The sequence below is a fragment of the Ornithorhynchus anatinus genome, chromosome 20, assembly GCF_004115215.2.
Source record: "Ornithorhynchus anatinus isolate Pmale09 chromosome 20, mOrnAna1.pri.v4, whole genome shotgun sequence".
Classification (NCBI taxonomy): Eukaryota; Metazoa; Chordata; class Mammalia; order Monotremata; family Ornithorhynchidae; genus Ornithorhynchus; species Ornithorhynchus anatinus.
Window position 1 is genome coordinate 12,156,830 of NC_041747.1, and position 265,091 is coordinate 12,421,920.

At 45.8% G+C, this 265,091-nt stretch overlaps 8 protein-coding genes across 21 annotated transcripts; 4 read left to right on the forward strand and 4 right to left on the reverse strand.

The window, feature by feature from the left end:
* Nucleotides 1-33,053: 33,053 nt before the first annotated feature.
* Nucleotides 33,054-42,891, reverse strand: GRK1 (G protein-coupled receptor kinase 1). Its single transcript, XM_001514772.2, has 7 exons — nt 42,193-42,891; nt 40,501-40,628; nt 38,805-38,962; nt 37,630-37,713; nt 36,571-36,695; nt 33,904-34,105; nt 33,054-33,355 (listed from the first exon to the last, which is right to left on the reverse strand). The coding sequence occupies exons 1-7, from the start codon at nt 42,889-42,891 to the stop codon at nt 33,054-33,056; spliced, it is 1,698 nt and encodes a 565-aa protein (XP_001514822.1).
* A 912-nt stretch (nt 42,892-43,803) lies between these two features.
* On the forward strand, nt 43,804-48,961 carry ATP4B (ATPase H+/K+ transporting subunit beta). The gene is given in 7 exon segments (XM_039915013.1): nt 43,804-43,825; nt 44,630-44,743; nt 45,591-45,790; nt 46,709-46,765; nt 48,444-48,509; nt 48,511-48,603; nt 48,902-48,961. Coding segments are annotated over 7 exon segments (612 nt in total).
* Nucleotides 48,962-54,145: 5,184 nt separating this feature from the next.
* On the reverse strand, nt 54,146-99,915 carry TFDP1 (transcription factor Dp-1). 5 transcript variants are annotated; one of them, XM_029048297.2, is made up of 13 exons: nt 99,809-99,915; nt 96,634-96,711; nt 93,935-93,979; nt 78,552-78,618; nt 75,226-75,332; nt 70,818-70,939; nt 69,886-70,051; nt 68,667-68,813; nt 65,078-65,146; nt 60,793-60,944; nt 59,285-59,451; nt 57,578-57,656; nt 54,146-55,572 (listed from the first exon to the last, which is right to left on the reverse strand). In XM_029048297.2, exons 2-13 carry the CDS (start codon nt 96,643-96,645, stop codon nt 55,425-55,427), a joined length of 1,281 nt encoding a protein of 426 aa, XP_028904130.1. In that variant the 5' UTR covers nt 96,646-96,711; nt 99,809-99,915; the 3' UTR covers nt 54,146-55,424. The 5 variants fall into 5 exon arrangements, with proteins under 5 accessions (XP_028904130.1, XP_028904133.1, XP_028904132.1 ...); XM_029048300.2 differs by having other exon boundaries at nt 68,667-68,810; nt 99,809-99,913; XM_029048299.2 differs by lacking the exon at nt 99,809-99,915 and adding an exon at nt 99,284-99,302.
* Nucleotides 99,916-113,584: 13,669 nt separating this feature from the next.
* TMCO3 (transmembrane and coiled-coil domains 3) lies at nt 113,585-191,926 on the reverse strand. Of its 6 annotated transcripts, none has more exons than XM_007668681.4 (13): nt 191,569-191,926; nt 135,121-135,637; nt 134,070-134,249; nt 132,566-132,757; nt 131,295-131,423; nt 129,030-129,122; nt 126,842-127,028; nt 124,325-124,442; nt 122,392-122,587; nt 120,226-120,376; nt 118,770-118,849; nt 115,776-115,925; nt 113,585-114,481 (listed from the first exon to the last, which is right to left on the reverse strand). In XM_007668681.4, exons 2-13 carry the CDS (start codon nt 135,562-135,564, stop codon nt 114,368-114,370), a joined length of 2,034 nt encoding a protein of 677 aa, XP_007666871.1. In that variant the 5' UTR covers nt 135,565-135,637; nt 191,569-191,926; the 3' UTR covers nt 113,585-114,367. The 6 variants fall into 6 exon arrangements, with proteins under 6 accessions (XP_007666871.1, XP_007666872.1, XP_001515113.1 ...); XM_007668682.3 differs by lacking the exon at nt 191,569-191,926 and adding an exon at nt 147,236-147,259; XM_001515063.5 differs by lacking the exon at nt 191,569-191,926 and adding an exon at nt 141,685-141,773.
* DCUN1D2 (defective in cullin neddylation 1 domain containing 2) lies at nt 143,458-160,764 on the forward strand. 2 transcript variants are annotated; one of them, XM_029048488.1, is made up of 7 exons: nt 143,458-143,535; nt 146,831-147,047; nt 150,146-150,314; nt 153,271-153,401; nt 155,419-155,501; nt 156,808-156,904; nt 159,879-160,764. In XM_029048488.1, the coding sequence occupies exons 1-7, from the start codon at nt 143,533-143,535 to the stop codon at nt 159,956-159,958; spliced, it is 780 nt and encodes a 259-aa protein (XP_028904321.1). In that variant the 5' UTR covers nt 143,458-143,532; the 3' UTR covers nt 159,959-160,764. The 2 variants fall into 2 exon arrangements, with proteins under 2 accessions (XP_028904321.1, XP_028904322.1); XM_029048489.1 differs by having other exon boundaries at nt 143,476-143,527.
* ADPRHL1 (ADP-ribosylhydrolase like 1) lies at nt 167,757-201,186 on the forward strand. 2 transcript variants are annotated; one of them, XM_039914963.1, is made up of 8 exons: nt 167,757-168,422; nt 173,178-173,342; nt 174,312-174,437; nt 177,122-177,262; nt 179,409-179,536; nt 179,964-180,096; nt 181,622-181,775; nt 196,398-201,186. In XM_039914963.1, exons 1-8 carry the CDS (start codon nt 168,209-168,211, stop codon nt 200,374-200,376), a joined length of 5,040 nt encoding a protein of 1,679 aa, XP_039770897.1. In that variant the 5' UTR covers nt 167,757-168,208; the 3' UTR covers nt 200,377-201,186. The 2 variants fall into 2 exon arrangements, with proteins under 2 accessions (XP_039770897.1, XP_039770898.1); XM_039914964.1 differs by lacking the exon at nt 196,398-201,186 and having other exon boundaries at nt 167,775-168,422; nt 181,622-182,182.
* An 18,047-nt stretch (nt 201,187-219,233) lies between these two features.
* Nucleotides 219,234-237,763, forward strand: GRTP1 (growth hormone regulated TBC protein 1). 3 transcript variants are annotated; one of them, XM_029048559.2, is made up of 9 exons: nt 219,234-219,486; nt 223,251-223,324; nt 228,218-228,376; nt 230,280-230,312; nt 231,764-231,888; nt 234,124-234,220; nt 235,238-235,410; nt 236,271-236,456; nt 237,375-237,763. In XM_029048559.2, the coding sequence occupies exons 1-9, from the start codon at nt 219,452-219,454 to the stop codon at nt 237,462-237,464; spliced, it is 972 nt and encodes a 323-aa protein (XP_028904392.1). In that variant the 5' UTR covers nt 219,234-219,451; the 3' UTR covers nt 237,465-237,763. The 3 variants fall into 3 exon arrangements, with proteins under 3 accessions (XP_028904392.1, XP_028904390.1, XP_028904391.1); XM_029048557.2 differs by having other exon boundaries at nt 219,235-219,486; nt 223,173-223,324; XM_029048558.2 differs by lacking the exon at nt 230,280-230,312 and having other exon boundaries at nt 219,236-219,486; nt 223,173-223,324.
* A 1,319-nt stretch (nt 237,764-239,082) lies between these two features.
* LAMP1 (lysosomal associated membrane protein 1) lies at nt 239,083-258,811 on the reverse strand. Its single transcript, XM_029048191.1, has 9 exons — nt 258,628-258,811; nt 252,259-252,377; nt 250,757-250,976; nt 250,488-250,646; nt 247,564-247,754; nt 246,508-246,633; nt 244,131-244,200; nt 243,870-244,040; nt 239,083-240,087 (listed from the first exon to the last, which is right to left on the reverse strand). The coding sequence occupies exons 1-9, from the start codon at nt 258,674-258,676 to the stop codon at nt 239,948-239,950; spliced, it is 1,245 nt and encodes a 414-aa protein (XP_028904024.1). The 5' UTR covers nt 258,677-258,811; the 3' UTR covers nt 239,083-239,947.
* Nucleotides 258,812-265,091: the final 6,280 nt, after the last annotated feature.

A 265,091-nucleotide genomic window follows, 5' to 3' on the forward strand; every position in this document is an offset into this window, starting at 1 on the left:
TTAACAGAGTTGGTAGACATGATCCCTGCCCACAGTGAATTTAAAGTAGCAAAATTTAGTGCTCTGTACTAGACACTCAATCCTCTTTCCAGTGGGGTGAGGTAGACATGAAAATTAGAAACATGTGAGCACCTGGAACATTATAATGATAACAGTAACTGCAGTATTAAGCATTTACTATGTGCCAGGCGCTGTACTAAGCAGTGAGGTAGATACAAGCTAAGAATAATAATAATAATAATGGCATTTATAAGTGCTTACTGTGTTCCAAGCATTGTTCCAAGCACTGGGTTAGATATAAGGTCATCAGTTTGTCCCACGTGGGGCTCACAGTCTTAATCCCCATTTTACAGATGAGGTAACTGAGGCACAAAGAAGTTAAGTGACTTACCCAGGGTCACACAGCAGACAAGTGGCAGAAGCAGAAATAGAACCCACAACCTCAGACTCCCAAGCCCACACTCTTTCCACTAAGCCACACTGCTTCTAATCAAGTCGGACACAGTCCCTGTCCCACATGGGGCTCAGAGCCTTCATCCCCATTTTACAGATGAGGTAACTGAGGCACAGAGAAATGAAGTGACTGGCCCAAAGTGACACAGCGGACAAGCGGCAGAGCTGGGTTTAGAACCCAGGTCCTTCTGACTCTCAAGCCTGTGCTCTATCCGCTAGACCACGCTGCTTCCCACTGATTGCGCTAGACAGGACACTCTTAAAAAACATACCGTTATTATAAAACATAAATATTTTATCGCATATGCTTACTGACTTGCAGAATGTCTCCATTATAATTATGGGACTGCCACAAAATGAAAAGAATATTTTTAACAAAGTGCTCGTGGGATGCAGCTGTATCCATTCTTAATCATTCATTAATGTCTCATCAAAAGAGTACTGTACTTCTTGTTTGTTTCGTTTACCAAAGGTCAGCATACTTGGAAGCAATTGTTATACACCATTACAGACCTTTTTACATATTTTTCTTGTATTGTTCTAAGCCGTCGTGTGCGCAAATGAGTCAATTGGTATGCAGATTGTCTATCATTAAAACCATTGGAAAATCAGCTTTGTCATTGGCTTAGAGTTGGAACTTCAGATTCTTGCCTGCACTTCTCGAATGTATGGGGCTGCTTAATGTGGATAGGTGCAGTGGTGGGTGAGGTGTCATTTGCTTTTATCACTGAATGAATAAAAGATTAAAAGATTTATATATAAATTTACATAGATAGTATACAAAACACAAGCCATCACCCTTGTCCCACTGAAATTCAGTGAGTCTGAGAAAGCCAACGTGACTTGGAATTTAAAATACCTCATTTGTCAGTCAGTCATATTTACTGAGCGCTTACTGTGTGCTGTACTAAGCTGTACTAAGCGCTTGGGCGAGTTCCATACGATGATATAACGGATGCATTTCCGGCCCACGACGAGCTCAGTGTCGTGAAGGAGAGACGGGCTTATATGAACAGGCTTTTTCTTCAGTGGTATTTGTTAAGCACTCACTATGTGCCAGGCACTGAACTAAGCGCTGGGGTAGAAACAAGCTAATCAGGTTGGACACAGTCCATGTCCCACATGGGGCTCACAGTTTTAATCCATATTTTACCCATAAGGTAACTGGGGCAGAGAGAAGTTAAGCGACTTATCCAAGGTCGCACAACCGACAAGTGGCAGAGACAGGATTAGAACCCAGGTCCTTCTGGCTCCTAGGCCCATGCTCTATCCGCTAGACCACGTTTCTTCTCAGAGGGCCATTTGGTGCCCCAAGTGCCTTGCTGTGTGTCATCTGCTAAAGACCTTATCTTGTATCTCATTGGTAACATTTCAAAGTCCCTCCTGTGCCCTGGAACTGTTCGGTGCATTTGTCATCGACAATTCGAGTCTTGATTGAGAAGCTCTTCACACTCGTCATGCAGAGGACATTCATGACTTACTTTCTTCACCCTTTGATTCAAGGAGGTTAGACCGTCAACCGTTCCATCTAACCATCCACGGCGGGGTTTAGAGAAGATCGCACATCATAAACGCTGGTGAGACTGGGAAGGTCCTTGTCTCATTTTTTCCCCATTCATTCTCTGGTCTGGAGTTCTTGGGGTCTCAGGCTTTGTAGTTCTTCATCTTCATTTTATTGGAATCCATATAGCTTTACCCAGCCTGAAGAGCCTTGTGAGCTAAGACAAAATGAGGTAAATAATATGACAGGGCTTTGGAAAAATGAAAGTCCGCTACAAGTTCAAGGTGTTGTTATTATGACAGTTGTGTCTGGGGTTAATGGACTCTTGAATCTTCCGATCCTTCTCATGGAAGACATCTTGGTACCTCACACAAAAGAACCCAAGAGCCTCTATCCCGGCCCTGGAAGAGTTAATGAAAGCTGGGGGGTTTTTTTGTTTTTTTCATTTTTAAAGGTTAAGTGCTTTCTCTATGGCAGGCGCTATACTAAGCTCAGGGATAAATACAAGACACAATCCATGATATTCAGAGTCTTAATCTCCATTTTCCAAAGGAGATAACATTTTCCAAATGAAGTAACTGAGGCCCAGAGAACTTAAGTGACTTGCCCGAAGTTACCCAGTAGACAAGTGGTGGGCCTGGGACCAGAACCCAGACTCCCAGGCTGGTGCTGTATCCACTAGATCACGCCACTTCTCTGCTTTGAAGAATATGAAGCAGTTGTTTCTGACTGAACAGCCCCCCCGCTCCCTGGCCCATAACAAAGTGCATTCTGGAGGTCCACTTTAATACCCCACAATCCCAAGGATCATTTTCCAAAGGCCCCGAGAGCTTGTCTCTAACGGCTAGCCTTGTCTTCAAGAAGTCTCATCTTGCCCCTTAGAACTCAAACCAGGGCTCTGTTCTGCCCCTTGCTCCTTTTCTTCATGCCATCCGTCTCCTCTGGAGCGAGCTGCTACTGGGGCTTCCCACTCGTGACTCCTTCCCCTCGGGGCCCGCCCGACACAGTTGGAGTTCAGAGGTCTCCGACCCACGATCGCTATCCCGGTCTCGGTCCGTGTCAGGCAATAGAAAACGCTCCGAGAGTGAAGGCGCGGCGAGAACTCCATTTACGGATAAATCACCTCGCTTTTCTGCTCCTCGGTGTTGTTATTATAAAGCACTCAGAGACGATCAGCCAGTCAGATGGCCAGGGGACCATTTCCCACCCTATAATTTTGCATTTAGAGAACATCTCATGCTGTGCTTCCCTAATGGTTCTCAGATTGCTCCATTGTGAGAGATGGAGTGGGTCTTGGTTGGGAGGGGATGCTTCCAGGAGAGAGAGAGAGAGGAGCTACTCTGGTTGTGGGGAATATTTTGTCATTTCCCTTCCTATTTCAGGGCTCTGGGATGTCTGGCTGGCCTGTAGGGTTCAGGCACAAGCCCAGAAACAAGGCAGCAAGTTCCCATAAGAAAGTCATTCAGTCAGTTGTATTTACTGAGCACTTACCGTGTGCCGTGCTAAGCACTTGGGAGAGTAAGACAGAGTTGATAGACACATTCTGATCCTGGCTCCGCCACTTGTCTGCTGTGTGACCCTGGGAAAGTCACTTAACTTTTCAATGCCTCAGTTCCCTCATCTGTAAAATGGAGATTAAGACTATGGGCCCCATGTGGGACAACATGATTACCCTGTATCTACCCCAGTGCTTAGAACAGTGTAGTAAGCACTTCATAAATACCATCATTATTATTATTATTCCCTGCCCCCAAGAAGCTCTCTTCCTAGAAGTCTTCCCATCCAGATCAAAATTTAGGAGGTATGGGGGGAGGAAGTGGCAGACGAAATATGAAAACAGTGATGTCACGTCAAAATGGGTTTCCTTATGTACCCAAGGAAATGGAGTTCTGTTTTGTTGACTTCTAGCATTGGCTAGGGGATTGACTTAGGGAGCTATTGCTCTTCTCTTTCTATTTTTAGACTCTTGATTTATGCCTTTCAGTTGGGTCTTATTCAACTAAAATGTATGATGTGTGTTCAGCTGAGAGAGAGCAAACATTTTTCTATGGCTCAGCGATTGGTTTTGCTAGACCTCAATTACAAAATTAACAGGGCAGATTTTGTTGTGGTTTGCTGAGCTGCTGAGATGACAATAAAAACCTCTAATGGAGTGAGACATGAGAACTGAAAACTAAAGACAATACTGAAAACGTGGTTGATTTATTTACTCAATTTGATTTAGTGACCCAGCTGCACGGCTTGGCTTTCTGAATTCAGCAAGCAAGAAAATCATTTCGAAATTACAGTCAGGGCCAAGGCTGGGTTGAGCAGCGGTTGAATGATCACCTGATCTCTGAACTGGGAAAAGCGTCTTTTTATTCAGGCTGATGGCCCCATTGCTATAGGCCAGAGGCAGCTTGCTGTAGTGGAAGAAAACTGGTCCAGAAGCCGGAAGACCAGGGTTCCAGTTTGCGCTCTGCCACCTACCTGCTGTGTGACCTTTAGCAAGCCACTTAACCTCTCTGTACCTTGAGTTCCCCATCTAAAAAATGGGGATAATACCTACCTTTCGAACCACCTCAGAGCACTGTTGTGAGGGCAAAAATAAGATTAGTAATGTGAGAGCATGTGGGGTATAAGACGCTTTAATAACAATAATAATAATTAATCATAAGGATGGTATTTGTTTAGCCTTTACTATGTACCAAGCACTATTCTAAGAGCTAGGGTAGATACAAGGTAACCAGGCTGGACAAAGCCTCTGTCCTACTTGGGGTTCACACTCTTAATTACCATTTTACAGATGAGGTAACTGAGGCACAGAGAAGTGAAGTGACTTGCCTAAGGTCAAACACCAACAGAAAAGCAGCGGAGTCAGGATTAAAACCCAGGTCCTTCTGACTCCCAGGCCCGTGCTTTATCCACTAGATAACACAACTTCTCAGCGTGGCCTATCTTGGCTTTTGTTTCTCTGCAAAAGCCAAGGTATTAATTAATGAACGGTGAGAAGACTATTTTGCCTATTTGTGTTGTGTTTTCATGTTTCACCAATCCTGATGTGTCTGTTTCCAATCTCTTCTCCCCACTTAAACTTTGAGATTGTGGGCCCCTTGAGGGACAGGGACCTTATTTAATTCCCAGCTGCGCATTTTCTCAATCGAGCATATTGATTGCAGAGCACTGTATTAAGCGCTTGGAAGTGAACACTGTAACAGAGTTGGCAGACATTTTCCCTGCCCACGGGTTTACAGACTAGCAGTGCTTAGTGCACTGCTTTGCACACAGTGACCGCTCGATTAATACTATTACTACTACTAGTAGCATATGTTCTTCACACCACAGGTGGGAAGTTCCTAACCAGTCAATCAGTCCATTGAATTTATTGAGCACTTAACATGATCAGAGCACTGTACTAAGTGCTCTACCATATAACAGACACATTCCCTGCCAACAACTTTCACTGACTCATCACAGTGACTACGGCATCTACTTCCTCACTGATCTCTCTGCTTTCTATCTCATCCATCTCCAGTTCACATTGCATTCACACTGCTAATTCATCATCCTAAATCCTCATTCTACTCACATCTCCTCACTCCTCCAAAGCCTCTAATAGCTATCCAACATGAACCAGAAACTCCTAACCCTTGGCTTTAAGACATTCGGCCAGTTCTTTTTTCCCTACTAATCCACTCTCTTCTCCCACTACACTCCAGCTCACACCCTCTGTTCCTCTCAAGCTAACCTACTCATTGTACCACGCTCTCTCCTCTCCTGCTGCTGATCTCTTTCTCCATCTGAAACTCCATCCTCCCTCAAATTTTTCAGACCCTAGATTTTTTTTCTTTTTTAGCTTTTAACAAATATTGTCAGAAGGAAAGATGGCTATATTCCATTCACTTGATTTTCCTCTCTCCACTTTATATTACACAAAGTGATTTCTGGGTGACCTTAGTGAAAAACAACCCACGCATATGTTGAAACAAACTCGCTCTACCCCTCTATGTAAAATGATAGGTTTTCCAAACCATTCAACAAGTAGATAATATATTGGAAAGATAAGTGCATTTTAATTTTTCTGAATTTTGACTTATGGAATATAGTAGACACTTAAGTAATTCAATACAGTGACATCTTTCTAAAATATAGTTCCCCTAATATCTGGACAGCAGTATGTAAATATTTATAAAAATGGGTTGGGAAGAGGGAAAGCTTCAATATCCAAATCTTTCTCACACCCATTAGAGTTTTGAACACAAAATACTTGATTCACTTCTACCCATAATTACACATCATTTTACCTGACAGTTCTGAGATTTGAGCTTGGCCTTGTTAAATGATATTTTTGAAATATGTCACTCCTTTCTATTTTTGTATATGAGTTTTAGAAGTCATTTGGAATAATAAATATAAAATGTAAATTTGGGAGCAAAGGAAACAAAAATGTATTCAGTTTGTAGATCGAGACAAGAATGCTCACAGAGACAAATCCTTCACAACATTGAAAATTAGTATAGTAAAATGCTGTATTTTTTTTAGGATGTGGTCTCGATTTGAGGAGCTTCTGGATATTAAAGGAAATAAGTTAATGATGCCACCACAGTGACTTAAATATCCACTCCCTACTCTCTCAGCTTTCTCCAGGAGAAAGTTTGATTTCACTTTAAATGACAAGTAGAAACTACAGGATGGAAGGTCTAAAAACACCACAGTCAGTCACTGGTGTTTGTTAGGGGCCTATTTCATAAGGAGCACTCAAGCATTCGGGAATCAATCAACCAATCAATCATATTGAGTGCTTACTGCGTGCAGAGCACTGTATTAAGTGCTTGAGAGAGTACAATATAACAATATAACAGAAGCATTCCTTGCCCACAACCAGTTACAGTCTAGAACAGGAGACAGACATTAAAACAAATAAATAAATTCCAGATATGGACAGAAGTGCTGTGGAGCTGGGGGTGGGGGGAATAAATAAAGGGAGCATGTCAGGGTGGCACAGAAGGGAATGGAAGAAAATGAAAAGAGGGCTTAATCAGGAAAGGCTTCTTGGAGATGTGCCTTCAATAAGACTTTGAAGTAATGTAGAGAAATTTACTGTCAGATACGAAGAGGGAGGGCATTCCAGGCCAGAGCAGGACGTGAATGAGAGGTTGGCGGCGAGACAGATGAGATCGAGGTACAGTATGTAGCTTGGCATTAGAGGAGTAAAGTGTGCAGGAGAGCGGTGAGCTGAGATAGGAAGGACAAGGTGATTAAGTGCTTTAAAATGGACAGTAAGGAGTTTCTGTTTGATGCGGAGGTGGATGAGCAACCACTGGAGGTTCTTGAGGATTGAGGAAACATGTACTCAGCGTTTTTGTAGAAAAATGACCTGGGCAGCAAAGTGGAAGTATGGACTTCAGTGGGGAAAGACAGGAGGCAAGGAGGTCAGCAAGAGGCTGATACAGTAATCGAGATGGGATAGGATAAGTGCTTGGATTGATGTAGAATATACAGTAGAGTAAGTAGCCACAGTTCACCCCAAAGCACAGTATTTATTAAAAATTTCTATTTTTAAAGAATTAATTTGAATAGTGAACAGCAGCTCATTTAACTTAGTTGTAGTGAAAATCTTTTCCCAATCTTAGGTGGAAAAAAATATATATTTCTACCAAAGTGCCATGTGGCAGAAAAAGAGTTCCTGAGCAGAAAAAATAAATTCAGATCTACATGCCGTTTGGTTTCAGGATGTAGATATTGGAAGTTATTTCTGAGAATCAAGAAATTTCTGACCGATCAAGGGTAATTGGTAAAAAATTGGTAAAAATGGTAAAAATTGGTAAAAATGGTTTTCCATGTGAGATTTGTGTCGCCCTCTAGTGTCAAGAGACATTCAAAGCCTTCACTCTCTTCACAACGTTCATTTCAAATCAATCAATGGTATTGATTGAGCGCTTACTATGTGCAGAGCACTGTACTAAGCGCTTGGGAAAGGACACTAGAAGAGAATTAGCAGGCACATCCCCTGCCCATAATGAGTTTGCAGTATAAAGCTAAGAAGCCCCAGGCTCTCAGAATCTCAGAATGGACTTGCTGGTGATCCCCAAAACTTGTTACATGATACGTCAGTCAGTCAGACATATTTATTGAGTGCTTACAGACCGCTGTACAAAGTGCTTGAGAGAGTAGAATTGAACGATATAACAAACACATTCCCTGCCCATATGTCGGGTGAAAAGTAAGGAAAAGCAAATTAGCAAAAAAAAGAACTCAACTTGTTTCAAAACTCCAGTACCTTTAAATTGCATTTGTAACAAAACTATCAAGGCCTGCTTTATTAATTAATCAATCAACAGTATTTATTGAGTACTTTTAAAAATAAAGTTGTTTATTAAGCACTTACTATGTGTCAGGCACAGTTTCAAGCTCTGGAGTAGATACAAGCTAATCAGGTTGGACACAGTTCATGTCTCACATGGGGCTCACAGTCTTAATCCCCATTTTTTACAGATGAGGAAACTGTGGCAGTTAGGTACTAGGTTTGTCAGCTGAATGTGACAAAGTTGGTTCAGGATAGAATTTCAATCCACCAATCAATCATATAACAATCTAAACTATGGCTTCCTGAAGAAGCCAGGTGGTAGTGGGAGACGGGTGGGAGAGGAGAAAGGCAAAAGGAGACTAGGATGGAAAGAAATAAAACAGGGGTCTCCTCCCTGAAGATACCCCTCCCCTGACCCTCTCCTGACCCTTATTCCATAATAATAATAATGATAATAGTGGTACTTGTTAAGTATGTGCTATTTGCCAAATGCTGTTCTAAGTGCTGGGACAGACACAAGTTAATCAGGTTGGACACAGCCCCTGTTCCACGTGGGGTTTATACACTTAATCCCCATTTCCTAGATGAGGTAACTGAGGCCCAGAGAAGTGAAGTGACTTGCCTAAGGTCACCCAGAAGACACATGACAGAGCCAGGATTAGAACCCAGGTCCTTCTGACTCCCAGGCCCAGGCTCTATCCACTAAGCCACTCTGCTTCCGTGGGGCTGGATACTGATAGGTCACAGCTGGGAGAGTCCAACATCCTTGAGGTGATGGTTCAACGCAGAAGAGTCCCTCAAACGGGCATAATAGTCAAGGAGTCAAGATGCCCACTGGCCCCAGGCCAGTGTCATCCCAGTCTCTTCTACCTCCATGTTGTCTTGGTTACCCTCAGCTGCTACCCTGCTGGAGCATAGCCCAGCTCCAACCCCACACAACTTCTCCCTGCTCCACCCTCTGAAGCAGTCCTTTGCTGCTTGTCTTCTGCCTCTGCTTCTCACTCCAAGCAGGCAACTGTTGCCAGCACATCTGCATCCCTGACTCCTAAAGATACTTACTTTTGGCAGGGGGGGGACGTGTCAGGAGGCAAGAAAAAAAACAAATGTTGTTGGGGAAATATTTTTTCATAAACAGTCTAGATCTTGGCTTCCTGTTGGGTGACGAATTGGAGAGAAGTTCATTAAAATTAAATCCGAATAACTTTCCTTTTGGAGGTATGGACTTCTGGTTGCCTACTCCTTTCTGAAGCAGGGAAGGACAGTTGTAGCCAACCGCAAGCACTGGCCCAATACAACGTCAGTCAGAATGAGAAGATTGTTCTGCAAACTGGTGAAAGAGAATTTGTTCAAATTAGGTTGGGCAACAGTTTTTCTTTTCTTCCTGAAGTGGGTTGTGACAAGGTACCTTCTCCTAAGTCCCCCTGATCCCCTAACTCCTTGAGGGTAGGAAATGTGTCTACCAACTCTGTTGCATTGTACTCTCCTTAAGGCTTAGTACAGTGCTCTGCACACAGTAAGTGTTCAATAAACACCACTGACATTCACTGATAGATGGATGTTCACTACTCAGTAAGGACTCAACAAATACCACTTATTAATTGATAGAAAGTGACTACCAGCTAAATTTTATTCCCCCAAGTGCTTAGTTCAGTGCTCTGCATACAGTAAGTGCTCATTAAAACTACTGATTGATTGACTGCTTACAACTACTAGTGTACTTTCCCAAGCGCCTAGTACAGTACTCTGCACAAAGTAAGTGCTCAGTAATTACTACTGATCGATTGCTTGATTTAATAATAATAATGTTGCTATTTGTTAAGTGCTTACTATGTGCAGAGCACTGTTCTAAGCACTGGGGTAGATACAGGGTCATCAGGTTGTCCCACGTGAGGCTCACAGTTAATCCCCATTTTACAGATGAGGTAACTGAGGCACCAAGAAGTTAAATGACTTGCCCACACTCACACAGCTGATAAGTGGCAGAGCTGGGATTCAAACCCATGATCTCTGACTCCAAAGCCCGGGCTCTTTCCACTAAGCCACGCTGCTTCTCAAATTTACTTTGAACTCCTCTCACCATCAGGCTTCTCTTCTCCATTCCTTTGTATAAATCCAAGCTCGTTCTTGAAAACTGATGCAATTCTTCCTCCTGAAATTTTCTCTGGTGTCAGAGAGCCCCTAACAACTCCTTAATCTATTTCGGCATCTTGCAGTGATGTATTGGAGTGTCAAAACCCAATTAGGTCCTCGTTGGGACAACTATTCCTCTGAGTGAGATGCAATTAACTCTTAGACATCTGCCTCATCCATTGCTAAATTAAGTTGCTTCCCAGTTCAACAACTTCCTTGGTTATCTTCTCGGGGGATTCTTCGATGGCGAAAAAATCTGACGTTCACTGAAAACGGAGCTTGCTCCAAGAGGCACTCACAGATGACTGTATAATCGCAATCCAGATGGGGAGGAGGCAAGGGAGGGGAGATTTGCCTGTACTTTGTTGTGTCGTGGTCAGATTTGGGTCACCTAAAAGATCCTGTCGAAGGTGGTCAGAACGCTGTAGGAAACAAAAGGAGAAAATTATATTTTTCAGGAAGGAGAAGAGCTTTTTCCTTTCTTATGGTATTTGTTAAGCACCTACTATGTCCCAGGCACTGTACTAAGCGCTGGGGTAGATACAAATGAACCTGTTTGAACACAGTACATGTCCTAAATGGGGTTCACAATCCTTCTGTCCAAGGTCACACAGCAGACAAGTGGAGGAGCAGGGATTAGAACCCAAATCTTCTGGCTCCCAGACCTGGGCTCTTTCCACTAGACCACATTGCTTTTCTACCAGAAAGAGCCTCAAGGTCAAATTATATCCAGCTCCCAGTGATTGGAAATAAATAATAATAATAATAATAATAATCGTGGTATTTGCCAAGCACTGTATTAAACGCTGGGGTAGATACAAGATAATCAGGTTGGACACAGTCCCTGACCCACAGGGCTCAGTCTTAATCCCCATTTTACAGATGAGGTAACTGAGGCCCAGAGAAAGGAAGTGACTTGCCCAAGGTCACACAGCAGACAAGTAGCAAAGTTAGGATTAGAACTCAGGTCCTTCTGACTCCAAGGCCCAAGCTCTAACCATTAGGCCACAGTGCTTCTCATCTAAATGACTTCACACTTCCGAGGAACCAAGCTGCCACACCTATAACTTTTGGCAGGTTGGGCATCTGTAGTTAGGTCACACTCTGCCTCTTGGAAGAGCACTTACATCCGTATCTGCAATTTATTTATTTCTATGAATGTCTGTCTTACCTTCTAGACTGCAAGCTTGCTTCGAGCAAGGACTGTGTCTATTGTTTAATTGTTTTCTCCCAAGCGCTTAGTCCAGTGCTCTGCATACAGTAAGCACTCAAAAAATACCATAATTATTATTATTATTACTGTGCCCTAGCTGCCTGTCTCTGAACATTTGAATTTTTTCTCCCCAAACATATTTCTGTCTCCTCCTCTCCTGACCTCATCTGAGTGTTTCAATTCCCCTTAGGCCAATCTTGGTGTGTTTAAATTTATCATCATTTCCCTGGCCCTACCCCTTTCTTTAATGGCACTTGTTTAGCACTTACTAAATGCAGGCACTGTACAAAGGACTGGGGTAGGTACATACATACCCAAGTGAAGTGACTTGCCCAAGGTCACACAGCACCTAAAAATACTGTCGTGAGTGCTTTCATGTGCTCAAAATTAAAAGTTGCCCCCCTTGACCACAGTCTATCGTGGCTCAGTGGAAAGAGCATGGGCTTGGGAGTCAGAGGTCATGAGTTTGAATCCCAGCTCTGCCACTTTTCAGCTGTGTGACTGTAGGCAAGTCACTTAACTTCTCTGGGCCTCAGTTACCTCATCTGTAAAATGGGGATTAAGACTGTGAGCCTCACCTGGGACAAACTGATTGCCCTGTATCTACCCCAGTGCTTAGAACAGTGCTCTGCACAAAGTAAGTGCTTAACAAATACCAACATCATTATTATAACAAAGAATGAGAGCCAAGATGTGAAAAATTAGAGAAGCAGCGTGGTTCAGTGGAAAGAGCCCGGGCTTTGGAGTCAGAGATCATGGGTTCGAATCCCAACTCGGCCACTGTCAGCTGTGTGACTTCGGGCAAGTCACTTAACTTCTCGGTGCCTCAGATACCTCATCTGTAAAATGGGATTAAGACTGTGAGCCCCACGTGGGACAACCTGATTACCCTGTGTCTACCCCAGCGCTTAGAACAGTGCTCGGCACATAGTAAGCGCTTAACAAATACCAACATTATTATTATTATTATAACTTAATCTTGCGCTTGCTGGACTTTGTTCCAAAGTTCATCCCAAGAATATTCCAGCACCTAGAACATCAATTTTAAGGTTGATTTACTGTCATTTGGCTCTATTTTGCTTTTTCTTGCATGTGTAGAAAAATACCTTTTTAGAACTGAAGTCTGAGTGGCACAACACAAGATTTTTACAAACTAAGTAATAATTGCAACATTTGTTAAGCGCTTATGCACTATGTGCCAGACACTGTCTAGAGCACTTGGGTAGATACAAGATCATTAGAGCCCACGTGGGGCTCACAGTCTAAGTAGGAGGGAGAACAGGGATTGTGACTTCATTTTGAATCCATACTCCCAGAGAAATAGGAATATGGATTTTCCTATGGGATTCTTCTGAATTCTCTAGACTGTGAGCTCACTGTGGGCAGGGAACATGTCCACCAACTCTGTAACATGGTTATACTGTAGTCTCCCAAGAGTTTAGTACATGACCTGCATGCAGTAAGTGCTCAATAAATACTACTGATTGATCGATTCTTACATCCCATAAAATACCCGCTTTGAAACCCAACTAGCTTTGTTCTGGGATTGCCTCTCTCCAACTCAAAATCATCTTCAAATTATGCATAAAAACATTCTTTTTCTATTTTGAACAATAAACTAGAGATTTTATTATTATACTTTGGAGATGAATAGGTATTATTCTTTACCATTTTGATTTCTATTTTAGACATTAGTGCATAATCTTCTTGCCTCACACTATTGTTCCATGCCAGAACAGAAACAGTGCAGAGTAGGAGCTTCAAACTTGGATAAAAATGTTTACCTTTCTAATAATGTTGCTCTTTACAAGTGAATTCTACGGAGCCTCTCTGGCCTAAACCCAAGTGAAGTGGGACTGTATTAACAAAAAAAAAAAAAGAGATTCCACCAGTAATAGGCTAACACTGGAGTCACTGTCCAACAGGCAGTGAGAGATGTTGGGGTCTAGGAAGACTTTGTTTGCGGCAATGATGTAAACTAAATCTTGGGCCCACTGGACTTTGTCCTAAAGTTCATCCCACGAATGTTCCAGCACCGAGAATGTCAAATTTAGTATTTACTTCCCATAGTTTGGCTCTATTTTGCTTTTTCTAGCATACATTTAAAAATATCTCTTAGAAATTTAAGCCATTTCCATTTCTGAGTGGCACAAGACCAGAGTTCCATAAACTAAATAATAATTGCGGTAGTTAAGTGTTTACTTTGTGCCAGGCAATGTACTAAGGGTTGTGGTACATACAAGATAATCAGCGCCAACATGGGTCTCACAGTCTAAGTAGCAGAGGAGAACAGCTGAGGAAACTGAGGCATAGAGAAGTGAAGTGACTTGCCCAAGGTCATACAGCAGGCAAGTTTCAGAGCTGGGATCAGAAGCCAGGTCCTCTGACTCCCGGGTTCTTTCCATTAGGCCATACTGCTTCCTTAAAATAAACTAAAATAAACTGGACAGTTAAAGCCTACCTCGAATGTAATGTAATACTGCATCTGATGAATGAAATGGACCTATTCAAATACTGGAACGTGGTACTGATGCAGAACTCTGGAAGAAAATAATTTCAGTGTTAAGCACCACCAAAAGATACATTTAAAACTCTAATATAGATATATAAAGTATTATACTATACAATTTTACAAATCTCACTGCTAGCCTTATTTGACCCAAGAATGAGAAGGATGTATCTTCAGGTTCTATTTCTGTTTGGGGGGGGATTTTTTTTGGGGGGGGGGGTGAAGGCAGGATTTATTAGTATTTGCTAAATGCTTACTATGTGCCAGGCACTGTACTAAGTACTGGAGTAGATACAAGATAATCAGGTTGGACACCGTCCATGTCCCACATGGGGATCCCAGTCTTAAGGGAACTGAGGCATAGAGAAGTGAAGTGACTTGCCCAAGGTCACACAGCAGACAAGTGGCAGAGCCAGGATTGGAACCTAGATCCTCTGACTCCCAAGCTTGCTCTCTTTCTACTAGGTGTGTTGCTTCTGTGTAGTAAAAATGCTCCCCCAAAAAACCAAACCAAAAACCCAACGTGAAATTACTGTCTTAGATGGGTAGATATTCTAATTCAAGAGATAGAATGAAACCAAGTATAGCACACGGAATTTTAGATAGACTAGCACACCTATATTTTTCAATATCTTGGGTAAACACTAGCTCTCCTTCATGGTTCCTTTACAATTAGTGTACCTACTGTGTATGAAACATTTACTATTCCCTAGGTATTCGGAGACAAAAATGACATTTCTTCAAGGAACTGCCAAGTGACCTCACCACCTGAGAGAAATACGAACCTTTGAAATAGGTTAAGCGTGAGTTCAGAGTCTGCTCTTTATTCTTCTTGAGATTATAAAACCATCAAAAGGTTTGAAGGTCACCAACAAACGGCAGTACCCTGCTCACCACTTTTAATTTCTGGCACAGAGACTACAATGGTACAATTTATTACACTAATGTATGCAATGGGTCAAATCAAAGATAACTTTACTAGATGAGCAATTACATGAAAACATTAAAATAGGTCAAATTTGACATCTTTATTCGCTTTCCCAGTTGCTTTTTTTATCTGCCTAAGTAAGAAAACACATTCCATTTTTGAAACACACAGACACTTTGGAAACCACTATCTTCACCATTTCTAACATAATATTTAAATAAAACATCAAGTGGGAAAGCAATAAAGCAGAAAAAAAATGGCTTTGCTTTTTTCCTTTCATAAACGAACCTATTCTATTTAATCAATCAGCGGTATTTATTGAGTGCTTACTGTGTGTAATGCACTGTACTAAATGCTTGAGAGTGTATGATATAATAGAGTGGATAGACATGATCCCTGACCTCGAAGAGCTTCCGATCTATTAGATGCTTAGATTTAGGTTTGCTAGCTTCCATGATCCTAATAGAAGCACATGCACAATTTACTCTTTTTTTAATGAGTATTTACTATGTGCTTACTATGTGCTAAGCCCTGGATACAAGGAACTTGGGTTGGACACTGTCCCTGTCCCACCTGGGGCTCACAGTCTCAGTCCCTCCATTTTCCAGATAGGGTAAATGAGGCACAGAGAAGTGAAGCCTCCATGTTGACCTCCCAGCCTCCTGTCTCTCCCCATTCCAGTCCATACTTCACTCTGCTGCCTGAATTATTTTTCTGCAAAAAGGTTCAGTCCAAGTTTCCCCACTCCTTAAGAACCTCCAGTGGTTGCTCATCCACCTCCCTATCAAACAGAAACTCCTCACAGTTGACTTTAAGGCACTGGATCACCTTGTCCCCTCCTACCTTCCCTCATTGTTCTCCTATTACAACTCAGCCCACATTCTTCACTCCTCTACTGCCAACCTACTCACTGTACCTCCATCTCATCTATCTCACCGCTGACCTCTCACCCTCATCCTGGAATGCCCTTCCTCTTCATATCCAACAGACAATTAGCCTCCCCTCCTTCAAAGTCTTATTGAAGGCTCATCTCCTCCAAGAGGCCTTCCCTGACTAAGCCCCTGGGTCTATGTCCAACCTGACTAGCTTGTACCTACCCCATCGCCTAGTACCTAAGACCTGGTACATATTAAGCACTAACAAATACCATTAAAAAAAAAGTTAATTGTGCACGTGCTTCTGTTAGGAATATGGAAACAAGCAAACTGAAATCTAAACATGTTAACACTGAATATGTTGGAAGCTCTTTGAGGTCAGGGATCACGTCTACCAAATTTATTTGTATCATACCTCAATTTTTTAAAGTTTCCCACGCAATCTTGGGCAAATCACTTAATTTCCCTTTGCCTCAGTTCCCTCATCTGTAAAATGAGGATTCAGACTGTGAGGCCCATACGGAATAGGGACTGACCAACCTGATTATCTTGTACCAACCCCAGTGCTTAGAACAGTGCTTGACGTATAATATGTGCTTAACAAATTCCATTAAAAAAGTTGAGAGCAAAGTTGCTCTGTTGAGAACAAAGGATGACACATTCCTTTAGTGTTACTTTTCTAATATAAAGCATTGCACCTCCATTGTGAAAAAGCTTACTCTGACACTTTTTGGAAATTCTGGGGAGGAAATAGGAGGAGATAATAATAATAATAGTCATAATGGCTTTTGCTAAACCCTTATTATGTGCCAAATACTTCCCTAAGCACTAAGTCTGATACAAGTTAATCAGGTTGAACCCAAGCCTTGTCCCACATGGGGCTCATAGTCATCTGTAAAATTCAGTCGTATTTATTGAGCGCTTGAGTGTGAGCCCCATGTTGGACAGGGACTGCGTCCAACCTGATTAACTTATATCTACCCCAGTACTTGGAACCGTCCTTGGCAAATAGTAAGCACTTAAATGCCGTAATAATAATAATGACAATATTGAGTTATTCACGCTGATTCACACGCACAATATTTATGTTTTGACAAAGGAAGAAATGAAGGAAAATGGATATCTTTTTGTAATCTAAGATTCACAGAAGTGAATCCCATCTTTTTTGGACTACCATGGGTTTACCTTCTACAAAGAAAATCAGAGAAACTCATTCTACGTCAATCAACAGAATGTCCAGTCATTTGCAATTCTCTACTGCCCTCTGGAGGTTATTTATAATAATTCCACTGCTTTAAATGCAAAACAACCCCAAAAGATAAGTGTGTGCAAAATATTTATGTTTTGAATTATACACTGGCCATGCCTAGTGCACAGTGCCTAGTGATTATACACTGGCCATGCCTAGTGCACAATGCCTAGTGAATAGAACTCGGGCCTGGGAATCAGTAGGACCTGGGTTCTAATCCCAGCTCTGCCACCTGTCTGCTGCTTGACCCTAGGCAAGTCACTTCTGTTTTCTGAGCCTCAGTTCCCTCATCTGTAAAATGGGGATTAAGACAGTGAGCCCCATGGACGTGGCCCCGAGAAATGAAATCACATGCCCAAGATCATAGAACAGACAAGTGGCAGAAGCAGGATTAGAACCCAAATCCAGACCCCCAGGCTAGGCCAACCTGCTTCTCTAATTTAGACCGTAAACCTCACGTTGGACAGGGACTGTGTCCAATTGGATCAACTTGTATCTATCTCAGTACTTAGAACAGTGCTTCATACAGAGTAAGTGCTTAAGAAATAGCATTTTTTAAAAAAGATACAGTTCCTATCCTACATGGGGCTCACAGACTTTTTGGCAGGGGGAAGGGAGTTTCTACAGAAACAGATTTGTTAAAAGCTGTTGGGAAGGGATGTTTGGAGTAGGGTCTCCAAACTGCACAGGGGAGGATGAAAGAAGGACATACCATTGATTGATCAATTGATTGAAATGGATGGAAAAGCTTTGAGATGGGATAGTACCTATGGAGAGGAAAATCATTTGCAGATCTAAAACCCATCAAAACAACGTGGATGCCACCGTCTATGGTTTGGAACACTGGAGGACCAGTACAATGAGCCCTCAGAATCCACTGTATTTTCAATCAACCGATCGACCGTATTTATTGAGTGCTTACTGTATGCTGAGCACTGTACTAAATGCTTGGGAGAGTACACTATAACAGAGTTGGTATCTTGCTTCTCATGGCAGCAGTTACTCGGTTTCCCAGCTCATTGTGGGAAGAGTCTACCACCTCTGTTTTATTGTACTTAGTACAGTGCTCTGCACACAGAAAGTGCTCAGTGAATATGAATGATTCCCAAAGAGCTCTCATTTCCTGAATGCTTTCTCTGGGTCAAAGTTACAACTTCACTGAACCCCTTTTGTATATAGTACTCTGGCAACCATAGAAATATATCATAATGGAAACACTAGTCCTTGTCAAAATTTCCTCAGTATACAAGGGATTTCATTTCACAGTCTTTAGGAGATCTGGTTTAACTCTCATCTTCTGCTTTTTCCTTTAACCTGAGGCTTGTTTAAGCTTGTTGTGGGCAGGAAATGTCACCATTTACAGTTGTGTTGTACTTTCTCAAGCACTGAGTGCAGTGCTCTGCAAACAGTAAATGCTCAATAAATACGATTGAATGAATGAACTTGTTTGAAGAACAAAGGATATCAACTAGGGCTTTGGTCAACTTAAGGCCAAATGTAAATTGGAATTATGGATCATGAATTTTAGACAGCATTCTTTAAAGTTGATTTTTCCCCCCCATTTGGCTTATTGATTCACCTCGTGCTCTCAGGTGACCAGATCCGGGATGCTATCGAGGTAGCATAAGAGCTTTCCCTGGTCTTGACCACATTTGCTGAATTGTACTTTCCAAGCACTTAGTACAGTGCTCTGCACTCAGTAAGCACTCAGTAAATACGGCCGATTGACTGATTGAAAATACAGTGGATTCTGAGGACTCATTGTACCATCATCCAATGTTCCAAACCAAAAAAAGGGTGGTATCCATGTTGTTTTGATGGGCTTCCATTTTTAGAAACAAAGTTAATTTTAAAAAGGGTAAAAAGAGTTAAGGTACTAGAATACAAGCAATATTTCCAAAATTCTGTAAAAAAAAGTGTCCAAATTTTAACTTAATTTTCTTTCTTTGAAAGTTCATGCTTTGATTTTTCTTAAATTTCAGATATTTCAGGACCATTACAAAGCAAGGGCTAATACCCAACTATGAGCCAGTACCGCGTGGCTCAGTGGAAAGAGCACGGGCTTTGGAGTCAGAGGTCATGAGTTCGAATCCCAGCTCTGCCACTTGTCTGCTGTGTGACCTTGGGCAAGTCACTTCACTTCTCTGGGCCTCAGTTACCTCATCTGTAAAATGGGGATGAAGACTGTGAGCCCCACGTGGGACAACCTGATTCCCCTGTGTCTACCCCAGCGCTTAGAACAGTACTCTGCACATAGTAAGCGCTTAACAAATACCAACATTATTATTATTATTATTACCTCCTTTGCCTAAAAACTCCACAAACAAAATCACTGGTTCAATAAATATGAAATGCTTTAGACCGAATAGAAGAAGTAATAACTCTGAAGTACTTTAGAAAATTTGCTTAAAATAATACCAGTGTGAATGCGTCCACTTATTAAATATTTAAAACAAAACCTTGTGTTGGTTACAATATAAATGCTTGTAACAACTTGCTCACTTTATTTCATTTTTAAGAGGACAGTAAATAAATTAAGACATGATGTTAGAAAACTGCTGCATTTAAGGACAATCATGAATTTATTCCACTTGAATAATGTGCACTGAGGTCCTCATTAAAAATTTAACAATAGTTAAAGGAACTATACTGAATTTTCTTCCAATGAAAATGTCAAATAGTCAAAATCTGATTTGAACTTGCACACCGATCAACAGCTCCAGAAAACGCAGCCTGTGAAAGGAAAAAAAAAAGGAATGTGGAGAAGATTATCCCTTTATTCATCATAAAAAGACAAAAAGATGACTATCCCTTTATTCATCATAACAGGCCAAGTCAGATGGGCAAACTTTTACTATCTAATACTTGTTGAAAAGAAACAGTTACAAGTCTTTACTTGCAGAATTGTAAAAGCATCTAGCACAATAGTAAAGCTATTTTCTCATCAATTCAAATGAATACTACATATCAAATTTTATTTAAATGATACAAATACTATTCCCCTCAGAAACAATCTATAGTTCCTTACAAATTATTCTGGTTAGTTGCTGCAGCCTAAGAATAATAGAACAAGATTAATAATCCATTTATGGAGTACTTACCAAAATCTTCAAGGGAACAAATGATTTATCTTAAAGATGATGGAACATTTTAGCGCTCATCAATAATTTACAGAGATTGAAATTTGGCCTGAATGATTCATTCGATGGGCAAAAATAATGACTTTAGTCTCAAATTCTGAGTGAAAATATATTTAATAATCAAAGTGGCTACAGATAATACAAAAAATGAATAAAATGAACTTATAGAGGCAAGCGTCACATCAACACGATAGTCACCTTGTTCCCAAAACAAAAGGCCTAACCTTTAACAAACTTTGACATTTTACACACTTGTGGGTTCATTCTACCAAATGTCCACTAAATTGTTGTGGAATCTCAACTATGCTTGAGAGCCAGAAAAGTTAGACTACTCACACTGAAATATAGGTATCCCTAAAGAAAGGGCGTCTTGTCAGAACTTAAGGGGAAGGAAAGTCTTCAGATCACTTAGTCACTAAGGATTCCTCACCTCTGGGGCTTCTCCGGAAATCTCTTTACCTGATAGTAGTGAATCCTCTGTAACTTCCGATGGGATGTGTCTAACCCCATATCCAGTTTCCTGAGATTAGGGAAGGCTTGTACATTGAGAAATTAGATGGATGGTAAACTCCCATTGTAAACTCCAGGACAGGCAAAATGGGTCTTTCTTGTCTGTTGTGTTCTCCCATGCTCTTTGTTTATATAAATATGTAGATGTGTGTGTGTGTGTATGTGTATCTATATATATATATGTATACGCACACACACATGCACATATACGTATATTATTTTTTGCTAGGTATCTCCAAATGACACTGAATGGGATGCCTTCAGCCTAGACTATAACTTCTATGAGATCTTTGCAACTGCACGATTACTTTATTCGTATGTGTGCTATATATAACCATTTTGATGACTAAATCTTTTGAACTGATCCTTGACTAAGCCCTCCTTTCTTCTCCCATTCCCTTCTGCATCTCCCTGAGTTGCTCCCTTTATTCAACCCCCCTCCCAGCCCCAAAGTACTTATGTACATCTCTGTCATTTTTATTTATATTAATGTCTGTCTCCCCCTCTAGACACTAAACTTGATGTGGGCAGGGAATGTGTCTGTTATAACGTTATACTGAACTCTCTCAAGCATTTAGTACAGTGCCCTGCACAAAGTAAGCTTTCAATAAATGCGATTGAACAAAAATGGGAAGGACGTCTAGTTTAACATTTCCTCTAAGATAGGTTTGAAATCCATATTTAATAACTGAATTCCTTCAATTCAGGCAGAAAATTTCAACTTCAACAGCTTAACACCTTTATCAAATTGTAAATGCCAACTGCCATTTTCAAGTCGATTAGTTAATACGACCTTCATGTTTTATCTCATTATATTCAAATTGTACCTCCCATACTTGAAATTTTCTTATTTTTATCTGCTTTAACCTCAAGCAGTAACCCCGCCAAAAAATCCATTTTATTTGTTAGTGGCTTTCAGAAAATTTCAAATATATTATTTACAAAGTGGACCACCCACCTCTTCAAATGCACTAAAATCTTCAAAGTACCATACCAGTGAAAGGCCTTCATCCTCTAAAAACTTTAATCACCACTCTCACATCAAACGGGATATCGATCTTGCACTCCATACCTAGTTATGTTTCTGCAGAGTGCTTCCTTTCCTTTCAAAAAGCAGAGAGACGAATACCGATCAATACCGTTGCTAGGCAAACAAAATCATTTTTGAGGCTTAAGAGTCAAAGGACTTGTTGATGAGCTCGCACTTAAAATGGAGTTGATTTATCATCTAAATGTTTCACTAGTGAACATATATTTCACCAGGATATCTGCCTAATAGCTGTTAGGCCTGACATCATTCTCATCTCATGTGTCTGTTATAATGTTAGATCGTATTCTCCCAAGAGCTTAGTACAGTGCTCTGCACACCATAAGAGCTCAATAAATAGGACTCATCGACTGACATCGTTTGGGTTGGTTTGGATGCCAATCCTCTAGACTCTAACCTCACTGCAAGGCAAGGAATGTTAAGAGTCTACCAACTCTGTTTTATCATGCTCTCCTAAATGTTTAGTACAGTGCTCTGCACACAGGAGGTGCTCAGTAAATACCATTGACTGATTCATTGATCCCTAGGGTATTTTGAGTGCTGTACAAGCTTAATCCCTTGAGCGATGAAGCTGTACTTCACCTGGGGTAGATATCTTGCATCTACCCCAGCGTTTAGAATAGTTCCTGGCATATAGTAAGCACTAAATAAACACCATCATCATCATTTGGCCTCTAGCCAGACCCCGTCCTCATTACCAAGGCAGAGAGTGGGGACTAAATCAATCAATCAGTGGTATTTATTGAGTGCTTATTATGTGCTGAGCAATGTACTAAGTGCTTGGGAGATTAGACTATAACAATAAACAGAAACATTCTCTGCCCTTAATGAACTTACAATTGAAAGGGGGAGACAGACATTAATATAAAGAAATTACATATACATTCCCCACAATTCCAGGCCCCTCTCTACTCAAATGTGGATTCCCAACAGCTCTGGACCCCTCGCTACTGGAACATGGATTCCACATAACTCCAGGGCCCCTCTCTCTCTCTGAATGTGGATTCCCCACAGATGTGGGCCCCTTTCTCCCTGATGTGGTTTCCCCACAACTCCAGGCCCCTCTCTACTTAAACATGGATTCCTCACAGCTATGGGTCCTCTGTTCCTTAATGTGGATTTGCCTTAGCAACCTCTGTTGCCCTATACCTGAGCAGGTATAAGATGGTTGGGAAGTCAGGGCTCCCTGACCTAACTGTGGACTGGCCGGGCTGGATGTCCTATCCACTGGTGCCAGCTGTCCAATCACCAGTCACACTGAAAGCAGCGTGGCCTAGCGGAAAGACCGTGGGCCTGGGAATCCGAAGACCTGGGTTCTAATCCCAACTCCGCAGTTTGCCTGCTGTGTGATCTTGGGCAAACCACTTTACTTCTCTGGGCCTCGGTTAGCTCGTCTGTAAAACGGCGATGAAATCCCCCTCCCTCCAACTTGGACTGTGAGCCCCATATGGGACACGGAATGTCTCCAACCTGATTATTGTGTACGTACCCCAGCACTTAGTACAGTGCCTGGCACATAGGAAGCACTTGACAAGTACCATTTAAAATAAAATAACAAATACATATGGAGACGGTGGCCTTGGGTAGAATTGTATCCATAGTGATGCTTGAGACAACTTGACTTACCAGGACAAATAGAACTGCAATGAGGCTATAATTGCTATACCACACGATTGCATTAACACCCATTAAAAAAAATCGTGAGGCCGTGCAGAGTAATCTAAAAGGTTACTCAACCGACAAACTATAAAGCATCATTGTACTGCGGCTTGCCACTCAGCGTATTAGATTAATTGCATTTATAGTATTTATCTGCTATTCATTTGAACAGAAGAGCTAGTTTTTACAGACAACACACTAATTTATCCTGGTAATTGGAGTGCAGCCGGATTTTTATCAATGCGAACAATGAGAAAATTTAATTTGAAAGAGAAAAAAAACCCCTCACACAAGTCTGTCATCTTTAGAAGTTATGAAAGCGTTGCTTCATTTAAGGCCAAAGTAACATGTAATTACTCTACCTACAAAACATCTAGTAGCAAATACAAAGAGGCAGAGGTACATTTTAGATTATAATTAATCCTGTGAAATATAACTGTATATTCAGTTATAGGGGGAAAAAATCAAGGTCAGAATATAATTGCAATATGCTTTTATTTTATTGATGCATTTTCCATTCAAGGTTCTTTAATTTTCACCATTATGTCAAACGCAGAAAGAACTGAGGAAAAAAATATATAATTGTACCATGATTTCTCATTAACTATTGGACAAATGCCAAGGTCTCCTTACTAAAAACAGAAATAAAAAAGGGCAATTTTCTTAGCAAGCAACTTTGTTTCTTAAAATCAACTCCATTTAATGCATTCCCTTAAAGGATCTCAACTTCACCTTGTCAATCACACAGGAAACTATTGAGGAGAGGTGGGCTCTGATTTCAGGGCGTGGGAGAATTGGTCATTCTTGAGAGCTTGGTAACTAACAAGAGAAACATTTTACGGAATAAAATTTTAAAACACAGAACCTTCTGGAAAAGAAATCCAAAGCATGGGTGGGGAAAAAAGTGTCATATGTTCGTTGGATTATTAAGAATTCTTCAATTCTAAAATTTTTTTAATTCTTAAGAATTTTAGAGTCATAGATCATTTATTATTGACCTTCACGCCCCCAAAATGTGGCTGATAGCAACGTTATTATCTTCATAATAATGTGTCAGACTTCCAAACTAAAGACAAGTCTATTGCTCCTCCCACTGTCTAGTCCAACCTGATTAACTTGTATCTGCCCAAATGCTTAGAACAACATTTGGCACATAGTTAACGCTTAACAAGTAACATGATTATTTATTACTATTATTATTAGTAATGATGATAAAGCTCATCCTGTGTCCAACCGGATTGACTTGTATCTACCCCACCACTTAATACAGTGCCTAGAAAGTGCTGAATAAATACCATAAAGAGAAAAAGATTTTCATGTAAGTTGGTTTCCACAAAGTGCTTTTTCTCAGATAGTCTTTGCACTACCCAGAAAAAAGAAAAACTTCACTAGGAGCCTATAACGAGCCCTCGGTACATACCGACCAGAAGAAGAGTCCAAAGAAGGGGTCTTGCTAATAATAATAATTATGGTAGTTGTTAAGTGCTTACTATGTGCCAAGCCCTGTTTTAAAGTCTGGGTTAGATACAAGCTAATCAGGCTGGATACAGTCCCTGTCCCACATGGGGATCACAGATTTAATGCTGTTGTACAGATGAAGGAATTGAGGCCCAGAGAAGTGAAGTGCCTTGTCCAATGTCACACAGCAGACAGGTGGCAGAGCCATGACTAGCACCCAGGTCTTCTGACTCCCAGTCCTGTACTCCATTCATTAGGTCATACTGCTCTACCAGGGGAGTAGCCCATTTGGCCAGCATCCAGCCTGTGAACCAGCATCCAGGTCTATCCAAGTCGGTTCATCTTGAATCTAGGCCGCTGCCCTTGACTGACCCCTTCTCTTTTCTCCAGTCACTGGACATCACCCCCTCGATCCTGATAACCCATAGGCTCTTTGACTAACGGTTCTCCATGAAAAAAACACCCGTTAGTGTCGTCCTAGAGGTAACCTGGCCCAGATCTTCCACAAAGAACCCAAGGGGAAGAGAAGTCAACAGAGCACAACATGGCTCTGAGAATCCACAGGTCTCTTTTGACCCTCTCTCTCTCCAACCTTTGGCTTCTACACATGGTGTGTGTGTGTGTAGAGGTGGATAGATCTTGGTTCTCAAAGGGTCTGTCTCTCCATACCAACAACTTTTCTACATTTCTTTATGTAACATGAATTCTCTGGCTAAATCAGCACCTAGCTTCCCCTTCCCCATTCCATGACTTTCGGCCTTTCCTAACCCCTTCCCTCTACCCCTCCAAAACTCACGCCCACATCTCCCATCGGTTTCCCACCTGCACAAGTCCAAAGTGGTGGGTTCCACCTTCTCTGCAGAAGCTGTAGGGAGGGAACGTGTCCTTTCGTCTTCAAAGAACAAGTGAGGCTCCTCCTGAGATCACCCTGCCTTCTCTTATCGAGCCCCACGCTCCAACAGTTCATGGAAAGCATTCTACATATCCTGCTCTAACCGCCTCAGCCCACGGGAGCGGAAAACCAGACTGCCAGTCGTCCAACTGGCCTGCCTCTGGACGAGCTTAGAAGTTCACTGGGGCCAAAGAACTTCTGGGTCTCATTTCTCAAGTGGGAGGCAGTTCCCTCCTGAGGACAATTCAGCGTAAGCGAAAGGTCAACAGCACTCGAGCCATCGACCTCGAGGATTTTCTTCCGGCTCGGCTGCAGATGCAGCTGACTCTCCCTCATCTTCTTCCATTCCACCAGTGTTTAGAGGCTCTCTTACGTCGGCTGGGTAGATAGTCACAAATAGGCAGGGGCCTGACGACATCTTCACTGAAGTGAAACACAGCTGCTGACTTATAGATTCGTTTGCCCATTGAGAGCTCTTCAATCAGATCATTCTAAATGACCCAAAAAAAAAATTAAGGACCCAGAGATGTCCTGGTAGGCCCCCTCTAGTTGCAATATTAAGATTTGGTTTGCTTTTATTTTTAATTTTGTGACTGAAGATAGCTGGGCGGGGGTGGCTAAGGTATATAAATCTGATTGATTGCGGTGGCCAAAATGGGAGGTAAATAACATTTACCCCCCTCTGGCCTTTGCCTATCAATCAATTACTGAGCGCTCACTCTGCGGAGAGCATTGTTCTAAACGCTCGGGAGAGCACAAGAGAATAAGCAGACCCGTTCCCCGCCCATAACGAGTTTAGAGGGGGAGACACATAAATATGAATGAATAGGGAATTTAAAAAAAAAAAATTTAAAGTTATGTACATGAGTACTGTGGGATTTGGGGTGGGGGTGGATAGCAAAAGTCCAAGGGTCACAGAGCCAAGAGCACACACTATCCTAAAGAAATACAGGCCTCCTTCCAAAGGATTAGCAGCTACAGCCTTCCTTCCTTTGAAAGGTTCATGCTTCCACCTGCTATCGTTTTCATCTTCTCTTCCTCCTCCAGTTCCAGCTGTTTTTCTTCACAATCCTGCATTCCCCGAGGTCGGAACGAGAGGAACCGGTTTCCGCCCACAGGGTGAGGGAGTTCGGTGACCCTCACGGAAACAGCTCCTTGTGGTGACGGTTGTTCACCATCGCACGGGGTAGTAGACCTCCGCCTCTGGAGGCCTGGGGAGGAAGGATAGGGTCTCTTCCTCTGGGTTGATTGCTTTTTTTTTTTTTTGCAGTATTTGTTAAGCATTCATTATGTGCCAAATATTGTTCTAAGAGCTGGATTGGACCTGATGTTGCTGAAGGAGGGGAAAGTGTAAATTGGTGAGAGAAGGGGAGGGAGGAGGGCTGGTGAGTAGTGTTGCTCTTCCCCCGTGAAGCTCTCTCTTCTGCTTGGAACGGGATCCACCTATAGACTTTTGTGTGGCTTTGAATGCCACTTCCGAAGGGGAAATCTTGTACAGTCCTGAAGACCTGTTTCCCTTCCCCAGCTGAGGGGGAGTCCTGTGCCTCGTGGAGATTCAACCCCAAATAGGCTCAGCTAAATCTCTCAGCAAACTGTTATGAGAAACTAGTGTCAGATGCCTCACTGCGTCAGCAAATCGATGATCCAAATATTTTTCTGAAGAGTCTGCTGCATCTCGCGGTTCAGGGAAGAATTCGGACCATTTCCTCTTCATAAGGCGGGTTAGTCTTCGGTGTTGACAGGTGCTTCTGTGGAGCACAAACCCCAAATATTTTCCCTGCTAAAATCATGAAACGGATTTTTCTATTCTATCCAGAGGCTCACATTAATGCTGTAACCAGATACGTTGGAGGGAAGGGACTCCCCGGGGGAGTCCGAGAAATTAAAACCTTTCCCAAGGCTCTCTAAAGTTCAATTGGAGCCAAAGAACCATTTGAAATGACCACCATCCTTGAGGGCTGGGATGGTGTCTGCCAACTCCACTGTATTGTACTCTTCCAAACACTTGTAGTTATACTCTCCCAAGAGCTTAGGACATGAGAAGCAATGTGGCTCAGTGGAAAGAGCACAGGCTTGGGAGTCAGAGATCATGGGTTCAAATCCCCATTCAGCCGCTTGTCAGCTGTGTGGCTTTGGGCAAGGCACTTAACTTCTCTGTGCCTCAGTGACCTCATCTGGGAAATGGGGAGGAAGACTGTGAGCCCCACGTGGGACAAGCTTGCATCCTCTCCAGCACTTAGAACAGTGCTTGGCACATAGTAAGCGCTTAACAAATGCCATCATTATTATTACAGATTGAATTATGAATCCCCTTCCTCCCCAAACCAAACAGCGTCCCCCCACCCCAAGGTTCCTCCTCTCCAGGCAGGACAGCCCCCTCTCCCTACTGATCCCTTCCTCCTTGGACCAGTCTTCTCCCCTCCTAGGCCCTTCTCACCTGGACCAGATCGAGCAGGCCCAGCCCCGTGAGACAATTAATTCCCTTCTCCTGACTGGGCCAGCTGATCTGTTGCCGAATTGTTCATCCCAAGCACTTAGTACAGTGCTCTGCACATAGTAAGCGCTCGATAAATACTATTGAATGAGTGAATCCGGAGGTCCCTATCCTCGCGGTCAGCCCTCTGCGGATAACCGGTCCCTTCCTTCGGCCCCTCCCTCCCCGCCCACGGGGGTTGCCTCTGCACAGTAGCAGCGCCGCATGGCTCGGCCCGCCAGGTTGACTCGCCCCAACCATTCCCGCCTCGTGCGCAGCCGCGTGGGTGCCGCCATTTTGATGGAACAAGACGGAAAGGCCCTTGAGGCCTAAATCATAATACTGAGGATAGTATTTGTTAAGGCCCTACTCTGTGCCAAGCACTGTTGTAGTAGCTGGGGTGGATACAAGGTCATCAGGTTGCCCCATGAGATAATCAGTTTGGCCACAGTCCCTGTCCCACATAGGGTTCACAGCCTTAATCCCCCTTTTCTAGATGAGGTCACTGAAGCCCAGAGAAGTGAAGTAACTGGCCCAAGGTCACACAGCAGAGAAGTGGCAGAGTCAGGCTCAGAACCCACCACCTCTGACTCCCAAGCTCATGCTCTTGCCACTATCTCCTCCCTGCACCAGGGCAGAAATGGCTCCGGAAAGCTGTCCCCACTGGCTGGGTTTATTGAGCGCTTACCATGTGGAGAAAGATCACTCTACTCATTCATTCAATAGCATTTAATAATAATAATAATGTTGGTATTTGTTAAGCGCTTACTATGTGCCGAGCACTGTTCTAAGCGCTGGGGTAGACACAGAGGAATCAGATTGTCCCACGTGGGGCTCACAGTCTTAATCCCCATTTTACAGATGAGGTAACTGAGGCACCGAGAAGTGAAGTGACTTGCCCAAAGTCACACAGCTGTTTACTGACTGCTTACTGAGTGCAGAGCACTGTACTAAGCACTTGGGATGTACAATTCGGCAACAGATAGAGACAATCCCTGCCCAATGATGGGCTCACACTCCGTGGTATTTCCTGCACTTTTACTAGGTGCAGAGCACTGTTCTAAGTGCTTGGGAGAGACCAGTACAACAAAATTCGCAGACACATGTCCTGCCCATAAGGAACTTACAGTTTAGAGGGGCCAGTTTAGAATAATAATTGTGGCATTTGTTAAGTACATAAGCGCTTCGATGAATACATTTATTCATTCATTTAATCGTATTTATTGAGCGCTTACGGTGTGCAGAGCACTGAACTAAGTGCTTGGAAAGTACAATTCGGCACAAGAGACAATCCCTATCCAACAACAGGCTCACATTCTAGAAGGGGAGACAGGCAACAAAATAAAACAATTAGACAAGCATCAATAGCAATACAATCCGACTGTGAACTTGTTGTGGGCAGGGATTGTCATTTTTTACTGCTGTCTTGTACTTTCCCAAGTGCTTAGTACAGTGCTCTGCACACAGTAAATGCTTAATAAATATGACTGAATGAATGAATCAGAAACAGGCGCTGTTCCTCGTGGAACTAGTGGAAGGGAAGGTAGAACAGGTATTGAATCCCCTTTTTACAGATGGAGAAAATGAGGCAGAGAGAAGTTAAGTGATGTGCCCTAGGTCACCCACAAGGCAAGTGACAGCCAGAATTAGAACCCAAGTCATTTGACTCCCAGGCCCGTGTTTTTTCTCCCATGCCGCCCTCAGGAGCCAACAGCCTAGAAGAGGACAAATAAAAGGACACTGAATATGGAGAAAGAAGAAATTGAAGAGATGTGTATGTGGATGGTAACTCCTAAAAGAGTAGTGCGTGCAAGTGGATATGCACAGAAGTGCTAGGCATGCATGTGGGTACAGAAGTGTGTAAGTGGAGCAAAAATGCTTAACTGGTAGTTAGGAAGAAATTGATAATAGTTGTGGTATTTGTGGTATTTGTTAAATCCTCCAAAGCCCTCCTTTCCTCTTCTCCCACTCCCTCGTGCATTGCCCCTATTTGTTCCCTTTAATCATCCCCCGCCTCCAGCCCCACAGCACTTATGTCCATTTCTGTAATTTATTCATTCAATAGTATTTATTGAGCACTTACTATGTGCAGAGCACTGTACTAAGCACTTGGGATGAACAAGTCGGCAACAGATAGAGACAGTCCCTGCCGTTTGACGGGCTTACAGCCTAATCGAATTTATGTATTTATATTAATGTCTATCTCCCCCTCCAGGCTGTAAGCTCATTATAGGCAGGGAATGTGTCTGTTATTGTTATTGTTGTATTGTATTCTCCCAAGCACTTAGTACAATGCTCTGCACACAGTAAACACTCAGTAAGTACGACTGACTGACAGTCAGAGGATCATTACATTCTGCTATTTCCACTTTCTGTAACATTTTAATATCCATCTCCCCCTCTAGTCTGGAAGCCTTTTTTCAGGCAGGGATCGAGTCTACCAGCTCTATTGTATTATTCTCTCCCAAGTGCTTAGTAGGGTGCTATACACAGCAGGTGTTCAATAAGTACCTTTGTTGGCTGAATAGAGGATCCCACAGCCACCCCTCATCTAATAATAATAATAATAATGTTGGTATTTGTTAAGCGCTTACTATGTGCAGAGCACTGTTCTAAGTGCTGGGTTAGATACAGGGTAATCAGGTTGTCCCACAGGAGGTTCACAGTCTTAATCCCCATTTTACAGTTGAGGGAACTGAGGCACAGAGAAGTTAAGTGACTTGCCCACAGTCACACAGTTGACAAGTGGCAGAGCTGGGATTCGAACCCATGACTTCTGACTCCCAAGCCCATGCTCTTCCCACTGAACCACTCTGCTTCTACTGGCTCTGGGTTCCAGACTCCTCGCTTGAGTTGCCTACCCCTTGCCTGGCACCACACATGCTGGAGCCCCTTGAAGGGCAGCCACCACAGGGGCTGCTGGACCCTGAGCAGACCAACAGGCTGCCCTGCACAGGTTGCACTTGGCTGGGTGGAGTTGGGGAGAAGCAGATGCCCCAGGGGCAGAGCCGGGTCTACCCCAGGGCACGCACCTCCTGGTTGCTGGCAGAGAGCCCAGAGATCAGGGTCTGCTGTGAAAACTTGGACAAGTCACTTCACTTCTCTGGGCCTCAGTTATCTCATCTGCAAAATAGGGATTAAGACTGAGCCCCCTGTGGGATGTAGATTGTGTCCAACCTTGTAACTACCCCGATGCTTAGTACAGTGCCTGGCATGTAGTAAGAGCTTAACGAATATCATTAAATCAAATTACGCAAAAAACACTTTGGGCACCTTTGAAGTGCAAAATTGCAAGTATCTACACCTGGATAAATGGAAACACTAAAAGCATCAGGTCCCCTGGGGAATGGCCTCAGTTGAAATGCGAGATTTTTTTTTATAAATTTGATCTCAGAGATGGGTGTTAAATCTTTACTGCCCGAGTTGTTGTTATTATTGTTGCGGTTCCTTGGGTTTTTTCCATCCAGAGCTTGGCCCCTTTATCCGTTTGGTAGACTAGCACAATCTTGGGAGCAGACGTCCAGAAAAATGAGGCCCCAAAGTTGAGGTGCCCTAAGAAAACATAAATCCTTTTTTGCAGTGGTACTCAAGACAGTTTTTGCCCTGGAACGGCTAAGAAACAAGATACCAGAAATCAAACACTGATATTTGGTGACCTAAGGTAAATCACTTTACTTCCCTGGGCCTCAGTTTTTTCATCTGTAAAATGGGGATTCGACACCCATTCTCCCTCCCCTTTAGGCTATAAGATCATTGCGGGCAGGGAATGTGTCTGTTATTTTGTTATACTGTACTCTTCCAAGCACTTAATACAGTGCTCTGCACACAGAAAACAATACGATTGATGGATTGACTTAGACTGTTTGCCCCATGTGGGACAGGGACTGCATCCAAACTGATAAGCTTGTATTGACCCCAGCACTTAGAAGAGTGCTGGACATGTAGTAAGCACTTAGCAGAGACCATAATTATTATTCTTATTATTTCTATTCGTTCCAGGATCTTCCAAACATGTCTCTAGTCATTAAGTCATCTTCACCTCAAGACCGTTTCTCTGGGGACAAAAAACAAACAAAAACACTAAGGGATGTGTCTTGAATATCCTTGGAGGGTCTTTTCTGCTTTGTCTTGAGGTTAAAGAAATAGACTCTTATAGGCTGTAAGCTCATCCACTGGATAAAGAAGCGGTATGGCCTTGTGGTTAGATGACCTGGGTTCTAACCTTGGACCCATCCCTTGCCTGCTATCTAACCTCAAGCCAGTCACTTAGCTTCTCTGGGCCTCGTTTTCCTCATTGTAAAATAAGGATTAAATGCTTACTCTCTCTCATACTTAGACTGTTAGTCCCGATGAGTCAGGGACTGGATCTAATCTGATGATAGTGTATCTACACCAACGCCTGGTGCATAGTAAGCGCTTAACAAATACCACTATAATCCCTAAAGAACATAGCCACTCTTCCACACTGGCGTGTTTTCTTTCCACTGTTCCTGTACGAAGCTGCTGAGTCATTAGCTGTGCTACTAAGGAGAGACTCTGACATTTGAGAAGCCGCCTAAGGTGAATGAAGCCTTCTTGGTTCACGGAGAGATGAGGATGTATAGGTCTTCCATCGAGAGATGGCCATTTGGAGCCAACTGTGGTTTCTGGAACCATTTTTCTCTCTGCTATAATCGGTGGGTCTCTTTTCTCCTCCGGTCCTGTCCCCTCAGCCCACGCCAGCTTTCCTCTAGGAGACGAGACACACCCCAGACTTGGACGAAGAGGCCGTCTCATCCTCCCCGGGACCGTCCCTCATGTCGTCCGGCTTCTGGCCGTCGGCACGCCAGACGTTCAGTTTTCCGAAAATGCCCGTCTCGATCATCTCTTCCTGCCAGGGTATGGGGCAGTTGCCGGTGGCAAATTCCTGAAAGAAATCCGTGTCTGCTTTTTCCAGGATGACCCCTTTGACCGTGGAGAAGGCCCCAACGTCCTGGATGTTCTTGGCATAGACCGTTCTGGAGTCGGGGATGAATGGCGGGATCAGTAGCCCTAAGATGAGAGAGAGAGAGACAGAGAGAGCACAGATGGGCAGACAGTCAGCAAGTCCAGGGCAGAGTGGGCCCTGGAGTTCTCATCCCAGCTCCACAATATGTCTGATGTGTGAACTTGGGTAAGGCACTTCACTTTTCTGGGCCTCAGTTCCCTCATATGCAAAATGGGGATTCAATACTAGTCCTCTCTCCTACTTAGACTGTAAGCCCCATGTGGGACCTGATGATCTTGGATCTACCCCAAGGCTTAGTGCAGTGCCTGACACATAGTCAGCACTTACCAATGCTATAATTATTATTAAGAGAACGGGGGAGGAGAAGGGTGTCAGTTGTGTGACCTTGGGAAAGTCACTTCCCTTCTCTGTGCCTCAGTTGCCTCATCTGGAAAATGGGGATTGAGACTGGGAGCCCCATTGTGGGAGAGGGACTTTGCTTGTATCCACCCTAGTGCTTAGTTCAGTGCCTGTCACACAGTAAGTGCTTAACAAATACCACAGTTATTATTATTGTTATTATTATTATTAAATCAGTGGGTGTGGACGCTACCGGCTTCAAGCTGCCTCCAGTTAATCTCCCTGAACAGGGCGTTGGCCCGGAGCTCGTCGCAATTCCCGTTTCGGAATCCCAGCCTCTTCTCCGGGTCCTTCTCGAGCAGAGCTTCGCAGAAGTCCTTACTGGCCCGACTGAACTTCTCTGGGTATTTCACCGGCTCGGAGAGGATTCTCTGTTTGAGCTCCTTGTTCTCCACCTGCGGGGATGGGGTGAGGTGAGACGGGGGAAACATCGCTTGCTGTTAGGGGGGCCACAGAGAAGCAGCCCGGGGCCCACTGGGCACAGCATCCCTGGGAGACGCCCCCCAAGAGGGTAGTTTCAGTGGCACTTGAAACCCCGGGGAGGACTTTTTTTATGGTATTTGCTAAGCGTTTACTATGTGTCAAGCACAGTTATAAGCACTGCAGTAGATAGATACCTCTAGGTTGGACTCAGTCCCTACCCAGCAGAGGGCTCACAGTCTAAATAAGAGGGCGAACAGGAGAACTGAAGCCCAGAGAAGTGAAGTGACTAGCCCAAGGTCACACCCAGCAAGCAAGCAGAGCCGGGATTAGAAGCCAGGTCCTCTGACTCCCAGGCCTGGGCTTTTTCCAGTTGTATTCTCCCTAGTGCTTAGTACAGTACAGTAAGTGCTCAATAAATATATGGAATGAATACTGCTTTCCTCCCCTTGCATCCCACTCTAGGCTGCCCGACCTGCCCCTCGAATTCCTGCTTTCCTTATGGCACTTCCACCCTCCCCGCCCGCTCCTTCCCCCACTTCAAGCCTCCCAGGGTCGTTACCCATCCATTACCCAGCCTTCCCACCTCCCTCAGGTTCACTGGCTCACTGATGCTGAAACTACCCGCTGTGTCAGGAGGGAAAGGCTACGGCCCCAGAGGCAGTTGAAGCCTTGAGCAGTCACGATTTCTTCCTTTATAGCCGGGACCGGGTCCACTAATTCTGCCATATGGTATTCTCCCAAGCACTTAGTACAGTGCTCTGCACACAGTAAGTGCTCAATAAATACTATCGATTGATTACAGCCGCCATCCCCTCTCGGGTTAGTTTGCTGCTACGATGTGTCTCTTTCTCTTTTGCAGGTCAAGTCAAGCACACATTCCCCCAGACTTGTTCCCATGCTGCCTGTCAAGCCCAACATATGTTTCCCAAGCGTGTTCCCGTGCTACTTGTCAATCTGAACACACATACCCCCAAGCTCCCTGTCAAGCTGAATCCACATGTCCTAAGCACGTTCCCATGCCTCCTGTCAAGCCAAACACACATCCCCCAAGCATGTTCTCATGCCACCTGTCAAGCTGAACACACAGATTTCCGCCCCCAATCATGTTCCCATGCCACCCCACTCTGCAGAAATTCACTTGTTCTTTAGCTAAACCTTTTTGGTCATGTTCAGATGAGAGGCGGTTTTTTTCGGGCAACAGGTTCAAAACTCTGGTTTCCCCCATGCCCTGTAGCAGAGGGCAGGGAGAGCCCAAGGCCGGGGGGAGGTCTGACCTCTGGTGCTGCTGACCTTGCTCTCTTCCCTGGGCTCAGTCACCTCAACAGCCAACCCAAGGCTGAACAGCAAGTCTGGAAGTGGAGCGGGGAAAGGAGCCCCAGGCTGTGGGGTGGAAAGGAGGGGAAGGCAAGGGAGGGAGGAGAAGCAGAGACAACTTTGCCCCAGGAAATCACAATGAGGGAAAAATATAGCAGGAACATAGAGACAGCCGCACAGGAGACGGAGACACAGAGAAAAAATATCCTGGAGAAGGGAGCTGCAGGGAAAAGCAGGGTGGAGGGAGAAAGAAGGACATGGGTTCTAATCCTGATATGTGACCTTGATTGAATCACTTCTCTGTGCCTCAGTTCCCTCATCTTTTAAATCAGGATTAAGACTGTGAGCCCCATGAGGAACATGGACACTGTGTCCAAACTGATTAGCTTTTAGTATAGTCCTTGGCACATAGGAAGCACTTAACAAATACCATAAAAAAGAAAGAAAGAAGAATGAGGGACACAGGGAAGGAGGGAAAGCTATGAAGAAGAGGCTGGAACACCAATGATTCTCTTTTCTAGTTCATCTGATAGCTGGGCTTCAAAACACAAGTGTTATCAGCAGGTGCTGCCACAGGGAAAGCCCAGGATTTCAGACTTCGGGGGGAGCAGGGTGGGAGGCCCACACATTTCAGGGGAGGGATGTGAGCACTGTTCACTAGCATCTGTGTCCTTTGGGCATTTGATATTCACCCCACCCTCAACCCCACATGACTTAGCAGCATGGGTTAGTGGATAGAGCCCAGGCCTGGTAGTCAGAAGGACCTAGGTTCTAATCACAGCTCTGCCACTTGTCTGCGGCGTGATCTTGGGTGAATCGCTTCACTTCTTTGGGCGTCATTTACCTCATCTGTAAAATGGGATTCAGATTGTAAGATGCACGTGGGACAGGGATTATATCCAACCTGATTAGCTTGGATCTACCCCAGCGCTTAGTCCAGTGCCCGGCACAGAGTAAGCGCTTAACAGGTACCATAAAAAAATAAAAAACAAGATGAACAGGATGGGCAAGGAGTAACCCCCGGCCCTGGAGTTCCCCACATCTCCTGCCCTTCTAGCAGGTGACATCATGCCCCCGGTTCAGCCCAAATGGTGGCGAGGACCAGGGCTCCGCTGTCTCCTACCTTTTCTCCTCGGGCCCGAAAGGGACCCCTGGCAGCGAGCATCTCATACAAGGTGACGCCCAGGGCAAAATAGTCCACGGAAAAGCCATACTCCTCCCCCCGCAGCAGCTCCGGAGCCATGAAGCCTGCATAGGATGGACATGGTCCCGGTCATCAGAGACCACCGGCCCCGGCCACCCGCACCCCCGGCTTTACTGTCTGTCAGTCAATCAGTCAGTCAGACAGAGTCAGTCAGTCAACCACATTTCCTGAGCACCTCACTTCTCCGGGCCTCAGTTTCCTCATCTGGAAAATGAGGATAAAGACTGTGAGCCCCATGTGGGACGGGGACTGTGTTCAATCTGATTAGATTGTAACCATCCCTGCACAGTGTCTGACACCTAGTAGTCGCTTAACAAATACCATTTAAAAAGGTGTTTCCAGGCCACAGTTTGGACCTCCAGCACAAGAGACAGCCCTCGGCTGGCATAAACACTTGTCTACACCACACCAGGACCGCTGCACCCACAACTAGAACCTCCTAAGCTAGCTTGGAGCTCAGTCAGTCAATCGTAGTTACTGAGTGCTTACTGTGTGCAGAGCACTGTATTAAGCACTGGGGAGAGTACAATACAACTATATGATAATGGACAGATTCCCTGCCCACAACGAGTTGACGGCCTACAGCTCCATCCGGTCCTGGTCTCATTAAATTGTCCAAGCCAGACCACCACCAACAGACTCCATGGGAGACAAGCCTGGTGCCGATGACATTGTAGAAACGCCTAGGCCCCAGGACCAGGGAGGACAAAACCTCTAGACTGGAAGCTTCTTGTGGGCAGGGAACGTGTCCACCGACTCTGTTGGATTACACTCTCCCAAGCGCTTAGTATAGGGTTCTGCACATGGTAAGCACTCAATACATATGATTGATTATGATCAGTCTAATTGCAGAGGGAAGGTCTCTGGGAAGGATGGAGAGGTGGGTGGATGGCCGGCTGCCCCTAGGCCCACACCTCCCCCAGGTAATAGGTGCCCGGCTGAATCATGGAACCCGTGGCTCAGCCACCCGGCCGATACCTGGAGTGCCCGCGTAGCCCTTGGTCTTGGTCTGCCCATCCTTCAGCTCCACGGCCAGTCCAAGGTCAGAGATGCGGATGTTGCCTGGAGCACAAGCGATGGGGGAGGTCAGGCGGGGGGTGGATGAGGCAGTGGCACCCTCCGGACAGCGCAGGGTGACCGGGCAGAGGCCACTGAGTCCCGGGGGCATCCGCAACTCCCCCCTCCCCCCACCGAACGAACCCAACTGGTCATCTGGGTTCTGTCGCCAATGAGGACAGAGTTCCCCCTTTCTACCACCCCCCTCAACTGCCCTCTGGCTTCTAACGGAGGAGCCTGCATTGTCACTCACTCCCATTTTCCAGTTTTGCCTCCAAAGTAAGGGAAAAAACCAAAATCTGCCTCTCCCTGGCAGGGGAAATCCAGTCAGTCAGTCAGTGGTATTTACTGAGCACTTTCTGTGTGCGGGGCACTATTCTAGGCACTTCGGAGAGGACAACAGAACAACGAGCCTACAGTCTGAGCGGGAAAGCCTCATATATGGTTCTGTTTCCGAGCTAATGTCCCCTCACCAAGAGAGTGTCAGGAGAGGATCAGATGGTTTTTCAAAGTGAGCCGGCAGCAGGACGAGAATTAGGTGGGGACATCACAAGGCTGGGGCTTTGAGGATCAATAGGAATAATAATCCTGATAATGATGGTATTGGTTAAGTACTTAGTATGTGCCAGACACTGTACTGAGCACTGAAGTAGATGCAAGATGATCAGGCCCCACATGGGACTCACAGTCTAAGTAGGAGAGAGAACAGGTAAAATGGTATTTGTTAAGCACTTATTATGTGCCAGGCCCTGTATTAAGTGCTGGAATGAATACAAACAAATGGGGTTGGACACAGTCCCTGTCCCACTTGGAGCTCATCCCCATTTTCCAGTTGAGGGAACTGAGGCCCAGAGAAATGAAGTGACTTGACCAAGTCATACAGCAGACAAGTGGTGGAGCCCGGATTAGAAGCCAGGTCCTTCTGACTCCCAGGTCCAGCTATATCCACTAGGCCATGCAGAAAGAGAAACTGAGGCCTAGAGAAGTGAAATGACTTGCTCAACCTCACCCAGCAGGGAGGCGAGATGAGAAGCCGGGTCCTCGGATTCCCAGGCCGGGGGTCTTTCCACCAGGCAGCGCTGCCCCATCCCCCTTACCGTCATTGTCCAGGAGGACGTTCTCCGGCTTCAGGTCTCGGTACACGATCCTATTCTGGTGCAGATGCTCCATCCCGCTGATGATCTGGGCGATGTAAAAGACCGCCCTCGGCTCCTCCAAACCGGGCTTCTCCTCGGATACGTTATAGATGTGATACCTAAGGCCACAGAGGACACGGGGGCAGGGAAGAGACCAGCCGACGGCTAATTTATCCACCCGCTGGCTAATTTACCCACCCGCCCACCCGGGAAATGAACAACCACCACTTGCCCCGTGGGCAAGGCTTTAGGAAAGCTCATCCTCCATTTAATCAGTCAGCTTTTTGTTTATTTCTAAAGGGTATTTATTAAGCACTGACTGTGTGCCAAGCATTGTACTAAGCACTGGGTTAGATACAATCTAATCAGGTCGGGCACAGTCCCTGTCTCAAGTGAGGCCAGTTTGCATCCCTATTTTACAGATGTTCTCCCTCTTCCTCAGACTGTAAACCCCATGTGGGTCAGGGACTGTGCTTAACCTGATTAACTTGTATTTATAATAATAATGATGGTATTTGTTAAGTGCTTACTGTGTCAGGCACTGTGTCTGGGGAAGATACAAGATAATTGGATTACAGTGTGCAAAGTACTGTACTAAGCGCTTGGGAGAGTGCAATAGAACCACAAAGATACATTCCTGCCCTCAACAAGCTCACAATCTATCTACCCCAGCACTTAGAACAGTGCCTTGCACATGGTAAACGCTTAACAAATATCATAAAAAAAACCTTAAATGATAATGGAGATTACAATTATTATAGTATGTGATAAGTGCTTATTATGTGTCTACCACTAAGTGCTGAGGTAGATACGAGCTAATCAGGGTAGGTACATTCCCTGTTCCATGTGCGGTTTATAGTTTAAGGGAGAGGGAGAACAGACATTGAATCCCCATTTTATAGATGAGGAAATGGAGGCATGGAGAAGTGAAGCGACTGGACCAATCACCTTAATGCTAAAATCATCTTAGGAGGCAGCTCTCAGGCTTTAACAGTGAGATAATTGATTTCTCTGAGCCTCAGTTTCCTCATTAGATGATCCCTCTGCTCAACCTGCTGATGGAATGTTCCTTCTTCCCTAACACTGGAAAATGGACCTGAAAGTCAGCTCACGGGAGATTCCCTATGGTTTAAGCCCTCTGGTGAAACAGCGTGGCCTAATGGATAAAATACGAGCCTGGGAGCCAGAGGACTGGGTTCAAATCCTGGCTCCGCCACTTGCTTGCTGTCTGACCTCCGGCAAGTCACTGCTGAGCCTCAGTTCCCTCATCTGCCAAATGGGGATTAAATCCTCTTCCCTCCAATTTAGACTGTGAACCCCAGGGCCAGTGTCTGACCTGATTAACTTGTATCTGCCCCAGCACTTAGAACAATGCTTGACATGTAGTAAGGGCTTAACAAATACCATTAAAAAAAAGTGAAATGACTTGCCCAAGGTCACGTGGCAGGCAAATGGCAGAGGTGGGATTAGAACCCAGGTCCTTTGCTCTTTCCACTAGCTTCTTGCTCATGTTGCTTCTTGATTTGCAGCCAAGTACTGGTTTGCTGGACTTGTAGCCCCAGGCCAAAGGACTGGTCCATCTCTGCCCCTGCCCCCCGGCCTCTCGCATGCGCGCACGTGCACACACACATACACACATGTGAAATTTTCATTTTACCTGATATCTCCTCCATTCATGATGGTCATCACCAAACAGAGGTCAGTTTTGGTTTCGAAGGCATAGGCCAAAGAGACGATAAACCTGCTGTGGACTTTTGCTAGAATCTTCTTCTCCACCATAGCCCCCTGCAAAGCAAGGTTTAGTGTGAGTGCCCAGTTTTGTTCCGAGAAACATCCTTCCTACCACAGCCAACTCAGCCAGGCAACTGAACAACCTCACTGATGACGTACCCAGGGAAGAGGCTCTCTTATACAACTTGTAGAAATAGGGGCAAAAATACTCATTTTTAAACAACAGTGGTATTCGTTTTCTAGTCTGTAAGTTCCTTGTGGGCAGGAAATGTGTTGTACGACTCTGTTGTATCGTGCCCTCCCAAGTATTGTTCTATTTACAATGTGCCAAGCACTGGGGTAGCTACAATACAATCAAACACTGTCCTTGTCCCACAGTACAGTGCTCGACACATAGTAAGCACTTGACACATGACAATTATTATTATGGGGCTCACAGCTTAAAGGGGAGGGAGATCTGGCATTTAATTCCCATTTCACAAATGAGAAAACAGAGGCAAAGCAAAGTGCTGTGGCCAAGAGCACAAGGCAGGACTAGAATCCAGGTCCCCTGACTCCCAGGCCTGCGTTCCCTCCACTAGGCTTCACTGCTTTTAGCTCTGAGCTAGTATTGGGAGATCTCAGAGAGTTTTAGAAACCCAAAGGTGCATTTGCTGCAAGAATCGCCCAAACCACCTCTCCTGCCCCTGTTAGAAAACTGCCAGTCATTAGGTAACAAGGGCAAAACTAGTCACTAGGCCCTGCTGCTTCCCTACCCTGAGCTACGCAGACTTTTTCAGCCAGCGCACGCGCAGAGGAAAATAAAGCTGGAGCTCATCGGACCTGCCGTCGATACCAGCAGAGCCCGGTTTCCAGCCACAGCAGCTCTGGGCGTTGCCCTCCCCTGGGAAGAAGTCTGAGGAGCTGGGGAAGCCATTTGGCTACTTCAACTGCTTCTCATGCCAACCTACTCGCTGTACCTCAGCATGGCGTAGTGGGCAGAGCACAGGCCTGGGAGTCAGAAGGACATCCCCTCTAATCCCCTCTGAGCAAGTCACTTCAATTCTCTAGGCCTCGATTACCTCATCTGTAGAATGGGGAATGTGACCGTGAGACCCAAATGGGACAGAGACTGTGTCCAACCTGATTTGTTTGTAGACACCCAGCGCTTAGCCCAGTGCCTGCCACACAGTAAGCACTTAAATACCGGTTATTATTATTATCTCAATCTCGTCTATCTCGTCTAGCAGTACGGTCTAGTGAATAGAGCCTGGGTTTGGAAGTCCAGAGGACCCGAGTTCTAATCCCAGCTCTGCCACAGGTCTGCTTTGTGACCTTGGGCGAATCACTTCGCTTCTTTGTGCCTCAATCACCTCTTCTGTAAAATGCGGATTAAGAGCGTGAGCCCCTTGTGGGACGGAGACTGTGTTCAACCTGATTAACTTGTACCTACCCCAGTGCTGAGAACAGTGCTTGACAAAGAATAAGCACTTAACAAGCACCACAGTTATGATTAAAAATGGTCCCTGGCCCCCCTTTTCCAAGTAAGATCTGTCCCCGGCCCACCCTGAGCGCATTCCACCCAGCCCAAAGCCCTGCAGCGGGACCCCCTCCGAGCAAACCTCCTGCAGGCCCTTACTTGGTAACCTTTCCTTTTCTTCAGCCTCTTCTTGTTCAGCTTTTTACAGGCGTACATCTTTCCCGTGGCCCTCATCTGGCAGGCGGACACCTCCCCAAAACCCCCTTTTCCCAAGATCCTGAAGTCCAAGAACCAGTCTTCGCCCACGGGCTGGGACTCTAGCCATTTCCACTGAAGGAACCGGAGGAAGTACAGACTGTCCAGGTACTGCCTGAACGGGGCCTCCCTCAAGTGCCTCATGGTCTCCCGCAGGATGGGCCGGAAAAGCCCGTCCGGCAGGCCCGCTTGCCTCTCCTCCACCGCCCGGACCGTCTCCTCCTCCAGAAAGCCGCAGAAGAGCTCGGCCCCGGGGGCCAGAAACCGGGCCAGGACGGCCTGGGCTTTCTGCAGGCGGAACTCGTCGGCGGCCGTGTCGTAGTCCTCGATGGCCTCCCAGAGCTGGGCCGCGGGGCCGTGCTGGGCCTCCCCCCTGAGGAACTGGCGGAACAGCCGCTTGCCTATGGGCTGCTGGGAGCAGATGCTGTCGAAGTCCAGGTCCAGGCTGTCCCGCAGGGCCTCGCACTTGGACAGGGGCGGGAGCCGGAGCCTCGCTTGGTATTTCCTGTCCCGGGCCACCTGTGCCGCGTTCCCGTCGAAGCTACCCCGAGCGGTGATGAAGGCAGAATTGGCCACCACCGTCTCCAGGGCCCCAAAATCCATCCCCGACGCCCAGCGACCCTTGCCTCAGGCGAGGCACATCATCGGCAGGAGCCGGACCATCTGAAGAGCCCCAGGGGTCGCCTCCCAGAGGATCCACCCGTCTCCCTGGAGCTGCTCACTGCTTCCCTACCTCCCGGCCTCCGGGGAGTTTTCCCGGATCCGTGAAAGGGCGACCAGAGAGCCTCCGGGAAAGTCACTCACAACCCACCCACCCTGGTCCGGGAGACAGTAATCCCAAGCTCCTTAGAGGTGATGCACAGGTGCTCTCCGAGGGAAAAGACAAGTGAAGGAGGAGCTAATACCCCTGAGTCATCACCTCTGTAATCCCTTTAGGGCATTAGGCAGATAATTAAACTGCGGCCTTCTCTCTCTTGGCCGAAAGGTCCTGTGTCCTGACTTGCGGATTTCTTCCCCAACAGAAACTTCTTGCACAAGAGAACGTGTCTACCAACTCTCTTGCATTGTTCTATTGATAATAATAATGATGGTATTTGTTAAGCACTTACTATAATAATAATAATGGTACTTGTTAAGCACTTACTATTGCCAAGCACACAGTAGATACTGGGGTAGATACAAGGTGATCAGTTGGACACAGTCCCTGTCCTACATAGGGCTCACACTCTTAATCCCCATATTCCAGATGAGGGAACTGAGGCCCAAAGAAGTGAAGTGACTTGTCCAAGACCACACAGTAGGTTTATGGTGGAGCTGGGCCTAGAACCAATGACCTTCTGACTCCCAGACCCATGCTCTGTCCACTAAGCCATGCTGCTTCTGCTTAGTACAATGCCCTGCACACATTAAGCGCTCAGTAAATACCGTGGACTGAAGGATTGAAGAAGACACCATTCAACAATGCCCCGGATTCCCCCCCCCCCCCACTGTTAAAGACAGCACCGGGGGCTAGGAATGTCTGCTCAGGACCAGCCTGGTAGGTTGCTTGGTCAACTTCATTATTCAATGCTAAAATTACTAAAGAGAAATGGGGAGATAGAGAAGCTGCATAGATAGAGTATGGGCCTGGGAGACTGAAGAACCTGGGTTCTAATCCTGCTCCATCACTTGTCTGCTGCATGTCATTTCACTTCTCTGGTCCTCAATTCCCTTCTCTGTAAAATGGGAATTAAGACCGTAAGCCCCATGTGGGACACGGACTGTGTCCAACTTGATTAGCTTGTATCTACTATTTATTGAGTGCTTTCTATGTGCAGAGCACTGAACTAAGCACTTGGGAGAGGACAATCCAACAAAATCAGGGGACACGTGCCCTGCCGATAGACCCTGCCCTGCCGATAGACCCTTGCCAGCCATCTGTCTGTCACACCTAGCATGTGGGCATCGGGCTTCCAACAAAAAACACAAGCATTCCCTGCCCAAAATGAGCATACAGTCTAGAGGGGGAGACAGACATAAATAAGTAAATGACAGATATGGACATAAGTGCAGTGGGGCTGGGAGGGGGATGAATAAAAGGTAGCGAGTCAGGGTGACGTAGAAGGGAGTGGGAGAAGAGGAAAGGAGGGCTTAGTCTGGGAAGGCTCTTGGAGGAGATGGGCCTTCAATAAGGCTTTGAAGGGGGAGAGAGTCACCGTCTGTCAGATACAAGGAGGGCGTTCCAGGCCAGAGGCAGGATGTGGGCGAGAGGTCAGTGGTGAGATAGAAGAGATAGAGGGACAGCGAGAAGGTTAGCAGTAGAGAAACGGTGGCCGGTTACGTCGCTTCATTCTCTCCACAGGGGTAACATTGAGGCCAGATGTTTTCAGAGACGAAGGCCTGCAACTTTGCTAAAACATCTCCGACCGTTCCACTTGGGAAGTTCTGACGAAAATACCGCACACGTTTCTGTCAGGTAAACCCTCCTGTCTCCTTCCCCGACAATCCTCAACTGTGCCATCGCCCTAGGGGTGTTCTCCACATGATATAATGCTTCCTTTAAGGGAAATCCTAAAGCAATGGGGCCTAGAGGATACAGCATAAGCCTGGGAGTCAGAGGACCTGGGTTCTAATCTCGCCTCCACCATTTGCCTGCTTTGTGACCTTGGGCAATTCTCTTCACTTCTCTGTGCCTCTGTTCCCTTATCCATAAAATGCGCATGAAGTACAAATTCTCCCTCCCCCTTAAACTATGAAATCCTTATGGGACAGGGACTGTGTCCAACCCGATTAACTCATATCTACCCCAGTGCTGAGTACAGTGCTTGGCAGAAAGTAAGCACTTAACAAGCACCATTATTATTATTAGTATTAACGATAAAAATGATAAATTCTGGCTGCCTCAGTAAGCAGCCTGGTCTGAGAGCCTTGAAGAGTGAAATGGGTCACCTACTACCAGACTGAACGCTGATGAAATTCACTGCCTGTAAAATGGATTTTTTAAAAATTGTTACAAAATTGGAGAAGCAGCAAGGTATAGTGGATAGAGCACAGGCCTTGGAGTCAGAAGGCTATGGGTTCTAATCTCAGCTCTGCCACTTGCCTGCTGTGTGGCCTTGGGAAAGTTACTTCCCTTCTCTGTGCCTCAGTTACCTCATCTGTAAAATGGGGATTGAGACTGTGAGCCCCACATGGGACAGGGACTGTGTCCATCCCAATTTGCTTATATCCACTCCCGGCACTTAGTACAGTGACTGGCACATAGTAAGTGCCTACCAAATACCACAGTTATTATTATTATTGTTATTGTTGCCCCGAAGCAGGATACTCTCCCATCGCCCAAAACGAAAACCAAAACTGCACCTCTGGGGAATACCACTTCCAAAAGAAATTTCTCGCTCCAAACCACATCAAGTTTTTCTGCTAGTTCACAGCAGATATGCTTCAAAACGGCTCCGGAGTCCAAGATCGCAATTTTGGATTCGAGTATGGAAAACCATGCGTCATTATAAAAATGAACAGGGTGAGTGTCAAGGAAGCAGGTGGCCTCGGACTCCTTAAATAACCCAGCTCACGGAAGAGTATGACTGTCCCATATGTAGGGAGGCTGGTGCCTCTGATCCACAACCTCTGCCTTTGCCAATCAATCATGAGTATTTATTGAGCATCCACTGTGTGCAGAGCACTCTACTCAGCACATGGGAAAGTACAAAGAATCAAAGACATCCTCTCCATGCTCAAGAAGCTTCTAATCTAATGGGGGAGACAGACAAACCCAGACCATAGAAAAGCAATAGGAGAAGAGCACTTATGTCCAAATCTGTAATTTATTTAATGTCTGTCTAGACTGCAAACTCATTGTGTGGATGAAATGTGTCTGTTACATTGCTATATTGTACTTTCCCAAGCACTTAGTACAGTGCTCTGCTCAAAGGAAGTGCTCAGTAAATACAAATGATTGACAAGGATGTAGCAGGCAGCTAGAGTAAGTAAAGATGATGAAGGTGAATAAATTCCTGACATTTCTATTCATGCCCTCTAGACAGCAAGCACCTTGTGGGCAAAGAACGGGTCTATCAACGGGTCTAAGTGCACTAAGTGCTAGTGCACTTAGCAGTGTTCTGCATTCAGGAAGCGCTCAATAAATACCACTGGAGTTTTAGTTTTACCGCAATTTGGGGACACGAATCACTCAGCGAAAGCATCACTTACTGTATCTTAGGATATCTTAGAAGTCAGAGAAGCTCAATAAGCCCGACAACGAAATAGCCTTCAAGCCCGGTTTACAGCTAATTTAGAACTTTCAGGATTCAACATGAGGAAGACGGCACTTAAGATATTATGCCTTTCATTACATCTGTGGGAACAGCTGCACTTGTTTCTGAAGTGGAAGCAGCTTTTTTGCCAAGATGCCTGACTAGAAATGTTTTTCTCTTCCCAGATGATCAACTTTCTTCCCAGCACTGCCTCTCCTCCAAGGGTGGAATGCACGACTCCAGTGAGTATATTCCCCTTGTGCTCAGCAGGGTCAGATAATCGACCTGCCGCTTGCGGACGCGGGAAGTCAATCTATCAATCGATGGCATTTATTGAGCACTTGCTATGTACAGAGCACTGTACTAAGAGTTTGGGAGAGTACAACATAGAGTTGGTCGACACGTTCCTTGCCCACTACAAGCTTACAACCCCAGAAGTCAGATTTGTTCACCATAATTCTGAAACTGTTGTTATAGTATTTGGTAAGCGCCACTATGTCCAGGTACTGTACTAAGATACGAGCTGATTAGGTTAGACACAGTCCATGTCCCACATGGGGCTCTTGGTCTTAAGCCCCATTTTACAGATGAGATCCACTAGGCCACACTGCTTCTATAGTAGGCCACGCTGCTGAAGTGGTTGGTAAAAGGGGATTAAGAATGTGAGCCTCATGTGGGACCGTGTCCAACCTGATTATCTTGTATCTACTCCAGTGCTTAGCACAGTGACTGGCACTGAGTAAATAATAGAATTTTTTAAAAAGCAGTGTGACCTAGTGGAAAGCACAGGCCTGGGAGTCAGAGAATCTGGGTTCTAATCCTGACTCCGCCACTTGTCTGTTGTGTGAGTTTGGGAAAGTCACTTCACTTCTCTGGGCCTCAAGCCCCTCATCTGCAAAATGAGGATTCAGTGCCTGATCTCCCTCCCACTGAAGACTGGGAGCCCTCTGTGGGACCTGATGATCTTGCATCTACCCCAGTGCTTAGCACAGAGACTGGCACACAGTAAGCACTTAATAGCATCAATGTTATTATTATTATTATTGGAGTCGGGGTTGAAATTCAAGTCATCTGCCTTTCAGCCCCATGTTCTTCCTGCCAGGCCACTGGGGCTGGAACTTCAATGGGAGAGTTCAACTGGACTCTCCCAAGCACTTAGTAAGTGGTCTGCACATAGTACGCGCACAATCGATACCACTTATTTTTCGTTTGGTTGATTGAAAGGGCTGGAGGATGCGGGGGTGGAGCTTTGTACAATGCATCTTTGTCTTGAGTGGGACAATCTGTGATCCCAACAATACGCACAGTGTCCAGTGAAAGGGGGAGAGTTTCAGGGGCTAGGTTTCCATTCAGTTCCTCTTGGGCCGCTCTGGATCTCAAGAACAGGAGAATGAGGTATCAGTCAATCAATCGTATTTATCGAGCGCTTATTCTGTGCAGAGCACTGTCCTAAGCACTTGGGAGAATATGAAACAACAGAGTTGGTACCCATAAGGAGCTTACAGTCTAAAGAGGGAGACAGACATTAATCTAAATAAATGCAGATATGGACACAAGTGCTGTTGGCTTGGAATAAAGGGAGCAAGTCAGGGTGACTCAGAAAAGAGTGGGAGAAGAAGAAAGGAGGGCTTAGTCAGGAAGGCCTCTTGGAGGAGATGGGCCTTCAATTAGGCTTTGAAGGTGGGGGAGAGTGATCGTCCGTCGGATATGAAGGGGGAGGGCGTTCCAGGCCAAAGGCAGGATGTGGGCTAGAGGTTGGCGGCGAGATAGACGTTAGAGATGATTTCACATTTCTGAATTGCAACGACCAGTCCCTCTGAAAGGCTCCCAGGTGACATTCCACAGCTTCGAACATTTGCAGGAGGGCATTTAACTGTGGGGAATCTGAAACATTGGGAATACCTTGGGCTTCCTTTCCAGCCTCACTACAGCAACCCTCTGGTAGCAGCAAAATTCCTCAACATTCCCAAGGATGTAAAAGTCGACTGTGGTGTGCAGAGTCGCTGCCGTCAAGATTACCTCGGACAATCCCCACGACCCCTGTGAAGGAAAAGTGGAATTTAAAAGTGAAAATTCAAACGTAAGATGACAAGAACATTTATGCTTCAAATAGACACTCTTCCAAGTTACTTTCCTTCTCTGTGGCTCAGTGAACTCATCTGTAAAACAGTGATGAAGACTGTGAGCCCCATGTGGGACTTGCACAGTGCTTAGTACAGTGCCTGGCATATGCAAAGTGCTTAACAAATTATCGTGAAAAGGGCTCATTATGGTCGGAAAAGTAATAACAATAATAATGGTATTTTTTTAAGCATCGTTAGGCACTGTACTAAGCGCTGGAGTGACTTGCAAAGTCGATTCTTGTTTGTCTATTTCAGCCTACAGGGCCACACCAAATTTCTTCAGGCTTTTCCAGTACACTCAACCTGGAAGCCTGAGAGAGGGAACTGGGTAACGTAGTTGATATTGTTTCCAGATGAGAAGAGCAAAAATATTTAACCGTTTAGCCGTTGCACTTCCCCAGGTCTTCCAAGGTGACTTTGTGGACCCAGTAATTAGTTATTAAAGTGACCCACTGAGCAAACATTCCACAAATATAAGCACATTCGTCGGCTTCTCTCTACACTTTCTTCGGGAGGAACCATGGAGTTAAATATTTGCCTCTCTCCTTATCGTTAGAAAGGCTGTTAGTGATTTGTTATAAATTCTAGCCTGGAAATTATGAAATCTCCTTTCTCTTGGTTTTAAGTGAAGTGAAATAGACAAAACAAAAATGTCCCCACGGTATTCTAAATGAATATGGGACATGTTTTCTCTGAATGGGTTACCCATGTTTTGTGCAAAGGAGGGGAATGAAACAAACCTTTTCAACTAGTTCCAATTTTCAATATGATAAACAGAAAATCCTAAAATTCCCCAACTGCAACGGATCAGTAAAAATGCAGCCTCTGTTCACTGGCATGCTAGATTAAAATCACAAATAAGCAAATTGAGCAAAATATATATATACTTTGACTAAGGTGAACCTGGAAATCCTAGCCTAGGAGAAAAATTTTCTGAAAAAATAAAGGTGTTCTTTCCTTTAGCTCCCCCCGTCTTGTGCTCATGGACCAGGCTTCCATTGAGCCGAAGTTCCTCTCCTCTTTCAAATCCCTCCTTCAAGTAATAGTGGTAGCAGTATTGATTAAGCACTTACTGTGTGAAGAACACTGTAGTAAGCACTGGGACCTAGACACGATCAACCCACTTATTCCCAGGTTTTCAGTGGGTCTCTGCCAGACAGTTTCCGGGCCGAGAACAGGAGGGAAGAAAGAAGCAGGAGAGCTCGTGTGGGCAGGGAAGGTTTTTAGCAACTCTGTGGCACTGTCCTCTTCACAGCAGTTAGTACAGTGCTCTGCACACGAGAGTCGCTCAATAAACACCAGAGATCGATGGATTGAACGAATAAATGGCAAAATGAACTGTCACCTGTCACTTACTGACATGGGGCCTGCCTGGGTAAACATAGCGAATGTCCTTTTTCCTACGGGGCCAAGTACCACGAGATGATCGATTAAACAGCAACACGGCCAAGAGGCAATGAGCGTAGGTGACTCCACTCGGGAACAGTTCATCCATTTCCTAAAACCAATCAGACTGCAATTAAGCCTTTCAAACCATTCTGACAAAGGGCCTGGGTTCTAATCTCAGCTCCGTCGCTTGTCTGCTACATTACCTTGGGCAAATCAGTTCACTTTTCTGTGTCTCAGTGCCCTCAGCTGTCAAATGGGGATTATTATTATGAGCCCCATGTGGGACAGGGATTGTGTTCCACCTGATTAGCTTGTATCTACCCCAGTGCTTAGTACAGTGCCTGGCACATAGTAAGTTTAACAAATACCATAAAAAGAACTGTGTAATAACCAATGATGCCTAAAGGAGATCTGTGCAGTTCAATAATGCAGGTGTTGCACAAGTCTGTGTTAAAGAAAATTCATATTGTATCCAGGATTCCCCATATCAATCATATTTCTTCTTTAATAATAATAATAGTACTTTTTGAGCACTTACTATATTCCAAACACTGTTCTATGTGCTGGGGTACATACAAATTAATGAGGTTGGACACAGTCCATATCCCACATGTGGTTCATATTCTTAATCCCCATTTGACAGATGGAGAAACTGAGGCCCAGAGAAGTGAGGTGACTTGCCCAAGGTCACAACAGCAGCCAAGAGGTGAAGCTGGGATTAGAACCCAGGTCCTTCTGACTCCCAGGCTCATGCTCTATTGACTAAGCCACGCTGCTTTTCTTGAGTGCTTATTATAGGCAGAGCATTGTATTACATTGATTACCCTGATTGCATTGCACTGATTACTTTGTCTCCCTCCCCAGCGCTGAGAACAGTGCTTGGCACATAGGAAGTACTTAACAAATACATTATTATTATTACACGCTTGGGAGAGTCCAATGCAACAGAGATGGTAGATCCCTGATCCCTGCCCATAAGGAGCTTTTTCTGGTCTAGAGGCCCTGGTGCCCGGGGGCAGATGTTCTGCATCCTGGATCCGGGCACCCTCGCTTTTTGGAAGAATGTTTCCTAATTCCCTAAGAGGGTTCTAGGCCCAAGGTGGAGGGAAAACAGGCGTCACGGCTTGACCTCGTGCACACTCGGCCCGCGGGGGCAGACAGGTCGATACCGACGGGGAGGGCAGCGAGATTAATCGTCACCATCAATGGAAGAGCACAATGGAGTCGGTAGCCACCACCCCATCTCTAAGGTGCTTCCAGTCTATCCGATGGTAATCTAGTCTATTATTCCCTTGATTTGTTCTTGAAACCTAGACCCTGACATTTACCACTGGAATTTCTCACTCCGAGCAGGACGAAACACAAACCCAATCAATCCATTAATGGCATTCATTGAGCCCTAATAATAATAATTAATAATTACAGTATTTGATAAGCACTTATTATGTGCTAAGCACTGTTCTAAGCACTGGGGTAGATACAGGATAATCTGGTTGTCCCATGTGGGGCTCACACTTTCCATTTTACAGATGAGGTAACTCAGGCACAGAGAAGTTGTGACTTGCCCAAGGTCACATAGCAAACAAGTGGCGGAGGCGGGATTAGAACCCACATCCTCTGACTCCCAAGTCCATGCTCTTTCCACTAAGCCATGCTGCTTCTCTGTGTGCTGTGTCACTCCGCATGCTTCTCTGTGTTACCATGTGCTGTACTGAGTGCTTGGTAAAGGATGATACCACTGACTTGGTAGTCACGTTCCCTGGAATTCACTACCCCATGAAGTCGAACCTGATTTTTGCAGCCTGAATGAGGTAATTTGGACAAATTCTCAGTTGAGTACTGTAGGCCCTTTGGAGGGATAGGTAGGGTTACGGGGGGGAAAAGAAGAAAGCAGGACAGTACCTACCTAAAGATTCAGAGAGATGTCAAGAAGGGCTCCATTACAGTTCTTCCAAATATCCCGTAACGCCAATCAGATTCGGGATACCCCGTGTCTTCTACTTCACTCGCACGCACCCAAGCACCAAGAATTTCCTTCGATCTTACCATAAAAACGCTACAGAAAATAGGGTTATTTTGCCTAGAGAAAGCTGCAGGACAATCTTCCAGTATTTCCTGTGACTTGCCCAAGGTCATACGGCAAGCAAGTGGCAGAGCAAGGATTTGATCCTGGTCCCAGGCCTGTGATTTTTCCACTAGGCTATGCTGCTTCTGTCCTCGATGTCCGACTTGGACTTTCCACTACTGGCATTACAGTGGTCAGCTTCTGGTCAACTATGACTTTGTGGTCTCTATCAGCTGGCCATGACCATACTATTAAAAATCTTTTATTTGGGAGGTGAACAGGTGAGTGTGTGTGTGTCCAGATGCATTAGTTTATAAAGGTATCTATCGAAGATCATCCCATCTTTTGAAATCAATCAATGGAATTTATTGAGTACTTACTATATACTTGGGAGGGTTTTTTTTTGGTGGACTATCAAAGCGACAAAAGACAAGGCAGGTTGTGAAGTCTCTTTCCTTACAAAATCTCTAAGAATGGACACCTGATCCCTCTGGACTGAACATAAAACAGGGCACTGCAACAGGTGACTATTGGAAGTTCCTTGTTGAGTTTTCTATGACCCCAGCCTAGATGAAAAGCTTAGTCTTATAATGTCAGTTTTATGCTGTGTAATCGATTCTTAAGTTTTGGTGAAAGTAGACAGTGAGAAATGAATAGAAACCTAAAAACTTTAGGCAAGATCTTTTTCAAAAGGTATTTGTTAAGCACTTTCTAAATGCCAGGCCCTGTACTAAGTGCTGGGTAGATGCAAGATAATCAGGGTGGACGCAGTCCATGTCCCATTTGGGATTCAGTCTTAATCCCCATTTTAAAAGAGGGGGAAGTGAGACTCAGAGAAGTGATTTGCCCAAGGTCACAAGCGGCAGAGCTGGGATGAGAAACCACGTCCTCAGACTAGCAGGCCCGTGCTCTTTCCACTAGGCTATGCTGCTTCTCTATCTTTTCAATCTCTTTCCCATCCAAACGTTTTACTGGTAGGAGAGTTTCACCTTCTGCCCATTCAGTGGTAAATACGCCATCGGATCTTGATTAGGCAAAAGAAAAAGACATACAAAAAGAAATGAGAGTAATTCACCTACAGTATTATCATTTGACTGAATTTTCTTCCTACAAAAACAAAATTCCAATGCTTTCACTCATTTATGGAAGTCAAGAGGTAGAAACTGTTAATCCTTCTACTTTCTCATTCTAAATTACTACTATTACATCTACTAAATCAACTACTGACATCAAATTTTTCCCTCCCAAAATGTAAAGTGTGGTACCTTCTTTGAATGGAGGTAGAGTTTCTCTCCCCTACCAAGCACATAAAAGCTCAAAGCCATTAGAAAAGCAGTGTGGCCTAGTGGTAAGACCACAGGCCTGGGAGTCAGAGGACCTGGGCTCTAATCCCGGATCGGCCACCTGTCTACAAGGCCTTGGGCAAGTCGCTTCATTTCTCTGGGCCTCAGTTCTCTCATCTGAAAAATGGGAATAAGACCATGAGCCCAAGGTGGGACATGGACTGTGTCCAACCTCATTAGCTTGTCTCCCACAGCACTTAGTACAGTGCCTGGCACGTAGTAGACGCTTAACCAATACCGTAAAAAAATGAAAAAAGCTCCTAATTGTTCCAACGCTGCAGGGAAATCCGTCTCAATCTTGAGAACAGAATCGACAAAGTCTCTCAGACTCCTGGAAACGGTCAGGTCCTCAGAGTCAAAACGTCCGCGTCCGGGCTCTAGCTTCCTGCGCTTCCTCCGATTGCAATCCCCTTTGGCTCGAGCGTCCCTGGGGGAGGAAGACACTCTCTGCCCCCCCGACCCTGCTGTAGGCAGTTCAGGACCACCAAGCAGAGGTGGGAGGCAGTGGAGGACAAAAACAAAAGCGTAACCCCAGCACCAAAAGGGGAGGACGCCGGCGGGGAAGGGAGAGAAGACCCCGGACGGCCACCTGCCAGGCCGGAGTACGACTACCTTCTCACGCCGTTCTTTAAAGCAATGTCAGGGAGACCAAAAGAAAAATTCTAGGCGGAATGACCCTGAATTAGAGAAACACAGAGCTTGTTTAAAATGCCCATGCGCGTTTTATTAATAAAAACTAACAGTGCCAAGTTAAACAAGTCAAACAATTAAAGTCTCTTTATAGTCCATAAAATATTACAGAAAAGTTTATTTGTGTTTCCATAAAAAGACTATTGTCTTCGAACAGGCAGCTGACAGCATTTGTGCAGTTAATTTGTTTGGTGAAGAAATTCAAAAAGAGACTACCACCTGCCCTGAAATTCCTTTTTTTTTTTTTTTATAAAAAATGAACTATTAAAAATGATTGACAAATTTGAGTTAAAAAATTGTTAAAACATTCTCTATATTTAATTTCAACTTTATAATAGATTACAGGAAGATGCTTACGAAACAAATACAAACATTTGTTTCAGTACATGTCTTTAAATGATAGACTTATAAGTATGTAAACAACTATATAATAAAAAGTTTCCAAAGTCTGCCTGTAAGAAATCAGGCAAATTTTTATCATAAGCAATAAATCATTCCGAACCTTCAAGATATTTCATAGAGCTGCACCAGCACGGCAGTAAACTTTTGCCAACAAAAATAAAAAGTACACCTTGTCTACGTCCCAACATTCAATGAAAAAAGTACACAAGCTTGGTGGAATCAGAACATTAGATATAATTTAAGGGAAAATAAAGTCACAATAAAATTTACTGAGTTTAATGTGGGGGAAAAGGGCTGGGGGGGGAGATTCCCTCACTTGGCTCTTTGGACATTGCATGGTAAAACAAAATAACATTTTGTAATCTTGCTATCCATCAGAAACTGGCACTATAAAAAAAAAAAAAGACACTTCAAATAAATGGCCATTCAGTGTACCAATTTTCCACAGAAGGATAGCATTTATTTTTAATCAACGTGGATCAAGTACAATTCCTTTAACACGAAGTGTTGAGGGGCAAAATTTACTTTCCTTCAAGTAAAAAACCAAAAAACAAAAAAAAACCAACACAAAACCCTAGGGAGTAAATAAGAGATCTGCATTAGCACACTGGTATCAAAACACACATCCACACCACATTAAAAAGCCTACAGAAAACGATCCTCAATTTGCTCATCAGAGGTGCAGTGTCTAAACTCATAACAGCTTACCAATATATCCTTGGGGATGGGCAAAAAAAGAACCAAAGGGGGGAAAAAAAACAACCAAACAAACAAAAAACCCACCCACACTTTAAAAAAGCTTCTTCCCCTACTACAATTTATTCCTGAAGTTGAATTTGGAGGGGAACAGATGAAAAGAAGAAAAAAAAAAGGTCTAGAAGCCATGAAATCAATCGTCGTCATCGTTCTCGTTGAAATCGTCGTCGTCATCGTCATCTTCGCCGACGTAGGACACGGGGGTCTCCACCCTGGAGCCGCTGTACTGGGACCCGTTGGAGCTGGTGGCCAATGTGCTGTCGGCGCTGTTGGTGAAATCGCTGTGGAGGAGAGAAAAGAAAGGGATTTGGGGAGGGGGGTGTGGAGAGAGGGAGAGAAACGGCAGTCAGGGCGGTGCTTCCCGGGGGGCCTGCATCTTTCCGAACCCTGGCGTCCTACACGGGGAAAGTCCAAGCCGTGTTGGGGTTTGTTTTTTTAATCAACGTTACCTGATGAGCTTTTATTTACCCCGGCGCTCAGAACGGTGCCTGTCACATAGTAAGCTCTTAACGAGTACCGTGAAAAGAAATGTGGGGGCGAGCGATTCCACACTGTGGATTGAGAACACGCTCTTGTCCATGGGAGCCTGGAGCCCCGTACGGATGAGTGTTGAAGTCGTCACAGCCACTCCGTGATGGGGGAACGGTATGAATTCAGCCTAATGGATGGAGGCTCGCAAAATGTACAGTGCTGGCTAGCAGCCCCTAGTCAAAGCCATTTAAAGGCAAGTGGCGAGGGAGCCCCCTGGCTAGTACCCCCGAGTCGAAGCCATTTAAGGCCTGAAACCCTGGGGACAATAAGTGGGGGGAAAGGAAACAGGGAAGAGCCAACCCACCTTCGACCGTCCCCGGGAGGGGAGTCAGAAGGAAGGGATATTCCTGGATCTGGCCTAGGGCTGAGGTGGGGGTGGGAGGTGGCTTCTCTCCTCTTTCTCCCCCCTGCTCTGTCCATACCCTCCCTGCCAGAATGCTGGGGCATCTTATGACCAGCCAGAAACATCGGAATGTCCCAGCCCATAACTACTATTCGTGCCACTCCTCAAAACTAGGGTCTCCCCACTTGCAGTCTGGTTCTTTTTCTAGTCAAAACACCGTGTCTTGCAAATGCCAGACGTTAAGGATACCTGCAGGACCATGACACTACTATTATTCTCTTACCCAGGAAATGAAAATTAAATAGCAGAAAGGAAAAAAAAAACACCCTTAAGGGTGTGTGTGTGTGTGTGTGTATATATATATATTTGTAGTTGGACTCCGTATGCAAAGACGATACTATTGATAGTGCATTGTGGGGAGGGAATGTGTCTACCAACTCTGATTTACTGTACTCTCCAAAGCACTTAGCACAGTGCTCTGCATTCAGTAAGAGCTCAGTAAATATGATGGATTGACTGAAGTGGAAGTGTGTTTCACTCCCCCTGAAAATGTGGGGCCATTTTTGGGGTGTCGTATTTTGCAAAACCAGCCAAGTTTTGGTTTATCGGGAAAGTAAATGTGAATGAGTCAATCAACCTACAGTTTTGAGTGCTTCCTCTGTGCAAGGCACTGTATGAAGAGCTTGAGAGTACCCAGAATTGGTAGGCCTGATCCTTAGGTCATGGAGAGGGTGAAGGGATGGGGACCGTGTCCAACCTGAATATCTCCTATCTATCCCAGGGCTTACTATAGTCCTTGGCACATAGTAAGCACGTACAAAACACCATAACTATCATTATTCTGTGGTATTTCATTTTTAAAGATCAGTGACAATCCTGCAAAATATCGATTCTTGGAAAACAGCTCTCTAGGGATGACTTCTGATCACCCCACCAGCTGGTGTCTTACAACCAAATGGAAAATAGATGGTGACCAGACAGACAGGCAATTTTTTTCTTTTTTAAAAGCACTCTATCTTTTCTCAGTGTTTCTGAAGCTTGGTCATATTTACTTCATAATACTTCATATCAGAAGTAGGCTAATGTTAAACTCCTTTAGAAAAGCCCAAGATTTTGACCTATGTTTGTCGTATCATGCTCTCACTAATCCCCCTCTCTCAGGATGTTTCCTAAACTTGAGGTGTTCCAACGGGTTTACAAAACAACTTCCTCCATAATGATTTTCATCTTGGCAAGTGAAAAGAATTAAGCTGGTAGAAAATATAGCAATTGAGAGGCAAATAACTGAGATGTTTACTAGACTGGCTTAACTGAAAGACACTTTCTACAGACCATCAATACTGAAATTATGAATTGCTCTTATGCATCACGTTATGTTGAAAACCATACACTTAGCTCTATATTTGTGTCACCTGGCAGAAAATCTTGTGCCATTTGAAGCTGAACCCGATGATGTGACATAGACACTGCTGATTGATCCCTGAGCCATTTCTGGAAAGATACAAAAATTACAGATTTTTGAAGCATATCCTAAAAATCAAAGCCATCAAAACAGGAAAATGCGGAAAGGGTCGAGAAACTTATAGAGGATAAGCCGGAGGAGAGAGTAAGTAACTGTCAAAATAGCATAAGAATTATACAGAAGATCACTCCATCTATTTGGATTAAAACAAAAATGTAGCTCAGAGCAAAACAAATTCGGGTTAAAATTTCAGGAGGGCAGACAGGACGAATGGTTTCTGAACAAAGTGACAGAATCTCCTTCTTTGAAGAATTTCAGAGATTCTTGGAACTGCTACTGTGAACCAACACCAACACAAGGCTAGGGCTATAAAATACCCTTGACACACCGTCATCTAATTTGTTGTAGATTCCCTTCTAGCCCAAAGACTCTCAAAGAGCCCATTCAATGTAATCTTTTAAAGCAGTATAGAATTTCTGACAAGGGACAAGCTGAAATCCATACACTTAAAATCGTTTATTATAACTCACAACACAGGGTAAAACTCCCAGCACAGCTCTGAGAGTGAAAAGAAGCACCTGAATACCTTCAAATCACATAATAAAGGAAAAGAAATCTACCTAATGTTTATGCTACAGTTCCAAATGGTGTAGTTTACTCTAGGAGAGGGACATTAGTCTATGACAGCATTGCTCAAGAAGCTAACAGAACTTGCAGACAGAAAATCATTCAAACGTAGCTGTTTTCTTTCTACCTGCTAGAGCTATTTGGCTACATCACCCAATATAGAGGACTTCAATTTTCCGACAGAAGAATCACCCAGAAGAGGAGCCCTTAAAGTTAGCGCACAGCTGTCTCTCGAGATCGTTGTGGGCAGGGAATGTGTCTGTTTATTGTTCTATTGTGCTCTCTCCAGGTCTTAGTACAGTGCTCTGCACACAGTAAGCCCTCAATAAATACGGATGAATGAATGAATCAATGAATGGGACAATTTGGATTGAGGAGCTTCCATGAGTGAGATGGGAGAAAAAGAAAAGATGGAAGTAAGTAAAAGCAGGAAGCAGTGTAGCCTAGGGTTAAAAAGAGTACCAGCCTGGAAGTCAGAGGACCTGATTCTAATTCCAGTTCTGCCACCGATCTGCTGGGTGCCCAAGGGCAAGTCATTTCACTTCTCCGGCCCCTCAGTTCCCTCATATGTAAAATGAGGATTAAATCCTATTCCCTTCTATTTAGACTGTTTATGTATTATTTCAATGCAAGAAAAAACCAGTAAATAAGGTGATGGGTTCCACCTCATTTTTAAAAGGAGGCAGCACGGTCTCGTGATAAGAGCATGGGCCCAGGAGTCAGAAAACCCAGGCTCTAACTCCAGCTCCACCTCTTCTCTGCTGTGTGACCTTAGGCAAGCCACTTCACTTCTCTGTGCCTCAGTTACTTTATCTGCAAAATGGAGTTTAAACATCTGTTCTCCCGCCTACTGAGTCCCATGTGGGACATGGACTGTGTCCAACCTGATTAGCTTGTATCTACCCCAATGCTTAGTACAGTCGCTGGCACGCAGTAAGTGCTTACCATCAGAAAAAGGAACAAAAAAAGAAGACTGGCTACCTTACAAGACAGTGTCAAGTGGTCATTATGTTACCTCATTTGGACTAACCTGTCACATAAGGTTCCAGAGCTTTAGGTACCAAACTCCTCGCGGTTTTTAGGTCCTCTGCAGAACAACTTCCAGATTCTAGCCCACAAGCCATTCCCATCCGCTTTAATACTTCTATATCATCGTGGATTTCAAATGTGTTGTCAAAGTTAAATAGATATTCAAATCTGCAAGGAGGAAAGCTCAATGTTAAGATTCTCCCCAGAACGCACACATTCTACGCCCCCAAACCCCATCCGCTTTAATACTTCTATATCGCCGGGGATTTCAAACGTGTTGTCAAAAAGTTAAATACTCAAATCTGCCGGGAGAAAAGTTCACGGTTAAGATTCTCCCCAAAATGTAAGCATTAGAGGCCCTGAAGTCCCAGCCTCTGGCCTGCCTTTGGGGGCCTGGCCCTCCTCCTAGACAGCTCGACTTCACCTCAGAATCTGGAGTTGGGTATCTCGAGGAGATTGTGAAAAATAGCAGGGCGGTAAAGAACCGGCGTGAACCAGGAAGACGGTCCCATGCGTTCTTAGAAAGCAGAGACATTGGGGCGGAGGCCCTGCTTCGGTCATGCTCTGCGGCAGTCCCTTCCCCTAGCCCAGCCCTATTCAAGAGATTTCTTATTGTCTTGGTCATTGAAAATGATCCGACTCTCACTTCCCAACGATAATCCTCGTTGTGGGCAGGGAATGTGTCTGTTCATTGTTATACTGTACTCTCTCCAGTGCTAAATATGACTGAATGAATAATCAAAGTACTTATTCCAAAGGATAGGAAAATCAGAACAGATATAAAATAATTTACAATCAATAATGCTATTGTAAATTACTGAATAAAAGCCAGGGATATTTTGCCTTAACCATGCCTTCTAGGGGATTTCTGCATTCATGGCCAACAATCTATCAGTGGTATTTATTGAGCACTTACTGGGTACCGGTGCACTTTGTTCTAAGCGCTTGGGAGAGTACAACACAACAGAGTTCGGTGACACATTCCCTGCCCACAACGAGTTTGCATCTAGACGGGGAGACGGACATTAACACCTGAAGCAGCATGGCCTATTGGAAAGAGCACCGACCTAGGAGTCAGAAGGACCTGGATTTTAATCTCTCCTCTGCCAAGACACCTGTCTGCTGTGTGACGCTCGACAAATGATTAAACTTCCCTGGGCCAAGGTTGCCTCAACTGTAAAATGGGGATTAAGACTGTGAGCCCCTTGAGCGGACATTTACTCATACTAATGTCTGTAATCTCACTGTGAGATTAGACTGCAATTTCACTGTGGGCAGGGAATGTGTCTGTTCATTTTTTTGGTACTCTCCCAAGAGCTTAGTACAGTGCTCTGCACACAGCAAGCACTCAATAAATAGCACTGAATGTATAAATGAATGAAGGACATGCATTGTCTCCAACCTGATTAGCTTGGATCTATCCCAGGACATAGTAAATGCTTGACAAATACCATAAAAAAACAAAAAAACTTGAACAAATGGAAAAATGTTTCCCCACAAACAACCTACTTGTCATTAGAAATACTGCAGTCGATGACCGTCTTCTTGCTGGTGTTCACAATTATAAAAGGGAGGTGGATAACAGAGTTGGAAGGCGGTGGCCGGCTTACTTGCTGCTCTGCCTGACGATTTCTCTCCACTAGGTTTTTGAAGGCAATTTGCTGAAACAGAAAAGAGCACTGTTACATTACCTCAGATAAACGCCTAACTCTTGGGAGTACCAATAAGGCCTTGTGTTTTCCCCGTGTCTTGGTTTTAGATAGCTCAAAGCACTTTCCATGTACCACTTCCCTGGAATAAACCATGATAGTCCTGGGAGGCAATTTGGAAAAAGGGACCCGATTTCAGCACCAGGAGGAGAGATTTTTGTGAAACACACCCAAATGCATAGAGCAAATTTGAAGGATTTCTAGTCCTGGTACACCAGGCTTCTGAGCCAGTTCTCTATGTCCACTGATATCCCACCAAATGCTTCAAATATACCCAAATACACCTTTTTTTAACGGTATTTGTTAAGTGCTTACTAAGTGCCAGGCCCTGTACTAAGCACTGGGGTAGATAAAAGCTTAATCAGGTTGGACAGTCCCTGTGCCACATGGGGCTCACAGTCTTAATCCCCATTTTACAGATGAGGGAACTGAGGCACAGGGAAGTTAAGTGATTTGCCCAAGATCACAAAGCAGACAAGTGGCAGGACTAGAACCCAGGTTTTTCTGACTCCCAGATCCAGGGCTCTATCCGCCAAGCTGTGCTGCTTCGTGCTTTAAACAAAACATAGACTCAACTCCTTAGAAGAGCTTCTGGGGCTCCAAGTTTATAAATACTTCATGGAAAGTCTCTTTGGTAGGCCTGGATAAATAAACACTAAGGGACTTTTAAAGGAGTTTTGTTTGGAGAAGTCAATTGCTCATTTAAAATGGCAGAGCTTGCCTGGCTGCTGTGGAAAAAGCAGGAAGAGAAGTGAAGGCCAAACTTTCCCATACAACCAAAATGCCAATCCTAACTCATTGTCCCTCACATCTCTGCAAGTGATAGGAGACATAGGTCTCTGGTTCAATAATGATAATGATAATGACAATGATAATAATAATATATTTGTTAAGTGTTTACTATGTGCTGGGGTGGCTATAAGCAAATCAGGCTGGATATAGTCCCTGTCCCACATGGGGCTCAATCTTAATCCCCATTTCCCAGATGAGGGAACTGAGGCCCAGAAAAGTTGAAGTGACCTGCCCAAGGGAATCCAGCAGATGGACAAGTGGCAGAGCTGGAATTAGAACCCAGGTCCTTCTGCCTCCCTGTCCCAGGCTCTATCCACTACACCATGTTGCTTCTCTGATGTCACAGCCAAGGGTGAGACTGCAAGGGTGAGAATCAGCAGAGTAATAGTATTCAAAATACTCTTTAACCGCTGGGAAAGAATACAGGTGAGAGTCCCTGTCCCTCAGAGGGCTCGCAACCTAAGAATATTAGCTGGGAAAAGGGGACTGGTGAGCAGCAAAGATAGAGCCCAAGCCTGGGAGTCAGAGGACATGGTTTCTCTAATCCCGGCTCCGCCACTTGCCTGCTGCTGTGTGACCTTGGGTGAGTCACTTCTCTTCACCGGGTCTCAGATCCCTCATCTGTAAAACGGGGTCAAAGACCGTGAACCCCACGTGGGACACAGACTGTGTCCAACCCGATTAGCTTGCGTCTACCCCAGCGCTTAGTACAGTGCAGGGCCCATAGAAAGCACTTAACAAACACCAAGTTAAGGACAATTACAAAAATAAAAGGAAAAAAGCAGTAGGGTTCAGTGGCTAGAGGAGCCCAAGCACTTAGGAAATCAAAGTGGTAGGAGGTCCACCACAAAAAATGTACCTGGACTGGAGAAATCTCCAAGCAAGGAGAACCCAAGAATCCACCACTTTAAACCTGGGTTCTGATGCCGGCTCTACCACTCACCTACCGTGTGACCTGGGGGAAATCACTTCATTTCTCTGAGCCTCAGTTTCCTGGTCTGTGAAATGGGAATTCAATACCCGGCACATAGTAAGTACTTAAAAATACCACGATGATGACTCAACACGGATCAGCACATGCTTTTCCTCACTATAGTCAACACCCAGGAGCCACTCCAGGATCTCAAAGATGCTAAGTCAACAACATCTTCAAGAAGAAAAGTAAAAAACCCAACTGCAACAATTACTGAGAACGTGACTACTGACCCTGCGGTATAGTACTGCTCCCAAGCGCTTAGTACACTGCCCTGGACAAAGTAAGTGATTGATAAACCTCACTGATGATGAGGATCAAGGCAACTCACTACTGCCAAGATCCTACCTTCCTGGACCGGCTACACAAGAACAAAATATTCCCACACACTCTAGGACCCATCAAATAATTGGTAGTATTTATTAAGCACTTACCGCGTGCAGAGCATTGTATTAGGTGGTTGGGAGTGTCCACAAGAACGACAGAACTGACATGTTCCTTGCCCACAACCAGTTTATGGTCTAGAGGGGGAGTCAGACATTAATGATACGATAAAGTGATTTATAATATATCACAATGTGACTTTGGATCAGTGTGGTACTGCAGATGTGATTTTTGCAGCATGTCAGACATCAGGTATGTGCCGGATCGATACCATGACCTGCATACAGATTAAGACTCCAGAAGCCCTTGATCTTTTTGTAGACCTGGCCCCAGAAACTGACCCGGAGGTTTGGCTGACCGCAGAACTTTCTTAAGATTATGAGATGGCTTCCTGGGGTGGGACGGGGCGGAGGGGAGGAGCACTGTATCCCTCGAGACTGGAAGCTCCTGTGGGCAGAGAACATGTCTGCCAACTCTGTTGGACTGGACTGTCCCAACCGCTTAGTACAGTGCTCTCTGCACTCAGTAAGCACTGAATAAACAAATGGAAACGCCTATCACTTTTAAAGTACTCGATCATCTTGCCCCCTTCCTCCCTCACCTCCCTGATTTCCTCCTACAGCCCAGCTCACACACTTGTGCTCCTCTAATGCCAACCTACTCCCTGTACTTCGATCTGGTATGTCTCGCCGCCGACCCCTTACCCATGTCCTGCTTCTGGCCTAGAACGCCCTCTCTGTTTCACACCCGACAGAGGATCACTCTCCCTTTCAAAGCCTTACTAAAAACACATCTCCTCCAACAGGCCTTCCCCGACTAAGCCCTCATTTCCCATTCCCTTCTGTGATGTCCTTGTGCTTGGATCTGCACCTTTCATTCACCCCTACAGCAGTTTACATATCTGCCTCCGTTTCCTTATCGATAAAATGGGGATTCAATAGCTGATCTCCCTCCTCCTTAGACTGTGGAATGACGTCCAGAGAAGTTGAGTGACTTGCCTGATTAAGGTCACCCGTGGGGCCACAACCAGACCCTGAGTTTAATTCGCGATCCCCTGCTCTTTCCACCAGACCACAGATCGTAAGGCCCATGAGGGACAGGGACCGTGGCCAATTCCCACCTAAATGGTCCAGTGGAGAGAGCCCGGGCCTGTCAATCAAAAGGACCTGGTTTCTAGTCCCAGCTCTGCCACTTGTCTGCTGTTTGACCTTGGGCAAGTCACTTCACTTCTCTGGGCTTCAGTTACCTCACCTATAAAATGGGAATTAAGACTGTTAGCCCCATGTGGGACAGAGACCGTGTCCAACCTCATTAAGCTTATATCTTTCCCAGTGCTTAGAACACACAGTAAGCGCTTAACAAATATCGTCACTACTATTCTCACTGCTGTTATTCTCTCTCAGTGCTTAGTACAGTTTTCTGCACAATGAGGACCTAATAAACACTACCACTGCACCCAGAGTGTTACGTATCGGACTCACTTCCCCCCGACCCACTCAACGCTACCTCGAGCAAAATCGTACTCGCGAAATAACCTTGAGAACCCAGGAGCCTTCGCACCTGAGCTTTCTATTTCGAAGAACTGAGCAAAGATTACACCGACGAGAGGCCGGCAGTCCCAACGTCGATGCCGAGCGTGGCTGCTGGAAGCGTTGCTTGACCACGACCACATCGCTCCTCTCCACAACCCCCTGCTGCTTCCTGTGCCTCTCCGCATCAAACAGAAACACTCCACCATCAGTTTCAAGGCTTCCCTCCACCTGACCGTGCCGGACCCATCTGCTCTCTTCAGCCGCTATTCCCCAGGACCTGAACCTATTATGATTTCAGGTTTTTCAAGACATCACTTGTAAACACAGGGATTTTGATGCACTAGCAAAGAGGAGAAGGAAAGACAAAAATTACCTTGCCCCCACAGAGAGAAGCACTTTATTACCTGGAGAATAAGTTCTTGAAGTTGAGACTGTTTTTGCTTTATTCTTTCAAGTCTTCGCTGTCTCTCTACCTTCAGAAATAAGCCACACACAGAGAAAAATACTCAGAGAAATCTGTTTAGGTAAAATAATAAATCTATGCCAATTCCAACTTGGAACATTCCAAAAAAAAATCGTAACATTTCCCCTTATTTTTAGATCTACACAATGTTCTTGAGCTACTGCTTCCAATTTCTTTTTTTTTGGCGGGGGGGCACGATACACATAAAATTGGAATCCATAACTTGACTTAATACTTTTAAAGTGACAGATAAACAGAAAGCCTGATCAAACTGAACCAAAGCAGTTCAAAGCCCACAAACATTACTTCCTTTCATTCTCAGCTCATATTAAGAAGTTTTCCTGTTAGGACTTCCCTTTTATTAAAAGGTCAGGTGAGGTAAATACAAACGCTACCAATAATAGCATTGAGGATTTCAAATAGCAACTTGAAAGTCATTTTTCAGTGCCCAAGATTTACTTCAATCCTGAAGATCTAAACTAAGAGTATTTCTGTTAAAAGTTACACCACAAAAGAGGATTCCAAATTCAAGTTTTTATTTAACGCACATGAACTTTATTACTACTGCACGTTCCCCCGAGCCCTGTGACTGGTTTGGCAGGAAGGACCCAGCACTGGAAATGAGAAATTGGGCCCTTGACTTGTATCGTACCCCACGAATTACACAGGGCCGGGTAAACTCGTTGTGGGTAGGGAATGTGTCTGTTTATTGTTAGACGGTACTCTCCCAAGCACTTAGTATAGTGTTCTACGCACAGTAAATGCTCAATAAATATGATGGAATGATTGGGCACAGGGCCGGGGTCAACTTGGCCATAAATGAGCTACGATGTTTGCAGCTGTGCTGTTCCTCCGCCCACCCACCCACTCTGAATTTTGGGCCCGGGCAGAAGGGCCAAAGCAGCAGCAAGGTCTAGTGTTAAGTCCCTGGGCCTCGGTGGTCAGAGGACCTGGGTTCTAACCCTGGCTCTGCCACCTGCCTGCTACGAGGCCTTGGGCATGTCATTTTGCTGGGGATCAGTTTCCCCGACTGTACAATGGGGATTAAATCCTACTTCCTCCTACTTAGACTGAGCACCCCGTGCGGGACAGGATAACCAATCTGTTATCTACCCCAGTGATTGGAACAAGGCCTGACAAATAGCACTGAACCAATCGGGGAAGCAGCATGGCTCAGTGGAAAAGAGACTGGGCTTCGGAGTCAGAGGTCATGAGTTCGACCCCCTGCTCTGCCACTTGTCAGCTGTGTGACTGTGGGCAAGTCACTTCACTTCTCTGTGCCTCAGTTCCCTCATCTGTAAAATGGGGATTAACTGTGAGCCTCACGTGGGACAACCTGATTACCCTGTATCTCCCCCAGCGCTTAGAACAGTGCTCGGCACATAGTAAGCGCTTAACAAATACCAACATTATTAAATATCATAAAAACAAAACTCATTGTGGGCAGGGAATGTGTCCATTTATTGTTATACTGTCATCTCCCAAGTGCTTAGTACAGTGCTCTGCACACAGTAAGCGCTCAATAAATACCACTGAATGTATGAATGAAAACCACAAAATCTTTGCAGGAATTATAGGATATTGGTGGCACTGTGCACACCAGTACTGTTGTGATCCACTCCTTCAAGCGGGTTCTGCAATCCCAAACCTAAGAGACTCAACCACCATTCCACCTATCTTTCCTGTCCAGACTGTAAGCTCGTCGTGGGCAGGGAACCCGTCTCCCAACTCTGTGGCACTGTATTCTCCCAAGAGTTTAGTATGGTGCTCCACACGCAACAAGCGCTCAATAAATCCCATTGATGATAAATAATGATGATGAAGGTGTTTGTTCAGAGTTTACTATGTGTCAAGCAGTGTTCTAAGCTCTGTGATAGATATAAGGTGATCAGGTGGGATACAGTCCCTGGGTCGACATGGGGCTCACGGTCTTAATCCCCATTCTACAGATGAGGTAGCTAAGGCCCAGAGAAGTGATTTGTCCAAGGTCACAGAGCAGACAAGTGGCACGACCGGGATTAGAACCCAGATCCTTCTGATTCCCAGGCCCGGGCTCTATCCACTAGGCCATGCTGCTTCTCATGATGATAAGTGATGATTCCCCAGGAGACTCCAGGTTCCCCAAGCATCCAATACTGGCCACTCCTTGTACAGGAAATGCTCAACAAAGACCACATACATATAAGTAGCTATGGGAGTGGGCACTATGAAGTGGCAAACGTTTCAATCACTCAACCAATGGTATTTATCAAGTGCTTATTGTGTGCAGAACACTGACTAGGGTTGGGAGAGTACAACAGAGTAGACACAATTTATCAGCTCTTCTTCAAGGTCACGGCAATGAACACGAGGCTGATCTCAACAGACATCACAGCCTGTAATAAAATGCTGTGAACTGCATTTGGTATCTTCTCTTCACTCTTAGTCTCCTACAACTTAATCCAATTTAAGCCCAGACAGCTTCTAGGCCCTATTTTAGAGCTGCTTGAAACAAAGACTATTTTTCTGTTTTATGGTATTTGTTCGGCGCTTACAATGCGTCAAGCACTGTTTCAAATGCTGGCGTAGATACAAGTCGATCCAGGCCGGACCCAATCCCTGACCCACACGGGATTCACTGTCTAAGTACGATGGAGGACAGGTACTCGATCCCCATTTCTAAACTGAGGCACAGGTAAGTTAGATGACTTGCCCACGGTCATGCAGTAGGCAAATGGTGGAGCTGGGGCTGGGACCCAGGTCCTCCAGCTCCCAGGTCAGAGCTTCATCCACTAGGCCATGCTGTTTCCCTGCTTCCCCACTTAACTAATTTATTTAAACTACACCTTTTGGTACCCTTCTCAGGGTCACATTTGAAGAGTCTCCAGTCCTCTACCAGTCTCGACTACAGGAGGCAGAGTCAAGCAGAGGTCTACCCATTCCATTCCTAGCTTGGCCAGTGGCTAGCGAGTGGAAGGCCATCTGCTACGGGTCAAAACTCGCCTGGGCTGGGCAGCAGTGGCATGGGAGAGAGTCGAGGGCAGAGATTCGTTTACTCCGCGGAAGGAGGCAATGGCGAATCACTTCCATATTTTGATCAAGAAAACACTATGGTACCAGAACAACTGCAGATGGAAGTGGGGTGTTTTGGGAGAGATGTGTCCATGGCGTCACTATGGGCTGGACATGTCTCGACAGCATAAAACAAAAACAATACATCTTCAGGTACTAATGTCACTGCACCTTAATGAGATTTGGGGTTTCTTTCTCTTTTTTTTTTTTAAGCACTTCCAGCTTCCAAGAAAAAGTTAGTTTTGACAAGCAAAACTGTTCCACGGAATATCACCAATTCAAAACCTTCAAACTAAATGATTTGCAATAATTCTGAAAAGTTGGGCTTTTGTCATTAATTGGAAATGTGGACTATTGTTCCTTTCACCCTTCAAATGAAGTGGGGGGGAGATTTTTTTGAACCCTAGCTGAACACCTCCTAAACTTAAAAGCAACTCTTCCAATTTGAACAGAAAACTCTCCACCAGAATGCAACATACCTCTAAATTCTGACATTCCTGAGCCGAGTTGGTGGGTAGACCAATCCATTTGATTTCCTTCTTCTCCTTAGAGATAATATTCATGGCCATTAGGACATTTAAGGCATCATAGACACGTCGTCTTATATTCTTCTGGTCATAGGCCTGCTGAAGACGGTGTGCATTAATAAAAACAATACAATGAAAACCTCACACACCTGTGATAATGTTTTGACCGCCCAATTCCAAACCTGACAGAACTCAAGTGGACAGTGAACTCTTTTCATTTTAGAGACCCAAGCCTTGTTCTGAAGCAATACACTCAAAGATTCAGATTAACCCCCAACCGACAAGGAGGCTCAAATCCCTGAAAGGCTGGAGCTGGAGAACAAACAGAGGGATAAAAGAAAGCTTGCGAACCAAGGTAGACTGGAATGGATGGGGCCAAACCCAAGAGGGGATCTGACCGAAGCTGACAAAAATTATGAGAGACGTAGGCGAGGCGTACGAGAAACTAGCCCATCACATCTCACGACACGAGGATTAGGGCTCGTATGACTAAGACCAAAAGGTAGTGGGTTCAAAATAAAAAAGGGGAAATCCTTCTTCACACATTACGGGTGACCGTGTAGAATTCACTAAGAAGGCAAGTTTGAGGGCTTACACAAATTCACGGCTGAGAGATCTTGGAGGATGTGTCTCTAACCAACGGAGGGTCAGGCTGAAAACCATCATAAATGTTCCACCAGTGACACCCTCTAAACAGCGGATACAGAACTAAATGGATCACTGAGAAGCAGGTTGGTTCAGGGGATAGAGTGTGGCCCCAGGCATCAGAAGGACCGGGTTCTAAACCTGGTTCCACGTCTGCTGTGTGAACTTGGGCAAGTCACTTCACATCTCTGGGCCTCAGTTCCCTCATCTGTAAAAATGGGGATTAAGAGTGTGAGCCCCATGAGGGACACAGATTGTGTCCAACTGACTTGTATTCTATTCCAGTGTTTACAACAGTGCTACAGTGCCTGGTACAAGGTAGGCTCTTTCGAGGTCACTCAATAAGCCGCAGGGAGCAACGAGCGATGGATCTATTGAGGGATCACTTTATAGGAGGGTTCAAAGGAGTAGGCAGACGTGATCGCATACGACGCTGGACCCCAGAACACTATGAACCACCGCCCTTCAAAAGCGAAAGAGTCTCTCGGGTCTCTCGACCGCATTTACGCTCCCACGGTCTTCTTACTGATTCATTTGGTAAAATGTGGTTATCCGCGGCACTGAACTCTGCGACCAACTCATCTGCCACTTCGTTGTATGACGTGGTTCCTTTCCTCTGCACCTTCTCGCAAACTTTCATAGAGAAATGCCTCAGGCCCTTGCCATTCTTCTCTCCTTTCCTATTGCGCTTCCTTGAAGACACAACGCACGGAAACAAATGGACGTTAATACCGTCTTGCGTCAACCTCGATCTACAATGTTCTTAGCCCCGAATTTAATTGCTGCACCTCACTGGCCCTTTACCACTGGAGTGGAAAGCACGGGGTACGGCCAGGAACTTAACTGAATTCCATGATTTTTGAGGAGCACAAATACCATCCCACCACCACTGTTCTACAATGTAGGATGGCATCCTTGCAGCCCCCTGCATTAAAGAAAACTCACGCTAGAGTCTTCTCCCAAGGCCTGACAAGTATGCACATGTACCAAACTGTTTCTCCAGACACCATATCGTATCCCGTACCTGGATAAACGAGCATTATAGGAAGAACGAACCCTAACCCTGCCATCTGTTTCTACCCAAACTGCATTCTGGCAGAACTAAATATACGTTACAGTAGACGTACATTTCTTTAAATGTGGAATTTCTTTCGTGAGAAGCGGTATGGCCAAGTGGAAAAGGCCCGGGGCTGGGAGTCAGAGGACCTGGGTTCTAATCCCGGGATCCACCACTTGTCTGCTGTGTGACCTTGGGCAAGTCTCTTCACTTCTCCGGGCCTCAGTTACCACCGCTGTCAAATGGGGAATAAGACGGAGCCCCATGTGGGACACGGACTGGATCCAAACTGATCATCCTGTATCCGCTCCAGCACTTAGTACAGTGCCTGGCACATAGAAAGTGCTTAACAAATACCACTAGCAGGGACAGGAAATGATCTGAGAGAAATATTTACTCACCCAGCAGACCAAGGTGAGGAATCTGATGCTTGGTTCTGTGATACAAAATGTGTGTTAGGTGTATGTGGACTTCCTACTAGGATAGTATTTGGTGCTGAAGGTCTCTGTGGTGTGCCAATTACCTACAGTTAAAAAAAAAAATTCAGAATACAATTTAAAAAAATAAAAAACAAAAACCAGATTCCCCCCACAGCAGTGGCTCTTTATTAGTTGCTAATTCTCTAGAGTCTTTCTTCTATTGATTCTCCGAAGAAAAGCACCCCCTTCCGAAATGGATCAGTGTCATCTGCCGAGGCGCAACTTCTAGAGCCTTCCTTTTCATACCAAGATCAACCTGCCGTGCCTTTCTGGTTTAAACGGTCAGCCTCCTTTCCCCAAAACCCCAAACAATCCAGAAACAGTCACATGATATTAGCTGCCGGTGAATAATAAGGTCGATTAAGATAGGAGAAAAGAGGCAGAGGTCATTCAGTGGGAGTTCTACGGATCACAAAATCTTCTGGAGAAGTTAGCTGACGCAACTGTGTGTGTTTACACACAATCTCAATTATTCACACTCCCTCTGATAGTAAGAGTGCCCAATCTGGACTATGGTTTAGCGGTTCGATATTTACAGTGCCTGACTAGCAACAGGCCTTGAAAATCCCATGCAGTGAAGGTTATAGCTGCCATAAACCTAAACATGCGACTTCCAGCTAGACCATTCCAAAAATATCTTGGTGAATATTTAGAGCCTTGCTTAATACCTCTCAACTGGACTTTGTGTAGGTCTAAAAAAAAAAACACAAATTATTCAAGTTCACCACAAGCCAGAAAAACCTAAAACAGCCATAACATCCCAAATGGAAGAAATCCTTTCAACAGATCCACTAAAGATAATATCCTGAGTTATTTTAAGCCCGTTATCCTTTTGTTCTCCTCCTTAAAGGGATAAATGCACTACTTACTTTGACCCTATTAGTTGCTGACAGCTTTTTTTTTATTATTATCTTCTTTAAGTCCAGGTGACCTTTTTCAATGTCAATAGTTGGCACAAAGTTATAATCCGTGAAAAGAAAACCTGTTTCCAGGGGAAAGTCTTTTGGATGTTAAAGGATTAATTCAGAGTAACCTACCTAATTCCAGGTGTGAGCGCTTTTCGAAATTGAATGGCATTATTTATTTCATCAAATTAATCACAGATTGAACTGCGGGCCCAGATGCAACTTGGCAAATTGCGCAGAGATAGACTACAAGCCACAAATGGAGCCCAAGACAGATTCGTGGAGGAAATTAATAAGTAGCTGGGTTTCGAGGATTAAGAAAAATGAATTGGCTTTAATTCCCAAGACCATGTTTTGAGTTTAGAGGGAATAATGTTTTTTTCTACAACCGTGTTTTCCTTTAACTCATATGGCTCGATCTGCTCTTCCCGATTCTATGTTAAAAAGCCAACTATGACAGGCAAGAGAAAAACCAACAAATGTGCCTGTTTTATGTGATATCCATACATTTCCGCAATGCCGGGAATAATCGCTATGGGGACACAGTGAAGGACAACGATTAAGTCAAGAACCCAACTTGACTGTGGAGCACCACAGGGCTTAACTTCTATCGGGAGAAGTGTTGGAGGTGCTGAAAACTGGCATCCTGGTACCTTTCCCAAGAACCTCTCAGAGGCTTGAGAGAAGACAGATGAGAAGCCGCAGGGGGCTCTACCTCATGTAGTCATACAGGCCAAAGCGGTGTGGCCTAGTGGAAAGAGACCAGACCTGGCAGTCAGAGGACCTGGGTTCTAATCCCAGGTCTGCCATTTGTCTGCTGGGTGACTCTGGGCAAGTCACTTCACTTCTCTGGGCCTCAGTTTCCTCATCTGTAAAATGGAGATTCCTATTTACACTGTGAGCCCCATCTGGGACAAGGATTGGGCCCAGCCTGATTAACCTGTCTCTACCTCAGCGCTTGGCAGTGTTTGGCGCAAAGAAAGCACTTTAGTGTCATTACCAAACAAAAACACAAAAAAGCTTATGGTCAAGAGGACTCCACCGGCATCCTAAAATTACCAGGAGCTAGAAGAAGAACCGACAAAAAAGGGGATGGGGAGAGATGAGGCAGGTGAGTGTTTTGGTCCTAGAATACCTATTATATCGCACAGATTTAAGGAGCCCCAGGGTAGGTCTGAAAAGAACAGATGCAGTGGGAGAGGATGTAAGGGGAGATGAGAGTCAAGCAGAGCACAAGTGGGTGGTGCTTTGTTTCAAAAGGGGGGAAATCATGAGAACCACACAGAGAACCCAGACCAAAAAAAACCTAAGACATCATCATAGCCGAAGTTGAACAGGGCTCAACAAATGCTGGCTACACTAACCTGCCAAAATACAACCAATCGGATACTCTCGGCCTTAGCCCGTGGGAGGGGCTTTTGGTTTAATTGTTGGTTTGATATCTTTACTCAAGATCTCTTGGCCTTCCGCTGCTGAGTTTGCGAGATATATTCAGAAATAGCTGCTGGCCGATCTTGATTTCTCATTCGCTGCTGAAGAGCAGGAGAGAGCATCTGTTCGGCCCTGGTGGCAATAGGATGGTACCTTCTAGGGGAAAATTAGGGCAGCAGCATGGTCTAATGGAAAGTGCACGAGCCTGGGTGCCAGAGGACATGGGTTCTGACCCCGGCCCTGCCATACGTCTGCTGTGTGACCTCGAGCACGTCACTTCACTTCTCTGGGCTTCAGCTACTTCATCTGTAAAATGGGGATTAAGACTGTGAGCCCCATATGGGTCATGGACTATGTCCAAACTGATTATCTTGTATCTATACCAACACTAGGAACAGTGCTTGGCACAAAGTAAGTGCTTAACGAACACCATCATTATTATTAATATTATTAAGCGGATGGATGACTTGGCATTTAGAGATGGCCGGGGGGGGAGAAACAAACAAGACTTGATGGGAACTGGAATATGTCAAAATTAAAGAAGGAGCAAAACAAGTGAAACACCACAAAAACCAACTCATTTATGGTTCTTCCCATTTCACCTACAATTAATCCTTATAGCTTTCTACACTGTATGTTGTAGGCAGGGCAAAGGTCTACCAACTCTGTTATACTGTCCACTCCCAAGCGCTTAATACAGTGTTCTGCACATAATAAGGGCTGAATAAATATCACTGATTGACTGATTCAGTCCTCCCCCCATCAAAATCCATCCCTCTAGGCTGTGAACTCATTATGGGCAGGGAAGGTGTCCGCTAATCCTGCAGTAAGGCGTAGTGGAAAGAGCATGGGTCTGGGAGTCAGAAGGTCATGGGTTCTAATCCTGGCTCCACCATGTGTCTATGTGACTCTGGCCAAGCCGCTTCACCTCTCTGTGCCTCGGTTACCTCATCTTTAAAATGGGGATTGAGACTGCAAGTCCCATGAGGGACAGGGACTGTGTCCAACTCAAGTTGCTTGTAACCACCCCAGTGATTAGTACAGTGCCTGACACCAATTCTCTGCTCTGTGAGCCACAGTTCACAGATTTCCCCTAGATTGGCAATACCCTGCTGCTTCCACTTAGACCGCATGCGTCCCTCTACTAAAAACCCAATTCCTGCAAGAAGCCTTCTCAGATACAGCTCTCTCAATACCCTGGTCACACTCCTGCCTGTTCAAAAATTTCAGCCTTTCTTTCCAAGCTCTTGTGTGCCGAATACACATCGTGGCTACGGCTGGAGTTTGCTGCATGCCTATGATCTGCACTCTTGGGGTCTGGGACCCGTGTATTTTAGCTATGTGAATGTTGCTACTTTATGTTTATGTCTCTCACACTAAAATGTAAACTTCTTCAAAGGTCTCCCACTCCTTTTTTACTTCATCTCAGCACAGTGTTCTGTGCAAAATACCTGTACTGTTGTTGATAAAGGTCACCCTGGATAGAAAAAGTATGAGTTATCCTCTTGATTTTCTAGATTGTAAGCACCTAAGAATCAAGGACCACACCTTTGAAATCTTTCCTACCTTACGAGGCACATTATAGATAATCAACATATTGATCAATCCACAACCGAGACATTATCAAAAAGGGAAAAAAAATGTGGAACTGGACAGTGTTAGCAATGAAAAGCGCTGAACAGCCTAGGGCTGACAGTTGAATACATGAAAATGCACGACATCTCTTGGGAGAGGGTATAGAGGGAAGTCAAAAGAACAACAGCAACAACTCCCTTCCTTAGGAAACAACATCGATGGAGCTCCAGCTTTGGGGAACGACCTGAATGACGATGCTATCACCAAGCTAAAAGGGGGTGTGAAATCCGGGGCGGATGGTTCCGGGCACCCCACAAGTTGACAAGGAGGGGCGCGGATGCATTCCGATCTCCATCAATTGATAAGCGTCCCATGTCGAACCCGATCCATTTTTCCCTTTCCACCCAAAACCTTCTTACCACTTGTTGTGCAATGTTGACGTTAGACTGTCCAAATGTTTTTGGCAAGAGTTGTTTCCCAAGGGTGTTTACTGAAGAAGGATGAACCGCTACTAATGACACAACCCCTACGACAGAAAGAGGGACAACTTTTCAGTGCGGAGTTAGCTTTCTTATGGCAGAGTCGACCGAACGAGTGAGCGGGGGGACAGCGTCTTGGCCAAAGTTGAGTGGTAAAACGACTGTTATATGCAAAATGCAGCTGAGGAACAAAATGTCTATTACAGTGACGGCACCGATCTCTAAGGGGATTCTGACCACCCAGAATGGCCTATAGCCCACTCAAGGCAAGGAGGGAAGAAGGATGGCCCAGAGACACACTGTGGGGGTACTGCCAGCTCCCCCAAGCTCCTTGAAAATATCTTGCCCCTGCAGCCTCCATAGCCACAAAGACACGGTTCCCGCGGTCGCTCCTGGCCGTGGTTCTGACACTCTGGAAATTCCCCAAACCACCCGGACCACGACCCACCCCCTCTGGCTACCTCTCCCCACCGTGGCTCCTGCCCCTGCCCACACCATTTCCTAGATCACTGTCTGCTGTGCTTCACTTCTCTGGGCCTAAGTTAGTAATAATAATAATAACGATGGTATTTGACTGTGAGACCAATGTGGAACAGGGACTGTATCCAACCCCATTTGCTTGGATCCACTCCAGCGCTTAGTACAGTGTCTGGCACATAGTAAGTGCTTAACAAATACCAGAATTATTATAATTATTTTTAGCAAGGTGAGGCAATCGATTCCAATCTTCTTAGCATCCTTCCTCCCCTACTCTCCTCCTCTAGACTGTAAGCTCATTGTGGGCAGGGGAATGTGTCTGTTTATTGTTATACCGCATTCTCTGAAGCGCGTAGTACAGTGCACTGTACACTTCAGCACTTTCAAGCCACCTGATCGTTTGGGTCCTCACAATGCTGCGTACCACTTATGTATATATCTACACGCTTTAAAATATCTTCGAGTATGACTCCCCTGCTAAAATGTAGGTTCTTGAAGGCAGAGATTGTGCCTGCTAATTCTACCGACCTCTTCCAAGGGCTCAGGACAGTTCTGTGCACACAGCAGTTGCTCAATAAATTCTACTGATTCAAGTCGGTTCCTTTTTTGACAGCCAGCAAAAATACAAACACCTTCAGGTTACCCTGGCTGTTGTAATGGCCTCCAAAATGCAGAACACACACATGCAGTTGACAGCCAGCCAACTAAGAGACAGGAGTGTTTCGAAAGATAAGACGTTTGAGAAAAGCTAAGTCAGCCATGGAACAAGTTTGAATTCAGTTCTTTACAGTCAACTGCTCTACAGGAGATATTTAGTTTACATTCCAGGTAAACCAAACAGTTTACCATAAAGCAGGGGGTGTCTGTTGACTTTAAAGCACTCAATCACCTGGTCCCCTCCTTCCTCAACTCACTGCTCTCCTACGACAACCCAGCCCGCACACTTCGCTCCTCTAATGCCAGTCTGTACTTCGATCTCATCTATCTTGCCACCAACCTCTCGCTCCCATCCTCCCTTTGGCCTGGATACTCACCCACTTCATATGTCATTTACAGTGACTCTCCCCCAATTCAAAGCCTTACTGAAGGCACATCTCCTCCAAGAGGCCTTCCCTGACTAAGCCCTCTCTTTTCTTCCACTCCCTTCTGTGTCACCCTGACTTGTTCCTTTATTCATCCCCCCTCCAAGCCCCACAGCACTTATGTCTATATCTGTGAATTTATTTATTTTTATTAATGTCTGTTTCCCCCTCTAGACTGTAAGCCTGTTGTGGGCAGGGAATGTGTGTGCTATACTGTACTCTCCCAAGTGCTTAGTATAGTGCTCTGCACACAATAAGCACTCAATAAATTCAACTGATTGATTGGCTTACACAAGGAAAATGAAAACTAATAGCTCAGTGTTTCAGTGAACTATAAACAAAATAGTAGGCTCTACAAGAGATTAGTTTTTTTCTTTCATTTCTCTCTGACCTTTCGGTGCATAAATGGACTTCTGATTAACAACAGCATATAGCTGTTGGAGGCGATTTATTAAAATCTCCAGGACAGTGACGATGAATATGAAAATTAGTCCCAGCCAGCTTAAAGGGCAGCCAGGGTAAGGTTGTTTTTCTTCCACCTCCAGGAAACTCTGTTGAGAGGTAAGTTCGTTGTGGGCTAGGAATGTGTCCGTCTCCCAAGTGCTTAGTACAGTGCTTATTATAAGTTTTTCAGTAAATACAATTGACTGACTAACCCTCCATGAAGGACCCCAGCATCCACCACAGATGGAAGTTAAAAAATAAATAAATAAAATAAAATAAATAAATAAAACTTTCCTCTGATTTGGGCTTCAGTTCAAATGACCTTTCTCCCCATCCCTCCAAATTTGCTGTGTCCTCTGGTTCTCAGTTGACTACAGAAGGTAAAACTTCCCAAAAGAGTCCCTTTTTTGCCAAAAGCAGGAATGGAAATATGAGACCCACCAGAAGAATGCATCAAGAATCAAAACTGATTGATTCAAACCAATCTATTTGGTGCCACAGGGAAACTCTTCCCACAGGATATACTTACATTTCAGAGAAACTTACATTGCTTCAGCTTCTCCATTCTGGAGGAAAGAGGTCCAACACTGAGTAAGGATCTGTGCCTATGATTTTTTGGATATAAGCTCCTCCTCTAGACTGTAAAGTCCAGGTGTCAGGGAATGTGTCTACCAACTCTGTTATACTGTCTTCTCCCCAGGGCTTAATACAGTGCTTTGCGCTCAGTGGGAACTCTGAATATCACTGATTGACTGGAAAATAATGACTGGGTGTTCAGTGACAATAGATAAGAAGTAGGTTTTGGAGGCTGTGGATTTGCAGAAAATATATTTCCTGTCCCTGAATCTTAATCAGGCAAGACAATAGTACATTTCCTAACTACCTTAAATAAGCCGGCATCACAGAAATGGAAAAGTATTCTCCAAATCGAAGGCTGTTGCAAAATGACAGCTCTTAATTTTTTCCAAGTAAATTAGAAATCAGGAACATGCTTATTTTGACAAAATATGATTATTAACTAAATGTTCATTAATCTGTTTTAAGATGAAGATAGATCATTTCTCTGAAATTTCCAACATTAATAATGAAAAAATTGCCAGTGAAATCAGATCCAACAGTTCACTCCATTTCTGAATGGTAAATTTCCATCTCTACAACAGTATGAAACTGCACACACTACATACAGAACTTCATAACAGATATAAAGTGCACCCCATCATGAATGCGGAGAAATAAAAATGGTTCCAAAGACCATTTCCTTACCTTTTCCAGGACTAAGGTTCTGGTCTATAAAAACCTTGAGTTCTCCATTGGCTTCAATTAAACCGGCCTACAAAACAAACAAAAACACACACAACAAGATAAACATGCATTTTCAGTATCTAAAATACACAATCGGTTTCTCAGAGTTTGAAGGCAGAAATTCTTTCAAAATGAATCCTCCCAAAGCAAGCTTCTCGGTCCATCAGGCTGCGGGGGGGGGGGAGGCCACCTACAACCAGATGTTGGCTCTCTCTCCCTTGGAGGTGATGGGCTAATTCTAATATCTGGAGCAGAGAACAAGGTCTAACCTATTGCCAAGAAAAGGAAGCCAGTTTCCAGCGGTCACAACAGCCAATTTAAAATAAATCACTCAATCACCTCCTCTGCCATGTAATAGTAATAATTGTGATCTATTTGTTTTGCGCTTACCAGGAGTCAAGCACCATACTAAGCACTAGGGTAGATCTGAGATAATCAGGTCCCACGTAGGGCTCCCAGTCTAAGTTGGAGGGAGACTTGGGGATTGAATCCCCATTTTGCAGATGAGGGAACCGAGGCCCAGAGAAGTCATAATATACTCAACAAAGCACTTACATTGTACTTTCCCAAGTGCTTAGTATAGTACACTGCACACAGTAAGCAGTCAATAAATAGGACTGATTAAGTGACTTGCCCAAGGCAACAGTGAAAACAAGTGGGCTGATCCAGGATGAGAACCCAGGTTTTCTGACTCCCAGGTCCGTGCCCTTTCCACGAGGCCACCCTGCTTCTCATATTGTGTGGTGTCTAGGATCCTTGGGAACAGCCCCCTCCTCCCTCTCTACCACCCCCTATTTTGTCTGCCCACCACTTCTATTGGCTCACCTCCAAATTAACTTTCTAAGGGGAAGGAAAAAGGAGAGAGAGACATGCCCCTTATGCCACAATCAGAACTAGAACTCAACTCAACTGGAAAACCGCCTACTCATTCGGTGCGGCTCTGTCATGGATCATGACGACACTGGGACAAACACCGCTCGGCCCGTTAAAGAATGTACGCTGAGGAATCACCGAGACAACACGCGGTCCATCCCAATTTGGGAGGAGAAAAGGACAGGTAGTAGGAAACGAAATCTGACCTACAGTTAAACCAAGAGAGTTTTTTTTTCCCCCCACAATTTGCTCTCTCAGTGAGTTAGCTTAGCTCTCTTACCTCATCCAAGGTTTTACAAGAACATGCTAGAAGAAGTGGTCTCTTTCATAACAAAATGCTCACAAAAAAACCACAAAGGAAATGCAAACACATTTCCACAAAGAGAATTTTTTAAAAGATCACCCAAATGTTCCGTGATGGGGGGTAGGGGGTGGTACCTCTACATTCCCAACTATGGCAAGAGAAGTCTTTTTCTCTTTGGGAGAAGCTAGGAAGAGCTAAAATGTGAATTTACATTGCAGATATAAAAGATATATTATAAAGGACTTCCTTATATTAATGTCTATCTCCCCCTCTGGACGGTCAGTTTTAGGGGGCAGGGAATGTATCTACTTACTCTCCCGAGAGCTTAATACAATATTCTGCACACAGATAAATACTGCTGCTGCTGATGATGGTGGTGAAGCTCTTAGCCACTTCCTGTCAGGGAAACTGCAAGTTAGAAGGCCTTTGGGAAAACCATATGCTAGGGTCGATTGGGGGAGGAAGGAGGGTGGCCGCCCCTCCCTCCGTCCTTCCCTCCCTCCCACTGCAGCTTTCAAGGGACGTGGCCATTTCTACACTGACAAGAGTCCAAGACCTCGCTGGCTGAAGATGAGCAAGCCCTATGCTCAACGACGGCAAAAAATCCAGATGAGGGCAGAGGCAGGGTGCCTAGTGGGTAAAGTCCGGGCCCCGGCGGGTCAGAAGGACCTGGGCTCTACTCCCAGCTTTGCCCCTTGCTTGCTGCATGGCCTGGGGTGAGTCACTTCACTTCTCTGGGGCTCAGTTCCCCCACCCTGAAAAGGGGGATTGAGGCCGTGAGCCCTATGTGGGACTGGACCATGTCCCACCTGATTAGCTTGGATCTACCTTAGAGCTTAGTAAAGTGGCTGGCACAGAGTAAGCGCTTAACCAAAATAAAAATCGGCTATGTAGGAGGTCCTTGGAGCAGATGTGTCCCCTGGTCTCGGATTGTACCACTGATCCTGGTCAGACGCTCCGCAAAACCTGTTGGACTCGGAAGGAGACCCAAGTGAGACCATGTGGGGGTCTCTATGCAATCGCTTGAAGGGAAAAGCTACACTGGAAGCTCCACGTGGGCACGGAATGTGTCTACCAATTCTGTCGTAACGTCCTCTCCCAAGCGCTTAGCATGGTGCTCTGCACACGACAGGTGCTCAAATACCATGGATTGTAAAAATACCACCGATCGATTACAAGGGCGGGCAAAAGATCGTGGTGGGCAGGGAACTGGTCAATTTTGGAAAAACCATACAGGCCCTATCTTCTCATTCCTCAAAAACCTCCAGCAGGTGCCCATTCACTTCTGTAACTGGTAGTGGGCAGATCATGTGTCTGTTTATTGTTGTATTGTACTCTCCCAAGTGCTTAGTACAGTGCTCTGCACATAGTAAGCGATCAAAAAATATGGCTGAATGAATAAAAGAACCTCCTTCCCAAAGGCTTTAAGGTGCTCAATCAACTATCTCCCTCTCCCTCACCTTGCTGACCTACTATACATCGGCTCCCCTAACACCATCCTACTCTCTGTACCCCATCCCGTCTATCCCGCCCTCAATTTCTGGCCCACGTTCTTCCTCTAACTTCCTTCTGCTTCAGATCTGAGAGTCCACCACTCTCCCCACCCATAAAACCCTCCTAAAATTCCAAATCCTCCCAGAGGCTTTCCCAGTCTCAGCCCTTTATTTCCCCTCTCCGCCCTCCCCTGCATATCCCTTAAGGACTTTGACACTCACCCTAGCCCGCCAGTACCTACCTGCGCTTTTTTTAATGATATTTATTAAGCGCTAACTACGTACCAGGCATTCTACTCAGCTCTGGGGTAGACACAGGCTTATCAGATTGGACTCAGTCACTGCCCCACATGGAGCTCCCCATCTTAATCCCCATTTTACAAAAGAGGTAACTGAGGGTACAGAGAAGTGGAGTAGCTTGCCCATGGTCACACAACAGATGAATGGCAGAGGCAGGATTCAGGACACTCTACTATCCCCCATCTAGCAAATCTATTTTAATGTCTGCCTTCCCCTCTAGTTTGTAAACTCGTCGTAGGCAGGGAACGTGCCTACCAACTCTGATGTACTGTACTCTCCCGGGCGCTTAGTAACAGTGCTCTGCGCACAGTAAGCATTCAATAAATGCCAATGACTGACTGACATATTAAAATAACTGGGGACCATTCTCTGGGACAGCAAACACTGAAGAAATACTAAGATAAGAGGGGACCCTTGGAACCTAAAAGATCAGATAAAGCCCCTTTATGACCAAAAGGTAACCTTTGAGAAGACTGTGTAAATCAGTCTATAGCATTTGAGTCTTTACCCTGAGCTGGGCTTGAAAGCGTACAATCAGCTCACCCTCTATCTTACCCCGCTGATTTTCTCTTGCGACCCAGCCCGCGTGTTTCACTGTTCCAATGCCAATCTACTCACCATACCTTGATCTCATCTATCTTGTCGCCGGCCCCTTGCCCAAATCCTTATTAAAAGCACATCTCCTCCGAGAGGTCTTCCCTGACTAAACCCTCATTTCCTCTTGTCCCATTCTCTTTGTGTCGCCCTTGTGCTTGGATTTTCCCCTTTGATTCAAGACTCTCCCTCAGCCCCTTGGCATTTTATTGTGCATATCCCGTCTCCCACTCTAGATTGTAAGCTCATTGTGGGCAGGGAAAGTGATTACCAACCCTGATATATTGTACTCTCCCAAGCGCCTAGTTCTAACCCCAGCTCCACCACTTGCCTGCTTTGTGTGACCCTGAACAAGTCATTTATCTTCCCTACCTCTTGGTTTCCTCATCAGTGAAATGGGAGATTCAATTCCTGTTCTCCCTCCTCCCTCCACATGAGGATCAGTGTGGACCAAGGACTGGGTCAGGTATGATCCGAACCATCCCCAGCACTTAGCACAGGGCTTGGTACAAAATAACATAACTACCACTATTATTAGAAGTTCTGGTCTTACTGCCCCCTGTCCCATACCTACCTATCTTGCTTTTTCCTCCACAATTTTCTACCATTCATTTATACTTCCCCTTAGAGATTCCTATTTTCTGAGGCAATTGTTGTTTTCAGGTTCTTTTGCAATCGAGTTTAAGCAGAAAGCCACTTAAACCAATTAAGTGCAAATTAATGAAGAGACAACAAATTTAGGAGGGCAAATCCCATTTTGATTATCTCAAATGGATGTGCACCAACTGTGTCTGATCATCCAAGCTAGCCATAGTTCTGGGAGACTCTCTTCTAGAAGTCTACAGATTTCTACAGAGTTGGGGGTCTGTAAAACCTTATGTTTCGGCAACAACGGGGTGCAGTTCATCTGCTGTCTCCAAGTGTGTGGGAGAAAACCATTTCTTCCTACACTCTTCACTCTCCACACATCATCATGTTCATCTTCAAAACCCTCTTAAAATCACATCTCCTCCAAGAAGCCTTCCTAGACTATGTCCTTTATCTCCCCTCTTCCCTCTGTGCCAACTACATACTTGGTTATGTACCCCGTAAGCCCTGACATTCCCCCCAACCCCAAAGCACCTCTACCCACATCCTCATACTCCACTACCTCCCCTATCCCCAATCTACCTTAATGTCTGTCTCACCTTATAGACATTAAACTCCTCGTGGGCAGGGAATGGGTCTACCATCTCTGTTTTATTGTCCTCTCCCAATAAGCGCTCAATAAATACCACCGGCTGACACTGCACTGCGCTATATCCGCACAGATAAGCTAGAACGTTCTCTAATTCCATAATGGCGCTCCATCCAAAACAAATAACGCAGCACTCACTGTAGATTGTCTGTCGAAATATACTTCAAAGGTGGGAATCCTACACTTGTGGTGGTAACTGTGACTAAAAAAAATATTTACTTTCCAAAAATTAAGACGAAAGATAGGGTGGTTAGCGCTGCAGAATTAAGAGTCGTACACAAAGCCAGAAAGGCTTTCAACCCTGCCACCACCAGACGGCTATACACATCACAACCGTCCTCGACAAAAGGCACCTGCCCCTAACTGGCCCAGGTATCCCAGTTCAATTTTATCAGGAAGTTCTTCCTGAAACCAAAATTAACATTTTCTTAGATTCATTTTCATTTCAGTTCAAATGCATTTCATTCTATTCTAGTCGAGTCTTTGTCGGTCGTAATTCAGTCGGAAGTTTTGCTTTAAAAAGTCTTTCTTTGGGAAGACCTCTAGGAACTAGACAGATAGTCTTTTCCGCTTATCTGCTGTGTAACCTTGGGCAAGTCACTTAGATTCTCTGTGCCTCAGTTACCTCACCTGGAAAAGGGGGATTAAGACTGGGAGCCCCGTGTGGAATATGGACTATTATGTCCAACCTAACTTGTATCTAGCTAGCACTTAGTACAGTGCCTGGCACATAAAAAGTGCTTCACAAATGCCATAAAAAAAATAATAAATAATCTATGAGCACCTAAAAAGTTGGTATCACAATGGGCTAATCCTGAGTTTAAGTCAACAGTTCACTCTCCAGAACTACCTCCACCAAACAAGACTATTGTTCCTCTTCATAAATACTCATTGAATTTTATCTTGGAGAAAAAAAAGGTATCACTTGCCCATTCTTTTTTAATACTTTTAGTTTAAATTTTTTGGTTCTCGTTAAACATTTCCTACGTGACAAGCACATTTTACACATGAGGTTACTGAGGCACAGAGAAGCCAAGTGACTTGCCCTAAGTCACAGAGCAGACAAGTGATGGAGCCACAGAATACAGACATTCTTGGGAGAAGAATATCTGTCAAGCTCCTACGGATCTTCCAAAGAGAGACTGTTGAAAGCAAAACTTCTGACAAAATTGCAAAGGACAAACTGGAGAAGAGAATCAAGACTCCTTACTTCTGACTGTTTCCCTCTCTCTCTTTTTTTTTTTCTGGAGCACTTTGGTGGAACCTTTATGAGGCTAAAAGCAAGCACTCTCCATAAGCCTACAATGCAAATGGCATTTAAAAGTACAACTTTCCCACTCGATGAAGAAGGACAGAGATGAAGTGGGTTCAGTATGAGAAGCCCTGCACTGAATGCTGGAATAACGCTCAGTGAGCACTTTACAGACCAAACATCTTGCCCGGCTCATTAGCAGCTCCCTGAACCTCAACAACAACCGTCTCTAATGTCCGCATGAGGCACCCCAAAGATGATGATTATTATGGGATTTGTTAGGCGCTCACTATTTGGCAAGCAGTGTTCTAGGCGCTGGGGGTAAATACAAATTAATCAGATTGTGGAGAAGCAGAGAGGGTCTAAGTAGACAGAGGAAGGGCTTGGGAATCAGAAGGACCTGAGTTCTAATCCCAGCTCTGCTGCTTGTCTGCTGTCCCCCGTAGACTGTAAACTCATCGTGGGCAGGAAATGTATCTGCTAATTCTGTCGTACTAAGCACTCAAATATAATTGGTTGATTGACTTTGGGCAAGTCACTTCACTTCTCTGGACCTCATTTACCTCATCTGTAAAATGGGGATGAAGACTGTGAGCCAATGTGGGACCTGATTCCTTTGCATCTACCCCAGCGCTTAGTTCAGTGCCTGGCATATAGTAAGCGCTTAACAAATACCATAAAAAAAAAAAAAGGTTGGACACAGTCCCTGTTCCACATGGGGCTCACAGTCTAAGTAGGGGGGAGATAGAGATAAAATGTTAGTGATTTTTTAAAAAAATAGGTCAATTTATATATTTCCACCAGCACTGAATGAACTTTTTAACACCCCCTAACAGCTTTGCAGCAGTGATGTGTCACACCACTAAACCTCTCTCAATGTTTACCGTTTTCATTTTCTTTTCCAAAAATCATGTGACCTATTTTATATGATGGAATTAGGACTAAAATAGTTTAGACTGCAGACTGAGAGGCCCATCTAGGACACAGACTCTTCCAACCCCACTGGCTTATACTTTCCCCAGCGCTTAGAACAGTGTTTGACACCCAGTAAGTGCTTAACGAGTGCCATAAAAAAAAAGAACAATTTTCACAACAATGATAATGACATTAACAAACAGCATAGTGTCGTGGATACAGCCTGGGAGCCAGAAGGTCATGGGTTCTAATCCTAGCTCCACCACTTGTCTGTGTGGCCTTGGGCAAGTCACTTCACTTCTCTGTGCTTCAGCTCAGCTGTAAAATGGGGATTAAGAGTGTGAGCCCCACGTGGGACAACCTGATTACCTTGTATCTACCCCAGCGCTTAGAATAGTGCTTGGCACACAGTAAGCGCTTAATGAGCTTAAAGCGTTTAATGAGTTATCATTATTATGTGAGACCCCCCAAACCTCTCCACCCTAAATCCCTACACTCCCTTTAAACATCCCTCCTCCTTTCCCTCACTCCCACTGTGACTTTTAAAAATGGTTTCCAAGTGGCTCTCATACAAGTCGACCACTTCTGTTATACTGTATTCTCCCAATGTGTAGTACAGTGCTCTGCTCCCAGTAAGCACTGAATAAATATGATGGACATATGGCCCTTGGGAACCCCACATCCTTCCCACCCTCATCCCTTCAGTCCTGGGAATTCTGAACTCTAATGGAAAGGTATCTTTCCTATCATCATCCTCACCATTATTCCTGACAATAATCATTAAGAATTGCATACTAAGCTGGGGACCTTTGTCAAAAGAATCTGACTCTCTTCACTGCCTACCGTGAATCTGAAAAGCTATAGATCTGAAGGAAAAAAAACTACAATTATGTTCATTAGACAAGAATAGTCCAAGTAAAGCACATGACAAATTTTGGAGTTTTAAAGTGCACTTACAGAAACTTCCTGCCCCGAGTTGTAAACAGTGAAGATGATCGGAAATACCGAGAAGGGAGAGAAGGAAGCTAACGGTTATCGGAGTCCCAGTTACACTGGTTTTGCAGAGCATCAAATTCTTGAATTTCTCAAAAGCAAAAAAGCATTTAGTACAGACTGTAAAAAAAACTTTGGTAGGTGCTATCTATAATCCAATCGATCAGTGTTATTTATTTAGTGTTTACTGTATGCATAGCATTGTACTAAGCGACAGGAAAGTACGATACAATAGACTGGTAGACACAATCCCGGACCACAAAGAGCTTGCAGTCACCAGGGAGAGGCAGACATTAAAATAAATTACAGAGAAGGGAAATAGTACTGCATAAGGATGTGTACCTAAGCGCTGTGGAGGTTGGGGTGAAATCAAAGTGCTTACGGGGCAGTCAATCATATTGAGCACTTACCATGTGCAGAGCACTGTATTAAGCACTTGGAAGAGTATAATATAACAATAAACAGACACAGGCCCTGCTCACAATGAGATAGTCAACTGCATAGGCAACCCAAAGTGAAGCACAGGGAAGGGAAATGAGGGTTTAATACGTACGGGAAGGTCTCTTAGAGGAAGTGTGATTTTACGTGGGTTTTGAAAGATACCGTGCATCGTCCTGGATTGGATTCCCTGCAAGAGGAACATCGTGGCCTAGTGGAAAGATCATGGGCCTGGCAGTGAGAGGACCTGGGTTCTCACCCTGGCTCCCCCACGTGTGACTTTGGGCTAGTCAACTTTTATGTGACTCAGTTACCTCATCTATAAAATGGGAATTCGATATCTGTTCTCCCCCTTACTTAGATCGTGAGCCAAGGTCACACCTCCTCCAAGAGGCCTTCCCCAGTGAAACCTTCTTTTTCTCAGCTCCCACTTCCTTCTGCAACTACTATCTCTGGAACACTACCTATCCCCCTACATATCTGACAGACCATCGTTCTCCCCACCTCAAATCCTGATTAAAATCCCATCTCCTCCAAGAGGCCTTCCCCGGCTAAGCCCTCATTTACCCTACTCCCTCTCCCTTCTGCATCACCCTTACACTTGCATTTGTCCCTTGTAAGCACCTGATATTCACCCCACCCTCAACACCACAGCACTTATGTCCAGATGCATAATCTATTTTAACGACTAGACTGCAAGCTCCTTGTTTTGTGGTATTTGTTAAGCACTTCCTATATACCAGGAATGTACTGAGTGTTGGGGTAAATACAAGCTAATCAGGATGGACACAGATCATATCTCACATGGGCCGCTCAGTCTTAACCCCATTTTACTGAGGTAACTGAGACCCATAGAGGTTGAGTGTCATTTCCAAGGTCGCAAGTGGCCTTCAGACATCCAGGCCCAAGCTCTATCCACTTGCTCCTTGTGGGCAGGAACTCTGTTCTATTGTTCTCTTCCAAGAGTAGTACAGTGTTCTGCATACAGTAAGCACTCAAACACCACTGACTGATTACTCTTGTACTAAACGATGTGTTTCAACGCAACATGTGTTAAATAGAAAGCCGGCTTCACTTGGCACCAAATGATCTGGGGGTGATCTTTAGTGGCATTTCCTTATAGAGCGTATTGAAATCGTTGATCTGCGAAGTTATTAAATCCCAGATCGCCATAATAGCAACAATAAACTGAAATGAGCATAAATTATAGAAGCTGAAATGTTTAATTCTCTAGCCAGGAACCTCCCCACAAGATACAATGGCAGGGAAAGACAATTGATCCTATGTGAGCGCTTACCGTGTGCAGAGTCCTGTACTAAGTGCTTGGGGGAGGACAGTGTAACAGAGTTAGAAGACAAGTTCCCTGCCCACAACGAGCTTACAGTCTAGAGGGGGAGACAGTAATGTTAAAATACATTGCTGATATGGACATCGGTCAGATGCTTGAATTAAAACCGCCTTAGTCATGGGGATAAATCGGCTCGTCCAACTGTCTATGTCAAACATCACTACCAACCTAGGGGTACGGGCAAACAGAAAACCTGGTGTATATCTGGGGATCAAGTTTCAAGACCAACATTATTGCTACTTATAAATTATTCATATTAATGTCTGTCTCCCCCTCTAGACTGGAAGCTCATTATGGGCGGGGAGAGTATTTGCTAACTCCATTGCACTGTGCTCCCCCAAGAACTTCGTACCGTGCTCTGCCCGCAGTAAGTGCTTAATAAATACCATTGATTGATCGGCTTGAACTAGCAAAAGGTCAAACACAGCCCGACACTGTCTGAAGCCACACACACAAAAAAATATATTAGAAAAGCTGATAGTGCAGTAAAGACTGAAATCTAAAAGCACCGTAAGAAGACAATGTTTTGTTGGGGTTTTTTACAGCAAGCGCTAACTATGAGCTTTTTAATGTCAGTCTGACCTCTCAAGTTTCTCAAATTTCAACCTACGGCATGGAGGTAAAGATAAGCGCAAGATTAATTCTGATGCATTCTACAGAAGACTTCTCTGAACAACAACGACAAAAAATCCCTAATTTCATGGAGCAACAGATTTGCCGTGTTCTCCATCGGGACTTTTGCGATAGCACCGGCATTTGTCCCAAAACTCATTTCATCAGAGACCGAAGGGAAAAGCGGGGGTTACTGCTACACTGGGTTTTATTTCTTCAGCCGTGAATTTCGTCATCTAGTTCTGTAAAATGATATTCGGGATACAGTAGGGATATTTTTAGAAAGGCTCATTGGTCTACAAAAATTCATCGGGGCCTCACCTTACAACTCAACAGTTTAGGGGGACCCTCTGGTTCTTTGGGCCGCTTCTTCGGCTGCGGGGAGTTGAGGATGGGAACAACCCCAAGGAATACAGGATGAAAACTGGCTTCACAGGAACAGCTTTCAAAACTCCTGGGTATTAACTCAGACAGCAGCTTGCAGAGGCTGTATCCCTGTTGCCTAATGACTGCTTTTCTGCACGAGATGTCGGCCAAAAGCTGCATGGAATAAAGCTTGGCCTACTGATTTTTTTTTTCCCTCACCACTGTCACCTTATCTACAACATCGAGGAAAGAAAAAAAAAATCTGCTATAGTTTCCCAAGTGCCCTTTGATCAAATCCCCCTCTTGACCGACACATCTATGCAACTGGAGTAGCCCAGGGCTACTTGACCATAGTAAGCACTTAACAAATACCATTATTATTATTATTATCCCTCCTCACCACTCTTCACAGCTCCCTTCTTTTTACCCCATCTATCTCCCCGTTCTCCTAGTGGAAAGAGCACGGTCCTGGGACTCAGAGGACCTGGGTTCTCATCCCAGCTCCGCCACGTACCTACCTGGGCAAGTCACTTCAGTTTTCTGAGCCTCAGTTCACTCATTTGTAAAATGGGATTCAATACCTTTCCCTTCTACTTATACTGTGAGCCTCAAGTGGGGCCGGGACTGTGTCCAACCTGATTAACTTATATCTGTCCCAGCTCACAGAACAGTGACACAAATATAAGCAATTCTTATCATAATAATAATTATTATTATTATTATTAACAATAACAATGAGGAAACCAAAACACAGAGAGGTTAAGTGACTTGCTCCACATCACAGAGCACGTGGATGGGCAGAGCTGCGTTAGAAACCAGGTCTACCAACTTCCAGTCCTTCCACCAGACCATACTCCCCTTTAGTCTACGCAATGACTCTTTAGCCTAATCACAGTGCATGAAATTCAAACCATCAGAAAACTGCAGTACAGGCGACATTATAGCCTGGTACAATTCAATACAGGGGGACTCTATATTTTTATGTTCATTTTCACTTGTCCAAGTCAAGGCTTCCTAATATCTCTGAATCTATAGGGAAGGGAATAAAGAAATGAAGGGTGGGAGTGAAAATGGTCATTATTACCATTCTAATTCCCAACTGTGATGCAAAACCATACTCAGTGTACCTATTTCCTAAAGCAGTTAGAATGGGATTTCTCTTCTCCTGTGGACATTCACTTTGCTTTAAAAGGCCTTGTCCCAGAGGTGACTCTGATGATATTCACCCTAGAGCACTTACGAGTATATCCATAAATTATATCCCCAAGAACACTTACATTAATGTCCGTTTCCCCCTCTCGACTGTAAGCTTGTTGTGGGCAGGGAAAACGTGATTGCTAACTCTGTTGTATTATACTCTCCCAAGTGCTCTGCACATAGTAGGCGCTCAATAAATACCATGGATTGATTGACTGAGGCAGAAAAATTGGGAGATGGAGACAACTGGCCTCCCACTTCAAGAGAGGAAAGCAAGAAAGGGGCTGGAAGTAAAAAACCTTAGGCACTTGTGTCCATGTCTATAAATGATATATTATAAATTGCTTTATTAATGTCTGTCTTCGCTAATAATAATAATAATGTTGGTATTTGTTAAGCGCTTACTATGTGCAGAGCACTGTTCTAAGCGCTGGGGGAGATACAGGGTAATCAGGTTGTCCCACATGAGGCTCACAGTTTTAATCCCCATTTTACAGATGAGGTAACTGAGGCACAGAGAAGTGCAGTGACTTGCCCACAGTCACACAGCTGACAAGTGGCAGAGCCAGGAATCGAACCCATGACCTCTGACTCCCAAGCCCGGGCTCTTTCCACTCGGCAACACTGCTTGTGGCAAGCCACACTGCTTCTAGACTGACAGCTGACTGTGGACAGGGAACAGGTCTACAATCTCTGTTATAGGGTATCCTCCCAAGCGCTTATTACAGTGCTCTGCCCACAGAAAGTGCTCAGTAAATATCACTGATGATAACTTGCTAGTAAAGAGCATCAACCTTCTCCCCTCCCACCAAAATAAAAGCACCATTTTCAGATTCTATCTGCTGAAGGTGCTAGTGAACTAAGAAATGATCAAAAGGCTAGCACCGCGAAAGAAAAAGAGTATTAGTTAATCCATTAATAACTGGATTATCAATCCCTGCATTATTGAGATTTAATTATTTCAGTGCAATCAGTTGAAAATGACTCCCTCCAGAGATGTTTCCACTAACAGCCCTCTCTAAAAAATGAGGATACCATTTGAGTTGGTTAAAAAAGAAAACATTCAGAAAAGTTGGTGGTTATCTTCAAGAAATGTTACTACACTCCTCCTGAAATATGGAGGTCAACTATTCAGTTACCTCTTCACTGAAATACCTTAGAATGAGATCTAGGAAATAAAGAAAACTACTCATTCTTTCACTAAAAAAAGCCCTAAATAAATTTTACTGATGCAACTTGAAAATATGTGTTTGACAGTGCATCTCTCACACCAATCAATCATATTTACTGAGTGCTTACTATGTGAAGAGCATTGGCCAAAGTGCTCAACACATGCAGTTCTTTAAATATCTCCTGAAAATTAAATTTGCTTTTTAAAGAGAGCCTGAAAAATACACGCAATAGTAATGGTATTCATTGAGCCATTGGGTGAAATACATACATTTTTAATTAACAGAAACTAGCTAGATTTCTTTCAATGCATCTTTCACAATGTTCCATAATATCAGGTGAAAACTAAATCAATCATGTACAATGATATGCACAATATAGATATTTAATTACATTGATGATGTAATAGTTAATAAATGTGCAGTATTATCAGTCAATAATATTTCTTGAGCACTTACTGTGTGCATGGAACTGTACTAACCACTTGGGAGAGTAAAATACAACAGAACAGACATATTCCCGGCCTGCAGTGAGCTTGCAGTCTAGTTGGTTACTCGCAAAGTATCTATCATCAACGCATCCCTATAAAATTGGTTTCTATATTAATAATAATATTGGGAGGGGTGACATTTAATAATAATAAGTGCTAAACAAATATGATTGTGTTCTAAGCATTAGGGGAGATACAAGGTAATCAGATTGGCCAGAGTCCCTGGTCTTCATGGGGCTCACAATCGTAATCCCCATTTACGGATGAGGTAACTGAGGCCCAGAGAATTGAAGTGACTTGCCCAAGATCACACAGGGGACAAGTGGCAGAGCCAGGATTAGAACCCATTACTTCCAGGCCCTTGCTCTACCCACTAAGTCCATGCTGCTTCTCCACATTTTGAGCCTTTCAGGAAATTGTCAAATAAGATGTGGAGACACTGATTTATGACTTATGTGGCTAAGGGGAGTCCCATTTTCCCAAATCCCCACCCTAGACTAGCCCCCAGCGAACCCTGGACTGCCAGCTTGAAACAGGGATTTTGCTATGTTTCTCCTAGTCTAAAAGAGTACTAACATTAACATTTACTGGGCCCTCACTCTGTGTAACCGTACTGAGCACTACAGAAAATACAAATCAAAGACAGGATACATTTCTTGCTTACAAGGAGCTTCCAGTCTAACAGAGGAGGTGGATATTACAACATCTGCAAAGAGACCATGGAAGATAAATGAATGTCAAGTTGAATACATACATATATATATACACACACACATATATATACATATATATATAAGCACACGAGGGTCCTAAGTAGTAGGACCAACATTTACTAAGCACTTACTGTGCTCAAAGCACTGTACTAAATGCCAAGAAGGTATAGAGGTGGGAATTAGACACAGATGGGCATAAATTCACAAATATTAGACTTGGCTGATGGTTTTATAGGATTTAGAAGGCTGGGGATTAGTCAATCGATCAATCAACCATATTTAGTGAGCGCTTAACATGTGCAGAGAACACTGTACTAAGTTCCTGGGCGAGTCCAAAATAACAGAGCTGGTAGACACGTTCTCTGCTCACAACGTCAGAGAAGGTTTTTGGGAGGTGATGGGATTAGAATTTGGGGGGACCTGAGAGGTTTATCTGATTTGATGGAGATCCAGGGTGCGGGGAACGGCATAAAGCCAGGGGGAGGAGGTGGGAGAAGAGAGAGATGGATGGTTAGAAGGAAGCAGGAGAACAAGTTGGGGAAAAGTGAGTGACAGAGGCTATCAACCAGTGGGATTTATTGGGTGGTTACTGTGCGCAGAGCCCTGTACTAAGCACTTGGGGGAGTCTGAGACAACAGAGTTGGTAGACAAGTCCCTGGCCCACGAAGGATTCCAGTCTGGACAAGCCAGACCACAGGTGGCCAGAGGGGCGTCTTGAAGAGAGAAGTCTTGGGCCGAGCAATAAGTCAAGTTGGCTAACTGCACAGCGGAGCGTAGAGTAGACGGCAGCAGGGAGAAGCTCTTGGTGGGAGATCGGTGAGGAGGGGGATACGCTGGCGAGCTGCAATATGACCCGACCTTACATCACCAGGGTGCTAGCTGTTTGGGTGGACCTAAGAGGTGGTGTCTAAGAAGAACCGGCGGGATTTCAGCGGTTAAGAACAGTGCTCGGCCACATAGGACGTGCTTAACAACTACCATAACTATTATTATTTGGCAGCAGATTAAGTGTGAGCGTCGAAAACCAAGCAAGGCCTTGAGGATAATACCTGGGCTGTGGGCTCCTGGGACGTGGAGGATGTTGATGTCGTCAACTGAGATGGGAAGAGGAATGGACTTTAGGGGGGAATGATCACGTAGCATTTATTCATGTACATATTCTGGTATTTGTTAAGCATTCACTATGTGTCAGACACTATACTAAATGCTGGGTGGGCGGGGGGGTGCGGATATAGACCAATCGGGTCGGACACAGTCCCAGTCCCACGTGGGGCTGGCAGTCTCAATCACTATTTTACAGATGAGGTAACTGAGGCATAGCGAAGTGAAGTGATTGGCCCAATGTCACACAGCAGACAAATGGTGGATCCGACATGAGAACCCATGACCTCGACTCCCAGGCCCAAGCTCTATCCATTATACCATGCTGCTCCTTGTAGCACCACTTGTGCTGATATTTTATGAAGTCTTGTTTAAAAAAAAAAACTCAAAAAAACACAACACAGAGTGGAAAGAGTAGACGGCTGGGACTCAAGAGACCTGGGTTCTAATCCAGCTCCACGATATGCCTGATTGGTCAAGTCACTTAACTTCTCTATAAATTAGGTGTTAAATATCTTTTCTTGCCTCCCATTAAGCCCGCGAGCTCCAGGTGGGACAGGGACTCTATCGGAGCTGACTGTACTGAATCTATCCCAGGACTCATCACAGTGCTCAGTCATATGGTAACCATTTTGCAATCGATCAATCATATTTACTGAGCGCTTACTATGGGCAGAGCACTGCTCTACGTGCTGGGGAGAGTACAGTATAACAGACATTCCCTGCCCACAACAAGCTTGCAGTCTAGAAGGGGAAACACTTGCTAATATAAATAAATGAAATAGAGATATTTCTGTAAGAGCTGAGGGTGAATGAAGGGATGAAAGTCAGGGCGATGTGATAGGGAGTGGGAGAAAGGGAAATGAGGACTTAAGTCGGGGAAGGCCTCTTAGATGTGCCTTCATTAAGGCTTAAGAAATAGGGATCGCTTCACCAACCTGCGTGTCATCCTTATTATTTTGACCTTCTAATGTTACAGACCACAGGTGTTAGACAAGTGCCAAGTGAAAGTGTCTCTGGACGGAAGAGTAAGGCTAGAATGACCGAGATTGTCAGTTCTGCCATATTGCTCCTCTCAGGTCTGCAAAATGGAGGACGGGATAATGGATCACGATCTAATGTGGCCCAGAGACCATCCGATCTAATAAGCTTGTAACCGTCCCAGCACTTTGACATAATTTCATTCTTTAGAAAGTGATTTCTTAGAACAGAGCTCATCTATACAGGTCACGGAATGAATTCAAAACTTCCTGCTGTAAGAAGTTTTGCAAATGTAAACAGAAGTTGGGATCTGGTGCAATGCGCGGCCACTTTCTTGAGCCGTTGGAGTCGCATTTATTGAGCACCCACTTGTTGCGCTGGACTGTACGAGGTAATTCGAAGGTATCGGATTCAACCATTGTCATTTCGACTATAACACAGTAGCGGTGTTATTGAAAACTGTGTTATAATACTCACAGGGTGAGCAAGGCCATGCATAAACACACGACGGGCCTTGTGGATTGAGCACATGCCTGGGAGTCAGAAGGACCTGGGTTTTAATACTGGCTTGGCCACTTGTCTGCTGTGTGACCCTGGGCAAATCACTTCCCTTTTCAGGGCTTCAATTCCCTCACTGTAAAATGGGGATTAAAACTGTGAGCCCCAAGTAAGACTATGTTCAAACTGATTAGCTTGTATTCATTCATTCAGTTGTATTTACTGAGCATTTACTGTGTGCCAAGCACTGTACTAAGAGCGTGAAAGACCATCTGAATTGGCCGGGAAATGAATCTCCCCCAGCATTTAGTACAGTGCCTGGCATGCAGTAAGCGCTTATCAAACACCACAAAAAAAATGTTTCTTTATAAGCCAAATCTACTACACCAACTTGTGAACTGCCTTATATTCAGGGAGGGAAAAGTATTTCCTAAATCCTCAGCAATATGCTATCCAAAGCACATAATAATCGATCAATAGTATTTAATGAGGGATTAACATGTGCAGAGCACTATACTAAGCGCTTGGGAGAGTACACATAGGAGTTTGTAAACGCACTCTCTGCCCACAAGAAGCTCACAGTCTAGAGAGAATACAAACACACATCTTGTTCTGGGTAGGGAACGTGTCTATCAACACCGTTGTACACTACTCTCCCATGTGCTTAGTACAGTGCTCTGCAAACAGTTAGGGCTCAATAAATACGATTGATGATGACAGAAATGACCACATGACTTTTTTTGTGTGAAAAGAAAAATGGATGACCAAAAAAGAGGTTTACAACACTTGATATAAACTTACAAAATCTTTAGTACTGCCAGGAAAATACTTGCTTATTAAGATGGTGCCCTTTTATCATATTGCAAACAGCAAAAACATTCAACTTTTAAATGTTATTAATAAGGCATGCACAAAATGTTGTGTTGAGCAAGAATAGCATTTTAAGAGAATACAGAGAAACAATCATGAATGTCCATCTTTCATGATGGCTATCACTTTTTCATAACATCATTTTAACTCTATTCGCCCCTTTTTTAAAAAAGTCCTAAAACACCCTCGTGATTTTGTACATTTTAACTTATTGCCAATTCAAAAGAGGTAGCCAAAACCCCAAAATTAACCTCCTTAGAAGTTACCATAGGATTACGAGCTAGGAAAATATACTTACATCTTTTGCCATGTTACCAGATCCTTGAAATAAATTCTACAAATGCACTCTCTCCACGGGAAGAAATGATGGTGATTTCTGGTAAGGACGAAACCAAACGTAAGTGCAATGGAAGATTAAAGGAAAAATGGCATGTGGTGCCAACTCAGCAAAACGATGACATTTGCCTCTAAAATGAACCGAGCTTGTGGGTGCCCCTTTTCCTCTCCTCCCCAAAATATGCGCGGATTTATTCAACAGAAAGAGTTCTATTCCAAAAGGCAACCCCCCCGTCCTCCATCGCTTGGACAGACGACGTGAAGCCCGGATTAATTAACTGCCGTTTCCCCAGTCCCTCTTCCAAACAAGGCTGCAGATAGTGTCCCCCTAACTGGGATTCCTGATCCACTAACCAAGTGATATTTACTGGGCGCTTACAGAGAACACTCTCCTAAGTGCCGGGGGGGGGTACGACGTAAAGTCGGTAGACCCTTTCCCTGCCCACAAGGAGCTTGCACTCTACACATGAGTAAAAATAAATTACCGATATGGACGTAAGGACTGTGGGGCTAAAAGAGGGGTGACTAAAGGGTGCACATCCAATCCTGCTAGCCCTCCTCCTCATTCATTTAATTGTTTTTTCTGAGCGCTTACTGTGCACAGAGCACTCTACTAAGCGCTTGGAAAGTACAATATGGAAATAAAGAGAGAATCCCTGCCCACGACGGGTTTACAGTCTAGAGGGGGGCAGTCCCCAGTCTCCCACCTAGAAGGACATTGATGGGACCGTATCCCCCAGACCCGCTGCCACAATTTCCATAGGGACAAGACAGCGTCGGTCCCCTTGCCCGCTTCCCAATCATAATCACCGTTCTGATATTTGCCAAGTGCTTACTCTGCACCAGACACTGTGCTAAGCGCCCAGGATGGACCCAAGCCAATGGGGCTGGACAAAATCCCTTATCCCACGCGGGGCTCACAAGGGTGGGTGCAGCCTCCCCCAGGTCGTACTTATTGAGCGCTTCCCGCCTGCCGCGCGATGTCCTAAGCACTGGGCAAAGCTCAACAATGCGAGCCCGCTGTTGGGCGGGGATCGTCTCTGTGGCCGAACTGTACAATGCAGGCGCTTAGTGCAGAGTAAGCGCTCAACAGACGCGCGACTGAATGGACGTTATCGGAACTAACGTCCGTTCACGGTGGATGCCCCACGGTGGCGGGGGCTTTTGCCGGGATCTGGGTCAAGGTGGGCAGGTGCCCTGGTATATTCCAAGCGCTTAGTACACTGCTCTGCACATAGTAAGCGCTTAATAAATACTACTGAATGTCCAACAATGGACAGGGGCTGGGGGAGGAAGAGAGACGGTTTGGGGGGGTGGCCTGGATGTGGGGGCGGGTTGGCCCTCCTTCCTTCCATCCATAGTATTTCCTGAGCGCTTACTATGTGCAGAGCACTGTCCTGAGCGCTGGGAGGGTACAATTCAGCAACAGAGACAGCCGAACGACAGGGGAGAGAGAAGAGCAGAACAAGCGAGCATCACCAGGAGAACCAGGGGGGGATGTACACCTCACTAACGAAATAAATCGGGTAATAAATAGAATATACAGCATGGCTCAGGGAAAGAGCCCGGGCTTGGGAGTCAGAGGTCACGGGTTCGAATCCCGGCTCGGCCACTTGTCAGCTGATGATGATGTTGGTATTTGTTAAGCGCTTACTATGTGCAGAGCACTGTTCTAAGCGCTGGGGTAGACACAGGGGAATCAGGTTGTCCCACGTGGGGCTCACAGTCTTAATCCCCATTTTACAGATGAGGGAACTGAGGCACGGAGAAGTTAAGTGACTTGCCCACAGTCACACAGCTGACAAGTGGCAGAGCTGGGATTCGAACTCATAAGCCCTGACTCCAAAGCCCATGCTCTTCCCACTGCGCCACGCTGCTTCTCGTCAGCTGTGGGCAAGTCACTTCACTTCTCTGGGCCTCAGTTGCCTCATCTGTAAAATGGGGGGGATTAAGACTGTGAGCCTCACTTAGGACCACCTGATGACCCTGTATCTCCCCCAGCGCTTAGAACAGCGCTCTGCACATAGCAAGCGCTTAACAAATACCAACATTATTATTATTATTCTCTGTGCCTCAGTTCCCTCATCTGGAAAATGGGGATGAAGACTGCGAGCCTCACGGAGGACCACCTGATGACCCTGTATCTCCCCCAGCGCTTGGCACAGTGCTCGGCACATAGTAAGCGCTCAACAAATACCCACATTATTATTAGTAAGCGCTCCATAAATACTATTCAGGTGACTGTGGGCAAGTCACTTCTCTGTGCCTCACTTCCCTCATCTGTAAAATGGGGAGTAACTGTGACCCTCACGTGGGACCACCTGCTGACCCCGTATCTCCCCGGGGCCCTTAGCACAGTGCTCTGCACAGAGTAAGCGCGTAACAAATACCAACATTATCCATAGAGAGATGGGGGGGGAGGGGAGCAGCGAGGGAGGGGGCTTGGAAACACCAGCAGGCAGGACCTGTCACCAGGCCTCAGGTGCCACCCTCGCCCACCTGGGGTGGTAAAGGGGAGGGGGGGGTTCCCCCAGGCCTTGCCCCCCAGCTCCAACGAGCTCTGCGGGTTGTGCATGTGGTGTGTGACCCGACTGCACATGTGCCACACACACCCAGGATGGGGGAGGGGGACCCCAGTCTGCCCTGGCGCCTCCTTATTTTTGGTGGCAGTTGTCGCTTTTTTTCCCATAGTCCTCTCTGCCCTGGCAGCAGCCCCCCCCCCCCCCTTGTCCCCTCACGCTGGCCGACGCTTCCATCCTCCTCAAACCGTTGCGCGCGCCCCCCCCCCACTCACCTCACACCCAGGGCGCGCGCGCCACCCCCCCCCCCCAAGCTCACCTCGCGCGCGCCCTCTCCCCCTCAGAGGCGCGCGCGCCTGGGCGCGCGGCGGGCTCCCCTGCCCGCGCGGCGGGTGATGGGACGGAGGGGGGGGGGGTCGCGCGCGCGCGCGCGCGCAGGCGTCTCGAGGCCCCCGGGCTCGCGCGAGACCGCGGTGGGGGGGGGCGACCCCCCCCCTCCCCCGGCCATTCGCCGGCGCCCCGCTCTCTCCCTCCCCCCCTCCCCCCGCGATATTGAGAGTTGGCAGGAGGTGGGGGGGGGGAGCCCCCGTTGGAGGAAAAAAAAAAATTGAAACTTACACTTTGTACTGGGAGCGTCAAGCCGGCGTGACGTGCCGGCGACGCGGTGACGTAGGGGGCCCCCGACCGGCCCCCATGGAGATGGGGCTCCCAATGTGTCAGTTTCACCCCCGGCGCGCTCCGCCTCGGAAACCCAGCGCGCCTGCGCGGCTTTTTCGCGCCTTTCCCTCCCTCGCCGGCCCCGCCCGCCCCGTGAAGGAAGTGCGGGGGGGGGGGGGGGGGGAGCGCGCGCGCTTGGGGGGAGCGAGCGCGCGAAAGGGGCCCGAGGGGGCGAGGGCGCCCCCTAGGGGTGCGGGTCGGGGCTGCCCCTTGGGCCCCTGTGATAATCATGTTGGTATTTGTTAAGCGCTCACTCTGTGCAGAGCACTGTGCTAAGCGCTGGGGGCAGGTACAGGGTCATCAGGTTGGGCCCACCTGAGGCGCCCAGGCTTCATCCTCATTTTCCAGATGAGGGAACTGAGGCCCAGAGAAGTGACTTGACCACAGACACACAGTGGCAGAGGCGGGATTCGAACCCATGACCTCTGACTCCCAAACCAGGCCCTTGCCACTGAGCCACAATGGCGAGGAAGGGCAGGAGGAGAGACCCCTGCCCCTCCCCTGCCACCTCCATCCCCCTCCGACCCCCCACAAGGGCCACCCTGGCTCCAACAACATGGAATCCCCTCATGCCACCGGAAGGGGAACACAATCCTTCCTTCATCCCATCCTAGTGAGGCCTTGTGGCCTGGGAATGGGTTCCTTGACCGTTCACTCATCCATTTCTTCCTATTCATTCAGTCAGTCGCATTCACTGAGGGCCTACTGTGTGCTAAGCGCCTGGAAAGTACAATTCAGCAACAGGGACCATCCCCGCCCACAGTGGGCTCATAGCCTAGAAGGGGGGATGGACATAATATAAATAATAATGTTGGTATTTGTTAAGCGCTTACTATGTGCAGAGCTCTGTTCTAAGCACAGGGGTATACAGGGTAATCAGGTTGCCCCACATGAGGCTCACAGTCTTAATCCCCATTTTACAGACGATGTAACTGAGGCACAGAGAAGTGAAGTGACTTGCCCACAGTCACACATCTGACAAGTGGAAGAGTCGGGATTTGAACCCATGACCTCTGACTCCCTGAGCCACGCTGCTTCATCAAAACAAGTCAACAGGCATCAATAATAACAATAATGACGGTACTGGTTAAGCGCTTACTATGTGCAGAGCACTGTTCAAAGCGCTGGGGAAGATACAGGGTGATCAGGTCGTCCCACGAAGGGCTCACAGTCTTCCTCCCCATTTTACAGATGAGGTGCCGAGAAGTGAAGTGACTTGCCCAAAGTCACACAGCTGACAAGTGGCGGAGCAGGATTAGAACCCAAGACCTCTGACTCCCAAACCACTGACTCCACTAAGCCATGCTGCTTCTCCGTTTATTCATACATTCATTCATGAGTGTTGTATTACACTTTCCCAAGTGCTTAGAAAAGTGCTCTACCACCATAGAGAAGCAGCGTGGCTCAGTGGAAAGAGCACGGGCCCTGGAATCAGGACTCATGAGTTCGAATCCCAGCTCTGCCACTTGTCGGCTGTGTGACTGTGGGCAAGTCACTTAACTTCTCTGGGCCTCAGTTCCCTCATCTGTAAAATGGGGATTAAGACTGTGAGCCCCACGTGGGACAACCTGCTTCCCCTATGTCTACCCAGCGCTTAGAACAGTGCTCGGCACATAGTAAGCGCTTAACAAATACCAACATTATTATTATAGGCACTCAATAAATAATTTTGATTATTTGTACTGATGTCTCATTCAGTCATTCATTCATTTGTATTTACTGAGCGCTTATGGCGTGCAGAGCACTGTACTAAACCCTGGGAAAGTACAGTTCAGCAATAAAGAGTGACAGTCCCTACCCACAACTGGCTCACAGTCTAGAAGGGGAGAGACAGACATCAAAACAAGTAAATGGGCATCAATAACATCACTATAAATAGAATTATAGATATATATCTATATACATCAAAACAAGTAAGCAGGTATTAATATAAATAGAACTACAGATATGTACATATATACACAAGTGCTGTGGGGTGGGAAGCAAAAGGAGAGAGTCAGGGCGATGCTGGGGGAGTTGAGGAAAAGGGGGGCTTAGTCTGGGAAGGCCTCTTGGAGGAGGTGAGCCTTCAATTGAGCTTTGAAGGGGCAAAATGTGATTGTTTGGCGGATTTGAGGAGGGAGGACATTCCAGGTCGGGGTAGGACGTGGGCCGGGGTCGATGGTGGGATGGGCCAGAGCGAAGCACAGTGAGAAGGTTCAGTGCTCTACCAAGGCAAGCGCTCAATAAATAATTTTATTTATATTGATGTCTCCCTCCCTCTAGACTGTGAGCTGGTTGTGAGCAGGGATTGTCACTCTATATTGTATTGTACTCTCCCAAGAATTTAGTACAATGCTCTGCAAACACTAAGCGCTCATTAAATACGACTGAATGAATGAATGAATGTGTGCAAAGCACTGTACTAACCTCCTGGGAGAGTATAATCTAACAATAAACAGACACATTCCCTGCCTGCAACGAGCTAGCAGTCAATCCATTGATCGTATTTATTGAGCTTTTACTGTGTGCAGAGCACTGTGTTAAGCGGTTCAGAGTCATGTTGACTGAGTGCTTGGAAGAGTACAATGGAACCATAAACAGGTGCATTCCCTGCCTAAAATGAGCTTAGGTTTATTTATTGAATTTATTGAGCCCTTACTGTGTGCAGAGCACTGTACTAAACGATTTGGAGTCAATCAAATTTACTGAGCGTTTGGGAGAGTGCAGTAGAACAATAAGCCCACCACAGGCTCACAGTCCAGAGGGGGAGACAGTCTTTAATATAATTAAATAAATTACAGATAGGTACAAATGTGTGGTGGGGCTGGGGAGGGGATGAATAAAGAGGAAAGGATACTACATTCATTCATTCTTTCATTCAACCGTATTTATCGAGCGCTTACTGTGTGCAAATCACTCATTCATTCATTCAATTGTACTTAATGAGCGCTTACTGTTTGCAAAGCACTGTACTAAGCACTTGGGAGAGTACACTACAAGAATCAACAGATACATTCCCTGCCCACAACGACCTCACAGTCTGGCGGGGGGGGACAGAAGAAGCTCAGCGTTTCCCCCGAGATTCTTTAAAAAAAAAATTGGTATTTGTTAAATGCTTACTATGTGCCGGGCACTGTACTAAACGCTTGGGTATTTACAAGATAATCAGGTTGGACACAGTCCACATACCACACCTCACCTCTCATTTTACAGATGAGAGAATTAAGGTACAGAAAGGTCAATCAATCACAGGTATTTATTGAGCGCTTACTGGGTGCAGAACACCGAACTAAGCGCTTGGGAGACTTATAATAGTAATAGTGGTATTTAATAATGTTGGTATTTGTTAAGCGCTTACTATGTGCAGAGCACTGTTCTAAGCGCTGGGGTAATCACAGGGGAATCAGGTTGTCCCACGTGGGGCTCACAGTCTTCATCCCCATTTTACAGATGAGGTAACTGAGGCACAGAGAAGTTAAGTGACTTGCCCACAGTCACACAGCTGACAAGTGGCAGCTGGCCCTTTGTGCCAGGCACTGTACTATGCGCTGAGGTGGATCCAAGCAAATGGGGCTGAACACAGTCCCTGTCCCACGTGGGGCTCACAGTCTCAATCCCCATTTTACAGATGAGGTAACTGAGGCACAGAGAAGTGAAGTGACTTACCCAAGGCCACCCCACAGACAAGTGGCAGAGTCGGGATTAGAACTCATGACCTTCTGACTCCCAGGGCCACGTTCTATCCATTATGCCACCCTGCATCCCTCATGCTCCCGATCCATAACAGGTTTACAGTCTAGACTGGGGGACTGGCCCAAGATCACACGGCAGACAATTGGCGGAGGTGGAATTAGAATCCAGATCTTCGGACTCCCAGGCCCGGGCTCCATCCACTAGACCACGTCGCTTCTCCATCCTAAGTGAGGCAACCACCCACCCCTCAGTCGAAGAGGTGATAACATCACCTAGGCCTCCTTGCAGTGGGGATGCGTAATTAACGTTTGGAAAAGCACTTTGAGGTTCCCAGACCAAAGGCGTGCTGTTAATGCAACCTGTGATTAGTACAGTGCACACCCATTTAGCCGCGTGATTTCACAATTTAACCACTTTTTTGCTGATCACACCCTCTGATTCTGTACCAGTAATTCACCGACCTCTCCCTCAAATCTCTATTCACTCGTTAACACAACACTGTACCCCTGATGGACAGGAGAGCTGATGGCAAGGTCATTCTCTGGTTAAACAAATTTCACTTATTTGATGCTCAATAAAGATAGATGGTCCCTGCGAGACCTGGAGAGAAAAAAAATCCTCCAAATTGCCCTTATTCGTTATTCAGAATATACTTCAAATTTATGCATTCTGCGACTCCCATCTGCCACTTCATACTTCTTCGGCATCAAATTTGTCCATTTCAACAACCATCGCAGCAATTCAGTTTTGGTCTGTTTCCCACTTCCTGAGCCGAGTGCTGACGCCTCACTTCTTAAAACTGATGAATTCTTTAAAATCGCTCGAAAGCTTCATCTGACACAGAAGGCCGCGATCCAATTACTTTGGGGGTGTTGGTAGAATCTTGATTCTCTCATACTATAATAATACATAATAATGGTATTTCTTAAGTGCTTACCATGTGCCAAGCACTGTTCTCAGCACTGGGGGCGATACAAGGTAATCAGGTGGTCCCACGTGGGGCTCCGAATCTTAATCCCCATTTTACAGATGAGGGAAGTTCAGATTTGCCTAAAATCACACAGAGTGGCGGAGGCAGGATTAGAACCCATGACCCCTGACTCCCAAGCCCCTGCTCTTTCCACTAAGCCACGCTGCTTCTCTAAGAGCACATACATCAAGTTGAGGGAGCACCAGATTGTGACTCAGGCTGTAAACTCGTTTTGGAGGGAATGTCTGTTTTATTGTTATAGTGTACGCTCCCAAGCTTGTGATACAGTGCTTTGCGCACAGTAAGTGATCATTAAATACCATTGATCTATTGATTGATTTCGTGGTTTTTCCAGCCACAAAGAAACATTATGAGACTTACCACTTCAGGTAGAATTCTCAGTCTTTCCCTGGGATGTTCTCATTACTAAATAAAATGAAAATGATCCCTGTTTTTAGCCTCTTCTCCCAAGGATCTCACAATATAACGAGAAGCCAACAGTATTCATGAACGTATTCATCTGTAATTTATTTTATTGTCAGTCTCCCTCTCCAGTCTGCAAACTCTTTGTGGGCAGGGATCGAGAGGCAGCAAGACCTAGTTCTGCAAATCAAAGGACCTGGGTTCTAATCCTGACTCTGCCTCTTGTCTGCTGTGTGACCTTCAGCAAGTCACTTAACTTCTCTGTGCTTCAGTTTCCCCATCTGTAAAATAAGGATTAAATCCTACACCCTCATTTATTGATTCAATCATATTTATTGGATGCTTACTGTGTGCAAAGCACTGTACTAAGTGCTTGGGAGAGTACAATAAAACAATAAACACTTTCTCTGCCCACAAGTTTACAGTCTAGAGGACGAGCTCCTACGCAGACTGTTAGCCCCATTGTGGGAAAGGAACTGTGTGTAAACTGATTATCTTGTATCTACCCCCAATGCTTAATACAGTGCTTGGCACATATTAAGTACTTAATAAGTACTGTAATTTTTATTTGGGGAATAAGGGGTGTCAAATATGGCAGATAGGTAAGATTAGGGGATCTCTAGAAGGTGGAGTTTTATATTTCAGCTCTTTTTGCTAAGCAGATAAGGTGAGAACAAGGACCTGAAACCGCCAGAGAAAAGTACTGCTTACTAAATCACCTTAGTAGAAATGTGAACCAAAAGTAGTCCAACTTGAAGGCAATCTCAAGGCAGGGAAGGGTGCTCACAGAATATGTGGAAGTCAAACCTATTTATTTACTGTATGAACCGGTGGTTTATTTCAGAGGAAAAAAAAACCCTTTCCAGAGGACTGTGAGACTCAGAACATTCCTTCTTCACAAAGGATCAATAATAATTGAGCTCATTCGTCAGGTTACCTCAGAGACGCTGGTTTCTAGAGCTTTCTCATAGGTAAGCTTGTTGTGGGCAGGGAACGGGTCTGCCAACTCTGTAAAATTTTAGTTTCGATGGCTTAGTCTTGTGCTCTGCACATAGTACGGACTCAATAAATACCATTGATTGATTGGTACACTAAAAAAATCTCAGTATAGTTCAATTTTTTGATTAGTTGCCATTTGCAAAGACTGGGCGTAAGTTCTGGAAGTATCTCTGTACTTTGTGGTTAGTCACCCAGTCATATGTAATGAGCGCTTACTATGTGCAGAGGACCGAATTAAGCACTTGGGAGAGTACTTAGGGAGCATCACGGCGTAGTGGATAGAGCCCGGGCCTGGGAGTAGGAAGGTCATGGGTTCTAATCCTGGCACTGCCACTTTGATGTGTGACCTTGGGCAAATCGCTGCACTTCTCTGGGCCCCAGTTCTCTCGTCTGTAAAATGGGGATTGAGACTGTGAGCCCCACATGGGAGAGGGTCTACGAGGAGCCACAGCAAAGCTAGAAGGGTGCAAGCACTTAGGACAGTACTCCACACACAGTAAGTGCTTAATAAATGCCATTATTTTGATTGATTGCTGGGTCAGAGCTGCCGATAGCAAGTTCCCTTAGAACTTCCTCCTTCTTCATAAAGGTCTCTGGTGGAGTTTTCTCACTTGGTCTCCCTTCTCTGCCCTTCTTTCCTCTCTGCTCCCTGTTACTGATCCCCTTCACCCCTTTCTCCCCCACCCCATCAGTCCATCAGATAGTACAGTGCTCTGCACACAGTAAGCGCTCAATAAATATAACTGAATGAATGAATAAAGGTATTTGTTAGGTGCTTACTAGGTGCCAGGCATTGTTCTAAGCATTGGGGTAGATACAAGCTAATCGGGTTGGATACAGTCCCTGTTCCACATGGAGCTGGCAGTCTTCATTCCCATTTTACAGGTGAGGTCACGGATTTGAAATAAGATGTCAAAGCATGCAGGGGAAAAATGAATCAGGATAATGTAGGGTAGGTATAAAATCATAAAATCCAATGATAGGCAGGATGATGTCCGGACTTGCTTATAATGGGAGAGATTGTAAAATCTTTGTATCTTAAGTCGCTTTTATGAGCCCAATCTCCAGACTGCATCTGTTTCAGTTCTCTTTTACAACCTTTCAGAGCATCGTCCCACCTCATTCCTCTCCTCCTCCAGCAAAATCGGAAAAGCAGTTTGAGATGGGTGGACGTCTGGGATGGGCTGGAGTCATGTGTGCTTTACGTGTTTGGTGTCGTTTGTGATGGTTATAGAATCGCCTCTGCCCTGTCCCTTCCCTTGGGAAAAATTAATAGCATTGGTGCCCATAAGGACCTTACAGCCTGGAGGGGGTGTACCCTTAAAATAGATTGAGGATATTTACGCGAGTGCTTTGGGCCTGGGGGAGGTGAAGTATCAAAGGGCTTAAGGGGAACAAATAATGTTGGTATTTGTTTAGCGCTTACTATGTGCACAGCACTGCTCTAAGTGCTGGCTTAGATCAATCCATGTTATTTAATGAGCGTTTCCTGCATGCAGAACACTGTACTGAACGCTTCGGAGAGAACAATACAAATGAGTTGGAAGACATGTTCCTTGTACACATGGAGCTTATAGTCCAGAAGGGGAGACAGACATTAAAATAGATTATGGATATTCACTCATTCATTCAATCTTATTTATTAAGTGCTTACTGTGTGCAAAGTACTGTACTAAGTGCTTGGGAGAGAACAATATAACAACAGACACGTTCACATGTACGAAACAAGTTCACATGTACGAAAGTGTGGTGGGGTTGGGGGAAGCATCAAAGTGCTTAAGGGGAACCAGTCAATCCATGGTATTTATTGAGTGTTTGCTGTGTGCAGAGCACTGTACTAAGTGTTTGGGAGAGAAGAATACAACAGAGTCGGCAATACAACAGTCAGAGTGGAGAAGGTGCGAGGTGGAACTTCTAAAGTGCAGTGCTCCTAGATACAGATGAGCTTTCAATCAATCGTATTTACTGAGCGTTTACTGCGTGCAGGTCACTGTACTATGCGCTTGGGAGAATACAAACAACAATATAACAGCCACATTCCCGGCCTACAGGGAGCTTACAGGCTAGAGGGGGAGACAGATATTAATATAAATAAATTACAGATATGGACATAAGTGCTGTGAGGCTGGGGGCTGGGGTGGTGAGTAAAGGGAGCAAGTCAGGGTGACGCTGAAGGGAGTGGGAAAAGAGGAAATGAAGGTTTAATCGGGGAAGGCGTCTTAGAGTTGTGTCTTTAATAAGGCTTTGGACAGTGGGGAGAGTTCTGCCTGTCGGAAATGAGGAGGAAAGGTGTTCCAGGCCAGAGGCAGCACGTGAGCGAGAGATCGGTGGCAAGATAATCAAAATCGAGGTAGGGTGAGTGGGCTGGCAACTTTGAGACTGAATAGGGATTATAAAATTTTAGAAAAATAAATGACACACAAAAACAAGGGGTGACATATTTGCTCTTAGGGATTTTCTAAAACCATCTCCAGACAATGGACTCACTTTAGAGCCAGAAGGGTTATGCAAATGAAATCTCCAAGCTAGAGCTACAACATAGCTTATCCCAGAGAATACACAAATAGGAATATAGGAAATTTGAAAATAACATGCTGGAAAGGTGGTGTCAGTTCTCTCCAAAGGCTGTTAGTCTAGAGAGTTGAGGTAGCCAAATAGGATAGAGCACAGGCCTGGGAGTCAGAAGGACCTGGGTTCTAATCCCCGCTCTGCCACTTATCGGCTGTGTAACTTTGGGCAAGTTGCTTTACTTCTCTGTATCTCAGTTACCTCATCTGGAAAATGGGGGGATTCGATATCTGTTCTCCCTCCTACTTTAAGTGTGAGCCCCATGTGGGACCTGATGATCTTGTTTCTACTACAGCAATTAAAACAGTGCTTGGCACATTGTAATCACTTAACAAATACCATTATTACTACTGTTACTGGTATCTAAAAGCTCATGACGCCATTCGCCTATTTTGCTATTGACTTTGGATTTTTATTCACTTTCACTGTGGTTTGTATTATATATAATTATATATAATATAATATATTTATATATTATAATATATAATAATTATATATAATATAATATATTTATATATAATGTATTAAAGCATTCAGTACAGTGCTCTGCACACTGTATCATTAATACTTACCTAGTCTCCCGCTTAGATTGTGAGCCCCTATCAGAACTTAATTTTATGTAGATTAGCCCAGTGAGTATAGTGTTTTGACCTATTAAAACATTTACTATATCTACTGTTGCTAATAATAAATAACTTTTGTCAGTATGTTTAAATAGAACTGTTTTAAAAATTGAAGGCATTCTGAGAAACGATACTTTTATGATCATATTACCTTCAGATATTTATTCACTTATGAGATCTGAATGACAATTCAGAATATCAATATTCTCTCCACCTTCAAAGCCTTAATGAAGGCACACCTCCTCCAAAAGGCTTTCCCTAAGCCTACATTTCTTCTTTTCCCATTTCCTTCATTTGAATCACTGGAGACCAAATATATATCTCAAAGTCTTGTTAGTAGGAAAACAAGATGTAGTGGAAGAAAGGAATTTATATTTTAGGCCTGTGAGCTAACAGTCTAGAAAGGGAGTCAGTCAACCTACTTACTGTCCTTTGATATTGTCCATATCATCGCTGACCTCTTGAAACTTGATAAGTCATTGACAGCTGCCATTCCAGGCTCTGGGCAGACTGCAATTGTAACTTTTCATCCATCAATCAATCAATCAATGGTGGGGGGAGGACAGGTTGTGGTTTTCTCCTACAATAACCCAGCCTGTACATTTCGCTCCTCTAATGCCGACCTTCTCACTGATCTTTGATCTTGTCTGTGTCACTGCTGACCTCTCGCCCATGTCCTCCCTCTTCATATCCCACAATGACTCTCCCCACCTTCAAAGCCTTACTGAAGGCACATCTCCTCCAAGAGGCCTTCCCTAAATCCTCCTTTCCTCTTCTCCCAATCCCTTCTGCGTCACCTTGACTTGCTTCCTTTATTCATCCCCCACAGCACTTATGTACATATATTTTATTTATTTATATTAATGCCTGTCTCCCTTTCTAGACTGTAAGACTGCTGTGGGAAGGGAATGTGTCTGTTGGATTGTTATATCCTACTCTCCGAAGCGCTCAGTACATTGTTCTGTACACAGTAAGCAGTCAATAAATACGATTGAATGAATGTGGATGAGAGGTCGGTGGTGAGGTATACGTGGTTTGTAGCCCATTTACAGTCTGTCTGTATTCATGGCTGCTAGTTGCTTGCTATAATCATAAGCCCGCTAGATAGTGTGCGATAGCAGCGGGAAGCAGCATGGCATAATGGATAGAACATGGGGAAGAGAGTCAGAAGGTCATGGGTTCTAATCCCAACTCTGCCACTTATCTGCTGCAGGATCGTGGGCAAGTCATTTCACTTCTCTGGGCCTCAGTTACCACCTCATCTGTAAAATGAGGATCGAGCCTCATGTGGGACACAGACTGTGTCCAACCCGATTTGCTTATATCCACCCCAGTGCTTAGTACAATGCCTGAACAAATACCATCATTATTATTATTATAAATAGTAGTAAGCAAGGGGGTGAATTGTAAAAACTAGGTGGACAGAGAGGACTTGGCATACACTCTGGGAAGGGAACTTTGTCCCACCTGGACTTTATTAGTGCTCAGAGAAGCAAGTCCCTGCAATAAACAGTAGAGTCCTGTAATAAAAAGAGTATCTGCTCTAATAAAGATGTAGATCTAAAACCATCTATAGATAAAAGATTCAGGTTTGTGATGGATAGAAGGGAACTATCCTTTAAATATGAAAAAAACTATAATGAATACAAAACAATTTTAATCACTCTGAGAAGCAACGTGGCCTTGTGGATAGAGCATGGGCCTGGAAGTCAGTTGGACTTAATCTCTAATCCCAGCCCTGCCACTTGTTTGCTGGGTGACCTTGGGCAAGTCACTTCACTTCTCCGGGCCTTATCTGTAAAATGGGGATTAAGACTCTGAGGCCCATGTGGGACAAGGACTATGTTTAAGTTGATTAGCTTGTACCTACCCCAGAGCTTAGTACAGCGGTTGGCACATAATAAACGCTTAACAAATACCATTAAAAAAATCAGTAATGGAGCAAAAGGCAACAGTCTTAAAATATATTTATGTGGTAAAGCATTTTTTGAAATGATCCTAAAAAGTCTCAAAAGAAGCAAAAAAAAATACTGAGTCTGAAAGTTTAGTATGATAAACTAATAGAAATTTAGGTTTACTCAACAATTACATTTAAAATATTGTACAAAAGTAAAAAAATATATTTTAGAAGCCATCTTTTCTTGATTTTTAATTTTCATGTGCTGTTCATTGCTACTTTACTCTAAAGTCTAGTAAAATACTTTCACAATTGTAACTAGAAAGTGGATTATCATTTGAATCAAAGGCCTTTGTGTAATATAAATGAGCATGACTTTTCTTCAAAAATTAATTGTAAACAAGCGCCATTATACTTACGATCACATGGAAGTAAATTACCAGGATTCATAGCAGCAATTTTACTGAGACTCTTCAATTCTTCCAACAGTGTTCTTGATACCTGAAAGTGAGGACCTTTGGGGTACAACACACTGTTTGGGATGTGCTAAAATAATAATAATAATAATAATAGTGGCATTTTTTAAGCCCTTACTCTGTGCCAAGCCCTGTACTAAGCGCTGGGGTGGATACAAACAAATCGGGTTGGAGACGGTCCTTTTCCCATATGGAGCTCACATTCTTAATCCCCATTTTACAGATGAGGTAACTGAGACCCAGAGAAATGAAGTGACTTGCTCAAGGCCACACAGCAGACAAGTGGCGGCCAGAGCCGCGCTCTATCCACTACACCATGCTGCTTTCCTCAAGCATTAGGATGTCTTCTTAGGTGTGGCTCCTAGAGAGAAGTATATTTATTCATTCATTTATTGATTGATTACAGGCTGATATATCACCTCAGTTTCAGTTTCCCTCAGACTTAACATAAACCTAAAATGCGCGGCTAACTCAGGGAAAGTGGTTTAAAATCATTAGGGTGTCTTCTTGGGTGTGGCGCTTGGCAAACATCAGCAATTCCAGAGTGGCTGTTCTAGAACTTTGGCTGCTGTTCAGAGTCTCTTGAATTTGTCATTTCCCAGGGATATTCATTCATTCAGTCATATTGATTGAGAGCTTTGTGTGTGCAGAGCACTGTACCAAACGCCTGGAAAGTACAATTCAGCAACAGAGACAATCCCTACCCAACAACAGGCTGAAGGCATATTCTACTAGGCAACCAGGTATTTGTACTCTCCCAAGCGCTTAGTACAGTGGTCTGCACTAGCAAGCACTCAATAAATGAGATTGAATGATTGATAACTTATCTATAACTGGCACCTCACAGTCTCTGAATGCTGGCTCACAAACTTTTAACTGTAAATTGATTTGGTGAATCTCGTTCAGAGAAAGCACAAAAAGCCCTTAGGATTTTCATCCTAGATCTTTTTTTTTTTCCAAGTATAATTGTATTTTGCTTTGATTAGCAATATGGAAGAAGGTACCAATTGATATAAACAAAAGGAGAAGCAGAGTGCCTTAGTGGAAAGAGCCCGGGCTTGGGAGTTGGAGGACGTGGATTCTAATCCCAGCTTTGCCACTTGTCTGCTGTGTGACCTTGGGTAACTCACTTAACTTCCCTGGGCTTCAGTTACCTCATCTGTAAAACGGGGATTAAGACTGTGAGCCTCATGTGGGACAACCTGATTACCCTGTATCTACCCCAGCGCTTAGAACAGTGCTCTGCACATAGTAAGCGCTTAACAAATACCAACATTATTAGTGTATCCACTCCCATGCTTGGTGCATAGTAAGCGCTTAACTACCATAATTATTATCAGTTAATTATTATTAAAAAGGTATGGATATCATAGGGTTCTTAAAAAAAATCTGGGTGTCCAATCAGGAATTGTGTCTTCAAGAATAGTGTTAGAATGATCTTCTGTTTTGGACAATAATTTGCATTCAGAGTTGCATTGTTTAGTTTGCCCGTTTCAGTCAATCCATCAGTGGTATTTGTTGAGTGCTTACTGTGTGCAGTGCACTGTGCGAGGCGCTTGGAAGAGTACACTACAATAGAATTAGCAGATATGTTCCCTGCCGCTAACAAGCTTATCTTTAAATGTTTTGAAACTGAAAGTGACAATCCTGAGCTCTGTTCTGGGTCCCCTAAGCTCTCTGTGGGTTGAGTTCATGTTCACCAATCAATCAATGGTATTTATTGAGTGTTTACCATGTGCACAGCACCGTACTAAGCGCTTGGGATAATACAACAGAATTTGCAGACATAATCCCTGCCCATAATGATCTTACAGTCTAAATGGGGGAACAGATATTAATGTCTACCATCTCTGTTATACACTCCCAAGCACTTGGTACTATGCAAGTGCTCAATAAACACTGTGAGCCTCATGTAGGATCTAGATTGTGTCTGACCTGATTGTCCTGTATCTACCCCAGCACTCAGTACAGTGCTTGGCACACAGTAAGCACTGAGCAACCACCGTAAATATATATATTGATCGACTGAATGAATGGAAAATTGCCTTGGTTCATTTAACTTTATTTATGAGCACAGAGGCGGCGATGGATTCACATCCTGAGTTTAGTGAAATCTTTCTGAGGAATGTAGTCAATGTGTGATGTAGCAAATTAGCACTGTTGGAATCAGAATAGCGTATCCTTAAAGAATTTGCATTACGCTGCTTTGATCCTAAATAAATACATGAAAAAGAAAAGACAAGTCCAATGAAATACTTTCTGCATTTCGTGACTCGAGAATTTACAACTATTTTAATAACTTAAATAGGTGAAAAGCTACTGGCTCAAATTTCTGTATTACCGAAATAAGCTTTTTGACATGTTTGATCAACGGATTACAATTCTCAAGTTATACCATTAAATTGGACATTTTAACAAGGTACCACAGGCACCATTAAATAATAATGTTTGTACAACAGGAATTTTGATGAGTAAAAGGATGAAACCAATTCGTTCAGAAGGCACATAAGGGCAAAATAGTCAAGCCGATTTGCATGACACAAAATCCGAAGAAACATTTCTACTGTGTATGACGAATGGAATTGAAACAAGAGTTACCTGGGAGATTCTAAAAGATGACAAAGTGTATTTGTAAAATCTGGGCCAACATAGAAACACTAACCTTTTCAACATCGTGTTTGCTGTTTTGTTAATACATCAAGCTCATAAGCACGCATGTTTAGAGGACTCACACAGACTTTTCTGCTTTCTACCTTCCTAGAAATACACCAAGCAACAAAGGCAGCCTGGACAAGGAAATGTTTTAATTCTAGGCGAAGAATTTTGTTGTCAGGTGCTGGATCGTCTCTCTGGCTTTGGCATGCATTTTGTAATTGCAGCTCTCCACAAAACTGGGGCAAGTAAAAGACTCAAGGTTGTCACACTCAATATGAGGAGGTACACCTGAAAATGGAAGAAAAGAATCGTTATTTCTTTTGCACTGACATCTTATTGCCTCTTTGACTGTGAACCCAGGACGGGCAGGGACTTCTTCTGATCTGTTTGTATTTTATCTACTCCAAACGATTAGTACATTGCTTTATTAAGCATTTGTATTTGTTAAGCGCTTACTATGTGCCAGGCTCTGGGGTAGAAAGGTAATTGGGCTAAAGAGAGTCCACGTCCCACATGGGCTCGTAGTCTCACTCCTCATTTTATAGATGAGGTAACTGAGGCACAGAGAAGTGGTGACTCGCCCAAGGTCACACAGCAAATGGAGGAGCCAGGACTAGAACCCAGGCCCTTCTGACTCCCAGGCCAATGCTCTATCCATTAGGGCACACTGCTTCTCTGAGTGCCTTAAGGCTGATAAGGAGTTTCTGTTTGTTGCGAAAGTGGATGGGCAACCACTGGAAGTGTCTGAGGTGAAGAGAAATATGCACTGAAGTTTTTTTCAGAAAAATGATCTGGGCAGCAGAGTGAATTATCAATCAGTGGTATTCACTGAGCGCTTACTGCATACAGGGAGAAGTATGGACTGGAGTGAGGAGAGACAGGAGGCTGGGAATTCAGCGAGGGAGCCTGATGCAGTAGTCAAGGCGGGAAAGGAGAAGTGCCTGGATCAGCGTAGTTGCAGTTTGGATGGAGAGGAAGGGCAGAATCTGGAGATGTGAAGGTAGATCAAACAGGATTTCATAACAGAGTGAATGTGTGGGTTGAATGAGAGAGATGAGTTGAGGAGAACGCCGAGGTTACGGGACTTGTGGGGGAGGAAAGTGGTGCTGTTAACAGTGACGGGTAAGCCAGGGGGTGGACAGGGTTGGGGTGGGAAGGTGAGGAGTTGTCGAATCATTATTTCATTCCTTTTCATGTTTAGGTGCTCACTGCTTTTGCTTGGGTTTGCCTGAAGAAGTTTGCGGCAAGAATAGAACTGCTATAGTTCACGACCAAGGTTTCAAGGGCCCGTAATCCAGAAGCGGCATGAACCAATGGAAAGAACATGGGCCTGGAAGTCAGGGGACCTGGGTTTTAATCCTGGCTTTGCCATGTATCTGCTGGGTGACCTCGGATAAGTCACTTCACTTCTCTCGGCCTCAGTTACCTCATTTGTAAACTGAGGATGAAGATTGTGAGCCCCATGTGGGACAGGGACTGTGTCCAACCTGACTAGCTTGTATCTACCCTAACGCTCTGTCTGGTGCCTGTCATATAGTAAGGATTGACCAATATCATTTAAAAAAAATCAAAGATAACTCACCTCTCGAGAAATGATCCCTGCTCTTCGGGCTCTGCTTCCCAGAACAAAGGAAAACTCGCTGACTTGTGCCAGCCCCGCTGAAACTATCCATTTGATGTACTGGCAGCTCTTTGGCAGAATGAGGGACAGGACGAGGACTGCCAAAATAAACTTGCAGAGACAAAGAGCAGATACGATTTACAGGCAGGAAAATGGGATATATACCATTGTAATTTAGAAGAACCTTGACAAATCATGCTTCTAAATAACATGCAGAGGACAAGAGAGAAGAAAGACAGAAGCAAGAGAGAAGCAGCGAGGCATAGTGGGTAGAGTGCAGGCCTGGGATCAGAGTGTAGTGGCTTCTAACCCCGGCTCGACCATTTGTTTCTGTGTGACCTTGGGCAAGTCACTTCACTTCTCTGTGCTTCAGTTCCCCCATCTGTAAAATGGGGATTGAGACTGTGAGCCCCACGAGGAACAGGGACTGTGTCCAACCCGACTGGCTTGTATCCACTTAGTGCCTGTCAGTGCCTGACACGAAGTAAGTGCTTGACAAATACAGTTATTGTTCTTATTAAATTATTACAATCCAGGAATTCATCTAGCTATTATTTCATCACTCTATCTCAATAAAGTGATGATCTTTTTAACACTGCAAATGTTAAATATTATCCTGAAGTCTTTGGAAAACACTTCCCCATGGGATTGACTTCAATCCCTTGCTATTTTGGAAGGTTTTTAATTTCTTTGTGTGAAGGTATCCTCTCACACACACAATCCTGTGGAACTAAGCTTATGTCTCCTTCACAGAGAACTGGGCCTGGGTTCTAATCCTGCCGCTGCCATGTTTCTGCTGTGTGACGTTGGCCAAGTCACTTCACTTTCTGGGCCTCAGTTCCCTCATTTTTAAAATGGGGATTAAGACTGTGATCCCCATGTGGGACATAGACGGTGTTCAATCTGATTATCTACCCCAGTGCTTAGTACAGTGCCAGGTACATAGTAAGTGCTTAACAAATACATTTAAAAAAATAAAAGTACTGCTTCTGGCAGAATAAAAGGAAATAATTCCTTGCTTTGAATGTTATTTTTACGTGTACTCCTGCCAGAATCCAATGTTGTGCGATGTAATTTGGCTAGAACTTGATAGAAGAATTGGGGAATACAGTTAACATATCATGGCCAACCACTTGCTATAACTTTGTATAACTCTGCCCAGATTGAAAACTGGCTTCAATCAAAGTCACGGGATCAAGTCTCAGAAGCAGCATGACCTAGTGGAAATAGCAAACTTGTGAGTCAAAGGACCTGGGTTCTAATCCTGACTCCGCCACCTGTCTCCTTGGGAAAGTTGCTCCACTTCTCTGGACCTCAGTTCCCTCATCTGTAAAATGGGGATTCAATCCCTGTTCTCCCTCTTACTTACACTGTAAGCTCTATGTAGCTTAGTACAGGGCTTGGCTCATAGTAAACGCTGAACAAATATCACAGTTACTATTAACTACTAATATTCTATTGGTATTAATTAGCATGTCACAGGGAACCAATCTGCAACTGTTTCAAAGTTCACTCTATTGTTTATTAGCTTAATATAGTATTGTCTAACACTATAAGTGCTCAATAAACACCACTGATAGATTGATTACTGGAAACAGTGAATTGTAAGCCGTTGCACATGATTACCTCAATTGATCAATAGTATAAATTGAGCACCAACTATATGCAAAAAACGGTATTGGGCCAGTACAAAAGGGGTAAAAGACAATCACTGCCCACAAGGAGTTAACAATCTAATAGATTTACCTTTTTTCAAATGATATTTGTTAAGCACTTTCTATGTGCCAGGCACTGTTCTAAGCACTGGGGTGGATACTAGCAAATGGGGCTCACCATCTTAATCCCCTTTTTAAAGGTGAAGAAACTGAGGCCCAGAGAAGTTAAAGTGACTTGCCAAAGGTCACACAGCAGACAAATGGCAGAGCCAGCATTAACTGTTTAATGCTAATAAACTCCAGATAAATAATAAGAGAAAGTGTCAGGCAAAGCTGGCTGCTTGAAATTAAAACTTCTTTTCTCCAACTTTCTTGAATTACACCTGGTGTGACGTGGTAGGAGTTGTTTTCAAACCATCTTCCCCATCAGCCTTATTTCCTACTGAAACTTCAGTTGACAGCAACTGCCATTTTGGTAACACAGGGGTTTGCTATCAATCAGTGGTATTTACTGAATGCTTACTTCACTTAACTTCTCTGTGCCTCAGTTACCTCATCTGTAAAATGGGGATTAAGACTGTGAGCCCCACGTGGGACAACCTGATTCCCCTGTGACTACCCCAGCGCTTAGAACAGTGCTCGGCACATAGTAAGCGCTTAACAAATACCAACATTATTACTTACGGTGTGCAGAGCAGTGACCAAGTGCCTGGGAGAGTGTAACACAAAAGACTTGATTGACACTTTCCTTGCATCTTCTACTGGAACCCAGCCCAAAACACTTCACTCTCACTGTACCTCAATCTCGTCTGTCTCGCTGCTGACCTCTCGCCCTTGTCCTGCCTCTGGCCTGGAATGCCCTCCCTCCTCAGAGCCGAAAGACAATGACTCTCCCCAACTTTCAAAGCCTTACTGAAGGCACGCCTCCTCCAAGAGGCCTTCCCTGACTAAGCCCTCCGTTCCTCTTCTCCCACTCCCTTCTGTGTCACCCTGACTTGCTCCCTTTATTCATCCCCCTTCCCAGCCCCTCACCATTTATATCTATATCTGTCATTTGTTTATATTAATGTCTGTCTCCCCCTGCTCTCGACTGTAAGCTCGTCGTGGGCGGGGAATGTGTCTGTTTCTTGTTATATTCTACTCTTCCAAGGACTTAGTACAGTGCTCTGCGAACAGTAAGTGCTCAATACATACGACTGAGTGCCTGCCCACTAGGAGCTCGTGGTCTAGAGAGGGAAGAGGCACACGACTGACATATCAAAGGAGAAACGTAGTGCCGAAGAAAGAGAAAAATCGATACCTTCATTATTACCACCGACAAGGTAAGGAACAACAAGACAGTGAGCTCGTATATTACAAAGGTCGGGAAAACATGGAGTCCTGAAAGAAAGAAGAAACAAAATGGCTTCATCATCCTTTCTGCTAAACCTGATTAAGTACATGTTTACAAGGAAATGTTAAAATAATTCAACTCTAGCAACAAATTTGATGATTCATGTTTACCGTTGCTCTACAAGAAAGCCAGTGGGTTATTTTTAAGAACACGAAGACGGCTATCTCTTCCTGCCACACCAATTAGGAGCCCTTTGTTTTGCTACTGTTAGTTCTACAACAAAGACATTGTGGAAACTTTTTTTTTTAAATATACACTAATAAGAAACTGAACTTGATAATGTACTTGCACAGCAAACAATTTTATTCCATAAGTGGAGAGAGCAATCTGCTGAAAAGCGGCCTTCTTATAAGGCTGTAGTAGTATAAACATGGTGTTGGTTAAGTGCTTACTGTCTGCAGAGCACCGTTCAGAGCATTAGGAAAGAACACAAGTGACATTAGACGTAAGTCACTTAGCTTCTCTGTGCCGCAGTTACTTTGTCTCTGAAGTGGGGACTGAGACTGTGAGCCCCATGTGGAACATGGACTGTGCCCAACCTGATGAGCTTGATCTACCCCAGCGCTTAGTACAGCACCCAGCACATAGTAAGTGCTTAATGAATATCAGTAACAAAAATGCAGTTCCCGGTCCTCAGGGGGCTCACAACCTAAGAATAAGGGATGGGAGAGGAAACAGTGGACAGACACATAGGAAGAAGCAATAAAAATCTAAAACACGAGGACAATTAGGGAAGCAGCATGGCCTAGTGGAAAGAGCATGGGCCTAGGGGTCAGAGTCCCTGGGTTCTAATCCCGGCCCTGCTATGTGACCTTGAGCAAGTCACTTTGCTTCTCTGGGCCTTAGTTCCATCTGCCAAGTGGAAATTCAATAACTGTTCTCTTTCCTCTGTGAGCCCCATGTGGTACCTGATTATCTCTAGACTGTGAGCTCATTGTGGGCAAGAATATGTCTGTTTGTTATATTGTACTCTCCCAAGTGCTTAGTATAGTGCTTTGCACACAGTAAGTGCTCAATAAATATGACTGAATGAATCCTTTATGTACCCCCAGAGTTTAGTACATCACTTGACATACAGTACACACTTAAATACAGTTATTACAAAATCAGGTGGGACACAATCCCTGTCACACATGGAGCTCAAAGTCTAAATCCCCATTTTACAGATGAGGAAACTGAGGCACAGAGAAGGTGAGTGACTTGCCTAAGGTCACACTACAGATAAGTAGCGGAGCTGGGATTAGAACCCAGGCCCTTCTGACTCCCAGGCTCTAACTAGTAGGCCCCGCTGCTTCTCATGCTGCAAACGGATACTACAAACACTTCTACTCATTTTCTATCCACGAAATTAAAGAAGAGGTACCTATAGAAGCAAAGAAAATTATGGCAAGGAAGTCACGTATAGGCTCAATGCAGGACATAATCTCTTCAGTGACCATGTGACCCTGAGAAGAGATCAGGGCACCAGCCAAGAAGCATCCCAATTCCATGGAAACATCCAAAAGTTCTGTGATCTGTCAAAGAAGATTGGAAAGTTTTTTGAGTTTTTCTCTTTAAATGTATTACTGTTATTGTAGACCTACTATGTTTGCCGATCAAGTTGTTTCCCGCCCAGACACAAACGTTTTCTAAGGCAGTAAAAACCTATGCAATCCCAGAAAAAAGTATAATGCTATGGCTCTTCATCTGAACCTAGTTTCCCAGAGTACAATTTCCTGAAATGTTCAAATTCCAAAGAATTTTCACCTCAAGACCTAAATTCTATGCACTGCTCTACTTGTCTAATGTGTGACCTTGGGCAAGTCATTTCACTTCTCATCTCAGTTACTTCATCTTTGAAATGGGGATTAAGATTGGAAGCCCTAGTGGGACACAGACTGTGTTCGACCTGAAGATCCTGTATCTACTCCAGGGCTTAGCAGAGTGCTAGCACATAGTAAATGCTTAATAAATAGCATTAAAAACATAAACATCAACATCTCGTCAACTATAAAACAAGACATGTGGGTACAGAGAAGAGAATTAGCCGGCTAATTCCTGCCACAACTGGGTTTATACTCAATTACCCAGATCAATTTTTAAAATTTTCATTCAACCAGCCAGGAGGGTGGTATAATAGCCAAACATTTTTCTTATTTATTATTTACTAATTCTACATTCCACTTAGTGACGAACTTGAATTTCCACCTTTCAAAACTCCCTAATTCCAGTGAACCTTTTGGGTCTTAATTATCTAGTCTGTTGCCTTGGAGGAGCAAATGATAAAATTAAAGTGGCTTTCTTTAAAACAAACAAAGCGATTAATACTACTACAAAAAGGGCAGAACACGCTAAATATAACTGCTTTTTCTTGGAATGTTACCACAGTCCTGGATACAGTCCACATTCCCAGAGAATATCTACCTCAGTAATATGGAAGCTGGATTTTTAGTATTCTAGATCATGATTTTTCAGCAAGGGAATCCTCCCCATTTTCCTTAGCATCTTTCAATCATATTTATTAAGTGCTTAATGTGTGCAGAGCTCTGTACTAAGTGCTTGGGTAAGTACAGTACAAAAATAAAGAGATATCCCCTGCCCACCACAAACTCACAATCTAGAGGGGGGGAGACAGATAGCAATACAAATAAATAAAATTAGATATATACACAAGTGCTGTGGGGCTGGAAGGAGGGGGGAAGAGCAAAGGGAGCAAGTCAGAGTGACGCAGAAGGAAGTGAGGGATGAGGAAAAGTGGTGCTTAGTCAGGGAAGGCCTCTTGGAGGAGATGGGCCTTCAATAAGGCTTTGAAAGAGGGGGAAGAGTCACACTCTGTCAGATTTGAGCAGGGAGGGCGTTCCAGGCCAGAGGCAGGACATGGACTCTGCCCACAATAAGCATTTGATAAATGCCAACCGACTCATTGTCTCAAAGGTTCACTCATTCATTCAATTGTATTTATTGAGCACTTACTGTGTGCAGAGCACTGTACTAAGCACTTGGAAAGTATAATTCATTGGTTAGCTCTCCTTCTTTGATGGCTGATGTTTATAGAGGTTTCCACCCCTTCCATTAACAGTGGTACAGTCCTGTTTGACCAATCAATCGATCTTATTACTGTGTACAGAACTTTCTACTAAGCACTTGGGAGAGTACAAAATAACGGAGTTGGAAGAAACATTCCCTGCCCACAATGATTTTATGGTCTAGAGCGGGAGACAACCATTAATATAAATTCATTCCGGGTATGGACATGAGTGCTGTGGGGCTGAGGGAGGGGTGAAAGAAGGGAGCAAATCAGGGTGACGCAGGAAGAAATGGGAAAAGAGGAAATGAAGGCTTAGTCAGGGAAGATCTCTTGGAGGAGGGTGGGGAGGAGTCACTGTCTGTCGGATTTGAGGAGGGAGGGAATTCCAGGCCAGAGACAGGATGTGGACGAGAGGGTTGGCGGATAGACAAGATCGTCAGCTGGGAAACCCAGTGTAAGCCCTTTTCTACAAATAGATTGTCTCACATGCACAACTAAAGGTGTGAATTGTCGACAAATTACCGTTAACATAAGGAAGATGAAAGCAGAGATTCCCAGGACAAGGATTTCTTTACTCCCTTTGCTCTCCATATGCAGCTTGCGGTAATATGGCCCTATGAGGTAAGTCTTTATAACAAGACATAGGAGAAAGACAGCAGCCAGAGAAAAGAGAATTTGACCAATCAGTATAAATATTCTCAGCATTTCCATGACAATGCTGGGGGGAAAAGAGAAAAAAAAAAGAATATGTTATTGGCAGCTTCCAACCCCATTTTCCCGATCCTTGAAACTACGTCTCCCCACTCAAAAGGTGGCTCCAAATACATTTTCCACTTTAAAACAAAAGCTACAACTGGGAAAGTAAGGACCAGTAACACTCTAACAAAGAACTTCCAATTTTCTATTATCTTTCAAGCTAAAGTGTTGCTGATTAATACAGTTAGCGGTAGCCTAATAATATATATCACAGTCAGATTACATTGGGTGTGGGGTTTCAAGAGTACTTTTTCCTAAAGCCAGCAAAATTATACTCAAATAAAGGTTCAGCAAGCACTTTATTTCAAGGGTAATATAGACTATTTAATATTATGCTCACCCAACCTGAATGAATTTACTCATTTTCAATGGTCAGCCTACAATATTAAAAATTTATTTAGGATCGAAAGAAAGAAGACATTACCAAAAAGACAATATCAGTTCAACTCTTGTGGCCAAAGAGGCTTCTTTAAATAGGGGTTTTTCTCTCCCTCATGTTAGAAAACATTCACATTGGAAGAAATCAACAGGTTGTTGAGTGGAATCAGCACTTCTTAAAACTGGGTTTCCCAATCAAATTGTTGGAGAGAGAAATGGAAGTGAGGGAATTACCTCAGTTAAATTTCCACTCATTCCCATGGAGGGAGGAAGAAAGAGGTAGGAATGCACTTTTTAGATTCTCTGCGATGCAGGATATGAGACAACTTTACTAAAGTATTTTGGTCACCTGCCGGGCTTGACTCAATATAATTTAAGAACTACCCAGCACATTGTAAGCTAGTTTGTATATATCTCACCAACTGAACAATAATACTAATAATGGTACTTGTTAAACACTTACTATCTACATTGGGGTAGATACAAGATAATCAGGTTGGACACAGCCCCTGTCCCACAAGGAGCTCACAATCTAGTGGGGACAGGGGTACAGGTATGTAATCCCCATTTTATAGAGGAGGAAACTGAGGTGGACAAAGAAGCTAAATGACTTGCCCAAGGCCACACAGCAAGGCAAGGGGTGGAGCTGGGTTAAAATTCCAAGTCCCTTGAATCCCAGTGCTGTTTCCAGGAGGCATGCTGCGTCTCAAATTACAAATCACAATAGTGCCTACATTATTTGATGTACTTGCTCATTTTCGTAACGTGCATTTTTATTATATTCGGTACTTCCAGGGGCGAGTCTTTTCTAAATCGGAAGCAAAATACAATCTTCCAATTGCTTCACGGACAAATACTTCTCTTCTAGACTGTAAGATCACTGTGGGTAGGGAACGTGTCTTCCAATTCTGTTATATTGTATGCCCCCAAGGGTTTAGTACAGAGCTCTCACACAGGGAGTGCTCAATAAATACGAGTGATTGATTAAGTACTAAGCAGCAGGGCTTAATGGAAGAAACATGGCCTAGAGGACAAAGCACAGGCCTGGGAGTTAGAGGACCTGGGTTCTAAAGTTGGCTCTGCCACTTACCTGCTGGGTGACCTTGGGCCAGTCAATTCACTTCTCTGTGTCTCAGTTCCCTCAGCTGCAAAACGGGGATTCAATACCCGTTCTTTCTCTTGCTCAGAATGTGAGCCCCACGTGGGACAAGGACCGTGTCTGACCCAATGAACCTGTACCTACCTCAGCATTTAGGAGACCGCTTGACACACAGTAAGCGCTTAACAAATGCCATTAAAAAAGGTACTATAAAAACTTAACCTGGAATATGTACCGGCTCCTGCTTGAATCAGAGTTGGCATTACAGCTATGAATAATCCCAGTTGTACATCTTGCATCACCAGCATGCCGAGGAGTACACTGCTGTAGTCAATATCACCTGTTTGGAAACAAAGAAAAAGAGTAAAACTCTGGATTTGAAGTAAACCAGTACATCTTGGAAGTCTAAATAGTGCCATTCCAATGATTTGCTAGGAAGCCCCGGGAAACCCCATAACTTCTAATTACGTGGTATTGCACTCTCCCAAGCGCTTAATACAGTGTTCTGCACACAGTAAGAGCTCAATAAATACGATTTATTGATTGGCTGATTAGCTGCTGTCACTTGGATTTTTTTACTGCTCAGAAAAGAGCCATTCGTGAAGACAGATTCACAAAGCAAAATCAGTTTCCTTTTCCAGCTCCAACATTTAAAAAAAATCAAATTTTGAATGTGACTTTAAAAAGAGCTTTAAAGTATTTTCTTTATCATATTAGTGGTTTCTGTAATTTGTCTCCATCCCCCTTCAAAATAAAGATATGAAGTTGTTTTGTAGCTTAGTACAGTGCTCTGCACAAAATTAGTGCTCAATAAATAGGACTGATGGATTGATTTTTTAGGAACAGCCTGTTCCACTAATATATTCCTTACACATAAGCAAAATAGGCTGACCCTGTCCTCAAGATCTATGAATCAAGCACAAATTCTGAGGTCCTACAGGTCTAATTTTCTTCCACTCCCTTCTGCTTCGCCCAGACTTGCTCCCTTTGTTCATTTCCCCATCAGCCCCATAGCACTTATGTACATATCTGTCATTTATGTATTTATATTATTGTCTGTCTCTCCCTCTGAACTGTAAGCTCGTTGTGGCAGTGAATGTGTCCAATATTGTTATACCGTCCTCTCCCAAGCACGTAGTACAGTGCACTGCACACAGTAAGAGCTCAATAAATATGACTGCCTGACTAATCCCCAACCCTGGCTCTGACAGGAAAGCACAACAGGTAATTATTCCAAGAAATTTCACAATAAGGCACAAACAGAACAATCCAAGTCCTCCAATAAATCTGGCTGAAATTTGGAGAAAATTTTTGTCCATCTTTATTCGATCCTAACTTTCCGCAGTTTTTAATCATGACAATCACACAGGCCAATCAATAGTAATGAATATTGCAGTTCTCTCCCAGCTTAGACTTACAATATAAAATCCAACAAGGATCTAATGCCTTGTGCAGACATTGATAAATTGATGTATCTGTGTCTAAACTTATGGCATTCCCAAGAATTCCCAAGATACCACTAGCTTTTTTTTAGGATATGGAAACGGAGTTTTGCTTAAACACTATTTATTACCAATAATGTTTAGTTTGAGATCATGTTTTAATTGTGAAAGAAATCTGTCTTCCATATAGGTGAAACAAATCCTTCTGAATTGTAAGGATGGACAATGACAGCAGGGATCATGTCTACCAACTCTTTCATATTACACTCTCCCAAGCATTTAATTCAGTGCTCTCCATCCAGTAAGCACTCAATAAACACCATGGACCAACTGAATTGACTGCCCCACTAATACAGACTCTGCTTTCAGTACACATCTGAGTCTGAAATGTAGTTATACTGCGAGTCTTGGACCAGAATTTCAGTTTTCACTAAAATTCTTGGCCCCAGGCTGATTGCTATTGCCCTGGCAAAATTTGCTTTTCAGTCCCAAGATCTGTTCTCCTCAAAAGATTGCTGGGTAAAACCTTTCCAGGACTGAGAGACTGGCTAAATTTCAAAGCAACTCAATTCCAAATAAAATCCAACCAACAAATACTATCATCATAAGGAGAATTCGGACCTAAAGTGAAGGGGAAAGATACAGTTTTCCTCTACTCTGGATTATTAATCATAATCAATTAATTATGTACTGAGTGCTTACGATGTACAGAGCCCTGTACTAAGTGCTTGGGAGAGAACAATACAATGGAAATAGCAGAAGCGTTGCCTACCAAAATGAGTTTACAGTCTAGAGGGTGAGATAGCTATTAACATGAATAATCCCAGTTCCGCCACTTGTTTGCTGTATGACACTGGGCAAGTCATTTAACTTCTCTGGGCCTCAGTTACCTCATATGTTAAAGAGGGATTGGGATTATGAGCCCCACGTGGGATAGGGACTTGTATCTTCCCTAGCGTTTAGTACAGTGTCTAGCATACAGTTAGTGATTAACAAATACCATTATTATTATTAATAATGAGAGTAATGAATAATGTAGACTGTAAGATCGTCGTGGATAAGGAATGTGTCTATCAACTCAGTTATACTGCGCTTAGAAAAGTGCTTGGCACATAGTAAGCGCTTAACAAATACTATCATTATTATTCTGTTGTACTCTCTCAAGTGTTTAGTACACTGCTCTGCACAGAGGACGAGATCCATAAATACCGCTGACTGAAAAATACGGTTGATTAACTAATCTAAAGTAGCTCTCCAAACACGTGAAACAAATACACAGCCCTCCACGGGCACCTACCTTCTTTATCTCCTCGGGCACTACCGACAAGAAATCTGGACACCAAAGGTGTACTTGATAAGGATAAGCAGGTGGAAATAAAGACACTCTGCGTTGGTCTGATCTGAAGTAGGTGTCCCCACAATAAGCCAAAAGCAATCATCAGGAAGGTCATGTAACAGGGTCCTTGCAAAGAGATCTTCCACACCTTAAAAGAACGTAGTGATTTTATGGATATTGTCTGTATTAAACCTCATCCGCTATTTCCTGCCCCAGGAAGTTACCCATTCAACTATAGCCTAGTGGATAGAGCACAGGCCTGGGAGTCAGAAGGACGTAGGTTCTAATCCCAACTTGTCGTGTGACCTTGGGCAAGGCACTTCACATCTCTGTACCTCGGTTTCCTCGACTGTAAAATAGGGATTCCACACCTCTTCTCCCTCCTACTTAGATTGTGAGCCCCATCTGGGGCAGGGACTGTGTCCAACCTGATTGACTTGTATCTTCTCCAGTGCCTGACAGATAATAAGTGCTTAACAAATACCACACTAATTGTAATAATAATAATAAAATGTCATTCTATCCAAATAACTATCCCCCATATATCAATATCAATATTATTTTATAATAAACAACCAAAAGAAAAACATTGAAAAATCCCTTCAACTCTATTCTTAAGTACTCTAAGACCTTAACTCTAATACAGTTGAATGAACGAAGGCCTGTTTTTCTTTGCTTCAAAAGTGAACCTTTGGGGAAAAAAATGCCCACAAATATCACTCAATCATGGCCAACAAACAGCAGCATGGTATAGTAGATGGAGCACGGGCCTGGGAGATAGAAGGTCAGGGGTTCTAATCCCAGCTCAGCCACTTGTCTGCTGTGTGACCTTGGCCAAGTCATTTCACTTCTCTGTGCCTCAGGTACCTCGTCTGTTAAATGGGGATTGAGTCTGTGAGCCCTATGTGGGACGGGGCTGGGTCCAACCCGATTTGCTTGTATCCACCCCAGTGCTTAGTACAGTGTCTGGAACATAGTAAGCGCTTATCAAATATCATAATTATTATTATTAGGTTTCCGGGCCAGTAGTTCTTCAAATTTTCAAGGACTTTGGTGGCAGCGGGCTACCATTAGATGGCGGCAGGTGGAGAACACACTCTCTTACTGTGATTTAGGAACCAATCTGGGCAAACAAACCTATTTATTGAGCACTCACTGCATGCAGAGCACTGTACTAACCGCCTGGGAGATTCCAATATAAAAGAGTTGGTAAGTCGGTGAAGGCAACAGAGCTGGCAGGAAGAAAAAAAAAAAGGGAGGGGGTTTAAAATGGACAAAGCAAAAGGGTGCACTTTGAGGGAAGGAATTGAGGGTGATCTGAGTTTACCAGAAAGGGGACAGAAGTGGCACTGGGAAAGATATGGCCTTCAAGGCAGGGACGTGACTTAACTCCCTCCAACTCTCCAGCATCACTGTTCAGGAAGGACCCAGCGAGGCCCAGTGGACAGAGCCCCGGTGTGGGGGTCTGAATTCCGGCTCCGCCACTCGTCTGCTGTGTGACCTTGGTCACTTAAATGATCTGCCCAAGGCCACAAGGCAGACAAGCAGCGGAGCCGGGATTAGAACCCAGGTCCTTCTGATTCCCAGACCCGGGCTCTTTCCACTAGGTCACACTGCTTCTCACCCCCTTCTTAAGTTACATCTCCTCCAGGGTTTTCCCCATCAGTGTTTCCTCTTCGTGGATTATATCCACCAAACCATTACTTCTACACCTAATACATATCTATACATATCACTTCAGTACCTGCCGACCTACCCACCCACCCTGCAATTTAAACCTTATTCACCTATATTTTCTTCTTCCCTACCTCTTTTTTCTGTAAATTATCTCATGCCTATCTCCCCAGCTAGGTTGTAAATGCCTTAAGGCCAGGGCTGGTGTCTTCTCATTCTCTTATATTCTCTCAAATGCTCAGTAGAGTGCTCTGCACACAGCAGGCTTTGGATAAATATCATTAATTGACCTGAAGTCTATTCTCTGATTTTGGTTATCAGTAAAGTGGGATGATTCCTTTTGTTTCTATTCCTCACGATTTTCCCCCTTCCTTGCCTTTCTTTATTGAAGTTTTTGCTTGTCTATAATCACAGGGTAAATTTTCAAGGCCCAGACTGATGAGTCAGTTGATAATAAAATATGATCTGCAGTCACCTTTCTCAGCTTTTCCGGGGAGAACTCCAAGCCAACTAGAAAAAGAGTGAAGAACACACCAAATTCTCCTAACGTCTCCACCTGTACCATGGACTGCAAAATAAGATGTCAAAAAATGATACAAGTTCAGATTAAATGACAAAATTTGAATTTATTCCCACATGATACAGTAAAAACGGTGCAGGGGAATAATCATTTTTTAGGAAACCTAAAATCTGTAACTTCCCATTTCAGTAATGAATTGATCCTCTAGACAGTAAACTGATCTCTAGACTGAAACCCCACTGTGAGTAGGGAATACGTCTACTAATTCTGTTGTATTGTATACTTCCAAGCGCTTAGTACAGTGGTCATAGTAAGTGCTTGATTAATGTCATTAATTGATTTATTCCAACGTGGCAATTTCAATAAAAATACATGTCAGCATAACAGCAATTTTTCTTACTTTGGGGCTATATTTGACATCGCTTTTTATCATCACAATATAAAGGATGAAACTGACTGTAAGCAGCCGTGTTTCTTCTGGATAGATATTTAGTCACACAGCAGACATGTGGCGGAGCTGGGATTAGAACCCAGGACCTCTGGACTCCCAGGCCCAGGCTCTAGCCACTTAAGCCAGCTGCTTCTCTGTCCAAATTGAGAGTGGAGTTCGAGGTTTTATTTAAGAGGTTTTTCCCAGTCCTATAGTGGAGGCGATCAGTAAACTCTGCTCGCCCCTGGAAGTAACCTGTCCCTTTACTAGTCATCTAAAATGCAGGTTCCCAGAGGGAAGGTCTGGGTAGTGGATCGAGCACAGGCCTGGGAGTCAGAAGGTCAGAGGTTCTAATCCTGGCTCCATCATGAGTCTCCTGTGTGAGCCTGGGCAAGTCACTTCACGTCTCTGGGCCATAGTTACCTCCTCTGGAAGATGGGGATTGAGACTGTGATCCCACATGGGACAGGGACTGTGTCCAACCCGATTTGCTTGTATCCACCCCAGCACTTAGTACGGTGCTTGGCACGTAGCACCAGAATTATTATCATTTTTATTATTATTTAGTGGCATCAGATTATAAGGAATGAGATCACTGAAGGGGCAGGAAATTCCCAATCACAGGTCTGGAATGAGCCTGAGATAAACTCTAGCAGGGACTCCTCTTTATGAAACCTCTAATCCGGCCAATCAATCATTTATTGCATGCTTACTGTGTTCAGAACTCTGTACTGAGAGCTTGGGAAAGTACAATAGAACAGAGTTGATAGACATGTTCCCTGCCCACAACGAGCTTACAGTTCAGAGGGGGAGACAGTTAATCTAAATAAATAAAGAACGGATATATACAGTGTGGGCTGAGGAAAGGGTGAATTAAGGGAGCAAATCCAAGTGTAAGGGTGACACAGAAGGGAGTGGGAGAATAGGAAATGAGGGCTTAATCAGGGAAGGCCTTAATCAGGGAAGGCCTTTGGGAGAAGATGTGCCTTCAATATGGCTTTGAAGGGCGGGGAGTCACTATCTGTCGGATATAGAGAAGGGCGTTACAGGCCAGAGGCAGGATGTGGGCGAGAGATCGGTGTTGAGATAGAGGTACAGTGAGATGGTTGGCATTAGAGGAGTGAAGTGTGCGGACTGGGTTGGAGCAGGAGAGCAGCGAGATGAGATAGGAGGGTGTGAGGTGATTGAGGGCTTTAAAGCCGACGGTGAGGAGTTTCTGTTGGATGTGGAGGTGGATGGGCAACCCCTGGAGTTTCTCGAGGAGTGGCGAGACGCGGCCTGAACGTTTCTGTAGAAAAATGATCCGGGCAGCACCAAGGGTGGAAGCCCAGGCCACAGAGGGTGAAGGAACTAGGACTTCACAGACATGGGGTTGTGTTCCATAAACACCCTTCTAGTCGGATAAAAATGCGGGAAGCAACGAAATCACCTGCTCTTAAATCTAAAGGCTTCTAAATTACGCTAGACTTCATCCTGACTGGATAAATCTCTTCTACGAGAACGAATGACAAGCCTCATTTAAACAGAGAATCACAACCTGCAACTCTAAGGATTTTCCTTTTGATCAGCTCCTCCAGGCATACGTCATGATGGTTAACAAATTCTTAGCATTTAGGAGGGTGTGCGTGTGAATTTGATATCCAAACTTTTATAAAGGGCTGCTCTGTTAAGGCTGATTAGAGGAAAACGGGCTTCATCGTAAGTATGGGTGCAAAGAGTTTACTCTACATAACTGCTTGTGGTAGTGCCTTCAAAACAACAACTAACATCATCAAAAACCTCACTCTTACCTTAATGCTGTTTAATCCCGAAGGTCCCAAAAGCACTCCACAAATAATGTACCCGAACATTGTTGGCAACCCTATCAGTGTGCAGAGCCAACCACAAGGTAGTGACAACATACCTATGGTTACAATGTCCTAATATTAAAAAAAAAAAAAATTAAAAAAGATTACCTTTAGTACTTAAGGGAACTTTTAGGGAACGAAAAAGAAGGCTAAACAATTTGAATAGTAAATCAGTCAGTTAATCTTATTTATTGAGTTCTTACTGTGTGCGGAGTACTGTATTGAGCCCTTGGGAGAGTACAAAATAACAATCAACAGACACATTCCCTGCCCACAGTGAGCTTACAGTTTGGGGCGGCAGGGGAGACAGACATTAATCAAGTGAAATGAGGGATCAGAGCTCTCTCTTCCTGCTGCTAGTCTCGAGGAACAGAAAAAAATTAGCAAGGAGACTGATTCCCTCCTTCATATAAAGTCTATGGGGAAAAAATTAATGATGCTGAAAAGGGGAAGTTTTTTGTCTCACCTTCTGACCCTTTCTTCGCATCAGGAAGAAAGCCACGTGGCCTAGTGGAAAGAGCAAGGGCCTGGGAGTCCGGGGGCCTGGGACTCTGTCTCTTGTCTACTGTGTGCCCTTGGGCAAGTCACTTGACTTCTCTATGCCTCAGTTACCTCATCTCTAAAATGGGGATTAAAACTGTGAATCGTATGTTGGACAGGGACGATGTCCAACCCGAATAGCTTGTCTCTACCCCAGTGCTTAATACAGTGCCTGGCACACTGTAGCACTTAACAAATACTATTCAAAAAAATACAAACCAGCAGTAGAAGAGGGAGTGAATTGCTCTGAATTCCTACTCTCAGCATCAGAGAGAGATGGAATTCGGGGAACTTTGGGGAGAGAACCCAAGAGGTAACTGTTTAAATACTTTCAAAGAAGCCTGTCCCACTTATCTTGTTTTCTTGTCGGTCTCCCTACTTCTAGACGGTGAGCCCACTGGGTAGGAAATGTCACTATTTGTTGCCAAATTGTACTTTCCAAGTGCTTAGCACAGTGCTCTGAACACAGTAGGCACTCAGTAAATATGACTGAATGAATGAAAGGTACAGCCATATCATTCACGAGTCAGACAGTCAATCTTATGTCTTGAACGCTTACAGTCCGCAGACCACTGTACTGAGCACTTGGCAGAGTGCAAGAGTACAACAGAACGGACATATTCCCTGCCTACAATGAGCTCACAGTCTAGAGTCACCTAATGGGTGAGACTTACCTTGATAAAATGGTGATCGGCACGAGGGATTGTTGCGTCTCTGGGCTTGGTCAGTATGTATTGATTGTTCTGCGAGTCAATAAGCATGCTAAGCCCCAAGTCGTCCTCTATTTCTCGTTTGGATATATTTCGTTTGGAATCAGCCTCCTCTTCTTCTACCCTCAACACGGCCTCAAAGTTGACACCTCTCACCTACAGTGACATACATAACCCCAGGCAGCCTTGGATTAGGGTGACATTTTTAAGGGTACTTACTGGTTTTTAGGAGACAGAAAGTAAGTGCTTTAAAAATATCAAAAAAAGAAAAACAAGAAAGAAAAAAGAAAAAAAAAAGCAGTTGTCTTTTGTGAAGCAGTTGTGAAAGAAGAGAAGCCTCATCATCTCTGGCAATGATTATTTCTATATGAGAGACGCAGGAAGGTGCAGAAATAGAATGGCCAAGTGGACAGAGCACAGGTCTGAGAGACGGGAGGACCTGGGTTCTAATTCCAGCCCTGCCATGTGTCTGCTGTGTGAGTTTGCGCAAGTCACTTCACTTTTCTAGACCTCATATTACCTCATCTGTAAAATGGGGATTAAGACTGTGAGCCCCATGTGGGACCAGCCTGTGTTCAACCTGACTAGCTTGTATCTACTCCAGTGCTTAGTACAGTGGCTGGAACATAGTAAGCGCTCAACAAATACCACAGTGATTATTATCATTAAGTAGGATGGAGAACAGGTGTTGAATTCCCATTTTTTCTAAGAAAACATAGGCCCAGAAAAGTTAAGTGACTTCACCAAGGTCACAGAGCAGGGACTAGAACCTAGGTCCTCTGGCTCCTGGGCCCGTGCTTTATCCACCACTCCATGCTACTTCCCAAATTGACCTCAAATTTTCTTAATATTCACTGGCAGAAAAATATAGGAAAATATCAACCCCATTCCAAGTTTCTTAAAGGAAAGAGGCAAGAGGTCCAATACATAAAATCTAAAACTTTCTATTTGGTAGAAGAGGACAAAGGAAGAGCAGAAAAAAACATCTCCCAAAAAGCCACGTGATTATCATTCAAGACAAATAGGATTTCTCCTTTAGGATGGGACAGGGTACGCAAAATGCAGTTCAGATTTGTTAGATAGTGAAGTTACTATCTTCACTATCAAGTTGTTAGAAAGTGAAGCACAAGCATAGAAAATGGTTCAATCACCACAACCTTTGTTTCTCAGTGGCCAGAGCATGGGCTTGGGAGTCAGAGGATGTGGGTTCTAATCCCTCCTCCACAACTTGTCTACTGTGTGACCTTGGGCAAGCCACTTCACTTCTCCGTTCCTCAGTTCCCTATTCCGTAAAATGGGGATGAAGACCATGAGCCCCACGTGGAACCACCTGCTTACCTTGTATCTACCCCAGCGCTTAGAACAGTGCTGGGCCCACAGTAAGCACTTAACAAATATTGATTTAACAATTATTATTGATCAGAAGTTCACAGGCATAAATACAATTTGCATTTTCTTGATTACTTACGGATTTGTTGTCATCAAAAGCATGTTCCTCTATTTCTTCCTCGAGCCGATCTGCCGCCTTTCTTACATCTTCTAGAATTTCATCGAGGATGGACAGACTTTTGTTTTGATGCTGCATGTTTTTCAGGGCTTCGACTTGATGCTTCTCGGCTGCCAGGAGTTGCACGTATTCTGTCTCTTCCTGTGTAAGTTTTAGAAATGACGACTAAGGTTTGCAAAAGACGCAGCCTGATGAAATCGCTCATTCACGATAGCTCGAGATGTAAAACTCTTTGTCAAGGATCTGTGCTACCTTCCCTGTAAGAATCAGCACGGATTATGTTCCATCAAGGCAGTCTAGTGGATAGAGCATGGGTAGGGGAGTCAGAAGGACGTGGTTCCTCCGCCACTTGGCTGCTGTGTGACCTTGGGCAAGTTACTTAGCTTCTCTGGGCCACAGTTCCCTCATCTGTAAAATGGGGATGAAGACTGTAAGACCCATGTAGGACGTGGACTGTGTCAAACCTGTAGCTTGTACCTACCCCAGTGCTTCGTTGCCTGGCACATAGTAACCGATTAAAAAATATAATTAACAGAAAAAAGGCTCTTCACCTTGCTTCAGTTACTTCATTTGTCAAATCTGTTCCCCACTTTAAAGCCTTATTGAAGGCCCATCTCCTCCAAGAGGCCTTCCCTGACTAAGCCCCCCTTTCCTCTTCTCCCACTCCCTCCGCCTTGCTCTGACTTGCTTGCTCCCTTTATTCATCCCCCTCCCAGCCCCATAGCACTTATGTACATTATCTATCATTTATTTATTTCTATGAATGTCTGTCTCACCTTCTAGACTCATGTGCAAATCTGTAATTTATTTTAACCCTTTAGATTATAAACTCATTGTGGGTGGGGAACGTGTTGGTTTATTGTTATATTGTACTTTCCCAAGAACTTAGTACAGTGCTCCGCAAACCATCAGCACTCAATAAATACGACTGAATCGGGGTGACTTAATTCAAAGCGAACGCTACCTTGTTTATACTCACCCGTTGCGTGCGATAAAATGGGAAAGAACTAACCTTGATGGCCGCTTCTCGCAAAGCTTCCAGTCGCTGCCTACTACTCTCTTTCATGTTCACGACATCCTTGTAATCGCCTTGCAGGGCTCTCTGAAGTCCGTGGATCGCCTGGAAGACCGAATTTTCGCTTTCGTTCAGCTCCTTCTGGAAGATTTCGAACGTGTGCACCTGGAAGAGCTTCTCTTCGGCCGACAGTCCGAAGTCCTTTTCCACCGCTCTCATGGCGTTTTTCAGCTTGTTGAGAACCACGTTCTTCTGGCGGAGAAGCCCAGATAGCTTTCTGCAGTTGTTGAGGGCCCACTGTTTTCTCTGAGTTATGGCGGCCCCTTTCCCACGATGCAGCTTTATCGCGTGCTTGGCTACATCCTCATGTTCGGCTGCGTGCGCAGCTAAATGGAGCAGTGAAATCAGTTTCCAAGAACACAGGACCCCAACTGCCTTCATGGTACACTCTAGTTTGCTAGAACGGTCCGGTGAATTTTGCTCCAAGGAATTTGCATTTTAAGTACGTGATGTCCTGAGAAACAGAAGATCACTGTCCAAGTTCAGAATTTTCATAATTATCCAGAAAATACATTAACCAAATATATGAGGAGTAGCCCAGCCTAGTGGAAAGAGCCCGGGCCTGGGAGTCAGAGGCCCTGGATTCTAGTCCTGGCTCCACCACTTAACTGTTGCGTGACCCTGGGCAAGTCACTTCACTTCTCAGGGCCTCACTACCTCATCTGTAAAACGGGGATGAAGACTGTGAGCCTCATATGGGACAAGGACTGTGTCCAACCTGATCAGCTTGTATCTACCCCAGCGCTTTAGTACAGTCCCTGACACATAGTAGGGGCTTAACAAATACCATAAAAAAACAGTATAATAAACCCAAAATAATTACGAGAGTACACTGAGCAGGTGAATGACTTCGAACTCTGGGAATGGCTGAAATTAATTGAGGAAAGCTTCTTAGAGGAGGTGGGTCTACGGCTTAGAAAGGTTTAGATCTGGCATGGTCAAAGAGGCCAAAGAGGTCACGAACACAAGGACGCTCTTGGAGAGGTAAGACTAATAACTGTGGTATTTGTTAAATTGCTTCCTATGTGCCAGGCGCTGTACTAAGCGCTGGCTAGATAAAGGTAATTGGGCTGGACGCAGTCCCTATCCCACATTGGGCTCAGAGTCTTCATCCCCGTTTGATGGATGAGGTAACTGAGGCCCAGAGAAGTGAACTGACTTACCCAAGGTCCCAGACGAGTGGCAGAGCCAGGATTAGAACCCAGGTCCTTTAAGTCCCAGGCCCATGCTCTTTCCTCTCGACCATGCTGCTTCTTGCTGCCTCCTCTGTAGTAATTAATTTCCTTTTAGTCTTGGCAACAAGAGAAAGGGATTAAGAAATTGAGTCAACCAAAAGGGCCTCAGTTACTTCATCTGGAAATAGGGGATAAAACTGGGAGCACCATGCGGGACATGAGGTGTGTCCAACCTGATTAGCCTGTACCTACCCCCATGCTTAGTATGAGGCCCGGCACATAGTAAATACTTAACGAGTACCATAAAAGAAAACTGAATTAAATTTTAAGAAAGAGGAGGTGCCTTAGCCTTATGTCTTCCAGTATTAAATGGACAGAGAAGAAGTTTGCTTAATGGTCTCTTTCTTTCCCATCCTGCCTTCCTTCTCAAATACCCTCTGAGGCATTGGAATTTTGCAATCTGGAAAAAGACTTCCCAAAGGAATGAGCAATTTCTTTCACAGTATTTTTTTTAAGCTGAAGAATTCTCTTCTAGTACAGAAGTTACACTCTTCACTTCTGCAGATGAAATGAAGCTAATGAAGTCAGTCATTAGCATTCAGGAAAAATGCCTGAAAAATCTAAAATGAAACAAAAAACTCGTATCAAACAATTCCAGTCTGTTGATTGTGTATGAATTATACTTGGGAAAAAACCAGGGTTATTTCCCTTCTATAAATCTGGCAAAAAAAGGAAACTGAATATCTTTCCAATAGTCATTTTTATTAAGAATTACTCTTTTGTTTGTTATGGGCAGAAAGATTATTCCATTTCCATCTATTTCAAGAAGCCCATAAAGACTAAGTTGCAAATGAATCTGAGCAGGGTTACAAAATCCCCAAACCGGCTGAGTCATTCTACTTCATTTCTCTATTTTTGACTCTCTGCCCAAGACGTTCAGAGAGATGAATTTCCTCAATAGGCCTTGCTCACTTGGCAGTCTTCGGAAATAATTATCAAAATGTACTATGAATATTTATTGATACTAGCCATTAAATCCTGCCCAGTTGCTTTGCATTGTCCTTCATGTGGTAGAAAATATGGAGAAACTTGGTAAATCATGCTGGGGAAGCTGCCCACAAGATGCAATAAGCTTTCTTCTATCTCGGAAATACAGCCTGGAAGAAGTTTAAGGACCCACCTGCTATGCCGAGGTGGTGTGCAGATGGTGGGTTTTGTTTTGTTTTTACATGGTAGTTGTTAGGTGCTTACTATGTGTCAGGCACTGTACTAAGCGCTGGGGTAGATACAAGTTAATCAGGTTGGCCACACTCCCTGTCCCGTGCGGGTAGATACAAGCTGTTGGACACAGTCCCTGTCCCACATGGGGTTCACAGTCTTAATCCCCATTTGCCAGACGAGGGAACTGAGGCCCAGAGAAGTGAAGCGATTTGCCCAAGGTCACACAGCAGACAAGTAGAGGAAAACACCCCAAATCCATGACACCGCTGAGGCAAAATGACAGTACATCTGTTTGCTGCCAAGTTAAACTGTCCTCGTGTTTTATACGTCTATATAATAAATGACATTTGGAAGCTGCATTAGATACACAGAGCTATCTAAGATTTCTGGAAGTTGACTCCATGTCCTGTGTCCACAAAAGGCCTAAAATCTACACGTTGATCAGTCTGGTGGATTGCGAACATTGGCCCTTTACCTAGGAGAGTGGTTTGGTGAGATCATTTTGAGGCGGGCATACCACGACTTAAAGCTAGTGCAAATACAACCATACTTCCTGTTAAGGCAAACAACGCCCTCTCCCACTCCCTATGAGCGGAGGGAATACGGGGTTACTGGATGTTTCCGTAGCTGGGTCCATGAGAAAAATGACGGAATTTTAAAGCATTGGCTAAGGGCAGAGCCTAATTCTCCTGGAGGTGGAAAAAAAAAAGGAAGCAAAAAGATCTTGGTTGATGAATTGAGGTCATTCAGGAAGAGAGGGGTGGTTGCAAGGGGCACATCATTCATTCATTCATTCAATCGTATTTACTGAGCACTTATTGGGTGCAGAGCACTGTACTAAACGTTTGAGAGAGTACAACAATGAACAAACACATTCCCTGACCACAGTGAAATCACAGTCAAGGGGGGTGGGGGCAGACATGAATATATATAAATAAAAGCTTAGCATAAATAATAACAATAATGATCTTGTCCCTCTAGACTCTATGGCCAGGGAACGTGTCTGCTAATTGCATTGTACTCTCCCAAGCACTTACTACAGTGTTCCTCAATCATATTTATTGAGCACTTATTGGGTGCAGAACATAATAATAATAACTGTGATATCTGTTGAACACTATGTGCCAAGCACTGTACTAGGCACTGGGGTGAATACAGCAAATTGGGTTGGACCCAGGCCCTCTCCCAAATGGGGCTCATACTATCAATTCCCACTTTGCAGATGAGATCACTGAGGCCCAGAGAAGTGACTTACCCAAGGTCACACAGCAGACATGTGGCGGAGCCGGGATTAGATTACTTTCTGATTTCCAGGCCCGTGTTCTGTGCTTGGGAAAGTACAATATAATAATTGACAGAGACCAGCCCTGCCCACAGTAAACTTACAGTAAGTGCTCAGAAAATGTCAGTGATTGATTAACCCTGATAATAATAATTCTAAGCCTTTATGATAATAATAATAATAATAATGTTGGCATTTGTTAAAGCGCTTACTATGTGCCGAGCACTGTTCTAAGCGCTGGGGTAGATACAAGGTAATCAGGCTGTCCCACATGAGACTCACACAGTCTTAATCCCCATTTTACAGGTGAGGTAACTGAGACACTGAGAAGTTAAGTGACTTGCCCAAAGTCACACAGCTGACAGGTGGCGGAGCTGGGATTAGAACCCACGACCTGTCTCCTAAACCCGTGCTCTTTCCACTGAGCCACGCTGCTTCTCTAGTGCAGGAGCAGCTGCAACATCTGACAGACTCGCTGTCCCACCCAGGGCTCAATGCCTAAGAGGGAGGAAGAAGAGGTATTTCATCCCCATTTTATGGATGAGGAAGCTGAGGCACAGAGAAGTCAAGTCACTTGCCCAAAGCTGCCCAGCAGGCAAGTGGTAGCGCCACAATTAGAACCCAGGCCTTCTGCCTCCCACGCAGTCTGACACCCGCAGCGTGGCTCAGTGGAAAGAGCACGGGCTTTGGAGTCAGGGCTCATGAGTTCGAATCCCAGCTCTGCCACTTGTCGGCTGTGTGACTGTGGGCAAGTCACTTAACTTCTCCGTGCCTCAGTTCCCTCATCTGTAAAATGGGGATTAAGACTGTGAGCCCCACGTGGGACAACCTGATTCCCCTATGTCTACCCCAGCGCTTAGAACAGTGCTCGGCACATAGTAAGCGCTTAACAAATACCAACATTATTATTATTACCCTTTCTACTAGGCCAGGATGCTTTCCAGAACATCTAATTACACCGACGCCTCTAATACCGTGAAGCGTTACCTAAATCACAGGGACGGCGGGGCCTCTCCAGCGTCGCCAGTCAGTCAACCCAATTATCGGCGTTTAGTACAGTGGCTGGCACACGGTGAGAGTTTAACAAATCCCTATTGATCTCCCAACCTGCACAGCTTTAATTAAGGCCCATCTCCTCCAAGAGGCCTTCCCTGATTGAGCCCTCATTTCCTCTTCTCCCACTCCCTTCTGCGTCGCCCTTGCTCTTGGATTTGCTCCCCTATTCCACCCCTTATGTCCTGAGAGTCAGGAGGTCATGGGTTCTAATCCCGGCTCTGCCACTTGTCTACTCTGTGACCTCGGGCAAGTCACTTCAATTGACTCCGCCGCTTGTCAGCTGTGTGACTGTGGGCAAGTCACTTAACTTCTCTGGGCCTCAGTTCCCTCATCTGTAAATGGGGACGAAGACTGTGAGCCTCACGTGGGACAACCTGATTCCCCTGTATCTACCCCAGCGCTTAGAACAGTGCTCTGCACATAGTAAGCACTTAACAAATACCCACATTATTATTCTTTCTGCCTCAGGTCCCTCATCTGTGAAATGGGGTTTGAGACTGTGAGTCCCACATGGGACAGAGTCCCAACCAGATTTGCTTGGATCCACCCCAGCGTTTAGTCCAGTGCCTGGCACAGAGCAAGCGCTTAAGAAATACCACAATTACTATCCCTAATTTATTTATTGAGATTAATGCCTGTCTCCCCCTCTAGACTGTCACCTCCTGGTGGGCAGGACGCATGCCTACCAACTCTATAGTACTGTATTCATTCAATTACATTTATTGAGCGCTTATTGCGTGTACAGCACTGTACTAGGCGCTTAGGGGAGTCCAATACAACAATAAACAGCCACATTCCCTGCCCACAAGGAGCTCGCTGTCCTCTCCCAAGCGCCCAGTATTAAGACTGTCATTCATAGAGAAGCAGCGTGGCTCAGTGGAAAGAGCCCGGGCTTGGGAGTCAGAGGTCATGGGTTTGAATCCCGGCTCCGCCACTTGGCAGCTGTGTGACTGTGGGCAAGTCACTTCACTTCTCTGTGCCTCAGTTACCTCATCTGTAAAATGGGGGTTAACTGTGAGCCTCATGTGGGACAACCCAATTACCCTGTACCCACCCCAGCGCTTAGAACAGTGCTCTGCACATAGTAAGCGCTTAACAAATACCAACATTATTATTATTCATTCAACTGAGTGCTTACTGGGTGCAGAGCACTGTACTAAGCGCTTGCAAAGTCCAATTTGGCAACAGAGACGATTCCTACCCAACAATGGGCTCACACTCTAAAAGGGGGGGACAGACAGCAAGACAAAACAAACAGGCATCACTACCATCAAATAGATAAACAGAACCATAGATAAATGCAGAAATAATAAATTAATAAAATAGGGGAATAAATATGTACAAATATATACAAAGTGCTGTGAGGAAGGGAAGGGGGGAGAGCAGAAGGGGGGAGGAGGAGCAGAGGGTAAGGGAAGGCTCAGTCTGGGAAGGCCTCCTGGAGGAGGTGAGCTCTCAGTAGGGCTTTGAGGAGGGGGAGAGATTCCCCCGTGGGATCCCACCCTATTTGCCTGCATCCACCCCAGCGCTTAGCACAGCGCCTAGCACAGGGTAAGCGCTTACTACATCCTCCAATGTATTATTTTTTCTGTGCAGTGCTCTGCATGGGGTGAGCGCTCAATAAATACCACTGAGTGATGAATAAATCCCTTTTTTTTTTAAATTAAAAAAAAAAAGAAGGGAATCAAAGTCTCCCTCTCCGGGAAAAGGCAGTTTAGGAGAAGGGGCGCAGGGTTGGAGGGGCTGAAATGAAGGCCATGACCTCACCTCCTCCTCCCCGGGGTCCCGGCGGCGGCTCAGACACTGCGCGGCGCTCGACAAGCGGGGACTTGGCGAGCTGGAGCTCCGGCCTGGGGCGGGGCCGGCCGCTAGGGGGCGTAGCTTAGCCCGGGACGGCCTAGCAGGGGGCGGGTCCCGGGCCCGCCACGCCGCGGGGCACGCCGGGAGTTGTAGTCTTCGGGCTGGGCCGCCATGCCGGGGCCGCGGGGCACGTCGGGAGTTGTAGTTTCTCCCCCCCTTCTGAAGGGGAGAGCTCCCCCGGCGGGCGCGGGGCATCTCGGGAGTTGTAGTTCCCCCCCTTCTGAAGGGGAGAGCCCCCCCCGGCGGGCGCGGGGCATCCCGGGAGTTGTAGTCCTCCCGTCCTCCTCTGGCCCGCCTTGGAGGGGAGAGAGAGTGTGTGTGTGAGGTGTGTGGAGGGGCTGTCCTGCAAGGGATCTGCACCAAATAAACGCTCAATATATATGATTGATTGATTGCCTGATTGACTGGAAGGGGAGGGGGAGAGAAAGCAGCGTGGCCTAGTGGCTAGAGCTGGGGGCTGGGAGTCAGAAGGGCCTAGGTTTTAATGCCAACTCTGCCACGTGTCTGCTGGGTGACCTTAGGCCAGTCACTTCACTCATTCGTTCATTCAATCTTATTTATTGAGCGCTTACTATGTGCAGAGCACTGGACTAAGCATTTGGGAGAGGACAATTCGGCAACAGACGGCGACGATCCCTACCCGACAACGGGCTCGCAGTCTAAAAGGGGGAGACAGCACCACAAAACAAGGAGTCAGGCAACAATACCATCAAAATAGATAAATAGAATCATGGATACATACACATCATTAATAAAATAGAATGATAAATAATACATACAAAAATACACAAGTGCTGTGGGGGGGAAAAGGAGAGGGGAGAGGAGGGGGAAAAAGGAGGAGGGGAGGGGGGAAAAGAGGAGGGAGAAGAGGAGAGAGGGAAAGGAAGGGGAAAAGGAGGGGGGAGAGTGGGAAGGGGAAAAAGGAGGGAGGAAAGGGGGGAAAAGGAGTGGGAGAGAAGGGGGAAAAGGAAGGGGAGAGAAGGGGGGAAAGGAGGGGGAGAGAAGGGGGGAAAGGAGGGGGAGAGAAGGGGGGAAAGGAGGGGGAGAGAAGGGGGAAAAGGAGGGGGAGAGAAGGGGAAAAGGAAGGGGAGAGAAGGGGGAAAAGGAAGGGGAGAGAAGGGGAAAAGGAAGGGGAGAGAAGGGGAAAAGGAAGGGGAGAGAAGGGGGAAAAGGAGGGGGAGAGAATGGGGAAAGGAGGGGGAGAGAAGGGGAAAAGGAGGGGGAGAGACGGGGAAAAGGAGGGGAGAGACGGGGAAAAGGAGGGGAGAGAAAGGGGAAAGGAGGGGGACAAGAAGGGAAAGGGAAAGGAGGGGGAAAGGAGGAGGGAGAGTGGGGAGGGGGGAAAGGAGCGGGGAAAGGAGGAGGGAGAGGAGGGGAGGGGGGGGGAAGGAGAAGGGAGAGTAGGGAACGGGGAAAAAGAGGGGAGACAGAAGGGGGGAAAGGAGGGGGAGAAGAGGGAAAGGAAGGGGAAATGGAGGGGGGAGAGTGGGGAGGGGGGAAAGGAGCGGGGAGAGGAGGGGGGGGAAACGGGGAGAGTGGGGAGAGAAGGGGGGGAAAGGGAGGGGAAAAGGAAGGGGGAGAGTGGGGAAGGGGAAAGAAGAGGGGGGAGAGAAGGGGGAAAAAGAGGGGGGAGAGAAGGGGAGATTAAAAAGGGAGAAGAGAGGGGGGGAGGAGGAGGAGGCCTGGCGCTTGCGCAGTAGCGGCGGTGGTGTCGCTGCTGCTAAGGTTGAAGTGGCCGAGGGCGCTAAAGGTAAAATGGTAGGTGTCCCCGTCCCCGGCCTCACCCCGGGACCCCCCACGCCCCCTCCCCGGGGGACCCTCCAAGCCCCCCTCCGTCTCCCCCACCCCGCAGGGGCCGGCGGCGGCCGGGGGGGGGAGGCCCGAGGGGGCTGGGCTGCGCGGGGGCAAAGGTCACGGGGGGTGGGGGGGCCTGGGCCATGGGGGGAGGGGGGCCGGGGGGCCCGGGGCTCTGCCAGGGAGGCCTTCGGGGACCCCCACACGACGCCCGACACCCTGGCCTTTTTGGGACTTTGGCTGGCCCAAGGTGGAGGGCCCAGCGCCCCTCCCCCCTTCCCCTCCCGCCCCCCCAATTCCAGGGGCCTTCCAACCCTCCCGAGAGGATGGTGGGGGGCGGTTAGGGTGGGGGGCTCCCCTCAATCGCTGTCAAATCCTCCTCTCCCCGGCCCCTACCCAATAGGGCGAACGGTCCTGCCGGCCCTTACTTTGTGCCAAGCGCTGCTCCAAGCGTCCGGTAATAATAATGTTGGTACTTGTTAAGCGCTTACTATGGGCAGAGCACTGTTCCAAGCTCTGGGGTAAATACAGGCTAATTAGGTTGTCCCACTTGGGGCTCACGGTCCCCATTTTACAGATGAGGTGACTGAGGCACAGAGAAGTGACTTGCCCAGGTGATGGGGCTCGCCCTCTCCCTCCCCATTGGGCCGAGGAGGAAACTGAGGCCCGGGGAAGTGACCTGGCCCAAGTCACTCGGCGGGACGAGGGGCGGAGGTGGGATTCGAACCCACGTCCTGTGACTCCCAAGCCTGGAGTCTCATCTGTAAAATGGGGATTAACTGTGAGCCTCACGTGGGACAACCTGATGACCCTGTATCTACCCCAGCGCTTAGAACAGTGCTCTGCACATAGTAAGTGCTTAACAAATACCAACACTATTATATGTAATATAATCCTTAACCTTGCCACTAATCAGCGTTGCTTCCACCAGAAGTTGGCACAGCGGTCTGCACACAGTGAGCACTCAGGACCATTGGCGGATGGGGATTAAATGCCGGCAGGGTGTCAGGCACCGTACTGAGCGCTGGGGTGGATACAAGCCGGGCGGGTTGGATAAAATCCCTGTCCCACATGGGGTGCACGGCCCCCTTTTCCAGACGAGGGAACTGAGGCACAGAGAAGTGACTGGCCCAAGGTCACCCAGAAGGGAAGTGGCACGACTCCTCCGCAGGTCTTCGATACTTGTTACTCTCCCCGTGATCTACTTTAAAGATGGAGCACCTTGTCTCAAAATTGAGTATTCAAAACAATAATAACGATAATGGTATTTAAGTGCTTACTATGTGTCAAAGCACTGGTCTAAGCACCGGGAGGGATAAAAGTTAAATCAAGTTGGAGACGGTCCCTGTCCCATGTGGGGCTCACAGTCTTAATCCCCATTTTACAGATGAGGGAACTGAGGCACAGAAAAGGGACTTGCCCAAGGTCACACAACAGGCCAGTGTCAGAGCCAGGACTAGAACCCAGGGCCTTCTGACTCCCAGCTCCATGCTCTAGCCACTAGGCCACACTGCTTCTCCAGTGACGGACAGTGACCCCATCTACTCTGCTGTCACCGGGTTAAGCTAATGGCCCATCAACCGTGTGTTTTATCTTTTTTAAAAAAAACGGTATTTGTTAAGTGCTTACTATGTGCCAGACACTGTGCTAAACACTGGGGTGATTCAAAGTAATCAGATAGGGCCCACTCCATGTCCCACATGGGACTCTCGGTCTTAATCCCCATTTTGCTGAGGTAACTGAGGCCCAGAGAAGTGAACTCACTTGCCCAAGGTCAAACAGCAGACAAATGACAGAGCCGGGATTAGAACCCAGGTCTGTGGTCTCTCCATTAGGCCGCACTGCTTCTCCAAACAGATTCTTTGGAAGAATGGTGATATGGTTGCCTTGCTGGAAATAAGATGTTGTGCCAAGATACGTGCCCCCCTCTCTGGCAACGTATGTACCAGATAATATTAAAACAACCGTGCGCAGATTTTCATGATGTTATTTTTTAAATCCCAGGTATGGCGCCTTGAAATTTCTTTTTCATAGTGATGTGTCGAAGTAACTGTGCCAATATCGAGAGGGCCCGACAAGGGAAAGCAAAGGAGTGCAGAAAGCGCTCAGTAAATACCATTGATGATGATGCCCACAGCAGACTGTAAGCTCCTGGAGGTCAAGGATCGAGTCTCCCTATTCCATTATGCTCTCCCAAGTGCTAGCTAGGTGCTCCCCTCTGTAAGAAGCATGGCTTAGTGGTTAGAGCATAGGCTTGTGAGTCAGAAGGACCTGGGTTCTAATCCCGGCTCTACCACATGACTGCTCTGCGACCATGGGCAAGTCACTTCAATTCTCTAGGCCTGAGTTATCTCATCTGTAAAATGGAGATTAAGAGTGTGAGCCCCATGTAGGACAGGGACTGTCTTCAACCTGATTCACTTGCATCTATGCCAGTGCTCAGAACAGAGCTTAGCACCTAAAACAGTCACAACAATAATAATTTAATAGTAAGCCCTGAATAAATGCCATTGATGGATGAAGGAAAGTTGTCTATAATAGCTTTTCCTCTCTCCACTGTCATTGTGATGTTTATTATACAGCAATTTTCACCTCAAATTTCTTTCTTCTTATTACACGGTCAATTAAAATTGATCTTCTGGTGTAAATAACCATATGTATGTGATGGTAAGACATAGAGTGCGATTCTCAGACCTTGTGTAAGGCACGGTAGCTTAGCCTACATCCTCTCTCCCAGTTTCCTGGCATGCCAAGTACAGTACGTTTCCACACCGAAATACTAGACCTCTATCTTTGCACATAAGCTTATTTCCAGCAAGGCAACCACGACCCCATTCTTCCAAAGAGTCTATTTAGAGAAGCAGCGTGGCCTAATGGAGAGAGTATGGGCCTGGGAGTCAGAAGGACCTGGATTCTAATCCCGACTCTGTCACTTGTCACTTGACCTCGGGCAAGTCACTTAAATTCTCTGTGCCTCAGTTACCTCGTGTGTAGAATGGGGATTGAGCCTGGTAACCCTATGTGGGACAGGGACTGTGTCCAACCCAATTATCTTGTATCTACCCCAGCTCCTGGCACATAATAAACGCCTAACATTGTGTGTTGTGGTTATTATTATTCTGGTAATTCTGAAGTGAAAGCTGAATCACCAAACAAGACCAATTTAAATGCTTAAAAAATGTAAGCAGTAGCAAGAGTGCTTGAAACTAACTTCTGGATTAGCTTCACTGGCTTTTCCCCCTTCTTTTGCCTCCCAAAGCATAAACTCAAATCATCCCAGAAGGACAAGGCTCGCCAATTTATGTCATTTACCAAGGCTGGAGAAAGCACTGCTATCTACTGTTTAATGCAGAATGAGTGGAAACTAGAAACCGCCACAGATAACTACTTCCAGAACCCAGACCTGTACTACAAAGAATCCATGAAAAATTCCGTAGACAAAAAGAAATTAGAACAGTCGTTTAACAGGTACAAAGGTAAGGTTATTTGTTTTAAATTGCTGCCATGAAAAGGAGATGCCTGAGTTTTTCGTTGTCATACTTTCTGTGAGTGTGAGGTGGTGTATAAGTATGGACTGAATTGGTTTCTGTCTTGGTGTTTCTTAAGAGGAATATTATTTATCATTGTATAATAATGATAATAATTGTGTTTGCTAAGCACTTACTGTGTACCAAGTAATGTCCCAAGTACGGGGGTAGATTTGTGATGATCACGTTGCACACTGTCCTTTTTGCCACATGGGTTCACAGTCTAAATTGAAGGGAGAAGAGGTATTTAATCCCCATTTTACTGATGAAGCAACTGAGGCACAGAAAGGTTAAGTGACTAGCCCAAAGTCACACTGTAGGCAAGTGGTGGAGACGGATTAGAACCCAGGTCCTCTGACTCAGGCTCTTGTTTCTATCCACTAAGCCACACTGCTGTCTGGTCATCAGTTCTTTCTAGGCTGTGAGCTCGAAATGGACAGGGAACGTGTCTGCTAATTGTTGTATTGTACTCTTTCAAGCTCTTAGCACAGTGTTCTGCACCTAGTCAGCGCTCAATAAATACAATCGATTGATTCACTCGATCAAATTTCTCTGGATATACAAAGATTTCTAGCCAATCTAGAGTAAACGCACAGTGTATGACACTGAAATCTGAGGATAGTTGAGGCTGGTTTTGAATGTCTCAGGCCTATAATACGCATAAACTCATTGTGGGCAGGGAATGTATCCGTTTATTGTTGTAACATACTCTCCCAAGCGCTTAGTACGGTGCTTCGCACACAGTAATTGCTGAATAAATTCAATTGAATGAGCGGATTTAGTCTGCCGTCGTATTAATTGGAAGAGAATAAAATGTACGATATTGGCGGGAGCACTGTATTTTGTTTTTAGCTATGCTTCTCTTGCAAAAATCACGTTTTTGTCCTGGCACAGACTCTACTGGTTCTCTTTCAGTCCACCCTAGGATTGGAGAGAAATGTCCATCCTGTTTCCTCACCTTTAATGGGGTCTTTCTTGGGAGGGTCCTCTACCCATATATGTTATTTGAAGGGTGGGGAGGTTGCTATGTATACTGACTTAGGACATTTTCTTAGGCACACATTGTGTGTCAGTATTTCTAGCTCTAGGGGAGATTCAAGTTAATCAGGTCAGACATGTGGGGCTCCCAGCCTTAAGGAGGAGGGAGAACAGGTATTGGATTCCCATTTTACAGATGGGTAAACTGAGGCCCAGAAATGTTAAGTGAGTGACTTGCCCAAGGTCATACAGTAGGCCTGGGGCGGAGCCCGGGATTAGATCCCAGGTCCCTTGACTCCCAGGCCCACGTTCTTTCCACTGGCCATGCTCCTCCTTTAATATATTGCCGTATATGATGCAGAATGTTTATGCCGTTGTTTTTTCTAAGTCATTTCCCTGATGAAGGATACTTAATTCTTATATGCCACTGAATGTTTATACTGTTATTTTATGAAATTCATTTCCCTTATGAAGAATGTTGACTAAAATTTCCAGTAAAGAGGTAATAACTGGAGTTTAAGGGGTTGTAAAACTTCTGCAATTTGACCCGAACCAGATTTTACCCTCAGTTTGCTTATTCATGTATAGGTAATTCAATATTTAAGTGTTTGTGAGTCTCAAAAATTACTGTGCCTGCACAGAAGTGTCCCAGAAGTTCTTTAAGCTGTTGGAAATAAACGCATATAATCAGATATGGGATGTTTAAAGCCTCCCATCTTCATTCAATCATGTTTATCGAGCGCTTACTTTATGCAGAACACTATACTAAGCGCTTGGGAGAGTACAATACAACAGAATTAACAGACACATTCCCTACCCACAATGATCTTAGAGTCTGGAGGGGGGAGACAGACATTAATATCCAACATAGGGGTTTTTAGAAGCAGTCAGATTTTGACGTTGTTCTATAGACACATTGATTTATGTTTGATATCATTTTGAATTTCCCCAGATAATTTACTTAGTGTTAACATTGCCATTCTCAACATCTCATGTCTTTCAGCAGTGTTTCAGAGTCTGGTTTGGTTTGGTTACACCGGTGAACTATGGTTGCCTTTGTTTCCTCCAAACTGACGAAACACTAGTGAGTAGCTCAAACTGCCCAAGTAATTTTTCCACTTCCTAGTCGTGGGAGGACAGTATCGCCTTTATTTTTCTTTTGGAACCGGAAATAGGAAAACCCTGCTTCACGGTTAACTTTTTAAAAGTTTCAGTACCAGTACTATAAAGAGCCACAATTATTTTATGCACTTTGAATGTGGAAAGAATAAAAAAAAAACGAATTGGGCCCAAGTTTTAGTGAACCCCACCCCCTGCCAAAGTAACGTTATTCAGAAAGTCTTAGTTTGTGCCTGCAAAGGGGAAGGATAATTTTCCGATGGGAGATGGCAGAGTAGGATTTTACAAGCTTGTCAAAGCTCCATCCAGACTATTCAGGTTTTTATTTGAGCTAGCGATTAGTCAATTGTATTTATTGAGCAGTTACTGTGTGCAGAGCACTGTACTAAGAGTTGGGAGAGTACAATTTAGCAATATAACACACTTATTCCCTGCCTACAGTGAGCTTACAGTCTTGCTCTGCACACAGTAAGCGCTCAATAAATTCCATTGATTGATGGATTGATTACCATACTTAAGAATCGCTCAACTGATTGTCACTTGTGTAGTGCAGAGTATCAGGATTAATCAATTGTATTTATTGTATGCAGAACACTGTCCTAAGAGCTTGGCAGAGTACAGTGTAACAGACACATTCCCTGCACACAACGAGCTGAGAGTCTAGAGGAAAAGACAGACATTAATATAAATAAATTACAAATATGAACATAAAAGCTGTGGGGCTGGGACGGGGGGATGAATAAAGGGAGCAAGTCAGGGTGATGCAAAAGGAGTGGAAGGAAAGAAAAACAGGGCTTAGTTGGGAAGGCCTCTTGGGAAGGTGTGCCTTCAATAAGTTTTTGATGCCTGGGAGAGTCATTGTCAGAGAGGAAGAGGGAGGGTGATTCTGATGATTTTTTTTCCCTCTGCCTGGTAATCAAGGTGCTTCTGTCTGGCCATTTTGAATACAGACCCACAGGATGAGGACAAAATTGGCATTGACGGAATCCAACAGTTTTGCGATGATTTAAACCTGGACCCTGCCAGTCTCAGCGTTTTGGTCATAGCGTGGAAATTCAGGGCGGCCACTCAGTGCGAATTCAGCAAAAAAGAATTTATAGATGGCATGCTAGAGCTTGGGTAAGTGTGGCGGCTTACTACTCAATTCACAAAGTGTACTAAATTCCCCACTCAGTTGAGTTTTTAGGTTTTGCCCGGGATCTTCCTAATGTAATCTTCCCAGTGCATCTTCTCCCTATGTCCGTTGTCTCCACTGGCCTCAGGCGGTTTGCGCAAATTCCGTTTATTTTGACGCTTTTTAGCTCGATCCCTCCTCCATTCCTCTTCTGCACCAGGTTGATTCCTGACAGTGAGTTTTAAGGCTGTCAGCTGTCTCCTACCTATTTATCTTCTAGCTTTCTCCCACAATGCCTCACCTTCCATTGGTCATTCCTCTCCAGCTAAATTATTCATTCGTTCAGTTCATTCATTCGTATTTATTGAGCGCTTACTGTGTGTAGAGCACTGTACTAAGTGCTTGGGAGAGTATAATAGAACAATAAACAGATGCATTCCCTGCCCACAATGAAGCTTACGCTGAGCCTTGTTTGTTTCTCTCCCACCATCGACAGCTCATTCTAGTCTTCCCCATCTAATTAATGGATTTCCTAAACTGTTTTATGGGGCAATGTAAAATGACTCAGAATTTAGTGATTCTCTGATCAAGGTTGCTCAGGTGAATTTGTTGATACAGAGGTGGCCAGTCTTACATCTTGAAAATTGGGAGCTTGGAAATTCACATTCCAGACAGATAGCCCCGATGGGAGAGCAAACATTTTAGTGTTTTGAACAGGCTCTCATCCTGGGACTCGGAGAACCTGGGTTCTAATTCCATCTCCACCACTTGTCTGCTCCATGACCTTAACTTCTAGGTGCCTCAGTGACTTCATCTGTCAAACGGGGTTAAAGACTGTGACCCCCGTATAGGAGGTGGATTGTGTCCAACGATTAGCTTGTTTCTACCACATGCTTAGTACAGCGCCTGGCACATCATAAATTCCATTAAAAAAAAGACTGTACTACACCAGTGTTTAGTAGAGTGTTTGGCATATAGTAAGCACTTAAATGCTCAAAAAAAAGACCCACCAAACTAAAAATAGCTGAGCTATTTTTTGTGCAAAAGAGGGAAAGTTTCTACAGAGTACTAAGAATGGTGCCATTTTCCTTTAAGAGTTCTTGAAAATATTGAGTGAAACCTGTAAGGTTTGGTAAAATTTTTCTCTCTCTTTTTTGTTTTTTTAAAATATTGGATCTGAATCCACTACAGCAAGAACAGCTCATATGCATATCCTACTGGCAGTAGAACACATCTTTCCTGCCTTGCCATTGCTGTTTGAGCAGTTCTCGCCCAGAATGGCAAAGGGCTAGGAAAAAAGTGCATCACTGTATTTTCATGGGCAGGGTGAGAGCACTTGATAAGAAAAATAATTGTGGTATTTGTTAAGCATTTACTTTAAATCAAGGCCTGTACTGAGCTGTGGGTTAGATGCAAGATATTCACCTCCTTTATGTAACTCACAGTTTAGATCAGGTATTTATCAGGTATTTAGATAACAGTTTAGAAGACAGGTATTGAATCCCCATTTTGTAAATGAGGGAACTGAGGCACAGAGAAGCAGCATGGCCTAGTGGAAGGAGTACTGACCTTGGAGTCAGAGGACCTGGCTCGGACAGCTGCTTGGTGGGTGACCCTGAGCAAATCACTTATCTCTATGCCTCAGTTCTCTAGACTGTAAGTTCTCCCCTCTAGACTGGAAGTTCAGTTGAGGGCAGGGAATGTGCCTGTTATATTGTTGTGTCGCACTCTCCCAAGCGCTTGGTACAGTCCTTGCATACAATAAGTGCTCAATAAATTGGATTTATTGATTGATTCTCCTGTTTTCCCTCCTACTTAGACTGTGGACCGCATACGGAACAGGGACTGAATCCACTTTAACTTCTATCTACCCCAGAGCTTAGAACAGTGTTTGACACATAGTAAGCACTTAAAAATTCCATTAAAATAGAAAGAAGTGAAATGACTTGCCCAATGTCACATAGACAAGTGGCAGATCCAGGATTAGAACTCAGGTTCTCTGACTCCCAGGCCCGGGCTCTTTCCACCAGGCCACACTGTTTTCTCAGTGGCACTCACATTCATGGTTATCCCATCCAGAAATCAGCAGCGCTATATTTTGAACGGAAGAAGAACCCTGCCTCTCCTGAAAGCTTTATAATGATCTAATTACAGGTGGTAATCGTGGAAGGGACTTGATAGATCAGAATCCCGTAAAAACACTGTTTTCCAAAAAGTAATTGCCTTTCTCCATTGGAACTTTAATAAGCTCCCTGTGGTCAGGGAACAGTGCTCTGCAAACATCAAGGGCAAGTGCTCATTAAATGTCATTACCTTTGCTCTGTACTAAGTGCCTGGGAGAGTACAATTCAACAGAATTGTAGAGATGATCCCAACTCACAAGGAGCTTAGAGTCTAGAGGGAGAGACAGACATTAAAATAAAATGCAGATTTATGTATTATTTTAGGGCATTTGTTAATCACTTAGTATGTGCCGGGCACAGTACTAAGCACTGGGGTAGTAACAGCTAATCAGGTTGGACACAGTCTTAATTCCTGTCTTAATCCCCATTTTCCAGATGAGGTAACTGAGGCTCAGAGAAGTGAAGTGACTTGCCCTGGGATCACACAGCAGACGAGTGGCAGAGCCTGGGGGTATCTTCTCCACTTGGTCAGGTGCTTCTCTTATCACCAGATAATGATAACATTGCTGGTGGAGGGAATTGTGAGCTCACCAACAGCATGTAATTCCAGAATTCTCATCTGAGGCCCTCATAATAAGAGAGGCTTGTTGTCCCTAGCTTTATAATTGAGGAAGGATCTCCGCTGTTTTATAAAAGAGACTAGCTGATGGGATGTCCTTTGTAGTGGACATTCAAACCCACTAGAGCTGTTCTGGTAAGTGTGATTTATACTAAAATATTGGGATTAAGCCTGCTTTGGAGAAGGTTATTCATAGATAACATTGTCTCTTGCCAACAGGTGTGACAGCACAGAAAAGCTAAGAGTGCTACTGCCAAGATTAGAACAAGAACTTAAGGATCCGATAAAATTCAAAGATTTCTATCAGTTTACCTTTAATTTTGCAAAGAATCCTGGACAAAAAGGTTTAGGTGAGTAGAAAAGCCAAGTGTGTCAGGGTAATGTCAATTTGGAATCTCATTATAAAGGGGCTGTTAATCAATCAATCAATCGGTGGTATTTATTGAGAGTTTACTGCATGCAGAGCAGTGTACTGTCAAGAAAATATTACTTAAGTCACCAACTCTATCATTTAGTGTTGACTAAATGCTGCCCGTATATCCCCCTTTTCATTGTGGGCTCCTAATGTGTCTCTGTTATTGTTATACCCTCCAAAGTGATTAGTACACAGCAAATGCTCAATAAACACAATGGATTAATTTAGGAACTGTGTTTATATTTTTCTTTTCTTTTTTTTTCCTCAGCTGAGATTGACTAGCTCTGCTGGTTCTATGACCCTCCAGGCTTTCTAGATCAAAAATCTTAAGTTATTAGTTTGCAGGTGTCCGTGTGGAAAGATTTTGGCTCACCTTGAGTTTTACTCCTGAAAAACCACAATAACCTTTCAGAATTGCAGAAAACATGGAAATTAACATTTTATCTGGATATACCTTCTGTTTAATAAGATTTTTCTCCTCATATTAGAGTGAACTATGTGGTTTGTAAAATATGCAACCATAATAATAATCATAATGATGGTATTTGTTAAGCACTTACTGTGTGTTAGACACAGTACTAAGCGCTGGGGTGGATACAGGCAAATCAAGTTGGACACAGTCCCTGTCCAATGTGGGGCTCATAATCTCAATCCCCATTTTCCAGACGAGGTAACTGAAGCCCAGAGAAGTGAAGTGACTAGTCCTAGCAGACAAGTGGCAGAGCTGAGATTAGAACCCATGACCGACACTAGGGATAATTAATTTTATTTTCATTTTATCATTAATTATCATTTATCATTGTCTGGCTCTTGCCGGAGTCAACAGAAGGCGGGCGTATTAGAGAAATAAGACCTCTCTCTATGTAATTTTGCTATGCTTATTTGGGTAGCAGTAGGAACTGAATGGAGCCTTTATTTACAAGGAACTCAGAATTTATACTTGCTTGTGTCCAAAATAGATTTTTACCACTGCAAAGTGTGTGCTGTTTTTTTGTGCAGACTCTCCCAATCATGCACTTGATAGGGTTGGTATCAATCAGTCAATTGAATTTATTGAGCACTTATGTGCAGAGCACTGTACTAAGTATTTGGGAAAGCTGATACATTCTCAGGTGCTTAATACAGTGCTCTGCCCAGAGTAATTGTTCAATAAATATTATTGATTGTTGGAGGAGGGTTACAGTGAGTTGAAGTGACATTCAGAATCATGCTTTAGAGAAGATTTAGAAATTATTTAAAACTCAGCTCTGATATTCCATTTAGGGTACGTTTCCTTTAGGTTTGTGTAAGTGAGGGTACGTGTGTGGTTTGAAAAAATATCACCTTTCCACGTTTTAGGAAAACAAAAACTAGGGCCAAGTCTTCAGGGTATTAATCCCCAGGTAGACTTTAAAACTTTTTGATTCTCAGAAGGTTGGTAATTTTAAATGCTTGTTTATTTTTCCTTTTTGTAATAAAACTCAATGTCACTGCTAATGCCACCATTAATTCTGAACTCCTACTTCCAGGTTGAGCCAACTTATATTCCTTTGACTTGGTGTGACTGTAATAGAATTTCAAAGTCCGGTTGCTTGAAAAGCAATATATTAGCTGTCTAATTTCCTGGAACACCATTCAAAATAAAGCAATAATTTTTAAAATAAATAGCATGTATAACATATACAAATATATGTGTATATGTATATATACTTTTTCATGTACGTATACATTCATATATATAGTATATATTACCATATATTATATATATAAAACTAGTTACCATTAGTTATCACTAGATACTTAAAATGATAGGTTTTCCCATCTCCTAAACAGACTTTAATGGCCTTACCCAAGCATTTATCGTAGCTCATACTGGTACAATGAAGGTTTACTTTGCCAAAGAAAAAAGTTAGTCCTCTACACAGTACTGTAGAGTTTGTATTAACTGTTCTTTACTACATTTTTTTTTCCAGATTTGGATATGGCAGTTGCATATTGGAATTTAGTCTTAACTGGAAGATTTAAATTTTTAGAACTGTGGAACAAATTTTTAACGGTAAGTACACTTTCCAGCCTGTCAGGGCAAATATCAAATGTTGGGCCGAGATCTGCAACTTAGGAGCTCGCCGGTTCCATGCTGGGTGAGGTTCTCTAATTTTCCCGAGGTATTTATTGAGCACATACTCGGTGGAGGAGAGCACTCTACTAGGCGCCTGGGTGTGGGGAATGAAGTGGGACTCCTTTCCCTGGTGGTAGGATATATGTGGTTGGGGAACAGTGGAGACCGCTACCTTTGGACAGTTGGATTCCAGTAAGTCTTGGAGCTAAGGAGGAGGGAGTTTTAGGAAGGAAGGTGAAGAGTTCGGGTTTGGACGTTTTGAACTTGAGGGGCCGGTAGATTATCCACCTAGGAATGTCCTGGAGTCAGGAGGAGATGTGAGGTTGCAGGCAAGAAGTCGGGGCTAGTGAGGTAGGTTTGTGGGGGGCGGTCACCCTCTCTGGAATGCAATCTCATCGTGGGCAGGGAACTTGTCTGCTGACTCTGTTACGTCGTCCTCTCCCTTTCCCTTACAACAGTGCTCTCCACAGAGTAAGTGCTCAATAAATTAGACTGGTTGATCGAAAGAGATGGTAGCTTAAGCTCTGAGAGCGGGTAAGCTCCCCAAGGGATTGAATGCCCTTTCTGACATTGACACTTAATATCATTGGAAAACAAGTGGCCTCTTCATAGGTAGCTATTTTAAGGCATTCTTTTCCGTGCTTCATATAACTTTGTCAAGGGATTTGGAAGAGCGCTATATATTTCTAGTAGGAGTGCACACATTTAAATGGCAAATACGTGTCCTCGATCCCTTTATAAATTCAAAATAATCCAGACAGTCTTTATCTGGAGTTATTTGCTAGTTTCAATGAAAAGTGGGCTGGAAGGGCATTTATATATGTGAGCTGTGGCTAGTTTAGACAGTGGGAAGTTTGTATTGTAGGTGGGTTTAGGGAGAAGGAAAATAATCCATAAGTGGTATTTATTTAGCGCTTACTGTGCGCACAGCACTGTAATAAGCACCAGGGAGAGTGCAGTGCAATAAAGTGCTTTCTGAAACAACATGGGAGAGAGAATGTAGTTCTGTCTCCCCCTCCACCTCCAACCAACCACCTTATTTTTAACCATTAAAGCCTTTAAATGTGTGTAACCTTTAAGACACTTTTTATGAAATAAATTATATTTTTCAGTTTAAGCAATTTCATGAATTCTGTTACCACGCTTAGAGTAAGCAGACTGAAGAATATGTGCATTCAGTCTCTTGTAACATCTCTATGTAGAGTCTGTGTTTTAAATTTGACCATTTGTTTCCCTGTATCAGGAACATCATAAAAGATCAATCCCCAAAGACACTTGGAACCTTCTGCTAGACTTTGGAAATATGATTGCAGATGATATGTCCAACTACGATGAAGAAGGTACGCAAATAATAACATTTCAGTGGCATTTGCAAAACTGATAATGTTGCTTCAGCACTGCTAAAGTTAGACTCGATTTCTTTTCTCTCTCCCCGCAACTTCAGAGCGTTCTTTATAAATCCTAAAATGTGATTTGGGAAGGAGTGCGGCTTAGTGGATAGAGCACGGGCCTGGGAATCAGAAGGACATAGATTCTAATTCCTGCCCTACCACTTGGCTGTTGTGTGACCTTGGGCAAGTCACTTCACTTCCCTCCTTTATCAAATGGGGATTAAGACTGTGAGCCCCATGTGGGACAGGGACTGTGCCCAACCCGATCAGTTGGTATCTACCACAGCACTTAATACAGTGCCTGGCACAAAGCAAGTGCTTAACAAATACTATTTTTTAAAAAGTGGAAGTAATTGAGTTGGGTGTGATTTCATTCAAGGTAATTTAAGTCATGAGTCCAATTACTGGTTGGGAAACCTTAATTTAATCCTTTTTTAAATTAAAAATGCATTCTGTTCTCCAAGGCCTAGCAAGCTTTTTTGCTTTCCTTTCTATTTCTTCCTCTGTGGTCTCTGTCCCCAGACCCTCCTTTCCCAAATCTACACTCCACCTTCAGTAATTTAAGGTCTTGAAATTTGGATTTTAAAGTTAGATTAGGTTTTAACCCATGTTCACAAATATTTGAGGAGATAAGAGGCCAGTAAGAGGTCATTGGATCTGCTGTATCTCATCTCCAAAGAACTAACTTGTGAAAGCACAGAACAGAGTTAGAGAACTGAAATGAAGACTATCATACAGGTACTTAAAGGAATCTTATAGTAGAATCTATTCTACATAGAACTGAATTCAGAGGAAGCAGAATGGCCTAGTGAAAATAACATGGACCTGGGTTCTAATCTCAGCTCTGCCACCGTCTGCTGTGTGACCTTGCTCCCGTCACTTAACTCCTCTGAGCCTCAGTTACCTCGTCTGGAAATTGAGGATTAAGACTGTGAACCCTAAGTGGGACATGGACTGTGATCAACTCAGTCATCTTGTATCTTACCCCAGCGTTTTGTACGGTGCCCGGCCTGTAGTAAACACTTAAACACCATTTTAAAAAAAACCTGGATGGTGTGATCATTTAAAAAATCTTTAATGCAGAGAGAGGAGCTCTGAAATGTCAAAGAATGGCCCTAATCCTGATCCTAGCCTGTGGAGACTTGTTGGAACAACTTGTTTTAAAAGATTGCAAGAATATTATCTCAAGCAGGACTGTCATGACGATGGCTTAAGTGGGTTATTCATTCATTCAGCTGTATTTACTGAGCGCTTACTGTGTGCAGAGCACTGTATTAAGCACTTGGAAAGTACAATTCAGCAACAAATAGAGACAATCTCTGCCCAACAACGGGGGCTGTTACTTCTGCTTTCCTTTCAGAGCAGGGACTCTAATCAGTGGTATAAAGATATGTGGTCAGTGATTCTAGTGCTGCATAGCCCAGAAACATAAATAATCCCTCCTGCATTCTCACTTCCCGCCCGAAGACCAATGTTTCCCCCAGCAACAGCCCCAGGTTCAAGTAATTTAAGTAGAAGTTGTGATGTTTGTGCTTTACCATTGTTTAAATGAAAACAATTCTCCACAAAAAAATACAGTGAAATAGAACTTTCTTCAAGTAGCCATTTCGAAAATAACTTCCCTGAGTTTTCCACCCTGGGGTAATTATTTAGCATACAAACTAAGAGGGCAGTTCTGAAACTCAGTAGGTATTTCCGGTAACTTTATCTTAGACCGATTTTAGGATTTTCATCCTCTTACCTTCTAACTCATATGCAATAGGATTGCATATCTATTCTTTAGTCTTTGGGTAATGTTTCAAAATTCATATCTGTAGAAACAGCATAGTGTAGTGGATAGAGCACTGGCCTGGGAGTCAGAAGGACCTGTGTTCTAATCCTGGCACTGCCACATGTCTGCTGTATGAACTTGGGCAAGTCACTTCATTTCTCTGGGCCTAAGTTTCTTCATGTGTAAAATGGAGATTAAGAGTGAGAGCCCCATGTGGGACAGGGACTGTGTGCAATCCGATTTGCTTGTATCTACCCCAGTACTTAGAACAATGCTTGGCACCTAGTAAGTGCTTCAAAAGTATCATAATCTGTATATAATATGGATTTGCCATTCCACTTCATATAACCGATTTGTTAAATCTGATTACTTGTCATGGCAGGGAACTTTTCTACCAACTCTGTTGTATTGTACTCTCCTGAGCGCTAAGTACAGTGCTCTGCACCCAGTAAGCACTCAATACCATTGTTGATGATGGTTCTACCTTTCTGCTTAGCCTGTGTTTTCTGCCTAGGAAGAATGAACACTGATAATAATAATAATAATAGTAATTATATTTGTTATGCACTTACTGTGTGCCAAGCACTGTAGTCATTCACTCAGTCATATTTATTGAGCGCTTATTGTGCGCAAGGCACTGTACTAAGCACTTGGGAGATAACAGTAGAACAATAAACAGACACATTCTCTGTCCACAATGAGTTTACAGTGTAGAGATGAGCTCAGGGATAGATACAAGAACATCAGGTCCCCAAGGAGGCTCCCAGCCCCACGGCACTTATATCCACATCTGTAATTTATTTCTATTAATGGCTGTCTCCCCCTCTAGACTGTAAGCTTGTTGTGGGCAGGGTGTGTGTGTGTTTATTGTTATTTTGAACTCTCCCAGGCGCTTAGTACAGTGCTCTGCACACAGTAAGTGCTCAATAAATACGATTGAACGAGGAGGGTCAGAGATGCTTTCATTCGGTCGCATTTTCTGAGCACTTACTGTGCGCAGTGCACTCTACTAAGCGCCAGGGAGAGTAGGATAGAACAATGAACAGACACACAAAGATACTTGCTCGATGTTGAAATTTCATCTCTCCGAGACCGTGCGGCCTCATTTTCACCTTCAAACCTTCCCTTCAAACTGTCGGATTTTTCCTTCAGGAGCCTGGCCGGTTCTCATAGACGATTTCGTGGAATTTGCCCGACCGCTAGTTACAGGAGGGAAGCGCCGTACTTTCTAACCGCAGACAGGCCCGACCGGATCGAGACGGCAGTCGGAATTGCTTTGGGAAGGGGGAAGTAGTTGACTACAGTAACTGCGCCCGATTTCAGGAGTCGGAGTGGAATCCCCACCCCACCCCCCGGCTCTTTATGCTGCTTAGAGAGAAGCCCGTGGCTGACTCCCGAACTCGACTCCGAAGATAGCCCAGGTTCGCCCGGAGCCGATCGCCTCATCGGTTCGATCGTTCAGGAACGAAGTCATTGACTCTTCCAGAAAGGTTCACCAGCGCCATTTTGTTGGCTTTTGACGTCAAAAGAGATGCCCCATCCGAATTCCAACCCAAGGCGAACACCAGCGATTACCGTTAACTAGGACCGGGTTATACCGTGCTCATATTGAGAAGCAACATTTGTAGGCTGAATCAAATCCCGAAATGAAATGTATCTAATAGGTCATATTTTTATACAGATCAATGATATTTGTTAAAAAAAAAAACATAGGCCCGAAAGATGTAATCTTGTAATTGACGGCTGTTGACACTTTTATACTTCTTGTCAGGGCTCTAGATTTCTATTTTTTTTAACCTATCGAACGTCTAGATTTGCCAGATTCTGTGCCCTTTTAGTTTTAATTTTCTTATTTTAAAGTTCACTCAAAAATCAATCTGAGGGTGTAACATCTACATCAGCTTATACACAGTGGGAGTCATATTAAGACCGAAGCTTGGTTTCCGATTCTTTTGACAAGTGGTACGCGTTTTTATTTTATGTTTTGAAATCCTCCTCAGACCTCCAAAGAGGTTCTCATAAACTTTTAGAAATTTAATTCTTTTTCTTCTGTTCTAAGTGGTTTCTTTCAGTATATAAATCTATTCTTTGGAAATAACACATTTTCGACTGAAAAAATCAGATGAGTTGGTGAACTGAATCCACCCATTGGAATATGTGATTTATACAGGTTCCAGCTAGAAGCTAACACGTACAAAATCGCCTTTCTGGGGAAATCTCCTTTTGTGTACAAGGAGAGATTTTTCTCCGCATCACATAATCATTTCTATTTTCCTTGACCTCTATATTTTTAAATGATTTCTATTTTCCTTAGGCTCTACATTTTTAAAGCTCTCTGTTTTCCTTGATCTCTACATTTTGGAAATGATTTATGATTTTCTCAATCTCTCCCCTGTCACTTATGATGACAACAATCTGTCCCAAGAATGCATTGTGCAGACTCTAAAGGTCGAGTGAAATTTTCCTGTTGAAAAATCTCTAGTTTTGCAGAACCTCTTGTTTCTCAATGCTACCTCATTTCTGAACAAAAGACTATGCAGGAGAACAGTGGAGGAAGCAACATTTAAAGTGCAATTTTAATGAGTCATGGCTGTTAGCTTCCACTTCTCGGAGAACAAAAGGATTCCCGTCTCCTGATGCGATTTCTAACCTATCCAGATGACCACAGAATGCTCCAGTTCCCCCTTGAACCACAGGAAATGGTGTTTCGATAGAAAGCCGGATGGTTTTGCTCCCTGGTGACTGCACCCTCAGTTTAAATGGGAGAATATGTGGAGATCTAGGAATAATAATCATCATCATTGTATTTGCTAAGCGCTTCCTATGTCCCAAGCACTGTTCTAAGCACTGGAGTAGATCCAAGGTAATCAGGTTGGACACAGTCCCTGTCCCACTTGGGGCTCACTGTCTTACTCCCCATTTTACAGATGAGGGAACTGAGGTCCAGAGAAGTGAAGTGACTTGCCCAGGGTCACAGAGCAGATACACGGCATTGCCGGGATTAGAATCCAGGTCCTTCTGACTCACAGGCCCGGTAGGAAGATGGACTAAGTGGAACAGGAAGTGACCTTTTCTCCCGAAATCCATCTTAGTTTGCGGACAGTTTGAAAGAGGCCGTCGAAGAGACAGAAGTAAAGGGACACTTGGAAACTCTGGCTAAAATCATTATAATAATAATAACGGTATTTGTTAAGCGCTTACTATGTACCAGGCACTGTACTAAGCACTGGGACACTAAGCAAACCCCTCACCACCAGCCCCAGCCCCCAAAAGAATCAATCAGTCATGTGTATTGAGCACTTACTACGTGCAGAGCACTGTACCGAGCGGTTGGAAGAGTACAGTATAACAGACAAATTCCCTGCCCACAACGATTTTGCAGTCTAGAGAAACAAACAGAATCTGTCACGCTCATAATCCCAGTTTCAGACACACGCACACATGCGCATATTCATTTCAAGTATGTACTGATTTTAAATATTTATTTAAAAAGCTTTTTTTTAATTATAAAAAGCTTGAGGTCTCAGGAAGCTAACCTTCTATTTCCCCTTGACTCAGTGACTCATCAGCGTGACCGATACTGTGCAGTGTTAAATGAGATTTTACTGTATACGAGCGTCATGGTAACGGTATGGTGGAGATTTGATTCAAATCTTAAAAAGATCTTCATTGACTGGTCAGAGCTGGTCTGCACAAAACCGTGAAAGAAAGGCAACAGAGAAATTCTCCACCTGGATGGGATGATTTCTTGAAATATCAATGTCCTAATGAGATCCTAATTGTGTTTAACATCTGAAATACTTATTTCATGGCTTTTTATTTAATTTTGCTATATAATTCATGCGGGTGCTCACGATTTATATTTTAAAAGAAATGTTTTCAGTAGTAGTTGGTTATTTTTTCCCCCTTAAGGATTACTGGATAAAGTTAATCAGCAGAGGTTTGTTCATCAAAGACTTATTTATTTCCATTTATTTTCTCACCATAGGAGTTTAAATTGTGCATGCTCTTAAGTGGAAAATGCTGTATCGTCTCTCTCAGTGAGCAAATTTCCTGAGCTAAGTTTTTTCGAGACGTCTGAATAAACCTAATGTGTGAATATTCTATTTTTGTTACTCTTTCCGGTTGTTGTTTATTGATTTTTAGTGGTATTTGTTAAGCACTTACTATATGCAGCCAGTGTACTAAGCGCTGGGGTAGCTAATCAGGTTGGACACAGTCTTGTGTCCCACATGGGGCTCACAGTCTTAATCCCCATTTTACAGATGAGGTCTCTGAGGCCCAGAGAAGTGATGTGACTTGCCCAAGTTCACACAGCTGATTAGAATCCGGGACTTTCTTCCTCTCAGGCCCAGGCCCTATCCACTAGGCTACACTGCTTCTCGGTATCTGGTCATTTCTATCCCTGGGGGCTAAGGAGGGACTCATGAAGCTGTCGAGCGCTCTTAATTTTTTTTGAAAAATACTATATAAAGCAAGACTAAATTAAATCAGATTGTACCTTGACTTTCAAAAGAAAGTGTGAAGTTGCGCAGGAATGGTATGTGAAGGTGCTTTAAAACTGATTATCGCTAGATCAGAAGGATCTCTAGACTGTAAGCTTACTGTGGGCAGGGAATATGCTAGTTCTGTTGTTCGGTACTCGCCCAAGTGCTTAGTACAGTGCTCTGCCCATAGTAAGCGCTCAATAAATACCACTGATGGATTGATCCAATGCTAAAGATAGTGAGGGTTTGAAAATGAGAAGAATGATGCACCTTATTGGATAAGGTTCTTAGATGCATTCCAGATTATTATCATTATTATCATACTTGTTGAATCAAGCATAATTCCTTTGAGACCCAGATCCTCATAATAACCATCCTGCTTGTTTTTGTATATAATATTGTGCTAACTTTCGTTTGGAAAAAGATGATTTCGATTCCTTCCTCCCCATCTTTGTTACATTTATTTCATTTTTTTTTCCAATTTTGAACATTCTTTTTCAAAGATGATAATCCTGATAGTCTGTATCTATAAATTACGTATTACAAATTATTTCTATTAATGACTGTCTTCTCCCTCTGGACTATAAACTCATTATGTATGCTCAGGGAATGCCAACTCTGGTGTTTTGTGCTCTCCCAAGCATTTAGTGCAGTGCTGTGCACACAGTCGGTGCTTAATAAATGCCATTAGTGAACATCATCATCTTTGGAAAAAAATGGAATTCATCCCTTAGCAGAGTCTGATGCATACATTAACTCCACTTTTCATGCATTCAGTCATATTTATTGAGTGCTTACTTTTCTTTTTCTCAATCTCAGGGAAGCACTCTGCTCACTTGACTGCCCTCATGACTTTCCTTTCTTGCTGTAAACACCTTAGATCCCTCCTCTCATCTTAGAACTGATTTTAGAACTTATCTTATTTCATTTTAGAACCCAGCGCTTAGAACAGGGCCTGGCAGATAGTAAGTGCTTAACAAAATCCATAATTATTATCTTTAACCAGTGAAAACTAGGCAAGATTTCCAGCTGGAGCTAAAAGTTCAGCTTGCCAGAACATGTATCTTTCATCCTTCTTCCATGTCAATCCCTGAAAAAACAAGAATGAACTTGAAGTATATATATATATATAGAGAGAGAGAGAGAAGCAGTATGGCTCAGTGGAAAGAGCACGGGCTTGGGAGTCAGAGGTCATGGGTTCAAATCCCCACTCCACCGCTTGTCAGCTGTGTGACTTTGGGCAAGTCACAACTTCTCTGAGCCTCAGTTCCCTCATCTGTAAAATGGGGATTAAGACTGTGAGCCCCATGTGGGACAACCTGATCACCTTGTATCCTCTCCAGTGCTGAGAACAGTGCTTTGCACATAGTAAACCCTTAACAAATGGCATCTGTTCTTAATAAACTATTATTATTATATACATACATACACACACACACATCTTCACGAAATTGAACTAAATTGAACTTTTTCCATGTTGGGTTGACCCCAAGTCAATCAAGTCATCTCCACCTTCCTGACCACACTCATCCAAGCCACATGGCCTAATGGATAGAGCCCGGGCCTGGAAGTCGGAAGGACCTGGGTTCTAATCCTGGCTCTGCTGCTTGTCTGGGCTAGTCACTTCACTTCTCTGGGCGTCAGTTACCTCATCTGGAAAATAGAGATTAAGACTGCGAGCCCCATGTGGGAGGACATGGCCTGCATCCAAATTGATTAGCTTGTATCTACCCCAGCACTTAGAACAGTGCTTGATGCATAGTAAGCACTTAAATGTCATCGTCATTACTTTTTATCTCCAACTAGCACCCAACCTGCACACTTTACTCCTCACTGGTCAGCCTACTCACTGTACCTCCATCTCATTTCTCCGCAGACCTCTGGTCCGCTTCCTACGTCTGACCTGAAACACCCTCCCTCCTCATATCAGACCGATAATTGCCCTCCCTCACTTCAAAGCCTTATTGAAAGCCCATCTCCTCCAAGAAGTCTTCCCTGACTAAGCCCTCCTCTCCTCTTCTCCCACTTCCTTCTGCACCACTCTTACTTTCTCCTTCATACATCCTCCGCCCATCCCCACAGCGCATATGTGTATATCTGTAATTTATTTATTTGTATTAATGCCTATCTCCCCCTCTAGAATGTGACCTCATTTCAGGCAGGAATGTGTCTGTTGTTATATAGTACTCTCCCAAGCGCTTAGTACAGTGTTTTGCACCCAGTAAGTGCTCAATAAATACGACTGAATGAATGAATGTATTCTTTTCAACGGTAGCGGCATTGGTGATCATGGGCTCCAATCCCGGCTCCGCCGCTTGTCAGCTGTGTGACTCTGGGCAAGTCACTTAACTTCTCTGTGCCTCTGTTACCTCATCTATAAAATGGGCATTAAGACGGTGAGCCCCACGTGGGACAACCTGATTACTCTGTATCCTCCCCAGCGCTTAGAACAGTGCTTTGCACGGAGTAAACGCTTAACAAATGCCATTATTATTATTATTATTATTAGTGGAGATGGCACAGGCAATTCTCCATTTGCCCATCAGGTGGCAGAAAAGGCACATTGCAGAAGGGTAACGTGTATTCAATTGTATTTGTTGAGCGCTTACTATGTGCAGAGCGCTGTACTAAGCACTTGGGAGAGCACAATACAACAGAACAGACAATAACAGACAATACACAGTACAACAGACATTCCCCGCCCATAATGAGCTTACAGTCTAGAGTGGGAGACAGACATTAATATGCATAAGTAATTGATAATATATAATTTAAAGGTATGCACATAAGTCCCGTGGGGATGGAGCGAATATCAAATGCCCAAAGTTGCCGTTGGAAGCGACTAGACGACGCAGAAGGGAGAGGGAGCCGGGGGAAAAGAGGGCTTAATCGGGGAAGGCCTCTTGGAGGAGATAATAATAATTATGGTATTTGTTAAGCACTTACCATGTGACAAGCACTGAACAAAGCGCTGGGGCGGATATAAGCAAATTGGGGTGGACACAGTCCCTGTCTTCCATGGACTCACAGTCATTCATTCAATTGTATGTATTGAGCGCTTACTTTGTGCAGAGCACTGTACTAAGTGCTTGGAAAGTACAATTTGGCAACAAATAGAGATGATCCCTACCCAACAACGGGCTCACAGTCTAGAAGACTCAATCCCCAATTTACAGATGAGGGAACCAAGGCACAGGGAGGCAAAGGGACTTGTCCAAAGTCACCGGGAGACAAGAGGCGGAGCCGAGATTAGAACCCAGGTTCTTCTGACTCCCAGGTCCGTGCTCTATCCACTAGGCCACACTGTTTCCCAAGGTGATAATAACAACAAGGTAATAATAACAATACCAACGTCATAACAATAATTAAGCTATCTTTGAGGCTCTTACTGCATGCCAAGCACTGTTCTAAGCGCTGGTAGCTATAAGGCAGTCAGGCTGGACAAAGTCCCTGTCCCGCATAAGGCTCACAATCTGAGTCAGAGGAAGGAGGATTGAATCCTCATTTTAGTCATAACTGTGGTATTTGTTAAGCGCTTACTACATGGGACAGGGACTGCCCCACTCAATTTGCTTGTATCCACCCCAGCGCTTAGTTCAGTGCTTGGCACATAGCACTTAAATACCGTTAGTAGTATTATTATGTGCCAAACAGTGTACTAAGCCCTGGGTTCGATACAAGATAATCAGGTTGGACACTGTCCCTGTCCCTCCTCGGCTCAGTCTAGGTGGGAGGGTGAACAGGTATTCAATCCCCATTTGATGGATGAGGAAACCGAGGCTCAGAGAAGTGAAGTGACTTGCCCAGGGTCACGCAGATGGCAGAGCTGGGATTAGAACCCGCGCCTCCTGACTCCTTTTCTGCTGAGCTCTGTAAACAATTCTGAGATCCGAAGCAATCCGATTCTTCGGCTTGGAGAACTTTAACCCAGGGAAGGGCCAGCTGGGACCGAGATTCCCACCGATCAGACTTTCAGTCTCCATGACCACATGGGAGTGAATTCTCTAGCTTCCCCATGACTAGGAATCCTTCTACCTGGGTTCCTTCCCCTAATTCTGCCACTTGTCTACCGGGTGACCTTGGGCAAGTCACTTCACTTCTCTGGACCTCATTTCCCTCATCTGTAAAACGAGTATTAGGACTGTGAGCCCCATTTGAGAAAGGGACTGTGTCCAACATGATTATCTTGTATCCATCCCAATGCTTAGAACGGTGCTTGATATGTAGTTATTTACATATCAATACGTATTAGGTTGATACAAATACTATTATCATTATTATCCTTATTATTTTCCTTATTAATAAATGACTAGAAGAAAAAAACCGTGGTATTTGTGAAGCGCTTACCATGCGCCAGGCACTGTACTAAGTGCTGGGGTGGGATACAAGCAAATGGGGTGGGACCCAGTCCTCTGTCACTCACAGGGCTCACAGTCTTAATCCCCATTTTCCAGATGAGGAAACTGAGGCACAGAGAAGCGAAGTGACTTCCGTGAGGTCAGACAGCAGACAAGTGGAGGAGCCGGGATTAGAACCCACGACCGTCTGACTCCCAGGCCCCGGTTCTATCCACAATGCCGCAGCGATCCGGGCAGCCGAAGAGAAGACGACCGGGGCGACCGAAAACAAACGAGCATCCTGGTATTTTTCGGGGTTTCGGGTGACCGGGGAGGGATTAGCGGAGCCCCCCCGGTCTGCTCGCCCGGGGCCGGTTTGGCGGAGACGGCCTGTCCGACACGAGCGCTCGCCGGCCCGTTCTTACCGCTGGAGGGGAAAGGGGGACGATGCTTGGATCTCCCAACGCTTCCGCCTCATTGGGTGGCAGGCGAGAGGAGTCACCTGTGGAGCCAGAAAAGGAGCAGGCGGCCTTATAGAGGACTCTTCTGGGATTCATACCGTGACCGACATAAACGCCGGGAGAACGGAGACAGAGGAAGCCGGGAGGGCGACCATTCATCAGCTGTAGGAGAGCGGCCTGGACCCGAGCCCCACGGGATGGAGAAATTTAAAGCGGCTGTCCTCCTGGGAGCCGTGGGAGATGCCCTCGGCTACCGTAACGCCAGCCGCGAAAACAGCGCTTTAGGGACGAAGATCCGGGAAGAGCTAAAGGCACTGGGAGGGCTGGACAAGCTGGTGATCTCTGCGGACAAGTGGCCGGTCAGTGACAACACCGTCCTGCACATGACCACGGCGGAGGCTCTCACCACAGGTAAGGATGTCTGTGTGGCAAGTCACTTCTCTGGGCCTCAGGGAACCTCACCTGGAAAATGGGGATCGAGACTGTGAGCCCCAACGTGGGACAGGGACCGTGTCCACCCCGATTCGCTCGGATCCGCCCCGGCACACGGTAAGCGCTCAGTGGACACCAGAATTATTAAATCGGGGAAAAAAGAGAGGGAGACTCACTAGTCCCCATTTCTTGAAGTAAACAGGGTGGGACGGCGAGCTTGGCAAAAAAGCACGGAGGGTGCTTACTGATACCTGTCACCTGATGCCCCGGCTAAAAACGGCCATTTAATATACACCAGGGTCGCTCCGCGAATGCTATATAGGCGATGGATCGTGTTTCTCGTGAGGTCTCTCCCCGGACTCTGATAAAAATCTAATAGCTGGAATGGGTCGAGATGGAATGTTCCATGCTGCCTTCAACTCTGACCTTAGTCAATTTTTAACCAAGGCGGGTGACGTCTGAAGGCGGGTGAGTATCTGGGGTTTTCCAAGTCAGAATTCGATTTGAGACCATTTGGGGTTTCCACCTTCCGTTTCAGAAGCCTTCCAAAAACAGACCGTTTTAGAAGATCCAGTTTCCGGGGGGCCGAAAGGAACATAAAGATAAACCCATTCGAATCTGCTAAAGTAATCCAAATCCTGCGTACCTCTGTCTAAAACGAGAAGCGCTTCGCAACTCCTAGAGAAAAGGGGGCTGTTTTCTCATAACAAGCCGACTGGCTAAAAATATACACGGCTTGGTGAATATTTGTCCGACACCAATAAGTTTATGCCAGGTGCCCCAGCTTTTCATTTTCGATTTTCGGAGTTTGCCTCTTCCCCGCCGAAAACCCCAAAGGATCTGAGATTAAACTACTGTCTGGAGAAACAGCTGTGAGTGCTATGAATAAGCGAATAGGTGAATATCCTTCCATTCCAACCATTCTGTGGCTTTTTATAACCCTAACCCACCCAGGGTCTTGGCAAAATTTGATAAGTTAAAACGGGGCCGTGCGGAGCAGGCGAAGCCAGTGAAGTGTCACTCGTGCGTGGCTCCTTCGAGTTACCGCTCCCGTGCTAAATTTAGCGCCGGGATCACTGGGGAGGAATGTCGCAGACGTGTTTGAATCCTGAATCACCAGCGTTTTAAGGGGCTGTAGATAACGATAAGATGTCAGCCAATCAAGAATAGATGTCTTCCCAAGCCCTGACACATTCGGTGATGAAACGAGCCTCTTATGACTCCTGCCCGTCTCTCTGTCCAGATCAGTTTGGCCAACGAACAGATTATTCTCGGCCGTATGACCCATTACTCAACGTATAACTCGGCGACCACGTCACGGACCTTCCGAAGTCGCTATCGTGGAAAGTCTCCGTTTCTCTTTATAGCGTACTCTCCCCAGCGCTTAGTACAGTGCTCTGCACACGGCAAGCCCTCAATAAATACGATGGAATGAATGAGTGAATGAAAGAAAGTAAACGAGTGCCGGCTGGAAAATTTAGTCGGGAAAGTTGCTCGCGTTTTACATCAAGGAGATTGTTCATTCAACCGACCGGTAGGATTTATTGAGCACCTTTGGGGTGCAGAGCATTATACTAAGCACTTGGGAGAGTGCAATAAATAGACATGATTCCTGCTCTCAAGGGAGTTTACAGTCTAGTGGAGTTAAACACCTTTCAGTTAGAAAAGAAGTATTAATTCTAAATCAGATATTTTGCCAGGTGATAAATCTCGTATTGCTTCTACTCCCTATATTTTCCTGCTCTGCTTAATTCCCCTCACCGGGTAATACAGTTAAACTTCACTCTCATTCCAAGATTAAGTAACAGAGTGAGATGAGTTAGGAGGGCTCTCATCTGTGAATACATTGGTGGTATTTATTGAGCACTTGACCGGGTGCAGAGTACTGTACTAAACACTTGGGAAAGAACAATTAAGTAGAAGTGATTCCTGCCCTCAAGAAGCTTCCAAGTTTAGCAGAAGAGACGGACGTTACTATAAGTTCCGTGTAGGGGAGGGTACTGATTCCCGGAGGAAGGCTCTTTCCCTTGACTTTCATGAGGACAACCAGGAAGGGGGTCCAACCGCAAAAAACAGACTGCCCAGTATCAAATCAATCAGTCATATTTATTGAGCGCTTATTAGGTGTAGAGCACTGTACTAAGCGCTTAGGAGAGGACAATATGACATTCCCTGTCCTTAACGAGCTTTCCATCCATAAAACCAGATGAATGGCCACCCTAAACTCTATCGATCCATCAGTGATATGTATTGAGCACTTCCTGTGTGCAGTGCACCGTAATAAGCACTTGGGAGAGGGTGATAGAGTTGGTAGACATGATCCCCGCCCTCAAGGAGCTTACAGTCTAGTGAAGGAGACAGACCGGCTCTGCCGCTTCTCTGCTGTGTCACCTGGGGCAAGTCACTTCACTTCTCTGCGCCTCAGTTCGCTCATCTGTAAAATGGGGATTGAGACTGTGAGCTCCACATGGGACGGGGACTGTGTCCCACCCGATTTGCTCATATCCACCCCAGGGCTCAGTTCAGTGCCTGGCACGTCGTAAGCTCTTAACAAATACCATCATTATTATCATTATTACATCAACATAAATAATAATGATGGCATTTGTTAAGCGCTTACTTTGTGCCAAGCACTGGAAGGAGCAGAGTGTAAGGATATGCGAATAAGTGTTGTGGGATACTTCGGGGCTTCAGACCCAGGTGCGTAGGTGACACGGAATGGGGGGATGCGGAATGGAAGTCGAATAAAGCGGGGGGATGTGGGGTTAGTCAGGGAAGGCTTCTTGGAGGAGATGGGATTTTTTTAATGCTCCCTCAAGAGATCTGGTGCGGCTGAGAGGGGGAGTTGGATGTAGTCGGGCTAGTTCCTTCGGGGCTGCTTCTTGTTCAAACCCTTGTCTTGGGAATAATAATAATGATGGTATTTGTTAAGCGCTCATTATGTGTCAAGTACTTTTCAAGTTGGAGACACAAGGTATTCAGATAGGACACAGTCCCTGCCCCAACCAGAGTTTACATTTTAAGTGTGAGGAGAACAGGTATTGATTCCCCATTTTACAGATGAGGAAGTTTTCCCCCAAATCATTGCTGGCCTTATGTCTCCCTGCTGGGAAGCAGTGTGTCCTGGTGGAAAGAGCACAGGCCTGGGAGTCAGAGGACCTGGGGCATTAAAAATCCCATCTCCTCCAAGGAGTCTTCCCTGACTAACCTCACATCTCCCCATTTTATTCGTCTTCCATCCCACCAGAAGAAGCGGGACTTAGTGGATAGATAGACCGCCGGCTTGGGAGTCAGAAGGACCAGGATTCTAATCTCAGCTCTGCCACGTTTCAGCTGTGTGACCTTGGGCAAGCCACTTCACTTTTTTTTGCCTCTTTTATAAAATGGGGATTAAGAGTGTGAGCTCCATGTGGGACCGGGACTGGGTCCAACCTGATTAACTTGTATCTATCCCAGCGTTTAGAACAGTGCTTGGCATGGAGTAAATGCTTAACAAGTACCATAATTATTATTATTATTACTTTTAGGCAAGTCGCCTCACTTCTCTGTGCCTCAGTTACCTCATCTGTAAAATGGGGATGAAATATCAGTTCTCCCTCCCTATTAGGCTGTGAGGCCAAGGACTGCATCTGACCTGATGAGCTTGGATCTACCTCTGTGCTTACTACAGTGTTTGGCCCACAGGAAGCGCTTAACATATACTTCAATTATTATTCAATCAATCGATGGTATTTATTGAGCACTTACTATGTGCAGAGCACTATACTAAGCGCTTAGGAGAGTCCAGTACAACTGAATTAGCAGACACATTCTGTTTACTGTTGTTTGGTTATTTTTGAGCAGCATGACTTTGTGGAAGGAGCACGAGCAGGGGAGTCTGAGGACCTGGGTTCTAATTCTGGCTCCGCCATTTGCCGACTGTGTTACCTTGGGCAGATGAGTTAGCTTCTCGGTGCTGAAGTTTCTTCATCTGTAAAATAAGGACTAAAATACCTGTCCTCCCTTCCACTTATATGCGAGTACCGAATGAGACAGGGACCTATCTTGTATCACCCCAGCGTTTAATACAGTGTTTTTTTAAAAAGTATTTGTAAAGCACTTCCTGTGTTCCAGGCAAGGTAACAACGGCTGGAGTAGATATAAGATAGTCAGATTGGACACAATCTGTGATCCACCTGTGGGTCACAGTATAATCCCCATTTCACAGAAGAGGTAAATGAGGCCCAGAGAAGTGTAATGATTCATCCAAGGTCACTCACAGACAAGTGGCAGAGCCAGGATTAGAACTCAGGTCCTCTGACTTCAGGCCTCTGACTCCCAGTGCTTGACCCTTAAGTAAGCACTTCAGAAATACCCCAATCATTCTCATTATTATTTCTGCTGCGAGGTTGATATTTTTCGAATGCCAATAATGCTCGGCACAGCCCCGAACCTGGCACCTAGAGGATGCCGCCCCGGCTGAAGGGATCCCAAAGCTGACCGGGGGGTGGTCGGGTGTCTGGTTTGAGGGTCTCCTATGTGCCCCTGGGCAAGTCACTTCACTTTCCTGTGCCTCAGTTGCCTCAGCTGTAAAATGGGAAGTGAGACTGTGAGCCCCCGTGGGACCGTGTCCAACCCGATTTGTTCGTATCCACCCCTGCGCTTAGAATAGTGCCTGGCACATCGTAAGTACTTAACAGATATCACAATTACTATTATTATTCCTGTCTTCCATTCTCCCCTCCCTGGGCCCAGACTACTGGTGTCTGGAAGACCTGTACCGCGAACTGGTGAAACGCTACGTGGAGATCGCCGAGAAGCTTCCCGGCCGCCAGCCGGACCCCGCCACGGCTGAAGGATGCTCGCAGCTCAAGCCCGATAACTACCTGCTCGCCTGGCACACGCCTTTCAACGAGAAGGGTGAGGAGAAGGCGGTTCACACCTCGTAGCCTGATGGGCTGGGCGGTCAATCACGGGCTCGGCTCCTCCCCTACGAGGGACTCATCCATTCAACCAATCGTATTTAGGACTGTTTATTACTATTTATCGCTGTGTGCGGCGCGCTGTATTAAGCTCTTGGGAGGGGATGGTATAACAGTTGGTAGACACATTCCCTGCTCACGACCCGGTCACGGTCTAAAGGGGGAGATGGACGTTAATACGAAGAAATAAATTATGGATATGGACATAAAGTGGCGTGGGAAGCTGAGGAAGTAATAGGCTTTGTTAGGCTCCTGTTATTTGCAGAGCACTGTGCTGAGTACTGGGAAATAACACACAGAAGGGCGTTAGATACTGTCTCCCACCCCTCTGCCCTCTGACTTTGCCGCCCACTCTCTTTCCACTGGGCCCCACAGCTCGTCTTTTAGTTTTACCTGAAATTCTCTTTAGTGAGAAACTGCGTGGCCTAGTAGAAAGAACACTAGCCTGGAGTCAGAAGGACCTGGGTTCTAATCCCGGCTCTGCCCCTCACCTGCCCTGTGACCTCGGCCAAGACACACCACTTCTCTGTGCCTCGGTGACCTCATCTGTAAATCGGAGATGAAGACTGCAAGCCCCATGTGGGACAGGGACTTTGTCCAACCCGATCAATTTATGTCTACCCCAGCGTTTAGAACAGTGCCTGGCTCATAGCTGGTGCTTAACAAACACTGTTAAAAACGAAAAACAAGTGAACTAATGCCGGGAGGGGCTCGAAGGAGCGTTGCGGTGGCTCTGTGGCATGATTTGCTAGACTGTAAGCTTGTTGTGGGCAGGGAATATGTCTGCTTGTTGTTGCATTGGACTCTCCCAAGCGCTTAGTACAGTGCTCTGCACACAGTGGGTACTCAATAAATACTATTGAATAGATGAATGAATTCTTTTAAGGCTGTTGACTCTCTCTCACAGGTTCGGGGTTTGGAGCGGCTACTAAGGCCATGTGCATTGGCATGAGATACTGGAAGGCCGAGAGGTTGGAGACCCTCATCGAAGTGAGCATCGAATGCGGGCGAATGACACACAATCACCCTACAGGTAGTGCACGCTCAAACAAGCTCATTTACTCTATTGTATTTATTGAGCGCTAACTGTGTGCAGAGCACTATACTAAGCGCTTGGCAGAGTCCAACAAACAGACATATTCCTGCCTACCACGAGCTCACAGTCTAGCGGGGGAGCCAGACATTAATATAAAGGAATAAATAGATAAATACATCAATTGCAGATCTATAGAGATATATACATATGAGCTGTGGGGTTGGGAGGGAGGATGAAGGAAGGAGCAATTAAGAGTGCCGCAGAAGGGAGTGGGAGAAGAGGAGAGAAGGGCTTAGTCAGGGAGGGCTTCTTGGAGAAGATGGCCTTCAAGACGGTTTTGAAGTGGGGGAAAGCAATTATCTGTCTGATATGAGGAGGGAGGGTGTTCCATCCCAGAGGTGGGATGTGGGCCAGAGGTCGGCAGCGAGATAGAATTGCCCAACTTCCAGGCCTGGAGTCTTTATATTGAAGAAGAAACTCTTCATTGATATATTTAGTGGATAAAGCACGGGCCTGGGAGTCAAAAGTTCATGGGTTCTAATCCCACCTCTGCCACTTATCTGCTGGGTGACCTCGGACAGGTCGCGTCACTTCTCTGGGCCTCAGTGACTTCATCTGGAAAATGGGACACATAGTCGCACGTGGCAATAATATTATTATTATTAGTAGTAATAATAATAATAATAAAAAAGGTCCCCAGCTACAGAAATGGTCCACGTTTGATAGCACAGAGAGGAGCCAAAAAAAAAAAAAATCACAAAACTCCCAGCTAGATGTTGAAAGAGGTGTCTCTCTGATTTTTGTATTTATTGAGCACTTAACATGTGCAGAGCACAGTACTAAGCACTTGGAGAGTACAACAGAACAATTAACAGACACATTCTCTGCTCACAACGAATTTACATCTAAAGCCCTGTATTAAGTGCTTGGGAGAATTAATCAACCCGCTCCCCTCTCACAAAGAGTTTACAATCTAGCAAATTTCCCTCAAGGTATTGACTTTTCCATAATACCAGCCGAAGAACAAAACGGTCTTTCTCACTACTACAGAAATAGCATCAACTCAGTTGGCATCTTTGTGTTGCCTGCTAATAACTTGCTGCGACAAGGAGTTTTTTCCTCTGCCATTCATAGGGAACAGTGGTGAATAATTTAAATCATTCTAATCGTTCAAAGGATGCACGTCATAGCAGCTGCTGAGCCTCGCAGACCACTTAAAACCCTTAGAACGGGATCTGCCCGTTTCCTTTGCCTTCCCAGGGCATCGTAATCTCAAGCAGTTTTTGACTCACTCCCCGAGACAAAGAGTAGAATTACTCAGACGTCAGAAACCCGAGCCTCTTGCAGCATGCTTTTAAAGGAGTGGATCCTTTATTTATATTTGATGAATAGGCCTTGTGGATTTGGGGAATTTAGATGTTCCCTGGGTTTATGTGGATTTTTTACCACCAGATCTAAGAAAAGGGTGATCAATTAATCCTATTTATCGAGTGCTTACTGTGTGCAGAGCACTGTACTTGCAAAGCATTGTGCTCAGCACTTCTGCCAACAGATCTGAGAAAAGGATGATCAATTAATCCTGTTTATTGAGCGCTTACTGTATGATGATGATGATGATGGTGTTTGTTAAGCGTTTACTATGTCCCAAGCACTGTTCTAAGGTAACTGATGAGGTAACTGAGACTCAGAGAAGTTAAGTGACGTGCCCCAAGTCACACAGCTGACAAGTGGCAGAGCCAAGATTAGAATCCACGTCCTCTGACTCCCAAGCCCGGGCTCTTTCCATTAAGCCACGCTGCTTGCAGAGCACCATACCCAGCACTTGGGAGAGTACACTATAACAGAGTTGGTAGACACATTCCCTGCCCACAGCGAGTAACCAGATTTAACAAATCAATTCTATGAAGTGGAATGGCAGATCCATATTATCTACAGATGCAAATGTGGCTAGAGGGGAGACAGACATTAATATAAATAAATAAATTACGGATACCTACATAAGGGCTGTGGGGCTGGGTGATTACAGGGTGCAAATTCAAGGGCAAGGGCGAAAAAGAAGGGAGAAGGAGAAGAGGAAATGAGGGTTCAGTCCGGGAAGGCCTCTTGGAGCAGTGCTTTTAAAAAGGTTTTGTCGGTCTGGAGAGTGATCGTCTGCCAGATATGAAGAGGGAGGGCGTGTTCTGGGCCAGAGGATATGAGTGAAGTTTTAGCGGCGAGATAGATGAGATTGAGGCCTTTTTGACCCAACCCTGGCTCCCCTGGGGGAGAATGGATTTCTAACACCTCCGCTGATCTGAGATCACCACGACACTCAATTCTTATAGCATCCAAGCCCCGATCTCACCTATCTGTAAAACGTCTCTGAAAGGTTTCTCGGAATATGCCGTCTCAAGTAGAATAGAGGAGAAGCCGTGTGGCCTAGTGGGTAGAGCCCGGGGCTGGGAGTCAGAAGGACCCGGTTTCTAATCCCAGCTCCCCCACTCATCCGCCGTGTGACCTTGGGCAAGTCCCTTCACTTCTCTGTGCCTCAGTTCCCTCATCTGTAAAATGGGGACTAAGACCGTGATCCCCACACGGGGACAGGGACTGAGTTTTATCTATCTTGTATCTACCCCGACGCTTAGCACATCGTGTGGCCCATAGTGAGCGGTCACCATTTTTATGACTCTGTCTTCTTCCAGGGTTCCTGGGTTCCCTGTGCACAGCTCTGTTCGTGTCGTACGCCATCCAAGGAAAGCCTCTTGTCCAGTGGGGGAGGGACATGATGAGGGAGATGCCCAAGGCAGAGGACTACTGTAAGAAGACCATCCGGCACATGGCAGGTGAGAAGCGTCTCGATCCCCCCGCCCCCTCCTACCTCACCTCGCTGCTCTCCTACTCCAACCCAGCCCGCACCCTCTGCTCCTCTAATGCCAACCTTCTCACTGTGCCTCCATCTCGTCTATCTCACCGCCGACCCCTCGCCCACATTCTCCCGCTGGCCTGAAACGCCCTCCCTCCTCAAATCTGTCAATGACTCTCCCTCCCTTCAAAGCCTTATTGAAGGCCCATCTCCTCCAAGAGGCCTTCCCTGACTAAACTCCCCTTTCCTCTTCTCCCACTCCCTTCTGCGTCACCCTGACTTGCTCCCTTTCTTCATCCCCACAGCACTCAGGTCCCTATCCGTCATTTATTTCTACTAATGTCCGTCTCCCCCGCTCTAATCTGTAAGCTCGTTGTGGGCAGGGAATGTGTCTATTGTTGTATTGGACTGTCTCAAGCACTTAGTACAGTGCTCTGCACACAGTAAGCGCTCAAGAAATACGACTGAATGAATGAAGCATCTATCTCCCTATCTTTGAAGGCAGGTGAGGCTGGGGAGAGGGTGAACTCGTTTCTAGACCGTAAGCTCCCTGTGAGCGGGAAATGTCTGTTTAGAGAAACAGCTTGGCTTGGTGGATAGAGCCTGGGAGTCAGAAGGACCTGAGTTCTAATCTGCCACTTGTCTGCTGTGTGACCTTGGGCGAGTCACTTCATTTCTCTATCCCTCGGTTCCTTCATCTTGTAAGATGAGGATGGAGACCGTGAGTCCAATGCGGGACATGGATTGTATCCAGCCTGATGTAGCTTCTGTCTACCCCAGCGCTTAGTGCAGAGCATGGCACGTAGTAAGTGCTTAACGAATATGATACCCAAACCACCCTCCCCCCTAAAAAAGCCCCCAAACTGTGCATTCTCCAGGTTGGCCCTTTGCCTCTGAGTTGTGGGGTGCTCTTGGGCCTCAATACACAAGACTGAGGTGAAAATGTCTCTATTTCAGCAAGATGTGGAATGGAGTAAGACCTAAAATCCCACAGAAAACCCCTGGCAAATTCAATAGGCTGTATTACACTGCAGTCCCCCAAGCACTTAATACAGTGCTCTGCACACAATAAGCGCTCAACAAATACAATTGAATGAATGGATGAAAAAGAAGGAGGAGGAAAAGGAAGAAGTTGAGTGTTTCTGAACTCTAGTTTAAATGTTTCTTTCTTCATTTGCCAAAGATGTGGCATATGATTTGGTGTCTAGTACACAGCCCTGGGACTATGCCTAGGGAATTAGCCCCAGGGAAATGGCTTAGTATATCGAGAATGACCCGTGATTCTATTTCCAGCCCTGTCCCGCTGCTGAAGGGCTCCAGAAAAATCACTCAACATTTCTGAGACTCCGATTTCCATTCGCTAACTCAGCTGAATTCTGCTTTTCCTCTCCCTGCTTTGAAGGAACGGTGTGATGATTAATGAGATTACAGTTGTAAAGCGGTCTGAAGAAGAGATTGCCGCCACTGCTCTTTCATGGCCGTGTACTTCTCCCCCTTCTTCCTCTGGTCCATGCCCCAACCTCAATTCTCACCCTCATTTCTTGCCCCTGCTATACACGATTGCAATCAAATAACTTGAGAATTCAGGCCAGGAGAATAATAACCAAATAATTTCAATTCCTCCCAAGGAGACTGATTCTGACCTGCATTGGAGGAGACAACGTTTTCTGTGAGGCAGCGAAGCCTAATGTCAGTATGGCGTAGTGGCTAGAGCCCAGATCTGGGAGTCAGAAGGACCTGGGTTCTAATCCTGGCTCAGCCACTTGTCTGTTGTGTGACCTTGGGCAAGTCCCTTCACTTCTCTGGGCCTCCGTTACCTCATCTGTAAAATGGGGATCGAATCCCCATTCCCCCTCCTACTTAGACTGTGAGCTTCATGTGAGACTTGATTTTCTTGTATTTACCCCAGCGCTTAGTATGGTGCTTGGTACATAGTAAGCACTAAAGAAATAAGCCAGTTGTATTTATTGAATGCTTACTGTGTGCAGAGCAATGTACTAAGCGCGTGGGAGAGTACGATATGACATTAAACAGACACATTCCCAGCCCATGATGAGCTTAGAGTCTAAAGATTATTATTATCTTTTGAATGGACTAAACTTCTCCACTTCTCTCTTTGTGCTTAGAGTACCAGGAACACTGGTTTTACTTTGAAGCCAAATGGCAGTTCTACCTGGAGGAGAGAGGGATTGCTGATGAGAAGGGAAGTAAAGCCATCTTTCCGGATAATTACGACGCCGAGGAGCGAGACAAGGTAAACTTTCATTTTTAGCTTCAGAAAAGCAGTGTGGTCTGGGGGGCTAGATCCCGGCTTCTGGGTTCTGATCCCGACTCCACCATTTATCTGTTGCATGACCTTAGGCCAATCACTTCACTTCTCTGTGCCTCAGTTCCCTCATCTGTAAAATGGGAATTGAGACCGTGAGTTCCACAAGGGACACGGACTGCGTCGCACCCGATTTGCCTGTATCCCCCCCCCCCCAGCATTTAGTACAGTGCCTGGCACATAGTAAGTGCTTAATAAATACCACAGGTGGTATTATCGGCATTACTAATAAATACAGGCGATGATGACAAAATCGGCGGGTTCAGGCCAGGTCACTAGCAGAGTCCACCAAACTAAAGCCAAATGGCGGGACCTCTCACCGTCTCCCCCAACTCACCCGGGCCGGTTTCTTTAGACTTACAGGAAGTGGAGTTCGGAAGGCCGAGGAGGAAGGAGAGGCCACGACGCCCCAATGATCGCCTACGACGCGCTCCTGGGGACGGGGTGCGACTGGCCGGAGCTCTGCAATCGAGCCATGTTTCACGGAGGTTCGTTTCTCCCGCGGTCCGCCCGGCACCGCTGACCAATTCCTTCCTATTCGGGGACCGGACCTCGAGGTTCTGTCTGTCCATCTGTCCGTCACCCCCTCTAAACTGGAAGCTCGTCATGGGTGGGGAACCCTTCCACCATCTCTGTTCATTCATTCCATCAGTTGTATCTATTGAGTGCTTGATGTGTGCAGAGCCCTTTACTAAGCGCTTGGGAAAGTACAATACAACCATAAACAGTGACATTCCCTGTCCACAACGAGCTCTCGGTCTAGAGCAGGGGAGACAGACAGGAATACGAATAAATAAAATGACAGATATGGACATAAGCGCTGTGGGGCTGACTCTCCCTTTAGTTTCTCCAGTTTCACCTCTGTAACGGGATCGGTGTTGGTCAGCTGTCACAAACTGAAAACTCCTTGAGGACAGAATTTACTCCAATCAACCAAGGAATTTTTTTTTAAATGGCATTTGTTAAGCGCTTACTCTGTGTTAGGCACTGTACTAAGAGCTAGGGAAGATATAAATTACTCAGGTCGGAGTCATCAAGCATCATGATCATCAAAGGTAAACATTGAGCGCTTAGTGCGTGTAGACCGTTGGACTAAGCGCTTGGGAGAGTCCAATACAACAGAGCAGGTAAGCGCTGGAGTAGATGCAACGCCATGAGACACTGCCATGTGACCTTGACCAAGTCACTTACCTCCTCTGTGCCTCAGTTTCCTCATTCATAAAGTGAAAAAAAAAACTTGCTCTCCCTCTTGGATAGTTAGCCTCGGGTGGGACAGGACTCTGTCCAATCTGATCCCTTTCCATTTATCCCAGTGCTTGGCACATACTCAATGCTTAATGAATGCCAACAGGGTGGCTTAATGGAAAGAGCACGGGCTTGGGAGTCAGAGGTCGTGGGTTCTAATCCCAGCTCCACCATTTATACCTGTGTGACTTTGGGCAAGTCACTTCACTTCTCTGTACCTCAGTTACCTCATATGTAAAATGGGGATTAAGACTTTGAGTCCCACATGGGACAACCTGATTACCTTGTAGCTACCCCAGTGCTTAGAACAGTGCTTGGTACAGAGTAAGCGCTTAAAAAATACCACCATTATTATTATTGCTACAGTTATTATTTTATTGTCTGTCAATCAATCAATGGTATTCATTGAGTGCTTACTATGTGCAAAGCACTGTACTAAGAACTTGGGAGAGTACAGTACAGCAGGATTAGCAGAAACATTCCCTACCCAAAATAGAGACTTTAAGCTTCTTGTGGGTCATATTTTACTCTCCCAGGCACATAGTACAGAGCTCTGCACACGGGAAGCGCTCAATAAATACTGTCGATTGACTGAGTGAAATCTTTCCGCCAACTCCAGAGTGTAAGCTCGTTGTGAGTAGGAAATATGTCTGTTATTGTTGTGTGTTGTACTCTCCAAAGTGCTTAGTACAGTGCTCTGCACACAGTAAGTGCTCAATTTGTACAATTGATTGATTACTGTTGGCCATTTTTGGTTTTCTGATGCAGGTGAGAGCGGAGCCACTGGATCAATTGCCGGCTGCCTCTATGGATTGCTCTACGGCCTAAACAACGTTCCCAAAGGCCTGTACCAAGACCTGGAGCACAGAGAGAGGCTAGAAAACTTGGGCGAAGCGCTTTATCAAGTATCCACAGCGGAAAAGTAAAGCGGTTTCTGTCGTTTCTTTCCCATTTCCTCAAAGGCCATTTCCAAAGCCCTCAGGTGATCTAGTGGTTTCTCAGAACGAGTTGGCTAGGGTCGAATGAGTTTTAGGCCACAGGTTGTTCCGTGGGATAGAGCTTGGCGAAGCAGTTCACCCAACGTGGAACTTTTCCCAATTTTCAGGGAGATCGGACGATCCCAGTTGCTTCTTGAAATACATTGTTGTCCATTGAGAATATCTTTTCACTCTTCTAAATGTAGTTTACTCTTGGAATTTCACCTAATTTTCCGTGCCACAACCTACAAGGGCATTCATTTTGAGTAATCTCTTGGACAATCATGTAAGTCGAATGCAAAACTAATACTATTGGCTCACTTATTCCAATAAAACTAACTGCAGTTGCTCATCTAATGGGCTATTTCCTCCGATCCGCAAACCTCTATCGCTTTTTGCCCTCTCGCTCCGAGATTAGTGCCTCCGTAACACTGGTGATTCTGATATTTCTTGGATTATCCATTAATGAAATGTTACTCTCTTGGTGTTACAATGCTGCATTTATAATAGGACTGAGGAGACTTCTACATGGAAAAAAAAGTCGTGCTTTGGCCTTTCAACGTCCAGCACAACACATGTGCTTAACCTTTCCAGCCTGCGTTTTTAATCACACTAGATCTTTCCACTTTTTTTTGAAAGAAAAAAATCAGACAACTTTGGGAGAAAAGTTATGGAAAAAATGCCACCCAACTCTGAACTCGCCATGCAATAATAATAATAATCATTATGGTATTTGTTAAGCGCTTACTATGTGCCGAGCACTGTTCTAAGCGCTGGGGTAGATACAAGGTAATCAGGTAGTCCCATGTGGGGCTCACAGTTTCCATTTCCCAGATGAGGTAACTGAGGCACAGAGCAGTTAAGCAGCTCATCCAAGGTCACACAGCAGACAAGTGGTGGAGCCGGAATTTTGAACCCGTGTCCTCTGACTCCTAAGCCCGGGCTTTTTCCACTAAGCCAAGCTGGGTGAGGAAACAGATCTGCAGTTGGCTTTTTCAAGCTGCTGCTGTCAGTTCCTATTTAGTCTTCATTGCTCAGGTAACCACGTATTTTGGGTGGGGCTGGGATTTCTCCAGCCAGAAAACAGACATTACTTCACTCAGCAGGGTGGTATCTGGTGTGAATAAAAAAAGCCGGAGACTGTGTTTAACCCTGCGCTTTGCCACGTGAACCCTCCAAATCCCGACTGCCTCTTTTTGCTCAGTTTGAACGTGTGTTGGAACTAGAGAAAGTGAAGCCGAGAGCTAGAATCATCCCAACAGCGACTGTCGATCGATCGGTTGTATTTCCCGACTACTTACTTGGTGCCCGGAGCTTGGGAGAGCACAGTGTAACGGAGTGAGTAGACAGCGTTCATTGCCCGCCACAAGCTTACAGTCTAGAAAGCACTAGCTGAAGTCATTCCTTCAGTCAGTGGTATTTTTTGAGCCCTTACTGTGTGCAGAGCACTGTACTGAGTGCTTGGGAGAGTACAGTGTAGCAATAAACAGAAATACAGGGCCTTCAACTGAAGACAGAGAGCTAGATGAGTTGGGTGCTTGATAAGCCAAATCAGAAGATGTCCAGCAAGTTACCTGTCCCCCCAGGGGGTTCTGAGCATAGACTGAGAGGTCAGTACATAGAATCAGGACCTTCTTCTGGAGGGTTTGGTCTCTTGGGGCTTTCAGAATGATTTCACTGCTGTGTTTCATTTCCATTTCCATTTCCTTTTTTCCATTTCCGTTTTCATTTCATTCCATTCTGTGTCTGTTCTCGCTGGTCTTATATAAATGGTTTTCTGGGAAACTGTGGCGGAGGGGGTTATGCCAGGGAGATGTGGGAGGTGTTTGTGTCAGGGAATAATAGCGATGATAATAATGATAACTGCGGTATGGGTTAGGCGCTTAGTATGCGTCAGGCACCGTTCTAAGTGCTGAAGTAGAGTTCGAGTCAGACGTAGTTCCTGTCTCATAGGGGGCTCTCGCAGCTTAAATAGGAAGGAGCGCAGGTATTATAATAATAATAACAATAATTCTGGTATTTGTTAAGCGCTTACTGTGTGCCAGGCACTGTATTAAGCCCTGGAGTGGGTACAAACAAATGGGATTGGACACAGTCCCTGACCCACAAGGGGCTCACAGTCTTAATCCCCATTTTACAGATGAAGAATCTGAGGGATGGAGAAGTGACTTGCCCAAGGTCACACAGCAGGCATGTGGCAGAGCAGGGATTAGAACCTTTTGACGCCCAGACCCATGCTCTCTCCACAACACCATGCTGCTTCTCTGTTTTGCAGAGGAGAAACCGAAGCACAGAGAAGTTAAGTGACTTGTCCAAGGTCATAAAGCAGGCAAGTGGTGGAGCTGGGAAGTCAGATCCCTAAACTTCCAGACCTGTGCTCTTTCCACTAGATAGATAGTTTGAGGATAAGGAAAGCGTTCAGTCAAACTCAATAAATACCACTGATCAATTTTTAAAATGGTATTTGTTAAGTGCTTACTATGTGCCAAGCACTGTTCTAAGCCTTGCGGTAGCTACAAGTTTATCAGTTTGAACACAGTCCCCATCCCACATGGGGCTCACAGTGTAAACTGGAGGGAGGAGGAGTTCATCCCTGTTTTACAGAGAAGTGAAATGATTTGCCCACAGTCAGGCAGCAGACAATTCGCAGAGCTGGAATTAGAACCCAGGTCCACAGATTCCGAGGCCCGGGCATTTTCCACTAGGCCATGCTGCTTCTCCGAAGCGGGAGGGAGTTCCAGGCTGCGGAGAGGGTGCGAACAAGGGGTTGGTGGAGGGAGACAGGAGAACGAGGCCCAGTAAGGATGATAGCTGGAGAGAAATTAGGAATGCATGAGAGGGAGGAGATGAGGATCTGACCTCTCCTCCTACCCCTTTTCCAGTGTTCTGGGGTGTTCCAAATTGGACAGAGATGTAGCTACTTGGATGTGAATGTAGACGCTGGACTTTTTTTTTTAATGGATCTTTCACTGTTGTTAGGGAAAAACAGTTTCAATTTAGGTCTCCAGGTTGACATTAATGATAATTATTGTGGTATTCGTTAAGCACTTACTATGTGCGAGGCACTGTACTAAGCACTGGAGTAGATACAAGCATATCAGCGTGATCATCCCAGATTCCTTAAAATGGCCTCATTCACATTGAATTCCTTCATTCAATCGTACTTATTGAGTGCTTCCTGTGTGCACAGCACTGTACTAAGCGCTTGGAAAGTACAATTCACCAATCCATTTGCTCTTAGCCGAGGTATCCTTTTAAAAATTGTTAGAGATGGAAATGGGCACGCCATACAGAGCTCTAGCAGAACAATTAAAACCCCCCTGAATCATTGGATTTATTTTATCGTATTTGTTAAGCACTAACTTATTTACTTGTTAAGTCATTACATAGACACAGTCCATGTCCCTCCTGGGGCTCACGGTCTTCATCCCCATTTTCCAGTTGAGGGAACTGAGGCCCAGAGAAGTGAAATGACTCGCCCCAGATCATCCAGCAGACAAGGGGCAGAGCCGGGATTCTAACCCAGTTGTGACTTCTAGGCCCACCCTCTACCCACCCTTAATTCATTCGATCGGTTTATTGAGTGCCCTGCTCTTCTGATCTGAACATCCTCTCGAAGGAGCCCAAAGTGCCGGGCTGGGGAAGCTAGGTTGTTTGCAGGCACAAAGCATTGCCACTTTTGGAAGTAACTGTCCAGCATTAGCAGGGATCTTACTTTCTCTGTGAGGCTCCCGAGGCTGCCCTTCTGCATCCTCGGGAGCCTCAGGTGGAGAGGCCGGTGGTCGTCGCCTTCATCTTCGTCTCTGTCTTCACCGTCGATCATCCTCATCCCCCTCATCTTCACCATCCTAGCATTACAGGTTCTCTGGAGCATTCGTCCTCTTAGCGGAGTCATCACTGTGTCTCGGGCCTTCAAACAAACCCTGTCCCGATGGACTATTTCTGGTCAGGACCCCTCATCCACCCTACACCGTGTGTGTGTCTCCGTCTGTGTCTGGCACCGCTGCTCCTTCTGACTTTGCCCATCGTCTTTGGGGAACGCCTCTTTCCAACAGTCTCATCTTCATCATCATCATCAATGATATTTATTGAGCACTTATTGTGTGCAGAGCACTTTACTAAACACTTGGGAGAGTACAATCCATCAGTGATACTACTACTAATTATTACGGTATTCGTTAAATGCTTACCATGTGCCAAGCACTGTTCTAAACACTGGGGTAGATACAGGATAGTCAGGTTGTCCCACGTGGGGCTTACAGTCTTCATCTCCGTTTTACAGAGGAGGTAACCGAGGCACAGAGAAATGAGGCGACTTGCCCAAGATCACACAGCGGACAAATGGCAGAGCCGGGATTAGAACCCATATCCTCTGAACCCCAAGCCTTACTCTTAAGTGCCTACTGGGTGCAAAGCACTGTACTGAGCACTTGGGAGAGCGTGGTACAAAAGAGTTGGCAGAGAAGCAGCGTGGGCTAGTGGAAAGAGCACAGGCCTGGGAGTCAGAGGACCCGGGTTCACCTCCTCTTGTCTGCTGTGTGACCTTGGGCAAGTCGCCTCACTTCTCTGCACCACAGTTTCCTCAACTGTAAAATGGGGATTCAATCCTACTTTCATTCATTCACTTAATCATATTTATTGAGTGCTTACTAAGTGCAGAGCACTGCTAAGACGGTGAGCCCTATGTGGGGCAGGGACTGTGTCTCACCTAATTGACTTGTACCTCCCCCAGTGCTTAAAACAGCATTTGACACATAAGTGCTTAGCAAGTACCTTAAAACACACAAACATATTCCCTGCCCACAAACACCTCTTTTTTTTTTATTTTTTTAAGCAAACTCCTCTTCTTGGGCTTGGACCGCCCATGGACCAGCAGAGCTGGTTGATGGGACATTCCAAGAGAGAGCTGTTGGGTTGTCTTTTTATTTCTGGTTTTGTTTCTCAGTCAGTCATTGGAAAAGGTTACCTTGTATGGATCGCCATGCATTACTTTGAGGTATTTCTATTGCTTCATCATTGGACGTTTGCTGCTTCCCCATTGCCATTTTAGAGAAACAGTCTGTACCCACTCTTTAGAGATGCACATGAATAAATACGCTCCAAGCTTTTTTCAAGGAATCAATGAATGGGATTTATTGAGTTCTCACTTGGTGCAGAGCACTGTGCTTGGAAAACTAAACTATAAGCTCGTTGCGGGCAGGGAAAGTGTCTACCAATTATGTTATATTGGACTCTCCCGAGCGCTTAGTATAGTGCTCTGAACAGAGAAAGCGATCAGCGAGTACGATTGATCGATTGATGACAGAGTTGGTAGACATGGTCCCTTTCCACAAGGAGTTCCCAGTCTACACTGGTCATTTCCAAGCACTTAGTACAGTGCTCTGCACGCAGTAAGCGCTCAGTAAATATGATTGACTGAATGAATGAATCTTTGACACTCAGTCACATTAACAGACCCTTAACAATTCTAAGTCACACATTTTTAAATAGAATTTCAACCGAATTAGAGAGTAGCCTTATGTACAAGGCTATGTAGATAATAATAATAATAATGTTGGTATTTGTTAAGCGCTTACTATGTGCCGAGCACTGTTCTAAGCGCTGGGGTAGACACAGGGGAATCAGGTTGTCCCACGTGGGGCTCACAGTCTTAATCCCCATTTTACAGATGAGGGAACTGAGGCACCAAGAAGTTAAGTGACTTGCCCAAAGTCACACAGCTGGCAAGTGGCAGAGCCGGGGTTTGAACCCATGACCTCTGACTCCAAAGCCCGTGCTCTTTCCAGTGAGCCACGCTGCTTCTCAGCAGCAGATGAGAAGCAGTGGGTCCCAGTAGATACAGCCCAGGCCTGGGAGTCAGAAGGACCTCGGTACTAATCCCGGCTCTGCTACTGGTCTGCTGTGTGACCTTGGGCAAGTCATTTCACTTCTCTGAGCCTCAGTTACCTCATCTGGAAAATGGGGATTGAGACTGCGAGCTCCTCGTGGGACAGGGGCTGTGTCCAACCCAATTTGCTTGTATCCACCCCAGCGCTTAGTACAGTGTCTGGCACTAGTGCTTAACAAACACCGTAACTATTATCATTATTATTATTACAAAGTCTCAGTCACAAGGTTAAAATTTTGTTCACTTCTTAAAATGGGAGCTGGATTTGGAGTTAGATTTAGCTACCTTAACAGATGCTGAGAAAATAGGGCCAACAGTTCCATAGAGAGAAGCCATCATTAGGTACTGTGTAGATGCACAATTTGTACTCATCTTCTTTCCGTCAAACCTTTATCAACTCCCAAGGACTGGAAAGGACTCCAAGAGGTCATCTGAGCCACTCCCCTGCTTCGAAACAGATGAATGACTGAACCATCCATGACCACGTAACCTCCAGGCCTACAGACTTCACAAGCTCCTCAGTGCCCTTTTTCAGGGTTTTATCCCCAAGCATCAAAAAGCTTCCCGTTATAATAATTATGGTAATTATAAGTGCTTACTATGGGCCAGACACTGTACTTAGTGCTGGGGTTAATCAGGTCAGACACAGCCCCTGTCTCACATGAAGCTCATAGTCCAAGTAGAAGGGAGAATGGGTAGGAAAGAAACAATTATCTTCTGAGGCCCTTTAATTCCATTTCCTCTTGTTGGGTCTATGGAACTCTTAAAATCAAAGTCAGTTATTACCTTCTCTTCTTTGGACAAAACGATCCAAACTCTACTAGCCTTTCCTCTTAGGACTGTTTCCCATCACTTTCATCATGTTGGTTCTTCTCTGTCCAATTATCCTGCATTCATTACACAGTAGATAGAGTATGACCCACAGTGTTGGCATAAGAAGGTAGCCAATCCAGAATTCAAGGGAAGGTTTATGCCCGAATCCTCAATGATACCCCTGTTAATCAAACTGTGGTATTTATTGAGTGTTGACTCTGTGCAGAGCATTGTACTAAGCATTTGGGAGAGTACAACAGAGTTGGGGGACATGTTCCCGGCCCATAATGAGCTTCCAGTCTAGAGGGGGGCTGCATCCTTAGCCAAAATCGGATTTAGATTGGAAGCTTCTTGAGGGGAGGGACCATGTTCGTTATGTCTACTGAACTCCCCTAAGTATTTAATACAGGGCTCTGCACATCAGAACGCCCTCAATAAACGTGAACAAATGACTGAATTAATTCGTAAACTCCTTTGAGGAAGGGGTCATGTTTATCAAGTGCTCTCCCAAGCGCTTTAGTAAAGTGTTTTGCCTCCAAGAAGTGCTCAATGAATACCACTGATTTATTGATGGATTGAATGCATGAAAGAAAAAAACAAGGAAAGAAAAATACCAACCCTACTCTATCAGCCAGGTCTTCTTCTGCTGTATCAGTGTCTGGATAGTCTTTTCCCATCCAAACAATCAATCAGTGGTATTTATGGGGCGTTTACTTTGTACAGAGCAGTGTGCTAAGTGCTTGAGAGAGGACAATATAACAGAGTTGGTAGACATGTTCCATATGACACGTTGTGCTGGGTTTTGAGGAACTTTTAATGATTTACATTCATCTCTTTGGATTTTAATCCAATTTCAGCAGGAGCTTTTTCTGTTTTACTTTGCCCCCATGTTCCAGGGCTTTAGCAATCCCAGTGAATTCAACGCATCAGCAACCTAGTAAGCCTACTCTCGATCCCTTTGCCCAGCTCTCGCTAAAGATATCTAAGAGAACTTTGCACATCTCCCCAGAGTTGAGATCATGCCAAGTAAAGATCCCCTCTTTGAATCTGACTCCCACTGAGCTGTACCCTCACGGAACAGAACAACGATCGAGTCCAAGTTTTCCAAGCCGGTCGATCCTTTGAGCGTATTATTGGCTGCTTTCGATCTCTGTCTTTCTCATGAGCTGTACGATCAGAACTCCTTTCATCATCTAACTTTATCGTTCACACTTCCCAAAAAATAACTCTGTTCTCCCTGAGGTAGAAACCGCCTTTTCTCCCCAACCCCTTAGAGCTGGGTAAAATGGCTAGTCACAAAATCATTCTTACTCTTTTAAGCTAGTTGTTTCCTTTGAGGTGGGAAGGGGTACATTATTTTGGAGAATGCACATGGCCCTCTAGGAAGAAAGTGGCCCCAGAGCAGAGACCTCTCCTGTCCCTTCACCCACACTTTTCTGATGACCCTTGCCAGTGATTGGAGGTGGTCCCTATGCCCCCCCTCACCCTGGATTTCACTCTCCCCAGTGAACAAGAATGAAAATAGCCACAGTGAGACCATGTTGTCCTATGTGTAATGAGGACGGCAGTGTAAATGTGTAAATCCAGTGAATTGGCACTGTTCCGCATCATTCTAATTGTCCCGATTGACCCCAACCGTCCACTTCTAAAAACCTCTAGATAATAGGCATCAGATTCTGCTTCCAAAATTTTCACACTGAAGCTTCTGGAGAGATCATCTTGGATTTTTGAAACTGATACCCGCCACGGGAGATTAAACAACATTTTAGCCTGTCAGCAGACGAATCGTCTCTCAGACCATTTCAGTGAGCGAGCGTCCCTTGCTGAAAACTTCAGATGAGAGACATGATTGGAAACAAAAAAAGTGGTTTTGCGCCCATTTCCATCCCAAAACTCAAAACAATATTAGGATTCAAAGACCAAACTCTAGCATCTTCCCAGGGCCTTCCGGGAAATTATTCCCAGCTACCCAGGGAATGACAGCGTCTCATGTGGGTAGACAGGACAGATAGAGGGATGGAAGGAAAAAGGGATAGAGGAGGTGATGTGCGGCACATTCATTCAGAATCCTAAGAAGCAAGTACCCACAAAATGCAAATAATTCCTCAGGGTAATGGGAAAAAGCAAGCTTTGGCAAAGGCTATTAAACTTCTGACAGACCTAGCCAGAACCATAAACTCTGGTTCTTAACATCGCCACTGAATCTGCTAATCCAATGTTGGACATTATAGACAGCGACAGTGTCGGTTATTTAGACAGCGACAGTGTCGTTTATTTCAGAAATATTTTAACCCAGGAGAAACAGCATAAACTGCCCCTCTGCATATATGTAAAGGGGATGCAGACAGAATCTTTTTTCTCTGAGTTAAGTAGGAAGAGTCCTAATTTAAAGTGATGTTGCTGAGGCAAGGCTCAATCCCTGAAATGGATTAGTTCAAGTTTAATCGCCGACAGCATCGACAACAGCAATGTTGATCTGCTGTGTGCAGCTCACCGTCCTGGTCTATCATGTGCCGTGCATATCTATCAATCAATGGTTTTTACTGAGCATTTAATGTGTGCAGAGCATTGTTCTAAGTGTTTGGAAAAATACAGTACGATAGTGTTGGGAGACACCATCCCGTCCCACAAGATCTTACAGTCTATAGAGAGTAGAAGTCAAAGCACAGTACCTGCCCTAAACCAACTTTAATCTTTTTTTCTCTGTCCCCTGGGGTAGCAAAGATATAAGCCACAGGCTCCCTGTGTTAACAAGCAAGTCACTTCACTTCTCTGTGCCTCAGTTACTTCATCTGTAAAGTGGGGTTTAAGACTGCAAGCCCCATGTAGGAGGGGGACTGTACCCAACCTGATTTGCTTGTACCCCTTAATAGAATTCCTGGCATACCCTAGTTATTATTAACAAGGAACAAGGGGTTAGAATATTCCACAGAGTGAACAGAACCTCCCTGCATCGCTCTCTGAAAGCAAATCCACAATGCCCAGCAGCTTTCCACCGTCAGAGAGACCGAGATCAAAAAAACAGCCATGGATCCTACCTTATCCAGAAGTAGAGATCTCCCCAGAGACCCCACAGCCAACAGGGGGAGAGATGGACTCTTGAATGTCTCCCAAAATGGCACCTTTCCATGGTCTCATGTTTCCAAGCGCCGTGGCCCGGCTTGCCTGCCAAACTTGTGTCCAACCGACAACTAAACTTGGAAAGCGTAGCACCTCTGTTGCTTCTCCCGGCCATCTGGGAAAATCCATTCCATCCCGTTTTATGGTTTGACTCTTCAGAGTCTCTGTCTCTCTGCCAGAAGCGGTTTTTCAAGGTCCTAAGGAGCCCAAATGGATTCCTTCTTTGTAAGGTGACTTCAACGGAACTTCCCTCACCCTTGGCAGCCAGGGCAGTGTCTGTGGAAAGAGGGAGGGTGGGAGGTACTGGATCATTGGAAAGGAAATTCGAGGGAATGCTGAATACTGAAATCAATCAATTGAATTTATTGAGCGCTTACTGAGTGCTGAGCACTGTACCAGGAGCTTGGGAGAGTACAATACAGCAGAGTTGGCAGACACATTCCCTGCCCAAAGTGAGAAGCAGCAGGGCCTAGAGGACAGAGGACGGGCCTGGGTGTCAGAAGGACCTGGGTTCTAATCCCAGCTCTGCCTCGTGTCAGCTGAGTGACCTTGGGTGAGTCACCTCACTTCTCTGGGCCTCAGTTACCTCATCTGTAAATGGGGATACAGAGTGTGAGCCCCATGTGGGACAAGGACTATGCCCAACCTGATAAGCTGGAACCTACCCAGTGCTTAGTACAGTGCCTGGCACATAACAAATGCCATTAAAAAAAAAACAACTAGCTGAAAGCCTAGAGGGGGAGGCAGACATTAATACAAAGAGATAAATTACAAATGTGGACATAAGTATTGTGGGGCTGAGGGAGGGGAGCAGCGTGGCTCAGTGGAAAGAGCACGGGCTTTGGAGTCAGGGCTCATGAGTTCGAATCCCAGCTCTGCCACTTGTCGGCTGTGTGACTGTGGGCAAGTCACTTAACTTCTCTGGGCCTCAGTTCCCTCATCTGTAAAATGGGGATTAAGACTGTGAGCCCCACGTGGGACAACCTGATTCCCCTATGTCTACCCCAGCGCTTAGAACAGTGCTCGGCACATAGTAAGCGCTTAACAAATACCAACATTATTATTATTATTAGGGGAGGATAAGGGAGTGAAACAGAGTGACACAGAAGGCAATGCAAAAATGGGTGATTTAAGGACAGATGGGAAGAATTAGACTTCACTGGCAAAGAAGAAGACCAAGGAGCCACTTGACAACATCTACTGGTCCGTGAAAGTAAGTTGTGTAAGTGCTTAACAAATACTATTAAAAAAAAATTACCCAAGAACTGTGCTAAATATTGGGGTCAGTACAGGATAATCAGACTGGACAAAGTTCCTATCCCACATGAGGTTCACAGTCTAAAGGGGCGGGAGAAGAAGGTACTGAATCTTTATTAGACAGGTGAGGAAACTGAGGCACAGAGACACTACAGGAGTTGCCCGAGGTTACACAGGTAGCAAGTAACAGAGCCGGGATTAAAAGCCAGGATTTATTGATGTTTGGGCCCTTGCTCTTTTCACTGGGCCACACTACTTTCCATGCTCCTGTTCCTGGTTTGGAAATCTTGGCCAAATCGTCTGCCCTTCTCTGTGAGTGAAAGAACTTTAAGGCAGCATGGCCTAGTGGAAAGAACCTGGGAGTCAGAGGACCTGGGTTCTAATCCCTGCTCTGCCACTGGTCTGCTGTGTGACCTTGGGCAAGTCACTTCACTTCTCTGGGCCTCAGTCTCCGCATCCATAAAATGGGGATTAAGACTGGAGTCCCCTGTGGGGCAGGGACTGTATCCAACCTGATTATCTTGTATCTACCACAGCGCTTAGTACAGTGCCTGGGACATAGTATGCATTTAACAAATGCCATTATGAAACCATTCAGAAACTGAAACCGCCCCCACCCCCTGACCCACGAAGATGGTCAGAGACACGTTCTGGCAAATTTGGGCTGATGGTTAGCTGTGTGGCTCTCAGAAAGTTTCTTTAATTTGCCTCTCATCATTTGTCTCTGCCGAACTCTGAATCCAAATGATGATCTCATCGTCACCCGACTCTCAGCTAGGATTTGCCAAAAATCTAAATGCCCCCTGGGGAAAAATGTTCACCATTATAAAACCGGGGTTCGAAGGGATTGGAATCCAGGACTCTGATTACTGAAGTGTTTCTGACCAGTGGGAGCTTTGAGAAAACAGAAATTTCCCTCAGAGATAACAATAATGATCATGACATTTGGTACGTGCTTACTGTGTGCCAAGCACTGGGGAAAATAAAATCAGATCCGAAACATTCACCAAGTCATGTGGGGCTCACAATCCAAGAGAGAAATAGAACAGGAATTTTTTTTTTATTTTTATGGTATTTGTTAAGCACTTACTATGTGCCAGGCACTGTTCTAAGCCCTGGGGTAGATATAAGGTAATCATGTTGGACACAGCCCATTTTCCACATGGGGCTCACAGTCTTAATCACCATTTTGCAGATGAGACAACTGAGGCCCGGAGAAGTTAAGTGGCTTGCCCAAAGTCACAGAGCACACAAGTGGCAGAGACAGGATTACTATTATTATGGTATTTGTTAAGTGCTTACTATGAGCCGAGCACTGTTCTAAGCGCTGGAATAGATACGAGGTAGTCAGGTTGCCCCACATGGGGCTCACAGTTTTAGTCCCCATTTTACAGATGAGGGAACTGAGGCACAGAGTTAAGCGGCTTGCTCGAGGTCACACAGCAGACAAGTGGCGGAGCCAGGATCAGAACCTAGGTCCTCTGACTTCCGGGCCTGTGATCTTTCAACTAGGCCACACTGCTTCTACTTTGTGTTAAGTGCCTACTAACAATCAATTAATCAGTGATATTTATGGAGCGTTTACTATATGCAGAGCACTGTACTAAATTCTTGGGATCGTTCAATACAACAGAATTGGCAGACACGTCCCCTGCCCATACTATATGCCAAGCACTGAACTAAACCCTGGGGTAGATATAAACAGATTGGACAGTTTCTGTCCCAGAGTGTAACTGAGAGGGAGAACAAGTATTGAATTCCCATTTGGCAGATGAGAAAACCAAGGCACAGAAAAGTGACTTTTCCAACAATATTCCAGCAGGCATGGGACTTGAACCCAGTCCCTCTGACTCTCTGGAGCGTGGTCTTTCCGCTAGGCCAAACTATCATTGGGAATGAATTCTTTCAGAGCCTGGATAACCATTCAGTGCTAAAATTAGACAACAGGGAGGAGGCCTAACATTTAGCATTTTGAAGGAGTCGATCCTCATCGCCCCTTCTGGGGGAGTTCCATTTCTTCCCGATCGAAAACCGGTTGTGCTGTGTTCCTTTCCTTATTGGGGGTGTTTCTTCTGCGAGGGGATACTCTGCTTAAAATGCACCTGTTCTCTGTTAACACCGTAAACCTCCATTAAAGCAGAGCGAGGACAACATTTCTCGCTTTAGGGATGAGCTGTTTGCTACAGGTGTGGGGGCCTCTTAAAATGGAAACCAGCGCAAATAGACTTTATCTCCCGCTGTTTGATAGAACTCTTCGGTGTCTCAGCTTCCCTTCCCCTACCGCCACGGACATTTTATGAGAGAACAGAGGGTCCTGACGAGGAGGGGAAGCTCGGATACCATGCCCATGATGGGTCACGTGAGCGTTATCGACCTGGATGGGGAATCAGTTCAGAATGTTGACTGGCTTTGAGGTCATGCACGCCTAGATGGAGATAGGAAAAATCAACACTCCTACCGTATCAGCCGGGGCCCATTTGTTTTGTGGTTTTTCTGGACAACCTTTTTGTTGTTGTTAATGGTATTTTTTAATCACATACTAGGTGCCGGGCACTGTTCTAAGAGCTGGGGTAGATACAAGTCAGGTTGGACACAGTCCATGTCCCAGATTGGGCTCAGGGACTTAATCTCCATTTTACAGATGAGGTAACTGAGGCACATAAAAGTGAAGTGACTCTGCCCAAGGTCACACAGGAGACAAGTGGCAGAGCCGGGATTAGAACCTGGGTCCTTCTGACTTCCGGGCCTGGGCTCTATCCACTAGACCAAGCTGCTTCTAAACTTTCCATTTTCCTGAGTAGAAAGTCATTCTCACTCAGGCCGAGGTTTTTTTCCAGCCCCGACCAATGCCGATAACAGTATTCATTAATCGCTTACTGGGGTGGATACGGTAAAATCAATAATAATAATAATAACGATGGTATTTGTTAAATGCTTACTATGTGTCAAGTACTGTCCCGTGCCACGTGGGGCTCAACAGTCAAAAGGGAAGGAAGAACAGGTATTGAATCCCCATTATACACAGAGGCACAGAAAGTTAAATGACATGCCCAAAGTCCCACAGCAGGCTCGAGTGCTCAAGCCTTCTGACTGCCAGTCAGTCAATCAGTCACTGGTATTTACTGAGTGCTTACTGTGTGCAGAGCACTGTACTAAGCACTTGGGAGAGGACAGTACAACAGAATTAGCAAACACAGTTCCCTGCCCATAAAGAGCTGTGTTCTATCCACTGGGCTGTGTAGTTCAGTTGTTCATTGTTCCGGATGTCACTTCCCAATGCTTATCCTGAACCAATCTCTAGACTGTAAGCTTGTTAAGGGCAGGGAATGTGGCTGTTTATTCTTGTATTGGACTCTCCCAAGTGCTTAGTTCAGTCCTCTGCACATAGTGACGGCTCAATAAATACGACTGACTAATCCCTGCCCACAAGGTGCTTTCGATCCAGTCTAGTCTACATTCATAGAAGACCATGTCGTTTGCTCTCCTGCAGGTTTGCGGGAGCTAAAATGGACAACGCTGAGACGCCCATGGACCCCAACGTGCTGAAGAAGAAGATCGACAGGATGGCCACCCACCCGGGGGTCTTCGCCCTCCTCAGCAACCTGCTGTTCTACATCACCGACCGTGAGGCCGGGTCCCCCCCGGGGGCTGCCGAGAAGGCCCGGCATCCCCCGGGCGGAGGGGGGAGGCCGAGAGGAGGCGTGGACCCCCAGGACGGCGAGGCCCAGCGGAGGCCCAGCAAATTCCAGCTCCTCCGCTCCAAGTTCATGAACCCTCACCGGGACCTCGCCGGGTTCAAGACGAGGGAGGTGGGGAGGCTGATCTTCAAGGAGAAACCCTCCCCCGTCAGAGGCCGCGTCAGGGCCACCATCAACAAACTCCTGGAGAAGACCCGGGAGAAAGTCGGGGCGGAGCCAAAGAACCCCTTGGCCGAGAAGCCCAGGTGGATGAACCCCACGGCGCGGGGCACCGTGAAAAACATCCTGAAGGTGTTCCTGGCAGCCGAGGAGAAAGAAGCCGAGGAGAAGCCGGGACCCGCCGGGGGCATCCTGCCCAGACTGGTGGGCAAAAAGAACTCGGTCCTGTCCAAGCTGAAGGAGAAGTTCGAGCAGAGCAGCTTGCTCTGCTCCGCCGCCCCACCCGTCCGGAAGGCCGGAGGGGACCAGCGGAAGACGAGAGGTGTGCAGAAGAGGAAAGTCCACAAGCCGGAAATTCGGGTGCTGCAGCTGGTGTCTCTGGCCGGCACGTGCCTGGGACGCCCGCCCGCCCAGCAGCTGGCCCCCTCGGCCGAGCCCATGCCGGCCTTCAGCCTGGCGACGGTGGTCAGCAGCCCTTGGCGGTGGCTGGCCCCCAGGGCGGGCGTAGGTCCGATGCGGGCACTCGAGGCCCCACGGGCATCCACGCACAAGGCTCCTGGTACGGGCCGGCTGGAGGCGGGTGACCACGAGAAGCCAGGAGACGGATCGCCCCGCGGCTTCTGTCCTCTGGAAGCCTCCCACTCAGACGTACCTACCCGGGGGCCACCGGTCCGGCCTGAAATAGCTTTTCCCGACTTGGAACCAGATCTCTTTCCCAAGCCGGACGTCCCATCTGCCATCTGGGATGCCGGAACCAACCCCCTTCTTGACCCGGGCAGTGTGGGAGCTGTCTGGAGTCAAGGGTCAGCACCGGGAGACAGCCACGCCTCAGGGCACTGTGGGGAGGCTAGCCCCCTGGCCCCACTGTCCCTCTCCAACGAGGGACCGGCCACCGGCTTGGCCATTCCCCAGGGTGCGGAAGGCGGGGAGATTCCCCAAATTACAATGAGCGTCTGCATCTCGGCCGAGGATACAGGAATGGCGAGCCCGGGCTCAGAAAGAGATGCCCTCTTTGCGACCCAAGAGTGTTTGCTGGAACAGAAAGTCTCAGAAGAGATCCCACCCTTTCACTACCCCGCCGTCGGGGCTTCGCGGAACGTCCAGCCCACGATCGACCCCCCGCAAGTCACCATCAGTCTCCCGGTCATTTATCAGATGCCACCGCCTCCGGTCAGGCCCCAAAACACATCCAGTGTGGAAAGGAAACATCCTCAGGGGGTGGAAGAAAGACTGGAAAATACCCAGGGATCCATCCCTGGAACTCCCAGAAATCCCTGCAGAGCAGCAGCGGTGCCAGGCAGCCATGATCGGTGGCAAACCCAGCCGGGCCCTCATCCCGAGCACACCAAACCAAAGGCCCGAGAAACCCAAATGAGCGGAGTGGATCCTGGTGTCCCAGGGAGACTTCTGGCCCCAGAGTCTCCCACTGGTCACCCACCAGCTAAGGGGAAATCCCCTCCGGAAGAAATGTTTCACAGGCCGCCGTCAACTGAGGAACAGGAAACCAAGTCCGGGAGGAAGCCGGACACCTGTCTGGATCTGGATAAGGACCAGTTGCCGGCACCAGAAAGATGGACCAAACCAAAGTCCAGAACCGCAGGTGAGGGGGACATGGCGGGTCACCCGAGGGTGAAACAAGCACCGTCGAGAGGCCTCACAGAGCGAGAGAATCTCAGTGGAGCCTTGGGGAATGAAGAGGGCTGCGAAGTGTCACCCCGGAAAGCCTTTGCCGAGACGTCAAATATGACTGAAGAAAATACCAGTCATCACTTGGGCAGCTACAAATTGCCCAAACTGAACACCTTGGCAGAGTCTGACAGGAAAGCCACCTCAGAGACGAAGCCTGAAAGCAACCTGAAGAAAGCCCCTGGTATGGCAATGCTTGCCACCGGGAGCCGTGATGATAATATTGCTAAAGAGATGAATTTTGAGACTGTGTCTGAGTCCCAGGAGTCATCCCCAGATTATTTGGTGGCTTGTGGAAACGGTATTATTGAACAGAAACCCTCTCTGAAACTCGAGGGGCAACAATTACTTTCATCCACTCAGTTAGCGAGGCACAAAACCGATACTGCGGCAGAAATAAGACACTTGAGCGATGACAGAAAGAACCAGATTTCCATATTAGATCGTCCGGTGGTCCGTGACACCGGCAACCCGGAAGATGATACCTGTCCTAAATGGGAGAAGCTGATTTCTTCCGATGTATCGCTAAAGGACAAAAACGATTCGACAGAGGAGACCAAGTCTTTAGGGAATCCTGAAAAGTACCAGATTTCGGCATCGAATCGCTCCATTAGAGTGGAAAATGTTTCAAAAGGGAATTCTGAAAAACAATCACTGCCTCCGAATGACCTGGGGCAGAGCCAAAAATATACTGAGGCGGCAAAGGGTCCCTTTTCTAGCACAAAGGAACGTGGAAGGCCTCTATTAGGAGTCGAGGAGAGGCACGGAAAAGATCTGGCCAGCAAGGACACCTGCCATGAGTTGGACAGCGGTCCACGGCCTGCCTCGGTTGGCCGGGCAGAGCAGAAAAGCAACGTGCCCTCGGAAGCGAGGATCTCACGGAATCCCGAGTCACATACGGGTCCAGCATCTAGACCCGGAACCGGTATCCCTCAAGGGGAGAAGAACAATCTGCAGTTACCTCAGCCCGGTGGATTTTCAAAGCCCAAATCCAGCCTTCCACGAGAAGGGAATGTTTCGGCCAATTTGGGAGGAGGGCAGATCCCCTTACCAGAGGTCTCGGGGAAGCTGGTAAAACCTTATGGACAGGAGAATCCCATGTATAAGTGGTTTTCCCCACCTGTTGGTGGGGAGAACAGGGCGGATTTTGCAGGGGAGAAGGTCTCTTCAGGCCACTCTCAAGGAAATCAGACACCACTGTCAGTGGATCTGGGGAATCACGAAAACAAGCTTTCAGAGGTGAGGGAAGTCTGTCCCGATTTGGGACAGTCTGTCCCGACTTGTCTGTACGCGCCCAGTGACTTGGGGAAGTCCACAGATAATTCGACACAGAGGAAGAGAGCGCTGACTTCCCTTCAGAGCCATTCGGTCCCTTCGAGCGATACCAAAAGCTCTAGAAGTGATCCGTCCTTGGGGAAAACGAAATCTGTGACGTCGGCACCCCAGAATCACACCTCACCTACTAGAGATTTGGGGAAGCCTACCGACAGCGTTTCAGCAGCGAGAGACACCTTGGATAAGAAGGAGCAATATCAAAGATCCAGTTCAAGCAATATTGAAAACCCCAGAACCAAACAGAAAGTTATTCCAGAAAATACAGACAAGGCCTATGGATCACCAAGCAAAGATTCAGAGAGACTGAGCTCCGTGGAAGCCAGAAGATCATGCCAGGAATCCGGAAAGTACAAAATACCATCGTCTAGCAACCTGGAGAGGTATAAAAACAATCCAGAAAAGGAGAAAGAAATTTGGAGTCGAACAGGCAGTGGGCTTGACGGGTCGTTGCAGGTCAAAGAACACAAGAGGTTGAAAGAATTAGCTAAATATAAGGCACAAAGCTTCAGTGACCAAGAATCTTTTGATTTATCCTTCAAACCGATGGTTGTTACAGTGTTGGATACCTTTAAGATTCCCAAACAAGAATAAGACACAAATAAGTCTCACTAGAATTTCTATGCAGCTAAAGAATTACATTATAACCAAGGATCCTCTCAGCATCCTTTATTTTAATGTGACTTATGGGGGCTTCCTTCTAACCCCAAACCGAGTGGATTTTAGTATGGATTTTTTGAATATTATATATTAAATTTACGTCAAAGCCACAGCACAAGGGATTTAGGCTAGACGTCGGGGAACATTATGAGTCGTGAGACACTAGGAAGGGATCTACATCAGGACGGGGATGTGTCTTATCTGAATATTTTCAACAAAATGGCAGAAAGATATTCTTCTGGTGAGGTCTAGGTGCAGACTTTTACAGATGCGTGACCTGAACCAAAGGGTTTTTTGAACTCATAATGTTCCCCGACATCTAACCTAAGACCCTCCTACTGCGGCTTCAACGCAAACATTAAAAAAAAAGAGGTCTAGGGCAAGACTTGAACAGATACATGGGCTGAACCAGAGGGCTTTTTGAGGCTCCTTCCCGATTTTTGGCTCTAGGAGGTCCGTAGAAATTTTTGCTGACTGGTCTCTTTGCAAACAGATACGACAGCAGAGAATCTCAACTCCCAACAGGCAGTGCTGAGCTGGGGGCAGGGGTAGTGGGGGATGTTCTGATCTCTCACATTGCCATCGTGGGAGGGGGTTGAAGGGCAGAAGCCCCTCCGCTTCTGGGATCAACAGCTGAAGTGAGAAGAGGACTCTGATTGGTGTGGACTTAAAGGATGCGTTGATACCAAGGACATGGATCAAGGGTCTGTTCAAAAGGACTATAAGCTTGTTGTGGGCAGGTAATGTGTCTGATTATTGTTCTTTTGTACTCTCCCAAGTGCTTAGTACAGTGCTCTGCACGCAGTTAGCGCTCAGTAAATACAATTGAGTGAATGAATACAGTCAGATGAAGCAGTACGGTCTAATGGATAGAGCACAGGCCTGGGAGTCAGAAGGACCTGGGCTCTAATCCTAGTTTTGCCACTTGTCTCCTGGGTGACCTTGGGCAAGCCACTTAACTTCTCTGTGCCTCACTTCCCTCCTCTGCAAAATGGGGAGTTGATACCTGTCCTCCCTCCTACTTTGACTGTGAGCCCCAAGTGGAACCTGGTTATCTTTTATTTACCCCAGTACTTAGTACAGTGCAAGGCACACAATAAGAAATTAACAAATACCATTAAAAAAAAACAACAAAAAACCAAATCAGTCCCACATGGAGCTCACAGTCTAAGGAAGAGACTGCACTCTTCCAAGAGCTTAGTACAGTGCTCTGCACTCTAGAAGTACTCAACAAATACAATTGAATGAATAATTTTGACAGTTGTGGCCCTCGAGTGTCACCTTGCTGACTTTTTTTTATTTTTTCAAATAAATACCATTGATTTATTGGTCGATTGAGAACAGGTATTGAATCCCCATTTTACAGATGAGGTAACTGAGGCACAGAGAAGTGACTTGCCCAAGGTCACCCAGGAAGCAAATGACAGAGCCTTGATTGGAAGCCAGGACTCCTGCCTTTCAGGCCTCTGCATTCTCCTCTAGGACATGCTGCTTCTCATGTTTTATTTTATTTCAATGTCTCTGCTCTAGTTTGTCAGTTTTAATGTCTGTTAACAAGAGATTCCCCCTCAACACCATCACATCTAAAGATGCAGCTTCACCCTGGCCAGGGTCAGTGGACGCTCAATAAATACCATTGATGGATTGATTGGTATTTTTGAAGTCCCTATTAGGAGCCGAGCCCTGTCCTTGGGTAGAGAGAAGATAGACTGTAAGCTCGTTGTGGGCGGGGAACGTGTCTGTTTATTGTTGTAGTGACCTCTCCCAAGCACTTAGTATAGTGTCCTGTACACAGTATGTGCTCAATAAATTTTTAAAAAAATATGTAAACACTCACTATGTACCAGGAGCTGTTTTAAGTGCTGGGGTAAATACAAAATCATCAGGTTGGACACAGTCCCTGTCCCACATGGGTCTCACAGTCTTAATCCCCGTTTTACAGATGAGGTGACTGAGGCCCAGAGAAGTGAAGCGACTCGTCCAAGGTCACACAGCAGACAGGTGGCGGAGCCAGGATTAGAACCCATGACCTTCTGACTCCCAGCCCCCGGGCTCTCTCCTCTAGGCCACCCTGCTTCCTCTCGTTGTCCTTCTCCGTTTGCACGCATCACTCCGCCCCATCCCTTTTCCACCAGGGCTAAACTGAGAGGATGGAAAGCAAGGCATCCTCTGAAGGCTGTTATTGTAGGAGCGACGTTAAGAGCGTCTGGAACTGTTGCCGTTATAAATAGCAACTGCCTTCCCCTGGGCCTCTGTCCTATCGGGTCCACGCAGGGATGGGGCAGAAGGTGTCACTGATACCAGCGTCATGAATTATCTCACTGGCACTTGCCCATCAACTTGGGGGAGTGTTTTCTGCTATGAGGAACGAAGCGTGATTAGAAGAGCCGCTAAAGCCAGCGACGAATGTGCTAGACTTGTCTCCTTATGCTTCTGTCTCCCCTGTTTTATTCTTAGATTTGGGGCTTAGGTCGGTTGGTCAATCAGTGGTGTTTACTGTGTGCTTATCAAGGGCAGAGCACTGCACAATACAAAGTTGGTAGACACGTTCCCTGTCCACAAAGATCAATTTCTTTTATTACAAATTCCAAAGCTGTTTTTCTAGGTAAAGCTAATAAAGGGAAAAAAGTTTTTTTTTCCCTAGAGAAGCAGTATGGCCTAGTGGATAGAGCACAGGCCTGGGAGTCAGAGGACCTGATATCTAATCCTGTGTGACTTTAGACAAGTCACTTTGCTTCTCTTGTGCCTCAGTTACCTCATCTGTAAAATGGGGGTTAAGACTGTGAACCTCTTGTGGGGCAGGGACGGTGTTCAAACTTCTTAGCTTGTATCTACCTCAGCTGTGTGACTTCAGGCAAATCATTCTGTGCCTCTGTTTCCTCATCTGTAAAATCAAGATTCAATACCGGTTCTCCCTCCTAATAATAATAAAAATGTTGGTATTTGTTAAGCGCTTACTATGTGCCGAGCACTGTTCTAAGCGCTGGGGTAGACACAGGGGAATCAGGTTGTCCCACGTGGGGCTCACAGTCTTAATCCCCATTTTACAGATGAGGTAACTGAGGCACCGAGAAGTTAAGTGACTTGCCCAAAGTCACACAGCTGACAAGTGGCCTAGCCGGCATTCGAACCCATGACCTCTGACTCTAAAGCCCGTGCTCTTTCCACTGAGCCACGCTGCTCCTACTTAGTCCGTGAGCCCCATCTGGGACGGGGACTATGTCTGGCTCGATTAATTTGTATCTAACCCAGCGCTTAGAATAGTGCTCGACACATAGTAAGCACTTAAAAATTCCACAATTATTGTGATTATTATTACTTGCCCTGCAGACAGAGCTCCTATTTTGAGAAAGAGCTTCATGGCTCACTAACATTTCAGCCTAAGCCACTCGGAAAAGCTTTCCTAATCTAAAGTGCTTCGGTCAAGCTGGTTAGTCTGTTGCTGATTTTCCCTCTCATTAATCTATTTAAAAATTCTGTTAGTGACCTGAATGGAACTCCAGAGACCGTGTGCTTTTAGGGGAATTAAGTGCTGGGCTGGGAACAATCAAGTTAATGACCTCAAGGAGTGTGAGTTTTTAGTACTGCTACAAGGAGGCGGTTTGGCCAGATATGAGGGAAGCAGGGTGGCCTAGTGGATGGAGCACGGGCCTGAAAGTCAGAAGGACCTGGGTTCTAATTCCAACTCTGCCAATCGCTTGATGTGTGACCTGGGGCAAGTCACTTCAACTCCTCTGGGCCTCAGTTACCTCATCTGTAAAACTGGGGATTAAGTTGGCGAGCCCCACGTGGGACAGAGACTGCGTCCAACCTTAAATCCACCCCAGTGCTTATTACAGTGCCTGGCACATAGTAAACACATAACAAATACTGTTTTTAAAAAAAGTCATTTCTGGTTCGGGTGATGATCTAACCCAATATTCCTTCAGCAACCCTGATTCTAGGATGTTTGATGGAAATGTATGATAATTGGTAGCAGGGTGGCTTAGTGGAAAGACCACAGGGCTGGGAATCTGGAGACCTGGGTTCTAATCTCTAATCTAGTTTGCTGTGTGCCTTTGGCCAAGTCACTTAACATCTCTGTGCCTCAGTTCCCTCATCTGCAAAATGGGGATTTAATACCTGTTATCCCTCCTACTTAGGCTACAAAGCCCCATGTGGGTCCTGATTATCTTGTATCTACCCCGGTGCTTAGTAGAGTGTTTGGCACACAGTAAGTGCTTAACTAATGCCACAATTATTATTATTGCGTGTTCCTGACCAGATTATTCTGTACCTACTCCAGAGCTTGGCCCATAGGAAATGCTTAGCAAATAAGACAATTGTTATCACAGTTATGACTGCCTTCCTGGATACCCCTCCTCACGCTTAGACATTTTTCCTCTAAGAACTCTAGTGTTCAAAAATCCACTACAGCCCTCCTAACAGCCCTAATATTCGCCTCTAGAAACCGAATGTAAAAACCGCTCATCCCTAAATGACTCCAGAACCATCGTTCACCTCCTGACACTTTCTCCCAGCACAAATTCCTCTGAGCCTTAATCAGAAAAGGAGTCCTTGGGTTTATTTTAGTCCTGGGACAACTGGCAGCTGTTGACTGGTGTTTAAGAAAAAATGTGGCCATCTCTGTAGACGCCTACCAAATAGCTTCCACAACTTGTTTGGTACACGGGACAGGGACGGGGGACATGAGGATGGAGAATGAATGGTGTGCTCCCTCTCTAAATCACCAGCTGCATTATTGCTGTCAAATTGCCATTAGAAGTGGCGTGGCCTGGAGGAAAGAGCCCGGGCTTGAGAGTCAGAGGACCTGGGTTCTAATCCTGACTCAGCCACTTGTCTGCTGGGTAACCTCGGGCAATAACTTGCTTTGGCCTCAGTTCCTTCATCGCCAAAATGGGGATTCGAAACCTGTTCTCCTTCCTACTTATACTGGGAGCCTCATGTGGGACCTGATTATCTTGTATAAATCCCAGTTCTTAGTATAGTGCTTGGCACATAGAAAATACCACAATCATTATTATTATGGGTAATAATAATAAATTGGCTCGAGACCTAAGGGAGAATTGATTTTCAGTCACTCTATTTTTCTTCTATAGAAAAATATGGGTCTGCCTTCCTCAGGTTACTAATTAGAAAGGGTGTATACAATGGTTCACTTTATAACTTCTGGTGATAGCCTTCCAGATCGTTATCCAAGAATGCTCAGAAGTTTCACTGGACTGCTCCTACATGTGAATTTGTGCTGCTAATGCTAAACACGGTACCACATTTTCTCCCCCGTCCAAATTACTTAACTGGCTCATCATTTCCTCTCTAGATTAATATAAATGGTTTGCTTTTGATTTGAGGGTGTATAATTCTTGCTTTTCACAGTCATTACTGGCTCAAGCTTATAACACACTAATGATAGTCGATAGTTCAGTGTATATTTGCATATGACATGTACATTTGTACTGAAAACACTGCACGTATTTCCACCACAGAAATAAACTGCCACAAGTCAAACTTGGTTGAAGGAACAGTTGATAAAATACTTGGAAAGGCATAGTAAGTGTTTTGGGTATTTTTACCAAATAAACCCTTGGGCATATTTATTTTTTGATAGTTTTATGCTATGCATTTGATTTTGTACATTTGAATGGTTAATTTATTTAATAACCTACAGATGCAGTACTGTTTTTCTACAGTTAACTTTACGGTTTACAGGTTTCTTACAAGTCATTAATTTATTCCACGTACAAGCTGTGGCACTGCCCACAGGAAATTGACACATACAATGGTGCCAGTTTTAACCCTCAACAAATAATCATCTTTGTGTAAAGAGCATGGGGCTGGGAGTCAGAGGGCCTGGGTTCTAATCCCAGTCTTGCCACTTGTCTTCGGTGGAACCCTGAGGAAGTGACTTGTCTGTGCCTCCATTATCTCACCTGTAAAATGGGGATTAAGACTGTGAACCCGATTTGGGACAGATACTCTGCCCAACCCATCTTGTATCTATCCCTGCGCTTAATTGAATACAGTGCTCAGCACACAGTAAGCATTTAACAAATACCATGAAAAAAAGATCCTGCCCCCTAGGAAAACGGAGAACTAAACAGTGCTCCACACCCTGGGGCGGGGGTATTGGCAGGAAATCTGCAGCACCACAGATGGCCCTTTTTTGTGGTAATAATAATAGTATTTGTTAAGTGCTTACTATGTATCAAGCACTGTTCTAAACACTGTTAACTGAGTGCTTCCTGTTCCAGACAGTGTACTGTGTGCTGCGGTAGATAGAAGCTAATCAGGTAGCCACTGTCCCGGTCCCACATGGGGCTCACATCTTAACCTGTCTCAACTTGATTAGCTTGTATCTAACCCAGTGTTTAGAAGAGTGCCTGGCACATAGTAAGCACTTAAATACCATTAAACAAAAATCCCTATATTGCAGGTGAAGTAACTGAGGCACAGAGAAGTGACTTACCCAAGGTCACACAGCAGAAAGGCCAGGTCCTTCTGATACCCGGGCCACTGCTCTATCCACTAGGCCACACTGCTTCACGAGGAATTACCTTAGAGAAAACAAGCATACTGCCTGCGGCCCTGGGGCCTTTATCAATCCTCCACTAATCAGTGCTAGAAAAACCAAACAGCTCCCTGACTTGTGGAATGACACATTAATCAATTGTATTTACTGAGCTCTCTTGATGGAAAACAATATAACAGAGTTGGAAGACAGCTTCCCTACATCGACATCCTCTAGACTGTAAGGTCGTTGTGGGCAAGGAATATTTGTGGTCACTATTGTAATGTACTCTCCCAAGCACTTAGTAAAGTCTGCGCACAATAAGCACTCAATAAATAAAATTAACCGACACTGACATAAATAAGTTACAGATATGGACAAAAGTGCTATGGGGCTGCAAGGGGAGATGAATAAAGGGAACAAGTGAGGGCGAAGCAGAAGCGAGTGGAAAAAGAGGAAAAAAAGGGGTATAATCAGGGAAGACCTCTTAGAGGAAACAGGCCTTCAATGAGGCTTTTAAGGGGGCAAGAGTCACTGTCTATCGCAGCAGCGTGGCTCAGTGGAAAGAGCCCGGGCTTGGGAGTCACAGGTTGTGGGTTCTAATCCCAGCTCCACCACTTGTCAGCTGTGTGACTTTGAGTAAGTCACTTAACTCCTCTGGGCCTCAGTCACCTCACCTGTAAAATGGGGATGAAGACTACGAGCCCCACACGGGACCACCTAATTTCCTTGTATCTACCCCACTGCTTAGAACAGTGCTTGGCACATAGTAAGTGTTTAACAAATACCAACATTATTATTATAGAGAGAGAGGGTATCCCAGGCCAGAGACACATTCTGTGCCCTTTGTACACCTGGGGACTGTTTTCTCTTTCTTTGGGCTCCCAAAACTTTGAGATTCATAGTAAGTGCTTAACAAATACCGCAAACCAAACAAACAAAAAACAAGAATAGAGGAGCCAAAGGTATTTATTGAGCACTTATTAGGTGCAAAGCATATCTGACAATTATTCTCCTCCACTTCAAAACCTTACTGAAGGCCCATCTCCTCCAAGAGGCCCTTCCAGATTAAATCCTCCTTTCCTCTTCTCCTCCTCCCTTCTGCATCACCCTGACTTGCTCCCTTTGTTCTGTCCCAGGCCCACAGCACTTACATCCATAGCTGTCATTTATTTATTTAATGTCTGTGTCCCCCTCTAGACTGTAAACTAGAGAAGCAGCTTGGCTTAGTGGAAAGAGCCCAGATTAGGAGTCAGAGGCCGTGGGTTCTAATCCCACCTCTGCCACTAGGCTGCTGTACATTCCAATTGTATTTGGAATGTATTTGGAATTGTACATTCCAAGCGCTTAGTACCATGCTCTGCACATAGTTAAGCGCTCAGTACATACTATTGAATGAAATACTATTGAATGAATGCTGTGTGACCTTGGGCAAATCACTTCCTTCCCTTCCCTGTGCCTCAGTTACCTCAGCTGTAAAAATAGGGATTAAAAACTGTTAGCCCCACGTGGGACAATCTGATTACCCTGTATCTACCCCACTGTTTAGAATAGTGCTCAACACATAGTAAGCACTTACATACCCACATTATTATTAAGCTAGTTGTGGGCATGGAATGTATCTGTTTATTGCTATATTGTACTCTCCCAAACGCTTAGCACAGTGTTCTGCACACAGTAAATGCTCAATAAATAAGATTAAATGAATGAAAGACCACAGTTTGCTCCAAGCCACGCACCTTTTAATCCCACGGAGGGCACAACACACCACCACAGGTTTACATAGTAAGCAGGCTACTTACTGAACACTCCACATAGTGAGCCCCTTCCACAAGTGGGGGGGTTTTTTAACACATGATCTCATTTGCATAACCCCGCCCCCTGCCGACTCAGGCAGCCCTCCCATTGGCCCTCCCAAAGATGCTCCCACAGGCGCGAGCCCTCAGCAGTCCCCCGTGCTGTCCGTCAAATTCCGAGGCTGCTCATTGGTGGTTGAGCGGGCGGGCGGCCTCCCTTGTCCTCCAATGGCCTTCGCTCATCGCTCTTAGTCCCGCCTCCAATGGTCCTTCGCTCTCCACCTTGTGGCCTGGGCTGCCATCTTGGAACCATATGGCCTGAGATGCTGATAATAATAATGTTGGTATTTGTTAAGCGCTTACTATGTGCAGAGCACTGTTCTAAGCGCTGGGGTGGATACAGGGTTATCAGGTTATCCCACGTGGGGCTCACAGTCTTCATCCCCATTTTACAGATGAGATCACTGAGGCCCAGAGAAGTGCCGTGACTTGCCCACAGTCACCCAGCTGACAAGGGGCAGAGCGGGGATTCGAACCCACGACCTCTGACTCCCAAGCCCGGGCTCCTTCCACTGAGCCATGCTGCTTCTCTAATGGAGAAGATGGGGGGGGGGGAACCCCCAAAATGTCAAGACATTGGGGAACCAGGGTCAATCCCAAAATGTGACAGGGTGGGGGTCCCAGGTGCCACTACATTTTCCCGACTCTGCCACTTGTCAGCTGGGTGACTGTGGGCAAGTCACTTCACTTCTCTGGGCCTCAGTGGCCTCATCTGTAAAATGGGGATGAAGACTGATGAGCCTCACGTGGGACAACCTGATGACCCCTGTACCTACCCCAGCGCTTAGAACAGTGCTCTGCACATAGTAAGCGCTTAACAAGTACCAACATTGTTATTATTATTAATACAGTGCCCGACACATAGTAAGCGCTTAACAAATACCAACATTATCATTATTATTAATACAGCACCCAACACATAGTAAGCGCTTAACGAATACCAACATTATTAATATAGTACCCGACACATAAGTGCTTAACAAATACCAACATTATTATTATTAATACAGTACCCGACACATAGTAAGCGCTTAACGAACACCAACATTATTATTATTAATACAGTACCCGACACATAGTAAGCGCTTAACGAATACCAACATTATTATTATTAATACAGTACCCGACACATAGTAAGCGCTTAACAAACACCAACGTTATTATTATTAATACAGTACCCGACACATAGTAAGCACTTAACAAATGCCATTAAAATGTATCCATTTATATTAATGGCTATCTCCCCCTCTAGACTGCGACCTTTTTGTGGGCAGGCACGTGTCCGTTTGTTGTCTATTGGACTCTCCCAAGCGCTCAGTACAGTGCTTTGCACCCACTAATCCAATTATCCTGTATCTACTCCAGCACTTAGAACAGTGCCTGGCACATTGTAAAGCTTAGAGAAGCAGCGTGGCTCAGAGGAAAAAGCACTGGCTTAGGTGTCGGGTCATGGGTTCCAATCCCAGCTCCGCCACCTATCAGCTGTGAGACTTTGGGCCGTCACTTCACTTCTCTGGGCCTCGGTTACCTCATCTGTAAAATGGTGATTAAGACTGTGAGCCTCACATGGGACCACCTGATTACCCTGTAGTAATAATAATAATAATGTTGGTATTTTTTAAGCACTTACTATGTGCAGAGCACTGTTCTAAGTGCTGCGGGAGATATAGGGTAAGTGGGTGGTCCCACGTGAGGCTCACAGTCTTAATCCCCATTTTACAGACGAGGTAACTGAGGCAAAGAGAAGTTAAGTGACTTGCCCAGTCACACAGCTGACAAGTGGCAGATCCAGGATTCGAATCCATGACCTCTGACTCCTAAGCCTGGGCTCTTTCCACTGAGCCACTGTATCTACCCCAGTGCTTAGAACAGTGCTTGGCACATAGTAAGCGCCTAACAAATACCACTATTACTAGTGCTCTGCACACGGTAAGTGCTCGGCACAAAGTAAGTGCTTAACACATACCAACGTTATTATTAATACCAAATACTAATTATTATTATTATAGTGGCTCAATAACTATGATTGAATGAATGAGCAAAAAGGTCCAAGGTTCTCCCAGGATCTTGTTTCTTTCCTAGATGATGGATCCCCAGGAAAATAAGTTGCCTCTTCCCATTCTTTCTCTGGAAAAGGGGCACAAATGGAGATATTTTTTTGAATAATCAGCCGTCAAGGCTAAGAAATCCGATTTTTTTCCGCCGCTAGAGGGCGGTCGGATCTTTCTCAATGGTTAGGTGCTTAATAATAATAATAATAATGATAATGCGTGATTTTATTCAGCTTCGATAATCCATGGTATTTATTAAGCACCTACTGTGTGTGGATCACTGTACTGAGCACTTGAGAGAGTTCAGTGCAACAGAGGTGGTAGACATGTCCCGTGCGCCCAGTGACCCTAATAAATGTGTGTTTTCCAACTCACTTCTAGCCCAGTAGTGCACTTTCATTCATTCAATCGTATTTATTGTGCGCTGACTGTGTGCAGAGCACTGTACTAAGCGCTTGAAAAGTACAATTCAACAACAAATAGAGACAATCCCTGACCAACAACAGACTCAAGGTCCAGAATGGGGGAAAGACATCAAAACAAGTAAACAGGCAATTGATTACTCTGACACCAAGCAGCATTAAAACACGGGCCTAGGAGTCAGAGGGACCTAGGTTCTAATCCAGACACTGCTACTTGTCTGCTCTGTGACCTAGGGCAAGTCACTTGTCTGTACCTCCAATCCTTCATCTGTGAAATGGGGATTAAGACTGTGAGCCCCAGGTGGGACATGCATTGGGTCTAACCAAACTATCTTGTATCTACCCTATCTAACTTTCTCTAACTCTTAGTACATTAAGCGCTTAACAAATATCATGAAAAAAAATCAAATCAATCACCAGCCAGTATTATTTACTGAGCACCTATTCTGTGCAGACTTCTGCACTAAGCTCTTGGAGGCATACATTTAAGTTAGTAATAATTGTCAGACATGGTAAATGTTTAAAAATATCATCTAGCCTGTAACTGTGGGCAGGAAAAGTGCCTATCTGTTGTTATTTTGTACTCACCCAAGCTCTTAATATAGTAGTCCGCACACAGTAAGCGCTCAGTAAATAAGACTTAATGAATGAATGATTGATTAAGTGAGTCATTGATAGAGCCTGGGAAGGGCATAATGAAAGCCAGCTGTGAGGCTGGGGATGGGTGAGGAAGACATAAGCAAGGCCCACGTGAAGATTTAACATCAGGTCCCACTCCTCACATCCAGTCCGCTGGGTCTCTCTCCCAAATTAATAATGTTGGTATTTGTTAAGCGCTTACTATGTGCCGAGCACTGTTCTAAGCGCTGGGGTAGACACAGGGGAATCAGGATGTCCCACGTGGGGCTCACAGTCTTAATCCCCATTTTACAGATGAGGTAACTGAGGCACAGAGAAGTTGTGACTTGCCCACAGTCACACAGCTGACAAGTGGCAGAGCTGGGATTCGAACTCATGATCTCTGACTCCAAAGCCCGTGCTCTTTCCACTGAGACTCAATCCACCACCGGTATCCCTGAAAGACTACTGTGGGCAGAGCACTTGAGAAAGTACAGAGCACTGTACTAAACAGCTCGCCCCCCCAGACAGTAAACTCATCCTCGAGACTGTAAGCTCGTTAGGGTAAGGGAATGTGTCTGTTTTTATATTGTACTCTCTCAAGTGTTTAGTACAGTGCTCGGCACCCAGTAAGCGCTCAATAAATACGATTGATTGACTGACAGAAGCCAAAGGTCCCTTTCCTCTAGAGGCTTATGTCTAATGGGGAGAGGCAGGCAAACATTACTTACAAAGTACAGAAGCAGGCAACCAAGGACCAAATGAGAAACAAGTGCTCAGTACAGAACTTTGCACACAGTAAGCACTCAATAAATACGATTGAATAAATGAGCGAAAAATAGCCCCACTGGGCCAGAAGCTCCTTGGGGACAGGGAACATGTCTTACCAACTCTGCTCGATTGTACTTTCCCAAGCGCTCGGTAGTCCTCGACACGCAGCAAGCGCTCAATAAATACCACTGATTGACTAAATACGGTTGATTAATAGGAAAATATAGGATGAAACAGTCAAATACATAATGATTATACAATTGGATGCGTGTATATAATAGTGCCAAGGAGGGGTATAAATACGGATGTGCAAAGGCTGGATGTTGGGTTGATGCATCTTGAGGCGCTGGGAATTAACGAGTCCAGTTTAGACTGTGAACTCCACATGACTCCACCTGACCCGATTATCTCATATCTGTCTCTGCACTTAGGTCGGTGCTTCGCGTGGAGTAAGTGTTTAACAAATATCCCATATAATGTTATTGCTAGTCCATCTGCTGGCTTCTGTTTGCCTACTGGTGATATCGCTGTTGGTTGCTACCTATTCTGTATTGCCTCAGCAGGATGAGCAGCGTTTTTTGAGCCTTAAACCAGGCCTTGGGGCAACGGGAAGTAGAAGTTTGGTCCCTACTTTGAGAGGTTTACAGTCTAGTGGGGGAGACAAGCTTTCAAATAGCCACTTTGTAAAAGAGTAAGAACATAAGCTATGAAAAAGAAGTAACTAGATCGAACGGTGTGGTCTAGTGGATAGAGCACAGGGCCGGAAGACAGAAGGACCTGGGTTCTAACTCGGGCTCTGACACTTTGCTGTGTGGCCTTGGAAAAGTCACTTCATTCATTCATTCAGTTGTATTTATTGAGCACTTACTGTGTGCCAAGCACTTGGGAAAGTACAATATAGCAACAAACAGACAGATTCCTGCCCACAATGAGCTCACAGTCTAGAGGGGGAGACAGAAATTAATATAAATACATAAATACATAAATAAATGACAGACACACACAGATGTGGTGTGGGGATGAGAGGGAAGATGAATGAGGGAGCAAGAGCAGAGCAGAAGGAAGTGGGAGAAAAGGAGAGGAGGGCTTAGTCAGGGAAGGCTTCTTGGAGGAGATGTGCCTTCACATCTTTGTGCCTCCGTTTCCTCATCTGTATTCATTCATTCATTTAATCATATTTATTGAGCATTCACTGTGTGCAGAGCACTGTACTAAGTGCTTGGGAGAGTACAGTAGAACAATAGACACATTCCCTGCCCAGAGCGAGTTTACAGTCTAGAAGGGGAGTTTACAGTCTAGAGGGGAATAAATGGAGAGCAATACTCTGACCCCCCATTTGGGACCCGAACTGTGTCCAACCTGATTATCTTGTATCTATCGCAGTGCTTAGTACATTGTCTGGCCCTTAGTAAGCATTTAAACAAATACTATTTAAAAAAATAGTTCTGCGGGGGCAGATTTAGAGTGTCAGCAAGAAGTTCAGCAGCTGCAATTCTCAGAGCCCTGGGAGAAACCCGATGGCATGGGCAACCTGCCCACCTGCCCGGAGTTGTTGATACATGCCAGCCAGACCGCCGCTAAAAATAACCCTTGCCTCCCGCTGCCTCCAGAGTGCTCATTTCATTATTCCTTCACAAGCCCGACCCTCAAAAACCAGGCCGCCCGAAGGCCCCGGATGGACAAGCGGCTTGTTTGGTCTGAGGGCCAGTTTTAAAATTAAAAAAAAAAAAAATAGTATTTGTTAAGCGCTTACTATATGCCAGGCACTGTACTAAGCGCTGGGGTGGATACAAGTAAATTGGGTTGGAAACAGTCGCTGTCCCACATGGGACTCACAGTCTACAGATGAAGTAACTGAGGCACAGACAAGTAAAGTGACTTGCCCAAGGCCACACAGCAGACAAGTGGCAGATCCGAGATTAGAACTCATGACCTTCTGACTCCCAGGCCTGTGCTCTATCCTCTACACCATGCTGCTTCCCTTGAAACATGAAAATTATTAAAACCTAAGCTCTGCTTTAGAAGGTGGAATCCCTGGACTCAGTCCTGGAGGAAGGCCAGTGAATTTCTTGCTGAAAATCCTCCCACATGAGTGTAATTAACTCATATTTTTAAAATGACATTTGTTAAGTGCTTACTATATGTCCCACACTGTACTAAACACTAGGGTAGATACACGGTAATCAGGTTGGACATAGTACGTGTCCCACCTGGGGCTCACAGTCTTCACCCCCATTTTATAGATGTGTTGCAGGGCAGAGGGTGCTGCAAAGTCAATCAATAAATCCTATTTATTTAGCACTCACTATGTCCACTTGGGAGTGTACAGTATAACAGAGTTGGTAGACACACTGCCTGCCCACAATGAGTTTACAGTCTAGAGGGGATGATAAATGGAGATTACTAGAGCAAAGTGGAGATTAGTGTTGTAATAACCTGATTGTTAGGGAGTAAACTCGGGTTTGGGTGTAATCTCTTTTAATGTCTGTCTCCCTCTCTAGACTTTGAGCTCCTTGTGGGCAGGGAAAATGTCTACCCACTCTATTGTACGGTACTCTCCCAGGCGCTTAGTACAGTGCCCTCCTCGAGGGCAGGGAAAGTGTCTATCAATTCTGTTGTACTCTCACCAAGGCTTAGTGCAGTCCTTAGTGCAGTGGAGGAAGGAATGTGGTTTAGTGGAAAGAGCTCGGGCCTGGGAGTCAGGGGACCTGGGTTCTAAAACCGACTCTGCCGTACACCTGCTGAGGCGGCTTGGGCAGATCACTTAACTTCTCTGTGCCTCAGTTCCCTTATCTGCAAAATGGGGATTCAGTGCCTGTTCTCCCTTCCACTTTGACTGTGAGCCCCGTGTCGGACCCAATGATCTTGTACCTATCCCAGTGCTTGGTATAGTGCTGGGCACATAGTAAGCACCTTACACAGTAATTATTATTGTTACAGCAAGCACTCAATAAATATAATTGATTAACTGATCGGAATTGCAGTGACCAATACCTCCATTTTATCTGAAGGTCCGTAGACCATGTTTTTTCTCTTCCTGAGGGCCTGGGTGAGAGTAGTATAGATTCTGAGTTGAGGATATTACTCAGTCGAGGATACTGTCAAATCTGGGAAGAAGGAGCCATTTTCCTTAGAGCTGATCCACTTAGACACCACTCAGTGCACCTGGAAAGTCAAATCGGGTAGACTCTAAGCCAGGAGAAGGACGTAAGAACAAATGATTTTATTCTTCTGCTTTTGGAAATACTGTCACGTGGAAAAGGTGGCATTATCGGAGCTGGGAGAATATTTTCTGGCTCACTGTTTCCTCATGCTGTCTCAGCAGAACCGCACTGTCGGTTTTTCAGGTTCTGCAACTTTTCATTACATAAGACTAGGGCATAATTGGTGTTAATGCCCTAAAGTCCCAAAGGTGGGATTATCCTGACAGTATCTTCGAATATAAAACATGAGTTCCTTCTCGACTGGAAAACTTGGTGAGTAATCGTGTCATTTGTTAAGCCCTTACTCGGCACTGAGAACCATATTCAATCCTGGGGTAATTACAAGTTTAATCAGGTTGGAGGCAGCCCCTGTCCCACACGAGGTTCACGATCTAGGAAAGAGGAAGAATAGGTATCGAATCCCATGGTAGAGATGAGGAAATTGAAGTCCAGAGATGTGAAGCGACTTGCCCGAGGTCACCTGGCAGACAAGTTGGTATTTGTTAAGCACTTACTATGTGCCGAGCACTGTTCTAAGCGCTGGGGTAGACACAGGGGAATCAGGATGTCCCACGTGGGGCTCACACTCTTAATCCCCATTTTACAGATGAGGTAACTGAGGCACAGAGAAGTTAAGTGACTTGCCCACAGTCACACAACTGACAAGTGGCAGAGCTGGGATTCGAACTCATGACCTCTGACTCCAAAGCCCGGGCTCTTTCCACTGAGCCACGCTGCTCCTCTAGGCAGAGTAGGATTAGAACTCGGGTCCTCTTACCCCCAGGCCTGTGCTCTCTCTGTAGACCAAACTGCTTCTCACCATAGGATTTTTCCAGTCATTGGATCCTGTAATGGAAGGAACCGGAAAGACGATAGCCTTCCTGCTTTAGGGCAATCATCCGGAGCACCCGGAGGCAAGGGACAAGCCCTCAGTGGGTCAAGACTAGGATGGTCTCAAGAGGACTGACTGATCAGGTTCAGAGCAGCCAAGGAAGCTGTCAGTTGAGCTAGTCTCCAGACAGTGACTCTCTCCACCTCCAAACCCTTATCCAAGGCCCATCTCCTCCAAGAGGCCTTCCCCGACTAAGCCCTCCCTTCCTCTTCTCCCACTCGCCTCTGCGTCGCCCTGACTTGCTCCCTTTATTCATCCCCCGCTCCAGCCCCACAGCACTTATGCCCCTAACTGCATTTATTTATTTCTATTCATGTCCGTTTCCCCCTCTAGACTGTAGGCTCCATATGGGCAGGGAATGTGTCTGTTTATTGTTCTCTTGTATTCTTCCAAGCGCTCCATAAATATGAATCAAATCAAACTAAAATCGGGGAGGTTACCGCTAGACCAATGCTCTGTGTCACCCTGAGTTGCTCCTTTCATTCACTCTCCCCTCCCAGCCCCACAGCATTTATGTCCATATCTATCATTTATTTATATTAATGTCTGTTCCCCCACACCCTCCAACTCTAAGCTCCGTGAGCAGGGAATGGTACTGTACTCCTCCCAGCTCTTAATACAGTGCTCTGCACACAGTAAGTGCTCAATAAATACGACAGACTGTTGCATTGTATTCTCCCAAGTGCTTTCTTAGTACCGCCAGAAAGTGCTCAATAAATACAATTGACTGACTGTTGCATTGTATTCTCCTAAGTGCTTACTTAGTACAGTCCTCTGCACACTGTAAGCGCTCAATAAATGCCACTGATGGATTGATCCCTAGGGCAAGCCAGGGGAGAGTAGGCCTCAGAAAGAAGTACAAAAGGTCAATTCCCCCCAGGGGCGGGAGTCCAGTTCCACAGCAGTATGTAGAGGAAAGGGCCAGACACTGCTGTGCTAACACTACTGAAAGAAGAAAAAACAGGTTTGAGACCAGTTTACGAAAAAAGTGTGAGCCCCAGGTGGGACAGGGACTCTATCTACCTACCCCAGCTCTTAGAACAGTGCTTGGCACATAGTAAGCTCTTAACAGATACCGCTATTATGATTATTATTATTCTCTTTGAGCTTCTTGCCATATGGATTAACTGCTAATCTCCTTTGTGAGGTCCCAGTTTTAATGTTTCTTTGGTTGGGGGCTATTATTTTCCAAGGGCTGGCTGGCAGGAAAGGCAGGATCCGATTAAGAGGGTGGAAATAAGAGGAAGAAGATTTATTCCTCAGTCTTCCTTCTCGGTTTCAGTTTTTCAAGAGGCCCGGGCTTGGGAGTCTGAGGAGGTGGGTTCTAATCCGGACTCCGCCACTTGTCAGCTGTGTGACTTTGGGCAAGTCACTTCACTTCTCTGGGCCTCAGTGAACCCATCTGTAAAATGGGGATGAAGACTGTGAGCCCCACTTGGGACAACCCGATTACCTTGTATCTACTATAGCATTTAGAACAGTGCTTGGCCCATTATAAACGCTTAACAGAAACCAGTATCATTATTATTATTCTCAGTGACCTCATCTGGAAAACGGGGATGAAGACTGTGAGCCCCACGTGGGACAACCGGATGATCTTGTACCTCCCCCAGCGATTAGAACAATGTGTGGCCCATAGTAAGCACTTAACAGATACCATCATTATTATTATTCTCTGTGCCTCAATGACCTCCACTGGAAAATGGGGATGAAGACTGTGAGCCCCACGTGGGACAACCCGATGACCTTGTACCTCCCCCCAGCGATTGGAACAATGTGTGGCCCATAGTAAGCACTTAAATACCAGCATTATTATTAGTATTTCCCCCGGCGCTTAGAACAGTCCTTGGCACATAGTAAGCGCTTAAGTGTAAGCCTGTCAATGGGCAGGGATTGTCTCTATCTGTTGCCGAATTATACATTCCAAGCGCTTAGTACAGTGCTCTGCACATAGTAAGCGCTCAATAAATACTATTGAATGAATGAATGAATGAACAGCAACCAGTATCATTATCGAGAGAAGCAGCGGTTTGGGAGTCAGAGGTCATGGGTTCGAATCCCAGCTCTGCCTCTTGTCAGCTGTGTGACTGTGGGCAAGTCACTTCACGTCTCTGTGCCTCAGTGACCTCATCTGCAAAATGGGGGTGAGGACTGTGAGCCTCACGTGGGCCCACCTGATGACCCTGCATCTCCCCCAGCGCTTAGAACAGTGCTCTGCGCACAGTAAGCGCTAAACAAATCCCAACATTGTTATTATTACCGAGAAGCAGCAGGGGGGTTGTGGCTAGAGTCAGGGGGCGGTGGGTTCCAATCCTGTGTGGGCCGGTCCCCCTTCTTTGCCCCTGCAGCCGAAATGTCCCTCCCGAGCGCTTAGGACAGGGCTAAGCACCTCGCGATTGTTCCACCGGGAGGAGGGAGGGAGTCTGGGGGCGGGGCGTCCTTGCTGAAGCTCTGAGCAGCCCCGGAGGGCAGCCCGAGGATGGGGGGCCCTGACCACCGAGGCCTGCAGCTGCAGAGGCCGGGACGCCTGGGACCCCCTCCGAGGGGACAGGAGGAGGAGGAGGAGGAGGAAGAGGAGGAGTTGGGGCAGGAGGCGGGAGAGCTGCGGATCCCCCGGCCGGACCAGGGGAGCTCCTTCGGACACCTTCGGACCGTCCGTCCGTCCGTCCTTCCGTCCGTCCGGCCCGCATGGAGGGGCTGCCCGCCCACCACCGGATCCCCAGGTGGGCCCAGCGGGCGGTGGGGGGCTGTGACTGTGTGTCTGCTTTACCAAAGACCATCAGCATTTATTATTATTATTATTATTTTCCTCTCGGTGACCTCATCTGGAAAATGGGACGAAGACTGTGAGCTCCCCCCCCAACCTGATCACCTTGTATCTCCCCCGGCGCTTGCTTATAGTAAGCGTTTAACAAATACTGTTGTTATTATTCTTCTTATTTTCTGGGCCTCGGTGACCTCATCTGGAAAATGGGGATGAAGACTGTGAGCTCCCCCCCAACCTGATCACCTTGTATCTCCCCCGGCGCTTGCTTATAGTAAGCGCTTAACAAATACTGTTATTATTCTTATTATTTTCTGGGCCTCGGTGACCTCATCTGGAAAATGGGGATGAAGACTGTGAGCTCCCCCCCAACCTGATCACCTTGTATCTCCCCCGGCGCTTGCCCATAGTAAGCGCTCAACAAATACTGTTATTATTATTCTTATTATTTTCTGGGCCTCGGTGACCTCATCTGGAAAATGGGGATGAAGACTGTGAGCTCCCCCCCAACCTGATCACCTTGTATCTCCCCCGGCGCTTGCTTATAGTAAGCGCTTAACAAATACTGTTATTATTCTTATTATTTTCTGGGCCTCGGTGACCTCATCTGGAAAATGGGGATGAAGACTGTGAGCCCCCCCAACCCGATCACTTTGTATCTCCCCCAGCGCTTGCCCTTAGTCAGTGCTTAACAAATACTGTTTTATTATTATTATTCTCTGGGCCTCGGTGACCTCATCTGGAAAATGGGGATGAAGACTGTGAGCCCCCCGTGGGACAACCTGATGACCCTTTATCTCCCCCAGCGCTTGCCCATAGTAAGCGCTTAACAAATACTATTATTCTTATTATTCTCTGGGCCTCGGTGACCTCATCTGGAAAATGGGGATGACGACTGTGAGCCCCACGTGGGACAACCTCATTACCTTGTATCTACCCAGCGCTTGCCCATAGTAAGCGCCTAACAGATACCATCATGATTATTATTATTATTCTCTGGGCCTCAGTGACCTCATCTGGAAAATGAGGGTGAAGATTGTGAGCCCCACGTGGAACAACCCGATTACCTTGTATCTCCCCCAGCGCTTAGAACAGTCCTTTGGCCCATAGTAAGCGCTTAACAAATACCATCATCATTCTTCTTCTCTGGGGCTCAGTGACCTCATCTGGAAAATGGGGATGAAGACTGTGAGCCCCACGTGGGACAACCTGATGATCTTGTATCTCCCCCAGCGCTTAGAACAGTCCTTGGCACATAGTAAGCCCTTAACAAATACTATCATTATTATTACCGAAAAGCAGCATAATAATATCCTTGGGCGGATGGTCGAGACGGAGAGGCCAGCCAACCATCCCCGACTTCCCCACAAAAAAAAAGCCCCCTAGGATCCTCTCCCCCTTATACTTCCCCTCAGGCCCCCGCATTGACCATCTCCGGTAGCGCCTTCCAACCCCCTGACCCTTCCCCAAACACCCCGAAAGTCTCACAATGTCGAGTGAACAGTGGTCATTTTTCTATCTCTAATGAAAAGCAGCGTGGCTCAGTGGCCAGAGCACGGGCTTGGGAGCCAGAAGGACCTGGGTTCTCAGTATATGTTATTTATTATTCGATTTATTTTATTAATGATGTGTATATATCTATGATTCTATTTATCTTGATGGTATTGATGCCCGACTATTTGTTTGGTTGTCTGTCCCCCCCTTTTAGACTGTGAGCCCGTGGTTGGGCAGGGATTGTCACTATCCGTTGCCGAATTGTACATTCCAAGTGCTTAGTACAGTGCTCTGCACAGAGTTAAGCGCTCAATAAATATGAATGAATGAATCCCGGCTCCAGCACTGGTCTGTTGTGTAGCCTGGGGCAAATCACTTCACTTCTCTAGGCCTCAGTGACCTAATCTGGAAAATGGGGCTCACCTGATTACTTTATATCTCCCCCAGCGCTTAGAACAGTGCTTGGTTAACAAATATCATCATTATCATTATTATTATTACTACTTACTAAGCGCTTACCGTGTGCCGGTCACCGCCCCAAGCAATGGGGTAGATAAAAGATCAGGGCCCACGTGGGGCTCGGAAATCTTAATCCCCATTTCAAAGCTGGGCACAGAAACTAATAATAATAGTAGTTGGGGAAAAAAAGTAACTGCAGCGTTTATTAGGTGCTTACTACGTTCCGAGCACTCTACTAAGCACCAGGGAGATGCGAGATGATCGGGTTACCCACGTGGGCCTGGCAGTCTAGGTAGGAGGGAGAACAGGAATCGATTCCCCATTTTGCTGATGAGGAAACTGAGAGACAGAGAGGTGGAGTCACTCGCAGATCGGGATTAGAACCCCGCACCTTCAGGCCCCCGGACCCCTGCTCTTTCCACTAGGCCACCTGCTTTTTATTTTTTCTCTATTATTTTTGACGGTTCATACTTTCCGCCGAGTCCTCTCGGTTAGCCTGAGCTGCAGAGTAACTTATTTTCACCAACTAAACCCGGACGCGTCCAAAAACCCATCTTCCCACCTGCGTCGGCAAATGCATTTTTTAAAAATGGTATTTGATAAGCGCTTACTAAGTGCCTGCCACTGTCCCAAGCACTGGGGTGGGTACAAGCAAATCAGATTGGACACAGTCCCAAATGGGGCTCTCCAGTCTTCATCCCCATTTTACAGAGGAGGGAACTGAGGCACAGAGAGGTGAATGACATACCCAAGTTCACCCAGCAGACAAGTGGCAGAGCCGGGTGTAAACTCCAGGTCCTTTTGATTCCCAGTCCCATGCCCTATCCACTAAGCCACACTGCATCTCTGTGTTTTTGATTAACTGCACAGATGTACATTTCTGTCATTATTTTAATGTTTGTCTCCCACTCTACACTGTAAGCGCTTAGGAGGCAGGGAATGTGACTTCCAACTCTGTTGTACTCTCCCAAGCGCTTAGTATACTGCTCTGCACAAAGCAAGTGCTCAAATACCAATGAATGATTAATCGATTAAGCGTTTACCGTATGTAGAGCACTGTACTAAGTGCATGGGAGAGTACAATACAGTTGTTAGTCCCGATCAATGCCTAGTTGCATCTTTCAATCTACCCTCGGTCTTTAACCAGATAAAATAACACTTTATCTGTGTGGCTGAGAGCCTGTTTTCTGGATCCCATAAAAGATAGCCCAACTGTGTATGGTATGACTGTAATCTCCTGGACTGTTGCACTCTCCCACACACTCGGTACAGCGCTCTGCATAGAGTAAGCACTTAGCAGATGCTATTCAGTGATAGTGAACACTTTTGGATTCCCTCCTCTCAATAAAATCAGCACACGGTGAAATTCTGAACAGAGCTTCCCTTCTGTAAGTCAGAAGGGCCGGGGTTCTAATCCTCACTCTGCCAGTTGTCTGCTGTGGGAACTTGGGTATGTTACTTCACTTCTTTGTGCTTCAGTTCCCTCTTCTGTAAAATGGGGATTAAGATTGTGAGCCCTCTGTGAGACAGGGACTGTGTCCAACCCGATTATCTTATATCTACCCCAGTGCTCTGAACCGTGTCCGCCACTTAGTAAGTACTTAAAAAATGCCATTATTATTGTGATGTGTTTTTGCACCTGTATACCTAGAGTTTCATTTGTTCAAAATTTTCTTCCCTTTTCTGGTGAAGAATTGATCCATATGGATTTGAAAGGCCAGAAGATTTTGATTATGCGTCTTATGAAGAATTTTTTTCTGGCTATCTAAGGATACTCACCAGACGAGCAATAAAATGGTCCAAACTTCTGAAGGGCACCAGGAGTATACAGAAGAGTTTGAAAGGTGAGTTTTGTAAGAGGCTTATATCTGAAGAATAGTTCTCCATTACACAGTCATGTTGTTCCCTAATGGAAGTGATACATGTTTAATTTCGTTTCTTTGCCAATGCCTAACAGGCTGTGCTGCTATTTTATGGGTACAGAATGGAATTTGCACACTACAAGGAAACAAATTCAAGATGTTCTTGATTTCATGGGGGAAATGGCCCCAGAAGAACCTAGTTAGAATTCAGTAGATGATAAAACCAACACAAATATTTTGTGGTTATGGTGATGTACAAGGTCGGGAGAAAAAGACTGGGGGAATGATGGTTCACCCCAACCTAAATTAATAGGAGTATCAAAGAAGCCCTGTGATTTAGGCAGGCAGTATGGCCCAGTGGAAAGAGCATGGGCTTGGGTTCTGATCACGGCTCTCCCACGTCTCTGCTGGATGACCCGGGACGAGTCACTTCCATCTCTGGGCCTCAGTTACCCCATTTGTAAAATGGAGATTAGCACTGTCAGCCCCCTGTGATTCAACCCGATTATCTTGTATTCCCCAGTGGGTAAATACAGTACCTGGCACATACTAAATGCTTAAAAAATTCCATTAAAAATAAAGCCTGAGGCACCTGCCTAAGTACTATTCTCCTTTGGACTGTGAGGCCTCACAAGGATTGTGTCCAGTCTGATCATTTTCTACCTATTCCGATGCTTAGTATACACTTGTTTAAAAAAACTATTTTTTTATGGTATTGAAGCACTTACCATATGCCCATCACTGTCCTAAGTGTTGGGGTAGCTACAAGAGAATCAGGGTAGACCCAATCCCAGGGTCACATGGAGCTCAGTCTTAATCCCCATTTCACAGAGGAGGTAACTGAGGCGCAGAGAAGCGAAGCGAATTGCCCAGTGCCACACAGTATCTATCTCACTACCAGCCCCTTCTCTGCATCCTCCCTCTTCATGTACGGCAGACCACCCCTCGCCCCACCTTCAAAGTCTTGTTAAAATCACATCTCCGACTAAGCCTCATTTCCCCCTACTCCCTCCCCCTTCGGCATCACCTGTGCATTTGGGTTTGTACCCTCTAATCATTTGATAGTCACCCCACCTTCAGTCCCAAGGCACTTGTTTACATACCCGTAATATATTTTTATGTCTGTTTCCCGGTCTGGACTCCAAGCTCCCTGTGGAGTTTATCTACCAACTCTGTTGTAGTTTCCCAAGCCATCAGTGCAGTGTTCTGCACACAATAAGTGCTCAGCAAGTGCCATTGATTAGCAGCCTGCTTGGCACCTAGTAAGTGCTTAACGAATATCCCAGTTATTGTTCTTCTCTGCCGTGCATAAAAGTAGCCTAGCCTCAGCATTTGGAGTGTGAGAGAGTTGTGGGTGTGTTGCCTGTCAGCTCCTCGAGGCAGTGCTTAAAAATAAAACTCTTTTCCTTCCCCCACAGTAGGCTGGCTACACAACAAGCAAGGCAGGCAACGCGCGCGGCCTTGTCGCTTAGTTTCCTTCCAGTGCCTAACCTAAAAGCTGCAGAGTGGATGACCATCCAATCTTATAATGGCTCTTATTTTATCACACAAATTAACCCCTGATGAGTTTCACCATTTGTATATGTGTGGGGGGTGCTTCTCTGCCTTCTCTCCCATTTTGGGGTATCCATATGGAAGGAGTTGTGGTGTTAGCATTTCAATGATCCAGCGTGTCACCCTCAGGGAGCGTGAGGTTACTTCCTTTTGGACTTGGCATAATTATAATTAGGCGGCCGTTCTATCATCAGTTGTATTTATTGAGCACTTACTGTGTGCACAGCACCGTACTAAGCTCTTGGGAGAGGACTCTAGACATAGTTGGTAGTCACGTTCCCTCCCCACAAGGAATTTATATTCTAGAGGGTCGGACAGACGTAGAATATAAGTGAAATGCACATATGGACATAAGTGCCATGGGGCTGAGGGAGGGGTGAATAAAGGATACAAATCCAAGTACCAAGATGATATAGAAGGGAGGAGGAGTAGGGGAATTGAGGGCTTAGTTGGGGAAGGCATCTTGGAAGAGAGGGCTTAGTTGGGGAAGGCCTCTTGGAAAAGATGGGATTTAGACCCGTATTCTCCCCCCACTCCACACACACCCAAAAAAGTGGCTTCACCTGTGGGATAGACCTGAATAATAATAGTAATAATTGTGCTATTTAAGTGCTTACCATGTGCCAGGCACTGTACTAAGTGCTGGGGTGGATACAAACAAACCGGATTGGACACAGTCCCTGTCCCATATGGGGCTCACAGCCGTAATCTGCATTTTACCGATGAGGTCACTGAGGCCCAGAGAAGTGAAGTGACTTGCCCAAGGTCACATAGTAGAAAAGTGGCAGAACCAGCATTAGAACCCAGGTCCTTCTGACTCCCAGGCCCATGCTTTATCCACTAGGCCACCCCTCTGTAATCTATTTTAATGCCTGTAAGGTTCTTGCAGACAGGGAGCATATCTACCAACTCTTTGTGTGATACCCTCCCAAGCGCTTAGTACAGTGCTCTACACACAGCAAGCAGGTGCTCAGTCAATACCTTCGTTGGCCTGACTGAAGTGCGGATAGTCTCACATGTTCTTGGCAACTTCACTTGGAGAAACAGCAGGAACAGGATGACAGGTTTGTGGCCTAAAGCAAATGGAAATTCAGTGACATGGAGCAGTTTCCTTGGCAGCTGCTCTTCCCTCCCCAACACCCCCCCTACCCCCCCATTGCTCAGGCCTGGGCTGTAGGCAGGCTGGAAGTTTTCCTGGAATCAAGGATTGTCACTTTCTTTAGGTGGAATATCCACCCCCACACAAATTTCCACTTTTCTTACCTTTCTGGAGTTCCATCCAGAATGGGAATGACACGGGCAATATTTGGGCCGGGCTCCGGGAGCGGTGCTTCCTCATCCTCTCCAGATGGACATCGACTCAATCTACAGGGGTACACAGACTCAAAATAATGTAGAGTTAGGAGGAAAACAAATGGAAAGATGGAGTTCTGAATAATCAAGTGCTTAAATAATAGGCAGTGTTAGAGTAAAGTGTATAAGGGTTGTGGTTTAGTTGGAGATTTTGACGTAAAGAAAATTAATTGGGGAATGTCTTCAGGAGGGAATGGGATTCCAGGAGGGCTTTGAAGATGGGAAGAGCTGGGATCTAGTGGATTTGAAGGGAGAGGAAGAGGAAGAGCCAGGCAGGAAGATGAGTTTAAGGAAGAGAAGCAGTGTTGCCTAGTGGATAGAGTGCAGGACTTAGTCGAAAGGATCCGGGTTCTACTCCCAGCTCCACCCCGTCTGCTGTATGACCTCAGGCAAGTCTCTTCTCTATGCCTCAGTTCCCTCAGCTCGTAAAACAGGGATTAACCTGAGCCCTGAGTGGGACAGGGACTGTGTCCAACTTGATGAGCTTCCATCTACCCAGCGCTTAGTACGGTGCCTGGCACACAGTAAATGCTTAGCAAATACCATAAAAAAACAACAAGGGAACAGTAGCAGGAGAGTTGAGAGTAAAGCACAGCCCTATTTTATTTTATTTTTTTCAGTTGGAAACTAAACCCTCACAGGAAGTGGCATTTTAGCCAAATACACTCTTGGTCTCTCCCTCAAGGAGCAGAGTCCTTTTTAATCTTGAAATTTATGTCGAGTAGCTCGTACGTCTGTTGGGAGGGCCTCTAGTCAGGTGCTTCTTAACTAGTCAGGGGCCAAAGTCCGGACTAAAATGTCGTAGAAAACATCATTCACCCACACTGTTGGCATGTAAATCCGTTTTAAAAGTTGCAAAAGAATGAGTTTCCTTGAGTCTTTTCACTATCATCCACCCCGTGGCCTGATGAAAAAAGAAGAGGCCTGGGAGTCAGAGGTTCTTTTTTCTAGACCCTGCTCCACCACTTTCCTGCTTTCGTGACTTTGGACAAGTCACTTATCTGGGCCTCAGTTTCTTCATTTGTAAAATGGAGATTCAATACCTCTTTGCCCTCCCACTTAGATGGTAAACAGCACAGTGATTTTTGTCCAGCCTGATTATCTTGTATCTACCCTAGTGCTTAGTATAGCGCTTAGCGCTTAACAGATATCACTATTCCTGTAATTATTATTATTAGCAGTAGTAGTATATTTAGTAGTAATAATCATGTCCCCTTCCCAGAAGCAACTGCTGGATTACTCTATTTCTGCACTTCTTTTCTACAGAAGCCGGGTGTGGAGTAGGTATAAGTTAATCAGATCTGAGAGGCAGCGTGGCCTAGTAGCTAGACCATGGGCCTGGGAGTCAGAAGTACCTGGGTTCTAATACTGGCTCCTGGATGACCTTGGGCAAGCCACTTCACTTCTCTGGGCCTCAGTTTCCTCATCCGTAAAATGGGGTTTAAGACTGAGAGCCCCATGTGGGACAGAGACTATTCCCAACCCAATTTGCTTGTATTCCCCTCCAGCACTTAGTACAGTGCCTGGCACATAGCATTACTACTACTACTACTAATTATTATTGTTGTTATTATTATCAGAAACAGGCCCTGTCCCATAGGGGACCCACAACCTATTAGGGAAGCCAGAATAGGGTTGTTATTATTATAATTATATTATTATAATAGTGATATTTGTTAGGCACTTACTATGTAAAAGGCACTGTACTAAGCACTGGGGTGCATATAAGTAAATCCAGTTGGACATAGTCCCTGTTCCATGTGGAGCTCACAATCTCAATCTCCATTTTACAGATGAGGTAACCGAGGCCCAGGGAAGTGAAGTACTTGCCCAAGGCCACATAGCAGACAAGGGGTGGAGCCGGGATTAGAACCCAGGTCCTTCTGACTCCCAAGGTGGGTGGAGGGGAGAGGGGTTTTGTGGGGGGAATACCCGGCCCGTCGCTCACATGTTTGGTTTTCATTTCAGTGAAGCGCTACGTGAGGAAAGGGGTGCCGAATGAACACCGTGCCCTGGTCTGGATGGTGGTGAGCGGGGCCCAGGCCCAGATGGAGCAGAACCCCGGCTATTACCAAAAACTCCTCCAAGGACAGAGGAACCCCAAGCTGGTGGAAGCCATCCACACAGGTCAGTCTGCCGCCGACAGCCGGACTGTGGGACCCAGGGAGACGGCTCCTGGCCTGGCCTCGTTTGAGAACTCCAGGCTGTCAGCTCCTTATGGGTGGGGAATTGTGTCCGTCTGTGATTGGGTATACAAGCGCTCAGTATAGTGTTCTGAACACAGTAAGTGCCCAATAAATGCAATTGAATGAACACATACACACCAAATTTCACTATGAACTTTAGTTTCCATAATTCTTCTACAAGGTTGGGGGTGTTACCACCTCTCTCCCGCACACCCCCACCCTTGTAAGAGAATTATTTATTTTTATTAATCTCTGACTCCCTCTATAGCCTGTCAGCTCGATGTAAGCGGGGAACGTGTCGCCCAACGCTGTTAGAGTGTACTCTCCCAAATGCTTAGTACAGTGCTCTGCGCACGGAAAGTGCTCAGAAAATAGCATTGATGATGCTGATAACTGTCTCTGTTACACGAGAAGCCTAGTGGAAAGAGCACGGGCCTGGGAGACAGAGGACCTGGGTTCTAATCTTGGCTCTGCCACGTGTCCGCTATGTAACCTTGGGCCAGTCATTTCACTTCACTGGGCCTCAGTTCCCTCATCTGTCAAATGGGGATTAAGACTGTGAGCCCCATGTGGGACCTGGACTGTGTCCATCCTGATTTGCTTATATCTACCCCAGGGCTTAGAACAGTCCCAGGTACATAGTAAGTGCTTAACAAATACAATTATTATGATTGATTATTATTACTATTATTAAGGAAAGAGAGTTTGGGCTCAGGTGGCTGGACTTGACAGCTACCCTAGAAAAACAGGGAGGTGGAGAAAGATGAAGGCTCACAATGAAGCAAGCCCTTCCCTCAACACAGAAATACCATTCAGGATCCCCGCCTTTTCCAAGAATGTTTTTAACTTCAGACAGATCACCCCCAGGGTCTCTCGGGGCTCCCAGGGAAAAATAACAATGTGTTCCTACTCCCGGATTGAAAGCTGGGAAGCAGTGTGGTCTAGTGGATAGAGCTTAGGTCTGGGACTCAAAGGACCCGGGTTCTAATCTTAGCTCTGCCTCATGTCTGCTTCACTTCTCTGGGCCTCAGTTACCTCATCTGTAAAATGGGGATTAAGACCGGCAGCTCCATATGGGACAGGGACTATGTCCAACTGATTAATTTGTATTTGCCCCAGCGCTTACAACAGTATCTGGCACATAGTAAGCCCTTAATGAAATAAAAAACCCAAATATTCTCCCTCTTCTAGACTGTCAACTTCTCCTGTAACTCACTGTGGGCAGGGAACATGTCTCCCAACTCTTACATTGTACTTCTCCCAAGCACTAGTCCAGTGCTCTCCACAGAGTCAGTGCTCCATAAATGCCATTGACGGATGGATTCATTCAATAGTATTTATTGAGCGCTGACTATGTGTAGAGCACTGTACTAAGCGCTTGGAATGTACAATTGGGCAACAGATAGAGACAATCCCTGCCTATTGATGAGGTTCAGACTTTGGCGGCTGTGGTTTGAGGCTGCCCCTTGTAGAAATGTGTTCCTGAACCGGGATTTGGATAAAGGTCAGGTTTCTGTGTTCTTGGGCTCCCGTGACATGGTTATGGTTGTGTGTGTGTGTTTGTGTGCTCCCATGTACACAGGGGACAACTGAATGCCATTCTAACTTCTCAGCAAAGCTGATGTTGCCAGAATTAGTTTACTGTCATTTTGATAACTAATCTGGTATGCATTCTCCTTGCCTGCCTCTCTCTCCCCCTCCTCCCGTCCCATTTTCTTTTTCTCTCTACCACTCCCCGCCTTCTCTCTCCCTCTCTATCCTTTCTTCTTTCACTTTCTCTCCTTCTCCCCCTCTCACTCTCCCCTTCTATTTCTCTCTTTCTCTCCCCCCCTCGTCTTTATTAGTTGCACTGGGGGGTAGAGATACAAGCTCGTCAGGTTAGACACAGTCCCTGTCCCATATGGGGCTCCCGGTCTGAATCCCCATTTTACAGATGAGGTAACTGAGGCCCAGAGAAGTGAAGTGACTTTCCCAAAGTCACATAGCAGACAGGGAAAGTATCTAATTCTATTTTATTGTACTCTCTCAGGGGCTTAGCACAGTGCTCGGCACATAGTAAGCACTCAAGAAATACAATTGATTGAGAGCAGACAAGTGGCAGACTCTGGATTAGAACCCAGGTCCTTCTGACTCCCAGGCCCGTGCTCTAGCCACTAGACCATGCTGCTTCTCCAGTGATTGAGACTGTGTCTTCCTACTGTCTACTTAATTGGCTTACCTGTATTCAATAGAGTGGGATGTGAATTCCACCGAGGGAAATGGAGCCCTGTGCCTTCTGGATCTTGTGTCCTCCCTGGAACTCAATGAGGAAGGAAGCCATCATTCCCTGGAAGATCAGCGTGGATAGGATTGGTTCCCTTAATCAGTTGATCATGGGTATTTAATGAGCGCTTACAATGTGCAGAGCACTGTACTAAGTGCTTAGGAGAGTACAGTACAAAGAGTTGGTAGACATGTTCCCCGCCTTCAAGAAGCTCACAATCTACTGGGGGAGATAGACATTAAAATAAACTACGGGTAGGGGACGAGGCAGAGTATTAGGAAAGCTCATCCTCTTGACTGTAAGCTTATCTTCTAGAATGCAAGCTCATTGTGGGTAGGGATTGTGTCTTTATTGTTATGCTGTACTCTCCCAAGTGCTTAGTACAGAGCTTTGCACACAGTAAGAGCTCAGTAAATACAATTGAATGAAGGAGTGAATGAATATGGTTAAGGCGAGGTGAGGATCAGCGTGCTTAAGGGGGTACACATCCAAGGGTATAGGCGATGCAGACACGAGAGCAAATGGGGGGGTGGATATGAGGTGAATCAGAGAAGACTTCTTGGAGGAGTGTGATTTTTAGGAGAGTTTGAAGGTGGGGGAGAGTGTCTGTCAGATATGAGGAGGGAGGGAGTTCCAGGCCAGAAGGAGGATGCGGGCCAGGAACCCTCGGTGAAACAGACGAGACAGAGGCTTAGTGAGGAGGTCGGCATGGGAGGAGCCAAGTGTGCGGGCTGGGCTGTTGTGGGAGAGAGCCAGGTCCCCACTGATGAGAAGCAAGAGCACTGCCACATTTACTGCTGGACACCTTTGTGTGAACAGCAGACCCAAACATCAGGTTGAACAGTTATATTTCTTCAGTTCATCCTTTTCCCCGTTCTCTCCTCCCCCTTCTTCTCCTCTTCCCTCTCCTCCTACTCCTCTTTCCCCTCCTCCTCTCCTCCTTTTTCTCCTCCTCCTCCACTTCTTCTTCATCTTCCTCTCCTTCTCCCCTTTTCTCCCTCTTCTCCTTCCCCTCCTCCTCTCTTCCCCTTCTCCTCTTCCTCCCACTCTTCCCCCTCCCCGTAGACCTGCACAGGACATTCCCCGACAACGTGAGGTTTCGCCGGACGTCGGACCCCTGCCTGGAGCAGCCCCTGTCCAACGTGTTGGTAGCCTTCGGCCACCACAACCCAGATGTGGGGTACTGTCAGGTGGGTCCAGGGGGTCGCGCGGCCAAGGGGCCCGAGACCCCGACACACCCATCCCCTTTCCCCCTCCGGGGTCAGTTTTCAATCGAGGCCGCTTTCCATCCTGTGTCACTGCTCCAGAGCTCATCTTCTAGACTGTAAACTCATCCCCATTTTGCAGATGAGGTAACTGAGGCTCAGAGAAGTCGAGTGACTTACCTAAGGTCACATAGCAGACAAGCGGCAGAGCCAGGGTTAGAACCCAGGTCCTCTGACTCCCGTTGACTCCACTGGGCCACGCTGCTTCTCAGTGGGCAGTTGTTTCAAGTGTCAGCCGTCCTCGTCCATGGGCAGGTGTGTATTAGTTGTCAACCAGGCGAAAGTAGCCATTTTGGGTTCAGTTTTGTAATTTTAGTGATTCGAGGAGGAATCTGTGGTGGGGGGGAGGGAGGTGGTCAGGTCTGACAGTCTTTAAGCCCCAGGAGCGCGTAATCAGTCACTCCCGACTAATTCAGCCTGACGGAGCCAGGGGACAAGGCCGGGGGAGAGGCCAGGGCCAGCAGCGGGGAGAGGCCAAAGGAGAGGTCGGGGCCACGCTCAGGGTGGGGGAGAGTCTGAGGGAGAGGTCGTGACAGTAGCAAAGAGGAGGAGGAGGAGACCGGAGCTGCTTGGTCAAATCCAGCAACTATCAGGTGTCCTCAATCCCAACCAGTATTTAATTGCTTCTGAATAATTAACCACTCTGTTTCTGACATGTGCCCTCTGTCTCTGTGGGTGATGTTTTGGAGAGAAGGATTTGGGTTGGGGGGGTCTGGTTTTTGAGTCTACCTACCTCATGCTTTGCCATATTGGAGTCCAAATAATTGTAGTATTAAGCCCTTGCTAAGTGCCAAGCACTGTGCTAGTCGGGCCAAACAATAATAATAATTATGGTATTTATTTCTTATGAAGCACTTACTACATGCCGAGCATCACTCTAAGCCCCCAGGGTCGATGCAAGTTAATCAGATGAGACATAGTCCCCATCCCACATGGAGCTCACAATCTAAGTAGGAGGGAGTAGGACTGAATCCCCATTTTACAGATGAGGGCCCTGAGGCAAAGAGAAGTGAAGTCTTGCCCAAGATCACACAACAGAGCCCCGATTAGGACGCAGATCCTCTGACTCCCAGGCCTCTGGACTTTCCACTAGGCCACACCGGCTTCTCTAGGCCACGCTGCTTCTCTAGATAAGAAGAATGAGGTCAGACACGGTCCCTGTTCTAGACGGGCTCACAGTCTCAGGGAGAGGGAGGGCCAGTCTGAATCTTATCTTCATTTTACCAAGAAACAGAGGCACAGAGAAGTTGGCCACACGGTCACACAACGGACAGGCAGGCAAGCGGTTGTAATTACTGAGCGCTTACTGTGTGCATAGCCCTGTACTAAGCTCTTGGGAGAGTACATACAACAATAAAGGAACACATTCCCTACCACAACGAGCTGAGGGGACACGGACATTAACATAGATAAATGACAGATGTGAATGTCAGTGCTGTGGGGCTGGGAGAGGGGGATGAATAAGGGGAGCAAATCAGGGTGACACAGAAGGGAGTGGGAGAAAAGGAAAGGTGGGCTTAGTTAGGGAAACCCTCTTGGAAGAGATGGGCCTTCAGTAAGGCTTTGAAGTGGGGGAGAGTGGGATATGAGGAGGATGAGCGGAAGGCGGCAGAGAGCAAACAGAATTAGGAGCCAGCTCTCCTTGTTCCAAATCCTGGGCTCTGTCCATTAGACCATACAGTTTACGACTTCTTTCTTTCATTCTCCTCTTCCAGACGAGGTAGTACGGGGGGGCTTCCTCTGATACAAACTCTTCGGGCTCGACAGAGCACATTTGCCAGGCCAATTTGTTAGAGAATTCATCTTCGGCCCCCCCCCCAAACTGCTTCTGGGGGGGTGCAGTTGGATCTGCAGCCCAAATCCCTTCCACTCTATGGACGTCTTGGAACAAATATGTTTGATTCTCTGTATTTTTTTTTATAATAGAGCAAACTTCCTGGAAACCTACGACTGCGTTGCTTTTTGAATCGAGGCTTCCCTTCACCAATCACGCAGTATCGACTCCGAATTTCCCTCATAGAAGCGTTGGGTTTTTTAGAGTCAGGCGGGATGGATTTTTCTTGTTATTTCCAGTTCAAATTGGTCACTGCAGTCCAGGCAGCTAGAGATGGGCAGTCGGTTGTAATCCATCATGACTTTTGGTTCTTTGTTCTGTTTCAGGGAATGAATTTCATAGCCGGCTACCTCCTTCTCATCACAAAGAATGAGGAGGAGTCTTTTTGGCTGTTGGATGCTCTGATCGGACGGATATTACCTGGTATGTTTCGAGTTTAGCCCATTTTACCTGGAAGATTCATCAACCAATCAGTGGTATTTATTGAGCACTTACTATCTTACCACCCTTGTTCTAAGCACCTGAGAGTACAGTACAACAGAATCAGCAGACCCTCACCATAACGAGCTTATAGTTGCAAGTGGGAGACAGACACTAATATAAATAATTTCTAATATACAATTTAATGTCAAGGTTAAGTCATAATATGGCTCAGATGGAGGGAGGAGAAAGATAAAACCCTTTTATTCCAAGCACTGCTTTTTGTGGGCAGGGATTGTGTCTGTTGTTGTAGTGTACTCTCCCAAGTGTTTAGTTCAGTGCTTTGGACACCGTAAGCTCTCAGTAAGTATGATTGAATGAACTGTAGTTCTGTATGGGTTTGGCTGGTAACTGTCCTTCCCTCCTGATTATTATTTGTTTTAATGGCATTTTGTTACACGCTTACTATGTGTCAAGCACTGTTCTGAGAGCACTGGCGTCGATACAAGATGATGAGGCCAGATGTGCTCCCTGTCCCACATGGGGCTCACAGTGTGACTCCCCATTTTATAGATGAGGGTACTGAGGCCCAGAGAAATGAAGTGACTTGCCCAAAGTCACGCAGCAGACATGTGGCGGAGCTGGGATTAGAACCCTCCTCCCAGCCCCGCAGCACTTATGTAAAAATTCATCTATTCAATCATATTGATTGAGCGCTGTACTAAGTGCTTGGGAGAGTACAATACATCAGCAAAGAGACACATTCCCTGCCCACAATGAGCTCACAGATCTGTCATTCATTTATAATAATGTCTGTCTCCCCGCCCAAGACTGTAAACTCTGTTGTATTGTCCTCTCCCAAGCGCTCAGTACAGCGCTCACTAAATACCGACTGTATTGAACCCCGTCAGGCATTCCTCACGCACACAGTAAGCGCCCCAGGAATTCCATTGACCGGCACCCCGCACGGTGATGTCTTGGTTCTGGTTTTCCTCATTCTCTCTTTCTCTCTCCGCCAAGATTACTATAGTCCAGCCATGCTGGGGCTGAAGAGTGACCAGGAAGTCCTGGGTGAGCTGGTGAGAATGAAAATGCCGGCCGTGGCAGACATGATGGACCAGCATGGAGTCATGTGGACCCTGGTAGTATCACGCTGGTTTATCTGCTTATTTATTGACGTCCTCCCGGTAGAGGTAAGCACCTAAATCCATCCTAATGTGCTTGAAGAGAAGCAGCGAGGCCTAGCGGAAAGAGCTCGGGCCTGGGAGTCAGAGGACCTAATCATAACTGTGGTACTTGTGAAGCGCTTACTATGTGCCAAGCACTGTCCTAAGCGCTGGGGTAGTACAAGTTAATCAGATTGGACACAGTCCCTGTCCCACACTGGGCTCCCGTTCTTCGCCCCCGTTTTTTCCAGATGAGGTAACTGAGGCACAGAGAAGTGAAGTGACTTTCCCAAGGTCACACTGCAGACCTGTGGCGGAGCCGGGATTAGAACCCATGGCCTTCTAACTCCCAGGCCCGTGCTCTGTCTGCTGCCACCTTGCTGCTTCCCTTAGGATCTGGGTTCTAACGCCGGCTCCACCATTTAACAATCGGTCAATCATATTTGAGCGCTTGCTGTGGGCCGAGCACTGTACTAAGCGCTTGGGGAAGAGTACAGTAGATCAGAGTTGGTAGACTCATTTCCTGCCCACAGTGAGCTTACGGTCTAGAGGGCGAGACAGACATTAATCAGTCAATCAATGGTACTTACTGAGCGCTGACTCTGTACAGAGCACTGTTCTACATGCTGGGTGATCTTGGGCAGATCGCTTCACTTCTCTGGGCCTCAGTTCCCTCATCTGCAAAATGGGGATTCGATACCTGTTCTCCTTTCTACTTAGACTCTGAGCCCTATTTGGGACCTGATTATTCTGCATCTTCCCCAGTGCTTAGTACAGTAGTTGGCACTTGGAAAGCACTAACCAAATAATAGTATTATTGTTGTTGTTATTAATTATTTAATGCCACATAGCCATCACTGTGAATAAGTAGCTCCTGCTTTCTACAGACGGTCCTTCGCATCTGGGATTGCCTCTTCTATGAGGGATCAAAAATCATCTTCCGGGTGGCCTTATCCTTAATCAAACAGCACCAGGCGTTTATCCTGGAAGCCACGAGCTTCCCAGAAGTCTGCGAAAAGTTTAAGGAGATCATCAAGGGCCCTTTCGTAACAGAGTGTCACACATTCATGCAGGTAAGTAATGATGCTCAGCACAGTGCCTGCCACACAAACGACTGACAGATGCCACCATTAATATGCACCCTCACCAATTTTTAACGATCAAATTGCTCACCGTTCATTTGAGCATCGCTTCGTACCCCTCGAGTACTAGTAGGTCGCTCGTTTCTACCTGGCAGCTCTATCAGAAGGCGAACAGGCGAGAGTCTTTGCACAGTGGTCGTTCTGGCAGAATTTCCGCAGAATAAGGTGTTGAGGCCATTGGCTAAAAGTTCCTCGTATCAGCCGAGGTGATTTCTAATTTCTGAATTAAATGGCACTGTTGCATTTCCCCTGCAACACCAAGTCCCCAGTTCTCTGCTGAGGCCAAGCGTTTTATGGTCCTTAAAGCCGAGTAAAGTTTCATGGCACCCGTCTTTTGGAGTGTTTCCTCTAGTTATGGAACAGAGGGACTCTAGCAAGAGTTAAAATAGGTTTAGTATCATTACACTGTGGGGAAACTTTAGTTGACCCCAGTTAATTTCCTCAGGAGAGCACTGTTGAGTGATAGCTCCCACAGTTACATTCATTCCATCGTATTTGAGCGCTTACTATGTGTAGAGCACTGTACTAAGCACTTGGAAAGTACAATTTGGCAACAGATAGAGACAATCCCTAACATCTCTCCCAAGCGCTTAGCACACTGCTCTGCACACAGTATGCGCTCAATAAACACGATTAATAATTTGCTTTTATGCAGTAGAGGTTTGCCAGAATTGCACACCAAAAGCTTGTGCTCTGATCTTGGAAATTCCATGTGGCTTTTCCAAGCTTTTACCGTACAAGTCTCATCATTCCATCAACAAATGTGCGCTTAACGGCTCATTCTCTCACAGGTTCAGTGAGGATGGGATTGCCGGTTTATAACCTTCACTCCCCTTCTTTTGGTTCCAGAAAATCTTTTCCGAACCTGGAAGTCTCTCCATGACCACGATCACCAAACTTCGAGAGACGTGTAGAGCTCAGTTACTCGCTCAGCAGTGATCTGGCCACCGCCAAAGCCGCACATTCCTCTTCTAATTGCACTTGTCCGAATCAGCTTCCGTGATCGATAGACTGACCAATTTTTTTCCCCCCGGTTTTGTAAGTGGTGTAAATACTCTAAGCTTTGGTAATTTAAAAGAAAAATGATTTGGCACACCGTTCAGATCTGATTTCAGTGAGCCACCTCGAGATAGTTTTTTGAAGTCCCCAGAAATGGGGAGAAACTGGGACAACTAAGGGTTTAAAAAATTACCCGTGCGCTGGCTGAGCCACGTAATAAAAGAACGGGAGCCGGTAAAGGGAGGATCTGTGTGCTCCTTTCCTTGGGAGACGTTCAGCTCTAATATTTGATGATGACACGGTCTCAAAAGTGAGGGAAATGTGCCTTTTTTTTCCCTTTCCCATTTCTAAAAGCCTGCCCAGCACTGGGGGAAGACCGTGGGCCAGACCTGAACCATCCATCAAGTGTAAGTTTTCTCTGCCTCTTCCTCCGACAGGGGTATGTGTATGTGTGTCCGGGGGGGCGGCGGGGGAGGAGAAAGGGAGGTGGTTCCGGGAAAGGGCGAAAAAGTGCCAGGAAAGCACTTACTCACCCTGAGGTGATGGAATTGGTAGTTGGCAGCAACTGGAAGGCTGCTTTTTTTTTTTAAGATGGGTCTGTACTAGAAACTTGGAACTTTGTCCACTTCTCCTCACTAAATCAACTCACCGCGCAGGTCCCCAATGTTATAAAGTGGGGTCCGGTCTTGCCCTCAGTGGGTTGTAAGCACCCCCTCTACCCTCCCCCCAAACTATGAGTTTTTGAGCGCGCAACCAGTTTGGTGGAGTTTACATCCTGCATCAGGCAACTTGGAGAGGTTTGGGAAGTTTAAATGCACTGGGCCGTGTGTAGAGGAAGAATACAAGGCCCACAGTCTCATCCCATTTTACAGCTAAGGAAACCGAGACCCAGCGACATTAAGCGACTTGCCTTAGATCACCCACAGGGTCAGTGGTGGAGCTGGCTCTCCAATTTTCTTTAAAAAAAAAAAAAAGGCATTTGTTAAATGCTTAATGTGTGTCAAGGACTGTTTTAAGGCCTGGATAGATAAAAATCAATCAAGGAAGACACAGCCCGTTTCCCACATGGGGCTCACAGTCTAAGTAGGTGGGAGAACAGGTACCGAGTCCCCATTTTACAGTGGAGGAAACTGAGGCACAACGAAATGATGTGGCCAGGGTCACAGAACAGGCAAAGGGCAGAGCTGGGATTAGAACTCAGGGCCTCTGACTCCGAGACCCGTGCTCGTTCCCCTAGGCCACGCTGCTTTCAGGAGCCAAACAAAGAGGTGCTAACCAGCTAATTTTGAGTTCTGGCTAGCATCTCTCTCACATCTTCACCTGAAGGATGAAGATTCCCTCTAGACCGTAAGCTCGTCGTGGGCAGGGGATGTCTCCTTATCGTTGTACAGTACTCTCCCGAGCGCTCAGTACAGTGGTCGGCACGCAGTAAGCACTCGATAAATACAACTGAGTGAATTTAAAGCCCCTTAAGCGCCGAGTGTGACTTACCAACGTTTAAGAGAAGCAAGGAGCAGAAAGTCAATCCTTTCCCTTTCGAGACCGAATGAGATCCAGGTTAACAAAGAAAAAAAATCTTTATTAGCATTGTTACAGGCAATGCGTACATACAAACTGATCCTTAAAGTGTACAACCCCATCCAAGCTTAAAGCAGATAAATCAGCAGTGTGAGATCTACATTGTACACATGTGCAGAAAATAGGATCACCCTGAATTTCAACCAGAAGACTGAATTCACTTTACAAAAAAAGTAAATAAAAATAACACCCATTTTTAGATAGATTTTAAAAAGTGCCAGCTCTTAAATTGGCAGAGCATTTAAATTGCCAGGGAAGGGGTTTGCCCAGTTACACGAGTTCTGATAAGATTTGACTATTGCATTGCTCAGGCCAGGCGGTTTCTGGTGCTTAAAGCTTACTAAAGTGTCACGGCGCCAACCTTTCGGAGCGGTCCTTGTTGGGTTTAGGACGCGCGTCACTTGTTACTTGAACACAAAACTCCCAGGAACGGAAGTAGTTGAGTGTTAGATTAAGGAGGAAGGATTATTTTTTATTCGCCCCCTTTGTGCGGCCTAAATCTGAGAAGTGAAGAATGGAGAAAGTTAACGCCCGTCTTAAGAAAAAAAAAAAAGTGAAAGCAGAATGGAGTCAGTGCCGATTTTAGGAAAGCGCTCTTACCCTCGAGATTTCTATTTTGGTAAAAGATTAACCAGTTAGCACAGTTAATGTAGTTTTCGGAAGTCCCTCCTCCGGGTATAGGAAATGGGTCGAGATGGATTTCACACTGGGTAGAAGAAGTAGGCTTGAAGAAGGTGGTGAGATAGAGAGCGAACCTCCCATTCGTTGTCAACTTGAGCTCGGAGAAGAGGGAGCCAGGCAGGCCTCTGGGTAGACTTGCGGCGGGGGCCTGGGCGGCGGCCTCCTCAGATGGTCTGGTAGCCGGCGTGACTCCGCTTTCGGCCGATGAGATAGGCGATGAGGACGATGAGCACGAGGCCGGCCAGGGCCGCCCCGACGGCTATGGGGATCAGCATGTTGTTCTCATCCAACTGGCATTCTTCCACTGCGGAGAGGACAGGATGGGACAGGGGGAGATAATAATGATGTTGGTATTTAAGCGCTTACTATGTGCAGAGCAATGTTCTAAGCGCTGGGGTAGATAGAGGGTAATCAGATTGGCCCACGTGAGGCTCACGGTCTTAATCCCCATTTTACAGATGAGGGAACTGAGGGACAGAGAAGTTAAGTGACTTGCCCACAGTCACACAGCGGACAAGTGGCAGAGGCGGAATTCGAACCCACGACCTCTGACTCTCAAGCCCGGGCTCTTTCCACTGAGCCATGCTGCTTCCCCAGGGAGATGGGAGGGAGAGGGAGAGAGAGAGAGGCAGAGGGAGGGAGAGGGAATGAGAGAGAGAGAGAGAGAGAGAGAGAGAGAAGCAGCGTGGTCCAAGTGGCAAGAGCACAGGCTGGGCAGTTGCAGAATGTGGGTTCTGATCCCAGCTCCGCCACCTGTCTGCTGTGTGATCTGGGGCAAGCCAATTCACTTATCTGGGTCTCAGTGAACTCACCTGGAAAATGGGGATGGAGACCGTGAGCCCCACTTGGGACAACCTGATCACCTTGTACCTACTCCAGTACTTAGAAGAGTGCTTGGCACATACTAAGCGCTTAACAAATGCCATAATAATAATTATGTGACAGACTGACCTTAGGAAACAGAGGGCTGTTGGGGGGGGGGGTGGTGTGGTCAAATGTCCGTGGCCCCCAAAACATCTACCTGGAAGACGACGGAGGAGCCAGCGGAGGGCTGACCACGGCTGCAAGTCACCTATACTCCCCTTCGTTTGGTTCTTTTCCTCTCACTGTATTTAAGCGCTTACTATGTGCCAGGCGCTGGACTGGTGTAGATGCAAGCCGATCAGGTTGGACCCAGACCCCGTCCCACGTGGAGCTCGCAGTTTTAATCTCCATTTTGCAGATGAGGGGACTGAGGCGCAGAGGAAGTGAAGTGACTTACCCGAGGTCACACAGCAGCCCCGGGACGGAGCTGGGATCAGAAGGCAGGTCCTTCGGACTCCCAGGTCCGCGCTCTAGTCACTTGGACCACGCGGCTTCTCTGACTCTTCCTCCTACTCAGACTGGGAGCCCTGCCGTTTGGAACAGGGACTGTGTCCGACCTGATTATCGTGTTATTCAAACCTATCTTTTGAGCACTTACTCTGTGCAGAGCACTGTACTAAGCGCTTGAGAGAATACAATAAACAGACACATTCCCTGCCCATATCGAGTGTTATTTACACGTACACCTGACCCAACGCCACTGTTACTATTATTGCTTGTTAATGGTATTTGGTAGGCATTTACTACGTGCCAATTAAATACCTGTTCTTCCTCCCTGGCTCAGAGTCTAAGAGGGAGGTACTGAATCCCCATTTTATAGATGAGAGAACTGAGGCACAGAGAAGGTCACAGAGCGGGCAAGTGTCAGAGCTGGGATTAGAACCCAGGCCCGGGCCTTTTCTCCTAGGCCTTGCAGCTGCTCTGCACTTCGTCACCATTTCATTCTCTCGATGAATGGATGAATATATCATTTGGGTGTTTTCACCCCCCGCAGTTAGTGCTGAAACGTTAATGCAATGGGGAATTGACAGCGCTCTGATTTTAGCCCAGATTTCGGCCGAGGAGCGATCCTTCTCCGGATTTGGATCGAGGTAGGATCCCTCTGATCTACGGTGACCTCCAAATCCCAGGCTGTTCCCTCAATGCTCAGGGTTCATCTGAACTCTGAAACAGTCTGAGGATCGGGCCTTTGCCCGAGATTATTCTGTTAATGAGGCTTACGTTGTCCTCATTACGTTGACACAGTCTGCCATTCTCGCTCTTGAAAACTGTATTGTCACTGCAATTATTTTCAGGGGTAACACCCCTGGAGGTAAGTTTAGGAGAGAGAAAATACATTTCTGAACTGACATCTCACGAGGCCCGTCAGGTTAACCTGACTGGAGACCGACAGGCCCAAGCAGAAGAGAACTGCGGGCTCGGCCCGGTAGGAGAGAGGCAAAGGCGGGAAGTGCTTTTGGATGGAAAAGCAGAGAAACCAGGGAGAAGACCAAGCAGTGAAGCCTCAGGGGATGAATATTTAACCAAAAAAAAAAAGAAAGAGAGAGCAAACGAGAAAACGAACCAGAGAAAACAAGAACCAGGCAATAATCTACAGCTCCAGAAAGTACTGCATTTGCCATCGAGCCTGCATGTGGGATTATCCACCGGGGCTTTGGAAAACCATAAGGGGAAAAAAACAACAAACCCCTAACTGCTGCCACTCTGGGCCAGCCTGAAGGGACTTGGGCCCCCTTCCCTGCCAAACCTTCCTGGGAGTCAGAGGAGCTGGGTTCAAATCTTAGCGCCCCACCTCTGACCTGCAGCATGACCTTTCGGGCAAGTCTCGGAACTTTTCTGTCCCTCCGGTTCCTCAACTGCAAGATGGGGACTCAATCCCTATTCTCCCCACAACTTGACTGTAGAGCCCCAGGTGGGTTGAGGACCGACTGATGAACGTGCGTCTACCCCCAGGGCTTAGAACAGTCCTTAGCACAGAGTAAGCTCTTAAATGCCATTAAAAACAAAACAAAAAGCCACCTCTCTCAGCAAGTTGGCTGGGCAGACCTCAGTGCCAGCAATAAACAGTAAGGCCCTTCTGGGCAGGGATGGCATCCACCAACTCTATCATACTGGACTCTCCGAGCGCTTGGTACAGTGCTCTGCACACAGTAGGTGCTCAAGAAGGGCCCTCTAGGCTGTTTGTTGTGGGCAGGGAATGTGTCTTATATTGTTACCCTCCCAAGTGCTTAGTACCACGCTCTGCACACAATAAGCACTCGATAAATACGATTGATTGACTGAATAAATTAATTCCCCTCCCGGCCCGAGGCCTGAGAAGCCAGTCCAGGGGCCAGAGGTTGGGAGGTTTGGACGTGGCCGTGCTGGCCTGGCACCCAGCTGGAGAAAAATATTCTCCCTGTGTGGTCTAGAGATGATTATTCTTATAATTAATAAGAATAATAGTGAAAATGACTGCGGTATTTGTTAAGCACTTATTATGTGCCAAGCACTTAACTAAGCGCTGGGGTGGATACCGGCAAATTGGGCTGAACACAGTCTCGATCCCACATGGGGCTCACAGTCTCAATCTCCATTTTCCAGATGAGGTAACTGAGGCACGGAGAAGTGAAGGGTCCCACGGCAGGCAAGTGGCAGAGGCGGAATTAGAACCCAGGTCCTCCTGGCTCCCAGGCCCGGGCTCTAGCCACTAGGCCACGCTGCCTTCTCTAGGCCGCCGTCTGCCATGGACAGCCAGCCACATTTCATAAGGAGATGGCTTTGCTTTGAGTCAGACCCAAGGTCTCGGGTCCCCGCTTCAGCCCTTCCTCTGGGGACAGGAGGAGGAAGATGGAAATCTGCGATCAGGTAAACGAAGCAAAGGTGTCACTCTCCAGTTCCACTACACCCTGCCTTCCCATGCAATGGCCCCCGGCCCGAGTTGACACATCCTTCCAAATCGTAGAAGAATCGAGCGGAGCGGTCTTTCCATTTCATCGGCGGATGCATCCTTCGCTGCTCCGTGCCTTTCTAGAGCAAGAGGAGCACAGGAGAGGAAACTGCTTCCAGTGGATTTGAGGAGAGGGGTGGGAAAGACGGGGACTTGCACAAATAAACACAGGGGCTTGTCTTCGTACTGATTACCTCAAAGCTTACCAAAGGAGTGGTTCCCTCCGTAGCGCTAAATCTCCCACAAAAACGCTCTTTCCAACCGATAATACGCTACTCGATCCATAGACTCACCGGGTCCGAATTTGCCGCCTTCAACCCTGAAAGCCTGGGCCTGAACGGTGAATATGTTGACCGAACAGTCCTTCGTCACTCGAACGCTTTCCTCGGTGTTGCACCTGTAGGAGTTTCCAACTGTGGCTTGCAGTGCCTTCAGGGATGTGTTTGCAGCATCAAACCACATTTCTGGGGGCACAGAAGAAACACCGGTCCGTTCAGAGAAACCTTACAGGAGGTTTTCCCGGTTCTAGGGACCGTGGGGAAAAACGGTCTTACCTTTAGCATCAGGAGGCAAAGCCGTTCTAAGATGGATCCCTTCCAGGAAAAATTTGGTAGTAGTTTCATTCTTAAAGAAGAAGAAAACATTAATGGGAAACATATCGAGGAATAAATGTCCTCTAGACTGGGTGCTTGTAATGGGCAGAGAATGTGCCAGCTAATTCTGTTGCATTATAGCCTCCCAAGAGCTCTGAACAAAATAAGCGCTCATTAGAGGCCATCGATAGACTGAATGCATTCACACGTCCAAGACTTTCCACTGGTTTGAGGGGAACCGAGCGGCACGGTTAAATTCTCCGAGAAAAACCGTGTTTAAGTCTGCCCGGGGCCCATTCCGCACTTGCTGGGGCAGCAGATTTACCCCTACCTATGTCTCAGCAACCTGCCTTCTGATCTATCTTCCAAATTGGCCTCCTCCAGCCCAGTTGAGTGAGATTGTTGAAAGGGACACAGCCATTGTTTAGCCGAAAGGATTCTAGGCTGGGCCTAGGAAGCAGGGAAAGGAAGAGAAGCCCGGAAAGCTGTCTACGTTCCTGGAAAGTCACTGGCTAAACGTGTGTTCCTCGGTGGAAGCTGTTTCCAGTTGGCATTCGAGTTCAAAAAATGGCTCATTCGGACATTGCCATTTCCTGACTCCTCCATCTTATCCATCGTATTTGTGGTATTGGTTCAGTGCTAACCACGTGCCAGGCGCTGTACTAAGCGCTGGGGTGGATACAAGCAATTTGGGTTGGACACAGTCCCTGTCCCACGTGGGGCTCGCAGTCTCAATCCCCATTTTACGGAGGAAGGAACTGAGCCCCAGAGAAGTGAAGTGGGTTGCCCTAGGTCACCCAGCAGGCAAGTGGCGGAGCCAGGATTAGAAATCGGGACCTCCTGACTCCCAGGCCTGTCTGTGCTCTATCTACTACAGCACATGCTTCCTCCCCATTCTGGGTCCCTGGGCGCCACCCCAGACATGAGGGAAGACAAACGACCTCCTTGCTTCCGGCCTTACCCTGGCCCCGACCCCGGCCTTAGGGGCTCCCCACCTCTCCAATCCCGACAGGAGGGCCGAGTTGTAGTCGGAAGCCAGACGTCCCTTCAGAAAACATTCAGGGGCCGCCAGGCTGGGACGGGCTTGGCGTCACGTGAGGACGCTGGGCCCCGGATCTCATCTATCTCGCCACCGACCTCTCTCTCCCGTCCTGCCTCTGGCCTGCAACGCCCTCCCTCCTCATATCTGACAATGACTTTCCCCGCCCTTCAAAGCCTGACTGAAGGCCCATCTCCTCCAAGAGGCCTTCCCTGACTAAGCCCTCCTCTCTTTTCATTCATTCAATAGTATTTATTAAGCGCTTACTATGTGCAGAGCACTGTACTAAGCGCTTGGAATGTACAAGTCGGCAAGAGATAGAGACAGTCCCTGCCCTTTGACGGGCTTACAGTCTAACTGGGGGAGACGCCCACTCCCTTCGGCATCATCCTTGCCCTTGGATTTACCTCCTTTATTCACCCCTCCCACAGCGCTTATGTCCCACCTTCTCACTGTACCTCAATCTCGTCTATCTCACCGCCGACCTCTTGCCCACATCCTGCCTCTGGCCCGCGATACCCTCCCTCCTTATTCCCGACAATGACTCTCCCCAACCTTAACAATGTTAACCTTAATATGTGCCGAGCAATGTTCTAAGCACTGGGGTAGATACAGGGTAATCGGGGTGTCCCATGTGAGGCTCACAGTCTTAAACTGAGCCACCGAGAAGTTAAGTGACTTGCCCGAAGTCACACAGCTGACAGGTGGCGGAGCCGGGATTAGAACCCGTGACCTCTGACTCCTAAACCTGTGCTCTTTTCACTGAGCCACACTGCATCTCTTCCAAGGGGCCTTCCCTAAGCCTTCCTTTCCTCTTCTCCCATTCCCTTCTGCTTTCTCCCTGACTTGCTCCCTTTATTCATCCCCCCTCCCAGGCCCACACCACTTCCATATCCATCATTAATTTATATCAATGTCCGTCTCCCCCTTTAGACCGTAAGCTCGCTGTGGGCATGGAATGTATCTGCTGATTGTTCAACTGCCCTCTCCCGAGCGCTTAGTCCGGTGCTCTGCACACACTAAGCACTCAATAAATACAACTGACTAACTGGGTCTCTCAGGGGTGTTGGATTTCCCCATCGGCGATAGAGGATTTTCTTCGAACTGTGGCATCTCTAGCAGGATTCGTGTCCCATCCCCCCCACAACCGGCCCATGTCTCAGCCACAAAGACCCAGCGCTTAGAACAGTGCTCGGCACATGGTAAGCGCTTAACAAATACCAACATTATTATTAAAGACGCACGGGGATCCCGCTGGGTTGGGCGGGACTGTTATCTGCGGCGCCAGAGAACCCTTACCATGCCAAACTGGAAAGTCAGAGATGTGGTGTTTTCCGACTGCAGCTCCAGGGTGACTGCGGGAGATGTACAGTTCCCTTTCACCAAGGTTTTATTGGGGTTGATGTTGAACACGTCGACAGCCATCTAAGGAAATGAGAAACAAACAAAAAAAAACCACAATCAAATCACCGTTCAGGAGACTTTTCTTAATTGAGATCCTCCGCCAATACCTGTCCCCTGCCCGTGACTTCGCAAAGGTTCCCAGGTTGCCTCCGAAACGGCATCATATCCTTCCTGTAGAGGAGCAGCGTGGTGCAGTAGATAGGGCACAGGCCTAGGAGTCAGAGGGTCATGGGTTCTAATGCCGGCTCTGCCAGGTGGCAGCTGCGTGGCCTCGGGCAAGTCACTTCCCTTCTCTGGGCCTCAGTTCCCTCATCTGTAAAATGGGGATTAAGCCAGCGAGTCCCATGTGGGACAGGGACTGTGTCCAACCCGACTTGCTTGTATCCACCCCAGCGTTTAGTCCAGTGCCTGCCCACAAGTACCACAATTATTATTATTATTACTGGTTGAAGCCTGACAGGTCACGTGCCCTAGGCCAAAAGCTAGAGCCACAATTACAATTCAGTTCTCCCGTCTCCCAGTCCCCAGGCTCTTTCCACTATATTGTACTCTCCCAAGTGCTTAGTACAGTGCTCTGTCCCCGGGAAGGGCTCAAGAAAAATCACTGACTGACTGATGAAGCCAGGCTGCCTCAGAATATCAATCGGACGCTGTTTACTTGTCTGAACACGGCTAGCCTGCATCTCCTTCATGTCTCTGGGGGAAAAACCAAAGGCTGCTTACTACAGTGCCCTGCACACGCTAAGAGCTCAATAAAAAACATTATTTTTCCTCTCAGTAGTCCAAATCAAAGACAAATATTCTATGGGTCATAAAACAAGCTATGAGGCTACTTGGTAAAACGTTTAACCTACTTTCAAGTCAGAAAGAACCTGGATTTCAAAGGCTCGAAGGTGGTGGTCGGGCAAGAGAGGGAGGGACGGAAGGGGACACACACACACACACACTCACCTTCGAGTCTTTCTTTTCATAGGTGACGTTAGGCTGCAAGCCCATGCTGACAAGCAGGCAAGTGGTCCCATTGGCGTCAGTAATGTTATAGGTGTGAACGGAGGGGGTTTCTGGCCTTGGAGGTGGAGTAGGAGCAGGGCTCGTCGTCGGCTTGGTCGTCGGCGAGGGCCTGTCCTGACGACAACGTGTTTCTGGAAGGAGAAGGTGGGAGGGGGTGAACGGAACAAAACGGGTCTCCGTAGGCAAGATCCCAAGCTGACGGCCGCGTCGCTTCTCACTTCTCTCGTCCTAAAAGCTCCCAAATGTTTGCGCGTATCTGACACTGGCCCCCCACGATCCCTCCAGGCTGACCCATTCCACTACAGTTCTCGAGATTTCTGAGGGATGCTTAAGGACAGTGCCAGGACACCCAGGTAAGTGCTTAACAAATACTGCCCTTGTACTACACTTGGTAATGGTGAAAGCTAAGAATCATCTGCTAAAACTATTCTTTCTCCAGGTAGAAACACGCTAGGTTAGGTGAGGCAAATGGGAACTTTAAACCTCTCCGGAGAAAATCTTTGGTCATCCACTCCGCTTCTGGGGACCTGAAATGCTCATGTGAAAGTCTACACCCATTTTGTATCGTTCGACCCTTCCCCACCGAAGAAAGATGGGGAGCGGTAGCTCATCATCTTCCAAATCAAAGCCTTGCACACCATTACGTGGCCTAGCATTAAGAGCCCGGGCGTCAGAGGACCTGGGTTCTAATCTTGCCTCTGTCGCTTGCCTGCCGGATGACCTCCATCAAGTGACTTCACTGGGCCTGTTTCTTCATCTGAAAAATGGGAAATCAATACCTGTTCTTCCTCCCACTTAGACCGTAAGCCCCACTTGGGACAGGGACTGTGCCCGACCTGATTAACCTGTATCGGCTCCGGAGGTTAGCATGTAGTAAGCACTCAACGAATACCGACATCATCATCGGTACGTCTCCCTGCAGAGGCTCACCTCCAGAGCGCTGATTTCAATAATTTGTTTCCTTGTGGACTGTTCAGGTTTTAGGCAGCGTGAAATTTTTATTGCAATACTTTGGGCCTGTCCGTAGACTCTTTTAACAAAGCTCAGCTATTAAAAACACTTGTAACTTATTGGATTCTTTAAGGCAGATCCCAAACAGAAATCGCTTGCCGCACGGTAAGCCCTTAACGAGTACCGGAATTTTTCTTACTATCAGGCTATAAGCCGGAAACAGAACACGCTACCCTAAAAGCAAGGTCAGGGTTTAGTTAGAGCCCTGCTGAGATATTGTTTTAGGACGACAGTCACGGTCCACGGTCAAGTTGCGGCTTTGTGACGGATCCTATTCTGTCCAAAAAGCAACTCCAACGTCTATAGCTGATCCCTCAGCGGAAGAGCACACAACTCAAATCTTCAGCGTTCATGACAAAAACAACAACAAAAAACAGCATGGCCTAGTGGCTAGAGCCCGGGCCTGGGAATCAGGGTACCTGGGTTTTAATCCCAGCCCTGCCACCCGTCTTCCGTGTGACCTTGCATTTCATTTCACTTCATTTCTCAGCACTTAGAGAAGTGCTCAATGCTTAGAACAGTGCTTGGCCCATAGTAAGCACTTAAACACCATTATTACTATTATTATCTGGGCTTTAGGTACCTCGTCTGTAAAGCAGGAACTGGGTCCGGCCCAATTTGCTTGTATCCCCCCCAGCGCTTAGTACAGCACCTGGCACATAATAAGTGTTTAACAAATGCTACAATTCTTATTATTATATATTTTGAGATTGGGGCTCACCTGAAGCAGAGGAAATGCCTATAAGAGGTGCCGTAGAAAGAGACCCGTGATTCTGGTGAACACGGCAATTAAGGATCTCAGCAAATAATGGGCGATCTTTGGCTTTTCTTCTGAAGAAATGTATGACAGTTTCATTATGAATTGAATCTCGACAATGCCAAGCTGGTCTGATGAGCTAGCCAACTTGGCGAGGGTCCTTTTTCCCTCTGCCCTGGGGAAAATGTCCAGCTATAAATAGCCCAAATATCAGTGACAGGAAAACTCTTAAGATTTGGCTCAGTCACCAGGAAGAGAACATGGATGCTTCTCTTTCCCCCCCCATAATCATCTAAAGAAATACTTGCAACTTCACTCTAAGACCAAACAAAAGAAGGTTTTATCCACAATTTGGCTGGGCATAAGGCTAAGGAGCTATACTCATTTCTAAATCTTTAGTCAATTGCCACTTTTCAAAGGCTTCGGTAAAAAGAGACTGTGCCTTCAAGGATATCCAAATAGTTTATGAATGTTCTTTAACTTGTTCATTCATTTTCCTTTACTAGCAAAGGCCTGTTTAGAGGAGTCTTTGGAGAAGGACTTCAACATCAGATTTTTCACTTTCAACTGCCTTTTTTATCGTATTTTTAAAGCACTTACTATGTGTCCACACTGTTCTAAGCAGTGGGGAAGATATAAGTTGGTTGGACACAGTCTCTGACCCTCATGGGGCTCACAATCTAAACAGGAGGGAGAAGAGGACGATGTCATTATTATTATTATTGGAGTAAAAACAAGAGCCATCACAGGCTTCCCTGTAGACACGCCAACCACGGTGCTTATCGATTTATCACCGAGGTTCTGAAATGACAGATTAGAAAAGGATACACAGCCACTTGAGGGGCATTTTCATAATATACTCTGGTTCGAACGGCATTGAGGAACCAGGGACTTGTCTTTTCCAGGTGATGTAACTGAGGTCCAGAGAAGGGAAGCGACTCGCCCACGGTCCCACAACAGCCAAGCGGTGGGGCTGCCCTTAGAACCAAGGTCCCTCTGACTCCCAGGCCCGGGCTCAAGCCACCAGGCCACCCTGCCACTCTGCCAGAGGACTGAAACGGCCCAGCCGTATCCCGAATGGCAACCGAGGCCTTACCTTCCTTGCTGAAACTGTTGTTCGAAAGATAGGCCTGGAGGGTGACGTCGCTGAAGGTGACCGTCGCATTCCCCATCTTTACCTGGTTCTGGCTCACGCACCGATACTTTCTGTGCAGGCCTGCTTCAATGTCGGTGCCTGACTCCTCCTGCCTCGTTCCTGCAAAGTGAAAGGGGCACGATTACGGCACGCCGCAGGATGGTACCGACCGGCGGATCGGAAGATCTAAGCCGGGCGTTCGAACTTCAACGAGGACAGTGTCTCTTTACCGTTGGACTGGGCGTCGTGGAAAATATTTGTGTCGGACAGGTTGAGCGCCAAACTCATTTGTTGGACTCTGTACTCCTCTTCATTCTTTGTGAAATTCAGGGTTAATGAGTGCCCTTCTTCAAAGCCGATCACTAGAACGGCATTGGAACCATTCTCTTGCCCGCAGGAGCTGCTGTTTAATACTTCTGCGCTCGATGGAAGTTTGAAAGAAGCCTCGCTCTAGGAGAAAATGAGGAGTACAGGTCAGAAGGATGTGACAAAATCCCACTGTGCCCAGTCAATCAGTAATCCTCGGTAATTACTGGAAACCATCCTAGATCACTGGATCATGCCTTGGGAGCACGAGAAATTCACAGTCTATGGCAATACAAGAAATAGTACGGTGACTTCCTAATCACCGGGGGTACTGTACAGCTTGTCTTTACCACCTCCATTGAAATGGGGACCTGATGAGGAGAAAAATAAAATCATCAGTGGGTTTTCTATGAACAAAGAGGAAAAACTCTTTAATGTCAAATATGTTTGCCATTTAAAGAGCAGGGATCTAGCTCAAACATTATAAGATATAAGATGAATACACTTCAGAGGTTGAATCACTGGAATTTTCGTAGCATTTTCCTTTTGTCTAACGCTTAGAAAACAGAGTTGACAACTATATCCTGGAATTCTCGATTGTTGCTTTCAGAAATGTTATAAAAGGATATCTAAAGGAGTTCCACTTCAAATGCAGGTACGGTTTATATTGTTACAATGGAAGAAACAAAGAGGGAACCTTCAAGAATAACTGGGCTATGTGTTAAGGTCTTACTATATACCAAGCACTCTACTGAGCGCTGGGGTACGTGCAGAATACGCAAATCTGACCCAGTGCTTGTTCCACATGGGGCTCACAGTCTGAGTAATCCCTTATTAACAGATGAGAAACCTGAGGCCCAGAAGAGATTTGCCCAAGAGCACATAGCAGGCAGATGGCCGAGATGGGATCAGAACCCAGGTCGTCTGATTCCCAGACCCGAGCTCTTCCCCCTAGACTAGAAAAGCAGTGTGGCCTGGTGAACAGAGTCCAGGCCTAGGAGTCAGAAGGACCTGAATTTTAAACCCAGCTCCGCCACTTGTCTGCTGTGTGACTGTGGGTAAGTCATTTCATTTCTCTGTGCCTCTCTTCCCTCATCTGTAAAATGAGGATTAAGACTGTGAGTCCCAATGGGAGACAGGGACTGTGTCCAACCCGATTTGCTTGTACCTACCTCAGCGCACAGTACAGTCCCAAGTACTTAACAAATACCACAATTAGACTACACTGCTGCCCTAGAAGAGAGGCAGGAGCGGGGGGAGGGGGAAAAGGGACATGAAAATGGGAGGGACAGGAGCTTAACTCTTTCTCCTCTAATGATCCTTATGGAAGCGCTTAATACAGTGCTTTGCACACAGTAAATGCTCAATACATATGATTTACTAGAAGGAAAGAAGAGCTCAATTTCAGCCTGAGGCCGTTTCTTACCTTGGAGCCATTTTTGGTGCTGTAGTTCACCGAGAAGTCTGCTGAGAAGTTAGCCAGGATACATGTTGTCCCCGTGCTGTTTTTCACCTCAAAGATTGAAGATGCTGTCTCTAAGAATCCTATTTACAGTGGGAGACAGAGGTAGACGCTGGTAGTGAAAACACACTCTAGGCTGTAAGCTTGTTGTGAGCAAGGAATGTGTTTGTTTATTGTCATATTCTACTCTCCCAGGCACTCAGTACAGTGCTCTGCACACAGTAAGTGCTCATTAAATATATCCAATGAATCAGATGAAGAGCAATCATCGTTTCTGTAGCCAAAGCAGCAGTTTTGCCCCGCTGGATTTAGTCTTTGGGAAAGGGAGAGTTGGCAAACCATTTCTTTTAACAGCATCGGATATGAAGCCGTGTCACCTGTCTGGACAAAACATGGGATTCCTCGATGTCCTGGACAGAACGTGACGGCAGAAAGGGGGACTGCTCTTCTAACGGAGCACGTGTTTGGGTAGGATGTGATGCAGCTTTGTGTACGCATGTGGTATTTGGTGGACAAGGGGCACGTACTACCATGTGACCTTTCCTCAGGACCGGGTTCTTTGAGAACGCAACCCCAGCGTTATTGCAGAAAGGATAGGGATGCATTTATCTCTGGCTGCCTACAGCCACATGTGATAACTGTGGTATTTGTTAAGCGCTTACTATGTGTCAGGCACTGTACTAAGCGCTGGGGTGGATACAAGCAGATCAGGTTGGACACAGTCCCCGTGCCACATGGGGCTCCCAGTCTCAATCCCCATTTTCCAGAGGAGGGAACTGAGGCACAGAAGTGAAGTGACTTGCCCAAGTCCACAAAGCAGATAAGGGGTAGAGCCAGGATTAGAACCCGTGATCTTCTGACTCCCAGGCCTGTGCTCTAGCCACTATGCCACGCTACTGGCATGCACACACACAAACACACAAAGACACACACAGACATACCTTACAATATGATGTCAGTCAGTCTTATTTATTGAGCACTTTCTTGGCAAGTTTTGACCCAGCAACTGAGCGCTGTACTAAGTGTTTGGGAGAGTAATAGTAATAATAATAATAATTACGGTATTTGTTAAGCACTTACTATGTGCCAAGCGCTGTTCTAAAATGCAGTAGAGGGCATAGATTTGTTCCCTGTCCACAAGGCTCTTACAAACTCTAAGGGAGATGGACATTTAAAACAGATTAAGGTCTGGGGGAAATTGCTCTCTTGGTTCTCGCCCCACCCAAGCCAATTTTGACTCCCCCTCAAATTCCAAAGGGACGGAGAGCAGAGGAAGGGGGGAGAATCGCTGGGGGCTGGGACTGTGACTACCAATTCTGCTACACTGTACTCTCCCAAACGCTTAGCGCGGCGCTCTGCTCACGGCAGATGTTCAATAAATATCACTGGTTGATCGATGAGAGGCACAGGTGGCTAAGTGTTTGTGTAACAATGGTTTTAAGAATACATGAAAGGCAGTAGTTTTCTCTTGACACCGTTACTCCTGACTGAAATTTCTTTCTTTCCGTCATTTGAAAAACAACCAACAAAACAGTGGACGACCCAACTGATATAACTAGTTGAAAGGCATGGGTCTGTGATCGACAGGCTGCCTTCGGAATCGTTTCCAACTTTAACGCCAACCTACAATTGTTCCTGTCGAGAGGACTGAAGTTGCCCAAACTTTAAAATCAGTAGCGACGTGGGAAGACTTGTAGATGCTCGAAAACCTTAAGTGACGAAAGGGAAAGAGAACTCTAAGACGGCTCTCAGTCTACACTCACCCAGTTGTACTAGAGAATGGGAATCTAATCTATATGAGTTCTCAAGCTGCATCAGCTCTGACCTCAAGAAAAAGACAGTCAATGAGTCATTCAGACACTCAGAAATATTAACTAAAGTCACAGGTCTCAACTAGGGCTTATTTAATTCACCATTAAGAGGAACTCCACTTCTTGGCACACATTCTCTGCCTAAATGTGCCTTCTTGGACTTACCGCTGGCTTGTTTGACGTCTTTTATCAATTCCTCATTTGCTCCTGACCCTGGGCTTGCTAATTACCTCTAGCTCGGTTTTTCACCCCCTGATTGAGACCGACCTATTTGTCGAGTCCCGGAAATAAAGGCAAAGGAAGGGGAAAAGAGACTTGCTGTGAAAAGGCATTATGTCTAGATCGTGTAATACCATGATCTAGATGCCATTTAATTACTACACGAGCAAGCGGGGTGATTCTTCTGGGTTACGTGAGGAGCGTGAGGAAAGTCGGCGATACAAAACCAGAAAGGGTTGTCCTGTTTAGAGTATAGTAATGAAATGGTAAGAGCGAGCTTGAAATTCTGCCATGAAAGTAGAACAGTTCAAGTGTTCAAAAGAAACTCTTTAGTCATTCTTTTACTACTGGAACAAATTAAACAAGGTCATCTCTGCAACTTGACATTCAGAAGAGAAATTTCTTCCTAGAGACAACAGGTTTAGCCAGTAAAGCGAACACCTTCCCACCTCGATCCTGATTTAAAGTTTGGGCGACTTCGATCCCCCCGACAGGAGCAATTTAAGGCCCGAATTAAAAATAACACACACATGCTTCTAGTTGCCTTCGACTATCACCTTTCAGTTTTTGGCATTAAGTCTCTCAGTCTCGCTCCGTGTTTATTATAAAGAAGGCCCCACAGAGGATCGTCAACTGAGAACTGCGAGTCCTTGGGTGCGTTTGCCTGTGAAATGACTCGCGTCGGGCATCACAAGGGTTCAGCGAGACCCACTCAGAAGGAAGAATAAGAAGTGGCTTTCTTCGAGAACTAAATCCTTTCGATTTAACAGCTCAGCAGCCTCAGGAAAGTGAGCGTCGGATGAGTCAGGGAAAGATCACCATTTCCTGAGTATTTCAACACTACATGGTCCTGGGTATTTATCAGCAATATCAACACAAAAGTCCTCCTCTACATCAGACTTTGCCTGTTATTGATCAAGTGCCCAGTGTGCTAGACGCTATTCAAAACTCTTATTTAAGAGGGAACACTAGGTGTGTTCTTTCTCGGAAAGGTTGGGGCAGTGATCCCACCCTGAAGAAGCAGGAGATGCAGCGTGGCCCAGTGGCTACAGTCCCGGGCCTGGCAGTCAGAAGGACCTGGGTTCTAATCCCGGCTCCGCCCCGTGTCTTCTGTGTGACTTGGGGCAAGCCACTTCGGTTCTCTGGGCCTCAGTTCCCTCCTCTGTAAAATGGGGATGAAGAGTGTGAGCCTCACGTGGGTCAGGGACTGTGACTGACCTGTTTAGCTTGAATATCTGCCTCGGTGCTTACAACACGAAGTAAGCGCTTAACAAGTGCCACAGTTACTCTCATCCTCTCTCGGGGTCAAAGCAGGATCCTGTTTCTTTGGCGCTGTGAGTTTTCCTACTCTCACGCGGTCACGGCTGCTTTTCTGCCAAGGCTTTACCAGGATTCTGGGAGTTTCCTTGTGAAGTCAGAAGCGGCTGGAATCGGGAAACTATGAGGAACTTGGGGATGCTAAGCGGTCCGACCCTGGTCGTGAAGATGGATGTCCAGGAATGTAGCCGTCACACTAGTTACCTGGGGAACGGGGGACCTGGATTCCAAACCCGACTCCGCCACTTGGCTGCTGGGTGACCTCGGGCAAGTCACCTGACTTCTCCGCGCCCCAGTTTCATTTGTAAAATGGGGATTCGATACCGGTTCTCCCTCCTTCTGAGACCGTGAGTGGGGTGGGGACTCCCCCAAATAATAATTATCATTAATGAACTCACAAAATTCACCGAGGGGGCGGCAACGTGGGGGCACCTGGGGCTTAACTGATGGAAATTCTCTCCCCGCCCTCACCCCAACCCCTCCCATCATTGTTTTTAAGATCCTCGTGGGCAGGGATCCTGTCTACCACCTCTCGTGGACTCACCCAAGCAGTCAGTACAGTGCTCTGCACACGGGAAGCGCTCAGTAAATGCCACTGATCGAGCAGGACCCCTCAAGCCCGTCAGTTTCTCCTACACTGGACGCTTGTTGTGGGCAGGGAAGGTGTCGACGAACTCTGTTGAATTACGTTCTCCGGAGTGCTTAGTCTAGTGCTCTGCGCACAATAAGCGCTCAATATATACCAGTGATTGATAAGGCCCCCTTACAGACTGTCAGTTCCCTGTAGGTTCTTGTTGTGGGCTGGGATCACAGCTACCAACTCTGCTGTGTTGTGCTCTCCCAAGGGCTTAGTTCAGTGCTCTGCACACAGTTAAGTGCTCAAAAAATACCATTGATTGATTGACAAGGGCTCCTCTAGGCTCTAAGCTTGTTGTATTCTCTCAAGCGCTTAGTACAGTCCTCTGCGCACAGTTAGCGCTCCTCAAGTACCATCGACTGAGGGATGTAGCCCTGGGGAGGGCAGCCCATAACACGCAGAGGCAGCGTGGCTTAGTGGCTAGAGCCTGGGCGTCAGAAGGTCGTGGGTTCAAATCCAAGCTCCGCCACGTGTCTGCTGTGTGACCTTGGGCAAGTCGCTTTGCTTCTCTGGCCCTCAGTTCCCTCATCTCTAAAATGAGGATCAAGACTGTGAGCCCCGTGTGTACAACCTGATTAACCTGTATCTACCCCTGCGCTTAGAAGAGTGTTTTGCACGTAGTAAGTGCTTAACAAATGCCGTAATTTTTTTTTTGGGGGGGGGGGGTGTTTGGACTAAGGGGTTTGGGGGGAGGGGGTCCTTAGGAGTCACGTGTCCGGGGTTGGGGGAGGGATTTGGAGAGGAGGAAGATGAGGAGGAGAAGGAGGAAGATGAGGAAGAGGAGAAAGAAGATGAGGAGGAGGAAGGTTAGGAAGATGAGGAGGGCGAAAAGAGAATAGTAAGATGAGGACGAAGAAGATGAGGAAGAGAGGGAATAGGAAGAAGAGATGAGAGGGAGGAAGAAGATGAGGAAGGGAAGGAATACGATGATGATAATAATAATGTTGGTATTTGTTAAGCCCTTACTCTGTGCAGAGCACTGTTCTAAGCGCTGGGGGAGACACAGGGTCATCAGGTGGTCCCCCGTGAGGCTCACAGCTAATCCCCATTTTCCAGATGAGGTCACTGAGGCCCAGAGAAGTGAAGTGACTTGCCCACAGTCACACAGCTGCCAAGTGTTCGATTAGACTGTAAGCCCGTCAAACGGCAGGGACTGTCTCTATCTGTTGCCGACTTGTTCATTCCAAGCGCTTAGTACAGTGCTCTGCACGTAGTAAGCGCTCAATAAATACTATTGAATGAATAAAGTGGCCGAGCCGGGATTCAAACCCATGACCTCGGACTCCCAATCCCGGGCTCTTTCCAGAGGAGGAAAAGGAAGATGAGATGAGGAAGAGAAGGACTAGGGAGATGAGGAGGAAGATGAGGAAGAGAAGGAGTAGGAAGATGAGATGAGGAAGAGGAGGAAGAGGGGAAGGAATAGGTAGATGAGGAGGAAGAGGAAGATGAGGAGGAAGAGGAGAAGGAGCAGGAAGATGAAGACGAGAAGGAGGAAGGGGGGAAGAGAAGGAATAGGAAGATGAGGAGGAAGATGAGACTGAATAGGAAGATGAGGAGGAGGAAGAGGAAGGAATTGGAAGATGAAGAGGAGAAAAAGGAAGATGAGAAGATAAGGAGGAAGATGAGGAAGAGGAGAAGGAACAGGAAGATGAGGAGGAGGAAGAGGGGGGAAGGGAAGGAATAGGAAGATGAGGAGATGAGGAGGAAAATGAGACTGAATAGGAAGATGAGGAGGAAGAGGAAGATGAGAAGGAATTGGAAGATGAGGAGGACGAAAAGGAAGATGAGGAAGAAGAGAAGGAACAGGAAGATGAAGATGAGGAGGAGGAAGGGGGGGAGAGAAGGAATAGGAAGATGAGGAGGAGGAGGAGGAAGATAAGGAAGAGGAGAAGGAATTGGAAGATGAGGAGGAGGAAGAGGAAGATGAGACTGAAAAGGAAGATGAGGAGGAAGAGGAAGATAAGGAAGATGATGAGGAAGATGAGGAGAAGGAATTGGAAGATGAGGAGGAGGGAGATGAGGAGGAAGAGGAGAAGGAATTGGAAGGTGAGGAGAGGAGGAGGGAGCTGAGGAGGAAGAGGAGAAGGAATTGGAAGGTGAAGAGGAGGAGGAAGATGAGGAGGAGGAGTCAGCAGGGTCGACGACGGAGAGCCGTTACGGGAGCTCAAACGTCCGACCTCCGACCCCTCCCCACAACGGACACCAGCCCCCCTCCCCCCCCAGGAAAGGCCCCGCGGCGGCGGCGGCAAACTTCTCTGAGGAAAAGCGCCCCCCCCCCCCCATGTATATGTGTGTGTGTGTGTGTGTGTGTCCCCGCCGGGGGTGTGGGCGCGGCAGGCCCCCCCTTACCGAGCAGCAGCAGGAGCAGCAGCGGCGGCGGCGGGCGGGGACGGGCCATGAGGGGCGGCGGCCCGAGGCAGGCGGGCGGTGCGTGCGGGGCGGCGGCGAGCGGGTCAGTGCGGGCCCCGGCCCGTCCTCGCGCCGCCCCCGCCGGGCCCCAGCGCGCGCACTGCCCCCCCCGGCACGTGACCCAGGCCCGCCCGCCTCACGTGACCCGCCCCCCCCTTCCTCCAGATCTCGCGAGATCCCGCTCGGGCCTCCTCCGCCCCTCCCTGCCGCGCTGCTTTGTGGGAAATGACCCCCTCCCCACGCCTCCTGCAGGGCTTATGGCGCAATAACCCCCTGCATAACCCTTAGGGTCCTTCTGGGGCCTGGTGTTCGTTCACTTTATTCATTCATATTTATCCGTAGTGATGGCATGGCTTCCTTAGTCTAATGCCAAAGCACTGTACTAAACCCCTGCAGGGTGCAGAGCACTGTCCTAAGCGCTCGGGAGACCACACTGTGACCGTGTAACCGTCGCTGCCCACGGCCCACCTTGCAGGCGGTTGCCACTTGTCTGGGCGGCGACCTGGGGCCAGTCACTTGACTTCTCTGGGCCTCAGTTGCCTCATCTGTAAAATGGGGCTTGAGACTGTGACCCCCCCCCTCCCCCCATGTAGTCATGTTGGCATCTGTTAAGCGCTTACTGTGTGCAGAGCACTGTTCTAAGCGCTGGGGGAGATCCAGGGTCATCGGGTGGGCCCACGTGAGGCTCACAGTCTTCATCCCCGTTTTACAGATGAGGGAACTGAGGCGCAGAGAATAATAATGTTGGTATTTATTAAGCGCTTACTGTGTGCAGAGCACTGTTCTAAGAGCTGGGGGAGATCCAGGGTCATCGAGTGGGCTCACGTGAGGCTCACAGTCTTCATCCCCGTTTTACAGATGAGGGAACTGAGGCGCAGAGAATAAAAATAATAATGTTGGTCTTTATTAAGCGCTTAATATGTGCAGAGCACTGTTCTAAGCGCTGGGGGAGGTAAAGGGTCATCAGGTGGCCCCATGTGAGGCTCACAGTCTTCATCCCCGTTTTACAGATGAGGGAACTGAGGCCCAGAGAGTAATAATAATAATGTTGGTCTTTATTAAGCGCTTAATACGTGCAGAGCACTGTTCTAAGCGCTGGGGGAGGTAAAGGGTCATCAGGTGGCCCCACGTGAGGCTCACAGTCTTCATCCCCGTTTTACAGATGAGGGAACTGAGGCCCAGAGAGTAATAATAATAATGTTGGTATTTATTAAGCGCTTAATACGTGCAGAGCACTGTTCTAAACGCTGGGGGAGATACAGGGTCATCAGGTGGTCCCACGTGAGGCTCACAGTCTTCATCCCCGTTTTACAGATGAGGGAACTTAGGCACAGAAAATAATAATAATGTTGGTATTTACTAAGCGCTTAATACATGCAGAGCACTGTTCTAAGCCCTAGGGAGATACAGGGTCATCAGGTTGTCCCACGTGAGGCTCACGGTTTTGAGACAGGGACTGGGCCCCACCTAATCACCCTGTTTCTACCCCAGCGCCTACAACAGGGCTTAGCACATAGTAAGTGCTGAACCAATGGGGAAGCATTGTGACCTAGTAGAAAGAGCCCAGGCTTGAGAGTCTGAGGTCATGGGTTCTAATGCCCACTTGTCTGCTCTGTGACTTTGGGCAACTCACTTTATTTCTCTGGCCTCAGTGACCTCATCTGGAAAATGGGGATGAAGCCCCACGTGGGTCAACCTGATTACCTTATATCCACCCCGGCGCTTAGAACAGTCCTTGGCACCTAGTAAGCACTTAACAGATGCCATTATTATTATTATTAAATACCACAATAATTATTTTTAGTGGGATGGAGTGGAATTCGAGGGCAAGAGTCATGCCTACCATCTCTTGCATTTTCTCAAGCGTTCAGTTCTCTACTGAGTGCTCGATCGTATTTATTGAACGCTTCCCGTGTGCAAGACACTCTGCTAAGCGCTTGGGAGAGGACGATAGAACAGAGTCGGGTAAGCGTGTTCCCTGCCACAGTGAACGCTGCAGATTGTTTGGGGAGCCAGGAATTCAGTTTTTCTTTCCGTCTGCCTCCGCTGCCCTACTCTACATTAAAGACACCCGCTTAGGTGAGAAATTGTGTCTCTGTGAGTGTGTGGATAGAACTGTGTGGTTGTGTTGGAGGTGGAGTGGATGCGTGAATATGGTTGTGCGTCATGTTCTGTGCTGTCTTCTGTCTCACCTGATAATGCAATCGCATTCACTGAGCGCTTACTGCGTGCAGAGCACTGTACTAAGCGCTCGGGAGAGTAATAATAATGATGGTATTTGTTAAGCGCTTACTATGTGCCGAGCACTGGGGTAGATACAAGGGAATCGGGTTGTCCCACGTGGGGCTCAGTCTTTATCCCCATTTTACAGATGAGGTCACTGAGGCACAGAGAAGTGAAGTGGCTGGCCCAAGGACCCGGGATTAGAACCCACGCCCTCTGACTCCCCAGCCCGGGCTCTTGCCGCTGAGCCACACTGCTTCGCTCCGAGTACCGTACAACAATAAGCAGACACATTCCCTAAGGCCTTGGGAGAATATCACACTCTAACAGACACATTCCCTGCCCACCACGAGCTACACGAGCTAGAGAAGCAGCGTGGCTCAGTGGAAGGAGCCCGGGCTTGGGAGTCAGAGGTCGTGGGTTCAAATCCCGGCTCTGCCACTTGGCAGCTGTGTGACTGTGGGCAAGTCACTTCACTCCTCTGTGCCTCAGCTCCCTCATCTGTAAAATGGGGGTGAGGACTGTGAGCCTCACGTGGGACAACCTGATTACCCTGTATCTACCCCAGCGCTTAGAGCAGTGCTCTGCACATAGTAAGCGCTTAACAAATACCAACATTATTATTACACACCTACTGTTCTCATCTGTGTCAGAAAAGAGACATGGCAATAGGTAGATTGGGTTGTCTCCCCTGCACGTGGATTCCATACTTCTATCCTAAATCTAAACCTCATGGCTTCCCTGAATTGTTCCTCCTCCTAACTTCTGCTTGAACCATGAGCTGCCAAAAATATCAGAAGAAAACTCTTACCGTAACCACTTCCTCTTTTTGCGGTAACATGAGAAAGCAACTTCTGCCCCGATCCAGCTAGCATATTAAGGTACACAAGGCCGTAAAGGCTGCAGGAGCTCGTGGTTATTGGATAGACATGTGGGGGAGAGCCGGTCTGTTGAGCTTATTTCATTAGGTCATCATCTTTTCTTCCCATGTTTTCTTCCAGATGTTCCCTTCTCGGCAAACAAAAATTCCTTTGATCCGTATATGGATTGGGAGGCGGCGTTTTACGGCATTACGGTTTCTAATTGTGAACGGATTCCAGGCATCAGGGAATTAACTTGCATGCTTTTGCGGTGCACTCTCCCAAGTGTTTAGGGCAGGGCTCTGCACACTCAATAAATAAGCACTCAGAGAGCACCATTAACTGATTCGCTGTTCAGTACTTGCTGAGCACCTACAGCGTGCAGAGCACGGTCAATAAGCGCTTGGAGCATACAGCGAAAGGAGACATCGTTCATTACTCTCAAAGAGTTTACTCTCTAATTACGGTGACCGGTACAGTTTGCAGTGAGCAAGGAAGCGATCCATTTTCACCATTTGCTCCTCCTCAGGGATTCATAAAGATGCCTGCTCCAATTAAGAAACAGGCACCAAAATACAGATCGTAAGCTCTAGATCCTAGACCGTAAGCCCCTCATGGGCCGCAAATGTGAAGTCCATTTGCAAATGTGAAGCTGTGTCTACCCCAGTGCTTAGAACAGTGCTCGGCACATAGTAAGAGCTTAACAAATACCAACATTATTATTATTATTATTAAATGTGTCTATCAACTCTGCTTTACTGTACTCTTCCAAATGCTAAGAACAGTGCTCTGCACACAGTAAGCCCTCAATAAATAGGACTGCTCTATTGTTGAGGGTGCTGACACTGCTGGAGAGGGGAGGAGGATTACCTTCCCTTTGTAATGAAAAGTGAAAGTTTTGTCGTGCTTAATACAAAGAAGAATTCCTTAAAATAGAGCCAATTTATAAAACTGGCCTTTATAAAGTTACTCGAAGTTTTCAAACCATTTAAGAAGTTCCTCTCCTGGGAAGGTACAGTAAGAGAACCAAAACCTTTAACTGGCTCACTGATCTCTTAAAAGACAGCCTTCCTATATGAAACTCAGTAAGTTCAGTGTGCAGCCAATTTTTTTTTGCAGCAAAATGGAAGATCAATTTTGGGGTCCGTATCCGGGAGTAATTTGCATGAAGGTCTTTAAAACCCAATGTGTTGTCGGAACAGAGAGATTTGCTATATGGAGGTTTTATTAGTATCTTCCTACAGTGGTTATAAAGTCATAGTAGCTGAACTAAACAGAAAACTTTGCTATATGGAGGTTTCACTAATATCCTCCTATAATGATTGCATAGTAGTAGAATTCATAGAAAGCTTTGCTATATGGAGTATCTTTCCATAGTGGTTACATAGTAGAAATGGTAATGATAATAACTATGGTATTTGTTAAACGCTTCCTATGTGCCAAGCACGGTTCGAAGCACTGGGGCAGATACAAGGTAATCAATCAGATTGTCCCACCTGAGGCTCACGGTCTTCATCTCCATTTTGCAGATGAGAGAACTGAGGCACGGAGAAGTGAAGCGACTTGCCCAAAGTCACACGGCCGATGAGTGGAGGAGCCGGGATTAGAACCCATGCCCCCTGATTCCTAAGTCTGTGCTCTTTCCACTGAGCCACGCTGCTTCTCTAGTGATCAATCAATCCATGGTGTTTACTGAGCACCCTCTATGTGCTGAGTACTGTACTAAGCACTTGGGAGAGTACAATACAACAGAATTAGCCAACAGGTTCCCTTCCCATAACAAGCTTACGGTCTAGGGAGGGAGACATTAATATAAATAATTGATAGTAGATAATTTAAAGATATATACCTAAGTGCTGTGGCGTTGGAGCAAACATGCAGTGTCTGAAGGTCACAGAATCAAGTGAGTAGGTGACACAGAAGGGACAGCGAGCCAGGAAAGAGAGGGCTTAAAATCGGAGAAGGCCTCTAATAATAGTATTATCATTGCATTTACATGATATGCCATAATATCAAGGATCTATCAGACTCCACAGGTGCACACGGATGAAATTTAAAGGAAAATCCCAGTATTGCCTGGCAGGCACTTGTGAGGTTTTTTCCTCGTTCAGAAGGCAGGAGATGATGTTTCTCATTACAAACTTAGACTCTGTAGTCATGGAAAGTCCTTGCCAGCTAGAGGGGTTATAAAAGGAACTCCGCTTGCTTCGCCCTCTCAGGATGGCACCTGGAGGGTTTCCAGTCCTCTGCCAGTCTCGGCTACGGGAAGGAACGTCAAGCAGAGGCCTGTCCATTCCCTTCCTAGCTTGGGCAATGGCTAGCCACTGGCAGGCAACCTGCTACAAGTCAAAACTCACCCGTGCTGGGCAGCGGTGGACGAGAAGGTCTTCAAAGCGGAGACTTAAGTTTTCTGCGCGGAAGGAGGCGATGGTAAACCACTTCTGCATTTTTACCTAGAAAACTCTATCGATACATACCAGAAGGACTGCAGATGGAGGTGGGGCGTTCTGGGAGAGATGCGTCCATGGCGTTACTATGGGGTGGAGATGACTCGGCAGCATACGACAAAACAACACGCTGTCTTTGGCTGCACTGAGGCAGTGCTTAGCAATATAGACTGAGCAGGGAACAAATGTCTACCAACTGTGCGTATGTGTTTTTTAAAAAATTTTATGTTATTTGTTAAGCGCTATGTGCCAGGCACTGTACTAAGTGCTAGGGTAGATACAAGTTGATCAGGTTGGACACAGTCCCTGTCCCAAATTGGGCTCACATTATATTGTACGCTCCCAAATACTCAGTATAGATCTCTGCACCCATTAAGGGCTCAAAAAATACCATTGATTGATATTTAGTTACAGTAATTTCTACATACTCTAAGTTCCTTGAGGGCAGGGAACGGTCTAGCAACTCCGTTGTATTCACCTAAGGGTTTCATAGGGTTCTTCACACAGTAAGCACTCAATGACTGACTTAACTATGGTATTTATTATATATGTGAGCTCTTGGTGGGCTGAAAACAAGTCTACCAAACTCAGTTATATTGGATAATAATAATAATAATAATAATAGTGGTATTTGTCAAGCACGTATTACGTGTCAGTCACTGTTCTAAGCGCTGGGGAAGTTACAGGATAATCACCCTGTCCCACATGGGGCTCACAATCCAAGTAAGGAGAATGTAGGATTTAATCCCCATTTTACATGCCCATTAAATCCCCATTTAACTGAAGCACTGAGAAGTGAAGTGACTTGCCCAAAGTCACACAACAGAGCTGGGATTAGAACCCAGGTCTCCTGACTCCCAGGCCCAGGCTCTTT

Bases quoted from the DNA above. Each gene is read 5' to 3' on its own strand.
- GRTP1 (XM_029048557.2), top strand. From the start codon at position 219,452: ATGGAGGGGCTGCCCGCCCACCACCGGATCCCCAG. The intron at 223,325-228,217 runs GTGAGTTTTGTA...TTTTCATTTCAG, and splicing joins TATACAGAAGAGTTTGAAAG to TGAAGCGCTACGTGAGGAAA. The intron at 228,377-230,279 runs GTCAGTCTGCCG...CGTCTTTATTAG, and splicing joins GGTGGAAGCCATCCACACAG to TTGCACTGGGGGGTAGAGAT.
- LAMP1 (XM_029048191.1), bottom strand. From the start codon at position 258,676: ATGGCCCGTCCCCGCCCGCCGCCGCCGCTGCTGCTCCTGCTGCTGCTC. The intron at 252,378-258,627 runs GTAAGGGGGGGC...CACTGTAAATAG, and splicing joins GCTGCTCCTGCTGCTGCTCG to GATTCTTAGAGACAGCATCT. The intron at 244,201-246,507 runs GTAAGGGTTCTC...TTCTTCTTTAAG, and splicing joins TGACTTTCCAGTTTGGCATG to AATGAAACTACTACCAAATT.
- ADPRHL1 (XM_039914963.1), top strand. From the start codon at position 168,209: ATGGAGAAATTTAAAGCGGCTGTCCTCCTGGGAGCCGTGGGAGATGCC. The intron at 168,423-173,177 runs GTAAGGATGTCT...CCCTGGGCCCAG, and splicing joins GGCGGAGGCTCTCACCACAG to ACTACTGGTGTCTGGAAGAC. The intron at 174,438-177,121 runs GTAGTGCACGCT...GTCTTCTTCCAG, and splicing joins GACACACAATCACCCTACAG to GGTTCCTGGGTTCCCTGTGC.
- TFDP1 (XM_029048297.2), bottom strand. The intron at 70,052-70,817 runs GTGAGTAAATAT...TGTGTCTTCAAG, and splicing joins TCCTCACCTTGGTCTGCTGG to GAAGCGCAATAGGAAAGGAG. The intron at 59,452-60,792 runs GTAGGTTGTTTG...TCCTCCTTGCAG, and splicing joins TGCAGTATTTCTAATGACAA to ATTTGAATATCTATTTAACT.
- TMCO3 (XM_007668681.4), bottom strand. From the start codon at position 135,564: ATGAAGGCAGTTGGGGTCCTGTGTTCTTGGAAACTGATTTCACTGCTC. The intron at 129,123-131,294 runs GTAAGAGTGAGG...CTTATTTTGCAG, and splicing joins CGGGATTAAACAGCATTAAG to TCCATGGTACAGGTGGAGAC. The intron at 122,588-124,324 runs GTTAAGTTTTTA...TTTTCCCCCCAG, and splicing joins GGAGCCGGTACATATTCCAG to CATTGTCATGGAAATGCTGA.
- DCUN1D2 (XM_029048488.1), top strand. The intron at 155,502-156,807 runs GTAAGTACACTT...TCCCTGTATCAG, and splicing joins TGTGGAACAAATTTTTAACG to GAACATCATAAAAGATCAAT. The intron at 156,905-159,878 runs GTACGCAAATAA...TTTTTCCTTCAG, and splicing joins GTCCAACTACGATGAAGAAG to GAGCCTGGCCGGTTCTCATA.
- GRK1 (XM_001514772.2), bottom strand. From the start codon at position 42,891: ATGGATTTTGGGGCCCTGGAGACGGTGGTGGCCAATTCTGCCTTCATC. The intron at 34,106-36,570 runs GTAGGAGACAGC...CCATCCCCGCAG, and splicing joins TTCGGGCCCGAGGAGAAAAG to GTGGAGAACAAGGAGCTCAA. The intron at 33,356-33,903 runs GTAGCGTCCACA...CTCTCATCTTAG, and splicing joins CTGGAGGCAGCTTGAAGCCG to GGCTACTGATCCCGCCATTC.